Source organism: Ornithodoros turicata, chromosome 8 (assembly GCF_037126465.1).
Source record: "Ornithodoros turicata isolate Travis chromosome 8, ASM3712646v1, whole genome shotgun sequence".
In the NCBI taxonomy this organism is placed as follows: Eukaryota; Metazoa; Arthropoda; class Arachnida; order Ixodida; family Argasidae; genus Ornithodoros; species Ornithodoros turicata.
In genome coordinates, this window is record NC_088208.1 from 37,770,122 (window position 1) to 38,043,260 (window position 273,139).

Here is a 273,139-nt window from a genome sequence, read left to right on the forward strand (position 1 = left end):
AAATTAAACTTAAACTAAAATCTTCAGTGTCGGTTTCTGTATTTTGTTTATGTGATCTACAGGACTTGACTCCCCTCTTCGTATACGCTCCTTTTCCAAACACAAAGATCTTTTGCTTCCCCAAACTCATCCCTGTGTGACGTGGTCCGAAACACCTTCATTGTCAGCAATCTTCGTTCTGCCAGCGGCCACTCGAGTCACTCAAGGTCGACACACGATTCCAAACAACGCGGCGGAAACTTATGTCGCAAGTCATTGGACGGGCCTTGGAAGGCGAGGGAGACGGAGCCTCCTCAGCGCTAGCGAGAAGCGGACGGCCGTTCAGACGCGCGTTGCCAACCGGCTGGAAAGTAGAGATGCGGATGGACTGTGTGGACCGCGCCGTCTCCTGGCTTTTCCAGGTGATCGGCGAGTACATTGCTCGTTACCCGGGATACTTTGTCATCGTGCCTCTACTGGTAGCAGCATGCTTAGCGACGGGACTTCAACGGATGATCTACGTGGACGACCCGGAGTACCTCTTCAGCCCCGTGAACGGCCGATCTCACGACGAACGTAAGATCGTCGAAGCGCTTTTCCCGCAGAACACGTCGAGGAACTTCGACATAGGAAGGCAGACGAAACCCGAAAAGTTTGGCAGGCTCATCGTGGTGACGAAAGATGAGAGTAATCTGCTTCGGCGCGAAATCTGGGACGAGATCATGTTGTTGGACAGCATCATCAAGAACATGACGGTGACATGGGACGACGATGTTTGGAGGTATGAGCAGATATGTGCGCGAGACGGGCCCCTGTGTTATCCGAATGACCTGCTCGATTTTTACCCCATCATCGATGAGATTGAGAACGGCAGCTTTAAGTTGGAGTATCCGCTGCGGATTGACAGGGCTAGGCAGAAGGTGTACTTTACTGGTGCTCTTATGGGTGGCATTGTGCCCGATGGTAACGGATACATCAAGTCTGCCAAAGCTATGGCTTTGTTCTACTACCTCGACACGTCGAGCAGGAAGGCGAACTTGCGATCGCAGGCATGGGAGTACGCCTTCCTGGATCTTATGGAGACACTCCAACTGGAACACCTGCGAATGGCCTGGTTCACGTCCCGATCGTTAGCCGAAGAATTGGAGAAGAACACGACGACTGTGACTCCCTTCTTCAGCATTACTGTTGTGATCATGTTGCTGTTTACAGTGTCTACGTGTGTGATGTCGGACGCGGTGCGCAGCAAACCATGGCTTGGGATTCTGGGCTGCATCTCGGCTGGGGTGTCAGTCATTGCTGGCTTTGGCCTGGTAATCTACATGGGTTTAGAGTTCATCGGCATAAACATGGCCGCTCCGTTTCTCATGCTGGGTAAGTTGTGTGCTTACTTTCGTCCTCTTTCTTTTTTTTTTTTCTTTTTTTTCCTGTACGCCTTCTGATGTGCGTGGTTCCTTCTTCGTACGTTGCTTCCTGTACGACAAGGCGGAAAGCGGGATATTTTCATTACCAAGCTAGCGATCGTTTTGTAAACGTGGTGCCAAGCAAGTAAACGAACGGCGTTCCCGTTTCTGGAACGTTCGTACGGTATCTGCACGTGGACTTACGAGTGTCACGTGTTCACGTATCATTGTTCGCGCCTTGGAAAACATGTGTTTCATATGCTATAGTTCAAAGGCGTAGAGTCCAGGGTGTGATAATGAGTTGCGTGCCGTTAATGCTGTGTGTTCCGGTTCAATCATTTCACTCTCTTCCGCTTTTGTGCGATTCGGATTTCGCAGACATACACTTGATTTAGATTGCGCCTTCGCTGCAACAAAATCAGAGGTAATACCCGAAGGCTTTGCCACCTGTTCCATTCGTGGCGACGGCAGTATCTCCAGCAGTAAGCGTTGAGTGTGTTTCTGTTATTGGATGGATGGAAAACGGCCTTCGCTTTGTATCGGTCGGTAGCATACACCACGTAGCCTGCTAGAAATTACAAGAGAGCTACCCTTTAATTAATTAATGTAAAATTCGGACAGTATTTAACAAAACACTACTAATTTCCTTTCCTGTGCCACCAGTCGTTCAATCGAGATTTCATCACTACCACTGCAACCGGAACAAAGCCTGGCGAAGAAAATTTTTAGCACGTCCGCACAGTTCGCTGTTTTTTGCTGGACCCTCGTTTCAAAGAGGCCCACCAGGGGTGCACCAACAATCCATCCATCCTCGTCCACCCCGGGCGGCAGCATGCGCCACCTAGCCTTTAAAAAAAAAGAAAACCACCAACAAAGAAGAAACGACGAAGGCGCATTTGTCGGCATTTGAAGAATTGATTGATTCAAAACCGTGTTTGTCCATTTCACATCTCATAACGTTACTGCAAAGCTGTCTTCTTCATCGCCTTGCCAGAGATCATTCCAAACGGTCAATTCCCTCGAATAAGTCCCAGCTCTCCCATGTCCTTTATCATGACTTCTAGCACAAAGCCATACGAATGAATAGGCTTTGAGGTCAAACCTTCAGGTCAACGGCTGAGATTTTGGAGGGAAGTATGATGTCAGTGAGAAGGACATGTAAGGGCGGGGGGCCTATGTAGCCACTGCTGAAGCAATGGATGGATGATTATTGCGGCTTTTCAGTGCAATGACGATTGACCGTGACTCCCTCTTGCGTAGAAGTGGGGCTGTTTCTGTAGATCTACGTTTCGCCTGTGGTGCCCTCAAGACACCTGCCCTGATATAACGGGGATTATGCGAGCACATTAGTCTCTCCTGATACCCTGCGACACCCGACTGGAGCCCGCCCTGTTGCAAAACGGATTAGACATTGCTTGAATCCTGTGAGGGCTGTGCTGTCTCGGGTTTTTCCTGTGTTTTCCTCAGACGCTTTCAGACATATGTCGGCACAGTCCCCGTAGAAGTCGGCCCAGGGCGTCAGTCGTGACGTTGCCCACCTTTGTGAGGCCGACAACGGTGAGCCCTTTCAGCACCTCCACCAGACATTACTTGGACCTCCAACGGATGTTTGTTACTTTCGAACTGCACTTACGAGAGTGCTGTTCCTGCTACACAGTGCACGAACTAACATATCTGCGCTATTGCTTTTATTGAAACGATGTCATAAACTCTGTCTGGCGCACGTTTGTCATTCAAAATATATCCTTGTCCAATGGTTAACCCCTGTACGGGGTCCATTGTTTCTCGTAACATCCGATTGGTGTAAAGATTCCTCCTATAAGATGATGATTTCGCGTTCATTAGCGCGGAAACAAGCGGGCCATAAATATGCCAGGTTCTATCCTCACAAGGTGCCGCACGCGTATATATATATATATATATATATATATATATATATATATATATATATATATATATATATGTCTACAAGAAACTAAACAAGCAGGAAATGTCACATGCACGCGCATTAACTAACAATGTTACATCGCTTTCTATTTCTCTTCATACTGCAAGTTCACCAAGACCCGCACAATTTGACTAGCGATTTGTCGGACTCATGTGTTATGTCTAAATGGTAAACGTCATTATTTCAAAGACCAATCAACGTCATGCCATATATGCACAGCTGTTTTGCTTGACACCTGGTATGAGATTTTCTTTCTGGGAAAGCCACCGCGAGTGCTTCCCTCTTCATGCGTTTGGTAACCCTCTTGCAAACAGGTTTGGTCGGAAGGAAAGAGGCCTCTAGACTTTCGCTCTCTTCCTTCGTAGCGTTCACTGATGCGTCAGACGCTCTGACTCACTTTTGGCTCAGTGGTCGCAATGTTGTTGAAATCGACAAAAGCAGATTGCTTTAGCAGCCGTATCATGTGGTTACATCTTGTGGTAGCATGATGTTTTCAAGGATTTGTCCAATCTCTGAGTCATAATTACCGATAGCGAGTTGCGTGTATACGGTCTGCCACACGATCGTGGATGACTTGCACCCAAGGCTTACGCTCGTCTCGTCCTATAGTTTTGCTGCACTCCGTTGTACAGATTTGTATCTGTAAGCTATGACTCTCGGCTATGCGCCATGAATGTAGCAAAGCGTACATCACACTTTTGCGGAACTGCATTTATTTGTAACTGTCAAGTCTCTCAATGAAGGCTGTAACCAGAGTACGCTTATGCTGAATATCAGATTTCCAATCTGTATGCTTGTGATGGATCACTGCTGTTTTTTTTTTTTGTGTGTGTGTGTGTGCAGAGATATGATTTTTTCATGTCGCTTTGTTTATGAAACCTGGAGTCAAACGCAAATGTCCGAGGAAGTATCACATCGTATCTCACGTTAAGAGCGTGTGAATTCTGAAACAGGAGGGAGATCTACGTTGGTATAAAACCACATGTATGTGGACACTAAAGGGAAAGACCCGTTCCATTCCAATGAAAACAACAAGTCCTGTTTCGGTTTCGTGACGCCATATTGATGGCGTCAGTGTTGCCAGTACTACAATTGACATGTAGGTTTCTCACGAGATCATCCAGGCTCGTGTATTCGCAACGAGATACAGCGACGCGCTGTTTCTAGCTGTTGGACATCGCTACGCTGTGGTGACGCAGATGCTGAACAGATTTCTTTGCTGATATAATTTCACGGACAGGGCTGTATACGTTGCATGTGGTCACGTCTTGATCATTTGATGCCCATCTTAAGACAGGAAACGATGTACATTTGTTTTGAACTTATGTAGATACGCTGTCCAGGAACCTGTACCAGGACCAGTTCTTTGAGTGTCCAAGGCTAACACGTGACTTCCACCGGATGGTTGCGTCACAGGATGGCATCTTTATCTTGCTATTATCCGTTCACATTAATTAAGACTGCCTGTGCTCATATCAATTATGATAAGAACTAGATTGTTGCATCTGCCGCGGAGCAACCTAACTAGGCAAACTGCACGGCCATGAAGGTCGCAACACCATTTACCAGTCGCATAGAAATACCATCCTATTCTTTTTATAGCTCTTAAAATGGCAATTTGGCCAATTCTTTGGCAGCGTTCCAATGACGTCGTATGACGTCAATGATGGGTGTGGAAGGGGATATCGATGTGCAAGAAACCAGTTTACAACGCTTGTTTTCAATGCCGCCATCATCAAGGTTGAGCATGTCTTTGCCTTTGAACTTTCTGGCTTGTCTTTCGGACTCTTTCTATTCGAAGTATAGTTCAGTGACCAGTTGGTTCTTTGGCCTCTGACGTAGCTTCCCTAGAGGCGATGTAATGCAGTTCCTTTTTTTTTAGGTCGCACTACATATGACATCCATCTCATCATTCTTTGTAGGAAGAAACTTCTAGCTTTCAGACAAGGAGCATACGCTAATTTTCCTGCATTCTTGGGCCTGATTGATTGGGTCATTGCATCATGATGGAAATTGATGTTCTCAGGCTGGAACACAGAAGAAAGGACTAATCCAGAAGATGGTGGGTTCGAGTCCCGCAGCTGGCTAGCCTTTTCAGTGACTTCCTTCATTCTTCCTTCATGGCATCATGCACGCATTGTATTACACACCAGGGTATTGAGCCAGGAATAATTATTTTTCTAGGTGTCGTCCTTACCGGGGATACAAACCATTGAACAGGCACCACGTGCAGCTCTGACGTCAGAGAAGAAAGCGCCTCGGCCATTCCCATTGGTTGTCTGCCGTGTCACGACGTCGTAGCCGAATGAGGTTCGGCGATTTTCTGTACGGCTATTGTGCCCTTTGCTGGAAAACATGGATTGCTTGTTCTCCACATTTTTTTCTATTTTTCAATCAATCAATCGATGCAAGCAACCATCTTTTGCATTTTTTTGCCATAAGTTGGGTGCGGAGTGTTACCAACTGCTTAAGGCGACTTCCACCTTCCCCCGGTACGTCGGCTCCTCTCCATGTACAGCCATGGAAGAAATTGTCTTGCAACCGACGGTCCTTCAAAGTACCCTACCACTTGGCATTCTGTAAAGCACCAACAGCACAAAGGCAAATAGAGATGGAATAGAAAAAGGGCGAAATTGCGTTAATCCCTCGAGACTGGTTTTCTTGTGTGCGCTGTACGTGTTTGAAAGAGGTGCCGGCAGCAGTGTCTACTCGCCGTTGCACGGCCAAGGCTGTCGCGGAAGTGCGCCCCTTCAAGAACGTCTCTGTGCAGGAACTTCGGAAGTCGTGATCTCTCTATCGGGGTCACCAGGCATAAAAATGGCACATGCACTACCGCCAACCATATACACACCGGCTGAAAGCGAAGCGGACTTCTGGTCCTCTCGCTTCGCGCACCATTGTCCTCTGTGCCCTGCAGCGGGTTGTTCGCACGAGCGAAATTTCGCAGAAGGGATCGCGGAGCGAACGGCGTGCAAGAAAAGGCGCGCTTTGCAGAGTCTGCCCCAGGTTGTCGGGACAACGCCGTGACTTCCGTTTTAGCTAAAATTATCGGTAGAGTTCCGCATTTTCGGTTTTTATTTTCGAGCTGATTCGGCGTATGTTTTTTTTTATGTGTATTGATTTTCACGAAATCGGCGTTTTTCGATGTTTTTCCTGGCCTGTACATGGTTTACCCGACAGTTATCAGCGCATAAAAATCGCAATGTAATGTCCGCACGACGCTCATTCAGCATGGCATAGTTCGCTGCGGTGGCGTTTTGCGGCTAACGAAGTAAACGGACATTTTTCACGACCGTCGCATTTCTGTGTTGTTTACTGATCTCCATCAACAACTTGCTGGGCATGTGCAGCAATTTATCTCTGTCATGTCCTCGAATGTCCCTCTGTATTCGGTGTTTTTCGATTTAAACCGAATGAGGGAAAATTATTTTCAGTGTTTTCGGTTAAACCGAAAACGCAGAACCCTAATTATCGGCGAAGAAAATTCAGCCTCGGTGCAGTCTTCGGAATGGAAAGATAACGTGACTGGGCATTAAACTGCTTGCTTATCGATAACGACTTGCAGTGGTGCAGTAGAGTCATAACAATAAACAATCATATTGGTAACATTGTAACTTTGCGTTGCACATTTACGCAACATTGCACACCATTACTGAATCCTGGATGTCTTGACGTCCTGCCTGGTATGCTATCGACTGCGCCACACGGACATAATTGGCCGGAACAAACGGAACAAGCACCTTATCATGCAGGCCTGCAGACAGAAAAGTTATGTCAGAATATTTCTATAATAAAGTCATGCTCCCGTTTAAGACTTTTTTTTTTCGTGAAGTTAATTTTAATTCTAATTTTAATGCTCATGCACCGTGAGTAACATATACAGACTAATGGCATCATGTGCGCCCCGTAGCCTAGTACAACTCCTAGAACGCTGATACAACGATATGCACATACGTACATCCCTACCCTTGACGAAGCTTCCTCAATAATTACAGCGCCTATGCAGCAACTGTTCCACGCCCGCTGCACAGGCGATAATGCTTATACCAGTGCGTACTAGCGCGCAAATTATTTTTATCCAGCAATCAATGACGTTGTCCAGGACAACCTTGACCTTCGTTCATATTACTGTGTTTACGGCTGTGTACAGCGTCTTATATACGTGTACCTTCGTTCCATCCGGAAAGATGTTCCGTTGACAGAAAGACGTTGAAACGACGTTGAAAGACGCAGCATGCAGTGTGAATCACCCTTTGCATCGGCATTCGTGCTATAAAAAGTCAATACTAATTGGGACCTTATGTCGCGAGACAACTGAGATTATGAGCGACGCCACAGCGATCGATCTGTGGATTGCTTTTGCCCACCTGAGGGTTCTTTAACGTGCGATGAAAGCTCACCACACGGCACCCCGTATTTAACGCTCCCCGCGGAAGACGTCGTGTCTAAACAACCGGTACCCTGCCACACTGTAAAATGACATGTCTCTGTTATGACTGTGACATTCTTCACGCATATCTGTTGGAAGCTTGCCGTCACCTGTTTCGCTAATGCTTTCTAATGTTTGCTGTGCTGGGTAACACCATATACCCGGACGTTAACTTGTTCATGGGCACCAGAGGAAGATGCCCCTCATCCCTTCCTCTCACTTTAAGATTGTGCAAGCAGCGTGTCCCAGTGCAAGACATAGCATCCACTAGTTGGTGCTGGCTCCAAAGGGGTCGTACTCAGGACTGGGATGTGGAGGTATACAGACTGTTACCACTGGCTGTGCTGTTGAGACTTTTCTGGGAACACCGGAAGTCTTTTTATTCCATCCTCATGCACGTGTACTGTTGTTGTTTCCATATATGTAGTTGTTTTCCATGTTGTTGTTTCCATCCGTCGTAAACCCTTTCCTACTGTCTGTCCTCTTCCCATTCGTCCATGTCTGCATACCATTAATACCAAAAATTGGTTCGCAGTGCTATAGCATGGAGCTTGAACAGAAAAGCAAAACAATGTGGTTTGAAAGCATGAAGTACGTACAAGGTAAATTGCCATGCAAGGTATTTACCTTGCCATGCATCCCCATGAGGGCTTTGACACGCAAAATGGTGACGGTAAAGCTGTAGGACGCTTCGCCTGTATATACGGTTCACAAGAAGCACTAGATATACCGCAAAATGAGTAGGCGACAGTAAATTTAGACCACGACTATAGGTCTCAAAGCGTTGTGAATATCCCGTACATCAACGAGAAACTTCGCGTTCTCCTTAACGTTGCAGCCTCAGCACAGCGTGGCATTCACTCTGTGATGGCGAGAAGGCATCGGCTATGGAGCCTGCGAATCCCCACATCACCTGACCGATGGCAATGGTTGATTAGGGGATAATGGAATATACTTGGAACGCGACGCCAGGTAGATCATCCTTGGATTGCACGCACTTCCTGGGTATTTGCTTTCACGCGAAGCACAACCGTTCACTATAAGGAAGGGGAAGGTGGGATGGTGCAATGAAAATTGCCACTCATTCTGTAATGGTTGTCGTCGACTATGTTTAGGTGACGTAATCACGCAATTCTATCTGATACTGGCCCTTCTGGCTGTATATACCATATCTAAATTCAGTGGCCTGGTAATTTTCTTTTTTTTTTTTTTTTATTCCATGACAGCACCGCGTGATCAACTGTGGCTATGATCGATGCGGAGACGTGACAGATCGAGATGTGAGAGCAGGAGGATGTGCGAGACAGGGGGGTTAATATGAGGCCCTGGCCCACTTCAGGTGTAGCTGCGCTTGCCATATGTGCGCAAAATGTCCCCCGGAAACCCAAGGGAAAACTCCTGGCAGCACAGTCCGGCGGCAGTGCTCGACCCTCGTCTTTAGCGTGATCTTGCAGCCTCCAGCAGCGAAGGGATGCTCTGTCGACTCGGCAGCTGATACTTTCATTCTAAGCTTCAGCCTTGCTATAGTTCCCCACGTGTGCGTAACGTATGTGTGGCCTTGTGCAGGGTGAAGTGGAGCGTGTATCTACCTTTAACTTTATCTACCGATAACACACGATATGGTGGTGCTAACGAGAGAGCTCGCCGTCGACGGCCTCACAGAGGTGGGCAACGTCACAACTAACGCTCTGGGGAGTTTGCGTCCTGGGCCGACTTCTAAGAGAACTGGGCCGGAGAACTGTGCGGTGAAGTCTTGGAGAGTCAAAATCTGTGGACTTACATTACGTGAATATTCACACGACGTCATCCGCAGGAGAGCGCCACTGTCGCTAGCAGATTTGCCGCCATAATGTAGACCCCATCGACGCGGTTTTGACCGTCCAGCTTCACGCACGTCGCATTCACCGACCGTTTGGTGTTTTAAAGTTATTGTACTGCGTGAATACTATCTGTACCATATTCAAGTATTTCCCATTTTTTCAACGTCGACAAACCTCTGTATACCAAATGGCAGCAAAAGAGAACCTGAACCAAAACTTTGAAGGACAACTTCATCATGACGGTGATTTGGCTTTTTCGAAGCTAGTGCCCTCTGGAGGGACGACGTCAGTGAATAAACTCTATATCACACGATGAAAGAATGAAAGTCACTGAATAGGTTAGCCAGCTGTAGGACTCGAACCCACATCTTCTGGATTACTCTCATGTTCTATATCCCACGTTCCAGATACATATAAATTAACAAATATAAAACATATCGACAGTTTACACGACGTATAGCACAGGTGGTGAACCGAGAACACGGGAGGCTAAAATTCACGACGGGGGAAAAAGGTGGCAGTACAAAAACCCCAAATGCCAGGACACCGGAACAGCGCTCCTCCCATTGTACGGTACGGGTCACTGTGCTCACGTAGTCCAGGTTTCCAAAGCTGCTTATACCCAAGAGAGAATGAAGAGCCTTGACTTAGAAGACACTTCCGTGACTTTGCTTTGGTCTCGTCTGCAAGCGGAGACGGACGGAGCTGTGAATGGACGTGTTCAAAATGAATAGCCGTATTCAAGGTTTCTCGGCTAAGAGGCAAATCTCCTTGTTTTGACGCGCACGGACTTCGGGGAAACATTGACGGGTCGTGTCTGGTTAAGTTACTAAAAAAAGTAACGTAGATACAGATACAATTAAACAACTGTAACTCAGTTACGGTTACAGGTACACTTTTTGAAATGTAACCGCTGGTTACAGCGCCTTTGTTACTTTACACAGTTACATGTTAGGCAGCCCAATAAATGTACATATTTGTGGCCTGCCTCGACCAATTCTTGTTGTTTACGTCGTTCAAAAAAATATCTAGTTTAGCATTTGTGCTGTCCAAGCATAGTTACATATACGGTGCTATGAAGCTATTGGTTTATTGTTAAGCTCTTTTTTTTTTTTCATATCTTGTTTTTACCTGCCTTGGCTGTCACCTGACTGCCGGCAGTATTCACAAATAAATATATAAACCGAGGAGTTCCTGCGGTCCGCTGTAAGGCAATGGGAGTTAGTCGAAGCCCGTCCTGACAAGTTACTTTTGTAGAAAAGTATCTAGTTACTGCAGAAGGTAACTACTTACAGCTACCAAGTTTTACAAGTTACCCAAGACTGCCGGTTTGAAAGGCTGTTGAGACTCAAGTTCAGAGGTGGCAGTTTGTGTATGTGTGTGTGTTCGTTTCATAACGAATGGATCTCACGATTGATTGATTGACTGATTGATTGATTGGAAAAATATGGAGATGAAGGCTACTCCAGAACACGTAAATAAAAGATAAATTATGGGAAAACAAAGCAAATGCAAGTCCCAAGATGTCCAATAATTCCATGGCCGCTGTATAGCAATTGCTGCACGTCATCATGAGAAATACGCTGATGCAGATAACTAGAACGCTTACTGTTGGTGGAAGTAACTTAGCAGCAGCAGTTACACTTGCTCGTGAGACAAAATCCGTGTGTCTGTCTGTCTCTCTCTCTTCTCTCTCTAAAAGGAAAGAAGTTCTGAAAGGACACGAGGGGGTTGGGACATGCAGTGGAGCACGGGCTCTCACGTACTCCAATCTCCCGTCAATCACAAGGGAATCGGACAGACTGTAGAAGGGAACAGGTTATGTTAGGCAGCTGATAATCTGCGGGCAGCAATCTAAAATGCTTAGCATAACAGTAGTTCATTATGGACTAAGTAGCAGATTATGCAATTGTACGTCATGAAACGTGCCAGTATATATATATATATATATATATACTGGCGGATATATATACGGAAGGCGGAGCTTCCGCCGTAACGTAGACATCCTCCCTAACTTTTATGATTTTTAAGTTTTAATAAACCCCTTTTTTTGTTACTTCCCCTACTTTCGTCTTCTGTCTCCCATTTATTTCAACTATAATTACGTAGCCGTCCGATCCAACTCCAACTTTTCAAGATATATATATATATATATATATATATATATGTGTGTGAGTGTGTGTGTGTGTGTGAGCAATGTTTAAAATTAATATTAGCAGTGTACTATGACACGTGAGTCTACAGGGCTTGACAAATATTTCGCGTTTTCCGAACAATTTAACATAGTATGAGCGTTTATTTGCGACAATCATTATGAAGTTAGCTGTCATATTCAGTCGTAATCAACACAAACGCAACATACACCCGCAACATTCAATATAAATTGAGCATTCATACACAACAGGCAACATAAACTCACCATTCATACAGAACAATCCACATAAGCTCACCATTCATACAGAACAATCCACATAAGCTCACCATTCATACACAACAGTAAACATAAACTGACTATTCATGTTCAATACAGGAACCTTCATGTTGAGAGGGACATTTTTGATTGATCAGTCAATCAAATACGACACGACACGGAGGCTCACTTTTTTTTTAACTTCCGTGTCGCGTCATCTCGTCTTTTATATTCATTTGAAATCAAGTTCAATGTTCCTGTAAAGTAAGAACTATCACTTTCTTTCTTCTTTTTTTTTTAGTTTTATACGCATTTATGTTCAACATTCCACATAAGCTCAACTTTGATCGCTTTATAGCGACTTCATAGCGGTAAGAAAATCAAGTTTTCGAACGATAGTGAGATTTATTATCTCAAACCAGTTACTATTTGTACGAATAGCAAATTCTACGCCCAGCAGATTTTCTGCTCCCACGACATGTCGTGTCGCGACGTAGTTCGTATCCGCTCGCCGTCAAGGCGTTCGGAAGGGCCTTCAGGTAGACGTTCTTGCGTGTTATCTGATCGCCTTTCAACGATAAGCATCTCTAATCTTACAAATTATATGAATATCCAAGGCTCCTATAACAGCGCATTTGTCGAACGAGGTCCAACTGTAAATAACAAGTTTCTTCTTTAGTTATGCGAAGGTCTCACCATTTCAGATACCGCATGCTTGCATAACCAACACGAGGGATGACAGCACTTGTCACGGCCATAATGTATACGCTTCACACATAAAAACGGGGTTACGTTGTTACGATTATACGGGGTTAAGAGAACGTATACGATGTTTCTGCCGCTTCGTAGAATAAACAACAAGAACAGCAGACGCTTCTAATGTCGACGGTTTTCTGCTTCCAGATTTAATTTAAGTAAATCACGAAAAACGAAAGGGAAAAAAAAACTGCTATTTCATAATGCCCTTCTCTGCCAGTGCCTTGTTCCGCTGCTCAAAAAAAAAATAATAATTTGAGATTTACTAGAATCGTAATAACATAAATGTAGGTGGTGTTTCGGAACTGCAAAAAACGCATGAAATAAAATTTTCTACTTCTACGACACTGCACAAACCAGCACACACACCAGACTTAGCATGCGGCATGTGCCACTGGAATTGTTAAGAGGGTAGCTTTCTGTTCTTTTTTTGTTTTTTGTTTGCTGGATTTGTTTACAATGAACCGGATCCAGTGTCAATTTTTGAACAGATCTTGACCGCACAATACGCCCTTGGCAGCTTCTAGTTTAGCCTCAGACCCATCTCTTATTCATTTTATCTTCCTTACAAACCCCGTACATTATCTTGGGTAGACATGTACATTATATGAAACGAATCTTATGCTACGTTTACAAGGTGATCAGCGCGAAGTCCAGCTAAACCTAAGCGCAATTTGAAGAACTGTTGGTATCCAACCCACTGGTAATGCATCTCGAATCACGATCTCCTTTCTTGATAACACGAGCCAGACTGGTCGCCATTTACTGTCACCTTGATAGCACAAACAACGCTGAACGTTGTTTGTTATTGCCTTGGTAGCAGTGTAGTTTGTTTTATTTACATCCTCGTACGTTTTCCTCAGAACAGGTTGGTTTACTCGATGCAGATTAAGTCTGATGTTGTGCGTTGAGGGTGACCTTGCGAGCAGCCGGCGCGCTTTAACTTGATATGAACGCACTTTCCCGCATTGGCCGTGTGCATGTCGCATTGGCGTTCTGCTGATTGCCGGTTTCCGACCACACAGATCATCATCATCATCATCATCATCATCGTGAAAACAAACACACACAGAAGACCTAATGCTTTTTCTTCCCCGTCTTTCTCCAAAGAATAGTGGGTTTTAATGCATCATGCATTCTCACCTTGGCGTATAGACGAACTTTTTCTAAAACCATGGTATCCGCCATCTTGCCCTCGCTGGACTGCTACCCGCTGCTTTTCACGGAGAACGCTATGCGTTGCGGACAGTCCTGAACGCGTACTACACTCCGCACTCCACGTATACTCAAAAACCGCAGAGTGTAAACCCACGTGCCCCTTCCAAACACGGCAGCAACCACGGTTCGTGGCAGCCCAGAACAGAACGAAACCCACCTGTTGCCGAGGGTACGGAAACACCGTTCGAGAGTATAGGCTAGAAAGGCCTATACGTAAGGGATAGCGCGGTGGTCCTGCGCACGGCGCGAAGCTCACTTTATGGTTTGCGCGTGCGCAGTACAACCATCGACATCTCTTACGTACGCAAAGGCGATAGAATACGATCACACACACACACACACTACGAACACCACAGGGCTTTGAATCCTGCCAAAGCAGACTAAATAGCGGTGAGATCAGCACATAGCATGTATACTGTGACTGTTACCCCGGTGAACCAAAAACGAAATGGACGTCCTTCTTTGAGTATCGTCTGCCCTGTACGGTCGAGCTCTGAAGTGGCGTGAGCTTTCAAACCGGAGAGGGCCTCTATACTCTTTCGAAACTTTAAGTTCCCGCAAATCACTCTTCGATGTGACACCCTGGTCTCAGAACTGTGCTCGGTTCCCCAGGACTGTTCCGACCGTAATGTTATGTAAGTTACTATCCATTTCTCGAGCTTCTCATCGTGCCGGTGACGCAATTGCTGCTGCGAAACACCCCATCCCATCGGCATTCATGTAGTAGTTGTTGTTGTTGTTGTTGTTGTTGTTGTTGTTGTTCGTGCTTCTGATTATATAACCCGCGACCAACAGCGAGCACATATATACAGTCATCGCGTGCGGACGCCCTGTGTCGTATCACGTGACATTGGCTGCCATCTTGTCTAGGTTTTGATGTCGCTCACTGACCCATTTGTAGGAGTAACGGCATAACGCATTCCGAGCGCGTTTCCTCCGGAAATGTCACTAGCTCTCGATTACTTCCGGTTTGCTCTAAACAAGATCAACAGGCGATGTGAATCGGTCGGTAATGATAAATATGTCTTTGTTTGTTTGTTTTGTTCTTTAACGCTACAACAGCCAACATATTTTAGAAACTTAAACGTGGTGGCAGACGTACTTGCAAAACATGTGTGTTGATGTATCATGACATTCTAAGCAGGTTCACGCATCACTGATTTTGTTTACGCCGCTTCATTCCTTATTTCTTAATTTATTATTTCTATATAGTATGCGCATCGTTGTGTCCAATCTAACTTCTACATATCTGATTATCTATGCGTGATTTCTGATTATTTTAGTTTACTTTTTTTACGCTTCAAATCAGGGATCAATGATGGGCACCGTTCGTTGGGGACCGAGCGTGATCTTGGCTACGGATATGACTTACGGTATCCGAAGAAAAACATGCAATATCTACACAAATTTTTCGTAAACATAACCGTTTATTATACTCAGTTTATTGTGCGTGGGCATCGCAAACGGGCGTACCATCTCAAAATCGGCCGGAAAACCTGAGACAGTACAGCCAGTTGTAACACACTAACCCACCATATCCCAGTCTTCAGCATGACCTTGGGGCTGACACCATCGAAACAGGCGGTGTATCCTATGCTGTAGTAGAGACCGGGCAGGTTGGTAGGTATTGGTAGGTAGGTGCAGGTGGTCCAGACGCGACGCAAAACACGCTAAAACACAACGGACGATGTGCGACATCGTCTGCGCTGTCTTCGTGTGTTTTGTTTTGCGTCTTCAGGAAGTATCCTATACCCCTGGTAACACGTGGGCCACGCTGGATTACACATCCACGCGAGATGTATACGAGAGAAGTATTTCGTGAAGTATGTATCCTACTGTGCAGAGAGGGTATAGATCCAACGCCAAAAACGGAACAACCAATCAAAGAGCTGGAACTGGCCAGTCTTTTGAACACCATCAACGCGGACGCCCTTTTCCACTTGATGGTCGGTGCACTCGACATTCCAGAAAACAAGAAATACACTAAAAAAAAAAGAAAAAAAAACGTGAATACCCCGTCGGGGGAATCCCGAGGGGGTAGTCCACGCATATCGCGTACTTATTCCCCTTACTGGTACCCTCGGGTGCAGTTAGTGACCTTCCTAGAACCTTGGAAATGAACCCTCCTCGCTCTTATCTGTGCATAAGAAAAGATTTAGCCGGGTGCAACGTATTAGGCCTGTCCAAGCAGAACGATGTATTGAAAGTGGTTGATGGGATGTGTCCCATCTAGGGTTGCCACCTTTCGTAGTGAAAAATACCGGCTGAGGGAGAGGGGGTGAAATATACGGAAAGGAGAAAATGTTCGCGGGAAAGGGAAAGTGGGTGAGTATTCAGAGAGAGAGAAAGAAGGAACCAGCGTACTCGCTCAAGACAACAATGATAATACTAATGAATAACTAAGAAAACGACTGGTGACTACGGAGTTGGGTCTGTGCTCCAAATTTATTCAAGCTGTAGTGGAATGTTGAAAGTAAAACCTTGTAAAAGCCCCTATGAAAGGTGTTGAGCCACAAATACCGGCAAAAGGCTGCCGGTATCACCTTCCTACCGGCAACCGGCAGAGCGAGCAAATAACCGGCCGTGCCGGTATAATACCGGCCTGGTGGCAACCCTAGTCCCATCTCATCATCGTCTCTCAATGTGTGTGTGTATGTGTGTCCTATTACTGTAATCATATCCCATAGTACTTGTATTTGCAGGATTTTTTTTTTTTTTCTATTCGTTCTTTGATCAGTAAGCACCCGTACTCAACTTCAGATCGGCTATACTGCGGGCATATCTCCCCTTTCATCATCTGCAACGGTAGATAGGGAGAAAGATGTTTTGCGTGACGCGTCTATTTAGTAATTCCTGTCGTACGCAAAAACATTTCCGAACCACGCGTATATATCGACACCTAAGTGTACAGCCTCATTTCTAATTCTAAAGCAACTTTCGAGTAAAAGGTTTTAGTTTTTTTTTCCCTCTCTCGTATACATGATGAAGACACGCGTTACTGCAATCGAATTCGCGGCATGGTCACGCTATTTTACAATTTATCGAGCGCCAAAGCGAAATGCCGTCCCGTGTATTGCGCATACGGGGGCGACTCACACGCGAAAATCAGCTCTCGACCAATTTGACACACATATTTCACCGCCGCGGTTTGTTGCTCGGCTACGTACATATATTATATATATATATTATGCCGCTACTCATGCAGAGATTCCCTTTGAATACCTTACGCAGTAGCGCATGCTCAAAGGGCGTAACGCTCGTCCATAAAACGTATTGAAAAAGGTGACATCTCTACGCACATAAGCGTATATGTACTGTATACAGCATTTATTCGAAGAATTAAGGCACCCGCAGCTTTGGCACATAAGTGTAGATGCTTTTTCCTCGCGTAATTAGCGCATCCCTTTTATGTGAGCAAGCACGGTGAATTTTTAACCGCAACTGGAAATATGAGCTGCGAATATAAGCTATTATTATGTACTGTAAAGTACTAGAGCTGCCAGTGTCAGAAACTTTATCTATTCCATAACCTGAGCCCTCAGCACTCTTACGCCACAATTTTCGTCACAATTGCGCTCATAGTTTTTTTTTTTTTTTTAGAAAATTCAAATTTAAAATTACGGGCAACACTGTGTCGAAGTCGCCACCATCTGAGCATTGTTCGCCAAATATGGCGGCAAAACTACATTGCATGCTCCTAACATTGTGTCTAAAACAAAAGAACTTGGCTACGCGTCGACTACGTAGTAGCCATGACGGCAGCAAGCCAGTCGGACACATAGATCACTGTTGCTTGACAAATTGGAGATTACTTCCCACCAGACGTCGCCTCGAGCCGTCTTACCGCTCTAATCGCTAGCAAATTAAAAATATGCGTTCCTTGTCACATGTATACGTTGGTTTCGGCGCATATCACTGGACGCGGCCATGACGACCCCGGACTGCTGTAATGGCAACTGGGTGACGTCAGGCAAGATGGCTGCTCTCGGGGAAACTGCCGTATTGGTTGCGGCGCATATCACAGGGCGCGACCATGACGCCCCCAGACTGCTGTAATGGCGACCGGGTGACGTCAGGCAACATGGCTGCTCTCTTGTGCTGAGTTTACAGGCAACCCCAGTTGTTAAACTACGCCTGCAACATAACATGCTGCTTTACGGTACCTTCAAGTCACCTGGCGCCGTTTACAACTATCAGCAAAGTGTCCGAAAAAACGCCATGAACACCATAACTCTACCCAATACGGCAATGCCCGTTTATTTCGCTTTTATTCGACGCTTTATGCAATATTTTTCGAGTAAGTGTCACTCATCGAGGACGCTTCCTTTCCCCCTTTCCCTCATCGTTTGTCTTTAGGGCGGTATGAACGGCAAGAGCAAAGCACTGCGCAAATAAAAACGCTAAGAGAAGGACGTGCTTCGCTTCGCGGGTTTCATTTTGTCACGCTTGACGTGTCCTAATTAGGAATGGTGAATTATTGTGTCGCATATATAGTCGGCCCGAGCGACAAGGACGTCCCTTCGTGTGTGTGCGTTTACTGTTGGCCCTCATATACTGAAGGAATACGTGCCGTACAAGTCACTTACACTATCTTGCTTGCCTCCTATGCCAGTGTTCAACGTCGTACGCATGCTCTCTTCGTAGCAGAAGGGAGTTCTACATAAAAGCAAGTGCGATATCATCTCGCATAATCGTCAAACGTAGAGAAGGCACAGAGATCACGAATATGTGAGGCTTTATGCGTTATGGAAAAATTCCTTCAGCTTCCTCGCACTGTAAGGAAAAAAATTAATAAATTGGGAGCGGTTACTCCCCATTTTAGTCCCCTGAGACGAAGATTTACTCCATAGCACAGCAAATAATCCCCAACCTTCACATAAATGTCGGCGCTTTAGAGATTACTCGAGAAGATACAGTTTATCAGTGTTCATTCCACAATGTCTCGTGCTTTGGTACATCACGTTCTAAGGATGGTGATGATGATGATAGTTCTTCTGTTGCATTTGTAACAGAGAGGCTGTTGCCGCAAAAGCACCAACTTCTTTGCTTTTCTTAGACTGTAGACAGTGAGAATGTGCCAATCCCGCATAAACTGTGAAACTTGGAATTGCATTTTGTGACTAAATTTTCCGGCAGACCTTCATGACGAAGTCGCGTCGCAGTTACCCCTGGAGCCGACCCGGGACACATACTAACCCCCCTCCCCTACTCCATCCTGCTGTCCTCTCTCCATCTGTCCACGTCTGCACGGCGCTTATAGCAACAGTGCGCGGCACTAACTACGAATCAAGAAAATTATGGTTGTAGATCTGCAGCGAAAGTGTACATGTCTAAGTCGCAGGTACAGTCACTATATAAGCTTACATAGTGACTGTAGTCGCAGGTATATCCTGGTATAGTGTCACTTATGCTGTGTCCCACACGGGCTCATGTCAATTACAATTCACATTTTTACGCTGTGAGATAACCACGCTGAGCTCTGCGGTCTTGCATCATTGCAAGTATTCTTTCTCCCGGACGGGTTCGATCCCGCATGCTTGGGACACCTAAGAAGACTCGCTATCAACTGATGTACCGGCTCGTTTCGATTAGTATTGACGGAACAGTTTCTTAACCGTGTATTCACACCGAGCGACATTCCCCTAGAAGCGGAAGATGAGAAAAACGTCATCGCTTTCTGCTGTCACGTGACCGCTCAACGTCGTGTCTTCACGTACACTGCTAACCGTGGGGAATATCCTGCTACACAGTCACAAGATATTCCGTAGCAGACGACAGGAAAACACGCTGACGGTGTCGTCTGCTAAATGCGCAGTTCGCCAATCCCGATATTCCGCACCGTGTGAATGCTCAACATAACACGGGTCGGAACTTCGGCTCTGTGAGCAGTGTTTTCGCTTTTTCTTCTACTAGAATATTCCGTGATGATGTCGCTCGTGTGAATACACGGCAACAGCCACGAATATCCAAACCAGCCACGCACATCGCTGCGTCACGAAACTCTTGCAGAGGGACATCGCACACAATGTGCAGCTATGACCGGCGTCTTACAGAATACGTTGGATATGCTACCTGGAAATAGAGCAGTGCCTATTTTAGGGCTTCCGCCTGAAGGCAAACCTGTCGCGAAGGAAATGTTTCCGCGTTTCGCCGTCGACATAGGAAGAACCTACTTTCGCTCTGTGCGGCGGCAGCCGGCGTGGTGCTTCCTCGGCTGCCGTTTCCCTCGAAGGGGGGGCCGCAAAGGGAGACCCGCGGAGAAGTCGCCCTTATATGCATCGATCCCTTATGGCAGCTGGACAGATATGTAGTGATGGGATGTCCACCAGTCTGTTGTAGATTGAACGTCTGGAAGGTTGTGGTTGCAGAGTTGTTTTTTGATAGGCGGAAGTCGAGACGCGTGTTTGTGTTGATGAGCTTCCAGGGGCTGACTCTTCAGACATGCTGCCCTGAGTGACCGAAAATGATTTCTTTTTCTCGCGTTGCCCAGCGATGACGTCACCTTCCTGATTCGTAAATAGCTCGAGTTCGTTTTTGCGGGCAGTTTGTGTTCATTGAGGCGTTGCGCTCAATCGGTGGAAACCTTTTGAGGTTGTACGGTGCCCCTTTTTCGGCAGACCTTGTTCACGTAGTCTGACTGTGGGCTCTATAGATATCGATGTTTACTTATTGAGCGTTCCTACCCACCAACTTAAAAAAAGTTGCAGCGTGCTTCAACTGCGTTCGTCAGCGTAAATGTTGATGTGGCTGGGAATATTGGCCACGATGCGGAGAGGGCGAGCGCATTTAGGGGAAGGTAGCTACCATGGTATAACAGAAACGTCTTTGATACCGAGGTTCGATAACCCCTTTTTTTTTTTTTTTCGGGTTGGCGTCACGAAGCAACTGTGGCTATATGAGCGGCGTATAGATGTGGATAGGTGGAGAGAGTAAAGCAAGAAGGTGGGCGGGAGAGGGGATAGTGTGCGTCTGGGGCCGACTTCAGGGGCAAGTGTGCCGACACACGTCTGGAAAGACTGCCGGAAAACTCCGGGAGAACCTCAGGCAGCACAGTCGGTGTGGGGATTCGAACCAGTCACCTCCCAGTCTCAGCGTATGGATAATCCAAACCACTATGCCACGGGAGCTGGTGTACCCCCAATTTTCATTGTTCGCTTTCCATCAACTAATTAGAATTCTTTATTTAGCTCTCGTAAGCAAGGCTTTGGACACCACAGGACTTCGGTCCACACTGTGAGGCGACTCGTTATTCCATTTCACCACACTAGCGCCAGCAGTGCGCTAGTCGCCCCTGGCGACGAAACTCGTAGACAAGACGAGGCAGGCTCCTGCATTGCTGCTGTAACTGGGACCAGTACAGGCACCGTTTCACACAAGTCTCAAGACCTTCCTGAATAATCTCGACATGCACAGAGTACATGTGTACATGTGCTGCAAATTATGCAGTCATATATTCAGATATCACGGTCCAGGAGAACATTTCGTGCCACTCTGCTACACATCTACCAGCAGCTTTGTGAAAATTTCATGCGGTACGTTCCAATATTCTCCTGCCGATGGTAATATTGTTTACAGCGAGTCTGGTTGAGTGATTGAGGCACTTTCTTCTGGGGTCACGCACAAGCGGTGATGCGGCACATCCTGCACTGTTCTAGACGGATGGTTTTGTCATTGGGCACGACGACAAGCTTCGTGGCTGCGCAGAAGACAACACACCATCTTGTCGTCTGCTTTGCAAAATGCATGATGGCTTCGTGCTAGGCACAGTCCAATCCAAGTTCTGACCTCGAACTTAGTGTACTCGTCCTTCGTTTATATTCGATAAAGCACAGGGGTGTCGCGCAACCGATTATTATATTAATAAATTGATAATATTTACGCTGCATAATGAACAACACGCGATCCGAAAATGCACTAGTGCGTGTTTCAGCTCTTTTGACTGTTCTGGCTACTGGCTTGTTGAACGTTCTTCAACGAGGGGTCCCGTTTTATTCGTAACCCAAAAGGGCTTGTACCGTTACGAAAGGAAGTGAAGAAAGAGTCTATAATCGTGTAGTAAAGCGCATAACATGGTCTGTCGTTTACATTTATACTCCAGCACGTCCTTTTAAAACAATGCTCGCTTTACGCAGCTTGCTATATAATAACCGACATTTAGAAAACACGAAAGGCTAATCCAGTGGTATACGTCATGTGGTAAGACATGGTCTCAAACAGCAGAAGGTGTGATGGTGCGGAAAACTGCAAAGAGATCAAGGTCGCCAATGACGTTCACGCCAGTGTCGGGCAAGTACAGAACTTTTGGAACCGGTACTAGCATAGGGGGAATGACATTGCGTAACGGAACTGATGCCCACTTCCAAGGTTTCCTTATCGCAGTACCTTGTTTTAGTTGGACTTGTATATTTAGACGTTAATAAAGGGTAATATTGTGCGTAACTCGAAAGGGGATGGGGAATATGTTTAATTGAGTGAAAGAAAAAACTTGAAAGGGTTTCCAAGGCTGACTAGCAGACATATACTCAGTGACGCTCTTTCGACAGGCTTTCTTTTTTTCTTGTTTTTTTTTTATACTATTTCCTATGTTCATTGCACGGCGGCTGTTTTGTTAACATTTTAACATCGGTTCAGTTAGTGTTCTCCGGCTACAGTTAGCCTGCCGCTTCTTACGCGGGTCAATGGGTAACGCCTAACGTGTACGCTAACTGGTAACACTAAAGGTTGCAGGTTCGAACCTCACTTTGGTGGCGTTGTGTAAAATGAGCGGGCACGTCGTCTTCCGCGAGCGATGTTCTATACAGAGATCGGTGGATCGTCTATCTATCGAATATATTCGTGTATATCGAACTTTGTACCCCGAATTATCGTCGTTTATTAGAATAGTTTGCACTCACGCTTGCTTCAGTGTGTGCTGCGTTGAGTCGTTGCGACCGAATGCGCGCTTCAAAAAAACGCCACCAGAGGAGCTATTCTCACCTTTCCAGTTTTGTACTCAGCACGATGGCACAACGAACTTATGACGTCACAGGTACGTCACAGTTTCAAGGCTCAGTGAATCAAAGCAGTTGCTTCCTTCGTCACTTCAGAAATTGTCTTTTGTGTGTCTGTGTTAGCGTGCGTGCATTCACTGCTGCTGTGTGTAGACATTTTCCCGACTATTGTTCTAAATGGAAGGCCATCACCATGAAGCTCCACTGTGCAAAGCTGTCCTGCAGGAACTTTCGTGTTTAATAATAATAATAATAAAGAAAGCCATCGTGCGTGTAAGAAAACAGGATACTCGAGATGCAGCGCGCACAGGATGCGGCAAATGTCTAAGATGTGGATTCTATTAAAAAATTTCGCTATCGAGGAAACGGCCAGGAAGAGGCTTTCTGTGTCAAGAACTTTTCGTACTAAAACGTTTAGGTTGTTTCTGTAACGCTCAAAATTACGATCATTATTATCTACTCCCAATTATTATGACCCGAGCTTGCGCAATACTTCCACCCCAAGAAACGTCGCAGAAGTTAAAAACGCTAGCTGTTGCAGGAACAACCCGAAAATTGCACTTCTCATTTTCGAAAGTTCTGGTTGCGAGAGGTTGCAGGTAACCATTGTTCTGACACCGTCGGTTGCATTCGAGGTCGTCCAAGGCTCACAGCATGGTGCTATTTTTCGTGAAACAATGCGTTCTACTGGAGTATTTTACACTAGAAGCATAGTATATGTATGTGTATGTATATTACCTCGAAGGCTACTGCGGCTCACGTTGTTTCCTGAATGTGTTCATCCCTTATTTGGATTGCTTCAGAAGCTCAGTCGTCATGGCAACCCAAGCCGTTTGACAGTGAGTCACATTATTTTTTTTTTGTGCGAGCTGTAATGACTTAGGAAGGCTGAAGTGAAACTATGGCTGATTATATACTGACAAGCCCACAATGCGTCGGGAGTGTAACGGAAAAGTATAACTTTCTCCGCGGTAAAGGCTTTATGCGTCAGCGCAGAAGAAGACGTGGAAAATTATTTTGAGTCATGCTGCGAAGTGATTGTTTACGAAGCAGTTCATTTCGCGTAAGTGGTGGTAAAACGCATGGCATTGACGCATGCCACCAACAGGTGCTGGACGACGATGGTGCCAGCCGGAAATGAAGAATAGGCTATGGTACCCAAAGACGTGTACTGTGGGAGTGTGATGTTGTTGTTACTCATAACTTAAAAATCCGAGACTGGAGGACAAAAAAAAAAACACAGACAAGATTGTCGTTTTTTGTCCCCAGTCTCGGGTTCTTAAGTTACCGCTATGCTGTTAATTTCGGCATTTTAATGTGTGCACGTCAGATCCTGTTGGATCGTTCATATTTGATACAGATCATGTTGTATCCGATCCACACCGTACACACATCCGATCCAGATCACACACGTGCAACCGTCGTGCGCTGACGCTAAAAAAGTCCGTAATTGCGACTTATAACCGCGTTAATAATCTCTTTAAATGAAATGTTCCCCGTGTGTCGAACGGAGCGCAAATAGGGGCAAGGTTACGCAGACACGCTCACACGGCGCAGATATACCAACCTGAGATGAATTGCACCCCGCAGGTGTATGTATCGCACTATTAGGGATTTCAAAAATTATTCCCAGGGCCATTTGAAACTTGTGTGTGGGAACACGCAGTAGACCTTGATCTTGGGTTCTACGTCTCCAATAGATGGCTGACGTCGGAAGACACCACAGAGGTGTTGTCGTCATTTAGTAGAAAGCGGGCAGTAGTAAGAGGACACTGACTCATACAGGGAGTAGTAAGCAGGTAGTAGTAAGCAGGATGTAGTAAGCATAAGCAGGTAGTAGTAAGCAGAAAGCAATGCTTTCTTATGGCAGGTCCCCCGCGTAGCGTACGCTATACACTTAAGGTCAATCATATGACAGCCATGCAGTCACTGAGCACGTGATTGTATTTTTTTTACTTATTTAATGTTAGCGCCGCGAATCAACTGTGGCTATGAGCGGCGTACAGACATGGACAGATGGAGAGAGGACAGCAGGAAGGAGTCGGGGACAGGGGGGTTAGTATGCGTCCTGGGCCGACTTCAGGGGGAACTGTGCCGACGTTCGTCTGGAAAGTGTGCGGGAAAAACCCGGGAAAAAACGTGACGCGGCACTGCCGATCGTGGGATTCGAACCCACCACCTCACAGTCTCGGGAGCTGGTCGTGCTTGTAATAGTTCGGAATGACGTCCCCATTTTTTTTCTTCCGCCATCACATCACATCACACTTTGGAATTAAATAAGTTATTAAAGTGACATGTAGCGCAATAGCGTGACATAGAGAGTCCGCTCCCACCTTCATCGATTAATCGGGAGACCGTAAGTTATAATCCTAGATGACGTTTTCTTTGAATGTGTTATCCAGTGGGGCTCTTTCATGTCAAGTTTGGATTTTCGGCTTTTTCTCAAGCGGTGACGCAACTGAGCTGCAAGAGCCACATTCCGTGTATTCACAAGAGCGACATCCTCACGGAATATTCTAGTGGAAGAGAAAGCCAAAACACTGCTTACAGAGACGAAGTTCCGTTCCGTGTTATGTGAGCATTCACACGGTGCAGAATATCGGGCGTGGCGAAATGCGCATTTAGCAGACGACACTTAGCAGACGACACCGCCAGCGTGTTTTCCTGTCGTCTGCTACGGAATATTTTGTGGCTGTGTAGCAGGATGTAGCAGGCGGTGAAACTCTGCTATCATCATCACTAGAATACAGCCGTTTGGCTTTTTCAAGTTCAGTACCTTCCATGAGTTCGGGAGCGTAAAAATCATATTGTTTTGGTTCTCGGTTCGTAATTCGGCGCGACATCTGTTGGCATTTTGAGTAAACTTGACTACGTCTTCTGCATGTCTCACATCGTGACCCCTTGTTGACGATATACCTAAGTAACCCTCAACGCATGGAGGTTCCAAACCGTATATTCGATCCACTGCCGAGACCATAGCGTGCCAATAAAGTTGTTGGTAGCATGCCAGGCCAACGCAATGCATTCTTGACAGGTCATGATCTGATGTCATTGCGACTGTCAACGTCACAACACCACGGGTGTGACGCCTGTATCTGCTGCCTTTCTTGCTTTTTTTTTCTTTCTTCCTCTTTGCCTTTCTGGTGCGCACATTTTTTCGGGAGGGCAAATTTTTTTTCGACGCCATTAGGGAGGCTGTGAAAATTGCTGACAAATATGCAACCTCCGAAACCAGAAAGTGAGCGTTTCAGGAGTAAGGTTCGGGAGGGACATGGTACAGTGCCTCTTCAGTACAAATGAATTGGCTTCGGGAAATCGCACTGTTGAATACGAATACATGCACACACTTTCTGTTGCCGCGAAGCGTTACGTCTCCCATAGTGGCCTTGGAGTGAAAGGAACGCCATTTATCACGGACTTCTGTCGTCTCTTCAACTGTTTTCCTCGTGACCACGAGACCGAGAAACTGCGTTTGTCACGGAATCCTGCCAGCCGATGTCCGGGGATATACAAAGGTTCTCGAAAGAGACATCGTAAACAATGGCCAGCCCGAAACTCAAAAGAAGAGGAAAAACAATACAAATGGTGCTTCTGCTTGCCATTCTTGCGCAGAATCCTTCTTCGTTTCCTGTTAGGAAAAGCTGCAGATTTTTCCGCTTGTGCCTCACATGGGCCAAGAGCATTTCAGTGGAACCATTTGAGTATGCATAGGGTATACTTCGTTTTCGAGTCAAACCCGATTTGTCACGATAATTACCCACGAACAAATTTTCAAGAACTCGGGTAAAACCCGATATCTACCCGAAATCCTCGCGGTCCTTCAACTTGTCGTTCTCGGCAAACCGTGGGGTAAAGCGAATCATAATATCAGCAAAGCGAGCTATTTGTGACAAACTATTTGTCCTCCGTTTATGATCCCCTCCTATAGGAGTCAAATATGAGCTTTTGGGAAGCTCGGGCAAGTGTTTGAATACCGCCGTCATTCACTATCCCAGTTCCGAGCGGAAATATAATGATTCTTGCTTCTCGTCCCAACGTCACAGCAGTGGCTTTCTTCATATGCCTTTCGTTTTACCCAAAAATTCCCCGGTAACATATGAAACAGAGATCATAGCGCTCGATTTCTCCCCGAATTCTCGTGTGTAAATAGCACACGATTTTTCCCTCCCGAATTTGAAAAATTATAAAACCCGAAAACACGGAACCCTAGTCTGTATGCAACAGTCCCAAGACTTCTGCACCCTTAGGTGTTATCTCGTGGAACAATGTGGAACAACGGTGCCTCATTTTTCTTTTTTTTCGTTATACGAACCCTCATTTTCGAAGCGCACCAGAACATATCCTCAGATTCACGTTCACTGCAACACAAAGGTAACTGTAACAGTAATTATTATCGTTTACCAGCTCGTGTGGCGCAACGGTTAGGATGATTGCCTTCCACGCCACTAGCGGGAGGTGACGCGGGTTGGAATCCCCACACCGACTGTGCTGTCTGATGTTTCCCCGTGTTTTCGCAGACAAATGTCGGCACAGTTCCCCCTGAAGTCGGCCCTGGGTGCATACTAATTCCCCCCGTCTCTCACTGCTTCCTACTGTTCCATCTGTTCACGTCTGTACGCCACTCGTTGCCGCAGTTGCTTCGCGGCGCTGCCACGGAATTTTTTAAACATTATTTTTAAAAAAATTTATAAATATTAATTAAAAAATATCATTTATAAATATCGTTATAATAGCCGCGAAGGGGTGACTAGAAAGCACGATTTTGCAGAAACTGCAGTACTGCGTCGAAAAGGAAAGAGTTGTGCGTCGTGGAATGGCAACCATGTGCATGCGTGCGATGGTTTTCTTCCTCGGCCAAGTCCGGAAATTGTGCGGAAGGAAAAAAATGGAAGCATGTAAATATAAAGACAACACTTCCGCGTTCCGTTATGCTGCTCGCGAAAAATGGCCGAAATTATGACACACGCGTATCGCGTAACGTCCCGCGTGTATCTTGGGGAAGGTATACCGTAACATTATTATCGGTATCCTGCTCATCGTCAGAAAAAAAAATATATAGCTAAGTTCAGCCCAATGTCTTTTTTTAAAGGACATACAGCTACAAAGAACCATCACAAAACAATTTCAACGAGCTTTCGAGCGGGGCATGATGAACTACAGACACTTATAGGACACTCTACTTCATTAGGCTCTGCTGATTAGAATTGTTTTGAGACGCGCTTCATTCGTTGTAGTTTTTTTGTGTGTATCTTGTTCAATCAGGGCTTATTCACTGACGCCGCCCCTCTAGAGGGTGCCGTATTGGGCAGTAGGGGGAAAGTACCCACCATGGTACTGAAACAGCCCAATAGTCCAAACAGCCCAACAGCCCCTTAATCAAAATCGAGTTGTTGTTTGTAGGTTCAACGTAAGTTTCGGTTTGACAAAGAGTTACAGAGAGGAGCAGGGCGAGATAAGTTGATCAAGGAGCACACCGAAGGGGATTTAGGTACCCAGGTCCACTGCTCCGTATGTTTACACAGGGGTAAATAACACTTTACTTTTGTCAACACGAGTTCAATGTCGTGGTGACTAAGAAATACGATCAGGTATTAAGTGACTCCATTTTTAAAGGGCAGTCACGAAAAGTATTAACCTGTCGCTCGAAATGTCATCCCACGCAATTACAGTGTTTTGTCACCCACAACTGTCTGCTTAAAGCGAATGTACACCTCTCGTCAACCTTAATAATAACACTGGAAAAAATATGGTCTCGTTCCCGAGCGCTATTATAGCAACCCTTGGGGTCATGAGGAAATCTTCATTGAACAAAATTATTGTGTTAGTTTAACGCAAATATTTTGTTTACTTAACATTGCCCCAGTGGCCCTAGGGTGGCTGTTATCACGCTTGGAAATGAGGCAGTTTTTTTTTTTTTTCAAGTGTTATTATTAAGGTTGACGGGAGCTGTACCAAAGCATACTCTAACTCAAAGAAACGCGCAGCATACGCTGACAGATTCATGCGAAGCTGACGGGAATAATCGAGATCCACATCGAGGCGTACACAGCTCGACGATCTGGCGACGTGTAAGCCGCAGCATGCCGATGCCTTGACGTGCGATTCCGTCGAAATCTTTCGGCCACCAAGTGCGGAAACGGGGGAAAAACAGATTGGAAGGAAAAGTATGTCATCCACTGAGGCATGACTCCTCCGCTGCCATTTGAGGTCGGAAGAAAGAAATAACGCAAAAAAAAAAAAAACATACGAAACGCCGTTACGCAGGAAAGTTTGCACTTCTCGTTCTTCCCTCTGTTTGTTTGACGTAACTTCCTCCGCGCTAATGAAATGTACGGTTTAATGTCTTTGTGCGCCTTGTATTCAACAATGAGCGTATTATTAGGCAGTTAATTGCTGAAACTATTACCAAAATGGCGGGCATGAAACTCAGTTCGCCATTTTATACGGGGTGTTTATTTTGATTCGTTACAGAATTTTTATTTAAAAAACCAGCAGAGCAAAATAGATGCCGTTTTTGCAGTTGAGTTCTACGGTCAGGCTGACATCCTCTCGAAGAAAGTGTGCAACTACAAGATGACTGCTTACGTAAAAATTCATCCATGAACTCTTTAATTAGGGGATTTTGTGCAAAAGCGGGAGATCAGAATGAGAGACCGTCCTAGTTGAGAGCCATTCCACGTTTAAAAAATCCTGAAACACGTACGTGCGTATCTACCCCAGAATTTTTTATATGCAAATGAGCCGAAACTGAAAAAGCGCGCCTGACAAGCGCATCAGCCTCGCCGACAGAGGCTTATCTAGTCCGCAGGTCGGCACCTACTCCAATCATCTCCATCGCTCCAAATCACGTGACCCTCTGACGTCAAATGAGGGCTGTACCCCCTGCGTGCCAGGTCGCCGCGGTTTCGGTTTTGGTTTCGGAATATCAAAATTCCAGGGTGGATATCTTCACGCACGTGCGTGTTTCACGATTTTTTAATCGTGGAATGGCTTTCAACTAGCACGGTCTCTCATTCTGATCCCCCGCTTTTGCACGAAATCCCCTAATTAAAGAGTTCATTAGTGAATGTTTCACGTAAGTAGTCATCTCGTAGTTGCATACTTTCTTCGAGAGGATGTCAGCCTGGCCGTAGAACTCAACTGCAAAAACGGCATCTATTTTGCTCTGCTAGTGTTTTTTTTAAATAAAAATTATGTAACGAATAAAAATTCACACCCTGTATAGCGAAAGAGTCATGGTATAGTCGGTCTGTGGATTCACCATGCCACCAAGCTGCTACCACCCCCTCCGTAGTTGAAAAGTGCTGGTGTGGATCCCTTAACTTGATTGTGCATCTATTGCGTTCCATATGTGGAACTAATAAGTAGGTCCTTCGGCTATAGAGCTCGATAAAAAGCGTAGGTAAGTTCTTCTGCAGGGTGTCTACCAACTTGGAAAACCGGGAATTGTCAGGGAATTTCGATGCGACTGGAAAAGTCAAGAAAATCGCAGATAAGTGCCTTGACTATGTGCAGCGAATTCCGAGTGCCGATCAGTGGTTGAACGGAACTGCCGCAGCAACGTTGCTGGATGTAGCAGTTCGCCAATACGACAAGCTCAGAGGCAGGAAAGTAGGGTACTCATAATGAAGAAAGAATGTACCCTTACTAATACTTAATAAAATATATGTTTTATGAAGGATCTGTATCAACACGTAGCAGTAGGCACCATGTTCCCCTGTGTTTTGGTCAGGGCTTGCAATAGTCAGTGAAAACCTGGAAAAGTCGGGGAATTTTTCATGGCTGCTAATTGGTAGGTACCCTGTTCTGATAACGAATAAGACAAGTAGCAAATCTAGATAAAAAAAATCAAGTAGCGAAACTTCCGACACGTCATCGGGTTCATATTCAGCGGGTGAAGATTATCTTGATCGAGAATGAATCTAGATTTAACGTGATAACCGGAAGGCACTGATCATGTGACCAGGCGAGAACTGCTTGCGCGCTGCTGACCTGTATCGGCGCAAACGACGGCACGGCCACCCTTCTCCAATTCCACATCATGCATTTGACCAGCGCACCTTTACAGCGACTCCCATTCCGGAATGCACCAATAAGATGCACTCCACCTGAGAACATCGCGTCCTGCATCTTGGATTCCCAGACTCCCAACACGGAAGCCTTCTCAGTACGTGTTTGTTGTTTGTGGCGGTCGTAGGCAATCGTCTGTACATTGTCGGGGACCCTTGACACGGAATGGTGCGAAGGCCCTTGATTGCAATGAACCTCTGTGACGACCGTGGCTAGCCGGCGAGTTCTGCAAGGACGCATCGATTTCGATCTCGTCATCGTCACAAAAGAACGCTGTCGAAGGCTACATCCGATACGATCAAAGGACACCCACCCATGTATTCCCGCTACCGTGTTCGAAGGGGACCTCTCGAGACCATGCTCTGTCCATCTGCACGATTTTGCATCGGTTCGGTGGTGGAACGAACTGAGGTGAAGCACGTTCTGTCAATCACATGACCTGTTCATCCGGTTTCCGCTTAGCACTCTCGAATGCAAGTTGTTTCGAGAGCGTTCTGTGAGATTTCGAAGACAAATTTCTCTGTCGTTACGGCTGTGATGACCACCTGTGCCGCACCAAGGTCATACATAGCTCGAGGTGTTAAATGCGTGCCTTTGTAATTAATGAGCACTTTGCGCTACTGATAAGAACGCGCCTGGGAGGCGGCGGGGAAAAACTGTCAGGTGGAAGAAAGCGTAGCCAGGAAATTTGTTTTTCCAGTGCGCTTTGAAAGGCTATAAGTGGCCAGTTGAGGTTATCTCGTCCTTTCGCACGTGGTATACAAAAACACGCGCGAGTATTGCTTGCGTAGAGCAGGTTTTTACATAGTAGCACGCGGCTTTCTGTTCTACTACCAGTAAGATCGTTACGATGAGGGCTGTGCTTTTTCTGTTTAGTCTTCGAATTACATTTTCTCCATTACCTTCGCTAAACGTCTCTGTATTGTCGGAACTCTCCGTTGAGTAATGCACACAAATAACGCAATTCAAAACCTTGCACAAAAAGATATGTGTACAGGTCCCGTACTTTTTCTTCGGACCAGCTTCAGCTAGGGAAACTATAGCGGACTATCTTCTGCACGACACCGACGACACCCTATCGGCGAGCGAGCGGAAGCGGGCTCGTTCACTTGTTCAGAGGGGTGGGCGAGTGCGCTCGTTGCGACACACCGCGGCAGTTTCGGTATAGCTTGAATGTGCTGGCGAAGTGGTTTGGATTGGTGTCGCTGCCGGTGCATTCCAGAGCCGTTTATTGGGAGAGTTTGGCCATTATGAGGAGCCTGTTTTAAAGAGCGTCATTTGACGTCACACGACGGGTGGCGCGAAGGCCAGTGCCGCCATTTCGGTGCAGAGGTACTGCTTTGTATTCTCCCCGTCCTTTTCACTCCGCCATTTTGGAGCGGAGGCGCAGCCTTGCCGCCTTGTTCCAGGTGCCGCGTGCCACGGGCTCGCCTTTCATTTCGGCCAGGTGTGCGAAGCGATGAGGGGGTCTGACGTCACGGCGATCCCCCATCTCCGAAAATTGGACCCCCACCCCGGGAAGAAGACAGTAACCGATCCCGTACCACGACCGTAGTTCCAACATCTGTCCAGGACTCGTTATCCATTGACCAAGGTTGCCATTTCTGGAGCACAGAGTTGTGGTACTCAGGACCTGAGTACACATAAGAACATCCTGTAATTACAAGAGTGAAATAAAATCACTCGTAATGCTGTATGCACGGTGGTCAACAATAGAGTAAGCATTGGTGCAAGTTGTGGGGGATATCTCTTTCCTTTGTCACATATGGAGGCGTTGCCTGATGGAGCTACAGATATAGAGGCACAGAGTTCCCGGATTCGCTAAAGCTCTGTTGTATAGCTCCAGCGAATAAACGCAAACAGTTTCACGCAGATAACACGTTTGACTGGCTGCCTGCGTGCTAACACGTGGCTAGTTAGCATTGGTACGGCGGCTAAAAGCGCGGTTGTCATCGGACTGCGGCACGTTCCAGTAGCGATCATGCCTTGTTGAGCCCTAAATGTGTTCATACTAAGACATAATTTCTGCTCAAATTTCTTTTATGTTTCCACTCTTCCAGCAACAAAGACGACAATAATATAACCCCTTTTTGTCATCTCATTACCTTCTAGGTATTGGCATGGATGACACCTTCGTCCTCCTGGCCGCCTGGAGGCGAACGGACCCCCGGAAACCCGTCGTGGAACGGATGGGCGAAACGTACAGGGAAGCTGCCGTCTCCATCACCATCACCTCGCTCACAAACTTCATCTCCTTCTGCATCGGAGCTATTACTCCATTTCCGTCGGTGAAGATCTTCTGCATCTACACTGCCGTAGCCGTGCTCTTCACCTACCTCTACCAGATAACTTTCTTTGGAGGATGCATGGCGCTGTCTGGCTACGCTGAAGAGAAGAACCTCCATGGGCTTCTATGTTTTCCCACAATGCCAAAGTCCCAAGCAAGTAAGTAATTTGAGGCATTCTGGAGATCACTTCTGCATGGTGTACCATGCCCCTGTGGGAAGACAAGACAGAAAGACTTGATATATCACAAAATCGACGTCAGGATATCCCTCCCACTTGATAACATTAAAACCCCAGATCCCACCAGATAGTACATTGATCGAGATGGACCAAAATGATGGCGGTTGCTATTGTATAGCTTGGGACAAAAGTTTACGGAACACCATGGTGTCGCATTTCTCCATTGGAGTGACATCCCAGCAGCAAACAAGATAGGACACACATACTGAGAGACTGATAGAATAGCCAGTCAACCGTTTCTTATTCGATTTCTTCCAGGTAGCTGGCAGGGGACGGCTCTGATGAAGAAATGCACCAATGCCGTGTTCCGTGAACTTTTGTCCCAAGCTGTACTTATAACAGTAAAAATATAATGTATGCCACAGAGCTTCTAGCAGATCTCTGCAGCTCCGAAAGCTGTGCTGCTATACAAAAGAAAAACTAGCCACTAAGCAGCAGCACCATCTTCAAGGCAGTCTGTCTACTACAGTACCACATGCCAAAGTCACAGAAAGGTGTTTTAGAGTAGATATTGATGTACTGAGAGTTGATACAGGAGCAGGTTTGTATGGATCCATATTCCAAAAGGGGAGAGCACAAAACACAGCAGACAACACAGACACGTTGCCTGCTGTGTTATGTGCTCGCCCCTTTTGAAATAGAGATATTGATGTCCATTTTGTACTGCGAATACGCTAACGGTTCTAAATGGTGCTTGCAGAAGGACGATCGTGGCTGTTCCGTCTGCTATGCACTGGAGGGACCAACCCTGACGACCCAGACAACCCGATGGACAACAAGGAGCACGCCATGATGACCTTCTTCCGGGACACCTGGGGAGGAATGCTCAGCTACCCCCCAACCAAGGCCCTTGTCATCCTTTTGTTCCTTGTGTATCTCGGCATTGGACTCTGGGGTTGCACACAGGTACACATCACCGTCTTCCATAGCTTAATAGCTAGCTATGCCTCCAGGGGAAATCACAGGGTATCCTGCAGGTCCCCCCGCAGCCATCCCACATAGTTCTGCAGAGGGAGACAATGTAGGCAAACACTAACAACAGAGGGAATAGAGGAAGTGAGAGTGTCTTTCAAGCCCCCAGGCAACTTGTATGCTTTTGCCTTGTCTTGGACTGTAGACCCTTGTGCACTGAATTTCTATATTTATGCACTTCACCATGGTGTTTCTTCTCGGACGTGAAATTAAAATCTTACGTAAATCTCTGCTCTGAGAGATATGTTCCATGAGAGTTGACTGAGTAAATCGCCATATTTCAAGTACACGGCAAATGTACAGAAGCGCCTGCAAGGTGGTAGGCGCCATGCTCAGGTGAAATCAGGTTCTATATAATCCTGACAAGGAAGTGTCCAGTGGTAAAAGTAAGCTGAATTGCATGGTCTTACCCACAACAACAGTCCATTTAGCTCTGACAACGATGGCTAATTCAGAGCATGTTATCTTGTAGCACATCGCTTCAATGTCATTTGGTGTAGAAGCAGCTGCTAACTGGTATTTTTGTCCCAACCAGGTCAAAGAAGGACTGGAACGCTACAAGCTCGCTATGGACACATCTTATGCACGAGACTTCTTCAACACAGACGACATGTACTTCCGTCAGTTTCCCCTTCGCATTCACGTAGTCATGAACAAGACCATGGACTATTGGGATCCAGAAGTCTACAATAAACTGGTCCATATCATCGAAGATTTTGAGAACAGTTCCTTCGTCCAGAACAGCGCACTCACTGAATGCTGGTTCCGCGAGTTCCACAAGCAGGCCAAGCAAGGACCACTCAAGGGCTACTTCGCACAGTTTGACCTGACAGATCAGCATGACTATATTCAGGGCTTACGATTCATGCTCAGGTGGGTACCTATAGGAGAGAACAAACGCTTTCTAAACATTACGAGATGAGCTCCATCCGTAAGCTCTGGGACGTTTTCATGGCTGTCAGTGCTGCTGCCATAGACAGTTCATTAAGCTGAAATTTTAAAGGTTGTAGCAGAAATCAGTGACATGTTCATTGAAATTCGAAGGGGATCGAAGACTGGTTTGGATAAAGTGGAGTTCGAACTACAGTGAGTTGCTCTGAATGAGAGGTTGATGTGTTGGCATCGAATACTAGCTGCTTCGCAGGCATATCATGGCTCGCTAGGCCTTGCTGTATGTTCCCAGCCATGCGATGCCAGAAATGTAAGAGGATTATTCAAAATATTTATTCAGGCAACCATGAAAACATCTCAGTGCAGAAATAAGTCTATTATACACACTTGCAGTCATTTCCTCAGCTGCGACTCAGCGCCTTTGATTTGTTTGCTGTGTTTGTCAACAGGAAGGTCTCGATCCTCTTAAAGTACTGAGGCTTGCTTTGTAAGCTCGGCGTTCCACATGTGTGCACACCACTGATGATGATGATTCGTACTTTGTTCCTTTTTCCTCTGCAAGAGCTATTGCCTTTATAAGTAATGGCCTTATTAGTAACAAGTAAAATTACACATCATAAGCAAGTGTGTCCCTAACACAGCAGCAGCGTGCGGCTGGGCAATCTTGTTCCAGTAAACCGTTGTGCACCTGTCATTGAAACACACGACTTTGATGGGATCTGACTGACAGTCAGAATTATCTGGGATTGCAGTGTACTACAGTGAACATCACACCGTTGCAACATTTTGGCACTTTATGTTCTGGTGCCAAGTCCATCTTTCATGGCAATTGTACTCCTGTCTGTCTTTGGGTCAGACCAGTGGCATGGCCATGGGGTGTTTAAGGGGTTCAAACCCCCCAAAATCGTACCTTTGAAAATGCATTTGAAAGAGGGGAAGGAAGGGGAATCCTCCTCCCCCATGTAAAGTCCCCATAGAACCCCATCTGAAATATTTCTCTGGCTATGCTGCTGGGTCAGACTATCTCGTCAGTAAGTGCCTTACTTTCTGACACCACGGCTGTAGCCAATGGCACAGCACGCAGGCTACCAAATTCAGGGCAACATTTCAGCTGTTCAATGTTCAGGCAACTTGCAGCCAGAAGGAACTATAAGTTCCTTCCCTCGAGCAACCACTAAGAGTACTTTTCGTTTTGCAGGTTTGCTCCATTTTCCACTTTCGAGAAGGACATCAAATTCAACGCCAACTTCACAGCCATCGAGGCCTCCAGGTGCATCATACAAGCGACCAACATCACGGACGCTAACTTGGAGAAGGACATGGTGTTGGACTTGAGACGCATCGCAGACACCTACCCCGATCAGAAGATCACAGTCTTCCACACTCTGTTTGTCTTCTTCGACCAATTCATCCTGGTTCGCGAAACCTCAATTCAGTCCATTGGAGTGGCTGCTGCTGTTATGATGATCATTGCTCTTATCTTCATCCCGAGTGTGTCTTGCGCTCTTTGGGTCGCCTTCTCCATCTGCTCTATTGAAATAGGTGTTATCGGCTACATGACCCTATGGAATGTCAACCTGGACTCCATATCTATGATTAACCTCATCATGTGCATAGGTTTCTCTGTAGATTACTCTGCACACATCTCGTACGCTTACTTATCGTCCGATGGCTTAACTGCTAATGATAAGATGAAGTGTGCTCTGCATTCTCTGGGCATGCCTATCTTCCAGGGAAGTCTGTCCACCATATTGGGCATCATTATCCTGGCCTTTGCACCTTCTTACATCTTCCTGACCTTCTTCAAGACAGTCTTTCTAGTCATCCTGTTTGGTGCCCTGCATGGCATCCTGCTCCTTCCTGTCCTGCTTTCTCTTTCCGAATCCTTCTGCCGCAAGCAGAAGAAAGCGATACTGACCCACCCGTTCTTCATCCCGCCCCATCCCAACGGCTGCAAGACACCTCCCCCGGTCATACTGACGGCGGACTCGTACGGCCAACTCAGTAAAGACGTCAAACGCAAGCTGAGCGGCGAACCGACCACAGACAGTGTGGTCTGGCAACCGCCGGGCAGTCTCCCGGCGAATGACAGCAGCAGCGAGCTCCTGCGTAACATGACGTCGTACGGGGCGACGCTGAAGGGTGACCGGGACAACCCAGGGTACCAAGTGGACGAAGGTGATGAGAGTGGTGATGTGGTGCCATCGAGGCTATCTCCTCACTGCTGGCCTCCCACAGTGAACCCTGAAGAAAGATGTCTTCACAGAAGGCATAGTTCGAACGACATGAAGGCACCAGCACCTATGCGGTTGACGAAGCAGTACAGCGTTCCCTCGTGAGACAGAAGGCGAAGGGCTAGTCTACTACTACGCACTGGATGGATTTCTGTTGTACAGATAGGACTAAAGGTGCTACGGCAGGAATTCAGTGGTTGAATAGTGAGTGGCTAGATGGGTACCCAAGAGTTCCGAGACTGTATCTAGTGTTCCTTCGAAGGACCTCGCCCTGGAAATGAGTGGACTTAAGTGGCCCCGTGTGGCTGCGAGTTGAATGGCAGTTGTTGAGTGTGAATTATACGGATGATGTTGTAAAAAAAAATTAAGTGTTATTTCTGGGAATGACTGAAAGTGTCCTTAGCTCACCCGAGAGTCCTAGTTTAGGATTCAAATATGGCATTTTTTTCAAGTGCTTCGTGGGTTGCAGAGGCCACACTGGAAGATAAATTAAACTTCTGCTTTTGTAACGGTAGTTATCAAGAAAAACGCCACCTTCGAGCATTGGAAAAAGTACCACTTTTGAGTTCCCTATCTAGGTACCTGTATTTTGATATATAATAAAGTAAAATAAGGTTCTCTGTGATGTATGTCACCACGGAAATCTTTCCTAAAAGTCGCCGCGCGTGCCGACCATAATGCTCCCGTTGTACTTTCAAGGAGAGAGTTCCTCTCACATTTTTGTGCATTCACGTTGCAATGCACAAAACACACATGGTCGTGTTATACTTCACATGGTGCTGCAATCAATAACTTATGTGATACAAACTACTTCGTCTGGAATGCACGTGAGGATATACAGCGATCTGTGTAGTTGCTACACCTGACAGCAGCTAAAATAGTGTGATTGTTCATTCGTTGGCTTTCATTGTCTTTTGAGGAACTTATATACAAATACTACGTTTTCAATACTCAATTCAAACATGTAATACTACAGAGTACTCCTCTCTACTCCCGCACTTTAGAACGTACTACGAAAGCAGTGAACGCATTCAATTTGGCATGATTTTTCTTAACATGATCGTTCTTATTCATAACCTCTGTAGCAATTAGTTGTATCGACCAGCTTTATGTGCACCGCCACATATTCGAAGAGTGAACATACTGTTGATGAAAATATTTCATTTTTTTAAAGGGGTTAAAACACTTTGGCCCAATCTATGCCGGATGAATGTAAGGGACGGCTTATTCATCGATGTAAACTACATTCCAAATTCTACAGCAGAGGGGATATAAAAGATGCACAGAAAATTAGCACTGCAACTATGAAAACTCATCTGGCTGTGACATTACTGCAGGCAGATGTATAATGCCTCTAAAACCGTACGCATTACAAAACTTTCTGTCGGCACTGCCGTACCTTAGGGAATGAACCATAACTATGTATTTTCAGTGTAGAGTAATGCAGGCATCCTTATCATTCACTACACACATCTCCTTTAGTTGACCTACGAGGAGATGTCGATGTATCCCATAATACTCGTGTACATATGTATACACACTGTGCTGCCCGTTTAGGTTTTGCAAGTTGTACAAGTCCCACTTTACCTTTGTGAACACCCTCAGCAATCCCGTAATCATGTTCTGGGCCTTGACTTGAAGACTGGCTTACAGAGCATGTATTCACTAAGTCACTCAATTTGTTTTGTTTTTTTCTTTCATGAGCCTTTGTCACCCAAGTCTGTGGTTTTTGATTATGTGTTTTTGTGGGGTGATATCTGAGTGTACAATACACAGTGCAAGTGTGTTACATTTCTGTAAATATATGTTTTTAAAATAAAATGTAATTCAAAGAACGCTTTTGAAAAGTACTGTCCTTGGCAATCCTTCATGAGTTATACCTGACACTTATTGCTTGCAAGGCCACTTCTCCTATGTAGTATAACCTTCAAAAGTATATCGCTGGAGAGAGGAAAAAAAATCACACCTTTTCGCATCCATGTGCGAAGAAGTGACAGCGATAGCTGTATAGCATCGTCCACGCGCAACAGTTCGATCGGTTTCGCGCGTGCGGGCACCAGGTCAGTCCCAAACCACAGCCTGTCGCGAACGTGACAAACATGTCTAAACTCGATATTCATCAGAAACTTATCCGCAAACTCGGCGTAAGTCCAGTGCAAACTCCGACAGACGCGCATTCGTTTCAAGCAGTACACTCGTTTGGGACCGTTTACACCTCATGGCCACGGCTTCGTCTCATCGCAACCGCTTTGCGTTCCCTCACTGTTGAGTGGCTGAGTCGCTGAGTCATGTTGACTTCGTGCAGCCAATGTGTGTTGGGCCTCTTGCTCGCTCGTTGTGCTATTGGTGCTATCACCTATCACAAGAAGACTGGTTCAAGGCTATATTTTGCTGTGGTGGGTAAAAAGCGGGAAGGCCGTGTGCAGACTGCAGAGTGACCAGTGACCGCCGCGCCGCCACGCGGGAGACAACCGGAAACGTGCTGGGAGTCGTACGCGTCGGCTGCATTGAGAGATTGAGGAAATCATTCACGATCCTGATTGGCTGACTCTTAGTTATTACGTCACGTCGATGAGTAAGCAGGCTTTCTTTATCTAGGTGGTGTTGGCTCAGGTCGTCAAGTCGGCTGAAGATGATTTCATTACACATTTTAATACGGAATGTGTAAACAGCAGCCAATGATTTGAACAACATACGCTTTCTGTGATCATCTGTCGTTATTAAAATTTCGAGCTTATATTTTAACTCAGGGTCCACAACTAACTACCCGGTGTTCTTCGCAGACTACCAAAGTGCTATAATGTGCATAGTTTAAGTGACGTAAAGTAATGGACAAGTTTAAGTGAACAACGCCAAAAATAAAATTATGAAAACCTTGTTTGCGCAACGTTCGTAGAATGGTTGCCAAGCGTATCACAGCAAGTATACTCTTAAAAATGATGATGGTGGTGGTGGTGGTAACTAAACTACACTCTTAAAAATGAGGGGGGGGGGGGGGGTCGAGGTAGCTTGCCGTTGTTGGCCGCACTCGAGTGGGCATCGTCACGACTATAGCCACGCTCCTAACCAACCATCGTCCCGAATGACAACGTTCTCGCCCTAGATTTGCTGAAAACGATCCGCCTCCCGTTTTCAACAAATCAGGGTCGAGGAAGTTATCATTCGGGATGATGGTTGGCCAGGAGCGTGCTACGTGGTGAAGTTCATTTTTAAGAGACATATGTCGGCACAGTTCCCTTAGAAGTCGGCCCAGGACGCACATTCCCCCAGGGCGCGAGTCGTGACGTTGCCCACATACGTGAGGCCGACAACGGCAAGCCCTATCACCACCACCACCTCATTTTTAAGAGTGTAGTTTAGTTACTGAACTCGCGAGAAGCAGTGTTGCAAACATGCTGCTAACAGAACCTATCGTGGGATATAGTTACCTTCAGTAATTGGAACTTTTTGTGATGCATTTCTATACATTCCAGCGTAGACTTCTGTAAATTGTGTAACAGAGAGAACAAACCTTTATTCCTGCAGGCTAGTGGTTCCCAAACTTCGCCGCCTCCCGGCCCATAATAATATAGACGACCCCTCCCGTCCCGTTTTCCTCGTCGCGATGCCGGGCGTCTTCCGATCTCGGCGCATGAACGTTAGCCAAAACTATACACTGACATTTTAATTTTATAGGAGCTACATTCAGAGAGAGTTCTCTGGGCCAAAAAGTCTTGCGTGACGGCAGGAGCGCTTGTGCTTTCGCACTCCAACGATGATTTTCATTTGACCGCGTTCAGAAATCGTCCCATTATTAGATTTTACCACATTATTAGATGAATGCACGCAAAACTCTGGAACCACAAACACGTCCTGAGCAAATACGGCGCCCTGATCTGCTAACTACTGCTAGGTTTTTAGAATCCACTCTAATTTGAGAAGGCGCTACTGCGTGGTTGAAGGCCGTGTATGCCGCGATAGACGCAGACGCTGTGACCTTTGGTGGGATCACGAGTGGGACTGAGTGGACCTCACGACGTAGATTTTAGCGCTTGTGCGCAAGTGAGAGCAGGCGTGAAAGCGATTCTGTGTGATGCATCGAAAGCGCTGCTTACCCCGCATGCAAGCGCATTGATGAGAAACCCCCGGACTTCCTGGTAACGCAGAATAGCGGACGTGGCGTGGAATTTTTATTTTCTAATTTGTGGCCGCTTCGCGACCCCCCCCCCCCCTGGAGGTCGCGACCCACAGTTTGGAAACCACTGCCGTAGGGTAATGCGGGGCAAATCGGACCAAGCTAAGCAAAACCGAAACCATCGCCATCTAGGTATGAGGATCACGTGGGTTATGCCCCGCAGCGTTCCCGGTGGGAATTCTACGAAATAGCGCGGTCGTTTCATTTGTGGTTTTGGTTTTGCTCAGCTTGAGCCGATTTGCCCCATTTAGCCCCGCATTACCATATATGTAGAATTTTCGCAACTTCGAAGTGAGAATTATTCCACAAGATACACAAAGGGGGATCTCAACCCTGTGACTGGGTGGTTGGTGGTTAGAATCCTTACAGGCAGCTGCGCTGTTTTCCTCCGACAGAAGTCAACACAGCGGCTAAATCATTCCCTAATCAAATGGTAACTCAACATAACAGTGGGCAATTATTTATTATTTATTTACAGAGAGTAGTGGCATGCAACCCCACTCTTATGAATGATGTGTAGCTGGAACATAGCTGCTCCCCAAATAATGCATTTCTACTCCATCTTGTATGTGCTTCCGCCTGCATTTCCTGTTTTCCAATATGGTTATTCACACACATGTGCGTATGTTGGCAAGCGAGCACTGGATTTACTGTAACAATCGATCAGAATAGCTAGAAGCACAAGGAACAGCAATCACGAGAAGGTGTCATTAGTTGCGTATGACACCAAAAATCTCGCGGGCATGGAGTTTTATATGCATGGGCACACCCCAGCCGGTCTATGACGAGTGCACAAGGCGTTTCACATAAAATGTTACCCCAATTACGTTTTCACCAGGATGAGGCTGTACCAACGATCGTGTTCTCACTATCACATGGTATCATGAAAGAGGTACTTGCTCCCGTGTAGTCATACCAGGATGTGCTGCTTCTAATAACGCATTTAATTGAGGGAAGAAGGAGGTCAGCTATCTCGCTAACATGCTAAAAGGACTAGAATGCGCCTTTATAGCGCGGGGCGTTTCATTATGAGGCTGAGCAATGTAAACGTGTATGCAATGCACTATACATGTGTACAACTTAAATATTGCAACTATTTATCGTACATAACCTTTGCAACAAACGTACTGCCCTACAGTGCTCATTGCACTTTCTTCTTGTAACAATAAACACTCTTGTCTTACTGTAAGCAGAAGAAAATGCACCCACTACTGTTGGACACTGCGCATGATATGCAAGCTCATGAGCACGAAATCCTAAATCCTGCAGATTCACGACAATGTGTCTATATACATAATGCACTCCCACATGCCGCCACAACTCTTCTTGGCGGTACCATTGCATATTGTCTAGGTTTCGATTCTCTTGACATCATAGTGCTGCTATCCCAGAGTTCAATGCAAATCCCGCTTCATATAGGCAAGTTTGTGGGTATATATGTACACATGCCTCCTCTTCCTCTATTTTCACACCTCCTCGCCAGCCTGGGGTAGCAGAACACGAAGCCAGGGGAGTTGTCAGATGGGGTTAGGAGATGAAAAATGGATGAGTCAGTTTAACTTTCTTCTGGCTACTACACATGGAACTGGAAAGAGAGAGCAACACAGGGAGGAGCAGGATGCCATGCAGTGCTCCAAACAGGATGACGAGGAAAACGGTCTTGAAGAAAGTGAGGAAGATATAAGAAGGCGCGAAAGCTAGCACAATAATACCCAAGATGGTAGATATACTGCCCTGGAAGATAGGCATGCCAAGAGAATGGAGAGCGCACTTCATCTTATCGTTAGCGGTTAGGCCATCTGACGATAGATAAGCGTACGAGATATGTGCAGAGTAATCCACGGAGAAACCTATGCACATGATAAGGTTAACCATAGAGATGGAGTCTAGGTTGACGCCCCACAGAGTCATGTAGCCGATGACGCCGATTTCGATGGAACATATGGAGAAGGCAACCCAAAGTGCACACGGCACACTCGGGATGAAGACGAGAGCGATGACCATCATGACGGCGGCGGCAACTCCGACGGATTGGATTGAAATTCCGCGGACAAGGATGAACTGGTCGAAGAAGACAAACAGGGTGTGGAAGACCGTGATCTTCTGATCGGGGTAGCTGTCCGCGATGCGTCTCAGGTCCAACACCATGTCCTTCTCCAAGTTAGCGTCCGTGATGTTGGTTGCTTGAATAAGGCACCGAGAGGCTTCGATGGCTGTGAAGTTGGCGTTGAACTTGATGTCCTTCTCGAACGTGGAAAACGGAGCGAATCTGCAAGATAAAAATTGAGCTGGGTGACGGGAAGGAACTGATAATTTATTATTTGTTTCCGTTACTCTCACTTTCAGTGTCCCAGTGGCAGTGAGGACAGTTAAAGTAGCAATGCACAATGAGAAGTAATTCACCCCACAGAGTCAAAATAATCGCGGAAATGGAATTTAAAGTGCGCCGCAAAAAGCGACCGTGCGCACAGTGGTGGAGAGCAGTACCATCTTCTGACCTTGCGCTGACGTCAAACTGTCAGCGCCCGCTGACTGGTTCAGAGAAATGTCGTCTGCTACACAGCTGTCGTCTGCTAGACAGTTGTTCAGAGCTCTGAAGAAGCATTGTTCCCAGGGAAACTCCCGTGGGACAATGAAATCCTCTATGCGCACGTTCGCCCTTTCAATCCCGAATCCCCCCCGAGGGAACAGGTCTACCGGCTTTAAAAGGAGAAAGGCCTCAAGACACAAAGAAAAAAACAGGCGCTGACCCCGACTGACCACTGAACGGGAACGCCCTGACAATATGCCGTCATCGGTCACGTGCGCATCGTCCTTCTCCTCCTCGTTACACCCGCGGGACGAATCGAAAGTGGACGCGCGCGGTGGTGTTTTCTTCTTTTTTTCTTCTGGGGAAAAACTGCGTACATCAAAACCTTTTGTGCTATTCGGCACGAAAAAGAACCCCAGATGATCGCAATTATCCGCAGTCCTATACACTGCGACACGTGCAACATGTCGCCACACATACAGGCAGACAGACCTTACGTGTAATACACCACTACCATTACCATTGGAACTAACGGCTTACGAAACTCACATTTTGCCACTCAGTCACAAGGCGGCAAAGAAGTTCCCTCGTACTAAGTGTTTGTAAGAAACAACTACTCACCTGAGCATGAATCGTAGACCCCTAATATAGTCATGTTGGTCTGTCAAATCAAACTGCGCAAAGTACCTCTGGAGTGGTTCTTGCTTAGTTTGCTTGTGGAACTCCCGAAACCAACATTCAGTGAGCACGCTATTCTGGATGAAGGGACTTCTCTCAAAGTCTTCGATGATGTGGACCAGTTTCTCATACACATCAGGTTTCCAATATTCCATTGTTCTGTTCATGACTACGTGAATGCGAAGAGGAAACTCGAGGAAGTACGTCTCTTCCAGGTCGAAGAAGTCACGAGCATAGGATGTGTCCAAAACGAGCTTGTGGCGTTCCAGTCCTTCTCTCACCTGATAGAGCGGAAAGCATTTTTTAGACTGCGTGGCACCTGGTGCTCCTTCAGCTCTGTATGCCCGAAATGATACACAAGCAATATGCACTAAAGTTGTATTGCTTACAACACAGTTGTTACTGTTAAAGTTACAGCCGTGTTACTGTTAAAGTTACAGCCGTGTTACAGTTAAAGTTACATCGCCTAATGGTTTACAACCTTGTCTACGCAGCAGGGCACAGGCTGGTTCTCCAATGGGTTCCAACCCATTGCGGTGTCGAAGAGAATGAACGGGCCAGCGCCGCAGACGCAGTTCTCTCGTCTCGAAGACGGACGCGTATTGCGCTGCTGAGAGGGGATTGTCGTTCCGTTCTTCGACGCCTCGTGACTCCCCTGTCTACCCACCAATGGACCGCTGACATTCTCCCTCCAGCCATGCTGAGCAGAGTTGATCCAGCGCTCGCTTTCCGCATGCCTCGACCACGGCCCCTCGATCGCTCAGGAGTGATCGAGGCGTGGGTGATGCGCTCTAGAGTCACTAAATAGGTGTACAGAGTATGGCATTCCTTTTCCGCGCCGGAGCCGCCGTTCGATGTGCGCGATTGGGCCGATCGTGTCACGTGGTTTCTCCTTCCAAGAACCCGCCTTCCATGTTGAGTCACCTCCGTGCAAAACCGGTTTCCTGGGTTGCGAGCTGGCTCGACTGCGCGTTGTTCTACACCGGAGAAGGGGGAGATTGGCGTCCCGTTGCTAGGCGACGCAGCCGCACCCGACTCAAGATGGCGGGCTCGCTCGCCGCCGTGGCTCAGTGTCGCTACTCTACTCCCTATTTAGTGACTCTGATGCGCTCATCAGGAGCGCTTTTTCGGTTTCGGCTCATTTGCATACCAAAATTTTCGGATGGATATTTTAGTGCACGTGCGTGTTTCAGGATTTTTTAAACGTGGAATGATGTTCAACGAGGATGTAATCTCTCAATCTGACATCTGGCTTTTGCACGAAATTCCCTAATTAAAAACGTATTTAATGTATTTCAGGTAATTACTCATCTGGTAGTTACATACTCCCTTCCAGAGGACGTCCGCATGGTCGTAGAACTCAAGTGCAAAAACGACATCTATGCTGCTCTCATAGCATTTTTTAATAAAAATTCTGGCCAGTCTTGCGTGACGCGCGCTATATGGGACTGTATGAAGATAGCGGAACTTTAGCTCAGACTGCTCAGCACTCGAGCACACGGCTATTTCGTAGGGCACTGAAATTAGATTGCAGTACGTACCTGCGTGCAACCCCAGAGTGCAATGGCTAGATACAGTAGGAAGAAAAGGATGACGAGAGCCTTGATTGGCTGGTGGCTCAACATTCCTCCCCAGGTGTCTCGGAAGAAGGTCATCATGGCGTGCTCTTTGTTGTCCATTGGGTTGTCCGGGTCGTCAGGGTTTCTCCCTCCCGTGCATAGCAAGCGGAACAGCCACGATCGATCTTCTGCAATTAATAAAACCGTTTAATATATCCACTACAGCTTGTACACGCCAACACAAAATTAAACCGTTTTCGACAACTGCACGATTTGATTTTAAGGAAAAAAATAAAATGGAGATGACCATGGATGATGCAGACGCACGTGGCAACGTAACTAAGATCCTGCTTTTGTGGCAGTGGGTATCCATGAAACAGATGTCTTCGCCACTGAAAAATTTTTTTTCCCGCTTTTCTTTCTATAACAATCACTGAACTTCACAAGCTTCACTAAACAAGCAGGGTACATGCACCAGCGTATATATGCTGCAGAATATACAGTGTGTTTATTTTTATCCTTTACAGAATTTTGATGAAAAAAAAAGCTATGAGAGCAGGATAGATGTCGTCCTGGAGTAGCCAGTCCCGAGTGGCTTGAGACTAACATCTCCATTTTTTTCTTTTAAAATCAATCAATCAATCAATCGTTTCTGCAGTTGAGTTATACGGCCAGGCGAACATTCTCTCGAAGAAAGTATGCAACTAGAAGATGACTAATTACATAAAATTCATTAATGAACGCTTTTATTAGGGGATTTCGGGCAAAAGTGAGATGGAGATGATTGGAGTAGGTGCCGATGTGCTGACCAGATAACCCCCCGTCGGCGTAAATGATGCGCTCTTGAGGCGGGCTTTTTCGCTTTCGGCTCATTTGCAAACCGAAATTCAGCGACGGATGATATTTCACGGCGAGCGCTCTTTGCTTGATTTTTCAAAGATTGAATGGCTTTCAACAACGATTGTCTCCCGTTCCGCCACCTTGCTTTTGCCCAAAATTGCCCAATTAAAAAGTTAGTTAATGAATTCTAGGTGATCAGTCATCTTCTAGTTACACACTCTCTTCCAGAGAGTGTCCGCCCGACCACATAACTCAACTGTAAAAACAATTGATTGATTGATTTGTAAAAGGAAAAAATTTAGATCCAAAACGACATCTGTATTGCTCTCATAGCTTTTTAACAAAAATTCTGTAAAGTATAAAAATAAACATCCTGTGTATGGCACCTATGATTTCCTGACGGCCAGTTCGCCGTCAAAACGCCTTATTACTTTTACTTACTCGCTTGCGACTTTGGCATTGCGGGAACACACAGAAGTCCGTGGAGGTTTTTCTCTTCAGCATACCCCGAGAGAGCCAGGCATCCGCCAAAGAAAGTGATCTGGTAGAGGTAGGTGAAGAGCACGGCTACGGCAGTGTAGATGCAGAAGATCCTGACCGACGCGAATGGGGTAGCAGCGCCGATGCAGAAGGAGATGAAGTTTGTGAGCGAGGTGATAGTGATGGAGACGGCAGCTTCCTTGTACGTTTCGCCCATCCGTTCTACGACGGGCTTCCGGGGATCCGTGCGGCGCCAGGAGGCCAGGACAACGAAGGTGTCGTCCATGCCGATACCTGCGAGACGACGTGCAGGGTTTTCGGGTTTATGAAAAAAAAAAAGAAAAGCAAAAAGACACGGGTCCACCATGTTGAACTAAATCACATCACGAAACTCCGGTTACGCACAGAAGGGACCGCACCTCATGGCCGACGGTACCGCAGCATTTCTTACCGACAAAAGCGAAATGGTGCAGACAAGCTGGTGCATGGTTTATTTCGGAATTTCTTGCAGTTTATTTGGCGTTTCTTACGCTTGGTTCCTTTCAACGTCTATAATTTAGCGACCGACAGGCACCTTAACGGCTGCACTCTTAAAAATGAACTTCACCGCATAGCACGCTCCTAGCCCACCATCATCGCGAATGATATCGTTATCTGCCCTGGGGGCTTAATCACTTCATCGTCGTTACGGTCGTTACAGGCTAACGAATGGCGGGAAATTCAAAAAGGTGGGCACGTGACACATTGCGCGTGACGTGTACCACGGCCTTCACGTATCGCGCGAAGAGCGGCGTGCACGTGTTTTATCACGTGCCCACCTTTTTAAATTTCCCGCCCGCCTTTTTGAATCTCCCGCCACTCGTTAGCTTGTAACGACCGTAACGACGATGAAGCAATTAACCCCCCTGATTGGTTGAAAACGGGAGGCGTACGCCTCTTTTTTGTGACTATTATGAACAGCATAAGTGTCACAAAACAGGCGTACGCCTCCCGTTTTCAACAAATCAGGACAGATAACGATATCGTTCGAGATCATGGTTGGCTAGGAGCGTGCTATGCGGTGAAGTTCATTTTTAAGAGTGCAGGATGCACGCACTACAATAATCCGCCATCCGCAATGAAAGCAAGTCATCAGTCGCAAAGCGTTTTCTCTTGGCTCTCGTGAAGACAAGCAATATGCGGAAACAGGAAAGAAACCGACCATGTAGTCGCTGTCGGCGAAATTGACATGCGAAAGGTGCGCGCAAAAAAGAACACGCGAATCTCCATCGGTTTGCTGCGCGTGTCCGTTCGGACGATTATTATCCGTCGACTGCCAGTCAATGCAATTCCCGCATGAATTGCTGCGTAATGCATAATACGCGTGACAGGGTAAACATAATAGATGTAATACATTTGCTCAGTGATACGATCGATAATAGAAAGACAATCAAAAACGCGTGTCGGCCAGCTCGTAAGCGACAACGTGAGCTGTTCAAAAATACCTGACTGGTCTAGAACACTGGGAATAAAAGCCGTGAGAATCTGGTAGTAGAAATTTAATATTTCCTATAAATCCATGCACGAACGTGCCGTGTAATTTTTGGTCCCGTAATATATACTTTTTTTTTATCAGGGCTATACCATTTCTCTGATAAGTGAAGTTACCTATAAAGTCCTGCAGAAAGTGCCTTGATGAACTTTTTTTTTTTCATTTTTTTATATAAAAACTGCAATACGCGTGCAGATGCAGCACCTCCTGGATCGGGAACTACATATTTTTTCCCACCGTTTTTAGTGCGTGGACCTGATATGTGTAAATATCGAGTTTCATGGAAAAAAGAGAAAGTGCTACGCTGAAATAAACACTTAGAAACAAAACATTGAAAAACCCACGCTTAAAATTCCACCCGTCAAAATCCATCTTATCCACGCTCTTAAAATCCACATTTTCAAAATAAATCATAGTTAGGCCTAGCGGGGAACCCTGCCGTACGTTTGTCTATGCGCAACAAAAACGAAACGTTCAACGAAATCCACAATATGGACGTTCTCTATTCACATCTGATCCATAATTAATGAAGTTTCTTCCAATAATAGCTGAGGAAATCTAGTCGCTTTGAGTGTTAGACGATGACCCGCATGAATACAAGAATAACACACATTCCTGAGTTGAGCTAGAGGAACAATGGGAAGGTCATTGTGTTGTACGTTTCTTTGTTCGTTCCCTTGTTTTCTCCCCACACTCGGGGATATGCTGCCTACGTAGTCATGGCACGCGGAAGTCGTGGATGCACATGCGGCATGGACGACTAGCGACATACACTTGGGTTCAAGCTAGCTGACACTTCGAATCCGTCCCCGTCTTTACTGTTCTCATTTATATAGCAGAAATACAAATATAGGAAGTACGTAGTCACGGAGAATGTGCACGCAACCCACTTCCAGTAGAGCCAAATTGTCGTTCTCAGGTGAATGCTCATTCCAAGATTGAAGAGTGCACTATTTCCGGACGTGGACGTAGGAAGCTTCGGCTGTCCACCAATTGAAGAGCATGGATTTTGAAAGATTTATTTCGACGCGTCGATTCTGCAAAGCTTATTTTGACCACGTTGGTATTTACATAATTTATTTTTAAAAGTTGCGTTTGGAAGTTGGATTTTTAAGACTTTATTTTTCGGCGTTTTATTTTTAAATGGTTATATTAGCGTCACCCCTCACTGTACCCCATAGCGAGTTACATTTGACGGGAACATTCATGCGACGTGACCCATCATACCGAGAGTCGCATCAACTAGCATACCCGCTGTCAACACAGCGCTGGCCTGCGTTTGGTAGTCACACTCTACCTTACCATATTGGCGAGATCATGCAAGACGGCAATGTCCACTTGGTCATTGCACCATAATTAGAAACCGATGAGTCATACAGCAAAAGCCGGCTGCAGAGTAAAAATACACACTCAACCTTGATGTGATGTAAACTGGTTTCATCTGCATATCCTGTGCATATTCTTTCTTATTCCTTCCTATTTCTTTCTTTAATTCTTATCTTTTCTTTTTATTTATTTATTATTATTTCTTATTTCTGGAATAGCAAGCCGACGTCCCGTTTGGCTGACCTTTCCCCGTTTTTCTTTTTTTCATTTTCGTCTAATAAATATATCCCCCCCCCCCCCGTGTGCGGCCATCCATGACGCCACAGTACGTCATTGGAACTGCGCCAAACAATTGGCGAAATTGCAACGGTCAAACTATGCAATTAGAGGAGAATACGATAGCGGGATAAGGTGTATATTGAAGTTGCGTTGCGAAGGTGCGACCTTCACGGCGAGAAATTATCGGAGTAAACATAGTTTCCGAAATTGCGAAAACAAGCAGACTTGTGTCGGATCTGGTATAGGTTCGCACAATTCATATTCACATGGCTCCAAAAATTAACGATAAAGGTCTGAGGTAAAGCATCGCGACACGAAAAACAAAGCAGAAGAAAATACTGTAGCATACGAGACGTCCTGCAGGCCCATCAAGAGTGAAGGTAGAAAGAACAACATTACAATGCGTAAAGGAAAAAAACATACCCAGCATGAGAAACGGTGCTGCCATGTTCATACCGACGAACTCCAAGCCCAGGTACATGAGAAGGCCAAAGCCTGCAAGCACTGACACCGCGGCCGAGATGCAGCCCAGAACCCCAAGCCACGGTTTGCTGCGCACCGCGTCCGACGTCACACACGTCAACACTGTGAACAGCACCATGATCACAACGGTAATGATGAACAACGGAGTCACAACCGTCGTGTTCCTCTCCATTTCGTCGTCCAGCGACCGGGACATGAACCAGACCATTCGCAGATGTTCCAGTTCGAGGGTCTCCATAAGATCATGGAAGGCGTACTCCCACGCCTGCGATCGCAAGTTTGCCTTCCTGCTCGACGTATCGAGGAAGTAGAACAGAGCCATAGCTTTAGCAGACTTGATGTACCCGTTACCATCGTGCACAATACCACCCATAAGAGCACCAGTAAAGTACACCTTCTGCCTAGCCCTGTCGATCCGCAACGGATACTCCAACTTAAAGCTGCCGTTCTCGATCTCATCGATGATGGGGTAAAAATCGAGCAGGTCATTCGGATAACACAGGGGCCCGTCTCGCGCACATATCTGCTCATACTTCCAAACATCGTCGTCCCATGTCACCGTCATGTTCTTGATGATGCTGTCCAACAACATGATCTCGTCCCAGATTTCGCGCCGAAGCAGATTACTCCCATCTTTGGTCACTACGATGAGCCGGCCAAACTTTTCGGGCTTCGTCTGTCTTCCTATATCGAAGTTCCTCGACGTGTTCTGTGGAAAGAGCGCTTCGACGACCTTACGTTCTCCATGAGATCTGCCGTTCATGGGACTGAAGAGATACTCGGAGTCGTCGACGTAGACCATTCGCTGAATCCCCGTCGTTAAGCACGCTGCCACGAGCAGAGGCACGATGACAAAATATCCCGCGTAACGGGCAATGCACTCGCCGATCACCCGGAAAAGCCAGGAGACGGCGCGGTCCACACAGTCCATCCGCATGTCACCGATATTCCGCCCCAGCGGCAGCACGCGCCCGTATGACTGCCCGCGTCTTGTGTAGCGCTGAAGATGTGTCCGTCACCCTGTCACCCTCGCCTTCCGAAGCTCGCGTTGTTCAAAATCACGTGCTGACCTTGAGTGACTCGAGTGGCCGCGGGCAAACAAATGATCAATGGAGCAGGAGGCAAGCGAGCTGGTATTTCCTTGACGATGAGTACGGGCAGTACCATGGTGGACGAGCTTCTGGAAGACAGCTCCTTTGTTATGTCGAAGAAGGTGATAGGAGCTCCGCTTTTGTTCGTGGTGGAGTATTTTTGAGGACGTCCACCTTTTTTGAGGGCAGACGCGGTTTGAACCTTCGGACTTGATTATCCGGTTGAGATGGGGGACTTAGTGACTCGAGGGGGACTGAAAGGAGGGCCAATCGCTGTCGCTCAAGGTTGAAAAAAGCTGTTGTGGTATATGGCTCACAAGGTTGCCACTGACTCACCGCCATTGCAAAGAAGGGTGAAATGACCGGAAAATTGAAAAAGAAGGCAACCTTAGAGATCCAACAACACACCCGGAACAGCACACGCTGGCTCTTGGGTTCAAGACCCCCTTTTCTGGAATTGCTGTAATAATAATTGGGAGTAAATTTACACGTAAGGAAATGCTTTATTCGTCCTGTCTCTGTTCGTTCTAAGAGAAAATAAATTACACGTAACGAGCAAGCCACACTTCGTGATGTTTCGCCAGCGCTGGCAAACATCCAATAACGTACTGTTTGAGACATCGAATCTCAGGAACACAGCTGCCGATATTTCGAACAGAAACTGTTCTTCTTCCGGGATATAGCATTTTAATACATTTCACAAACAAGGCATTTGGCATTGCCCAAGGGCAATCAAACAACAACATATACATCGTGACTGGGGCTGGAGAGCAATACACTGTACCCCATTACACGCGATTTCTTGCTGTGCGTCTTTGGGTTTCTGAGCTTATAATTATCAATGATGTTAAATCATGTGTTTGCAACCGGTCTCCAAGTGGCACATTTTTTCTTACAGATGGTACAAAATCTCGTATCCCGCACCGTGTTCCTGAAAATTTGGTCCCAGAAAAAAGGAATTATTTTATTATGTTATTGGAACAAATACGGAAAGAAGAAGAAAAAAAACACATGCTTACAACTCTGTAATACTGCCTTTTATATAAAGGGACGCGGGTATCATTTTCCATCGTCTCTGCGAGAAATACGCAGAAGGTTGGCCTCATAAACTTGCTGAGTTGTCTGTACTCCACTGAATAAAAGTAAAACAAAGAGAGAGAGAGGGGGGAACAGAAGGTATAGACGTCAATCCTCTCAATGCAACCATACAACCCATGCAGCGAATGATATCGTTTATACAAATGGCGTGCAGCTTTTATTATCCATAACATCAAAAGGAGTCAGAGGAAAAAAAGAAAATTTCAACAAATCAGAAGGGCGAATGATAACTCTTGGTCGGCTATGATCCGTTTCGTTGGCTTGCCCACAACCACGCTCCTGTACTTTTGGGCTCACGGGACATTGCGGGACCATTATTTCCGCCAACTAAACCACAGGGACCATTTTTGCTGGGACCAAATTTTCAGGAACACGGTGTGGGATACGAGATTTTGTACCATCTGCAAAAAAAAAAAAAGAAAAAAGAAAAGGATATGCCACTTGGAGACCGGTTGCAAATACTTTAACATGATTTATAACTATCAGCTCAGAAACCCAAAAGCGTACAGCAAGAAATATTTCAACACAAATATTTCCTTTAGAAGATTGAGTAAAAAGCTTTAATCGTCAAAAGTGTTATCGGGCACTGTTACAAACCAAACGTCAGTCCGTGCAAGTCAAACCATGCTTGTATTTTGCTTCTGTTTTTCTTTTAGTGTACCATGGGAGTTAGGACGTGAAAGCGAAATCGGTAGATTCTGGGAAATGCGGACAAGCTTAGTGGCCGTACACTATGACACTGTTTTTTTTTAATCGCTTTTAACAAGACCATTCCGATCGCTCCTTTCCAAACACACATACATAAAAAGAAATGAAGAAATAAACATCGTAAGGAATGCGTTGAGTGACGCTCAAAGTGTGACAAACTCTTGCGGAATGATGGAATTTTCATCGGGCGACGTGCATGGCCGGCACATGCACTCTACGGGTGCTCTGGTGACTACCTTCCGGAACTTCGGTCCGGGGCTGTTGGGGCAGAAGACCGCCTTAGTGGCTTCCCTCTCGCCCATCTCTTGACAGCACATGCAGGACCGTTCCACTTGCCAGTAGCGGGAACCGGACACCTGAAAGAAGCACAATTTTCCTCACATCGTCTCTTCATTGACAGATTCCTTTCAGCTGGAGAACGGTCCGTCCGTTAGTCAATGTAAAATGTCCCCGGGCAAAATGTTCCCAGAATGACTGCGAAATGAAAGTTAAAATTTTAATGCTTGTTACACAGCCATTGCTAACTTCCGTGATCATAGATGTCTGTTTTCATGCTATCCCGTGGAGATTGTGCGTCCTGGGCCGTCTTAGCGGAAAACAACTCCTTCAACTGTAAATACATTACCAAAACACCCACCGCCGTTATTTCTACTATATAACACCAGGGTCCGAAGGCCAGAATGACGTTCAAGTTAACTGTGATTCGAGCTGTACGTCTAGAAAGGAACCTTCATCCATATCTATATATAGGTAGTGTCCAGACAATCGTCCCTTTGCAATGGGCTCGCGGAACTGGCGTAAATTTTCGAGCACTAGAGACTAAATCTAGTCCGTCAACTACGTACCCCGTTGGAGATAAGGAGAAGCAATAGTGCGCCAGGAGAAGTACTGCAGCGCCACTATACGCCATGAGTATAGGGGAGCACACTTTCTGCCGCAACGTAGTGTAATGCGGTCAGTCCTAACAGCCAATACGGAAGCAGAGCGAGAATGAAGTATTACATTACCTGGCGCAAGCAGGGAGGGCGGCCTCTCTGCGTCCAGCCATCCTATCTGCGGCGCAGTAATATTTTGCGAGCTGACGGACTAGATTTCTTTTACTTCTTAGGTTGACTACGACTATAGTCCTCCATGCACGCGTCTGTACGTTCAATTCCTCGCAGCAAAACTTGCACAAATCACCCGAGAAGTTCCGATAGACAATCTCAGAAAATCCCAGTGTTCCTTGCGCACGCATTGCATCCTGGGTGTTCACTGGGGGAGGAAACGAAGAATCCTTCACGTTTCGCTCACGCTGAGCTCGACACGTCGTGGACAATGGACCGATAAGGGAGAAATCGCCACCCGTTTCTTTCGTATTAGTAAGCTCCCACAGTTCAAAGCGGCGCTAAGCACTCTGGGATTTTCTGAACTCGTCTATTGCTTCATCCGCTGCCAGGTTCAACGGTATACCATGAAGTGATTCTTGTACAGACAGTATTACGCATACCTGGACGTAGGACGAACAAGAACCCTGACACGCGAACGAAGGAATGGGTTTAGGTTGGCATCCCGGCTGCTTCAGGACGTGGATGACGGGTCTCAGCTGGCAGCTCTCTTCTGGACCAATGCTGGTGGACTGCACTAGCCTTGCCAGGAAGAATAGCACGCAGAGGACCGACATTCCGCTCGTCTGCTCCATACTCTTTTGTTGCCACGGTATAGGGTGCTTCGGTGGTGGTCTCTACAAGTACGACATACACAGAATGAATCCTTCAGCGAAATTCAACCAAGTCTAGAAGCTGAAGTCGCACATTACAGAGCACCAGCACATTATTAACACTGCACGCACCATGTACTCGGGTGAGCCCCTCTGGTAAGACATCTGCGAGTCACCCCCATTTAACTGAACTTCCAATACATTGTGCCGCTTTGGGTACATCATCAGTTCTCAATAAATACCTGCCTAATAATAAAATTTCCCGCCGACAGTTAGCCGCGTGGAACCATACATACAGTAGAACTTACCCTGAATGTTCACCCTTGAACCTGTCACTGCGATAACCACTCCAATGGTTTGCAGGTCTTCGCTATAACCACTCCAACGGTTTGCAGCTCCGGGTTCTTGTCAGAATCTTGCGCGCTGACGTTTGCTGTCGCCGGCTGGTCAGCGACTGCGACATGCGAGCCCGCTTCGGCGGCGCCCCCATCACAATCGCAGCCTGCAGGGGGTCCTGACGCCAGAGCGCACGTTGCGCCGGCACCGGCACACAACTTGCCCATTACGCTGCTTGGCGGCCGTCTTCTAACCTTCTTTAATTGTTGTTTTGCCCCCTTTCCATTAAACATAAGCATATAGCGTGCATAGCGTGCGTGCTTTTTGGTGTAAGACACGCAGGCTCGCAGCCTAAGCGTATTGTCGTGTTGCATGCAGAGCGATTGCGAGGACGACTATACTACTGCATAACATCACAAGCGGGAAATAAGGCTCGTGGCGTCCAAAACCTTTTCCAGCTCTTCTTTACTCAGTGAACAATATATACGGTTGAAGTGCAATTGACAGCTCTCTAATTAACCAGTAACGGCGAATTAACGAATTAACTATTTGAGGTGCGTAGAAATGTTCGAAAGGACGGCTAGAATTGTCCAACTAGTCGTGCGCACGATTTAATGGGCAACCCTTTATAAGAAGATTCATTATAGGAAGATAGACAATTCATATAGGAAGTAAGGATGAAAACGGTGGCACAAAACTGCAGATACCTCTAAACCTCTGGAAACGGGCAGAGTACACCGTTAGAAGTAGAGACAAAGTTTCAGCAGACGTACAGCTTGCGACATACTTGTCTGAAATTGGCAGCATGGAGTTCGTCCGTCCTGGAACCTCAAGACGTTGCAACATTGTTTGTTTCGACTAATAAGCACGTACTGCCGTACGCGCCTATTAGTCGGAAGAAACATTCTTGCAACACCTGTAGCTTTCAGACGGGCTGAGCAGCAAGGTATGTCGATTCCAGTCAATTATGTCGCCAGCTGTACTTCATCAAGAAGTAAAAACGCATACAAAAAAGAGCTTGCGCGTTTTGCCCATCAGAGGTCCCCCTCTTTTTTTTTTCATCTTCCTTTTTTATACTTTTTCAGAGGAAGTCCCCGAGCCTTTGGTGGCATTCCACGTATAACCTCCACCGATCTTACAATCTACCACGGTCATTGACCACGTCACTCTGCAACACGCAAGGGTGATTCTAAAGCGCGTTTAATCGGAGGCCAGTAACCCGTACACAAACAAACAACAGCCGTAAACAAGCTGCGTTCCCCCAATGGAATAAAAATGCGTACATGTATACGAACCATTCGCAGTATATGCGGACGCATGAAAGTTCAAAGAGTTAGCGAAACGCGCGTGAGGTCAACAGTCTAAGGGAGGGGAAAAGAACAGCCAGCAATTCCAAATGGAAACACAAAAGGAACACCCGTCGGGAACGTTTTTGCGCATAGCGAGACTGAGCTGGTCTCGTGCTGTGATTTCCCGCTGACCAAAGGCTTCTTGCCCGCGGACTACGGTCGGGGATCAGTCGTTCACCATACCTCGAACTGTTCGGCTGAGTTCTTTCGGAATGGCTCTTCTTCAGCAAACCATCGGGTGAGTCGAAAGGAACGCTATCACTCGAAGCTTACCATATAGTATTGCGGATTCAATCTGTATTTCGTGAAGTACAGTGATCACTACACTCTAAGAAAAAAAAATGAGTAAAATGCGGAGTAATTGCAGCTTCTATAGTCCCCTAGATTGCCATTACTCCCTACTTTAGTCCCATAACCACGACATTTACTCCACCAGAACTGCAAATTGTCACTGAACTTCGCGAATGGTCTCCTGAATGCAACAGTCTACGTAAATATGTGCTCTTGGTCAATTTGATGGCATAAGGCTGTATAACTAAGCCAACTTAGCAATTTTCCTCCCACACGGAGTAAGAAACAGTTAGCGCCTCTCTCTTCGCAAGTTGTGCCCTATGTATGTCGCAAGATTTTATATCGCTCGATATATCACGGTTGGCGATTTGATTCATAATATTTTCATGCATGCACACGAATTATGTACCTGTGATTCTTAGAACAGAGCGTGAAATGCAGTCTCCACTCTGTGACATTCATTTACTCCCGTGCATTTACTCCCGAAAGGGACTATTTTTTGTGGCAATGCAATCAGTCCCCAAAAGGAGTAAAATTACTCTCTTTTTTTTTCTTAGAGCGTAGTTATTATGACCATGGTCGCTCCCGAAAATTTTGAAGTCATAATGCGGAACTGTCATATTAACGGGGGGCATTGAGGTTTCACTAAAGTGTTCCCCAGGAGTATGGTCGTAAAACGCGTATGTCAGATTATCGGGGGTCATATTAACGAGGGTTCACTGTATGTATACGACACTCCGGGACGTTGCGTTGGCAAACGCAAAGGCGTGGAGAGTTGGGGAAAGACGGGCGCGTTCAAAAAAGACGATATTTTGCTCGACGGTCGTAATACAGGGCTCTCGATGACAATTGGTCCAATCACAATTGCTTATGGTTTCGAGGATCCCGATGGCATAATGGCGAAGAATCTTCTTCCAGTACTCCCTGGTAATATACCTTGGAACTCATGTAACGCTCCAGAGAGAACGTGCTAAAGTTGCATATAACACTGTTCAATTACATGGAGAGCCATCTATTTATTTTGGCAGAAAAGAAAAAATCGGCAAGAAAAGACGGCTTGCCATTCCTGGCTAAATAATTCCTTAATGGGTAGCCAAAGTTCCTGGGGTAGTTAGAGCGACGCGTTGTGGTGTCGGAGGTCTTCCGCGTCGTGTCCCTCCCACGATGTCAAAAGCTGCTGAGGAGATCGGTATATCCCAAAGGTAGTGGAGAAGCGCTATAATGGTTACACCATGCGCCGCTGCGTGTGCAAAGTGATGTTGCAAGAGTGACCATGGAGTATCCAAGCTTAACGAGTATCTTCCCAAGTTAGAATGTGTCGTAGACTACACAGCCGCCTGACACCAAAATCGACTTCCTTTCTCGTTCACCAGGATAACACGAGAGCACGCACGATTAAACGCAATAATTACAGACAGTGAATCCTCGTTAATATGACCCCCGATAATCTGACATATACGCGCTTTACGACCATACTCCTGGGAAACAGTGCAGTGAAACCTCTGCAAATCCCCCGTTAATATGACAATTCCGCGCATTATGGCCAAAATTTTCTGGAACGACCATGGTCATAATAACGAGGGTTCACTGTATAACCAACGAACTATAGGGTGCGAAACGAAGTAAGCTATAGGGTCTCAGCAGTTTGCCTCGCACCTTTCGGAGTTTTTTTCTCAATAGCCTTGGCAGCGCTGCCCACACGGCAAGCGAGGTCCTTTGAGTCTAGTGCGCTTCAAGGAGCCCTCTGCACTGCCAAGGCGATTGAGGCAAGAGATATTCAACTATAAGCACCAAGGATCCTCGAATACGGTGATCAATGTTTGTGACCAAGGGGGAGAGTATATTTATTAGACGAAACGGAAAAAAAAAAACGGGGGAAAGGTCAGCCAAACGGGAGGTCGGCTTGCTATTCCGGAAAGAAGGAAATGAGAAATAAATAAATAAGAAACAAATAAAAAGAAAAGAAAATGAATTAGGAAATAAATGATAAACTAACAAAGGATGAAAGATGAGGTAGATTAAAGACAAAGATGAAAAAAAAAGATGAATAACAAACGGTGAAAAAATGATGAGATGGATCACAGAAGATAGCACGAGGTTAATGCGTAGTGGGTGAGAGTGGGACACTGAAGAATTAGATTGCACGACTGGAGTTCACCAAGGGCATCTCATGTAAGCAGTGATGGCCACTAACTACTTCTACAGTAGTTTAACTATAACTACTAACTACTTTGCGATTGAGTAGTTTAACTAGTAGTTCAACTACTTTTCAGGGGAGTAGTTAAAACTACTTCTTTAACTACTGCAATGTAGTTTAACTACATCTATAACTACTTAACGTTGTCCATCAACACCTCTTCCCTTGTAGTGTTCTTGGATACCTAAATATGAATCACAAGCAATGATAAACTTTGGCTCAAGCCATTGCTACGATCGTCAAATAGAAAGCTTGCGGCGAAATTCTTTCTGTGCCTACGCGATAAACTAAATTGCAGAATTATTTCACAGCAAATGAGGCTTCACTAGACAAGCAATATTTATTTATTTATTCACATACCCCAAAGGCCATACCCTGGGGGACACCAGATGATACGTGACAAAAGGACGACGTATGGTTGTTCACGAAAGTGGACTGGAGGCGGTCAGTTAAGAACATATGAATCCAGGAGAGAACATGTGCATCAAGGCCTAGTTGTGAGAGTTTTATCATTAATCTAGCGTGCAGTACAGAATCAAAGGCTTTAGCAAAGTCCAGGAACACGGCATCTGTTTGAGTAGAACTGTCCATATTTGTGTGGAGGTCGTGGATAAAACCAGCTAGTTGTGTTTCACATGAGAAATTTTTATGGAAGCCATGTTGGCAGGGGGAAAAGTAAGCATTTGACTCTAGGAAGTTGATTACCTGCGAATATATAATGTGCTCCATGATTTTGCAAGGGACGCTGGTAATGGAGATTGGTCTATAGTTCAGCGGTGACTGAGTGACACCCCTTTTATGCACTGGTATTATCATTCCCCGACGCCAGGCTTCTGGCAGAACTGAACTATTAAGTAGGAACGGAGTTGCCTCAGGACAGAAGTCGCCGATATTTCGAACATAGACTGTTCTTTTTCTGGGGACCGTCCTCATCATTGGCATGGTATTTAAAGGGTTAGGTGTGACGTGTTTAAAGGTTCATGCGAATTGTCCCTTTAAACCATGCCAATGATGAGGACGGTGCCCAGAAGAAGAATGGTCTCCGTTCGAAATATCGGCGGCTTCTGTCCTGAGGCAACTCCCTTCCTACATCTCTACCGGTTCGCTGGATTTCTACCCATCTATGAACTATTAAGTGATCATTGGAATATTGCAGCAAGAAATCTGCTCGAGTGAGCCTTTGTGTTTTTAAGAATGTTGCTGTTTTATTCCATCGAAACCAGCAGAGGAGGAAACCTTGATGGAAGAGATAATCTTTTCAATGCCAGCAGGAGATATCACTATCGGTGACATGCTATTGAAGATAGATGTGGGAGGCGCGGCAGGGGGAGTTGTGTCTTCGTTGGTGAACACGCTTGCGAATGCGTTATTGAAGATAAGAGAACAATGGTTATCTTTAACAAAATTACCATCATGATCTTTGAGTTGGATGTTTACCGATGGAGATTTTGGGTTTATAACTTTGTAGAATGCTTTGGGGTTGTGCTTCAAGAGGTTAACGAGGCTCTCACTATAGACCATGCGTTTCGAACAAGTCACCAATGATTTGTATTTCTGGGCGCACCCTTGATATTTTAGCAGTGATGATGCAGACTTAGAGCGCTTAGCAAGCCTGTACAGACGTTTCTTTTTACGGGCAAGCAGTTTGATTTCATGATTGTACCATGGGGCATGGCAATGTGTCTTGATGAGAATGGAGGGTATATAGGCTTCAATAAGTGCATTAATCTTGGATTTGTATAAATAGCAGTTTCCGCGACTGTCCGTACTTCAAAATTAGCGAGAAAGTTAGCCAAGTAATTGGATAATTCAGAATTTATTTGGTCGTAGTTACCCTTATCGTATAATCCTATGCGTTTGCACGAGGAACGACGGGGCACGCTGGGGACAGATATTGTAAAGTGTAGCACTTTGTCGTCACTCAAGGCGCATGAAGAAAATACAGAACCTACTATATCTGGGTCGTTAGGGAGGATTAGGTCTAGGATGTTTGATGAGATGGGAGTTACACGGGTGGGTTCATGAACCACCTGATGAAGGTCAAACACATCACACAAATCAATGAAAGAACGTTCTTCACTGCCAGAGGCTGAGGTAGATCTCCAATTAATTGAGGGGTAGTTGAAATCACCAAGAAGAATAACCTTTGAATTTTGGAATTTGTGAAATATATGATGTAGTGATTTGTGTAATTCCGGGATGAATGCATCACAGCGATAGAAGGTAAAGCCAGGACACTCTGGTAGCAGCTCACTGTCTCTTATATCCGGCGATAACCAAGTTTCAGTAAGTGCAACAGGGTCACATTCACAGGATTGCAACAAACTACACAAATCCTTACGCTTTGGAATCAAACTGCGAACGTTACAAAAAACAACAGATAAAGCATGTGCGGTAGTACAGTGGTGGGAAACAGAACAGATCAGCTATGGTGTACGTTCAACAACCTGTTTTAAACATTGTTTTAAAGCAACCTGTTTTAAAGCATTAAAAGTGAAGATTTAGTACACATGCACGACACAATTGCTCTGCACCTCCGTTCTCATCAAACAAGTAGCTCAAGGTAAAAGTCGGAAGCACAATCGTGCCGTAAAGGTTGCGGCAAAATCGGAAGTAGTTGGCGCCTTCAGTAACCTAACTACTGTAGTTAACTACTTAAAATAGTAGTTTAACTAGTAGTTGCCACTACATTTCTGCAAGTAGTTGATAACTACTTTTTAACTACAATCAGGTAGTTTAACTAGTAGTTTAACTACATGTAGTTAACTACTGGCCATCACTGCATGTAAGCATCCACACGGTGCATGTACCATTGTTCGTAGACCCGTCTACTCCTTCCTCGTACTATGGTGCGCCTGTGTCTCCCTGGGAAGCACCGAAGCCGCCACTTGCAACCTGCAGTCCACCAGCATACGCATCACCCGAGACCAGACCGACGAGCAGGGAGCCCTACAGCGCACGTGCGAAGGTACTGTGTTCGTGGCACGATGTGAGGGCACCTGCGTCTCCCAAGTGCAGCCGTCCATCACGCTGCCGCACGGCTTCCTCAAAGCAAGTTCTCTCAATTATTCGCTCAATTAACTCCTCATTCGTGCATCGATGCCACATTGTCCTGGCTATGAATGTGGCCCTGATGAACTCGGTATTACGTAACGGTTGTCCGTAGTCAAAGAGCCAAAGGCACGAGGCTTTTTTAGTTTTTCTGATGTGCGCACAAACACGTTTCTGCAAGCTATTGGGGCTCTAAATAGACTTCTACCCGTGAAACGTCATCATGACGTTGGTATAGACAGACTGGAACCGAAGAATTCGGAAGGGGAGGGCTGGGTTCCCTGCTGCACGACTGCTCCTTGATGCTGGAGTCCTGGAGTGGGCTCCTGGAGTCCATGGTGCTGAACTAACTACTCGGCAAAAAAAAAAGTCTGTGTTCCACGAATGGACACTTGTTAGCTGCCTCCTATTGAAAGAAAAGTAGGACCGAATGTCGCGTCCCTTTTAGAGACCATCGTAATCCCCTCCAGACCGTGGCTTTCGGGCGCGTCATTTGACATTCCGTGTATATTATTCGAGCGCAACAATAAGTATGCGAAGCACATTTGATGTTACAATATGCGTTGCTTGTCCCCATAAATCGCGAGGTACGCATATTTAAACAATTTCTGCACCGCCGGCAGCCAGCCGGTCAGAAAGGATAACATAATACACCAGAACGTATCAGCGGCATCCAATTTCTAGCCCAATTTCAGAATAACACCAGATTTTTTCCCGTCCGAACCCACAACACCACCAACAACAATAATAATAAATGCTGGAGAACCCAGAACATAGTAAAGGCCGTTAACCCGAAAAACTCAGGTCCTTAATATAGTGCAGCCGCTTCAAACTGCGCCCGTTGTACGCTGTTGTTTGCCCGTTGTACGCCCGTTCTTGTTGTACGCTGATCTCGTTGTTAAAAAATCCTGTCGTCACCTTCTATGCTCCATCTTTAATATGTGCTTGTCAGCAAGCAGAGATACCGTATACCTTTGTGTGATGGTAGGCATATGCTGTCTTGAAGAATAGTTTGTAATACATCACGGAAACGAAAAGCGCGGTTGTACCAAGGACATCGAGAGGAGATAAACGCAGGCGCGTATGTTTGCCTTTTTTTCGCTTTGTCTTTGATTCATAGCGCGCCTTTCCTCTTCAATCGATGTTCTAAGTTTTTTTTTTTTTTCACTTTTTTCTCTCTCTCTCTCTCTCTTTTTAAAATATAGTCAGCCTTAGGAATACGATAGTGCAATAAGGAGGCATTTGCTTCATGTGTGCATGCTTCATGTGTGCAGGCATTAATGATGCATGTGCGTATATGGCGACGTCGGTCCATGACGTTTTCGTTTGTTGGGCAAGAGGCTTGTTTGCTGAGGCGCGAACGTTGAGCATCTTGTTTTGCTTCTTCGTCAAATACAGGGTGAATTTAGCAAAGGTTACACATTTCGATTGAGTCGTAAAAATACAAAACAACGTCTCTGGCGCGTCAAACTTCGCAGACTGATAGTCAGTCGCTGCAAGTTTTATGCTTCTATTTTTTAAATGCTATCACTTCATAGGGAGAAAGTTAGAAGCGAAGCAAATTCTCACCCCATGCATTTCCTATGGCCTATACTGCCTGCAAACCGCCATTTTTTCGTCGGTCTGCTTCGCGTTCACATCACCATGTATAGGTGGCGCTGCTTGGAAAGTAAGCAAAACCAAAACCTATGGAACGAGCGTAGAAATGCGGGGTAGTTGGTAACTGTACACAATGATAAGCGGAACGCAGCCAGGGACACGGACGAGGAAGGGCACAAACGAACTGCTGACTCTCAGCTAACAGAAGTTTACTTGCAACACACATTTAAATACAAAAACAAGACACAAGGAATGTGACAACACCTCATCACAATCGCAAAACGGAAAAAAACTACACAGTAAATCATTTTACACCTTTATTTGCTCAAACAAGGTGTATTCTTATAAAAACACCCTTTTCTATTACACAAAGAGTGCAAAAAGTGCATTAGTAAGGGTGTAATATCGACATACACCACGTTTTATCCAATGTGGATCATTAAGGGTGTAAAGTGGGGTGTTGAAACAGGTGTTTTCCGTCGAATGCACCTTTTTTACACTCATTTGAATTGGGAGTATGGTGTTAAAAATGGTGTTTTATTTCGTGAGAGAAAAATTATGCTGGTTTCACAGCTCCGCTCAGCAAGTAATCACATTATAGACGATAACCTGAGTTAAAAACACAGTATTTGACAGGGAGGGATGTTAGAAATTTAGCTTATATCTTTGACTCGTTGCATGCGTGAGTGTTAATTGCAAAAACACATTCCCGCCACCGCTACAAACGTTTCCCACCCCACCACATGTAACGAACGTGCCCCAACAAATTGTATTTCAGTATATGATCCATCCGACACGCCAATATAGGCTACTGAGGGTGCCCTAGGTCTCTTTATGCCTCTGCACTCAGGTTGGTCCCACAGTGTTACCAAGCTAACGAGGCGTGCCTGCGACGCATTGCGCTCCGGTTTAGGTGTACGATGGAACCACGGCTGGAAGTCTACCGTGATCGCGGTGCTGCTTGCCATAGAAGCAAGAACGTCGAACTGCATGTCTCGGCCAGTGGTGTCGGTATGCTGCCGCGGAAGCTCCTATTACACTATTGGCGAGGGAATATTTGCGAACAAATAATTCCATCATAAAAGGTGTTTTCAATAGAATACTCCCATTTTAAGGGTGTTTTTGTTTTTATACACCCATTATAACAGTGTTTTACTAGGAATACACTTAACCAAAGGGTGTATTAGAAAACACCCATCTTTTAGCCATGGGACAAGCCATTTACACCAAAAAAGTGTAAAAAAGTTTACTGTGTAGCTGCTCAACACATGATGGCTGCGATCCGGGCACGTTCCAAGATAGTTTATAGTTTAGGTTATCTTGGAACGCGCCCGGATGGCAACCATCATGTGTTGAGCAGCTAGTTTTTTTTTTTTCTGTTTTGCTATTGTGATAAGGTGTTGTCACATTCCTTGTGTCTTGTTTTTGTATTTAAATGTGTGTTGCAAGTAAACTTCTGTTAGTTGAGAGTGAGCAGTTCGTTTGTGCTCTTCCTCGTCCATGTCCCTGGCTGCGTTCCGTTTATCATTATGTACAAAACCTATGGAACAACCAACAACCAGATGGACCAGATGCAGGGTTTCGACATGAAGCAGACGGACGAAAAATTGGCGCATAATGTAAAACCCCGAGACTAGAGAACACGAGAGGACGGACACAACACGAAGTCTCAAACGAAAGTTTGGCCCCAGAAGCAGTGCCCATAAGGTATCCGCCAATGAAAAATAAGGAACTTAAACCGCTCACTCACAACAGTTCTGTGTGACGTCAGAAGCTCCTTCTTCCTTTGCCAAGGTAGTGAAAAATTGGCGGTTTGCGGGCAGTATATGGCATAGGAAATGCATGGGGAGAGAATTTGCTTTGCTTCTAACTTTTTTGTACCAAAATATGGATGAAACTTCAGGCAAATGATTATCAGTCTGCACAGTTTGAAGCGCCACAAACGTCATTTTCTATTTTTTTACGACGGGATCAAAATGTGTAACCTTAGCTAAATTCACCCTGTATTGTTAATTCTCGATTCTCCTCGGCAGAAGGTTCTATACTAATCTGCGTGATTCCCCGCCCTTTCCTGAACAGGAATGCAACTGCTGCAGAGAAACGTACATGAACCGACGCGAGATCCAGCTACAGGACTGCTTCGATCCAAACGGGCAGAAGATCTACGGCGCAGAGGGCAGTATGACCATTTTCTTGGAAGAGCCTCAAGAATGTGCCTGTCACAAGTGTGGACTCTGAAACGCTGCATTCTAAATGAGGCATCGTTAACGCTACGATTGATGCTGTCGTGAACCAATGTCCGCCTTTCGATGTCGCGCAGTGTGTTAGAGACTTCGCGTACTCCCCAAGGCAAGAGAGCCGGAGGAAGTCAGGCTTTGGAACTCTCACATTTCGCTGTAGGATAACAGAAATCTGCGTTGTCACCTATTGGTTCCTGATAAAACAACTAAAGACACGGTGCAGACACGGTATAGTTGCGCGTATTCCAGAAGATACCGGCGTAATGAAGAGGGTCACTTTCCAAACTTGATTAGTCCTGGGTGGTCACGTGGTGCTGCAGCAACAAACCCATGGAGGTAAGAAACTAAGGAGATGCCCTAAGCGCCTCTCCCAATGCAAGCGAGCGTGCTGTGACCCGCGCATGGCATTGTGGTTAGTTGCCCACACACGTGACCCATAAACGTCACGGCAAGACGTCATAAAACATGGCGTCCTCCATGTCCGCGGCGTACCTTACCTGAATACAGAGACGAGCTGCGGCCGAATAACTTGTTTTCGCTTTCATAACATCTTTGGAGTTAGAAGCTATCACACCCATTGAAACACAAGATAGATCATCTCAGTGTGGAAGCAATGGATCACTAAATCGCTAGAAAACGTACGTACGTCATCGTGACATTGCCTGGCTTCTCTGCTGTTTTGCTCAACTTTTGCTGTGTTTTATCACGCGGCGAATGTTGAAACACCCCATAACCTTCAAAGTATTGTGCGAATGGACTCCTTGAAGGTAAGAGGTTTCCTGATGATGAGATTTGCTAAACTTCCAATTCTCCGCGCAGACCGCCATAACGCCGAAACATGTGGGGATCACGTGACTGGGCAACTAGATGGGCGTGGTATTGCCAGGAGCGACCGCTAGAGGGGTCCCACGGCCCTCCGATCGTATCCCCCTCTCCTTAGTTTCTTACCTCCATGAACAAACCAATGGACTCGAAACCGAAAGTGATTTATAGCTTATTTAATTTTACCCCCTCTATTCATTACGGATTAGCGAGTGATTACTTCGGGTTAAACCCGATTCCGTCCGGTTATTCCCCCCGAACTGACCTCCGACCAATTCGGGTTAAACCTGATTTCTCCCCGAATTCGATCCGGTCACTATGAAATCCTCACTTGACGTTCCCACAGAAGACGAACGAAGGTCGCCGCGTGTAACTAAGAATGGGTCACGTTTCCAACAACATACTCATGTGTGACTGTCAACACTGTCTATACATTCAGGGATTACCGCTGGAAGGTCACGTTCCGCAAAAAAACAAAACGAAAAAGAGATTACCACGCGATAACACCCGAAGGCACAATTATCGCCCGATTTCTCCCAGAATTAGAGATTTTAAAATAGCGCCCGATTTTTACTCCCCGAATCTGAGAAAGGCGTTTAACCCGAAAAAGCAAAGCAGCAGTTTCATGACCAAAGACTTACCATACAGGCTGGTGACAGCATATGCCACACCAGGAAGCTTTGTAGGATTTTGGATCGATCTCAAGGATACAAAGGGTACACGTGCTCGTATGTTGCAGACGCACGCGCAGTATGTTTTGAACCAAGGTTGTTTTGTTATAACCTTGCATTGAAGTGATGTAATGTCTCGTCGCGAGCAGGGCACGTTATGTTGTCGTAAATTACCGAAGCATTTGCACACGTACACTCTTAGAAATGAACTTCACTGCATAGCACGCTCCTAGCCAACCATCATCTCGAATGATATCGTTATCTGCCCTGATTTGTTGAAAACGGAAGGCGAACGCCTTTTTTGTGACACTTATGCTGTTAGAACTGTTAAAAAGCTGTTAAAAAGGCGTACGCCCCCGTTTTCAACAAATCAGGGCAGATATAACGATATCATTCGAGATGATGGTTGGCTAGGAGCGTGCTATGCGGTGAAGTTCATTTTTAAGAGTGTAGGACATACTTGTCTGGAATTGAGCAGCTTGCCCTTTTAACCTGTCTGAAATCCACAGGTGTTGTAACAATGTTTCTTCCTACTAACAGACAAGTACGGCGTGCGAACGAGTACGTGTTTATATAACGAAACAAGCCATCTTGTAACGCCTGGAGATTACAGGGCGGATAAACCGCAAGCTGTACATATTTGCTATACAATGAACCCTCGTTATTATGACCATGGTCGTTCCCGAAAATTTTGGTCATAATGCGGAATTGTCATATTAACGGGGGAGATTTGCAGAGGTTTCAGTTCCCCAGGAGTACGGTCCCAGAGCGCGTATGTCAGATTATCGGGGGTCATATTAACGAGGGTTCACTGTACTGTTTTGCATGGCAAGTCAGGCTTCTTTCTACACCAGCTTCATAATAAACGAGTGAAACCAAGCACTCTTTGTGTCGGTGTAATATACACTTATATCGGTCGGTGTATATACACAAGCGTAATATACACTTTCAAAAGCAATATATTTTATTGACCTTCGTTTAATTTGACGAGTATACATCAATGGGTCGTGCCAGTTCACCTCAAGTTTTATATAGATTTTTTACATGCATACGTTGTGTACAGACAGTTACGAGCATCGATCGAGCAACTTGTAAACGAAGGTTTACAGCCAATGGGCCAACAGTCGCCTGGGGCTTGGGAGAGGTCACGTGCTCCTGAGGTCCAATAGCTCAACGCTCGCGCCTCGTTGGTGTCGTCACACGGCACGATTGCAATGGTCCTCTCTTACGCAGTACGTTGACGCTCACAATGCACACCGACACAATTAATAATAATAATAATCACGCCGAGACTCGGAGGTGACACGGGTTCGAATCCTGTCACCGGCTGTGCTGTCTCAGGTTTTCCCCGGGTTTTCCGAAGACTTTGCAGACGAATGTCCGCACAGTTCCCCCTGAAGTCGGCCCAGCACGCATACTAATCCCCCTGTCCCCCACTCTTTCCTGCTGCCCTCTCTCCGTCTGTTCACATCTGTACGCTGCTCATAGCCACAGTTGCTTCGCGGCGCTAACACGCAATAAAAAAAATTCCGCACCGGAGAAAATAAAACGATCCTTTCGCTATAATCGTGTAAGTTGTAAACGAAGACTAAGAACGAACATGCCCCGCAGAGCGAGACCGTCTGGCCATTCCGTGGGACGAAGAAGATGAAGAAGAAGACCGTCTTTCAACGCACTGCCCTCAGAAGAACGTCATTTATCTATGCGGAGAGGAGATGCCGCTATCAGCTACCCGCTTGTATGACGCTGCAACGCTGTCGTTTATGTCCTTGTTAATTTCATACGCGTATCCCGTCCTGTTAGTCAAGGCATTATCGAGTATTAACGAATCCAAACTAGCCGACGCCATCCTGGCAACCAGCACAAGTATCGTAGCCGGTGCGGGCCTCACCAACTGGACGATCCGGACGGTGCCCTTCTGCCGACTGATGAACATCCTAGCCGGCTTCAAGCAACCGGTGGACACCGCACTGACGGCAGCCGCCGTAGTGATTTTTCACTGCGTTCTTGGATCAGGTTCCCGCCAAGAAGTGCCGAGGAAACGCGTGCTTCTAGAATCATCCAGAAGGTACAGACGACACCTGCCCCGCAAGGCGTTCCTCAGTACGGCTTTACTGGTGTACACGAACGGTGTCCTGGAGGGCTTCAACACCGGATGCATACTAAGTTCCGGCAGCTCACGCGTGTTTTTTTCGCTGATGTTTCAACAAATGGTAGCCGCTGCATTCGTGGGTGTATCCGCCTTAAGAGCTCGCTACACAAATTGGGACTTGGCGAAGGTGGGCTTCTTTTTTTCATCCGGGGTGCCTTTGGGACTAGTGTCTGGAGCACTGATCAAAGAGGGAAGACTGGACGCTCTTGCTTCGCAGCTGCTCTTTTCGGCTTCGCTATGCTCCGGAGCTTTCGTTACGTTATTATTTAAATACTTTGTGTTGTCAGAGTTGTGCGTGAAGTCGAGGTGTCACGTGTTCTGTCTCGGTATGCTAATAAGCATGATCATTGCGTATTCTGCATACGACATGTGAGAAGACTGTCGCTTACAGAACACGCGAATAAATAGAACGTTTTCCTAGCGAGTGTCTTTCTGTTCACGAGACTTCTTCCTGCCTGAAGGCGTCCCAGAAGCCGATCGAATAATAGTTGTCACATATATCATGTGTAAGAAGGGACGGAGTAAGACTGAGGTCTCCTGCTCCCCGTGAAATATGTCCTCCTCCCACATCCCATCCCATCATATCGCTTCCAAGTACTTCAGGAACCCAAGTTTCCACTGATGCCAAGGCACGTCAGGCTGGCCCGGTGTAAGTTAAGCGATGCCGTAGCAACTCATTGCTGCGAAAAACCTGTGAGCCACGTCAGATAGGACGTACCGAGGCCCACCAAGCCTACCCGCTCACGGAGAACGTTCCGCTCGAAGTAGCCAGTTCCAACGGAGTATAGCCAGTCCCGAGCGGCTCGAGACTAACATCTCCATTTCTTTCTTTTAAAAATCAATCAATCAATCCCGCCTGCAACTTCGGAGATGGTGGGTCCCGCTGTATAGATATGTGCTTTGAAGGGATTTGACGATTTCGATGTCGTAATAAGGTTCCTGAACGGAGCACAAAGCAAGCCTTGAAAGTTTATGTTCCATGTGTTGCCCTGTATACGGATATATACGCATACGTGTATATATGCACATGTCGTATATACAACCGCGCCAAGCTTTAATCGTACCACACGGTACCCTCTGTCACCGCACGTCGCCATGACGAGCGTCACGTAGGTATACGGCGCACATGTGGTTGTCGTCTCACTATATAGACGAGAATCGAACAGAAGGAATTAACTTGGAACTTCCCCACGTTACCTCAACAAAGTTACCAATAAAAACGAACGAGCATCCATGCCGCTTGGCTCAAGAAGTTACTGGACCTCAAAGGCAACGACTGTTCACTTAAAAGTTACAGAAAAAAAAAGTAACGAACCACCTCAAACACCTGGCAAATATATAAGCTCAGCATCTTCTGGGCCATGCAAGGCCTGTACATAGCGTACGCCTGTGCCACGCAAGAAGACCTATACATTTTGTAAGATTGTGCCACGCTATAGATCTAGTAAGACTGCGTACGAAAATACTAATACTCAGTGTTTCGGTACTGTTCGCCACCAGGAAGACATAGTATACGTTCCTCATTCGAGTGTCGGTTGGTAAGCCGTTGGCGTTTTGTTCGTCACCGGACCAGCGGCATGACCGAGGGGGCTAAGGTGTCTGTTCGTTGCTAGTAACCAAGGTCGTGCTGTAGACTGGGAGGTGGGGGGTTCGAATCCTACCACCGGCTGTGCTGTCTGAAGTTTTCCCTGGGTTTTCCGAAGACTTTCCAGAAGAATGTCGGCACAGTTCCCCTGAAGTCGGCCCAGGACGCATACTAATCCCCCCTGTCCCCCACTTCTTCCTGCTGTCTTCTCTCCGTCTGTCCACATCTGTACGCTGCTCATAGCCACAGTTGCTTCGCGACGCTAACACGCCATAAAGAAAATCCGCACCGGAGAAAATAAAACGATCCTTTCGCTATATTCGTATACGTTGTAAACGAAGACAAAGAACGAACATGCCCCGCAGTGCGACCAACCATCACATTCGCCACCCAGATTGTCACCGTCAAGTCTTAGTACAGTTAGACATCCTCATAGCCCTGGCCGGTCTCCCTTGTGGCTAATGCCATTCTCAGTGGGACGAAGAAGAAGAAGAACGTCTTTCAACGCACGCCCTTAGAATAGAAGCACGTCATATATCTATGTGGAGATGCCGCTATCAGCTACACCCTTGTGTGACGCTGCAACGCTGTCGTTTATGTCCTTGTTAATTTCATACGCGTATCCCGTCCTGTTAGTCAAGGCATTATCGAGTATTAACGAATCCAAACTAGCCGACGTCTTCCTGGCAACCAGCACAAGCGTCGTAGCCGGCGCGGGCCTCACCAACTGGGCAGTCCGGACGGTGCCCTTCTGCCGATTGATGAACGTCCTAGCCGGCTTCAAGCAACCGGTGGACACCGCACTGACGGCTGCCGCCGTAGTGATTTTTCACTGCGTTCTTGGATCAGGTTCCCGCCAAAAAGTGCCGAGGAAACGCGTGCTTCTAGAATCATCCAGAAGGTACGGACGACACCTACACCGCAAGGCGTTCCTCAGTACGGTTTTACTGGTGTACACGAACGGTGTCCTGGAGAGCTTCAACGCCGGCTGCATACTATGTTCCGACAGCTCACGCGTGTTTTTTGCGCTGATGGTTCAACAAATGGTATCCGCTGCATTCGTGGGTGTGTCCGCCTTAAGAGCTCGCTACACAAATTGGGACTTGGCGAAGGTGGGCTTCTTTTTTTCATCCGGGGTGCCTTTGGGACTAGTGTCTGGAGCACTGATCCAAGAGGGAGCACTGGACGCTCTTGCTTCGGAGCTGCTCTTTTCGGCTTCGCTATGCTCCGGAGCTTTCGTTACGTTATTATTTAAATACTTCGTGTTGTCAGAGTTGAGCGTGAAGTCGAGGTGTCACGTGTTCTGTCTGAGTATGCTAGTGAGCATGATCATTGCGTATCCTGCGTACGACATGTGAGAAGACTGTCGTTTGCAGAACACGCGAATAAAGAGCACGTTTTCCTAGCGAGTGTCTTTCTGTTCACGAGTCTTCTTCCAGCCTGAAGGCGTCCCAGAAGCCGATCGAATAATAGTTGTCACATATATCATGTGTAAGAAGGGACGGAGTAAGACTGAGGTCTTCTGTTCCCCGTGAAATATGTCCTCCTCCCACATCCCATCCCATCGCTTCCAAGTAGTTCAGGAACCCAAGTTTCCACTGATGCCAAAGCACGTCAGGCTTGCCAAAGCTTGTCAGGTGTAAGTGAAGCGATGCCGTATAGCAACTCATTGCTGCGAAAAACCTGTGAGCCACGTCAGATGGAATGTAACGAGGCCCACCAAGCCTACCCGCTCACTCAGAACGTTCCGCTCGTCGCCATGTCGTGTGGAAGAAGATGCAGACTCCAGGGCTGCCACGGTGAATGCGTTTATTGGCTGGTGTGTCTCATTTTATACCCATACACATGTTTGCCCGATACCAATCGTAAATAGTCCATATTATGACATAACAATACCTACTAGACAAGAATCAGCCCGAATGATTATGTCCTCTTTGACCGCGGTGGCTTGCAGAGAACTAGTGAGTGAGTCTGATGTCGTCACTCCATGGCTCAAGGACAACCCGTGGGATTAACGTTCCGAACGCTGTCACTCTGTGCTCCCTGTATGTACAGTGCTAGACAAAAGTTAACGGAACACTACAGGACAGTATATACGGACTTACAGACACGTGCCTATAGGTAACGCAGTCACCTGTTTGTGAGTCCGCACGGTACCATTCGCTGCCAGCGTGCCACTCAAGAGGGAAGAATGCGCCGGAGCATGTTCCGCGAGTTTTTCTCCAGTACTATAGGTCACGGCAGCAGAGCGGAAAGCGCTTCCAAGCAAAGTCAAGCTCTTCAACGCTGCTCGTAACAGCAGCAGCAGCAGCAGCAACCGGTCGTGCGTGCGTCGTGGTTCGCAGTTAATTAATGTGAGGCTTCGATATCGAGTGCTGATGCGTTTAAGGACACAAGAACACACGTGTAGGCAGCAAGTTCCTTGAGTATGAGGAGACACCAGGAAGGGATTCAGGGAGGTGAGACTTGCCTCTTGTTTTAGTGTTTAACGAAACGGTTACGCGTAAGCGAAAAAAAAAAAAAAGTTATGAACAAAATAGAATGCAAGCTAGCTGGTGTGTAGACGAAACAGGCAAAACGTCCTCGAGGAACAACAAAGGACAACGGAGACACGCAAACCACCAAGTAAACGCTGCGATTTCCCTGCCGAGCCGATATTGGCGCCGAGAAGTTTGGGAGTCGCCCCCTGGTGTTCACTGAACGAACCTTGTCGTGGGGACGTCCCCGGGCAGTATTCACGCATTGCATTGCGTATAAAGGCATTGCACGTGTTAGGGGCTGTCCAGCATTGATATTTCCTGGTGATTCATAAAGAAAACGACATATGTGTTCCAAGTAAATCGCATTTTTATTCCAATATGACAGTTTTTACTGTAAGTAACAGAAACGAAACCGAAACGGGGATCCCCACCAAGAGACGGCGCAGTGGCGCCCCTAGTGAGGGTCTCGCCGCCAATAGCTGAAATTGCTCGCGGACCGCTGTCGTGCAGCAGGGTTGCTCAATGTCGCCATGCGAGCTCCTTTTAATTTATTACTCTAGTTTAGTTTAGTTCATTATAGTTTATGATGTACTCTTTTACAGATTTTCCTGCACTCTACGTGCCCAATTACTAGTTCAATATTACCATCCTGCCATATAACTCACTACTCCCGTTTCCATCGTGTTCACATCCTTAATCATAATGCCCGCGATTGAAGCACGCTACAGGTGCGCACGGCACCTCCGCCAATGCGCATGTCGAAATTCAGCCCACTGAAACCTGGCGTAAATCAAGAAACGTATTTACTCCGACGTTGGCTCCAAACGGTGTATATGTCACGGACGTCTGTTTCCATGACAGGCGTACGGTGACATATATCATCCGCGTACCATTACCTCTGGCAAGACAACAAAGCCTGGCTGTAGTAAATTGTTCGCTAACTTCTGGCCGTCAGTCTGAATACACTCAAACATCAATGAGGGTTTGAACGCCAAAGTACACCTCACATGTAGTTAAAAAGAAAGTCCGCCGTAACAAAACGAGCATAATTATACGCGCGCAGCGAGGTATAGATCAAACAGGGCCGCATATATAAGCAGAAGACGGGCTCCGAGTCAGCCGCTGTTTCCTTCGTCTGCTTGTTGCCCTGGGCCGTCGTCAGCGTCGTTGTATTGGACGCTTCTCCACAGCCAGACACGGGATGGCAAAGATTTTGGGACCGACGGTTTTCGCATTCATCGCGTGGCATGCGCTTGGAGTCGATGGTGAGGACGCGGCGTTTTGGGTCACCTACTGTCACTGTTTTTGATAAGCCTAGTGGGAACAGACGATATATATATTGCTATGCTGTTTGATTGATTGGTTGATGCACTGCGAAACTGAGCTTCAGTGGAGAGGTTGTTCTACTGGGCCGAACTAGAGTCACTAAATAGAGGTACAGAGTATGGCACTCCTTTTCCGCGCTGGAGCCGCCGTTCGGTGTGCGCGATTGGGCCGATCGTGTCACGTGGTTTCTCCTTCCGAGAACTCGCCGTCCATGTTGAGTCACCTCCATGCAAAACCGGTTTCCTGGGCTGAGAGATGGCTCAACAGCGCGTTGTTCCCCACCGGAGAAGGGGGAGATTGGCATCCCGTTGCTAGGCGACGCAGCCGCACCGCACTCAAGATGGCGGGCTCGCTCGCCGCCGTGGCTCAGTGTCGCTACTCTACCCCCCATTTAGTGACTCCAGGCCCAATAAGAGTTCGACATACCGGCCCGAGACATTTCTTTCAATTTGCATTGACCGGATCGCTGGGCTTTCAATTTTTCCACAAGAAAAATGTAGTAATATAAGCCAAGCAGTTAGCTGTAACGTATCCAACGACCCCAACAAAACGGTTGGGGAAAAAAATTCTGAAAATCCCAGAGAGCTTAGCGCCGCTCTGAATTATGAGAACTTCCTTATCAGAAAGGAGGAGGAGGAACTCCAAACTGTTTCGGTTTCTCCTCCTCTCTCAGTCGATTGTCCATGAGGTGTCAAAGTCAGCGAATAGGAAACGTGAAAGACTGTTCTCCCTTCCCCCAGGGAGCCTGAATAGTAGACCACCCTGCAGAGGGAGCTAGTATTCAGGCATCGTATAGGATTTGTGGATTTGTAAGGAAGCAGTACCTTGTCCCAACATACAAGTCTGGCCGAAGCCCCCGTAGGGTTAGAACACTAATTCAGCAGCGGCAGCGGTACTTGGGTCCGTGTGTCATCACAGCTCTGTCACTCAGGCGTTGTAATCTTGGTTCCTGTAACTACCATGAGACCTTCACGATTTCTCCAAATGCAGCCGGAAAAATATAAGCATGAGTGTTACCCTTTCTTACACTCATCGTGGTGATAGTCTGAACCCGTATTGACAAACTCGCCATTTGACATGTACAAAGCCATGGCTGGTTCTTTCATCTATTAACAGTGCGTGCACAACTCGCCTTATCGCTTTTTATCTTCCACACCATGCACCAACAACGTATCATTCTCAGCATGCGTTTGTTTCAGCCTCTCCGCAATGGTACGACCAAGATTATGGACCACAAGCACGCATTCATGCCGGCGATCCAGTGCGCCAAAACATATACCCGTTTGTTGTAAGGCAAACATTTATTCCAATTGCGGCAGCAAGCTCCTCGATCATTTCTCATATGCTATATGCTCTTGTTTTTATTATGTTCATACAGGTGCGGATAACTGTGGAACACAATGAGAACGCAAGATACCCGGGCCCCGACGAAGCCTGCCGAGATGCATACGTAAGTTCCTTTAGCTTTGTTGTTCAGATTTCAAGGTGCTGTCAAGCAGTAGAGCTGCAATCTCAGAAAATTTTTCTTTTTGATAGCTGGAGCCCTCAGTACTCTGATGTCACTATTTTCGTCCCAGTTGCGCGCTCATAGTTTTTTTTTTTTTTCCTTTTTAACAGAAAACCAAAATTGAAAATTATAAGGACGACACTATACGTCAAACAATCCACCAACAGCATAGCAAGTCAAATACGGCGGCAAAACTACATTCCATGTGCATAACACTGGACACTGTCTAAAACAAAAGTCGGCTACGTAGCCGTCAGGAGCAGTAAGCCAGTCGGGAACATAGATCACCGTTGCCTCAGAACTTGCACGTTCCCAGGTATCGCAAATGGAGAATACCACGAGCGACGGTCTTGACAGAAATGAGGTTATGTTATGATGGGATGTGGGATATGGCAGATCGGATATCGCTGATGGTTCTTGTTCTTCTAGTGGATCAGATGCGGTTGGCTTGGAGCCTCGTGAGTCGAAGGTGCCGCCACGGTGCCGCCACGGTGCCGCCTCATGCGTCGAAGATGAGCTGTAACTTGCGGAAACAAAACAAAAACACATGTATCACAATGCTGGGGAGTTCGTCTTGCGGGGGCGCCACTTGGTGGCTCTGGCTTGTGTTGGCCGCTTTCGGTTTCGAGATGGGGTCTGGCGGCTGTCTCGTGGAGCGCTCTTGATTTGATTTTGGAGGCCTTTTCCCACTTGAGGAGGACTTTCTTCGTGTCGTTGATCTGGAGTTGGGAGTTGTGCGATGCCTCGAAGCCCAACATGGTGGCGATAGGTGCTGTTGTCTTGGGCACTCCGTCATACCCAACTGATGGCGCAGTATGCAGCCCAATCATAGGGAGCCTACATACGCGACTCCGTCTTTAGGGTGGTGACATCTCCAGCGAGATGAAAGATGAAAGTCACTGGAAAGGTTAGCCAGCTGTAGGAGTCGAACCCACATCTTCTGGATTGCCGCCAGTCGATGTCCCTCAGGCGGCCGCCATGTTGGTCCCCTGCTTTGACAGAATCGCGAAGGGTGTTATAGAAATGAACTTCACCGCATAGCACGCTCCAGCCAACCATCATCCCGAATGATACCGTTATCTGCTCTGAATTGTTGAAAATGGGAGGCGTGTACACCGTTTTTGTGACAACTATGTACAGCATAAGTGTTACAAAAAAAGGTGTACACCTCTCGTTTTAACAAATCAGGGCAGATAACGATATCTTACCAGATGATCGTTGGCTAGAAGCGTGCTACGCGGTGAAGTTCGTTTCTAAGAGAGTATCCTCGCGATACCACGCCGTCTAGGGAATGGGGACCAAGATGGCGGGCGGGTGTGTCAAAGGCTGACACCACCCTAAGGCGGAGTCTCCTATGTAGGCTCCCTACCCACCTCCCCATCAGTAATGGACAACGTCCGTACAGCAAGCGCTTGCTGCAGCACGCTTGCTGCTTGCATTCGTTTACGTTGTCTGTCGCTGTCTTTGGAACATTTAATTGTGAAAGTACTAAAATTATGAGAGGATTAACATACTGAAACGCTCCTTGAGTACAAGCTTTGTTTATTCCAACAGCCTAGTTCCGGGCAACCATATTATCCCAAGGTCTGCACTGGTGCCGTCATCACTCGACGGCATGTTCTGTCTTCTGCACGCTGTCTCCGGCCAAGGTAAGCTTTCAGCAGAACACGACACTGTGCACATTGATCACTTTTCTAGGGGTATCGGAAGCCCCTCGTGGCACCAGGGAGGGGGGGGGGGGAGAGAGAGAGCCCTAACCTAACTCAACCTAAGAGAGTACAGCTTGGGACAAAAGTTTACGGAACACGCGAGCCCCGTACTTTTTCTTCGGTGCGACACCCTAGCGGCTGCCGGAATCGGGTGAGTCCACTGTTTCGAAGGGGTGGACGGACGCGCTGTTAGCGACACACACTGGTGGTTCCAGGTTCCAGTGTCGCTTATGCGTGCCTGGGAAGTACAAGTTACCGCTGTGTGTCGCTAACAGCGCACCCTTCCACCCCTCCGAAACAGTGAACTCACTCGCTTCCGGCAGCCGCTAGGGTGTCGCACCGGGGAAAGAGTACGTTGCTCGCGTGTTCCGTAAACTTTTGTCCCAACCTGTACCTACAGTATAACGAAATCGCTACAATCAGTGCTAAAAACTCTGAAACGACGCAGGACGGACGCACTGCACTTTCAACAAATGTTTAATGATCTGCAACCTTACACACCAGTACAGCACCACCACTCAAACACACGTTTCTAACTCATGTTTTCAAGAAATGCGTGTATCTTACCAGAGTAAAACACTGAACACTTATTTACGCAATTATCTGCAAACAACCTGACCTGCCTCAGTTCTCAAATAATAATGCTCCGCTACCCCAACATTTCCTTAAAATCAGAGTTTTCTCGTACAGTAAAACGTTTAAAGACCTGTAAGAAATGTGCAGCCGTGTATGAGAAAACTCAGATTTTGAGGAAATGTAGGGGCAGGAGGAGCATTATTATTTGAGGAAGTGAGGCAGATCAGGTTGTTTGCCGACAATTGTGTAAGTACGTGTTCAGTATTTCATTCTGACAAGATACATGCATTTCCTGAAAACACGAGTTAGACACGTGTGCTTGGGTGGTGGCGCTGTAGACAGGTTCAGGTTGTGCTTTATCCCCTTTGAAGCGGGGCAGTTTCCCAAGAAAACACAAGCACAGACCTGTTGCTCTGCGGCAGGTGGCGCAAGTGAGCAGCAACATCAGCGCCCCAAATTATGCAACACTCCCTAGTTTAGCAGACGACGTGGCACTTTCAAGTACACGGTCCCGAGTTGTTCGCAGTTTTCAAGAAGCACCGCTTTTTCTGTGGATTTCCTACAGGTTCTGTAGCTTTCCTTGGCACCATACAGTTTGAAACACCATGCAAAACCCGCTGATGAAACTACCTACTGTTGGGATCCCTGGCCGTTTGGGCCCAGAAATGGCGCTGTGCAAACCTCAGTGCAACAGCCCTGTAGTGTTGTGTAAGGTGGCAGATCATTAAGCATTTGTTGAAAGTGCAGTGCGTCCGTCCGTCCGTCCGTCCGTCCTGCGTCATCTTAGTGTTTTTAGCACTGGTTTTAGCGATTAGCCTCTCTAATAAGAATTTGTATTTCCTCCTCACCACCTTCCTTGTCCCCTTTCTCTGATGTACACTAGTATAAATATCTCTAACCAAGTGTTCAATGTATCGCGGCTGATGAAGGACGGACGGAAGCTTGTTTTTCCAGTAAAATAAATGTTTCACTACCTCTTTAAAAATACCTATTTTATTCACTTGCGAGTGCTAGACTTCTCCCAGTTTTTGCCGATTTTATCGTGTGTGTTCAACAGGCCCAAAGTGGTACTTTATTCAGCGCCTACAGTAACCGTGTATTCACACGAGCGACATTCCCCCAGAAGCGGAAGACGTGAGAAGCGTCATAGCTTTCTGCTGCCACGTGAGCGCTCAACGTCGTTGTCTTCAAGTATACACTGCTAGCCGTGGGGAGAATACCCTGCTACACAACCACAAGATATTCCGTAGCAGACGACAGGAAGACACGCCCACGGTGCCGTCTGCCAAGTGTCGTCTGCTAAGTGCGCAGTTCGCAACTCCCGATATTCCGCACCGTGTGGATGCTCAACGTAACACCGGTCGGAACTTCGGCTCTCTGTTTTCCTTTTCTTCAACTAGAATATAAGTGTTGAAACTGTTGCAGGAATTATCATGCACAGTACAGTGTCCACTTCGGAGCAGCAAATGTGGACAGGCAAAAGCCCAAGAAGGTGACCCGCATCTTTCGGCACCACAACTGCACGCTCTACGGTGGACTGCAAAGAGCGGGCCACGACCTGGCGGTGTTCCAGGTTGCCAACGATTTCCCTGACGCGGTAACACCAATCCAACTCCCCAAAGCGTTCCCGTCGTACCTTTTCGGCGAGGAGCTCGATACGGCGGGATGGGGAAACCTTAACGAAGGTCAGTACTCCCTCCAGGCAGGTAGTCGGAATCAGGTATACTTAGGTCCCTTCGTTTTCAGGTTTTATGATTTTTCGAATTCGTGTGGGGGGGGGGGGGGGGGGGGGGGGGATCGGGTGCTATTTACATACGAGAATTCGGGCGCTGCGATCTCTGTTATCGGGGAATTTTCGGGTGAAACAAAAGGCATATGAAACGAGCCACTGCTGTGACACTGGGACGAGAAACAAGAATATTTATATTTCCGCTCGGAACTGGGGCAGTGAATGACAGTGCTATTCAAACGCTTGGCCGAGCTTCACAAAAGCTCGTCTTTGACCCCTGCAGGAGGGGATTATAAAAGGAGGACAAATAGGTTGTCACAAATTTTTCGACGATTTATCTAGAACGACAAATTGAAGGACCGCAAGGATTTCAGGTAGATATCGGGTTTCACCCGAATTCTGGAAAACTTGTTCGGGGGGGGGGGAACTATCGTGAAAAATCGGGTTTAACGCGAAAATGAAGAACCCTAGGTATACTGTGCACAAGCTGGTAAATGCTTACTACCACTGTTGGTTACAGAAAATATTGTTTCCGGTAACTGAAAAAAGTCGGCTTTTCGTTTCCGTTTCTGGACTACTTTCGGTAGCGGCTTCTGCTTCCTCTTAAGAATCTCGTTTCTGTTTCCGACGTAATTTCGGTACTGGTTTCTGTTTCTCATCCCCAACTCGTACTGTCTGGCTTTGGCTTTTTCATGTCAGATATTCTAGTTACATAATGAATGTGACTTCACTTCCTTGACAAAAGATATCGCGCTTGTACAGATAACAACAGATTTGGAGCAGGAAATAGCCTTATGCAGTGGGTGGAAAACAACAGCTTTGGTTTTAAGGGGGTTAATTATCAAATAATTTTTTGTAGACCACGTGTAGAAGGTTGATAAGAAGTTGTTCATCTTTGTTGTTAAATCTGTGAGACACTTTCCTTGCAGGAATAGGGCGGTGTCATCAGCATAAGCTACAAAAAGGGGTCAGACCTCGTCAAGCTGCAGTTTTTGCAGCTTTTTGTCTGTATTCCCTCACCAAGTGTCATTGGTGAAATAAATTATTATTATTATTAATGCAAAAGGACAGCCACGCCAACACAAACGCTAAAGACTTTAATGCAAAGTTCGTCAGGAATCTTATATGCCGCAAGTAGATGCCTCTCAGGTTGCGGAAATACGTGCCTTTAAGTTTCAAAAGTCTCCGCTCGTGCGCAAAAATAACACGTCATCCAACACTTCCGCGTCCATCTTGACGTGCAGTAGGCTCAACACGAAAGAAAGTCCCGAAAATAAACGGATGAATGAATGAATGAATGGAAGAATAGTGCGGATATGTATAATTTTCATATTAATGCGAAAACACCGAGGGAAACGTCCTGCGAATTTGGTTTCCATTAACGTTGCCACTTTTGAATTTCGTTTCCGCTTCACACAATGGCAAGGGGGAAATGTTCAACGCATCCTTTACTACGCAGGCTATGGCAATGTGCAGCACAGCCGTCAACTTCAGCAAGCAATCCTGCGTCTGCAGAGGGGCAAGGTTTGTCGGGAGTACTTAGACAACTGGATCCTGGAAGGACAAGTCTGTACTACGGCCGTCAGGGGATATCCACAACAGGTTAGTCACAGCAGTCACACAGCAGTCCTACACACTGTCCTACGCTCGTTCTCAATCTTCACTGCAAACCGAGAGCCATGTCACGTTTCCATACCTGCCAACTTGGGAACATCCAAATTAGAGAGATTTCAAAAGCGGGGGGGGTAGGTAGGAAGGAGAAAGCCATTGTTGGGTGGCTTTTATTTGCATATGTAACAGGAGCACACTTCACCCCAGCAGGCTCATCGGGCACAAGTTTTGCAGCAACAGACTTTGCCCTCTCCAAGAAACTATCTGGGTGTCAAGCTGTGACAAGGCTATAACACTTTCTCAAAAGTGACGCGAGGACACAAAACTATGTCTCTGTTCTCTTTGCGAGGTACGCTAGGTCAAAACATCTAGTGCAAGGGCACTTTTGTCGCCCGAAAATATGGAGGAAATGCCCGGAAACTACAAGTGCTAGAACTCGAACCATGACCAGAACCCCGTAACACAGAGGCTCCGGGAAGTGGCAGTGATGCCAATGGCAATTGGGCTGGTATTGGATTCACGTTTTCGTCTGTGTGCCCAGAGAAAAAGCAGGCGTTTGAGATATAGAGAGGGAAACTGCATTTTCCGGGAGATTTGCTTCTCGGCCGTACAATCGTACAAACCGGTCCGAATCCGGGAGTCTCCCGGATGAATCGGGAGAGTTGGCAGGTATGCGTTTCATTTCGTCCCGCTACAGTATGTGGTCGGCCCGAGTCGGAAACTTAGGATTTGGAAATTTTGCGGTTTACGTGAAAGCTCTGTCTCAGCACTGTTCTCTTAGCACAGGTACGTGTCTAAAGCCTCCATTGCACTGCTCCTTGCAGGATGATTTCGGAGCTCCGCTGTGGTACAATGAAGGAGGGTGGAGACTTCTGGGTGTGTTTTCCTGGTATGCTGAAACCTACGACGGAGACGTTGTTTCTGTCTTTACAACGACGACCGACCATCAGAAGTGGCTCCAGCAATTTACCAGAAACAAGCGCAGACAATACGAATAAAGTGATACCAGTAGGTGCTTTGACTGTTGACTATACATTTATGGTTGTCGTCACTTACAAGGTTGCCTACAGGGTGGCAGCAGATCTGTTACCGTATGTTTTCCACGGCTGCGTGCACCGACAGCTGAAACAAAAAACAAGGGTGTGGTCAATCGACAGATGCAACGTAGCTTTACGATAGCCCGAATAGTTCGAATAACCAGACTCTGAATTTACTATATTGATTTCCACAGTTAGTACACTTTCTGACCAAAACAAAAATGGAGGAGCGCATTAACTACCGAGGAAAAAATGGATCATAACACTCACACTCGAGGTGCTCTCAACTACCATTACCGTAATTTCGCGCGTATAAGCCGCAGGACCCATTTTTTTAGGAACATTTTGAAAACTTTCGGGCAGATGAGCCGCACTCGCACTTGGCAGGGCCGTGCTGTTCCAGAGACACTGTCGGCCCTTTCGTTAAAACCGGCGTATGGAGAAAATACGAGGGAACAACAGTCATCAGATAAGCCGCAGAGCACCCGTGAGAAAAAAAAAAAATTGTGCATAAGCCACGGCTAATACGCGTGAAATTACGGCGCATTCTACTTCCCACCAGTATCTGGGCTGGCACGCCTAGAACCATGGGCACTAGATGCATGGGGTACCAACATTCGTTGAACAAATTAGCAAGCGATCCTGGTGTACCGCAGGAAGAGGAGGGACGAACTGCATAGGTGCAGTGCATAGGAGCATGCACATACACAAAAGGGGCCAACGGTGACAAGCACGGCGTCCAACAACCAGCGCAGTACTACCTTCCCGGTACCTTGTAAAAAGGGAATAAGTCTACTTATCCTCTTATTGCATACGGGGATTAAATTGTCTGTATCAGTGCCACAATTCTGCGTGCAACAGAGGAAACCACTCACGCAATTTCAAACAAACGTATTCGTGCTTCCCGAAAACTCTGTCCCGGCGTTGACCGAGAGTGGCGCAATACTTCTCAGTAAACTTCTGGGGAACGTATATTTATAGTGCAGTGTATGCGCGATAGATAACTTTGTCCAGAAGGGAGTCGGGCAGCACCATTGGATCATCTGCGTGGAATGATCCGGCTCTTTCAACCAACGTTCAGTTGCCCAACAAAAGTTGGGACAGCGTTAATTATGCGAGCAAACAATGAGTATGAAACAGCTAGAATGTCATTCGTTGGAAATGACAACTTCATACATGACGAGGGTTGCCACCTTTCGGAGTGAAAAATACTGGCTGAGGGAGAGGAGGTGGAATATAGGGAGAGGAGGAAAGGGAAAGTGGGTGAGGAACGGTCTAGCTGGCTCGACACAACCACCAGCAGCTTTGCACAACCACTGCTCTTGTCCCCTCCGAACACAAGACGTAATGAATAACAATGATAATAATAATAATAATGAATAACTAAGAAAACGACTGGTGACTGCGGAGTTTGGTCTGTGCTCCAGATTTATTCGAGCTGCAGTGGAATGTTGAAGGAAAAACCCCGTAAAAGCCCTTACGAAAGGTCTTGAGCCACAAATACCGGCAAAAGGCTGCCGGTATCACCTTCCTACCGGCAACGGCAGAGGAAGCAAATAACCGGTCGTGCCGGTATAATACCGGCCTGGTGGCAACCCTATACGTGACAGGTGTATCAGAGGAAGGGAATAGTGAGTGAGAGAGAGAGTTTATGGGTTTAATGGCACAAAGGCAACAAAGGCCAAGAGAGCGCCAAAACTATGGTGAGTGTGTGGGAGATGATTATGGGAGCCATGATGTGAGAGTGTGTGTGTGTGTGATACTTAAAAGCTATCAACAGGTATGAGCAATGAGACGGACCAGGATCAGAGAGAGAGGAGGACGACGATAACAAGTGAGTGTGGCAGTTAAAAGCTATCTACAAGTGTGAGCGATGAGCTGATCCAGGATGAGATATTTACACGAGGAGTTCGGCGATATTGGATAAAAGCGGAGCAATGCTTAACATCTACATCTGACTAAGTAAGGAGTGTCACCCAGTAGAAAAGCTGGGTGGAGTGGGACATGGTATTTGGGATATAGTGCGGTGACATCACGTTTGGTCCAGGGTGACGCCACACCAGAGTCACAGTGGGAGGGCATGCCGTGAGTTGTTGCAGTACGCTAAAAAACACACAACGCTGCCTCATTCTGCCCGCAGTTAAGACACCTGTGACTGCTCCCCGGCCCTGGCGATGAAGCTCCCCATTCATCATCTTGTAATAAAGTTGTTGTTGTTGTTTTTTTTGGGTAGCGACATACCGTGTTTCCTTCTAGGTCGTGTTGCTGCTGCCTGGTAGCATTGATGAAGCCATCTTTGTTTCCAAATCGAACGAACCCATACCCTTTCGACATCCCTGTATCCTTGTTCTGAAAGACATCAGCACTGAATGAAACACGAGCACGAGGTATTGTGCAACTGCTGCTCAAGTGACGAACTGGACTTACAAAGATAACCATGGCAGATGACACATATCCAAACTGTGAAAAGTAGTCGCGCAGTTCCTCTGAAGAGGACAAGGAAAGTTATTAGGCATCCGCTTCTACGTACTTCTGTCGGTAAGACGCCGGCGTGCGGAACTTAGCGGTAACCCCTCGAAAGAAGGCGCCCTTACGTTCGACCTTGTTATGTATTTACACCAGTTCGAAGGGCTAATTGGTACTACATATGATTTTTGCACAAACTTACTTTTCCCAACTGTCCAGCTTAAATTACCGACGAACACTCGGAGTCCTTGCCTCAACGAAGCCATTTTCTGTATTTTCTGCGGATTAACTTGGATTGTACGCTCTCAAGCCAAAAAGATCCAGGAAAAGCCGGCTGTGGATCCACCTTGCAGTGAGGGAATAAAAACTACAAAAGCGTAAAACACTGAATATTAAACAGCAGTAGCGAGACTTAGCTGAAACATAACACGCATTTTATTGCTAAGGAATAAAATGTGACAAAGGAGATTACTACAATACTTTTCACCATTCACGGGAAAGCGCCTGCGTGGTGCTCTTGTCTTGACTTCGTACTCCGCCATTGCACCTCCTTTTCCTTCGTGCTCCTTCAGCAGTTTGCACGTGTCTCCCAAGCTCTCGCAATGGCTTTCGGCGACCTGAAATCTGACAGCGGTCTGAACTCCCTCAACGACCATCTCACTCACAAAAGCTACGTCGAGGGGTACCAGCCATCCCAAGCAGACGTCGCGGCTTTCGAGGCCCTTTCTGCCGCACCGGCTGCCGACAAGTACCCCCATGCTCTCCGGTGGTACAACCACATCAAGTCGTTCTCGAAATCTGAGCAGGCTTCGTTCCCCGGCCAGAAGGGAGCACCAAAGGCGGCGGCGACGAAGACCGCTGCTCCTGCTGCCGACGACGATGACGACGTCGACCTGTTCGGCTCCGACGATGAGCCCGACGAAGAGGCCGAGAAGGCCCGCGAGGAGCGACTGAAGGCTTATGCCGAGAAGAAGGCCAAGAAGCCAGGCGTCATTGCGAAGTCCAGCGTAATCCTCGACGTGAAGCCATGGGACGATGAAACCGACATGAAGGAATTAGAAAAGTGCGTCAGGAGCGTGGGCTGTGACGGTTTGGTCTGGGGAGTCTCGAAGCTTGTTCCTTTGGCGTACGGTATTCACAAGCTGCAAATTGTGTGTGTGGTCGAAGACGAGAAGGTCAGCATCGACTGGCTGTCGGAGGAGATCCAAAATTTCGAGGACTACGTACAGTCTGTGGATGTAGCTGCTTTCCAGAAAATTTAATGAGTGTTCTTTTTAAATAAATGCTTGCTTTGTTGCGATATCTCGTTCCTTGAGTCACTCTTATTGCCCGGTATGCATGCAAGAAGCCCTTAATGAAGTGTAGGAACGGCCTTTCGGCATTTTATTAGTGTAACTGCTCACTTTCCTGCGATGTTGTACCCATTACCAAAATGTGGTGTCACGATACCAATACTAGTCATTTGAGTAAAAAATAGCAAAATACCCGTATCGATACTCCTTTTCGAAGGTAACAGAGTACCACCACCATTGCTAAAAAAAAAAGCAAGACTACTTTTGCTGAAAATACAACGATACATACATCAAAGCCTCACTTACAGGGACATCCATTTGTATAATAACGAATTGGGTGTAGATAGTTTCGCAGCAAAAAGACAGAAGGCAGATATTTATTATGTAGCTTCGACACTTTGCTAGAGTTTTATCTATACCTAGTCCTCAACACTTTCTCCTGCCATCTTTGCACGCCGTGGTTTCTCCGGCAGCCGACAGACAATTACGCTAGCGTCAGGCCCACATATATACCGTGGGGTCCGACGACAAAAAAAAAACCTATCCGAAGTTAACAAGCATGAGCACGACTCAGTGTGACATGACAGCATAGCAGTGGAATCCAGGTTGCACTGTTAAGGACTTGAACCCTGTTCGTTGACCTCAACTCTTTTGTTGAGCCCAGCTTGGTTATTTCCTCCAGGTTTGAACAAAAAAAATGAAAATGTGTGAGGCATAATACCCCTTACGTATCACATGGTTCTGTCCACAGGCTTCTAGTTGAGTAATAGGCACACCCATAACAAAGTAAGAAATATGATCAGTGAAGAGCATCACCATAAATTTGTAACGGAAGTACTCTTCCGATACCGATTTAAAAAAGTACGGCGATCCGCATTTCGATACCGAAAGCAGTAACGATTATGGCAACGGCGTTGCTTTTAACGGAGCTACGTACAACATTGCTTTCCTGTTATGTCTGTTTCAGCTTCAGGTTGCATATTTCAGAGCTGAAGGAGCCGTTGAAATATCCAGTTATGAATAGCAACCGGTACATTCTATTTGAAGAAGAGAAATTTACACAACATGGTGTGTTACTCCTATTCTGCAATATTGGGTTCTAGGGTTCCCAGACATGTGAGCAATAGAAGTGTCCTGCGTACCACTTCCTTCACTATCAGTGACATGACTAAATGGCATCAAGCACTGCACCTAACGGTTACTAGGATGCAGGATGTAATTACGACGTATTAGGATGTAATTATGATGTAATGTGGGACTTTCAAATCCTGCCTCACGGAAAGTCTCGGAGAGACCAATTTTGGTACAATTCCCTCAGTAGTCAAATCCTCTATATGTGTAAGGCTCACAGCTCAAATTGCTCCAAAATGGACACTAGCACGGAACCTTCCTGAACTGAGGTGCGTTCCATGTCCTCCGTTGTTACGCTTTTTTTTTCCAAGGAGGTCCGTCAATGTAGAACGTGTGGGCATAAAATCAATGATGCAACACAGTGTAAACTGAGCTTTACTACAAACATCGTTATGACATAGAGAAAACACCGTTCTCAGTACACGTGCAAATAGTAACATCAAAACTTGGACAACACAGGGATTAGGCCACAAAACTTATTCACTTCCAAAGTGCGCATGAAGTAGTCGTTGAACAAGGAGCCATTCGCTAGAGCTCTTCTAAAATCAATGATATACAAAAGACTACTCAAGAGTTAATTCTAAAGCACCTCAATGTAGTACCACAATATGAACAGTGTGTTTGCCTGAAGAAAGATGTTAGTTACAGGGGATGCAACACTTTGATAAATGTGGTTCATTGTTTCGTGCAAACATTGTACTGCAAGCCAGTATTTAAAGGGGCACCAAAAAAGTGGAAAAGATCCCCTTTGATCAACGTTTTTGTTTTTTTTTTCGTTTTTTTTTTTTGTTCTTGAATCATAAATGCTACAGCTGATGGATCATGTTCCTTTTGTGTTGGTTTCAAGGTAATGGCATCATTCACTCAGCGAGGAGAAATTTTTGCACTTTAGTGTACCTTTAAGAACACACAAAATTTTTTTTACTGCATGTCATAGTTGGTGAGGCAGAAACCATTGAACAAACTTCCATGCCGAGCGATGACGTCAGAGCAGCACGATCACCTGGTCATTCTCATAAGTTCTCGAAAGTATATGACCTGGTTGCTGCTGCCTCACTGGTGGGAAGCCTGCTCTGATCTCAGTGCGTAATGAGTATTCGCAGTGCCGATTTTCTTTGCGTCTAACGCCCCCTTAATTGACGCCCCCTTAACCACCTTAATTGATGGCCTTGCAGTTGTGTCCTCCGTGTTGCTGTATGGTTGTACCTCCGACCAACGCAGTCTCTATCATAACGTGACTTGTTATTCAAGTACTTGTGACCTACCCCAGTCCATCCAACAAGACACAGTTCGCAGGGTTCTTGTAAACCTCGCTAAATTCCTACACGCAACAGGTACGTTCCCCTCGAGTTTATCTAGGGAAGGACATATCTTTGAAGGCCTGAAGTGATCCATGCTAGTCAATGGGAGATAAAACCAAATCAGTTCTCTCAACATGCATGGCTGTGATATCTGGGCCGAAACGATTGGATTGCAATCAACAAAAATCAACAATGAAACTTTGAGATGCACAACTGCCACATATTGTTGTATTCCGCCACTTGTCTTGGTTGGCTGTACCTCGCTGTTACACTGATTAACTACTCCGCGACATACTTCGAAGGCACATTTACTCAATGCGTAACGAGAAAAGTGAGCATGCTATGCTTTGAAACCGTAAAACAGCTGCAAAAATAAACGAGACTACATATATATGTATACACAACAAGCTTGACAGCGGGCACGTGTCATTGGCAATGTGTTTCACTTCTTTTAATTTGTTCGGTAACTTTTGGAAAAGCAAAATTTTTGTGCACCGAGCTTTTGGTAATTCCTTTGGCCTTGGCTCAAGCCGGTTGACTAGCGTATTTTCCTCTCAGTTGATGCATCAAGAATGTGGTAGTTATTCTGTGCTGCACAGGAATTCTGTTCCCAGCACTCAACCCACCCGACACAAGAGATGTTAAAGCACCGCCCACAATTTTCAAAAGGAAATATATATTCCGCGAATATAAACAGCACTGGCCACATGACACAGATGTCACCCACACCCAACTACAGGGCTCCAACCCCCCACCCCACCCCACCCCCCCGAGATAAAAATCTGGTGCAAATCCCCGACCCCAAAAGTTACGCGGCTTGCTGAGTAGCAGAGACTCCACACGCAGTGCAGCAAATAGAGAAGTTATTTCGAGGGACTAATGCACAAACGTATAGCAGCCATAATTTATTCAATATCTCTACCTATAGATAAAAGTAATAAATAAAAATGTGAACCTAAATATAGTAAGTGTATACGTGACAAATAAATAGACATGTTATAACATTACGCAGCCATCATGCGCACACACACACACACACACACAAAGTGTGTTGCCTCATGAGTTGACCACCCCTTGAAAGTCAACAGATTTCATTATAGACCCCCAGAAGTAGTCATAACTAAATAGATGTCATAAACCTAAAGCGACTCAGCGTGCAACAACACACCAGCTATGACTTCAACTCAAATGCTACAGAAATTGTAGCACGTGGGTAATTTCACATGGTGCCAACAGAAAGACAAGTAACATCAGTGGCTATGGTCATTTTTGCTACATCATCATGCTTTACTGATACGCACACTGTTGTTCATCCTACGTACTGCTTTCTATGGTGTTGCAAACGTGTCAAACTGCGTCGAGGGTGACTTCAATCCAATCTACTGATCTTCTTATGTGACCCGCAGTATAGAAAACAAAAAAATACTCTACAACGCTTCCTAGCATACACATCTGGTAAGTATCTAATGTCAGAAAAGATAAATAAAACATACTTGTTCTTTGAATGTCACCCATTAGGTGGCAGCCAATAGGGCTACCGATTAACATAGGTGTAAGGAATGAATAATTTCCGCAAAGTAAGCGGTTGTTACTATTCCCCCCCGCAGAATGCATTGTGGTTGCAGACGTCACATGTGTAGAAACAAAAATTGCTTTCTGGAGGCAGCACTGAGCAAAGGTGGCGTTAAAAATTCGACTAGAACCAGAGAGCAGCCTTTGGTAATTATTAAACGTGAGAGTAAGTTGGCATGCATCCAGATATTTGTTAAAATACGTCGTGCTGGCGTTGTCAGAGAAAGGCCCGCATATTATTTCTGTTGGAAACGACACAACTTAAACTGATTCTCATACATAGTGCAAATGATGACTCAGCATGTATATTGAGTTTGCTAGGAATCAATTTAAAGGGGCATTCCACTACATAATCACCTGCAACCCAGCACCCACCTGCACCTGCCAGGCAGAGCAATCGCATCACTAGCAAGAACGATGCAAAATCGTTTTGATATATTATTATTATTATTATTATTATTATTATAATAAACCTGTTAGTAAAGGACGTGGTTTCACCTTCGTTTGACCTGGACACTTTTTCGATTCAGCAAAGAGGGGAGCTTTCAGACAGGAACTTTTCCCCCTGGGAAACTTCACCAAAATCACCAAAAAGTAATAGTGTCCACAAATTCGTGCTCACAAATGTCCAGCATTACGGACACCCACATATTAAAATTCGGAACACAAAAACTTTCTGGAAAAGCAACATTTCTGAGAAGTAGCACATTGCAATTCAGTCATCGAGAGACCTTTACAAACATCATTATAGGAGTCAGCATTTGCACCTGGCATCTGAGTAGGTACAGCTCCCATCAGTGTTAACCTGAAGGCCGTTCCTGACTGCGATCCCTGATGGTGCTTAGAAGAAATAACGGTGGAGGGCATATGGGTCAGCTCATTCCAGTTAGAGGGGTGGCCATTGTTACGAGGGCGCGGTTTCCTGCTAGGCGCTGGCAGGGTAGGTCTTTAAGGTCTTAGGTCAGGGTAGCAGTGTTCAAGTTCACTTTGACGCGAGCTGTACATGTGCATCTCCTATACGCGCTTAGTAAATACATCTGTTCTCACGTTGTTGGGTCAGAAGAGTAGCCCATCACTACTTGAGAGTATTCAGAGAACAAAATAGCTTTTTTCCAAAATGCAACACGTTAAGGGCAGCTCAATTGCAACGGAGTGTCCCTATAACGTGTGGACTTTTGTCAGATACATTCAGTTTCCATCTACAAAAACATTTGCCATGGCAATGCTCGACTGCTCCCCTGTAAGCACAAAGATCTGCTACAGATACCCTCTAAACATGCACTGTCCGCATCGAAGTTCCCGCATTTTCTATTAAATTAATTAAAGTTGTCTTGTGTAAGGATGTTCGTTAGCACAACACTCAACCGTTTCCCTGCAAACGTAGAAATACACGCATTTTCTGCGTTACCCTTCTTGAACAAGGACGGCGAGAATGCTCCTTTCAACCATTCCGTACATAAACGTGACAGAGCCTGACAACGCAACAACAACGCTGCTCACCTTATGTGTTCTTCAACGTTCCCCTCGACCGTAAGTCAACTACGAGGGCACATATATTATCTTGAGAACCTGCGTTGTACGCACGGTGGACTAAACTCCGCGCTCCGTGATACGGCTCGTCGAGGTGCTTGGAGACGAAACCGGCCGCTTCCTCGTTGGACAACGCGTCCCACAGTCCGTCCGTGGCGAGCACGAGGCCGGACGTTCCGTTCTCGACGCGGAACGAAAGGATGTCGGGTTGGGCCACCAGGAGCTGGCGTTCCTTGAGGGGGAAGTCGCCGAGGGCCCTGGAGGTCGCCAGGACGCCGGCCACGCGCCAGACGCCGCTGAAGGTTATGAAGCCGCCGGCTTCTTTTATTCGCCTGTGCTCTTTCAACTGCTCGGAAGAGTAGGTTTTGGGTTTGTTAGGAGCGAGGCTTCCAAGAGATCACGAAGAAGTTGCAGAAGTTGTAAAGTAAGTCATACGATTTAAATTTTACATTTACATTATTACATTATTATTACATTACATTAATTAAATCTCTTTCACATTCATCTTTTTAGTCATTGGTCTTTTGGGGTGGAACCCGGTGAAACCCATTTTTACTCTCTCTATGTATGATGATGTACAGCAAAATAAACTTGAGACAAGGAGTACAGAATAAACGAGAATTTGTCTGTACTCCTTGTCTCGGGTTTATTTCGCAGTCATGCACCAGCTTGTCAGCATCATTGTGCTTTTGCTGAAGTCGTACAGTGTTGGACTTTACGGAACATGCCCCGGCACGTTCCTCCCTCTGAGTGATCCGCTGGAACGAACGGCACCGTATGGACTTGCAAACATGTGACCGAGTTATACCCAGGCACATCTCTAAGTCCGTATGGTCCCATGTGCTGCTAGTGTGTCACTCTAAGGAGCGTGTTCCGTAAATTCCCGTAAGGTCCGTAAAGTCCCTAAGTTCCGTAAAGTCCAGCACTGTACGATGAAGTGGCCAAAAGGAGGAATGGGTACACACCTGTTGTGGTTTATGGTCGAAAGAAAGCGGAATGGCCATGCCCTTATTGTCGCACATCACACCTCGAGAGTCCCCGACATTCGCAACTAGAACGTCATTGCCGTGGATGAGTGCCACCAGTGCAGTTGACCCTGGATTTAAAAGAAAGGGTGTGGGACTACTTAGTACTGCATCAATGATATAACCCTGCACAGATGTGTGTGTTTTTTGCCATCTGCACGTAATTCCTGCGCACAGCATGAAAATCCAGTTTGTGTCTGCGTTCACGCCCACAGTCGACAAGAGCCAGCAGTGTAATAGCGTCCCACAAACAATTCCTCTGCAGAACACCACTGTGCTCACCCGAGAGATCTCGAGATGCTTTCGCAATGTCCAGCAGGGAGGCATCGAGGCTGAGAATTTCCTCCGAGATTATCTTGGAGAATTCGGACAAGAGGGTGTCATTGTTGTTGGTGGCATTTTGTTGTCGGCTGTCATCAGATGCCTCCAAGTCAGAGGAAGAGTCGTCCGCCACCTTGGTCATCTTCTGCTTGGCTGCGACCAACTTCTTCAGCAGGTTCGAGAACAGGTGCTTCTCCGCGTACTCTGCCGAAAACTGTAAAAGACGTGTAGGGGCTGGAGATGTTTAGACTCGGACAAAAGCTAAAAACAACACTGCCACAGCGTTCTTATGATGTGCTCAGTCGTGGTGGAAAATGTCTGTACTGTAAGTGCATGACGACACAGATGAAAAATGAAACAGGGACCACCACTATGAACAGCCAGTTATTAACGAGCGAATTTTATACCCAGAGTATGACTAAGAAGGTGACCAAGCATATCAGAGTAACTGGTATCACCAAAATAAACGTGCTGCAAACGCCATACCGAATGTAAACCACTTTTGAAGGCCACAGGTGAAAAAGCCATGCATGTCCTTTCGAATGTCAAGCAGACATCAGATGCAGAAAATAACAGCTTAGACTACACCATTCGAAAGTAAATTTTGCGAGGGACTTCTATAAGGAACAGTCTGAATGTCTGAATGTCATAGTACGTTTTCCTGTTCTCAAAAAGACTTGCACTGTACTCGAAAAGTCGCACCAGGAGAAACCAGATTTCGTCCCACTCTGTTCTCAGGTGACTACAACAGTCCTGAAAACGTTGCGGAAAATGACAGATCATGTCCTTAATTCAGCACCACAAAACAAACTGCTCTGCAACGCACCTGCGCGTTATGACGAAACACGAAAATTAAGTGATGTCATCCGAGAGTGGGATAGTAGATTAATACAAAACCATAGTACAGACTGCAGTACCTCTCCGCCGTGTCCATCGAAGACACCGTAGAGATGAACATCCTGCTCCTCATCCTCCAGGATGTTGAAGCGATCCTCCATCCTGGGTCTCCGACCTTGCAAGGCATATACGCTGGCATATTTGCCTTGATACTCCAGCGCTCTGCGGTCATGCGGAGACGAAGGGTTGACGAGGAGCTTAATGTTCTCACCGGAACTGTAGTGACTTAAAGCGTATCGCAGACGTTTCATGAATAGGTGAAACCAAATATCAGTGGACTGACACAACAAGATTGCAGCTACCAGGGCAAGGACAGCAGCGACCGTACCAGGGCGAAACATGTATAACCAGACGTAAAAAGAAAAGGATTCTGACATAGTACCCAGATGGCCTGCCAGATTCGAGACAATCTTTACGTGAGCCCAAAATATGTCGTACGCGAGCTCATCTTCCAACTCGTCGTCCATTTTTTGTCACGTGGACAGAAGGGTCACGTGTGTGATGCGTGTGTGTTTCGTATTGACATCAGGGTAGGCAGCAAGCTGAAACCGGAACCATATCGTGATCTAAAGCTAAAAATAGTTTTCGAATACTTTTTTTTTTTTTTTAATTATGATGCTATTAGACGGGAACACATCGGGAGCAGGAATGTTTTCCATTGCATCACTCTGGTATTTCCAGAAAAGTGGTAGCCAGAAATATCTTTCCGGGGGTTGGAGGGGGGGGGGGGGTCCTATGGGGAAGAATCTCCCCTCTCATAGATGAACAGTCAAAAGTAGTATTCCCCTTAACCTCCCCCACCCCCAACGACTACGCCCATTATTTCCAGGTAGAAAAGGTGACACAGATGAGGGTACACGAAATCTACCATTAAGAATAAACCGCTTAAAAATACACGGTTAAAAATAAACGTCCAAAAATAAACCGCTTAAATATCACCTCTTAATAATCCACCATTAAAAATAAATTGTTTCAAAATCCCCCCTTCATCTATTACGGAGGCGGACTTGTTCAATTCTGCATCGGTGTAGGTCATGTTAGGTCTGGTAAGAAAATGTTAGTTTAGTTTCGGTTAGTTAGAGTTGATTCAGGTTAGTCTGGTCTTGTGAGGTTAGTTTAGGTCCCTTGCTTGCAGTTCACCATGCCTTGGGCGGCGCGGGCATTGAGAGCCGGTTTCATCTCACTTTTTAAAAATAGTATATTTTCAAGCGTAAGTTTTTGACGATTTATTATTAACGGTGGATAGTTACACCGTTTATTTTTATCGTGGATTTATTTAATTGTATATTTTGGACGTTTTATTTTTAACGGTGGACACTTACGCGATTTTTCCATAGCGTTTATTTTTAACGGTTTCAAATAGGGTAACACCCTCACGACTTTGTTACAGAAACTTGGCATTCCTGGAACCAGGCACAAAATAATTGCGGAAGATGGCAAAAGATCATCCATATATGTTACAAAGCCTTATGGGGAGGGAACCTCGGGAAGAAATGTACGACAGAAAATACAAGTAAAGACAACGAAAGCAGCTTGTTACCATTGGCATTAGTATATCAGTTGGCCAATCGCCCTGTGTGGCTAAGGGCCATTTCCTTTGTGGCAGAAGAAGAAGAAGAAGATATCAGTTTCTGAAGAGGAAGACAGACAATAGTAAATTTTGCGATGGCTGAATGGTCCGTGCTGCTTTCTTTGCTATTTCTGGTCGAAGTGGGTAAGAAGTCATTCACTCCATAAGGACTGATAACGTGTCCACATTATGTGCTATGAAATGGTTTTTAGGAAGGCCAAAACAGAAGGGTGCGTTTTGTAGGTACTGCCACATGATCTATATATGTTAGCCCAGAGCCGTTCCGACAGGGAGGGCCGGGGCGAGATGGGCAGCCGCCCCGTGAACCCTCACCAGAAAGGGCCCCGAACGACAGGTCTTGGCTGTGGATTGGACTGTACAGGGTGTGTGCAGAAAAATGTGACCCGCATTTTTACTTGTAACTTATTGTCTACTTACCCGAGGAACTTCCGGTGCCGTCCGATGGCGTATTTATGTGGGCGAAAGCTAAAAAAAAAAATCCTGGAAGCCTTACACAGCGTAAAAAAATAAACAGAGCGCGAAAACATCGGCTTCCGTGCATCAGAAATAGGGCGGTCATGACAGTGCATTGTAGTGCATTGCGGTCTCAGGAGAGTTATTTGCAGGCACCGCTAGGGGCACTACCGATGAGCATCCATGTGGGGGGCATCGTTTCGATTTCTGCACCGATAGCACCCCTAGCGGTACTTGAACACAACTCTCCTGCGTCTGCCATGTTGCCCTATTCTGATGCACGGTGGACGATGTTTTCGTTGCTCTGTCTATTTTTTACGCTGAGTATGGCTTCCACGATTTTTCTTCCACGATTTCGCACGCATAAATACGATATCATTCGCCACCGGAACTTCGTTAGTTAGGGAGACAACATGCTATGTGCCTAAATGCTGGTCACGTTTTTCTGCACACAACCTTTATAAAGCGGGAGTCACGAGAATTACAGTTTATTATCTCGGCAACGCAGATGCGCGCTTTCTTTTCATCGTTTACAGAGCTTCTGAGGGCGATGAAGGAATGGGGGCGCATCACGGAGCCTACCCCTTGGGCCCACTCTGTGTTAAGCAATGCCAAACTGTGCTATCGAATCTCGTCATCCTCCTCTCTCTTGTGTAGTATTCGCAGGGCCAGGGAATGCGGATACTGACGAGGCCTCGACTACGCCGATCTTGGATGCGAAACTTCTCACAGAGGACAACGCGCGGGTACAGGAGCAAAAGGCAGCCAGTGAGGCACGTGCGGGATCTGCCTTCAAGTGTGTCGAGTACGCAGTTTGCATGCACGCCAAACGCCTGGCTTTAAGATCCTCCGTGATCATGCCCTTCGTTCAGATTTTTGCCAGGTAGGACGCGTAAAAAGAGCTTGTGCTGCACGCCTTAGAAACAGTATAAGGAAGGAGGTTAGACGTAGAGTAACTAAATAGGGCTACAGAGTATGGCATTCCTTTTCCGCGCAGGATCCGCCGTTCGGTGTCCGCGATTGGGCCGATCGTGTCACGTGGTTTCTCCGTTCAAGAACGCGGCGTCCATGTTGAGTCCCCTCCATGGTTGCGAGCTGACTCCACACTCAAAAAACAGAACTTCACCGCCGCATGGCACGCTCTGCGCCAACCATTGCCACGAATGATAGCGCTATCGCTTCTGATTCGAAGAGAGAAGGGGGCGTACGCCTTTTTGTGTCAATTTGAATACACGATAACTGACACAGAAAGGCGTACGCCTCCCTCTTTCCTCGTATCAGAAGTGATAACCGTATCATTCGTGGCAATGGTTGGCGCAGAGCGTGCTATGCGGTGAAGTTCAGTTTTTAGAGTGGACTGCGTGTAGTTCTCCGGCGGAGAAGGGGCAGATTGGCGTCCCGTTGCTAGGCGACGCTGTCACGCCGGACCCAAGATGGTGGTCTCGCTCGCAGGGGCGTGGCTCAGTGTCGCTACTCCACTCCCTATTTAGTGACTCTAGTTAGACGAAGAGCTAGCTTCCTGAAAAATAGAATAATTAAATAAAGACCGTTGTTTCATCGAATCTATTATCGAGTTACCTCCTAAAAGAACTGACTCAAAGCAAGTTTCCCTTATTCGCAAAGAAAAGACCGTTGGTTACTGTCATAAAGCAAGTTCTCCGTTCAGCTGCCTACCCGCTGAGATTACGAAATCCCCGCTGCAAAATAAACTACTGGAATTCTCTCAGTTTTGAGTATTTTGCACTATATTTTAAATATATTTAATGTGGAGTATTTAATAGATCTTATTATAAATACTTTTGCGCAGTATTTTGTACCTGTCTGAATTTCACCCATCCACTTGCTCATAAATGAAACAGTATTGCTTAAAGAATTCCTTCAAGGAATGTGATGAATCACGTATTTTTGCAGAGCCTTATTAGCCGCAAAGACAGGGTTTGTGACGGCCATGGCGAAGGGTGCGCTTGGAGAATCTTGCCATGAATACTACGCACAGGAATGCTGAGTGAATAAATTAACTCCCGAGTCTTTTTATGTTTGGTGATGGATTTCGTTTGGACATCTAAAGATTCATTTGTGTCTTTCAACATATTCCCCAAAATCCCCGTTTCAGGGCGACGCATGCTGGATTATTACAGAGCGTTAGAGGTAAATTAGGTCGGGATCCAGAAAAATCGTCCCCGGAGAAAACGTCACCGGAGAAATCGTCCCCGGTGGGAACCTAGGTTAGAACCGGGTCCTAGGTTAGTTTTCATAGGTTAGGTTACCTTGGGCTTGTTTTTGACAGTTCACCATGCTGCTGAGGGAGGGGGGGTACCCACAGCTGGGCACGCGCCGTTTGACGAAAACTACCTACTTTTCTTGATACTTTTCTTGCGGGCGCGATTTCTCCTGGGGACTTTTTTCCGGGGGCACTCGAACGGTGATATTCCCGAAACTCAAAAAGGCCGAAAGGTCAAAACATCCAATAATCAGAAGGCCGAAAATTCAGAAGACCGAATTAATGAAAGACTGAAAAATAAGAAACTCCCGATACGAAAACTGTTATTCCAGCTGCGTTAAAGAAATTAGCTCTGCAAATTAGGCAGGATAGACTTGTTGGAAATTACGATAATGCAGCAAATAAATAATTTCATCGAACTTGGCGTTAATAACGTACTTTGGATCACCTGAGGGGTAAAATAAAAAGGAGAAGTAGGTTACTGCACGGATACTACCTCTTTAAACGTCCCCCGGAGAAATCGTCCCCGCAAGAAAACTATCAAGAAAATTAGTTTTCGTCAAACGGCGCGTGCCCAGCTGTGGGTAGCCCCCCCCCCCCCCCCCAACTGCGTGGTGAACTGTCAAAAACAAGCCTAAACTAACCTAACCTAACCTCTAAAAACTAACCTAGGACCCGGTTCTAACTTGTGTTCCCTCCGGGGACCATTTCTCCGGGGACAATTTTTCCGGATCCCAATAATTACTCATTCCTATATGTACAAATAATTGTTAAAAGAAAAACAGTAAGATAATGTGTTACCTTAGAGCGAAGACTTATTCGGGCACCACGCGGTCAAGGGGGTGACGGAGCACAGAGCCCTCCGAAAGAAAAAATAAATAAATAAAGCAAAAACATCCACGTTTCGATGCCAGTATTCGGGACACGTGGTTCTACAGCATCAACCGTTCACTTTCCTTGTGTCCGCAAGTCGTCCAAGGCCGCAACGCACGATTCCCAGAAACCAATAACTTCTATACGACTTTCTATTCGCATTCCTCAACCATAGAGCCTTACTAGGGCAGTGAAAGTATACTGGAACTACAAAGACGATAAACACAATACGCATTCTCGATACTTTCACTTCTTCGAGCAAAGATGGTAGACGGATGTGTGTGTGTGGTGGTGGTGGGGAGGAGGAGAGGGGGTGAGATCACTTGGTCGTGGTCGCGATTTGGGTCGCGTTCGGGCTGGCTTCCAAGATGTGTCACAAAAGGGGGCAAACAGACCGGGGAGACGCGTATAGTGCTTATTGTGAGTGACCAGGTGCAGTGATTAGGGTCAGAAGACGTCTGGAAGGTTACCCTTCTATCGTCAAGCGTGCGTGAATTGCAATAATCGAAGGCATATCGGGGGAGGACCGGGCAAATTGATAAGTGTAGTGGTAAAATACTGCAGATGTGATTATGCCTTCGGGCTTTTAACGTATCAACAATAAATAAATAAATAAATACATTGATCTTTCGTTGGTATTTATTTACTATTATATTTCTTTTGTGGGCATATGGGCTAAAGTTGTTTCGCGATCACACAGAGAAAGACCCATATTACACTAAGAAGTAAGAATTAAAAAAAAAATATTTTCTAAGAACCTGATGTGACAAGCCGAAATCTGAACTGGACATACATTTGCAATGCGATAGTTTTGTTTTCTGTTTTTTTTTTTTTTTTTGCAATTGTATTAAAAATGATACATATATAGTGCAAGTACAAAGTTAAAAAAAATAACAATAAACGAGCGGCATTCGAATGGATTGTTATTGCTGCGTATTCGAACCATGATGATCCGAACCACGCGGGGCATTTACATGAGGCGTAATAAATGATGTCCCAGGGGGAAAAAAAATTCGCACCCGAAAAATAGCAAAAAAAAAAGAAAGAAAGAAGTTGCTCCCCCAAATGTTCCTGGAGAAAAATGGCTGAAGCTCGGAACGGCTCGAGCTTCCTGCCAAGTGCGGTTTCTTTGTTCTGTACTTCTTTTTTTGTTGTTGTTGCTGTTGTTGTACTACACGGCCAGCTGAGCCTAAAACGCGAAGGCATGATGGAATGCGTAGCGGTTATTACCGCCGATGGCGGAAGACAAATACAGTGAACCCTGGTTAATATGACCCCCGATAACCTGACATACGCGTTTGACGATCGTACTCCTAGGGAACAATGCAGTGAAACCTCTGCAAATCCCCCCGTTAATATGACAGTTCCGCATTATGACCCAAATTTTCGAGAACGACCATGGTCATAATAACGAGGGTACACTGTACTGGCGTGGATTGTACTCAAATACAATTAAGCACAAAACCAAATTGATAAATAACAGTGTGGTTACTCTTTTCCTTTCATTTGTGTTCACTTTTGTGCATTAGATATTAAAAGCGCGTAGAATAAAATAAAGAAAGAAAAATTGAAACGCATTGTACAGCGTACCACATGAATCGGAGGACCAGTTCCAGGACCAGTTTAAAATGATCAAAATCCCCGTTTGAAAATAAACTACTGCAAAGAAATGCTGTCTCACTATAAAGCGATAAGATTATATAGCGATATCCTGTTTTCAAATCCCCGCTACAAAATAAACTACTGAAAATAAACGTTATTTCAACATAAAATGCACACTCGCGCGCGGGAAACTGCCAGCGGCGAGTTAGACTAACCTGGACAGAAAAATACAAACACCAAACTTGGACTAACCTAATAAAAAACAAACCAACGTGGTGTTCCGCCGTGTCTGCCCCGTTAAGCCTGACGGCCGCTAAAATTTGGCTTTCGTTCGCTAAAACGACTTCGCAAGACATCGAAAACTCGGGGGTTTTGGGTGGTTATATAGTGATACCTGTTCCTAAACACGGCATATACCATCTTACGTAGCAATCCAGCATTCTCCTCGATTTCCCTTGTATCGAGAACGGGGATTTCCAGATCGGGGATTTCGCAACCGGGAATATCGAAGTCCATCCCACTGCAGCGACCGTGCACCTTGTCATTTTGAAAACCGTCGAGTAAAGCTCTTACCTTTTTACCTTCTTGAAAGCAATAAGCATCAAAGGAACAGACTTTATTTTGGTGATTCTGAATCGGGTGTTTCATCACAACAGCGATATTCGATCTCGTTGCTAGAGGAAATTTGGTAAATATGGTAACAGACACCCTGACGTCTTTTTTACCCTTCCTACGTGCATTTTAAATGTATATTTCGTTCCATGCAGCACTTAGTACAGGAACACCCTGTACTGATATATCGTTTTGTGTCTTATAATACAACCGATAAAAAAATATGATACCTAATAAATAAAATGTCAGTACATTATAAATTCAGAAATTAATTTAAAATAACATCGATGTATTTAAAAAAAATATGAAATGCGGCAAGCAGCGGAGAGTGAAAGTTGTCTTCCTCCTCTCCGGAGCCAGTCCTTTTCTCGAAGTACCAGGAAAGCAGCTGACTTCGCTGACAATGCAGACCAGGTCCGCGCAGTCGTACTTGGAACTGGGTCACTTTCCCTTTCCGCGCCTTTCACAAAGAACCCATGCGCGGGAAAAAGGGACAGCTAGTGGACAGGGGTCACCTATAAAACGGGATCCTCCAGAACGGACCTTACACTCCGGTAGCCCCAACCTGCGTCTCGCAACTTGGAACTTTGCGGTGGTAAGACAAATCTTTTCTTCAACAATAGAAATTCTTTGCTCATTCTTTGGTTCACGTGGCTCATGAGGTCGCCGTTCACTTTCAGGTCCATCCTACTTCGACGATGATTTCCACAAGTGCCATCCTCATCGCTGTCCTGGTAGCGGTTCAGGGCGTTTTGGCAGATCCGATAGGTGAGCAGATTATTGTCTCCTGATGAGAAGACGTGCTTTATGATACGTGAATTTCCACGAGAGTCTTTGGTTCATTACTGACTCTCATATTTATAATATAAAATTTACATATGTCATGTCGGTTATTAGATTAAATTTCAAGGTTGTATGTGCCTTCCACAAGCGGTTCACGGCAAAATGCTTTCACTGTGCATTAAAACTGATTTGCTTCGAAACCCCTGTTTATTGGTCCCCATGTCGAGAAACTGGGAGCGGGCAACAAGGACATTGAGGAGCAAGCCTTGTGATCGTCCTCGTTCTTGTGGCGCACGCTCAGGCTTCTTCATCACGGAATTCGTTCATCAGCTTGCCTGCATTTATGCTGTTTGATTCGCAAATATTGTACAATTTTTGTACCGAAATACTGAATAGTTTCTCTATTCTTGCCTCCGCTAGCGGTAATACGAGCTTGTTTGTTAGTCTGCTCCGCGATTAATTAGAATGACATTAACTTATATTTGAAGTGGGTAGTCGAAACGGCACGCCCTGAACACAGAAATCTGGGCCACTGCTAATCCACGCATTCCTCTCTGTCCATTACAGTGCCCATCAACAGCAAATCCGACGAATCGTCCACCTCAGTGATAGCCAAGGCTCGAACATTTCTTCCATCCCTGCTGACGCTTCCCGCTCTGGCTGCGCCCGTCATGCTCCTGGGCGCCAGTTTCGTCCTCCTGAACTTTATGCCTACCGTCATCCCCGCAGTGTTGTCTCTGATCAGCTTGAGGACCAAGCTGGCTCCGCTGCTAAGCCTCGTTGGACTCCGTGAAGCCATCGACCTGGAAAACATGGAGAAGCAGCTGGAGTCCGTGGACGTGCTCGAGCGTGGTCTGGACTATCTCGATGTGAAGCAGGAGTGCCGTCAGAAGGCCGCTTGCGAATTGGGAGAGTGGTTCAGCAGGAAGCATCCCGCACTTGGCCGTTTAATCGACGCTTTCGGGTAAGCATCACATCATTACTATTATTATTTACTTTATTGCTCGCAAGAGTTCACTGTGCCGCTTCATGTTGAACGCGTTCCGATGCGTTGTGTTGATGTGTGCTTGTCGTTTTATTAGCACAATTGCACTCAGGCATATCTCGGCATTTCTGCCTCGAAGCTCTCGATAAGGCGTGAGTTCAGCTGGGGCTACGATCTCACGTGAAGGTCGACATGGCGTATCGGTGAGCTCGATCATGCCGCGTATAAGGGCACTCACCGGATAACATCACACATGCATATTGAGCAGGTATGATATGTTATCTGGTGAGTGCGCTAATACGCGGCATGATCGTATCTACACTTCACGTTCGTATAACCTGCTAGTAATTAGTGCACGTGACACGTCGTAAAACTTGATACGTTATTATTGGAATCAGGGGAGAAATAGGGTTTAGTCCGAATTGGCACTAAACTGAATCGGGATTAGAGTTTGGCTGATCACTCCCACCTTATACCAAGTAGAAGAAGAAATCGGGTTTAACCGAAAAAAAAAAAAAGAAGTCAGCCCCCATTTATGAGTTTATGTGTTTTATGTTTGTCGTGGATGTTTAGAACGTATCGCCGTTGATCGAGCCCATACCGACATCATTTGATTGATTCGTTTGTTACTCTACAGTGACCACGTTCTGCGCATCAGCAAGTACGGCGATAGCTTGCTACTCGGGGGCAAGGAAGGCGGCTGTGAACAGCACTTTCCCACGTGCACCAAGTCTCCCCTAAGAAAGTACGTCGCCTTCTTCTAGAAGTCGCCAGTCATCGAAGCTGCAACCCGAGTGGTGAAGTCTGCAACAATAAGGTCGAGGTCACTCCGGATGATTTCGTATGCGCGTTGGAGTGGAGCTGTTTCTTGTGGCTGGACTGCATCAACAATCTCTGTGCTCGTAGCGTAACATGTTTTTTTATTGTGTATTTATTATTTATACGTAAACATGAGTTCGCATTCGGAGATTTCTCGACTACGTATGTGTTGTAGAGTGTTAGTTGTGTATATATGTGTTGTCCACGTCTCTGTAGGTAAAATAAATTCTTTATTGTCCAAATTGATATCCCACTGTCCTGTTTTTCGTTCTTGTGGCATAAATATAGATATCCTTTACGGCTTCGGAAGAGTTACGAAACAGCTTCGGTGCTACTCTAGAACACGCTGCAGAAAATGAGCAACAAGCTGTAGAAGTAGCGGAAATAATTTGGCACGTTGGTATAAATCTTGCATACTAGAACATACTTGGCATAATCTTGCAGATAAAGACAGAGCTGATTGAGGCGGCATTTATCAGAAACACAGATAGATATATTAGCCCAAACGAATTGTACAGTAAAACTTCGTTGGAACTTGAGTGCGTGTCCGTGGTTTCATTCGTCACTGTCTGTTTGTATACTCGCAGTACGCAAGTGGTAGAAAATGCAAGAAAACGTAACATAAAACCGTATCCGATAGATACAAATTGGCACTAATGGCGTCACTTGTGTCACGCATGGGTCTCATGGTACGTTGCGGTGTTGAAGTGCGGGCGACGATCAAAAGGCTGGTGCATTCATGCAATAAAGCAAGAACATAGAACCGTCAAAAGTACGATCACCATGTACAGAAAGAGCTGACCAATCAAGGCACTTTCGCGTGGAAAGTAATCAAGCTTAGACCTGTCATGCAAGCAGACATAGCGAAGGCTAGATAGCTTGAATGATTTTTTTTATTATCATTGCAGGAATAAAATAATGTTGTCATCGATAAGGTCAGATAGGGTGGGGGGACAAGGGTAACTATGCGAATCCACACAACTTCGGAAGCATATGGGTCTGATCCCCGCCGCTGTCTGACATTCTGAGCAGCACAATCATGTCACGCTCACTTTCGCACGTTACAGCGAATGGTAGCTGTTATAACAAATTGCGCTATGTATACCGAACTGCCACGCAGTAGTCAGAAATACAGAAAGCAGAAAAAAAGAAACGCAACACCCAGAGACGACTCCTCGAATTATGTTACGTCGCTTATGCTTCGATTACGAACGAGTTCTTCTTCCCTCTTTCCTCTTAGGTGGTACCAGAGTCGTTTCTGGGTGGGACCTGCTGACCGACAAACGCCCCCCTTTCTCCTGCTTTATTTTTTTTTCTTTCTTTTTTTTTATGGGCAGCCGAAAGCCAAAAAAGAGGAGATAGACAAATGGCGGTAAACCCAGATATTACGTGGACTCCGTGGACGTTTCCTTGTCCGTCGCTGAAAAGTGGATGACCCGAAAAAGAGTGACCTTGTTGTTGCTTCTTCGCATCACGACGAAACGCAATCGAAAGGAATTCTATGTAGTATAAGACTGCGAAGAGGGAACGCCGTGCAACTTCCTCGTTCAACTGTCAGTTATGAAGTCGCTCTCGTTTGAGGTGGATGCCTTCTTCTATCGAACCCATTATTTCGTGGCCCCTCCACTGACTACAAACCAAGTGTAGTTGATTTTTTTTTGTATGGTTATGATTCGTGTTTTTTGCTTCGAGTGCCAACTATGATCATTTGTGGACTAATTTTGTCGTATAGGGGTGTGCGAATATTCGAATTTTTCAAATGACAAAGTTAATATAGTAATTGTCTGGAACTATAGAACTCCGTATATACGGGACTTTGTGAGAACTCTACATTGGAATGAACTCTGCATGGAACTCTCAATTTTGATTTTAGATCGAGGTGGCGTTTAATTCAAACCGAATACAATGATATATAGTTGGGAAGCTGAAAGTGTAGACTCTCCTGCGAAGATGTGTGTGCATATATATCGTGCTGCTGTTAATATCTTTGATTCGGTTTTTGAAATGACTGTAGAGGAGATGTTATTCCCCTACATGAGTTCTTATCGGCGATGATGAAATGTTCCGGAGGGCCGGGCGTGCTAGGGAGCTTGTCAAACCGTTGACGATCGAACTGGCGAGCCGGAGCCGTAGCGATGCCACGTCGCTGAAAACGGAGCAATTGAAACACCACAAATTGAAACAGAGCAATTTGTCCCGTTTCAGGCCCGGTACGAACTCACTGCCTTGGGTTCAGCAGTTGTATGACCAACTCCGGTAGGTTGATGGGACATGAAAAGAACGTCCATTGTTGTGAGGCACTTAGCGATGTGACTCCATATTCAACAATTACCACTGCAGTTATCTTTAGAATTACCATTCTAGCAATGTCTGGTCGTCAATTCTTTCCGTTCAGTATAAGTGCAGCGAAACAGCACAGGTGTTATCATTATTTGCTTCAGAAATGTCCTTATGGTCGCAAGGAAACACCTATCTGTCCACATGCAAAGGGCATTGTACACCAAGGTCAAGTCAATAAATTCAAAAAGAGAGAAGTGTCTGAGCCAAACACCTACTCAAGTGCCCCCTCGCGGAAACTGGCATATTTGTCGACGACCCCTTCAGACGTAACGCCTTCCTTTCATCAACCTTGTCAAACACTTAGTAAGTGCAATGGCAACATTTACCCTCTTACGAATACCCGTCGACAATACAGAAATGTCCTTCATCGAGAGCAAATTTAAACACTGTGAAAACTTTGACCCTTCTCCGCTGCTGACACGCATTTCACGACTGCCGTATACGCTGACAGCTATATTTAATGCACCGCGTGGGAATTACCTCGGCAATCCGGAACATCGTACTTGGAGAATCTCATAAGCGGACACAACAAGGAGGAAAAATATATAGCACGGTATGGAGGTCAGTGGCAGCGTCCCTCCACCAGTGCTGCTCTCCCCAGATCGTCTGCCATGCGTGTTTCGTAGCAGAAGGATGCTCCGTTGCATGATCGTCTGCTACGTTTTGGCGGCGTGGTTCTTGTGCTGTGTACCGCCGCCGGCCACTTCGCAGACGGTCCTCTCGCGGCAAGCAAGGTCGAGTGCGTGGTCGTCACTCAGGGAACTTGGGAGGGATTTCCCAAAGGCATTTTTGAAGAAAAAGTTTCACCACCACCATCATCATCAGTTGATCGAAAGTAAGCGACGATTTCTTGTTATAGCATTGCTTCGTTAGCTGCACTATAAATCACATCAACGGCGTTTATGTTTAAACGTTTAATTTATTCTCATCAACGAGGGAAAACTTTACAGGGAATTGGATGAAGATGAGAAATAGTAATACAGTTTTCTTGACATGTGCTACCGACCGTTTTGCGTGTAACTTTTTGGTAACTTGACACGTACATACGACAGGACAGCTTGCGTTTCCTAAGACAGCATCATCGCTACTGAGTAATTCATTATAGCCGTTTACTATCGACAAATAAATCGATATAAACGATATGACGATCTATAACTATCGCTATATTTATTGTAGAACGATACATCGAATGTCGCACGTGTATTTATCAGCACAGAGAGGCTATAAAATGCAAAATTGCTCCGCTTTTATCATGCGCGGTGCCAACTTTTTCAGTAATTATTGCTTGCGGTTTTATCGACAGCCAACTATTTATTATTGCTTATCATTTTTTCACGGACTGGTTACTGTGCCAGGAGAACTGCAATTTATAACAGCGACGATTTAACAACGACGTTTACAGTATGTTACGACGTTACAGTGTTACAATGACACCGTACAAGTTAAAATCGACTAAACTGAACCGACGAACATCGAGTAAGCTTCCTTCGTACCCAGTCATTTACTAAGCGATGCATGTTACGTCAAGCGTCTTACGCGCAATTTGTTGCGACTTTTTACGAACGGATGGTAACACTGATACCCGACGCCTTCAGTCATGGAAATATCGACTATAATCTATCTGACCATCTGCACCAGTTATAGAAATGGGAGGGGGAAAAAAGAGAAAAAGAACACTCTCGAATTAGCCTAGTTTCCGAAATCTCTCTAGTTCAGCGACGATGTTGATTTGCATCTTCACACGGACAAAGAATAGCCTATATATTTATTTTCATTCTAATGCCCTTACACAAGGGATGTCTTTTTTTGCGAGTGCAGCTTGACAGTCACAATAAAAAAAAAATATATATATATATATTTATATAAATATACCAAATTCCGTTTCGAGCACCGTAGCAGACGACAGTATACAAAACCGTCGTTGGGTCGTCTGTCAAGCTGGTCGCTGGCCGCTCCTGGTCTTCCTGACGCCTGATAAGCGCCAAAACAACCTTTCAGGCGCTCAGAAATGCAAACACAAATTGTAAACACGAAACTACAGACACGTCTTCTGGCTCTGGTATTCGATATTCGATGTCGTTCCTTTGTTCCGGCTCATCGCAAACGCTCCAAGGCTTAATGTGATTGCAGACGACACGTGAACTTAATGAAGAATAAGACATGACGCAAATGAAATAGTTTTCATGAAGTGAGTGTTGCGCCATGCATAGTGCCATGAAGCTATTAGCGATGGTAATTTGGATTTTATTGACTTCATTGCACTCAAGGTTTGTGTTATGAAGCCAGAAAACGGAAAACACTATACAATCGTGTATTGTGCCCGACGGATATATGTTTCTATAGCTTTACATAATACACTTGTTTGTGGTTGCTACTTTTATTGAATGACCAAAGTACGATAAGAGCAAATGTAATTAGTCTGGATAGTTATTGGATATTTTATCGCGACACCCTTGCTCTGAATTACAACTCAGTTAAAACGTGATGAGTCTTCATCACCAACCATGGTTAGGGAGTGACTTTTTCGGGTTAAATGCCTTTCTCAGATTCGGGGAGGGGGGGGGGGTAAACATCGGGCGCTATTTTTAAATCTGTAATTCGGGGAGAAATCGGGCGATAACTGTGCCTTCGGGTGTTATCGGGTGTTTTTGTTTCTCCTCTTGTCTATTAAGTCCTTTCCTAATCTCTCTCTTTTGTTTTTTGTTGTTGTTGTTTTTTTTTTTTTGCGGGATCGTGACCTTCCAGCGATAATCCCCGAAGGCATAGACAGTGTTGACACACATGGGTGTATTGCTGGGAACATAAGTGACCCATTCTTACATGCGTTACACGTGGAGACCTCTGTTCGTCTTCAGTGGAAACGTCACTTGAGGACTTCATAGTGACTGGAATTCGGGGAGAAATCGGGTTTAACCCGAATTGGTCGGAGGTCAGTTAGAGGGGGGGGGGGGGGATAACCGGGCGGAATCGGGTTTAACCCGAAAAAGTCACTCCCTAACCATGGTGCACCACTACAACAGCGTCTCGAGCGGCACCTGTGTTCGAATCCACAACCCTGTCCGACACGTTTGGTGCCTGACAACGCGGAAACTCGAGAGTGAGAGGCCGTTATTACAGCGGTCCATTTCTTCGCGTAATCGCTATTCAACATCTCACTGTATCTAAAGCCAGAAGATTGTCTGACGGCGTGATGATATTGACCTGGGAACGAAGGAAGACCGGCTCAAATACACCAGGAAAAAGTTTAGCATCACTCCGGATCGCTTGGCCTCCTTTCTTCGCGACCGCGCGTAAGCTATAGGTGCTCCCCGAGTCATGGGCCAGCGTGGAGTTAGTACACTACCCTCTTCGGCGAAGAGATTTTATACGTTCCAGTATGACAGCTATCGAGCTCAATGCTGTATCGGGCGTCACGCTGCAGAGCGTGAAAAAAGCGTGCCACTTTCGCGGTTTGACAGCAAGACAGATGAGAAGAAAGGGAAAATCTCTGCTGTACGTATACTGGGCGCGAGGGATAGCGAGGATTTGTTTTTCAATTGCAACCTTCTGGCTGTTAGCTGTGGCTTAGTTGTCGAGACTGGGAGGTACCCGGGTTCGAATCCCGGTGCCGGCTGTGCTGTCTGGGGTTTTTCCTGGGTTTTCCTCAGACGCTTTCAGACATATGTCGGCACAGTTCCCTTAGAAGTCGGCCCAGGACGCACATTCCCCCAGGGCGTGAGTCGTGACGTTGCCCACATACGTGAGGCCGACAACGGCAAGCCCTATCAGCACCACCACCACCACCACCACTGTGGCTTAGTTGCCTTTTTTTTTTTTTTTTTTGTAGCATACTTCTGTGTTTTTGGATGGCACTGCGTGAGTTGCAAATGAACTTGTGTGATATGTGCATTTTGATGTCACTCGTTCTCATCCACAGCCATCGGCGTCCCGGCCCTGATGATCGCTGGACACGTCATCCCAATCGCCATCGCGGGTTTCACCTTCGGGCTGTTTGTGACGTTGGCCCATTCTCCATTATCTCCTCTACCAGTGCCGCCTTTGCCTCACGCACCCGTGGGAAAACACCCGCCGCTTCAGGCAATCCAGGCCCTGCACCCTCCTAACAAGTTAGCCTGGGAGGCGGCCCACAACATTCCCGTCATCACCTACTACGGGCTCAAGCCTGCCACGCTCATACGTAGAAAGGGACAGCGCGAAGACAGGTTAGCTATTTGCGCTTTCTATAGGCATCTGGTAGAAAAGCGGAAGATCAAAAAAAAGAAAGAAAAATCTTCTCTCGTTTTTTTTCCCGATGCTAGTCTCAACAAAATAACGCATAATGTGCATCTAAGAAGGCTCGTCTATCTCACACCTTTTCAAGGCTGTGCAGTCGTGTTCAACACATGAACGGTATGTCAAAGGTACCGTGAAGCAGTTGAGGGTGCAGGTCACAAAACGAGTTCATTCAATATAGTATAACCCCTTATGACCCCAACGCCACAATTTTTATCCCAATCATACGCGTAGTTTCTGAGAAAAACAAACTTGAAAATTGCGGGCAACACTGTGTCGAAGTTGCTACCAACTTCGCATTGCCCGTCAAGTACGGCGGCAAAACTAAATTGCATGCTAACAACACTGGGTGCGACACAGCGACGCGCAGCGTGGAAGCCAAAATCAGAATTTAAAAAAAATCTGGATACATATAGCGCCGGTGTTGCCCACTAAAATTGTTGTCTCACGCCAGGCGTCGCCCCTACCAATTTTATCGCAGTCTTGATAAATAAATTTGTTTAGAGGGACATATCACGTATGTGCTGTAAGATGGTTGCTTATCGGGGAAGGCGCTTGTCTTATTGGTTGCCATAGCTAACTGTATCACTGTGACTCAGCAAGTAGCGCCCCGACACCGAAACTATATGTATGGGACTGCACTATGGGGGCCCTATTGGTTGCATATATACATACGTTGGGCTCCCTAGTATAACTTTTTTTTATAACGGTGCATAATTTTGCATTGCAATCGGCGATATTTATCACTCCTCTCAAGAGCCTGACACGTGAGCAGACTAGATTAGTCCCGACGAGGTTATTGTTTCTGTGTGTCTTACCTTATAATTATGCAAATATGCAGGTTGACTCAGACCAGTGGGTATTTGAGGCAGATGTTACAGAGGCAACGCGATCAAGTTGGTGTTAATGATGGCGGGAACTCATACCTGGCAGTTCAATCGTTGCAGAAACTTTGGAATTCAGCATCAAAGTAAGTACTGCCAGTAATAAAGAAGCCCAACTGCAATTACGACTGAAGATGGTAAAAACGAGAAAACAAAACGCGAACAAGCTATATATGTTTTGTGATCCGGGACTGCACAGTGCAGGCAAGAAGGATTGGCGAACAGCCATTACTGACAGTAAAAGTGCGCGAATTGTAAAGCGAGTAGACGCGAATAGTAAAAGCGACAGTCAAAAGATACTGGCGAAAAGCAAAGTTGCAACCACATATCATAACTGTTGGTAGTACCCTACACCATCCCTTTGTTGAATGTCATAACAAATGCTGTCTCATTGAGGTTACGAACCAGATGCTCCTGCATTACATCTTTAACGAGTTCTACAAAACAATGATAGCCCTAAGAAAAGGAGAAGGACAAAGAGCTCGCTAACCCTGACACATAAAAAGATGAACCTATCCTTGTGGAGGCAGCTTTGCTTTGTTTTAGTTTTATGTTACAAAGACTCCTCCGGCATATTGTGTTCTGCGTATAGTCAGAGGACGGATCTAATTATCCTCTAGGCGCCTATATAGAAACCAAGAGGCGTGAAAGGCCGCCTGGTCTCGATCGCAGATCGGCGAACGGTGACAATGAGGACAGGATCAGCAGGGCCAAGATCACTTAATGAACCGTTTCATTATAGTATGTGCGCGGTCAAGCGGTACGTATCGTTATTCCCTTTAATGATCTCCTCCGCTGTTTTCTAGCACATTTATACACCGATTTTTCGTCACTTGAGTATCGTGTTCGATACGAACAACTCTACTTTGTCTACACCTGGTCTTCATGGCACGACATTCCACGGTCATCACAATCGTGGACATACGGGTGTGACGGATCCAAAACCGGGCTGGGCATCCAATCCAACGCTGAAATATGGGAATCGGGCAGTCGCATTTCCACTTACATGCTCACTTACATACGTACATTACATATACAGCTTGGACATAGTTGTCTGTAATCTACAGCTTGCGGTTTATCCTGTCTGAAACCTACAGGCGTTGCAAGGGTATTTCTTGCGACTAACCGTGTATTCACACCAGCGAGATTCTCAGAGAATGTTCTACTGGAAGAAAAAGCAAAAGCGCTGCTTACAGAGGCGAAGTTCCGTCCCGTGTTATGTGAGCATTCACAGGGTTCGGAATATTGGGAGTGCCGTACTGCGCATTTAGCAGACGACACTTAGCAGACGACACCGTCATCGTGTTTCCCTGTCGTCTGCTACGGAATATCTTGTGGCTGTGTAGCAGGATATTCCCCACGGTTAGCAGTGTACGTGAAGACGTATGTACGCAGTATGTACGTAAGTACGCAGGTATGTCGCAAGCTGTATGTAATGTACGTATGTAAGTGAGAGAGGGAAACATGTGATGGTAAGAGCGTCAGAAAAAGGTTCCTGTGCAAGTCGTCGGGAAGTCGTTCCAGACCGTACGCACTTGGCTATAGTATGCTGTTTGAGTAACTGCCACGTTCGACTTTTCTTCGACTTTTACTGGAAACATGTCTTAATGTGATCCGAGTGTCCTCTTTAATATGATAATGGAGTGCATGAATTTTCAGGCCCGTCAGCAGCAACGCGGTGGACGATGGAAGGGCGCGAGGGAACAGCACGTGACGAGCACTGTGCAACATGAAGAAAATACGAGTGTGACGGAAGTCAAAGCATCCTGACCGTAGGGCTCACTGGCTCGCTTATTTATTAAACCATCCGGTATCACCGGAGACAATGCGAGGCATAGAGGCTCACACTTTCACAACCTCTGCTCACACAACGCACAGGCTCCGTGATGGTTGGCATCGTTATGCATTCATGTGACTTCACAGTTACGTTTATGAAACGTCGAGCTTAGCAGGTACTTTCATGATCACCTTTAGTAACAAAATAAAGTTTACATTGAGTATGTCTATAGTGTCTTTATTTCTGGTGCTGGTAATGTAAAGCAAGTGCCAGAAAATAAACGTAACAGAGTTCATGCTCTTGCAGATGCATGCGCCCTTGTCGTTTATGTCAACCCGCTTCGAAGAGCAAGCCATACACTCGCCATGATTAGGAAGTCATGCCTAGCAATCCGCATAACAGATTCAAAGCCAAAATCGGTACCAATCCTAACCTATATTTGTGATAAACATGGAGCATCACCAGGACAAGATTTGATCTAACGTGATAACAGTCGAGTCCCCGACTTTCCCGAGTCTTCCAATGCTGACAGTGATATTTCATCATCTAATTTCGATTGCCCTCCTGTAGTAGTAAATATCGTGTATTTCTATGTTCCGGCGACTTAGTTGACTATTATTTGTAATGATCGGCGGCATGCACGTCGTAGTGCATCTCCTTCTGGGAACGCGTTGAAAAATTGATAAAAACAGTAAATAAGTTAATAGTAGTTTAATTAGTTTGTTACTCGTTACTGTGGAACTAATAAATACTAAAACATACGTAAAAACAGTAATAATAATAATAATACGTAAAACATAGAAATATGCACCAAGTCCACAACCTTCACTTGTAAGAAGCATGCAAACAAAGTTTGTCGCACTATCGCGTTTAGGCTCATTGGTGTTTTCAAGAGAGCTATAAATGTCGGAACTGCTAGATGTTGGACTGCAGCAGCCAGACAGTACCCACTTCACTGGTCAGCGCCTTCGCTCTCTGTGCTACCAGATGCTTCACTCACTTGAGAAATGCTGGATCCTTCGCCAGGGCTTTCACATTCTGAACTACCATATCCTTCACTTTCCACTGAATCACCCGATTCCTCGGTGTCCCTCTCCCCGTCGGCGCTATCAAATCCTTCACTTCCTGTAGGTTCACCAGATCTTCCACTTTCCGAGGAATCGCCAGATCCTTCGGTGTCGCTATCACTACGTAGGCTACCGGATTCTTCGTCTCCCGCTGAATAGCCAGACCCGTCTGCAGCGCATTCGCTGTCCGAACTACTGGATCCTACGCTTTCAGAGCAATCACCTACTTCGGACTCGCTTTCACAGTGCGAACGTTGAGACTCTTCACCCTCTGTTGAGTAACCGGATAGTTCTGCCGCGCTTTCGTCGTCAAGACTATCAGATTCATCGCATGTCGAACAATCGCTGTCACTGAGGAAAGTTCCCTCACCGTCGCTTTCACCCTCCGAACTACCATATCCTTCGCTGTCCATGCTGCGAGATTCTCCAGTGACGATTTCGTCGCTAGTACTGTCACCTTCTGTAGAATCGTCATATCCTTCGGTGACGCTTTCACCGCTTGACCTGCAGCGCCCTTCGCTCTCTGCTGAACTTTCCAAGTCCTCAACAGCGTCTTTAGGCTCTGAACTGTCGCTTGTAGACACACCCCTGCACTCTTCTTCCACAGTGTCTGCTGCAGTAGGGCACTCTTCGTCTTGCGAGGAACCGTTGTCTTCACTTGGCGTATCTTCTAACCCGCTATGGTGCAGAGGAAGACGTTCAGTTTTACTCATGATTTTGCGGGCACGCGGTTGGCTCCCACTTTCAATCGCGCAATGCTCTCGTAATTACCTGCATCGTCCCAGGCCTGTCCTTCCCGTTCAGTCACTCGATTTTCTGTGAGGAGCTTCGGTTACCTTAACCCAGGCAGCCCAAAGTACTGAAAGTCGAGTGCGACTTTCAGTACACGGGGGTGGACGGGGCAGGTGGAAGGCCTTGAACAGACCCGTGAAACTAAAGAACACTGATAAGACGCATACCGTCCACCCCCATTGCACTTGACTTTCAGTACATTGTGCTGCCTGGGTTCAAGGGTGCCTGAATCTTTACCAGCCTCAGCCTTATCTGGTTCATTTGCTTTTTTCCCCCACTCGTCTGTCGTATTAAAGGACATCTGATTTCCTTCCACAATCACGATATGGCCAACTTATCAGCGGGCTTTGAACTTCGTGAAACGTGGTTGCTACAAAGGAAGAGAGAGAGAGGCTATGTAGGGAAATAGATAAGGAAGCGGACCCAAGCAGCACAATGCACTGAAAGTCGAGTGCAATAGGGGTGGACGGGTAGGTGGAAGACCTTGAACAGACTCGTGAAACTAAGGAACATTGATAAGACACATACCGTTCACCCCTATTGCACTCGACTTTCAGTGCATTGTGCTGCTTGGGACGTTTTTAGGAAGGCGTCTGAACGTCATCTTCACACAATTTGTCTATATCACTTGTCACGGTTACTCAACCGCAAGGATACGCGGCCTTTAGAACTGCATGCTACCGGATATAACACAGGTTACATCTGTAGCATACGTGCAGCAGCTTACAGACTGTCGACTTTCTTCCGTATTTCTTTCTTTCTTTTTTATCGTTCGTCGAATAATCCCTGTGACGCTGTCATAACATTACACTAGTGGATGCCGGTGCTTCGAGTGAACAGTTTATTGCGTCGCCAGAGATATGTTACAGCAAAAACAGAGACTAACGAGATAGTTGACATAAAAATGACAAACGCACAGACATTGGTGAGTACTGAGTGACCAGAGGAGAAGGAAATCCCACAGAAAACCGCGTCATTGCACTATACTGCCACACATACTGAAATCCCACAAAGTACTGCTTCCAATATTTGCCTATATGTCACGCTATAAAGTAATTCAGCGTGCAAAGTAAAAATAACAAATTAATAAATAGCGATAAAAACCGGGCTGTTTGGTACGTGGTACATTCTAAAAGCGATAAAACCCCAGCGCAGGGGACATTAATAAATAGCATGGTGTCCGTGGTGGTCACGTACAACAGCGCCCCCATGCAAGCAACAGTGCCCAATGCATCCTCTCTTAGGACTATACGAACTATACACCCAAGTGCTTTATCGATTGAACTAGATTCATCGCTCTTCTATTGAAACTATGGTTCACTGCTGTGCTCCCGTTCAAGTGTGCTTCCGGGCTCCGCGCTACCAGTTCCTCCCGCACTGGAAGATTCGTTGTCAGATCCTTCTTTCGCCGGAGAACTATCAGATGCTTCAGCGGTGCCTTCCTCATCTGGACTGCCGGAATCCTCACTTTCCACTTCGACATCAGGAGAGGCGCTTTCGCCGTCTGAACTACCAGAACCTTCCACTTCACCTTGGGGACTAGAACCGTCAGTCCCGTTCCTCTCCGACGCACCATCGCTTTCTTCTCCCTCGCTTGCAGCACCCTCAGAGCTCTCTTCATCATTACCTGTCTCTTCGTTCCCGACACTCGGCGAAGATCCTGAAGCAGGATTGTGCACGGAAATAGATATAGAATTTCCACCATCTCCACCCATAGTTATGTGAACATGTGGTGTATCAGAACCGACGTTCTTGCAACAATCTGGCACATCTGATTCTCCACTGTCTGATGCTCCCTCTTCGGAAGGACTATCTTCTGAGGCGGATGTTGCGATCTCGTCGTTTCCCTCAGAGTCCGAAGTCTCTGTTGGTTGTTCCTGTTCGCTCAGAGGTTGACTTCCTTCGTCCGTGTCGGCTGTCTCAGCCTGTTCAGCTGCCTCATCATCCTCGCTATTACCACTTTCGCCCTCCATGACCATCGGCTCCTGTTCCGTAGATTTTGGTTGGCCAAAGGAGATGGTGATTTGTGACGACTGCAGCTTAGCAGCTTCTCCCAGTGCCGTCATACAGGTAGAATAGGCTGAAAGAGTTAATGGGGACCAGAAGAACAATATGAGAAACGCGGGACGTGTTACTTGAACCCTGCAGGACTTGGCAGCCTGAATTCTGTCCAGAAAAGCGGAAAACTTTGTGCACACTTACCCAAAACAGCCAACAACGCAAAGGAAAGGCGCATGCTCATTGCGTGGATTTCCGTGACAGTAACGAAGCCCTGAGTGTGCTATGATACCTATCCCTGGCTATATATACGCATAGTTTTTCACCGGAAATTGCTACACGCGTTTGCTGCGGCCTTCATTTTCGCAACATGCTATACTGTACGCACACCTGTAGCGATTGCGTACTTTTGTGACCCTTCACCAGCTGGATCGGTTGGCACTCTTACGTGCTTACCACCGCTGGCAGGCGAAGGAAAATGTGTGCAGCAAGGTCTCCAGTTGCCAGTAAGTACGCAGCTTAGCGTCTGTTTCGTTGGCCTCACGCTGTCCTCACAACACGACTGCCACTGTTTCCTTGTGCAACGACATGAACTTCATTGCACGGCCACGACCATGGCTGCTTACACGAAAAAGGTTGCAGCGCGAGCGGCTTCCCAAAGCCCGATTTGCGAGAAATTAGAGCTCAAGACTATTTCGGAACACTGAATACAGACTAGTGGCAGATTCAAGGGGGAAGGCAATTGGGCGATCGCCCCCCCCCCAAAAAAAGAGCTTAGGTTAAACACTATAGTTTTGCCCGTCTCTCCTCCCCAGTTACTGAATTCGCCATAGAGACTCTCCCCCTCCCTCAAAGTGAGGGTCCTGACCTACACCTGCTGGCTGGGGCCCAAAATCCCACCAGATCCGCTACGTCGGCAGCAAAAATCGCTCGATAATGTGACGACACCAAAATACGGAGACGGCAACAGTGGGCGATAAACGACAACCTTGCCGAAAATGTTAACCATAATTAATTCTTCATTGTGATCTGATATATCATATATTACACCCGTACATTATTATTTGCTTCTTCATTTTCCACTTCTCGAAATACCGCTAACAGACTTTCGCAGGTCAAGAGCTTGGGATATCCCACTCTTGCGTACGCCGCTTCTTTCAGTTTGACTTCTTGAATCCGCATTCAGTATATCCTCATCTAGAGCGTCCACTGTGTCGACAAGGTGCTTACCATGCGTCTCTGGCAGGCAGAAGGTTGACAGTCCGCATACGAGAACAAGGATCACCACCAATCCGAAAGAGGCACCGCTAGGCTGCAAGTGCAGCGATGAACTAAAAAGTGGCGCCCCTATGGCGGCACCCAGACGTCCGGCCATGTAAGATACGCAGAGCCCCGTGCTCCTCACCTTTGTAGGGAAGAGTTCGGATGTGTAGATGAACTGAACAAGAACCGCAGCGTGCGCTGCAGTCCTACCGGCGACCAGAAACGCGTTGCTCAGCCATAGTTGATCAGTCGCATGCATGGCCGACAACACAGCGCAGGAAACCCCGAGGACACCGATGCTTACTGCAAAAACACTCCTACGACCGACGGAATTCATGGCGTGGTAACAGACCACCGTGGACGCTATGTATAGGGTCGTCAGTGCAGCTTTCGTCCAATGTTCCATTTTTATAATGTCCGTAACATCTAGCCCGTAACAGGACAATACTGTAGTGAACCAGCAAACAAACAGTATCACCATTCGTCGGCGAAGTGACGGATGAGTCACCAGTGCAAGTGTCGAAGCTTTCACGGACGGGTCGCATTGCGTCACCATCGCGGTCAGCTTCTTGTACGCTACACGCACTCTTTTAAGAGGCACCCTGTTCCGGCCTGCAGCCCACGTAATCGCCAGTTCGGCGCGATCGTAGTTGCACGTCGTGGCAAGCCAACGTGGCGATTCTTCAACTGTGCAAAACGAACAGAGCAGCGTCGTCGTTATGACCCCAAACACGAGCTGTATGGTCCACCACTCCATGTTGTACAGATCGACCGCCACAAAGACGACCTGCGATATGACGAGGCCCAGGGACACAGCCAGGGTTGCGTAAAAAGTGCGGTGTTCCAGGGACGTGACCTCTATCAGCAAGACGAACCCACTTACGAAGACAGTGCTGACGCAACCCGATATGACGCAGCGAAGCGCCACGAAGACGGTAAAATTTCTAGAAAAACAGCTTCCAAAGCCGGCCACTTGCAGGACTAGGACAGCGCCACATACGATCGGTCTTCGACCTAGGTAATCAGCCACTGTGCCAAGGATGGGAACAGCAACCATTGCTCCAGCCATGTACACAGATGATGCGAGTGATAAGAGCCATTCTCTGTCGCAGACCAGATTCCATTCGGTAATGATGGTCTCCGTGGACGTTGCGTACTCCCACGAGTGGCACGGAACCGCACTCCGGTTCGATCGCAGAGGGTCATCGTAGACTTTACAGTGGCTGTAAGTGCCGTCGTCTTCCAGTGGTACGCCTATTCGTCTCCAGTCATCTGCGTTCAGATGGGAAAAAGTTGGAGGCCTCGTGCACCAGAAGTCGACCCTCCGAGCGATCACTGTAAATGCGAGCGTGTGGCACTGCATGACGGCGGACGCCAAGACGTTGGTCATGAGGATCATGCGCTGGAAAGAGCCGTGACCGTAGACGTTGCCAAGGGTGATCTCCTCTACGCAAACAGTGGAAGCGCTTTTTTCGCTTTTAAAATCGCCGCCTATTTTGGTGGATGATCTGTCGGTGACTGAGGGTAGAGACGCCAATGATTGGCGGCGTTTGGACTGAGAAGAAGCCGTGGACGGTTTGCTGGCTGAGCGTTGTAGTCGGGCCATGACTGCATAACCGCAGCGATGCGAGCAATGTTGTGTGCGTTCAGGGTCAGATACTTGGAAATTGAAAGCGAATGCTGCTTCGACAACATATAGCATGCGCGAGAGAAACACGAGGAGCACGAGCATTTTAATTTATTTACTACATCAAGGCGTGCACCGCCAAGTATATAGTCCTTGAGTGTTCAAATACAGAATAGATTTCCATTGGTTTCTCGGATGCGATGTGATTACAAATCAGTGAAAGGTATAGTTATGCACAGTACTAGTTTTAAGCGATGTTATTATAATGTCCCCTATAGGTGAGATATATACTCGCATGCTTGCGCTGCCTGCTTCGCTGTTTCATAACGTGGCTCATACTTATAGTGTTCAGAACCGCTTTATTATCTTCTCCGCAGAGATGACGGACGTTCCCCATAGCGGAGAACCACGGAAGCCACCGCTCGGTCCACTTCCCTTCGGAAGAACCTGATGTGCCCCCGGAAGAACTGCCTGATCGGCCTCAAGATCGTCTGCCAGATTCTGGTTCTTCTGAAGAGTCACCAGAACCTCTGCCGGATCCGCCATCTTGGGAGGAACCTGACATGTGTTCGGAAGGAATCTCTAATTGGCCTTCTGATCCTCTATCGGATTCTCCTCCTTCTGAAGAGTCACTAGAACTTCCACTCGATTCACTCTCTTGGGAGGAACTGTCCGATTGTTCTCCGGATTCTCCACCAGATCCTCCTTCTTCCGAAGAACTAGAACCTCCGCCCGACCCTCCCCCTTGGGAAGAACCTGATGTGCCCCCGGAAGAAGTATCTGAGTCTGCTTCGGGTTCTCCGCTAGATCGTCCGTCCGAATTACCACCTGATCCTCCACAAGAATGTCCGGGCGTTGTGGACGTTGCTTCGCTGGTTTCCTCTTGTTCTTCGCTGGTTTCCTCTTGTTCTTCGCTGGTTTCTTCTTGTTCTTCGCTGGTTTCCTCTTGTTCTTCGCTTCTTCCTTCTTGTCCTGGTTCCTTCTTGTCCTGGTCTTCGCCTTGGTTGATTACAACTTGTACTGAGCGCACTTGACGCGCTCCAGCATCACGCACCAAAAAGGCAGCGTAGCCTGTAGAAAAGACATAATATAGAAAGGTTCTGCGAAATGCAGCTTTTCCATTCGGATCACAGGCATGGCGCTAGACGTACTGACACAATTATACTTGTTTACCCAAAGACATGATTTTGAAAATTGTTCACGGCTAACGGGCCTCATAGCTGATGCAGAAAAAGAAGTGGAGTTTGTGTTGGTGCTTCAGTCCAATACTGCCCTTTTTCTACGGCAACGTACTGGTACATAAAGGTGTGCTGAGCAACTGAGTGTGCAAACGATCGAATCAAGTTTGCGGTACTGAGCAAACGTGCAGGATCTATCATATAAGAACTACTTGGAAAGCAGTTTTACCCTATAAGCTAGAAAACATTTCGTGGGAACGGCTGCACTATAATTACAGCCAGAGAAGCTGGGCAGCACTTCTCAACATAACTACCGCGCAAATAACGCGCAAGGGGGTGGAGAAGACGGTAGAGTCGTGCGCGCAATATTAATTACTTTCCTACCCTTTCTTAGCTTTAACTTTCTACATTACATGCCGTTCTTCCCTGACTTTCTGTGTAAAAACAAAACAGCGACTTCTTAGCCCAATTCTGTTTGGAACCTTGTTCTTGCGTCACAGTCTCGGTCTTGGACAGTGTGTCTTGGTCTTCGCCATCCTTTGTCGTGACGAGACAGGAGACCTGACATGCTCGAGGTCCCTGAGCACGTGCAAGGCTCCTGTCAAGCACCAAGCACGTTGCTGCAATTCATTGAAGGAACGCAAGAGGGTTTCACGTGCAGCCCACAGGTGATGCCACGCAAGAAATGCTGGGAACTGGAAGCCTTCGCTCAAAACTAAACATGAATATACCACAAAAAGAGAAAGAAAAAAAAAAGAAACGAAAAAGAATGCAATTTTCAGGGAAGTTTCAGACGACTGTTTCTCTACGAAGCACAAGTGAAGTGAGCACAAGTGAAGCACAATGAAGAGCTTACCGGAAAGTGCCAACAACACGCTGAGGCAAATGTGACGCATGCTGGCTAGACGACGGTTGTTTCATTCCCAGCCAGGAAGGCCCCTTTCGCTCTCGTTATATAACAACGTCATGAATATTGCGATGTGATTGGCGCCTTTATTGTTGCGCATTTCTCAGAAAACATGATAACGTTACGTAACACCAGAACTCGGCGCGAGCTCTGCACCCATCCTTTATGGTAAATATCCACCGGGTGCGGTTAAAGCACAGATAGTGGCCTTCGACAAGCATAGCTATGGATGAATGAACACAGCGCATTGTATTGTTTGCAAGCATGCAGTGTTGTCTCCCATCCCACATAAGGACGCGAGACGCAGAGTTAACCATGCATGTATTTATTATACAGCTCGGAGCGCTGTCAATTCGTGACAGGGGTATGTATACCGCTGCAGTGGGGTTTGCGTGACGCTGGTGTGTTACACAAGACAGGAAAGCGCAGAATGTGATGCAAAATCACTGCTTATACAAACACAGCTAATACTCCTCTTTGCCAGTCACGTTGCATGCCTCGGCGAAGCATGACTTCTCACACACCAAAACTACATCTACGTGCATGATATACAATCCCCAGGCGCGGATCTAGAGGAGAGGGGGGGAACAGGGTTCAATGGACCAATCCGAGCATGCACGTGGCACTTGTCCATAGCGGACCCCCCCCCCCTCCCCCACTCGGGAAAATCCTAGATCCGCCCCTGCCAATCCCAAAACACATCTTGGAGCTGCGCCACCCGGGCTGTCGTGGTTCCTGGACACCTGAACATGCATAACGTGACGTCAAATGGAAAACGGCATCTGTCGAGTGCAGAGAGAATGGTCCGTGACGCCTTCGAGGCTACACGCCAGGTCTGGGCGTCTTTCCACTTTTAATGCGTTATTATAGGATTAGGAGCGGCGTTTCAAGGAAAAGTGTGCCGTGTTCAAGAACCTGCAAATTATTGCAGCTCAGTTGGAATCTGCAGACCTAAATATTTAGACAAAAAGTGCAAGACGCTTTCCAGAAAATCAGTTTTGAGAAAGACTGAGACCTTTTTTTTTTTTGCGCTTTATTTCCAAGTTTTCCCATATAGTACGCGGGAACTCTATGCAGGGACGCCGAGGGGACTCTATGGAGGGACGGGAAAGAAATCTATGGAGGGACGCCGCAGCGGACAGGACAGCGTTCAATCACAACTCGCAGACGACGGTGGCTCCTGACGTTGTCCTGTCCGCTGCGGCGTCCCTCCATAGATTTCTTTCTTTTCCCTATCCGCCGTGCTCCTTCACCCCGCTGGGATACCACTGACCACTTCTTCCTCTTGTGTACGTCCTCGTTTCGCGCCACCCCGGAACACCTTCATCACCGGTCCTTTTCGTCCACATGGCGTCACCATCAATTCTCCCTCTATTCTGTCCTTTGGACACCTCCATAACCGCTTTCCCCCCTCCATTCTTTACTCCATGATTTCGTTCATCTCTATAGCTTCCTCTCAGCGTATGAGAACTACCTACTGATCTCCGCGGCCAATTGCCTTTGAACTATTCATAATTGGGCTATGCGCCATTCTTTTGAAGACCAGCTCCCGCGTAATAATGGTTAGGATGATCGCCTTCCACGCCGAGACTGGGAGGTGACACGGGTTCGAATCCTGTCACCGGCTGTGCTCTCTGAGGTTTTCCCTGGGTTTTCCGAAGACTTTCCAGACGAATGTCGGCACAGTTCCCCCTGAAGTCGGCCCAGGACGCATACTAACCCCCCCTGTCCCCCACTCCTTCCTGCTGTCCTCTCTCCATCTGTCCACGTGTGTACGCCGCTCATAGCCACAGTTGCTTCGTGGCGCTAACACGGAATTTAAAAAAAACACTTTTGAAGAAGAAGAAGAAAAATTCCCTTTAGTGGCTCACGGCCATCTTTTGAGAAGACGAAGAAGTAGGCCTCGCACGTTCTGTTCGCTGTACCAGCGGTTCATTGGTAGAAGAAGAAGAAGAAGAAGGCGTTGGCTGTACTGTTTGCCGTCTATTCCACAGCAGCTATGAAGAAACGGACAAAACGGCGCAGCAGCTCATCAATTCAGGGTAAGTCTTCATCATTTCAGCGTGGCCTTCAGTTCCAATGCTTCTTGCATAGTTCGCGAAACTATTCGATGTCCCGCCGCTTCTTTTCAGCCCTGAAGAAACAACCTGCTGCTCCAGAGGCAACAGAACTGCCTACAGACACCGTAATTAACTCTATCGGCACTTTACGTCCCAAGAACATTGCTGCCACCGCAGTTCCTGCTGCCACGGTCCCTGACACCGCGGTACCTACCACCACCATCGCTACTACGACGTTCCCTAATACCACAGTTCCTACCGCCACCGTCCCTACTGCCACTCTTCTTGCAAAGGTCCAGGCTCCCAACACCTCTGGAGCGAGCGGGAAGGTAGTTCAGGAGGAACTTTTGGCTCCGGTAGTGACACCGGCAGAAGGCGTGGACGCGGGCGCTATACCAGTAGTCCCGCAACCGGGCTCTCGCCTTCCACAGCTACGTGGTTGCTACGGCGCCTCCACTGTGGCCTGCATCTGTGCCGGAGCTATATTGGCATATGTGATTCGCAGTAGGAAGATCGAAGTCGCATCGCAAACCGTCGTCTACATCCGTTTCCCAGGTGACATGTTCGTACAGGTACGGGTACTTATGGTCTGTGACGCTTCCCATCGCAGTATTCGACATTTCATGGCTATCATACATTATTACAGTATTTTATACAGTACAGTATACATTATACATACATCAAGTATTTGAAGTCGGTGGACTGCTGAAGAATATAGTTCGTCTAATGCAGGACGCGGTTTCGTTCAGTCGATCCAAAAACTCGGCTCCATCGCGATCCATACACACGTGCACTTTCTCGAATCCCCCAACTCGGTCGCCTGTGTTAACGTCTCTCCCGCCATATAGGCGCCTGAACATGTAACGCTGTCTTTCCGTCTTCCTTTTTGCGCGGAGACAAGAAACAAACTCACGGAGTAACTCACTCAATTTGATGAGTAAATGAGGTGTAACTCACATGTGCTTTGATTTCGGCAAATTTTCCTGCAGCGAAACAACGACTTTATTGTGAGATGTGTTCCTGCAACGAAATTCCTTTCTGAGTAATGGAAAAAGTAACAGAAGGGGGGAAAAAGTAAGCGCAAAACTACTACGTTTGGTGGCTCCTCAAAACACGGACAGTCTTTTGCTTTCCTACTAGCAGTTATTTAAGTATTCGTGTTCCTTCGCAGCAGCCGACTTCCAAGTCTCCTGGTCCTGGATCTAAGTCCTTGCAATGTACTGCCAACATGTTTCGTGATTCCATCACTTGTATTTTCGACACTTTCGATGACATTCGAACCGGCGAAATGGGGTGTACCTGCCCTCTTATTCTTAACGAAACGTCCCGGTCCTGGCCCAGGTTATGACGATGACGGCGCCACTGATGCAAGTCTGCGTGACGGTGCTGTCTGTGGCTCAGATGGGATCCAGACTGTTCTGGCGCGTGGTGGCATACGCCGCCATGTACGCCCTATTAACGTGCCTCGCTGCTCAGACGGTGGCCGTCCTCATCGTATCTACGGTGACCTCGGGGCACGAGATCTTCAACATCGTGGGACCCATTCCTCCATCCAACGACACGCGGGGATCAACCTTCGTCAACGTCGTAGAAGAATTCATCCGGTATGACTATAGGATTTCGGGTGAAGTCTCTTTCCCGCTCTAGTTGGGACCGTTCCGAAAAGCACTACAGGCTGTCCCCATAAAACGTGACTGTGTGCGCGGGACGCATGGGTGGCCAAAAGGAGTACTTTTACTCCTTTTGGGGACTAAATGCATTGTCACAAAAAATAGTCCCTTTCGGGAGTAAATGCACGGGTGTAAATCAATACGTCACAGAGTGGAGACTGCATTTTACGCTCTCTTCTAACATTTCCAGGTACATAATTCGTGTGCATCCATGAAAATACTTCGAATCAGACCGTCAACAGTGATATATCGATTTATATAAAATCTTGCGACATATACATAGGGCACAATTTGCGAACAAAGAAGACCTAACTGTTTTTTACTCTGTGTGAGTGGAAAATTTGTAAATTGGCTGAGTTATACAGCGTTATGCCATCAAATTGAGCAAGAGCACATATTTACGTAGACTATTGCATTCGGAAGACCATTTGCGAAGTTCGGTGAAAATTTGCAGCCTTGGGGAGTAAATGTCGGAGTTAGGGGACTAAAATAGGGAGTAACTGCAATCTAGGGGACTAAAAGCTGCAATTACTCCCTATTTTACTCCTTTTCTTTCACTTAAAGTGTAAATGCCAATTTTATACGTATACAAAGGGAAGAGAAACAACCCGCAACACAGCCCGTTGAATAATCACTGCGGCTAACTTCTATGTCCCGCTTATTTACTTGCGTAGGACGCCCCACGGACTACCTGGTGTTGGTACATCATGTTCCTGATATTGATATTTCAGGGATCCCCTATAGTCACCAGAGGGGTTGTCATAGCCTCCTTCCTCGCGATTTTTACTCCCTGGACAGACGATGAAGGAACTTAACGCTGCTTTCTATACTTTCAGGGCAATGGTCCCTGGAGGCATCGTCGACGCTTTCGTGTTCAAGGTAAATCTTGCACTACCCTGTAGAAACATCTTCTTTTCACAACAATTGTCCTATTTTGTTACAGCGGCAATCGCTACCGACAGACGACGATTTCGAGGACTTCACACAAGGCAATGTATTTTTATCGCTAAACCGGCACATCCTCCTAGCGTCAGGGCGACTTAGCGAATAGGGCTTAGTTCACCATGGCGTCATAGCCAATTATGTGCACCTGAACGAAGATTCGTGATGCGTTGTCTTCATGAGGTTTGAAGTCTACTACCAGTTTGATCTGCAGCGTCAACAAGTCGGAGCTACAAGTACAGCTATGTTACATAATGTTCCATATGTGAGTTCCAAAGTGCATGTGTCTGTAAAATTACTTGTAATGTGAATTTGAAACAGTTGGAAGTCTTTCAAGTCCCTTTTACCCTTGATGCCGAACGCCAATAGCTCTCGTATTACTCAATATTCATAATTCGTAGTAATTCAATATTCGTAGTCAGGGCAAGAACATTTTTCAGGGTATTGTTAACGGAATGGCTTACACTGCCTGCGGAATACAATTATAAGAAATGCAAATTGTGCTCGTACAGACTCAAGAACACTCCAAGACGTGCTGTCGCAGCAGACTAACTTCGGTACGAACGGTTTTGGCCTCATGACCATGTCCATGTTCCTGGGCCTAGCGCTGAGCAACAGCGATGACGCAGACAGCATCGTCCTTGACTGCATTGGCGGCGTTGTCGAGGTCCTGTTCAGATTTACGCAAATACTCGCTTGGTATGTACGCTCACCAGATATCTGTCTAGCGAATTTAGTACAAAAACGTGCATTTAAATACCTTCGCAAGGCGGTTATACAACAACTTGCCGCATTGAGTACAGCGTTGTCTGTTTCATGCTTGTCGCCTTGGTTCATTTACCAGATGGTTTTCTGTTGTGACAGCGCTCTCCTAATACATTCTCCAGTTTCAACGGTTTAGGTGTCGCTTACCGAAATTGTTTACAGACACTTTTAAAAAATCGCGAGAATAGAGCTCAGGAAATCGCAGAATAAAAAAGCTGGTCCTAACGCATATATTTCTCATACGGTGAGAGTCTGTACCAGTGGCTGGCTAAGACGCGACATAGCTAAGATGCATCTGATAAATTGAAGCCTTGCCATGACACCGAGAAATGGATGTCATGTTTTGTTCCAGGATTTGCCCTCCAGGAATAGGCTTCCTGGTCATGAACTGGTTGCTTAGTCTGCCAGATATAGCTGATACGACACAAGCCCTCGGCAGCTTCCTTACAACAGTTCTGTTGTCCTGCTTCCTACAAGGGGTTCTCGTGCAGACAGTCCTGTACATTATATTTGTCAAGGGGAAGCACAAGAACTTCGCATTTCAAATAGCATATCCTGTCATCATGGCTGGGGGCGGCCTGTCAAGGTGCGTCTGCGTTACGATTCGGTGCAACCCAATTCAATTCTACATGTTTTTGTGTTTTTGTTGCAGCATGGCTATCATGCCCACATCGATAATGTCTCTAGAGTCAGGGTTCAACAAGCAGCTGGTGCGAGTCATCGTACCCATGTTGGCCGTGGTGCGCAAGGATGCCACCTGCATAGCAATGATGTGCATGATCCTTTGTGTTGCCCGCTCTCAACAGGTCGACATCGACGCCAAGATGTGGATGTGTATCGTGTGAGCTATATGTGAAGTCACAATATATGACAACCCCTATCGCGTAACTCAATGACGTCAGTGCTGACCTATTTATACTCAGGAAGGACTTGTAACTACCCCTACCGCATTTCGTTAATTTTCAGATTGGTAGTGAGTGTGTCATCATTCATGGTGATTGATGTGCACAAGGATGCACCGGTCCATTTGAACCCGATTATGCTCTCAGCCATTGGTCTTGCAGACGCTCCGCTACCGTTCGTGCAAGCTTTGAAACTTGTGTAAGCTCTTCCTTCTTGTTTTTTTTTTAAGTTATCTAGCATGACGTTTCTGAATTAGATCTCTGCACAGTTCAGTCTGAAGTCGGTCCAAGACACACTAACTTCAACGGGGTCACGACTTGTATACCTACATCACTTTCCCTACGCTATTCTCTCACCTCACGCTCCTCTTTCCACAATTCTTTCGGGAATCTTGAGTAGAACGTCACGCCTTTGCGTAGCATTGCGCAGCCTCTACATGATTCTCGCTTTCTTTACTTGAGCTGTGCTTATTAACTGCCTTTCCTAATCCGCTCAAGATACCCTCTGCTGCAGGGCCCCCGTCGTCAACATGCTCAACATTCTTGGTGACGTCGTTGCTGTGGCCTTGGTTCAGTCAATCCTCGTGCATGCTCTCGAGCCCTTATCCGCACCAAAACAGACGACAACGTCCGTGGACGCTGCCTACATTTATCGGACGCGTCTCAAGCAGCCTTAACTGCGTGGCGTCATCCGACCAGAAAGATATTGCGCCATTTTCCTGCCACTTCCTGTAGCGCTTACTATTGATTTGTTATACTGCAAGGTAAAAATGGCTGTTGCGATTTCTTCAGTTAAAATAAATCCTTGGAGCAATTCAATCCTGGTGCCCGGGTACAGTTATGTTGGTCTGTCTGTCTAATATATTTTTGTGCTATGCCATTTTGTCAGGGAATAAATTACGGCAAACGTTGAAGAAGTTGAAGAAGTTTAAGTTGAACGTTGAAGTTGAAAAGAGACCACGATCCAGAGATTCTCAAACGCATCAAGTGTACCAACAGAGGTCTGTCCGGGAAGGGAACGCGATACACTGCGAAAGCTGCCTATAGGGAGCAGCCGAACTGAGTTCACCAGTAGAATACCACTCGATGTATTTGAATGTCAATTGTTCTGCTGAGTTCAACTCGGCTCGTGTCATTGCATCGACACCACCCTCTTCAGCCTCAGACGCCCTCCGCCATTGCGTATAAACTATTTCGGTATGATTGCGGTGTCCGAAGAGTTCACGTGGCTCGGATTCTTCATTTGACATGCACCGCCTGTTATCCTTATGCGCTTTGCTCCTCATACCAGGTGTAACAGCGTTAAGATCAGTGAAATCTGAAACTGCGTATTGGGCGGGATCTTACGACAAAGAGAGCTAAGAGTCTCCTCTTCAGAATTCATGCGCTGCTTGTATTTTCATGCCGCCTTTAGTCAGTATCTTTACAATACCCCTTGCTGATTATCTCACGTGCATTCAGAATAGTAGTGCGCGACAAAAGCTACCGCGGCTATGAACCTTAGTCAGCAGAAGATCTTTTTGGTCTGAACAATGAAATCCTTGTCCACATCGCATGCCCGTTCTTGGAAACATTGAACGGGTTCGTTCATGCCACCTATCGAATTGGCGCATTTGGCGTTTCGCCGAGTAAAGAACAAAAGCTGCTGTAAATGACGTCACAGCAACAGGACCCCTGTGAACAAAATTCGCTTAAACATTACTGAAATATTTTCCATGGTGACTGCGTCCATTACACGTAACTAATCGCCAATCTGTACTGTTTGAAGCTGTTACGCCTGCTAGGACCGTCAGTTTACGCATTTGCATGACGAAGATGATGTCGCATTGCGATAGCACAGGATCACGGCCACTGCATGTGTGAAGGAGAAGGAAGAAAGAAGACGTAGAGGCACGTGATGTTGTCCTGCTGTTCCAACTGCTCATTCCTCTACAGACCGCCTAGTGCCTGTGCTGGCACGACCACCCCAGTATCCCGTCTGGGATATTTCATTCAGTTTTTCCAAATACTATCCGCCAAGTCCTCGAGCCGCGTCCACGAGTGATCTAGACAAAATCCCAAAGCGTATCGCTGACAAAACAGGATTTAAATCCCAAGGTAATTCTACACCTGAGAACTTCTATTCTCTTTCGTTTGCAAACGTGTTCGATCTCCTTGCAGTACCTTGATCAGCGACGCCACAAATCAAAACGTTCCAGCATGGCTGCCTTGGGTAATCTGGTTCACCCGGCTCTCTTCTACGAGATGTGCGTCACGATGATCCGGATGTACAGGGACGGATCTTACAGCGTCATCTTCCGTAACTGGAGACGCAACTCTGCGTCCTCCACGACGACCATCGAGCCCGCGGAGCCTCTGGACTACCTCCCGTCAATCTCACCCACGTCTCTCGTTCCTCCGGAGCTCCTGTGGGAGGACACGGAGACACCGGACCTCCTCATATCCGAAGAGACTCCCTTGACGGACGACACTGCCATGACGGACGCCAACCGGGAACCTGGAGACACCACGATGGAACTGAGCCAGTCGCAGGAGAACATACTAGCCTTCCAAGGCGACATCTACACGATCAACCGTCGCAAGAAAAGGGCCGAGAAAAGGCTCGCAGAGGTGAGCTGCACAAGCGTTTTTTTAAGCATAAAATGCGTGGCCTCTGCCAATGGCATCAACACTCTGGATATATTGCTGATCACTATCCCCGTTGATGTCTGTGGGGCAGGACCACAGGATCCCGCATACGTCCATTTTGCCACGTATAATGTGCACTAGTCATTCACGGCTGGAGGACAGTGCAGAAGCACGCATTCAGTGTTTTCTCCTCTTGGAGTCCTCACAGTGAAGGCTGATTGTACAACAGCGAGCACAACTATGATGCAGTGGAAATGGGATATACCACGGGACAGGCGCTTTTCCTAAAACCATCGTATCCGCAATTTTGCCCTCGCTGGGCCGCCACCCGCTGCTTTTCAAGGAGAACGCTATGCATTGCAGATAGTTCTGAACGCGTACTACACTCCGCACTCCACGTAGTCGAAAACCTCGGAGTTTAAACCTATACGACCCCTGCCAAACACTGCAGCGACCACCTGTTACCGAGGGTACGGAAACACTGCTCGAGGGTAGGCTAGAAAGGACCTATATGACGCAGCTGGGCGCAGCGAACCGCATGCATTATTTTCTTTTGCTGATACATGTGTATTGTCTCCCCTTTTTGTCTTGTGACATGTTTTGTCTCCCCTCGAGTGCATCTTTTTTTCTTCTGGAACTACAGTATCGATGGTGCTGTCGAGCAAGAGAGCGCATGTCCTAGTAAACACCTGTACCAGCGTTCAGCGGAGAAGGGGTGCATGGTAACAAGGATAAATGGGTTCTAGAAACCTCGGAGGAAGGGTGTCCCAGAAGCCGTGTGGTGTAACGGAAAAGTCGAGACTTCGAAGCCTTTCCATGTGAAATATCGTTTACACGCGCCATGTCTCTCTCACAAATGACAGGTTATGCAAGCTAGAGATAAGCTGGAAAAGGCGGGCCTCCTCTCTCGAAGAAAGGGAACGCCCACATACGGCCAAGGATCACGTCGACGCCTCACTCCGCCGGTCATTGAGAGGCATCGCGACCGTCGCACCCTTACCCGGAGATCCAGCATTCCAGATGACGAAGCACTTGTTGCCTTGAAGAAGGTCCGTCTCCGAGGTGCACGGGGGTCTATTCCATCTGTTTCTAGCGTGGATTCTGCCGTCAGTCATTCCGTCGAAAGCCTGCACGAGGTCCGTAAGAAAACCCAGAAGGATCCCAACAGGAGAGTGTCTATAGCTGTAGCAAAGGATATCGACCGATCACGTACATCTAGTTCGTCAATTTCTGAAGAATCGCTTGCTGAAGAGCCTCCCCAGGTCGCCCCGATTCAGAGCTCATTAAAGCCGATGGCCCGTCGCGCTTCTGGACTTCCTGTTTTACCGTTGCGTAAGATCTCCATCGTTACGCCAGAGAACATTGAACAGCAAGATTCTCCCAAGGAAGAAGGTTAGTGACGCTTGCAGATTGGTATGGTTAAACTTATGCTGTGATCCAATTTTTGTAAACTCTCTGAAACATGGGCGGGCATATTTTGATCCTAAGAAAAAAAAAAAAAACATTGTGCAACTATAGCTATTCAATCCCGAGTACCTTCCCTTTTCGAAAGGCGTGTAGAGGTGGTCTTGGTAACGTGCTCCAAATACTGTTGTGAGTATCTTGTACGTGTCTGGTTTGTAGGCCCTTCTTCGGTAACCAAGATGGAGCGATTTCGTTCCACAGATGTGTCCGAAGACAACATTCCGTTGGCAGAAACCAGCGTAAAACGTCCAGCGTCTGACGAATCAGCGCGTCCAGGACGCCGAGCCACCACGTTCCGTACAGATGACGGAAGCGATGCTATCCGAGTACAGGAGAGTTCGGAACAGGGCTCTAAGCCGTCGAGTGCGGACACACCTCCAAAGCCTCCGCCACCGGATATAATCGACATGTACGTCAGTACAGGTTAGTGATATTTTTGTGTGTTCGACTCGCAGTTCCCGACTTTCATCGCACAACCACTCTGACCGCGTATGGCCGACGGGTATGTACAAAGACGGGCAAAGACGGGTATGTACAAAGACACGGGCATGCGTTCTGTGGAAACTAAAACCCGATCTGAACTATGACATGGCAAACGTTATCAAGCCCGATCTTGCCGTTATCCCATAACGCGCGTTATATGCATCACTTCGACCCGTGATTCGCCTCGAGCTCTTGCACGAACCTACCAAAGCCTCTTCGCAGCACGGGAACTTTACATATAACTAACGATCGCTACGTGAAAGATCGGGGGCCCTGGATGGGCCAGTCTGTCGTTGAAGGATAGACAGACAGGGCTCACCCAATGAAAGAAGTGCAAGAACACTCGCACCTCTATATCTAAAATTTCAAAAAAACCAACCATGCCGACAGACTGCTGCAATCCTGAGACTTGTGATCGCTCAGCCACCTATCTTTATTAGGGTCGTGCTGCTTTCAGCCGCGACGGAGGTATGAACGAGGCATTTGCGAACGAATGGTATCAAATAAACACATCGATTTGAAGCTTTGTGACTTAATTTGAGCAAAGCATAAAGCGCCAAAGTTATGCCCAATCCAAGCCACAAATGCATGTATATTGTACAGTCGGTTCGTTTCCGTTTGGGTTCAAGCACTCTAGTGCAGTGCAGGTCAGGTTCTGACGGATCGGTCCACGAGTACGCTCGAAGCTTCGAGCAACGAGCAAGAGAGCAACGATCATCGTCGTTGGGTTCTTCTCCCTCAGTACACGCATGGACCAATCACACCAATCTTAACCGGAGACGCATGGAATACGTACTTTTCATTGTCCCAGATTTGATAACCTTTACTGAAATGAGACCGATCCGTATGAAGAACCCCCCAATGATGGCCTATGCTATATGCTTCTGGTCGTAACGTCACCGCCTGTCATAAAACCAAGCCGCGTCCTTTACATTCTAGGTGTTCAGCACCCCATTGGCCTCAAGACGACATCTCTAAAGATGGATCGGTCAAAGGCAACGGCAGATCGCAAGATGTCCACAGGAGATCGACGCTCCCCGAGGGTGGACGAGCAGTTGCCATCGTGGTTTAACTTGGATTACGATGGCAGCGATGTGGCTAACATAGACGCGACGGTAGAAGCCGAGATACTTCGTCAGAAGGTGGCAGCGTGGGATCCATCGCAGGAAGATGCCTACGCTCTGACTGCAGCGGATGAGTTTGAAGTGGACGATGATAAAAAGCTGTACGGTCCTCAACCGCAAGCTGGGGCACCGGGTCCCCTAGAGGTAGGTAACCTAAACGTCCTTTAAATGTTCCTCAGTGTTTGTGTGGCAAGTGCAAGTTAAGGCAGTAAAACGTCTATGAAAAACCAAAAGTACTAATGTACAGCTCCGGTATGGGGAGCCAATGAATAATCTACTAGACGCAAATACCAGTGGTCATGCAGCCCGTGGATATAATCGTAATCCACCTAGTTTTGTTTATTGTGCTGAAATGTCTGCACGTTCTGTACTACTGGACGACAGCACATCCGAGGTAGCTAACCTTGAGGTCGCTACAAAAATGTCCGTATATAGAGATTGTGGAAACGCAATTTCTTTGTATGTTCTACTTCAGGGTGTTACTAACCCATTCAGGTGGTTTTCCTGAATAAAATACACACTTACTCGTGGCATAGGAGACGTATGCTGGACAGAAAAAGAGCTACGCTTTCGCCACGGAATCCCAACCTTCCCGAAAGGAGTTGTCCCCTCGTGGAAGGTCCACTCCTGATGCCGATACCACAACCTACGACGATCTCCAATGGGCGTATGGCGAAGAAGACATTCGGCAGACCCAGGAACATGCACCGCAAGGGTCCAGTCAAGAACTCTGTGCGGAGAGCAAGAGTTCAATCGAAACACCGACCAAGGCGAAGCGTGTCCAAACAACGCAACCATTTAAGCTGCACAGCTCTTCTCGACGACCCCCAAAAAGCGGTAAGGAGGACACAGATCATGGGGGGGGGGGGGGGGATACATAATAGCTGGAAATAGCGTCATCTTGTCCCTGGACGCGTAGTAGGATTTGTTGGTGACCCAGTTTGAACGTGTCCTGGGCACCAATGTGTAGTGGGTTGATGTGACTGCAGCACCGACTGCAAATCGCGCAGACTTCTCTCTCGGACATAACGTGGAAGGGTCGTGTGTCATGCTCGTCCCGCGTGCGCGTACTGCGTGGGCGTCATGGCGGGCGTTGTGTCCTCACGATTTTTCCAGATTCTATGTCAGGATGGCGGTCGGTCCACAGACGGACCACTGTGGCGTCGCTCATTATTAGTTGTCTCTTGACGCACGCAATCCTTGATGTTATCTGAATAGTCTGTAAAGAACATAACAAGCAGCCAGAGGTCCAAGAACAGAAGTACATTCAATCGGCTACACTAACATCTTGTGTGGATCTTGACTTTATGGCCCCTTTGTTCCAATAATTCAAGATTTTTTTTTCTTTTTTACTGTTCACTGCATAGCACCGGCAGCAGAGGAAGCTGTGGAGGTAGCAAAACTTGCAGAGGCACCGCCGAGACAACGCAAGAAGTCAATTTCTGCAGCGAGCCCCAGAAGGGGGAGCTTGAAGGAGAAGACACAGACCAGCAGCAGCGAACCCCAGTCTTCGTCGTTCCTGCTTTCTTCGGAGGTAGCGCTTATGCGGACGGGGGCCTCGACGAAAACTAGAACAAAGACCATATCGGAGGAGCAAAGATCCAGACGGTCCATCCGCTCTGTCGCGCTCGTGGAATATGTGCCACAGGATTCCGGACAGGTGAGCTTCCTTTAGATATATTCAGCTTCCGTATGTCTCGTCAGGATGGTGCATTAATTTATCGGATGCGACTAAATTTCACCTTTTCTACTCAGTGGCGTTATCACTTGCGACACATTAATTGTTGCCGTCCGGTCCTCAGTCCTCACTGAGGCCCATCATATTTTCATCAAAATTCGTCGAGCGATGGGCTATGCGAACCAAAGAACCGTATAGTCCTGTGACGTTTCGTCTGTGGACATGGAACTATGCGATAAATTGAGCTGTTTGTTGACCCATAGAACGCATTGAACACACCAGTGCTTGGGCCTCACAAAAGACGTACACGACGATGCACTGCCCTTTTTGTTTCGTCAAGCACTGGGGGTCTTCAATGCTCTCTATGAATCCACTTATACCCTGTTCTGTTAAGCCATGCTCCTAGTCCTGGTACATCGGCTTCGCGTAACATTATAAGCTGCCTAAAGTTGTCTCTGCGAGCCGCCTTCAAGATGCGTCAAGCGCCCTCAACGTGACCGCGCAGTGCGAGGCCTTGTCATGCGAAAAAAAAAAAAAAAAAAGAAAACTGCCACACTACAATACTGTGAAGAGAGCTCGGCGGCTATCCTTCATTTGTGGAAACTGAGAGCGCACACGCCGTGCTTGTAACCCCAACGCCCTGGACAGCTGTGCGATGAAGCGCTCAATTTTCATGGCTACTCAAGCGTTGCAGTATTTGTTTGTTTTTTCTTCTTCTTCTTTTTTCAGTTCTGGGAACCACTTTCAACAAGTGGGATGTACGAATCCTTGTCTCGCGATGTCCATGGTAGCGTACGTTTTAACACTTAGGTAACCCTGCCCGTCGTATAGCTCCAGGTGGATGATTGCTCAGTCTTTTTATGACGGCCAGGAGTGCCGTCGCCGGCCGAGTCCGGGATCTCCCAAATGTTCATGTTAAGAGGGTACAATCTTGAAGGAGGTGGTGAAGACACGCTAGCCTTACGCTTGTGCAACACATACTGTTCATATTCTCCAATGTCGTCTAGAAGTAGCCGGAAAGGTAACAGGCCCACTGCACCTACTACACATTGCGCTGTTCAGGTACCTTTTCAGCTCCGTTCATGTATCCCCGCATTTCTTGCCCATGCAGCTCGCGTCTCCCGGCCAAGTCAAGGGCGACGAATACGAGGAGTATCTCGGCAATGAATGGGTGGCGTCAGGCAGCGGCAGAACCCCCCTGACGCCCACCCTAACGCCTACCCTAACAGCGTCCGCACTGGATCTCGTTGACAGCGGACATGATGGCGCCAGGACCTCCGAGGAAGGAACTCCCCTAGGTACTCCCAAAGATGGAAGTCCACCGGCAACTCTACGAGACCACAAGGAACAAGAAAAGCAGGTATACTAATACCACTTTGCTGAAGTGAACCGGGTTTGTGCTAATATGAGACCTTGTGTGACGTGAAGGCGCTGCAAAGACCAGAGCAGGTAACGCCTCAGGGACTCGTCAAGAAAACAGCAGAGACAGCTGCCCAAGCGGCTGGCAAGGACGAAGGAGTACAAGTGTCCGTGCATAAGAGGCACAAGAAAAAAAAGAAACTCGAAAAGCAGTCACGGGAACCGCTGCGCGACAAGGAAGAGGCTCCGGAACTGGCCGCGATTCCAGAGAAGGCGGAAAAGGTTAAAAAGAAGAGGAAGAAGAAAAGGAAGCACAAGAAAGATGCTCAAGACAAGAATGAAAAACAGACACGGGTGAGTAATTGGTTTGTAGCGTCGTGCAGTGGCGTCACTAAGAGGGTGCGCTAGGGACGCGGTCCGAATCGGGTGACGCGACGTACGTCTGTGTGATATATAGTATAGCTGATATAGTATCTTTGCATCGCATGGTATGAAATGGTTTCATTATTGGGGGAGGGAGTAAGCAAAGAGCTCCCACACCGAGGGACTCGGACCATATGACTTCATACAATGTCGTAAAAGAACAACTCAGCTTGGGGATAGTTGTGGGCCCAGTTACACAAGCTAGGGGCATTTGCCCCAGAAAGGTATTCGCGGGATGGGGGGGGGGGGATTATCTGGGCGACAAAGCTGTGGAGAAGTGTACTAATTAAGCGAGTAAATATGGTGCCATGAAATGACCGATCAGTGTGAGCTTTACCAAATCTGAACACTGTCGATCCGGTCGCGTGTATGGGAACTGTATGACCTTCGGCTTGTCTTTGTGAAAGTTCCTAGCTTTTCCGCCTTGAACCTGTTTTCTCGACTTCGTCCGTGTGCGTCCGCTTTAGTAATCACCTGCTTTTCAGCGATTTCATTGTCCCACCTCGCATCCATTACTAATCCCGTAAATGCGTGTCCAGGACAGGCAAGCGACAGAGGAACACTCCGAACGACGGGTGAAGTCTCTTGAGGACATCAACCGCTTCATGGAGGACATCCAGGCACGCGAAGATCACGAACCGTTGCCCACCTTCTCGCTGAGCAGCCTCACCAGCGTGAACCGCAGCACCGCCGCCGCGCAGCCCCTGCGGACGGCAGAATTTATGCGCGACTACGCTACACTGTCGCAGACCGGGGAAGTTAACCTCGTCATTAATGCGAACACGAAGAATATGACGTCCATGTTGTGGCCCTTCGGACTTCAATGCGACGAACGGCGGATGAGCTCTGCGCGCAAGTTTCATCCATGCGCGCAAGTTTCATCCAGCCAGGGGCAAACACACGGAGCGTCACGCTAACGGGCAGGAAGAATAATTCTCATTAGTAACAATGCTAATGAGGAGACAATTAGTAAAGCACCTTACAGAAATGAGTGAATTGTGACTGATGTGAATGCTAATGGCAGGGTTGCCGGATAGCAAACTCTGCACGTAGCCAATGTTTTAGCTCGTATATGTAGACTGAAATTATGGCGTACGGAAATGTAGCCAACTAGGAATAGACCTCTCCCTGTACCTGTAGACCACCACGAGTACAGGTTGGGACAAAAGTTTACGGAACACGCGAGCAACGTACTCTTTCCCCGGTGCGACACCCTAGCGGCTGCCGGAAGCGAGTGAGTTCACTGTTTCGGAGGGGTGGAAGGGTGCGCTGTTAGCGACACACAGCGGTAACTTGTACTTCCCAGGCACGCATAAGCGACACTGGAACCTGGAACCACCAGTGTGTGTCGCTAACAGCGCGTCCGTCCACCCCTTCGAAACAGTGGACTCACCCGATTCCGGCAGCCGCTAGGGTGTCGCACCGAAGAAAAAGTACGGGGCTCGCGTGTTCCGTAAACTTTTGTCCCAAGCTGTACCACAAATTTGGTAGAGTTAACTACGCTCGAAGCTAAGGGGCGAACAAGGTCGCAAGGTGGAACCCAGACATCACCTCCCCTTCCGATTTGTTTTGGTTTCAGTCTGTCTACCAACGTCATGTTTCTCGGTTAGAGGCCTATATAGCTCAACGGTTGATGAGCTATAGATGGCTTGCACCGGCCCTCCAGAAAGAGGGAAAAGAAGCACGCGTATAGGCGGGGTGCGCCAGACCACCAGAAAGAGGGAAAAAGCACTGGTAAAGCTATGGTGTCTCGTGGAGAGTTACTGAACTGTGTGTTTCCGAGTGCTGGTCGTTGCTAGGAATGACACCGAGTGTACTTCGCCCTCTTGCACATAAATGTGGTGTGCACCCGTATATTAGCTGGAATCCCGCGCGTTCTGCTGGGAGACTACTGGGATTGAACGCACTGCTTTTTCGGGCGTCGTAAGTAAGCGAATCATGTATGGAACTCTGAATTATGGTTTCCTTGCTCTGGCAGGGGCACTCTGCACTGCATGTCAGTGAATCGCAGCAGACATTTTGAAACAGGCTTTCTATGGCTAATGGTTACCAGTAGCCAGCCCTTGCGGTTGATTGTACGTCGTCGTAGCGATATCGTGATTGGCGGACGTTTGTTATGCCATGTAGCTCAAGCAATCAGGCTGTGAGCACAGTGAGGCGAGGCAGATCACTGCCTGCCCCGGCCTGCTACAGCGCGCATGCTACGCGGAAGTTATCGGCGGTCCTACCCAGCGGCACCATTACTTATTCTGCTGTCTTTCAGCTAAGTGTAGTGTGGTGTGGTGGAATCTCAGGATTTATTTCAACCACCTTTTATTATACACATGTCACAGTGCTACAAGTGGCGCAGTTCCCAAAGATAAAAATGATCATCCAGGCTCTAGCCGGCCGCCACCTTTGCATTGTACAAGGAACTGGACAAAATGTGCTCCCTCATCATGCTTCAAGACACGACAAGTTCGGCGACAGAATAAAGGAGGGCTTCCAACAGATCATGATCTGTCAAACAAAGGACTGTTGGGCTTTCAAAGTATGCCTACATGCACTCTGCATAGCAGGCTTAAACACAACCCACACAAAAATGACCCGCACGTACACACACAACCAAGAAGTCCACGAGACTAACAAGATTTTCCAACCCAGCCAAGCACATTCTGCCGCAATTTACAATGACATTCAAAATGCATGTGGCGAGCAGTCTTAGTTAGAAAAAATAGAAGGAAAGCATATTTTGCCAAGAGAGAGACACTGGTTCCGCAAGATCGCAGTCATGTCCAGCCACGCTGCTGAATGCCCAACAAAATGACCCTTGTGGTGAAATCCGGTTAATGCGGAATACCAGAGCAGCTGCACACAGGCCTCATAAGAGCACCACGTACCTTGGAATTCAAATTCTGCAGTACCTGAGCACATGAATTGCCTTCATTGCTCTTGTAGGAACTGTGCAAACTTTGCACATGCACCTTGGGCAGACATCTTGTTGGCTTGCTTGTACAGGTTGGGACACAAGTTTACGAAACACGCGAGCGGCGTACTTTTTCTTAGGTGCCACACCATAGCAACCGGTGGAAGCGGGTGAGTTCACTATTTCGGAGGGGTGGAAGCGTGCGCTGTTAGAGACACACAGTGGTAGTTCCCTTCCATCCCTCTGAAATAGTCACTCGCGTGTTCCACAAACTTTTGTCCCAACCTGTACTGCATAATTTATATGTACAGTACGTTATCCCAGCTCATGTACAGCAGAGGTTCTGCTGTATGTATGCACAAGCCATGCTGAGGCTGAGAGTGGGTTTCTTGTTGCATGTACGTACGCAATACAAGCCAATATTTTACTACTCATTTACATGCATTCATTTTGAACACATATTTTGTAAGCTGATGTAAATGCACCCAGTTATATGAAGAAATTGACCCACAAAACACTACAATGTGAAGACAGTATCCAGGCACACCCTCCTCACTTGGCCAGGCATACCCAGCACTCTTGCGTCCATCGCATAAACTGGATTTCACCACGTGCTCAGGGGGTAAGCTCTGCCACTATTCTGGGAGATCCACAACACATACAAAAGAGCGGTGGTAGAAACTGTGTATATTTACAAGGACAGGTCCATGTGCATGTGCATCATCTCCTAACCTGCGGAACAGCGATCAGACTAGAGTATACACACAACTAGGAAAAAAAAAAAAAACGAAACAAAGTGCACATGGATGCTTGATCAACGGTACAACCAACCTCTGGAAGGACTGCCTACTTAGTAAGCACAGGATATATGTTTATACAGTGGCCACTGTGGCACTGGCTATGTGGCTACAGCCTGTTACAGTATACATTTTCTTCTTTCTCTCTTTCGCCAATTTCTTTAATATTTTTTTTTAAATGGGTGAGCGAAAAAAAAAAAGGAAAAGCAGACAAAATATTACGAATGTTCTGCACACACACACAAAAGAGGTATGACGGATCACTTCAAAGCTTTGCTTCGATGCAAGATTTTATGTGCACCAAAGCTTGCGGGCTAGGATTTCGTTACGGACCCTGTCCAATAATATTCGTTAAAAATTTAATCCGTGACAACTCGGGGCCCGGATAAACCACAGATGCGGGTACCAAGCATGAATTCAGACCGTGCAGTTTTTCTGATTTTTACTTATCCCAGCACCGGCACACAAAATGAGAAAGCATGGCGAGCTTTCCTTTCCTTCGTGAAGCGCACTCCCAGGGAACACAGTAAACGGCAACCAATCGATTCCACCGGAGACTATCACGTAAGAAATCCAAGAGGTACCTTTTGACAGTTTTTATCTTTCAGCCTAACGACGCGCCATAAGATAAAAATTTACACTCAATCAAAGAAAACCTCTAAACATCTTTAACAGAAATGTAGTCAATGAAGAAAACGTCCGCAGCTGCTTTACTTTAGAAGCACTTGTTCAGTTACAAAAAAAATTAAAAACAGGAAAGGGAGTAACAGACCAATAGCAGAACCCCACCCTGTCATCAGTGTCTTTTTTTTTTTTTTCGTGCGTGTGTGGTAGAGTATCGATGTACGTAACAAGCATGGTGGAGAATGCAGCAGAACCCCCCGTTTTCATGCGTGTGAAAAAAATCTTTAGTCCACCTTGACGACGCTGTAAATCTTGCGGACAAACCAAAAGCATGCGAAGAATCCCACGGTTCCTGGAATAAATAAAGAAGACAGAAGGGGTATCTGATAAGGAGGTATGCTACATAATAGCCAGGACAAAGAACCCGCAACCTCAGATTTCCGGTCTGACATGGTGCTATACTACACCACGCCAGCTATCCTCTCGTCGACCTCGTTCAGATATGTAAGCTCATTCGCTCACGTGACAGCACATTTTCTATTACATAGGGCCTTGTGTTTTGGGGGGGCATGTTTCATTAAAAAGTGGGGGGGGAGAGAAATAAAAATCGGGTTTTAGTTCAGGAACATAAAACAGGGTAGATTCGAGCGATATCAGGTAGGGAAGCAGATTTTTGTGTGAAAAATTAACAAATAAAGAGCGCTTCTTCCATTGTACATGAACACAAGATGAAGTATTTGCCTTGCTGTTCATATTTATGTATCGGTGGGTGAACTGGCACTTTTGTAAAGTTAGATTTGGGGGTTCGGGTTTTACCCCAAGTGACGATAATGCAAATTGGGGGAGAGTAAACGGAAGTTTTACAGGGTTCATCCCAGAAACACAAGGCACAACTCTTATATGTTTACATTTCTTTCACGAAGCTTGTTGGAAGACACGAAAAAGGGGCTTGCCATCATCTTCCAAAAACGTTGCGACACTTTGCCCCAGTTATTCCGCAAAAATGTCAAAGACTACAATTCGCCAGTGATGCAGCTAAGGGAGAAGTCACATGCTCTCCCCCTCTCCTCTATGTCAGAACGTGATGGTCAAGGGTCTGTAAACTTTAGCTAAATCGCGTAAAAAAACAAAATTGTTATGCACAATCTCCCAGCATGCAGTGCAATGCGTGCGTAACGTTTCGGACCACGTACACTGAAGCGTCACAATCCTTTGGAACAGTATATGATACTTAGGGCCTGAAGTTTTCGGGAAATATTTATTTCTAAATTCGGGGAAAAAATCGGGTAAATAAACATGTGCATTAAATTCATGCGAATTCGGGTGAAAAAAACTTCCAGTGCACTAAATTTGGGCAGAAATCGGGCTGTATTACAAACAAACTGTACTGCTTTGGTACAAATGGTGATGTAACTGAGGTGAGGTGAGGTGAGGTGAGGTGAGGTGACTGGTGGTGGTGATGTGAGTAAGTTATTGCATTTCTACAGACGTCCCAGTGAAGGCAATTCGCCGGGTAAAGATCTGGTTTCACCCTAAAGTGTCAACCTTCAATTCGGGGAAGAATCGGGTAAAACCCTAAAACTTCAGGCTCTAATGACACTGGGACTGTACCTGTGAGGAGGAAGAAGAGGAAGACCATGATGAGGGTATAGCCAAAATAGAGGAAGGTGGACGCCACGCCCGTGATGCTCAGTCGAGTGAAGTAGTGGATGCAGTAGACAAACAGGTAGAAGGCAGTACAGCCACTCGTCAGGAACGATCGCCACCACCAGTGGTAGTCCTGCCAAGTTATAAAATACGCAGAGCATTGGCACACCGACGACTGACGTAGGGGCGATCATCAGTTTGCTTTTTTCTTTTTTTTTTACGCGAGAGGAAGTATGTTTGACACAAACGTACCTCAGCACACAAGTGAAAGTAGCAGAGGAGGATGGTGGTTTCCGAGCAGGTGATAATCAGGATGATGAACACCAAGAAGAGGAAGCCAAACATGTAGTACATCTGGCTCGACCTGTGTAGCATGCACATCCGTCATAAATACTCCAAGTAAGCGTCCGCTCACTGCAAATGGTACTAGAAGCACATACGTGCAAGAGCAAGTGTGGTAGAAACAAATAACTAAAGCTCCTAGCTTTCTGCTGTGGAAAAGTAATATTTCCGTGAAGTGGAATTTACAAATTTGTGGGATTCCGCAGCAAACGAGCAAAAAATATTGCAGCACACTCACAAAACCGCCTATCAACTCGTCCTGCGTGCTTTTCCATCCTTTCGTAACTTTTCGGTGCGCAAAAGAAAATTAGATTCAACTCGGACAATTTCTGTAAATGTTGTTTTTTCGCGGTACGTTCAGCCTCGTAAGTGCATCACATCGCCGTAATGACTGATCGTGTTTAACTGGCAAAAATGTCGTAGATCTATTTAAATCCTTACATCATTCTGTAACATATCGAATACGTATTCCACAAAAAAAATAAAAAAAAACAATTCTGAAGGAAACAGCAGGTTCCACGAGACACGGCCAATTCCACGAAACTTTACAGAATTGCGGGAAGCTAACTGCCCTACAAATCACTATAAATTTCACATTTATAATTACACTCCCATAAAGTGAACATGTCCCAAGTGTTACAAACTACGACATCACCCAAACTATGAAGACAAATACACGATACTTAGATCAGCTCCCCATATTAGTGCAGAACAATAGCAACAAGTATCCTGAAAGAAGAGAGTTTTAAGTGACTATGAAATGGAGTCATACCAGATGGAGTTGAGGATAAAGAAAAGCTGGATGAAAATGCAGCCAAAGGGCAGGATGCCTCCCATGAAGATGGCAGGAAGGGCCTTCGTGTACAGGGACTGCTCCGGAATCTGGCGGGGGATCTGGTTCGTACGCACTGGATACTCCATCGTCTGCAATCCACAACACAACACTCTCGTTTCCTTTCTAGTGTAACTCTATCCGATGGAGATAACTACAGGTTTTCCCGGCGATTTCAATCCAAGCGCCATCGAAATTAATCCACGTGCCATGCAAACTTTATGGGGCATGGATTAATTTAGCTGGCACTTGGATTAAAACCTGTAGGGACTAAGCAACTCCCCCAACAGAGGATTCTGGATATGCAAGATCTGAGGAAGCAAAATCTGAAGAAACATACGCGACAATTAAAAAATGCATTCCTGAAATGGGCGTGGACAACAGTGCCTGGCAATCGGGGACTACTGCGGGCACAGTGAATCTCTTAATTTAGTTTCCTGGCCAATTTGAAATTACAATTTCCTTAAATTCCATACCGAACTTGACGTGGCTTCGTATCGGTACGAAGCAAAGAAGTGCTCTCACCCTTTTCTTAAATCCAAAGTACGCTCCGACGAAAGTGAGCGGCAAAGAAATGCCGAACCACAGAGCCAGAAGAGCTATGAGGGTAGTGAAGGGCACGGCGGCCGAGCTGTCCTTGGCCCACAGAAGCAAATTCAGCATAAAAAAGATGCTGAACACTATGCTGAAAGGCAACGAGCAGTCATCGTGTGTAATCAGGTGCGAAGGCATCGAACGAAATATTTCAAACCATCAGTGACCTCTCAAGTTTTGCTCACCCTGGACAGACAAGGGATGTCAGCAGGACATTGGATTTCCATTTCTCACCACCAAATGCTGGAAAGATAGAGACCAGAGAGATATAAAACACCCACGATTTTTGAAATGCCATAGCATAACCCTAGTTGAAACTTTTTGCATTAATATACAGGGTGTTTCACCTAACGTGAAAAAAACAAAAAACAAACAAAAAAATCGTATTGAAGTACATACTTGTCTGAACACTATGGGGTCAATGCTGCTTATGTCGGGGAAGATTTTGTCATGACTTCTGAGCCCTTTGTAATTCAAATTTAATTTGTGAGAAACTGAATTTTCCCAAATTTGCAAATTTCTTGCAAATTAAATTTGATAAGAGTGCTCAGAAGTCATGGCAAATTCTCCCCCGAGATAAGCAGCGTTGACCCCATAGTGTTCAGACAGTTACGTGAAACATCGCCTGATCTAAAACTCCTTGCCTACACCAGCTTGATTTGCCCGATGAATATGCCTCAGCAACCTGGGACCCTCATCAAGACTACCTCATCAAAATGCTAGAAGCCGTGCAGAACCGAGCTGTCAGATTCATATGTTCCAACTACTAACTAACTAACTAAACAAATAAATAAATAAATACCCTGTATAATGACAACATTAACCATGGGCATGATAAGCACTACAGTAATGATATCCTCATTTCTACTCAAAGCACCAAAGTACCAGGTATTACGAGCAAGTGTTTGTAGCTGATCCTGCACATTATGCAGATGTAGATCAAGTAACAGACTCTGTGCATGCAGAACCCTCACGTGGGCAAAACTAGTTCGCAGACCTAGACCAAGGTAGTGTCGGCCATATCTACAGGAGTCTTGCGATGTAGGGTCACAGATTACCATATTAACTAGATATTAACTAGAGTTAAGAACAGCACACTGGAACGCATTGTATACTTTTTTATAAACACATACCATGTGTAGAGCCTGAAGTCTGAGGGTTTTACCCGATTCTTCCCCGAATTTGCACCCCGAATTGAAGGTTGACACTTTAGGGTGAAACCCGATTTGTACCCAGCAAATTCCCCTCACTGGGATGTCTGTAGGAATGCATTAACTTACTTTTTTGCAGCAAATGCAGTTACATCACCGCTTGTACCAAACCACCACAGTTAGTTTGAGTAACTGAACCCGATTTCTCCCCGAATTTAGCGTACCGGCTATTTTTTTTCACCGGAATTTGCATGAATTTAGTGCACACGTTCATTTACCCGATTTTTAGCCCCCGAATTTTGAAAAAATATTTCCCGAAAACTTCAGGCTCTAACATGTGTAACACCTATGAACACTTAAGAGAAATTTTATAGGTACAGCACAATCTGTTCACAATAATGTGGCCCTCACGATTGGCCTCGCCGCTCAGAGTTAGCAGGTCATGCCCTACCTTTGTAGATACGGGCAGACACGTAGCCAGCAGGTGTCCCCAAGCACACAAACAGCACCTAGAGAAAGAACACATTAAGAAGAAGAAGATGAATTCTTCATCTTCAACATTAAGAAGCTCTGCCTAAACCCAAAGCATGAAAGGTCCTCACCATGGCACAGGTCATCAGTGCTCCTCGATTGGCCGGGGACAAGAAACCCATGCAGGCAAAGACTGTAAAGCGTGCGAGAGAAAATGCAACACGGTCGAAAAATCGAGGAGCTGGCCGACCTCCCAAGCAAACTTACACAGAGTGATGAAGGTCATGGCAAAGATCTGTGAACCACTCCCCAAGAGAACGGAGAGGAACATTCCTTTCCGGGGCGGTCGGAACACGTCTCCGTGCACCAGCTTCCAGCCAAACTCCTCTTGGGCGTCGTCCTGCATAGTCACGAACGGACAACATGAGCTAAAACGTTCCGATAGGACAACACACACCTCCTACGAAGTTCCCAGATGGCACATTCTACCTGAACAAGGCAGAAGAACAATTCACGCTAATGGCATCACATGGAAGGTTGTTTCACTGTGAGATACCGTGTATTCAACGAGCGACATTACCCGCAGACGCGAAAAACGTCAACCTTAAACGTCAGGACGTGAAAAACGTCACAGCCTTCTGAGCACGACTGCTCAACGTCCAGTGTTCGCGTATACACTGCTGACCGTGGGGAATATCCTGCAACACGGCCACAAGATATTCCATAGCAGACGACAGGAAAGACGCTGATGGTGTCGTCTGCTAAGTGGGCAATACGCCACCCCCGATATTCCGCGCAGTGCGAATGCTCAACGTAACGCGGGACGGAACTTCGTCTCTGTGAGCAGCGTTTACGCTTTTTCTTCCACCGGAATCTTCCGCAAGGATGTCACTCGTGCGAACACACAGATACGGTACGAAAACGAAAATAAGAGAAGCAATCTGCGAAGTACACTGGCTGGTTAAAAGGAAGAAAATCAGTGGAAGCTGCACACAAAGTCTGTGTTTATAAGTGCCGGTTATGTATTTTGTTATGTGTACCCTTTGTAAGGAGAGAAGTGTCCCAGTTCCCAGATCAGGGTAAAACCTCGATGCCGGTCTTACGAGTTAATGCCGCAACAGACGTTGTCCTAGGATAGAGGTTTCAAATAAACTGCATTGTTTAGGACATACCCCGGAATCCATTTGGTTGTAACGGGCAATGTCCTTGTGCAGCGTCCGCATCAAGATCATGGCTACCATGCCGGTGAGGAAGAGCACAATTACGAGGCTGTTGAGAATGCTGAAATGGGAAGGCGGAAGGTTATTGCACATGAATACGTATGTGGCTTTTTAGAGTATCGTAACCTATGGAGCACTTTCGTACAAAGGACCTACCTGAACCACTGGATGTTTGTCTGCGGCATGGACTCAAGAATGTAGTCCCATCGTGATGACCATCTGATAGAGTCGGTTCTCTGGAAAAATGCAACGAAAGATATGCAACGTGATGAATACGAGTCAATAAACGTGTCCAGAGCCCTGCGACCATTCATGTGGAATTATAAGCACAGCCCTTAACTTTCTGCGGCGGAAAATTAGCATTTCTGTGGGGGGGATTTACGAACCCGTGGGATTTCGAGGGCAAGAGAAAACAAGTAAAAAAATGTTGCAGCGTTCTCCAACCAACGCTTGCCAACTTCACCCGCGCACACTTTGCCAGTATTTCGTAACTTTTCTGTGAGCAAAAGAAAATCGGGCTCAACACTGATAATTTCTGTCCCAGCCTGTCTGTATTCAACGAAAAACACATGATACGGAGGAAAACAACACGAGATATGGGCAATTTCCGCAAAATCACCGAAAGCTAGGGGCTCTAATTTACAAGTAGAGCCTGAAGTTTTTGGTAAATATTTTTTTTTCAAAATTCAGGGAGTAAAAAATCAGGTAAAAAAGCGCAGGCTCTAAATTCATGCAAATTCGGGTGAAAAAACTTCCATTACACGAAATTCGGATTTAAAATAGGGCTCAATTACTCAAACTGAACTGGTTCAGTACAAATGGTGACTTAACTGTGTTCCCTGCCAAACAAGTTTTTTTTTCCTTTTTCTTTTTTTTTTAAAGTTAGTGTGCATTCCTAAAGACGCCTCAGTGAGTGCAATCTGCCGGGTAAAAATCGGGTTTAACATTAAAGAGGCAACCTTCATTTCGGGGTGCAAATTCGGGAAAGAATCTGGTTAAACCCTAAAACTTCAGGCTCTAATTATGAGGCACCACATGATTTGCTCAATTTCTTTCAAACAGAATCAATCACATTCCTTCACGCCCATCCAATACAAAACTGTGAATTGTGCATAAGCAACTCTCATAAAAGAAGAATCTGAGCAATTACCTCAAAGGTAACGCTATACGTGTAGGTGATCGAGACATCTTTCTCGGTCTTCAGGGCCAGTGTCATGGGCTCCGTCGTGTCACACGAAATAGCGTCTCCCACCACAGTGTGTTTTATGCTGGAAAAGAAGAGCATCACACGCACAGTCACATACTGTCAAAATGTTTTCAAAAAAATTGCTCAACGTACCTCTTGGGCTGAACCTTGACGGATATGATCCTTCCGCCTTCTTCGATGAACGAACTTCCCCACGACTCTTTGTCGCTCTTGTGATAAGAGATGATGAGGTCGACGTGGTTGAAGATGTAGAACGTTTGCGGTTGAGAGTAAGACGACTGCGGCACGGGGAGGCACAAAGGTTACGTGTTAAGTCTCCGCACCGACTGCACGGGGGAAATACTCTGCTGGTCGTAACTTACATAGACCCCGCACAGTCCTTTGGGCTGGCTCGTACGATAATTGTAGCAACCCATCGGGAACCCCATGGAGCAGTACTTCTGATTGGTTGGATGGTCGATCATGTAGCACCATGTTACAGGCATGTTGTCGACGATCCTGAAGCAACAAAACAAAGTGCGCATATATATATAAAATTGCAAAAAAATCACTGTACTTTGCTTCATCAATTTAGAGCCTGAAGTTTTAGGGTTTTACCCGATTCTTCCCCGAATTTGCACCCCGAATCGAAGGTTGCCTCTTCAGGGTAAAACCCGATTTTTACCTGGCAAACTGCCCTCACTGGGATGTCTGTAGGAATGCAATAATTTACATGTTTGGCAGAAAAATTCAGTTAGATCACAGTTTGTACCAAACCACTACAGTTAGTTTGAGCAACTGAGCCCGATTTCACCCAGAATTTAGCATACTGAAAGTTTTTTCACCCGAATTCACGTGAATTTAGTGCACATGTTTATTTACCCGATCTTGACCCCCCCGAATTTGGAAAAAAATATTTCCCGAAAACTTCAGGCTCTATTCATCATGCAGAGCCAGGGATTGGAGCCGGAATTGAACCCGAACCGAAAAAAAAAAAAAAAACGTTTTCTGACGAACCCAAACCGAACAATTTTTTTGCTTGTCCTTAACCGAACCGGAATTGAACCAAAAAAATTCATACGGTTACCGGTTCAGGAACCGGTTCAGAGGTGAAATAAATTGTACTACTGACCGACCTTTTTTTGGACTTACCTGAAACGGTTATCTCACACCTTTCTCAACCGGGTATGGGGAGCATAAGCTCACTTTCACGTTGCAAAATTACTGGCCACGAACCGGTTAAACCGGGACCGAAAAAAGTAACGGTTCCAATCCCCGTAAGTGTGCCGACCGCTGAGAGATTTTTTTTATATACAACAAATATACCTACTGCTGCTGTGCGCTATAAGACGAGGACTTAAGAAGGAACACAACACATGCGCTGTTCCTTCTTAAGTCCTCGTCTTATAGCGCTCAGCAGCAGTATGGTCTCATACCAACAAGCCCAGATTTCGTCACTCTTCCAAATATACCTAAACCGGTTGAAGCTGATAATTCGAGTTCAGCTGAGCTAAACCCGAATCAATATGCCTGAACCCGAACCGGACCGAAAAAAATACCGGTTCAGATCCCTGTGCTGAGCAATTAACACAGTACTGTTCCGTGAAATAGTTGTCCCTGATATGCTACATTTATTTGAATAGGAGCTGTATAACTTTGATTATCGAACTAAGCTCTACGGGCTTGCATTGAGGCCACTGCTCGTTGTATTGAGCAAGATGATCAGCTGTCTTGAGGAATCCTCCATTCTCAGGAGGGAGACTAAGGCTGCTGTCCTTCTGAACGTCCTCAGGACAGCTCTGTCGCTCAAACACATCATGATCATGTGCCACATATGGCTAAAACTGGTCGAACGCTGGCAGTAACTCTTGTGTTTGATGTTTTTCTCAAATATATATTTATTATTAATTTATTCATTAATAATGATTTATAATATATATATATACATAATTATTTTATTATTATATATTAATACATATCGATCATTACGAACACAAGCCCCCTAATTATAAGACCCGTGAAGCAGTAACGTCATACCAGTGGTGCTTGTACTGTTTCATCATGCCTTTCTTCAACTGTTCCAGCTTGGCCATTTCGGTGGGATCGCTGTTCGAATACTGCTTGGTGCACAGAGGGGTGCATGTTTTGTTCTCCAGGAAGTTCACCTACGAGAGTTGACAGCGTCGTCAAAATACGGTTGAATACTTTGCGGAGGAGATAATCCCCACTGTTAAAAGCAAAAAAAAAAAAAACACACACACACAAAAACGTACATTGTACGGAGAGAGACGTATCCGTTCACCAAAGACGACCTGGCCCAAATTTTCCGCTGGAGAAGTCGGCTCGCTAGTCGTGCAGAAGTCGAAGCTGAAAGAGACGACACGATTATATCGCTTGTTCGTGCTAATTACAGGAGTGGACAGTCTGAAAGATGAGGAGCATAGATGTCTGTCCTGTAAGCTTCTGTTGGAAACAGACCAATTCATTCAGTACTATGTAGTTTAGTGCCCGTTTCCTTCTTTCCACCTCGTTCCCTTACCAGTTTTGGCCCCGTATGTTGACCCTAAATACTAATGCACACTCTGCCTACTCCAGCTTCCTCAGCTGCTAGTTATTATTTGAAATTTACTTATTTATTATTTGAAGATTATTTGAAATTGACAAGGAGACCAGTGAGGAGAGTTTAAAAAATGTTTTCCTTCTGCACAAGGAGGAATGTCTTCACTTGGTAATAACTTTCCCGACACATATTGTATTTATTTATTGGTATTTTTACGGTGCCCTATAAAGATAATAATAATAATAATAAGGAACTAAAACAAACACTATGTGATTATGTGTGTGTGTCAGTGCTATGTCAACACCATGTGAACAAAAGTGAGAGGAAAAAAAAAGAACAAAAATCCAGGTACAATAAATGATGCCCTCGCATTATATGTGGTGCTTATACATCAGGTGGGTGCATCCAGTGACCTTCCTTCACGGAACAGCTAGTTCCTGGTAGGCATAAGATATGTGTAATTACCCTAATGCTCCATGGATTGCAGACCCATCATAAGCAAATGTATGCCAAGAGACTTGCACTATTCACAAGTACACGAGTTGGCATACAAGGTCCCTCAATACGAGAGCATTCTAAAGTTTCTGCAGAGAGTCAACCGTTCTATGCAAATTTCAGTTCCATCCAATTTGGCACCTCTTATGACTATCTAAAGCTTGTGGGGTCCGATCCTGTTACGTTGCTACCACCAATGAGACGATTTTCACTCGACCATGCGTCTGGTGCACCCAAGACAAACTTGCATAATTAAATTGTTCATTTTCTGAACACTTTCCAAAAAATAATGCAGCTGAGGGATGACCCACAATGACAGGATCCAAAGAGATAGGTTGCTTTATGGACTGAGCCATAAATCCCAATACAGCTGACTCTGAACCCAATGTCAAAGCCCGGTAGACTGTAGCAGATGGGTGTCTTCTGAGGGCTATGACTCCGGCTACGGCTACATGTACTAGGACCCGGATTTTGCACATTCATATGCAATCTGCGATCTCAAATAGAGGTGCTCCAGTCCTCCACCGGCATCTTATCTTTCACTCTGACAACAACGTTCCATGGCCTGATTCATCAACTACAAATATGCCTTTCAATTTTGTCGCAGATTTCTGATAATCATTAGATGCACTTATATAAACACGAAATAAACCATTCGCTGTAGACCGCACTTTAAGCGTGCGCAGAATTACAGCATCTGGCTGGTAATAATTTAAAAAAAATAAAAAGAAAAAAGAATAGCAGCAGCATAAGTTTTCAACTTACTGATGATACTCGTAAGGGATGACAGATTCGTCCGAGTCTAGCCTGTTGACGAAGAGGTTAACCTTTGACTGCAAAATGGGACAACATGATACGTTACCACAACACCTGGCGCATACGCAGGAAGTCACAACATGAAACAGATCCACTGACACGTGGTTCTAAACGAAATAACTTCGAGATAACGTTTCAATCTCACGGTGTGGCAGACACTACAGGCAAATAGGTGAAGGAATCCCCCATAATCTAAGTTCCCCGCTGGGCACTTAAAATTCGTGTTCGAATGTTTATACCTGTGGCTCTGCCGATATTTTATATCAATTACGAAAGACAACGCAACACAGGTTTCGATTCCGTCGAAAAAAAAAAGGAAAAAAAAAAGAAAAAGTGCTGAAGTACACAAGCATAGACCCAATGAGCTACTCTCGCGAGCTTCGATTTAGTCATCACCGAAATAAGAACGTGATCAGACGGCAGGTGTTACGAAATTTCTGTTACGTCTACCGTAGTATTTCTCGTTGGTGCCGCGTAATCTCGTCAACTTTACCTATAGAATGAGATAACTAGCGTAGAGTGAGCATTAGATCAACGTGGAAGCACACATACTTGGCATTGAGATGTCGTTGCTCCTTGTTTGCAGTAGTTTACCGGAGCCAGACCGGGTAAATAAAATCCTGTGCACGAGTTAAGAAGTGTCCAGAGTAGTGTTGATGCCAGAAGAGACTTCACACATCTCATTTTTGTATCACGTTCTTCTGTCCAAATGTCCAGCGAAGAAAATAACGTAGGGCAAGAAAGCTGCCACAACCCACTAGTTCTGCTGCTTCTGACCAGATGACGCACCACATGCTTCCGGAAGTACGATTTGACTACTTCCTGTCATGGTAGCCTACTGCGCCCGCCACGGTAAAGAGCTCTAGCCGTAGTAGAAGCAAAAAGGTTCAGGTCGGAAAGCCGCCGGCCGATATTTCGAGTAAAAATCACAAAAAACTGTTTCGCAGCTCCCAAATTAAGCTCATTGGATCGCTGAGTCCTGGCCCTCGTAGACTTATTTAGGCTTGCACATTCAGCGTGTGTCGTCTTGCATATTCTTCGCCAGAACAAAAAGCCGTCGTCCAACGTCAATACTCACATGCACATTATTTCTTTATTGGTCGAGCATTCAACATCTATACTCAACCCAGTTTGAGGCAGTGGCGGATCCAGGATCAACGATCAACGCCACCGGGTGGGGAGGGGGCCGGCAATCGCATCACCCCCCCCCCCCCCCAAGAAAAAGGAAAGCAAAAAAACTGTCAGAGCGTCTCGATATTCCGAAATGGCCTACCCATTACAAGTACGGCAACTTCAGTTGAGGTCAGTTCAAGCACACCGTGGCCTACTCGTCCCTTTTACTTTCGGTTTGCAGATCGCAACTAATCTAATCGCAACCAACAACTTCCCCTGCTGAAAGATGTGAAAGATGAAAGAAAGACGCAAGATCGCAAGACAGAAAGCCAATCCAAGTTGTATCTTATCCAAGGCAAGAAACAAGATGGCTGCTCTAACATGCTCACACATGAACCGATGTGAACCTCACGAGAGTCACGAGATTACGGGCACCTTGATTTTACTGTCACGAAATAGCATAAAGTGATGTCTTTTACAACAACTTAAATATTCTGCTAGATGTGTATGGACGTGGTTGACGAGTGCAATGTCTTGGATCGTGTGGACAACGCGTTTCTTCGTCGACACTGGCTTTCTCGTAAGCGGACGGCGACTGCCAAGTGTCGTGCTTACCGGCTGTGTTCGCTCACTGAATACGAAACCACAGTCTACAGATGGTTCTACAACAGAAGGAGACTCCAATGTTGTTCAAGAACATCCAAAATACATAGAAACTGAATCACAGAAACGCATTGAACTCATTTGTGAACTTCTAAACTGTTCAGCTTCGACAGCCACGGGTCTTGTGATGCAAAATAAGAAGATACTGTCCGTCAAAGAAGAAAATCTAGCCAAGAGCCTAGGAATACTGAAAATTCTTTTTCCACTTAAAAGTATTCTGGCTAGCCCAGAATTAATGACGTTTCAATTTGGTGTAGTCGAACAGCGATACCACGTTCTCGAAGAGTTAGGCGTGAAAAATGTTACCACCGGCAGAGTCCTCAGGTGCGTCCGAAAAAAAAAAAAGTACATATATAAATATGTTTGTAAGTGCTCAGACGTTGCCACAAGGCACACTACGTGCAGCCAAAGAGCTTCAGCTATTTTTTTTTGCCATACATACATACATGGTCTTTTTTTTTTTCAATACGGATTTTTCATTAAAAAACAAGGGCTATAGACATCCTGCTTTCCCTTCTATCATCTCTCGGCCAGCGGACGTTCTTGGCCATCTGTTGCTCAACCGTCGAATGACTAATTACCTAAAAATCGTTAATTAACGTTTTAATTATAAAAGCTAGGAAGTTGTCCCAATGAGAACATCTGATCTCTTCGACCACCTGATACCATTACCGTTTTCAGAACAAAAATTAGTGAAAGAACACCACATTTTCTTTATTGTGTTCATAGCGCATCTTCGGAGACGCGTCTTTCCTTCACCCCCAATGTGAGAGGGTGAAGGAGCACAGTGCCGCCTCGTGCGTCGAACATGAGCTCGAGCTTGCGGAAACAAAACTAAAAGAAATGTATCGGGTGACGCTATCCGGACTGCCGTTATCTTGGGTTGAATTTTATGTTTTCTTTTAATCTTTTTCCAGGATGCGAGAGGTTATAGTGTGCTCTTTCACCCTGTCACATTAGGGGTGAAGGAAAGACGCGTCTCTGAAGATGCGCAATGAACAAAATAAAGAAAAAAATCGTGTTCCTTCACTAATTATTTGCGGACGATCAAACAAACGATTTTTGCTCTGAAAACGGTACTCGTATTCATTGACCGAAGGGACCAGATGTTCTCATTGAGACAACTTTGAAGCTTTTATAATTAAAAAGTTAATTATTGAAAGTGAATTAGGACATTGCCTTAGGAGTTCGCTTGTGCCCTCTTAATGAGTGCCCTTCAGCATATGCTATATTGCAATTGACTTCATCTCGAAAAAAGTGATATATATATATATATTTAAAATATCTGTTCCCATTTAGCTGGGACACCCTGTATAAACTATATATATCTCTGTATACATAAAAAAAAGCTATTTTCTTCAGCTCTGGGCAGCAATAGGTTGAGCCATTGAGAATCCTGTCCCAGTCATAAAAGTTTATGGACAAGAGTAGAAAAACGTTTACTTTACAAACCTGCCAAGAATCATTTTTGTTCAAGTTTAGTCTTATTCTTTAGTTTTATCGCTGAAGTCATGCTTCGAAAGCATTACTTACCTTCTGCTAAAAGCAACATTGTATGCGCAGGTACAAGGAGCTGCTATCACGACCGGTATACACACTGAAGCGACACCGCCTTATACCAGCCGATCTTGACCCTGCACTGGAGATCCTTTCACGCCTGGATGTTCCGAAACACGTTCAGGCTGATATCCTTTCAAAGTACGTAATAGTTGACCGTGGATCTCAAAACGTATCGTGAATTTTCAGTATGAAAAAAATCCATGGCGGCTTTGTAACTGTCTTGCACTACCGAGAATGTCAACTTGTTTGTTCTGTATACGTAAGGGTACACGGCTTCATTGCATGATAACATAGCAGTACCGAAGTTGTACAAAGACGAGGTTTGTTATATAAGTACAAAATAAGTACAATAAGTACAAAGAAGGAAGCAACAGTACATCAGTTACTTTGTCTTTTGTATCTAGTGCTTGTACTGGTCTTACTACTACTAGTAATAGCAATACGGCTGGTACTACTGTACTAGCGCTACTTTGTCTGTGTATACTGTTCCCTTTGTATTGTACATCTTTGTTCATTACTCGACTAACTTATTTGTGTGTTGTACTTTGGTACCTCTCTTTATTTAGTACTTCAGTAGCATTTTCTCAGAGAGCAATTGAAGTGGCATGAAGCTTCACTATGTGCAAAGATGATGGCTATCTCATGTGCACGTGCAATAATACAGGCTTCCACTGCACCACACAGTGAGCATGAGCACGTTCAAGATGAGATACCACATCCTAGTCGGCTATCTCTGCTGGAGACTTCAGTGCACCGCGGAAGAACTCGCGGAAGTGGTCAAGAAATACCCTTCTGTGGACAAACGCAGCCTGCTGTTTTTGAAACAAACCATCGATATCCTTGTGGAAGAGTTCAAGTTCTCAACTACAAAGGTAGTCTGATGTTATGCTTTGTGACAGCATGAAGTTATAGTGCCTGGCTTCAAAAGGGCTTGTTTTGCGCTACATTTCTTCAACACTGCAGACACAGTACCACTGGTACAGTAAGCTTACACCAGCAGATGTTGAAACTCTCATCAAGGATGTTTAGAGGGGATATAATATCCTATCTGAATTTTTGTGGTTCCAGTTACATTTTCATAAACTAAATATAGCATTAAAAATAAAGTGCTAGTACCCCATTTTGCCATTTTCCTGGGTTGTCAGGGAATGACTGTTGGCCTGAAATGAGCTATAGAAGAAATATTTACTAAATGTGATGCAAAAAAAAAAAGTGCATGGTCTGTTTCAAACTTTTGAGAAAGCGTCGAGAGAGATATATATTGCAATAGGGCTTATGCTACTACTACAAAACTAACCATGTCCATGTGCACGCGGCTTTGCAGCCTTTCAATTTTCACACTTTATTGAAAGTGAACTGAAACAAATAGTAATTTTTGTACAATTTTAAGCATCAAATATATGTCCTAATTTCTGAGCAGCATTTTTGTTCACTTTAACATTATTACAAACACAGCACTTTAACATGAGAGAACTGATGTTCTGAGGCTGGAACAACATAGAAGGGACAATCACATACAAGGCCCCAAGTTGCCTAAGAAATTAACGATGAAAGATGAAAGTCCTCAAGTCCCTTTATGTGATTGTCCCTTCTGTGTTGCTCCAGCCTCAGAACATCGGTTCTCTCATGTTCAACAATTTCCGCTTGCGTCGATCCCTGTCTTATGAATGTGTGTATGAGTGTGCAAAAATGTAAGAGCGAAAGGAGGATGAGTGAGAGAAAGAGTGACTGGTTTGTCCCTTGAGATGACGCACTCTGGAAGTCGCTGAGAAGGCGTGTTAGCTTAACTCAATTGGTAGAGCCCTGGACCGGTAATCCAGAAGCTGAGGGTTCGAGTCCTATACAGCTGGCTAACCTTTTCAGTGACTTTCATCTTTCACAACACTTTAACTTGGGAACATCCTGCGGACCCATAGTCACAGTTATTCAGATTGCCCTTAAAAAATGTGATTATTATGCGTGTAATTATTAGATAATGCGCAACGGGTTCCTGCTTTTGTGCCATCCTGGCCACCTCGATGCCATCCTCAGCCAAGTGAAACGTCTGGGAGGAATGGACACCCGCCGTATTGGTGCCCTGTGCCCTCGCTTGCTCACCGTTGTTCCGGAGCAGCTGCTGCGCATTGAGAGTGTCCTGCAGGAGCACGGTGTCACAGAGGCACAAATACAGCGCTGTCCTGGAATCTACACGTTGTGCCCTCGCACGGTCGATGCAAGGTTGAAGGAGCTTCAGCAGGTATGCACTGTTGATGTTGAAATCTGAACGCACTGTTGTTGATGGAAAAAATGTCTAATGGTTTTTACATTATGCAACACTGTAGTTGACGATAAAAGATGGAAGCTGCTGAAAAGGTTAGACAGCTGTAGGACTGGAACCTGTTCTACCTCAGAACATCAGTTCTCTCATGCACTGTTGTTGACTCATTTGTTGATGTTGAACTCTTCCTTGATGAATGGGTAATTTTTATGGGACAAATAAGAAGTGCACACTGCTTCTCCGGTGAAGTTCCCTGCACTCCATCGGAGTAATGTGAATGTTAATATCTAGTCTTTCGTATTTGTTCGCTGCAGTGGATTTGGTGCAGGCAGGTTGTTGCACGTAACTAGTTTGGGCAGCGCGGAAATATGGCATCTCTCATATTGAGTGTCAGTACCAACATGGTCTAGATTGATTTGAATATCTACGTTTTGTTATGCAGAGCGCAAAACTAAGATAAAGGCTAGAGTTAATAAGTAAGGTACACGTACCTGTTGGTAACATTATTTTGCAACTTCAAATGTTACAAAAAGTGTAAAATACTAGTTTGACATACCAAGTTTTACAAGAGCTTTGTAACAAGTTACATCACCGTGTTTTATGTAAGTTACGTAACAAGTTATATAACGTGTCTGACACTTTACACAAGAATTTCATCAGACAAGAATTCCGACAAGAATTTCATCAGACTTGATGAATATGTTTTTAAAGGGACCATCTCGTCCGGGTACGTGTGTGAGAGACTGATACGTTAATTTTCGTGCTTTTGTACTGGAGTACTTTGGTTTTTAATTTTTTTTTTTTTTAATATCTTATTTAAAAATTGTATTTTAATTCTGTTAATATTAATTAGTGTTTAATTGTGTTTTAATAATGTAAAATTTTCAGTCATTCGGCGATGAAAAAATAAATAAATACAAATAAATTTTTGGAACTTAAATACGAAATCAATCGAGAGTACGTCTCTGTCACAGGTCTCAGAGTTTGCGGTGCGGAAGAGCATGCCTCGCATGCTCAACCTTGTGTACCACTGCAGCAAGGCGGCTCAGCGCATCGAAATCCTCGCCGAAAAGAACCACACCCCAATCTCGGCTCCCATCACGATCAACACGCTGACAGCAGCAACGCACAACTTTGACAAGGTGCTCTACAGCGGAGGAGACATGCGCTGCGGAAGGGAGGCGCACGCTTTCCTGGCGCACCACTTGGACAAGGATGAAACAGAAGTGCGCTCACGCCTGCGAAAACACCCGGCTGCATATCGAGCGGCGCTCCTCAACGTTCGTAAGGCCGTCGACCTTCTGGAGGCAAATGGGTTCACGAGAGAGCAGATTTGGGAAGGGCTTCAGGTGAGCTCAAATCAAATCACCAGTCATCCGATCATCCGACAACGTGTAAAAGCCATGGAAAAAAAGAGTTTTTATTTCATGCATATATTAGTCTTTCACGTTCCCTCGTCAGTAGAGATCCAACAGTGCAGTCTTTTCATTGGGCAAAGCTTGGAGCGTGTTTACTGACGCTTTCGGAGGTCTCAACTTCACGGGATGGAAAATCCGACAAAATCAAAATTTTCCAGAAAGTATATAGAAACAAAGTACATAGAAAAAACATAGAAAAGTCAGATCCCTACTTATGTTTGTTATGTGTGTCTTGTGTGTTCGGGCGAGACCCCGTAGAATGTGTTTTTACACCCCCAACCTTGCCTAATCGTTCACGGTAAAACCCAAAAAGTTGGTGAAGTGGTAATTCAGCCACCAATACAATCACTGGAGGACCCTAAGTACTGTTCCACACGTTGTGTTCATCTACAATACGAGAAGCTGTTTCGTTTTATATTCTACCCGAAAATCGGCTTTTCCACCCAATATTGCCATAGTTTAGCATTTTATGAACAAAAACCTGAAATAATACCCCATTTTTGATTGTTTTTGTCTAATTTTCCATTGTTTGTTTTGTTTCTTTTGTATGCATCCACTTATATTTAAACTTACTGTTATGCCCCTCCTCTCTCTAATGCTAATAAGCCCTGAGGATATCGTAAATAAATATCATTTATCGTATCAAGGCAGCTATCATAGTCTGCTCGCTGAACTGAGCATAGCTACGTCTTCCAAAACTTCTACCGTACGATTACCGTACGAGCCTTAAAAATTTTAAACGCAGGTTGTGCTGTACGACGTAGAACACCTTGCACATCAGCTGCAGCTGCTTCCCACCCGTGAAGAACTGCAGCCCTTTGAGATGTGGCGCAGTGAGCCGTGCCTGGCCGAAGTTCTCCTCTACTTCATAGAACGGGACACACACTTTACTGGCCTCGCCAAGATGGACGTGCCGCAGACCTCCTCCTCCGGCATGTCTGCCAGCCAGCAGAAGATATTTGACAACCTCTACCTTCACACGAAAGTTTGTAGAAAAGACACGGTGAGGGAGAGCAAGCAAAGGACTAATGTCAGCTGCTAGCTTCCTGGAATGCAGACGTCGCGTGTGAAGTCTGCGTGAGGGAGTGATTGATTGGTAGTGCCCACGTGTTAAGCCTGACGAGGTGCTTTCTTTAGATGTAGCTGTTTTGTACTGTTAATAAGAGTGATATATTCTGTTATTGTGTGTGTATGAATTGTAAAAATGTATGTTTACTAACATGATGTAGCTCTTGCCTCCATGAGGCTATCCTAGCTGATCTGACTGTCCAGCTGATCCTTCGTTCTTATCGATGTCGTCTCTAATCAGTCCGATCATCTCTGTATGATGCCAAAGTGTTCCAACCTTAGGTCCAACTGGACGGTGGTACGGTGCAATCCCTTTAACTTTAAATCTATTTATTTACTTATCTGACACTCTCGTCCGGCAAGGCGACGTATTTGAAGAAACCTTTGGTCTCTTTGAGTTTGAATTGACAGGACTGCACTGTATACATCAGAATTAGAACACACCTATTTACATATCAGGAAGCGCATGTTACAGACTCTACGGTACGTATGACACGATTCTAAAGACATCAACGAAACGAGCTTGTATTGACAACGACATGAGCTTCAGAAAAAAAACATGGTCAACAGACAGGTGACGTGAAGAATGGCGGTACAATGACCTCAACTGTGTTATGTAAGATTAATTAGCCGATGGTTGCGAGTGGTGGGAAGGCATTCTGTTTGCTCACTACGAGCTTTTGATGCTGGAGTGAAATGTATCCCTTAATCTTGCCCTGAAATGGAATTGACGAGACATAAAAAACAGAGTATCGGCATGGGATGTCGCGACAAGGTTTTGCTCTTTGATTAAGATTTGAAGATAAAAACAGCCTATCTGAAAGCACCCAACATTAGCAATTTTTATAAAATGTATCAAATCTTTGTACAACTATAAGAGGAATGCTAAGAAATTTACGAAATTTTTATTGTTGCCACCTCGTGCCTTCTCGACGAGCTGGAGATCCTCATTCGCGCCTGCCTAACAGCCAACGAGCGTTTTTCACGACTTGTATCACTACCACAGACATGAGGCATGCAAAGGACGCAAAGGCAGCACCTCCCTTACAGTGAACAAGTACCACATTCAAATATAACCCAGCTGATTTGCTTCCGGAACAACCCTCGGACGTCCAAGCCTGGACGTTCGATGGCACCACATTAGCTATCTGCAACACTCGTTCATTTCTGTAAATTGTCACCTTTGTGCAATGAATGCAGCAGCCTCATGATTTACGATTCGATTTACAACCACGACCACCGTAGTTAATGAGATCTGATGCAATGTGCCTATTGTAACAGTCATATATATGGTCTGGTTCTCCCTTGAAAGTTCACGTTGGTGCAGTACTCACCTCGTAGATAAGGTTTGCTACTATGCACTGGACTTCGTCGAGATCGACATCTTCAATCTGCAACAATAAAATAAAGGACAGGTTGCAGCATTTGGAATGCTGTTGCTTAGCAGCACAAATAGAGCCTGAAGCTTTAGGGTTTTACCCGATTCTTCCTCGAATTTTCACCCCGAATTGAAGGTTGCCGCTTTAGGGTGAAACCCGATTTTTACCCGGCAAATTGCCCTCACTGGGATCTCTGTAGGAATGCACAAACTTACTTATTTGGCAGAAAAATGCAGTTCCATCACCGTTTGTACCCAACCACTACACTTAGTTTGAGTAACTGAGCCCGATTTCTCCTCGAATTTAGCATACTGGAAGTTTTTTCACCCGAATTCGCATGAATTTAGTGCACGTATTTATTTACCCGATTTTTATCCCCCGAATTTAGAAAAAAAATATTTCCCAAAAACTTCAGGCTCTAAGCACAAACAACATACAAATGTTATAGCACATATTGCGTTTACTCGCGTGTAAGATGCACAGTCAGCTAACCTTCATAAGTTTCAATGCGACGAGGAAGGCATCAATTGGTATTTGATGGGTCTTCAAAAGCAAGTACCTGCAAGTTTTAAAAAAAAATGTTAGAAAGTGACCGTAAGCAAACCAGTATCGGCATAAATGTTCTCTTATATTGACTGAAGCATCTCTCCAATCATTCATCATTAATCATATCGTCTTGATCATATCATTTATTCATCATTCATAAATACTATTTGTACATCATGGAAGCTCACAACATTCACAGCACGAAAATTAGGCACTTCAAGTTTTCGAGTTTGCACGTGTACAGCAGTAGCCACACCTGCTGATTCTCGCACTACATAATGCTGGGAGTTACCTTGTGCACTCTCCCGTAGTGTGTCGATCAATGAATTTTTGTCTCCCTGATGCTGAATGCATCAGGGAGACATAGATTGATTGATTGATAGACAGATTGTGAAACACTACTATTCTAGGCACTACCGCCCAAATGATGTGCTACACCGGGGACGTATACATGAATGTTTTACTCACACTTTTTTGAAAAGATTTCTGTATGTAATGATCTTAAGCCTCTCGAGCACCAAGTAGATCCCGTTCTTGATGAAGAAGCTTTCGTTGGCAGCTAAGGCTTCATTCAGGCGCAAAAGATTGCCTTCGCTGAAAACACAAGTGCTGATCAATTAGTAACTAGTGAATTAATCTTCGTACTGTGAGAGAATGGATTCTCTATTATTCCAGAAAGAAAAAAAAAGACAGATTAACCCTGGCTCATGATCAACGTGGCATATCGATGGCATAACCCACTCACGTTACAGCATTGACCACTTCTGAGAACTGCATGAGGTCATATTTCTGCAATAGGCTCTCGTTTGGCATGTGGCCCTGCAAACACATGCACACAGAGAGAGAAAAAAAAAACATGTTATGATGTGTGCGCGTGTGGCTAGATGCGACATTTTCTTATCGTACCAACAGCATCTTGACTGGAATCAGGTTGATGAGGATGAGCCGCTTGTTGGCAACAGACGCTTGGTCGCAGCGTAAGAATGCAAACGTCAGGTATTCTTCGGCTGCCAATATAAAACGACGGGTCTCATTTCTACCTCAAACACCGGTTCGTGTCTGAGCATGAACGTAAAGCAATAAAGAGATGCTGCGCGTGTTTAATTGCGAGCCACATGATGCCCTATTGCGGTATGGTTTCACATTCGATGTGAAAGAACGAAAGGAAATGCGGTCTTTCCACAGAAGGTACTCTTAGGAGTCATGTGAAGATGCTGCCAGTCTTCTATGGCAGATGTGCCTGCTCGACAGCACAACGTTGAGCGCATTATCATGCACAACTAGAAACTGTATCCACAGTGGATTGTGCTCTAGGCACTGTCAATGCTCTGCAAAATGCACTATTGAAATAAGCATCAGGCACTGACATCATTGTACAAAAGCTTTTAGTCCACAAGATCTTGTCCATTCTGCTATCGTAGAAACACACCAAGCAGCTGGTGCTCAAGGTGTCAGAAGTTACCAAATACACTTGTACACCGTTTCAAAATGTTGGCCTACAAGAGATCATTCTAGCATTTGAAACCCGCACTGAAAAAAATGAAACTACAGTTTTTGATGAGTGCAGTTAAGAAAAGCCCCAGAACATCTTAATTTCGTGTCTTACCATTTTTAAAGTCGCTGTCGATCATAGCTTTCCGCCCCACGTAGTACCTTTGATAAGGTGGGCATTGTAAACCATCGTAAAAAGTAAGTGTACTCCGAAATTTTGATTGGAGGCTCAGCATACCTGTACGTAACTAGCTGAGATATACTGAACTGGTCCTTTAACGCTGAACTCTCGATGGCCCGAATAAGGGGCTTGCACAGATGCAGTTTATTGATCTGAAATGATAACAGAAAACTGAGAATGTGCAATCCCCAACTAATGTAGAACATGCAGTTCAAGAACAACAAAATGTGAGACAATCCACTGCTGTGTGTTGTCACTCGGCACTATACAATGAAACAAGTACGCCACTCAGTGGACAGGACTATGCAACATAGAACACACTTACTATATAGTGTTCTTGCTGATTGAGGAAGGCATTGTGGTCTAATCGCACCACAATCTGAAATTTTGCGGTCTTTTTGAAAAAAATAATGGTCTCTTCCACTAAGGAAAATTGGGTTCCTTAATTCCTTAAAATTGAGTTCCCTGATTTCATCTTGTAGTTTTATTCATGTATTACGCATTAGTGCTTCATTTATTGACTGTTTCTTGTTAATTGATTAATTGATAGTTATTAATTATTGATGATTAATTGATTAATGATTGGTTAATTGATTAATTGATTCAAAATTATGTCACATCAAATCTTATGAGTTCAGAAATATGTGGATACTGTATGTATCTATGTTTTGACACCTCTCACAAACACCAGGACTGCAGGTGTTGCCATACTCATGACCTTTAAATGGAGGAGAGAAAGTGCTTGTAGTCATACCTCAGAAAAACTTGCTCATTCATGCTCGATGATGTGAGCACGAGTGAGCAAACGAGAATTTTGAGCATCACCAAAACTCACTTGTGAGAATGCTCATTCTTGCTCAGTGCGGCAAACTGAACACGGAGTGGGTAAGCAAGGGAAAGCAAGCGGAGTGAGTCAGTGGCAATCACAAGTGGCGACTTCTGCCTGTGACTATATGCACTGTACCCAAAATGCACCAGAACTTCCGCCATGCACACACATATCATTACCTTAAAATAAATTTTAAACAGCTGGTTAACGAGATTCAACATCCCTTTCCGCTTGGAGTCCTTCCAAGTGGATCGGCTGCAAAGATTTTGGAAGAGATTAGACGACGTAGCTTTCAAGGTCACCCATCAAAGTCATCGGGTGAGGCTCAACCCGCTTACTTGTCGTTGGCACACACACGGAAGCAGCCCATCAGCAATTCGGCCGACTTTTCTAAAGTTTCCCCTGGCTTGCCCTTACCCTTCTTCGACAGCTGCAAGTCTGCCTGCGGGAAAATTTCCGAGTCGTATCAAACTGACCGAAATCAAGCATGGCATGTCTATCTACACCGATACGCACATAGGGCACACAGAATTGCACAGGTTCGGTGTAAATGTACGTTACGAGCAAATAAACATTGCTACTGTGTCTGCATTAATGTGAACAAAACTTTGCGCCTTGTATTTATTGACTAACACAAGTACAAACTCAAAAGCACTCAAATTCTTGTCAAATCATCATCAACCTATCACGAAAAATGTGTTCCTAATTCACCACTTCCTTGGTCTGCTATTTGTAATAGGCGTAAGTACTTACTTGCAGAGCAAAAAGTCTGAGGTCAAGGCACGCTGTGTACATAATTGGCAGGGCCCAGTTATCTTCCTTGATGCTCTGTAATATCTTTGTGAACGCCCTCAGCACACAAGTTAAAAGTTAAGGATTTTTATATCGGATTACGGTAGTAAAATTTTGAGATGTAGCCAAACCTAAAACTCACAATATTTACCTGGTACGTGATACGAATAAAAGAGAAAGGATACTGCACCAGGAGAGCCTGTTCCTTATAAGCTTCCAAAAATTCGTAGTTGTTCAAATAATAAACACACCTGAAAAGGGATTTAAAAAGTGGCGTTTTACGGCAGTAAGGACGCTAAATGATTGTGGCATTCGATGGTGGCACTGCTTATCTGGCAGCATACCTAAGGTGCTGAGTGATAACTTTGTCCCAGGGCATGTCAACGACTCGTTGTACCATGGGTTCTGGATCTTCGACTTGCAGGCGAGCGCTTGCCACATGTCCGTGTCTACATGACAGCAATTCCTTAAAGAATATACTGCAGTATTATTATGTGCTTATATGCTGTACAGCACGTATCAATCGTTCCATTTGTGCTTGACTTCGAATACTTCGAGCTGCCACATATGATTTTTGCATATATATATATATTTTTGATGCCAAGAACGTCATGTACTGCCCTAATGCTAACACGCAGGTCACTTCATTGCTGGAAGTAACTGCATTGGTACATTAAAATATGTGTGCTATACTTACTGCGGCCTTCTTGCCCATTCCTTGCTGCAGGGATTCGTCCACCTGTCATAGAACATCGACATTTTCATTTCATGCCGCACCGTACATGCTTAGGTGAAATACAGCTACATAGTACTAGCTTTTCAACTTTTTTCGGTACCCGGTACACTGAGTTTCAATGCCAGTTAATGAAACCAAAGGCACGCACTTGCTGCAAGTACTGATTCATGGTCATGTGAGCCATCTCCCACGCTGTTGCTGTTGTATGCTCCAAAGAAGCAGGTAAAAGAAGGACGATTAACGTGAGCACGAAAGAATAAGCACACACATTTTCATCCTTCAGAAACTTCGCCTTGAATAGGATATAGGATAGGATTGTCACGGCTACTACGGGTACCGCATCCAATCTAATACAATCCAGGATATAATCCAACTTAAAGCCATCACAAGTCAGTTTCATTTCACGTGTGGAGTGTCCATGTGGTGAGTTTTTAGACGTGGTTAACAGGCATAAAAGCAACACTTCGCAGTGATCAAAAGTATCAATGGAAGAACAGGTACAAACAGAAGGACCTCATGTCACCGAAGAAGTTGCAAAGAACGAGACACATCTACCACTTCCGAAGAAATCCGATGGCTATGCACGCATAAAACCGCAGTAAGTGTCTCACAAATGCCGTTTATTTTACATGCACTGCTTTCAAACAGTCTGCTGGTAAGATATGGATGCAGATGTGAGCATCTTCAATTGGTCCTCAGTTGCTGTGCAAAGTGACAGCGTTCTGAAAACGAGCTGTTAACATAAATCCCTTTTCCTTGTCACTAGATCATGCATCAATCAAAGGCCAGGTATACCTTATAACACGTGTCCTTTTTTTTCTCTTACAGGTATGTCCTTTCGGAAAAGGATAGACACATAGATCACTCATTCGTTGCAAAGAAAGACAAAGAAGGCCTTGGCGAGAAAAGAGCTGTAGAAGAGATAGGCACGGACGAAAACACAAACGGCGGTCCACCAAAAAAGAAAATCAAGCTTAAAGGCCAGAACAAGAACCGACCACACCATGTTCCTCTGCCTCAGTCCGCAAAACTCTGCTTCAAGTTCCTCGAAAACACTTGCCCCCATGGCGACAGCTGCAGGTTCAGTCACAATCTAAAACAGTTCTACGCATCCAAACCACCGGACATTTCAGACAAGTGTCCGTTATTCAAGATGTACGGGAAGTGCCGGTATGGCATAGCATGCCGTTTCGCTTCGGCTCACCTGACAGAAGACTTGAAAAACGTTGTCAGAGAGGAGGGTTGCAGAGAGAAGGAAGTAGAGGCGAACACACTGACGAAAGATTTGCAAATAGAACTCCGAAAAGGAAGGTTTGATTTTTCTAAGACCAAGGCCGTGCTGAAAAAAGTGACGTCGGGAACGTTTCTTGAGGAGGCAAATTGTACGGCAAACGGAACTTTGGAGAAGAAAGATCTTGGCGACGGCGACGACAGCGTAAAAGACAGGCCAGAGGAGCGTAAAAAGGTAGCATGCCGACCTAGTTGTGTTGTGCACTGATCCATGTTCCAAGCCACGCAAAATATTGGCTTGATATCGGCAACACCGGTCCAAAATTGGTCCCATATTGGTCCAGTATTGCCGAAATAGAGCCGACATTGAGTCAAAACATTGTGCTGTTAGTAGATTTGAGTTTCCAGGGCACTCGAATGATTTTTTTAAAGAACAATAGCAGTAGTTTTACACAAAACTGACATTGATTGACAACCTAGAAACCCTAGGTTGTATTCTTATTATTATGAAAATATTTTTTGCCGAATGATGCCTTATTAACTCTTCAAGGCGTTTGTTTTAAAGGTTTTGTGAAAAATCAACATGTCAAGTGGGTAGAAGAGAAGACCTCATGTTCAGACACTGTCAGATATAACCATAACGTTCAAGCAGCCTTGTATCAGCTACCAGCGAAGTATTTTTTTTACGATATGCCAAAACCAAAAATAATGATTTGCAAATGAGTCTCGTAATTCCCCTTTAAAGTAAACATCTAATGCACATCCTCTCAATAAAATAATTATAATTATTTTCTGTTTCTTCAGGTGGATTTCAAAGACAAACTGTACCTTGCACCGTTAACTACAGTAAGTTGGAATCGTGTTGCACATTATGACAGAAGTTACGCTTTATATGTTTTATGCTGTAGCATGGACCACGTCTGAGGTGATCGATACAGGAGCGTCGTGCTATTTGCTGTTGGCTGTTAATTCAATTGGCAATTTGTCTTAACCTAATCCTCCTACTTTGTCTCCATTCCTTCTTCATCAAATCAATCAATCAATCAATCAAACCTCACATCGCACTGGAAAAAGCGCAGGGCAAGTCAGGAAGCGACCTTCGGAGAACGCTGCGACTTTTTTTCTTATTATTATTTTCTTTTATCCCACGGAAATGTGAATTTTCCAGAAAGCATTAAGCTATAGGGGCTTTAGGCATGCTGCTGCATATGAGCATTTGTTTGTTAGAAAGCCCTAATTTTCTTCTTTAATTTTTACGTTACATAAACAGGAGCTTGCGCCTTAGAGCAGTCTTTTTATGGAATAAAAAAAATTAATAAGACTTTTTTTTTCCCTGAATGCAGTAGGTTGCCATATTATGTTATATCACTGCTGCTTATCTATGGCGGTTTCCTTACTTCGTGACATACACGTAGGTTGGCAACCTTCCGTTTCGACGGATATGCAAAGAATTCGGAGCGGACATCACCTGCGGAGAAATGGCGATGGCGACCAACCTGCTTCAGGGCCAGCAGTCCGAGTGGGCCCTCCTCAAAAGGCATCCGTCAGAAGACCTTTTTGGGGTGCAGGTGCGTGTGTCACTCTCTGTGTGATGCACGGTTCATGGGGACGTTGTTTTCTGTTGGAATCCGCGATTGTTTGTCGTCAAAAGGGCTTGCTAGTGTCTCCAGTCGAAAGAATAATGTGGAATGCCGCAGTGCAGAATAATTTAATGCCAAGATAAAATTTTGCTGCGCTATCTGCTTGAAACTCTGCTTTTTGTTTGATTCTATTGGTGTCTTGTCACACTGTCCAATGCCCAGCCACACCTCATTCCTGCACAGTCTTCCAAAGCTCCCCAAACATCTGGTGGACTGCTTGTTGTGGCTAAATGAGAAATCGTGTTGTGAGGCACGTTGTTAAAATTCAGTGCTGCATCAGGCTTTATTTAATTGCTGAAGTGCTAAATTGTGCATATTACAAATAGATTGTCACAATTTCTAGATATGCGGATCGCACTGTGACCAAATGACTCGTTGCGCCGAGCTCTTGATGAAGAAGTGCACCGTGGACTTTGTTGACGTCAACATGGGCTGTCCTATCGACTTTATTTACAAAAAGGTAACTTTGTGGTAACTTTGAGGTAAAAAAGGTAAATTTGTGCGTGAAGAGCATGACCTACTAGATTATAACGGCCATGTTATGGGCACCCCTCCCCAGCACCGCATTTCGAAGCTAGTGGTGGCGCTACTCAACGGCCCCATTATTGCTTCGTCAGCTACTACAATACTTTGTACTTCAGCTTACCTTAGTATTTTTCTACAAGCGGTGGATACCCCAAGGCAGATGTTTCATTCTAAAGTTAATTATCATCATCATTCTACGCGTTTTCATAAGAGCTGTTGCTGTCGTCTGCTACGGTAGTTGTACGTCTGCTTCTGGGCGTTCAAAATTCAAATTTCCGTTGTCCAATCACGACGTAGATCTCGCGGGCCGATGAGTAGCGCCCCCTAGTGGATCGTGCGGACGGGCTCCTCCTAGGGGTTGCCGATCATGACATGGTCATTATAATCTAGTAGGTCATGGTGTAGAGTAACGTATGTATGTAATGACTGTAAAGACCAACAGCTGAAATGAAAAAAAAAAGAAAATACAGTCAAACTCCTTTATAACGAACACCTTTTTAACGAAAATACCACTACAGCAAATTTTTTTGTGGTCCCGCTGGAGCCTATAGGTCCAATAATGGACATCCTTTTTAACGAAAATACCTTTACTGCAAATTTTTTTTGCTGTCCCCTGAGTTTCGTTGTAAAGGAGTTTGACTGTATAAAGATATTCCGGAAAGGCTGATTCCAACATAGGGTGCAGGTTCTGGGCTCATGAGTCGTTCCAAGAAGCTGGACGAAATAGTCTACGGCATGTCCTCTGTGCTGGAGGTGCCGCTGACCCTCAAGATGCGAGCGGGCATCAAGGAGGGCAAGACCATCGCCAAGCAGGTCATCGAGCAGGTCAAGAAGTGGGAAGACCGTGTGGCCCTCATCACAGTGAGTGAACCAGTGCATATTTTTTGTCCGAGGGAAATGTTATTCAAACAGATGTGTCGAACGCTCTCCTGCGGGCCATTTCACGCAAAATCAACGTAGTTCCAGCGTCGCGCATATTTTGTTGTGAGAGCCAGCAGCTGATATGCACCTGTGTGTGCATTCCAGTGATATATTGGAGCAGTATCGAGACAGCTGGGCTAGTAGGCCACACCTTTCCCGTAGCATGTACCGTAACTTCACGCATATGAACTCCCTAGAGTACGGACAGCAGGGTTTTTCTCATTCTCTGTCGTCTCCTTTCTCGCGTAAATCAGTCATGTCGTGTTGCCCACAGCTTATCTGCGAGTGCGGCTTATCTGCCAGAAAATTTTCAAAACATTCCTAAAAAGGGGTCCTGTGGCTTATCGGCGCTGTAGCTCATACGCACGAAATTACGGTAGTCTAAGTAAACCCAGTGTTCATTCAGTTATAATTGTCACGCCAGCGTGGAACTAACTTAGGTAGAACTTCGGTAGAACTAACTTTCGAAGCTCTGGGATTCTTCAGAGAAGTGTTTTCCAGACTATTCTTGGACATCAAAGATGCTTCAGGTTTTAAGTGTAGGGTGAGATGCAATAATTGAAGTACTAATTAAAATTTGCAGCTGCATCCACGTTCCAGGGAGCAGCGCTATACAAAGCTTGCAGACTGGGACTACGTCGCTGAATGCGCCAAGGCTGCCCTTCCCATTCCATTGTATGGTAAGTGCAACTTGTATCGTATTCACATGGAATACACATGCTGTTTGCTCGACAAAGCGTTCGGACCATCCAGGTCGACCATGACGGTGTTGATGAAATTTTACTCTGCCGTGTTTGTATATGTGTTTATCTCTTTTCCAAGGTAGTGGCGACATCCTGAGTTTCGAAGAGGCCAACTTACGTCGTGCACAGAGCTCTGTCAGTGGTCTCATGATTGCAAGGTATGTTATCCTATCCTATAGTTTTCAACTCTCTAGTTTGAAGCCTGGAACAGGAAAGCTTCTTTGAACCGAAATGCATATTTTGTTTCCCAAGGTACCACAAATGCCCGAATAGTATTGTTCTTCAGCTACTTAAAGTTTTTGAAGGTTTATGATGCCTTAAAAATCGCGAAAATTGCGTCTGCAATGGAGCTGCATATCCCAAGGGCTCAAGTGAATAGCAGGGACTAGGATGGAGGATATGCTTGGTTGATTGATTGAAAAATAAAAAAACTATGGAGATGCTTGAAGTGTATCACTGTTCAGAAATGTTAGTGATTGATCAAGAAAAAAAAAAAAACATTTCTTCCACATCTCAGCGCAGTGTTTCTGGACAAATTGCTTCCTGTCAAATACCAGTGTCAGCTCTCCTAGTTACGTCAGCCGTCCTTGAACTTTCAGCTACGATTGTGCTGTCATCAACAGCTTCTAAATGTCCTCAAAGCTTTTGTTTCTGTTTTGACCACCAGGGGCGCACTCATCAAGCCGTGGATCTTCACGGAAATCAAAGAGCAGAGGCACTGGGATATTTCTTCATCGGAGCGCATGGACATTCTGAGAAAATATGTCAACTACGGGCTGGACCATTGGGGCTCTGATACTGAGGTATGTCCTGTGTCTGTGTACAAAATATTTCTGCTCAGAGGGTCACCCAGAGGTCAAACAACAGTACTTGCATAGTCGGTGTGCTTTAACGTAGCACTGCACACGGGGAGCATTAATTCTGTGAGGAAATATTGGATTTTAGCACAACGACTTACTTTGAAGCACTCGAGTTTCGTGTTCCAGGAACCAACGAAGATTTCCTTCAGGTTTGAATCATGATCTGTAAAAAATCTGTTTCATCAGACAATTGAAAAATTGAATTTATTGTAAAGCATTTCACAGTGATGTCAAGAGACATCACGTTCCACAGCAGAATGGTCTGTTTGCAGACAATTACATGGTTTCTTCCGAGTAACAGAACGATGTCAGTCATGTAAACTTGTGTTGTCTATACTGATGTGTTTCTACTAATTTTGGAGGCACTGGAAAGCTCTTACAAGTCTCCTTCTCTCTAAAATATGAAAAAAGCTGAGAGTATGACCACTCCTGTGGCTGACCTCTCTAAAATTGTCTGCAGGGTGTAGAACGGACTCGACGCTTCTTCCTGGAATGGCTTTCCTTTCTCCACCGGTAAGAAAACTTATGGGGAATGCCTACTCATAGCCAAGCCAAGCCATAGCCAAGGCAAATTCCATAGCTATAAGCCATGGCCATAGGCGATACATTTTGTGCATGTCTAGTACGTTTTGCTGAAGGTACATACCCCTGGGACTGCTAGAGGTGCTTCCGCAGAGAATCAACGAGCGTCCCCCACCTTATTACGGCCGCGACGACTTGGAGACGTTGATGTCCAGCCCGTTTTGTGCGGATTGGATTAAAATCAGGTATGGCCATATAATTGAAGAGCCACAAACTGAGATAGTATTCAAAGGGTTGTACTTCGTAGTTCTTCGTAGTCTTTATTCTGATACCAATCATTCTCTGACAGTGAAATGCTGTTGGGACCCACACCGGAAGGCTTCGTCTTTCTCCCGAAACACAAGGCCAACGCCTACGCATCAGGGGCTTCATGAACCTACTTCTTTGTACAGTAACACAAGAGCGGGAGTCTTGAAATAAGAGATGATCAGGAAGTAGTATTGCGAGCGTCTTGAAAGGATCGTGAGAAGCTCCACTGGTCGATGCGTTTTTCACTAGTGGATTTCAGTATGGTCCCTCCATGTCGTGCTTGTTGCTGCCTGCCAGGTATGGCTATTTGCTCTGGGACATGCTATGGAATTCACCGTATGGTGGAAGTTTGTTGGGTTTTACAGACTTGGAAAGTTACGTGGATACTGGCGAAGTAACTACTATAACTCTTCCTCGAAGAGCAACTTTGGACTATGGCTAGTTACTTGCTTCATTAAGTGGTTACAGTACCCAATTAATTTCCTTTAAAATTTCATGTCTTTCACTGTAGTTTTGGTAACTGTTTGCATTTTCTTTCAAAAAATGGTGCGGACCGGTATATATGACTTATGTAGCTCTCCGTAGCACTGAGAGGACACAGGTTCTAACTATCTTGTTTTTGAAAGCCTTTCATATGACGACCGAATCATTTGAATGGTGGAGTGAGTGGTGAGACTCGTGTAAACTGAACTCAACTGAACTCAAACCCCAATATTTCATACTTTAACATACTGTAAATGTATTTTTATTTGCAATGTATTAATTTTTGCGACCGCTAAAAAATCGCGTAAAATTTTACTCTTGAACACAGCTTGACATTGATCCCGTGGAAGGAACCAGACCTGGAATCACGAAATTAAATACTCGCGAATAACTTCCCAAATGCGATTCACAAAAATTAATACATCGCGAATAAAAATATATGTTTACAGTATTTGGAGTGTTTGTTTGACTCAGTATATTTTCAGTGTAACAATCCTTAATTCGAACTTTTCGTTCCTCGTAAAGTGTTTCTGGGAGGAGGGCGCGGCGAAACAAAGCCCATGGGGCACGAATCGCCTCCTCTTCTCGATTGATTACGGGATTTTACGGGATTGATTACGGGGGTTACGGGATCAATGATTACTGCGAGTCTTGACAGATTCATGGGGGGTTGTAAAACAGCATATGAACTTGAAATAAGAGGCAGCAAATTACATGCCGACTACTCTGCATTGCAAAAAAGGCTCGTGGTAGCAGAGCCTGAGGCCTAAACAACAGGCTCACTTTGGCGAATACGAACAGCCGCACCTGCTGGCACTTTTTTCTTTTTTTGTTCCTGTTTATGACTGGGCTGTTTCACTCCGACTGTAGTCACTGCCAATTTAAAATGTATAGTCAATTCTGTGTATTGCTCTTCATGCAATGCAATCGAAAAGCTTGTCGAAACGCCTGGGGGCTCACGACACGGCATCCTATATTTGTGATGGGCTGCAGGGTATAGTGGGAAGCATGGGGTTCGGGTATGTTCCAAGTATTTTCGTCGACGGAAGGGGGAGTCCCATAAGGAAGGAGGGGTATGACACCCATATTTGCTGCCTTTCTGGCTTTTTTGGCTTCTCACAGCCATTTTGGGGGCTTTGCGATATTTTTTGTGTGGGAAAGATCCCTGACTGGGTTCTTTTTTTTTTTTTTTTGCATTTTTCATTACATGGGGCACCGTGAACTATGCGCCGAAGGCACGGGTGCAGAACGCCTGCACAAAACGAAACTTTAGCCGCTTGATTTGCTCATACAGACATCGTCCGCCGCTGCACGGTTCCTGATCGTGAGTTATTTCAAATGTGCCGCACATAATATCGTCTTCGCTGGGGAAGTACAGTCGCCGACCGGTAATTCGAACTTTCCTATTTTTCGGACAAAACTGTTTGTACAGTCAAACGCCAGATGGAACCAATGACTCGGACCGCATATCCACCCCGACAGGACGCATGCGCAGAGCGCGTGCGTCGAAGGCTGGTCTTACTTGCGCGTGATCGAAACCGCACGCGCCGCTTCGTACTCATTCAAGAGCGTGCACAATGGGGATTATTCCAGAGTCGCAGGCTAACGGCGTGATAAGGACGGCGAGCGCGGCGCCATCTAGAATAGGGAAAATCACGAATCGGAGTTGCTCCCCGACTGGTATGGAAATACGTACTGAAATGTCGTCCTCAACTTCTAGTGCGATACGGTATGTCGATGAAACTGCGATAGGAATGGAAAAATGTACTTTGTATGTGCACATACATGTGTAAGGGACCATAATTTTGTCATCCAGCATATATGTAGGCAAACTATCGCGAATGAAAACTTTCGATAATTCGAACGAAAATCTGCGGTCCCTCGGGGTTCGAATTAACGAAAGTCTACAGTATCTGCTCCAAATATAATTTTTGTGCGGTGAGAAATTTTTACAAGTACAAGTCGACAGAATTTGGTTCCTCATCTCGCCGACGAGGGAGACATCGAAAAAAAGAAGAAAAAAAAAAGCCGTTTTGTCGTTTTCAACAGCTTGCAAAGTACAATTCCTTGCAGTCCCCAGCTGGGCGTTCAGTTCAGTGCGCGCGTTAGGACCTTTTGGACGTTTTGCAAAAAGCTCAGGACATGCGCACTTTTTCTTTCTTTAATTAGCACGGTTGCATAAGCGTCACGAAAGGGACGTAATCCTTCCCTTTGCCAATAATTCAGGGAGGGGAACAATGTCATTCGAACCACGAACGTTGATTCGATCAGTGAAGTCTGCAAGTACGAAAGGAAAGTTAGGTAGCAAGCGAGCTGGTGGTGACGATCCATGACTTGAAAACCCGAGACGAGGTAGGGACGAAAACAGACATACCGTGAGACCGTGTTTGTGTATGTCTGTTTTCGTCCCTACCTCGTCTCGGGTTTTCAAGTCATGGATCTGCAAGTATGATGCAAGAACTTGAACGGACAGCCACGAGCCACTGACACATTTGAGTTGTAGTGCCAAACCCCCGCAACAAAATACGTACCACAGCACTGCTATAGATGTTTCCGTTGGAACACAAGCTTTTGAACAACACAACTTTTTATTGACCGATACAATTTGATTTAAAAAGAGATAGAGACAATGGACACGATGATGACTGTACACGATGAGACAGGTAGTGATCTATGAGCGATCATATGAGAGCCTATAAGGGGTAATAATCGTAGGGACACGCAAAGGCAGGGCCCAGGTAGTCGTCACAGCAGACGGCGTTCACGCACTGGCCGGAGCAGCAGTCCAAGGGACCAAAGCACTGGGGAATAATAAACGTGTCAGCAATGCGTTGCGCTTATATTAAGGGCTAACTCAAAACTACACACACTCACGGGGTCGACCCTAGTCTCGACCCTTCTCGAACGTTGCGTAACACCGCGCGAGTATTTACAACAGCAACGTTAGACGTGCGTAGGATTGTACGAGGAGGTTGTTGCCACAGGAGAACTTCCGGTTTCTCTCAGCATGACGTCACTACGTATTCTTAGCATCCTTTGGCGACAGGTGTGTCAATGAAGTTAGTGATTTAACCATACCACCACCCTCCTACATCACCTAAAATCTAGAGGAGACCCACTAAAATTTGTGAGACTGTGCAATATTGTGTCAAAAGCATGTAAACACACCCCCTTGCAGAACCCATCGCCCCCCTCCCCCAAAGACAAAATTCTGGGTAAACCAATGAATGAAGTCTGCCCAGGACGCACTAGCCCCTTACTTCCTGCACGGCGTGCAGCTACCTACTTGACGGATTAGCTAAATAAGCGATGCGCACTGCGTATATATCCACCGCTTGACCATCGGGGAATACGATAGCATGTAGCTTAAATGCTATGCACTCAGGCACCGAGCAACGACAAGAAGAGCGACGGTATGCAGTGTACAGGCTTTCCTCGACTCGGTTTTCCCAGGACCCGCTATACCTATGCCCCGTGACCAGCGTGCCGCCGTATGGGCGGGCAAACAGATCGGTAGACAACGCTATTGCTGCCACTACCACAACCGTTGAGAACCATGAGGCTTACCACATCTCCATTGGGCGAACAGAACTGTTTCGGAGACGCAGTCACCTTTGCTTGAGTAGATGCAGCCAGGGCAATCAGAATCACGGCTAGCAGTCGGCAGTATTTCGATGACATGGTTCCTCTGCAAAGGAAATGCAACATCAGCCCCGGACGTTATGGAGAAACCCGCTTGTGTAATAATTACTCTTTCGTCAACTGGTCTTCTAGCCTCACAAATGTAAGAAAACGGCGTAAAGTACGAAGTAATCTGAGTCGTGATCTAATCTGAATTCGTAGTGGGTAGAACAGGCTAGAAATGTCAGCACAAAGCGTGCAATGTGAATCACGCGGATCGCTTTCACACTCTAAGAAAAAAGGGCGTGAAATGGTGGCAACTTCTATAGGTACCACCTAGGTCAACATCGCGTCTGATAAAGGGTGTAAGAGGGTGGCAGAAGCAACTATCATATGTCCAAATTGATACGAAGGCAAATTCGAAGGGCAGAAAAATTGGCGATGTCAAGTTGCCGGTGATGACTAGATCAAAGAGTGATATTAAACGGGAAGAGCAACTTATTCATTTACACATGGTAACGAGACTTTCGTGCACGAGACTGCACTTCTTCAGGTTCCAAATTGCTACGAAAAGGCGTACGCCCCCACTCGCTCGCCGAATCAGAAGCGGTAACCCTATCATTCGTAGGTAGCAAGTAGAGGTTCACAACCTTTTAGGCACAACACAACTCTACCCTTTTTTCTGAGAATGCAGAGAGAAGTCAGTATGCTCATATCCGGAGCGTACCAAAATAAAAATGTACCAAATAATCCGCATCAATAGTAGCAACATCTAAAAACCCTGTCAGCCAACAATTTTCTATTTCAAAAGCATCCGTTCGATTACGTGAAGTTTACGAATTCCTTCTTCGTACTTCCACATGGCTGCTGGAGTACTAACTACTCCACAGGAATATAGGACTCGCGGATACTAATGCCCATTATAGTTCGGAGTACTCGATTACTTAAGTCGAACAAGTGATTACAATTATTAGTAATTTCTCGTATTGGAATTTAGAAGCTATGAGTGGCTTACCTTTGGCTGTGCGACAAGACGCCGGGAAACAGAAGTTCACGAGACCAGACCGTCGTTCTGTATGATGGACGAAGCGACCCGCGTCTTTATAGAGGCCCATCACGTAGGGAAGGGTTTCCGGGAAATCCCCGAACCGGCCAGTTTTTGGGGGGTCCAGTTTTGGGGCTCTGATGCATCATTGGGTCAAGGAACCATGACCTGTCCCAGAAGACTAGAACAGCTCGGCCAACAACCGAAAAGATAAAGGGTGTCTTTTTTTCTTTCTTTCTTTTGGGAGGATAGTCGACGAAAGGATTATTTATTCTCGAGTGGTTTGTTGAGTGCAAGTGAACGGATGGTTTAATCCAGTTGTCCGTTCGAGATTGTTCCATGACGGTTTGTCGGACTTTCGTCAAGCGATCATTTCCCCATGGTACTGAAAGAAGATAGCTCGATGTTTAAGAAAACAGAAAAGAAGTGATGGATTAGCTGCCTTACAGGGAAACGATTGCACAGAAAAGTTTTCTTTGCCTCAGTTGCTGAATTTTAATTGACCAATTCAGATGGAGGCGCGCTCGATGAACAAGCAAACAAAGATGCATAACTTAAAAACCCGAGACTAGGTGACATAAAAAAAAACGGCAGCACAGACAAGGTCTCAAGCATAGCTGAAAGTTTACTCAACAGCACAAACATATAAGGAGTTCAACATCAGGAGTTCAAACATATAAGGAGATTGAACTCCTTATAAGCAAACAAAGATCGCGCATCTTCGCAAGCGGATACGACCATGCGCAGCCTCATGCATTTTCCATTCCATTTCCTTTATTTTTTTTTTCAAAAGTGGTTGACGAATCACCACAACAGCCTATTGAACGGATTGAGCGCTTCACCCATTTGCCTAATTAATAGTGCCAAGGAAAGTCTAAGTCTCTTTGTGGCGCTGTTGTATATATTTTACTGCTACTACTACAAATATATTTCGAGATACTCAGCAATGTCACTGTAGTACATTTTTCCTTACCTGTGCACGAAGCTGGAATCCCATCTCATCGTGTCTGTGTGTGTGTGTGTTACCATTAGACATGCACACCCCCAGAGGGTCTCAATGTTTTGTGTTAGATGTACACCAAGGTATTTATAAATGACTGTGTTTTCTGCAACATGGATCCATTAATGAAATACTGAGACGATACACAACCCGTACGAGAGAAGCACATTGTATTTACATTTATTAGTATTGAGAGATATACCCCAAGTGGTACACCAGCTGCAAATGTTATTAATGTCGCCCAGCAGGGTTAATGGGTCGACTGTCGCTCTGGTTGCATCTCCGTGAAAGTGATCGTTCGATTGCGTTTCGTTTTAGAATGTGCCGGTCGTATCTGACGCGGAACAGGTAATGAGTGTTCTGAAGAGCAGGCCCATGCGCTCTTTGTATGCCTTAAACACTCAAAGGAGGTCAACAGTACGCGACATTCATTGCCCACATAGTAAAATCGTCGCTAAAAACATCCCACGTGGTCTCGCCGAAAAAAGCAGACGACAGTGTCTCTCAAACATCCCAAGACGCCTTGCGCCGCTCACTTGGAGGCACCTGCGCTTCTCTCGAAAGATCTTATGAAGAAACTGATTCAGGAAGATCATTTACGGCTGTGAGGAAGAGCAGAGGGCCCAAGAACGGAACTTTGGGGTATATGCTGGAGATCCCCGTCTTCCCCGCCGTTGCAGATGGTATACATTCATTCCGAGCTATCAGCGTGAAATAGTTTTCGCCTTCGTCTTCTCGTTAGTAATGATCCAGTCCGAGCTTGAAAAAGGAGTTCTCTCCCGTAGTCAACCCTGTAGAACATTTCAAGTGCTCACTGATCCTTGTTTTCACTGTACAGGCTCATACTCTTATTTTTACCCGTCCCGGTTCGCCACCTCTCGTCTTCCTCTGCCTTGTTCATTTCCCTAGTTACAATCCTCGTCCACTCTTTTTCGCTTTTTTTTTTTTTTTTTGCCGCGTCGTTCACTCGGTGTATGTCCGGTCTATTCTTTTGGCTCACTCTGAAAAAACTGAACTTTAAAGCATAGCACGCTCTGCGCAAAGTATTGCCAGTCAGTTCTGCGTGGCAAAAAAAAATGGCGAGCCGATCCATGTCATTACGCTCCCCCCTCGTACATGTCATCTGGAACGAAAGGCTCATGTGGTCGTACCCGTAATCATTGAGGATCAGAGGGAATTGAGAAGGCTGCGTCCGAGGTCACGGGATTAGTTTCAGCGGATAGCCGAATACTCGAACCTTCGTCCATTACGTCATGTTCAGACTCACTTTGTCAACCGTTCGTTCAGGATTGAAGTGTTTTGCTAACAGTTTCAAGTGTCCACCTGAGGAGAAAGTAAAGATCACATTTCTAGAAGTTCCACTGGTGAGCGAAGAACGGTTCACGGGACCCCTTGCGGAGTCTTGAAGTACTACTCGAGGTGATGTGAAGGCCACGCCTCCCACGACGTCACAATGACGGCAGCACTAAGTGTCACGTGAAACCGTAAAGAAAGCACCACGTGTCCACGTCACTATATGCGAGCACATATATTAGCACCGTGCGATGTCTTGCATATCACAATCGCGTCTTTGTATCACATGGTATGGTGCGGCACCATTCTGCAATCGCAGCTTAGGCTACAAGCCTGATTCAGCAGGCTAGAACCCAGAATGAAGCCTGACCATGGGGATGAAGGTCTCTGTGGATACCCTTGACGCCACTGTGGAAGAAAAGTATGGTATAGATAAGGAACAGAAGCAAACCTTTGATTATATTACTACGATACTATCCTATGTTGCTTCAATACTGTACGTTGTTATTACACGCTGCTTTTTTTATTTTATTTTTTATAAGGATTGAAAATTGTAAGAACGAGTCCCACCGCTGACTGGCTTTTCGGCAACTGTTACCTTAGCCTGGGTACTCTAAACATCGTCTGGCCTTCGCTGAAAGACAAATCGAGAGAAACATACCCTTTCCTAATCTTAGGACCTCGTGCGCCATCCCCCTCTCCCTCTGTCTTCGCACAAGATGAGGCGACACGTCATTACGGGTGTCGAGCTCGACACGGAGGTCAGCTGGCAGGTGGATTGGCACCAAGTTGTGACTGCTGCGGTATTTGGCTGCAGTTCCATAGCAAGCGTGAGATAAAACGGAAGAGTGACCTTTGACCAGAACTCACAGGTGTAATATCCTTAGCCTTCGTCGGTAGACTGACCAGGCATGGAATGACAGGGTGGCAACTGACCTGATTGGAGGGAGAAACCTGCCGGGAGGCAACGACAGAGCTAATCAGTATTCGTTCCCAGAAATCGTAAGATCGTATGGACTTTCTTTCCGTCTTGCTGTACTCTTAGCTTCTCGTGCGCCAAAGCAAACTCACATTCATGCGTAATGAGAAAAGCTTCAGCATGGGACATATCTCCCATGTATCTACTTTACTACTTTATGTCAAAAGTTCGTTAATTTCCGTTAGTGTCCAGCCGGGGCAGTGCGCAATACCCACCGTACGCCCTTATGCACTGGAATTTTGCTCGGAAAGGCCGTTCCTAAGAATACGGAGGCCAACCTCAAGCCTCGTTTTTTGCTTCAGACGCTTCACGTAGGCGTGGTACATACGTCGACCACAGCGTCCTCAGTGGAGCGGAAAAGAGTAGTGTCCGTCTACTGATCCGATGGTTGCAGGTTCGATCCCAACCGAGGTCGCCAGCTATTTGGTGGCATGGTACAAGGTTCTTGGACATGCTGTCTTCCGCGAGGGACGTTAAAGTGGGACTCCGCCACGAAATCACCACAAAGATTGTGGCGTGTCTGTAAACTTTGAGATGTCAGGAGCGTGTGTATGAAACATCTCGTTCCAAAACTCCGCAAATTTTATTGAAACGAATTTATTATGAAGCGCGCGCTTCGCCTCTGTGAAGCAAGAGGGCACTGAAAGCAACACACTGCTGACATCATCCGGCAAGGGAGAATGCAGGCTTCATAGCAGACGACAATGCTGGGTGACGTCACGGTATCCTCCTCCGGACGAACAGGCGTTTTCTACTCTTCGCATTTCGGTTTCGGTTTACTATTGTCGTCATTCACGAATTAATTGTTCGCGCAAAATGAATGCGAATGTTGTTGTATTCGGTATAGAGGGTGTGGTTCGTGTCAGGTATGATGCTCACTATTTTTTTATTTTTATTTTAATCCTTGCGAAGTCTCCTTGCGGTGTGCCGTGTGGTGTGCTGAGCTTTCGGTGGGGCAAAATTAACCCACAGACCGAGCATGGCGTAGCTCATGATCCTATTTGTCTCGCGACGTAAAGTCACAGATTATTATTATTATTACTATTATTATTATTATGGCGACCATGAGTGCAGGACGCCGTTGAGGTGTCAGTGGTACTCATTGAGAAGTCTGGCGTTGTCGAGAAGGGGTGTGTGGCAGGCAGAGAGCGGCGAGGAAATTCAAGCGCTATCGACACTACCCGATCGTAGGTTCCATGGATTCGAATCAACGCTGTGTCCGTGATAAACGTAATGAAACCTCATCATAGTCGATGTATTCCCGACAGTTGACACTAACGTTGATGTAGAGCTTACAGCCTTCTGGATAAAACTGCGAAGAATCAGGCGAGCTGGTGATCGCGGTAATCCATTAGGGAAACTAAGATTGAGAAACTGATGATACGACGCGGACAACTCTGTGTCTGTGTTCTTCGTAAACCCCAGGGTCTCAGTAATGGATTATAGTTTCCTTTCACTCTATGCGCTGGTATTTTCACCTCTGTGGCGCGTTATGCATCGACGTTAGACTTAGGGCATTTTTCAAGCTCGCTAATTTTCGTTTTGCGCCTTACGTAAGGGAAAATCGCGGTGCTTTGGCCGAACGCCGTTTTTCCCCGGGTGCCATGTAATACATTACCTCTGGACCTGTTCGTGTCGTGCTCCCACAAGACGACGTTGCTACGGAATGAGTCTGGTAGGTTGTTGCGGGGTGCGTCAAGGATGTAGCGTCAGATTCCGGGTGGTGTAAGGAGTAGTTGGCCATTTTCGAACAGGGCGTACCGTCACTCCCTGACACTAGAACCTGTTGAGTAATGAGATACACTGAATGAAACTGAGGTGCGATGGAACTGACCTCTTTCACGATAGCAGCGCCGTCTATCACATATCCACGCGCAACATAACTCGCTTCGAAAGATTAAAGGAACAATTCCAATAATAATAGTAATAGTAATGGTACCGCGATGTTAAACGTAACGTTTGTCTGGCGACAGGTTGCACGTGCCGCAGGGTAGGACTGCGAATAATTTCGACCACCTACCCGAGGTTCTTTTGACGTGACGGGATCGAACCCGCGATCTTCAGCTGAGCAAGCCAACACGTTACCGACTCAGCTACCGGGGGCGAAGGAACACTTTCCAAGTAATTTCGTTTTTGCTTTCCACTTACATCTAAATTTCAGCAACTATAGTTGACGTCAGTTTTTGTTGCATGTGAAGGAATAGAAAAAAAAAAAAGTTACTTTTCTTATTATAGGTCAACAACAGCTTTCACAGGAACACTTTGCGGAATGAAATTAATTTTTTGTGGACATGGAGCAAGGGGCGAGTTAGAAACCGCTGCTGTCAATGGTTCTGACACCGATTTCGCAGCAAAATGAAGCGAAAAAAAGAAGAAGAGAGAAAAAAAGGGGGGGGGATTGTAGATGGTCGTTCTACCAAAGTGGCCATTCGCAAAATAAATTTTACACCGAGTCAACCAAAGGTGTGTGTGTGTGTGTTTTGTAATAGCCTTATGTTAATTCAAACACACGTAAATCTGCAGAAGAAGGAAAATCTCAACTACGTACTCTCGACGACCCACCATCGCGTAGCCAGTTTTGTACTGGAGAAGAATATTTTTTCCGAATCTTGTCATATACACAAACACACACATACTCTAACAATGGACATAATACATATAGGCATAACATCTAACAACAAACTTGCAAGTATAAAAAGCGCAACTTGCCACACCGTACATGGTGTCCGTCAAGCTATATGGGGAAGTTGGACAGCAGCAGAACACCTTGCAAACAAACGATGCTCCGCGCTTGATCTACCGTTTCGTGGGAGATATGTATATATAGGTGCTCCCTGGTTGCCCGGTTCCGCGCTTTCAACGATAAGAAGATCTTCGTCATATCTTGTAAGAGCTACACGAGTGCGGACGTTATTTGCAGTGGCGAGACTCACGTAACTGTGCTTACGAAAGAGGTTAAAGAACCTGTAGCAAGACACTTGAAAACTAGACATTTTCCTAGGAAGGGAGTTGCCTCAGGACAGAAGCCGCCGATATTTCGAACAGAGACTGTACTTCTTCTGGAAGAGGAACAGTCTCTGTTCGAAATATCGGCGGCTTCTGTCCTGAGGCAACTCCCTTCCTACGTCTCTGCCGGTTCGCTGGATTTCTACCCATCTATAGACCTTTTCCTGTTCGTTGCAATGAAATCTTCGATCACTACATAAGGTTTGCGCACAAGGAATACGAAAGCAGCGCGTCTGTAAAGTACATCAAGCAACAGCAGCAGCAGCAAGTAAAAAAAGAAAAAAAAAGCACACACACACACACAGCAGACGACACGGATTAAGCTCGTCCGTGTCGTCTGCTGTTCTTGGTAGAGTCACTAAATAGGGGTACAGAGTATCGCATTCCTTTTCCGCGCCGGAGCCGCCGTTCTGTGTCCGCGATTGGGCCGATCGTGCCACGTGGTTTCTCCTTCCAAGAACGCGCCGTCCATGTGGAGTCCAAAACCCGTTTCCTCGGTTGCGAGCTGGCTCGACTGCGCGCTGTTCTCCGACGGAGAAGGGGGAGATTGGCGTCCCATTGCTAGGCGACGCAGCCGCGCCGGACACAAGATGGCGGTCTCGCTCGCGGGCGTGGCTCAGTGTCGCTACACTGTTCCCTATTGAGTGACTCTAGTTCTCGGTGCTCTCCCTCTTCTTGGAATCTGGACCCATACCACCATGCCTGTCTTTTAACTCTCAGTAAGTAATCGAACAGTAATCACAGTGCACTCTCCTTCCTGCCTAGAGCTTACGTCACAGGCCACGAGCACAAATGCCCTGGTTTGAATGCGGTTGCTGCTAAGTTTACTTCTCCGCTGGGGGGCGTAGCCTCCTCTGGAAGCGACAACTGACGACTCTGGAGCACTGCCTCTGAATGGTCCGGTCGATTTGGGCACAATCAAACGATCTTAATAATAATAATAATTCCCGACGCCACGGTGCCCTGGCGGAAGACGGCGTGTCAAAGCAACATGTAGCCTGCCGTGCACCAAGTTGCTGGCGTCCTCGGCCGCGTTCGAACCACGACCTACTAGATTATAACGACCATGTCATAATCAGCAACCCATATGAGGAGCCCGTCCGCACAATCCGCCAGGGGCGCTACTCATCGGCTTCAGAAGCGATCACAAAGCACCTTGCCTACCGGAACCTGTGAGGCGCTCGACACGGAAGCTGGGACACTGACGTCATTTCCGCACGAAATTACCGGTGACCTATTGAGCCACAGAGACCCCCAATGCAGAGAAAAGCATTGCACATACCTGTATGCTAGGACCTTATGTGCCACGTTGGACTTCCTCCGTCACCATATGAGATGACATGGTATGTCGTTACAGCCGTGGCACTCGTCACGGTACACTTGCTCGTGGCCTGACACCAGGTGGTGACAGCTTTGCTAGAAGACTGCAATGCAACGAAGAGGAACGGCTCAAACCAACAAACGCAAAGACCTTGAAGATTAACTCACGGGCGTGGTCTTTTGGTGTGTCGTTGGTACAGTTGCGTACCAGGGAACCACGAGGTGACGATCGACGAACTGATCGTACCGCGGAGCCTGCATGGAAACAGAGTTGATGGGTCGCCTATGGTCGTACTGAGAGGGGCACGAAATGTATTCTATCAAGCCGAAGCACAGAAATTTTACTGCAGCGTCTCCAAGTTGACGCCTGTAGTGCTCCCGTTGTTTCGGTGCCGGCGCACTACACTTGTCGTGACGTAGAGTGATGTGGCTAGCTATTCCGGCCAATAGGACCAAGTGTAGGGCGGGGCTTAAACGTGCCGTTCTTAGGTTGAACACGACTATAGATTTAGCACGGTGCACAATGTTGACGAGGCACGTCTCTGACTCCGCCTCTTCAGCTGCGGATAAATACTGAGGCCCTCCAAGGTGAGAGGGAGTAGCCACGGTAGAATGTACCGAGTACAGTGAACCCTCGTTATTATGACCATGGTCGTTCCCGAACATTTTGGTCATAATGTGGAATTGTCATATTAACGGGGGGGGGGGATTTGCAGAGGTTTCACTGCAGGGGTCATATTAGTTCACTGTATTCCAACATAGAGTCAGTATGAGTTATTCTGCAGGCGGTTGACCTAGCAGGAATGTTGGGTTAGGCTGACCGAATAGGAGTAAGTTAGGGGATATTTAGACCACGGGCATGGCCGCGTGGGTACAAGCCAAGTGGGTAGTCGAAGTAGTGCTGATATGGACTGGGAGGTGGTGAGTTCGACACCTACCACAGGCTGAGCTGTCTGAGGCTCTGGGTTTCCCGGCTCACTTTCCTGACGAATGTCGGCACAGTTCCCCCCGAAGTCGGCCCAGATCACAAACTAACTCCCCTTTCCCCCTCTCCGTCCTGCTCTCTATCTGTCTATGCCTGTTCGCCGTTCATAGCCACAGTTGCCTCGCGGCGCTAATACTGAATAAAAAAACGTTAGGTATAGATATAGCATGTAGCCGACTGAGGCGAGCGCATCGAAGTGGTCTGAGGCAGCTGTATGTTAGAGGCAAGTTCAATATGGCATGGGCTGGTTGAGGAAAGGCCTAGAAAATGGCGCAGTCGGCTGAGGCAAACAACTGCAAGGGGTGCGAAAGGTAGGAATCGGTTAGGGGCTAGTTGGATATAGCAACGGTCGCCTGGGGCAAGCGCCTGGAAGTCGACCAAACCTAAGAAGGGCTCTGTGGTTATTTTTGCATGCGGTCAGCTCAGACAAATCCGTAAACATCACGTTCTTTTGATGCAGCCACATCTGAGTCGTTCTGTGCTGTAGTCCAAGCGTAAATCCTCATTCTCAACGTACTGAGTATTTCTGTGCTCATTCTGGGCCCATTTTTCGCTCAGTTTTCGCTCTTCCTCTGTCTCGCCGATGTGAACGACGTTCGCCATCCCGCCGCCGCTTTTCGGTTCAGTCCGCTTCAGAAAATGCGCCGGCAAGCAATGTCTTATCCAGTAAGAAGACGTGTTCCCGACGCCAGTGCTCAGCCGACTAACTACGCCATGTTTCGATTGGATTAGCACACTTCATGTAAAGGATTACCTCGTGATGTGCATCTGCCATATCATTCGATGATTCGGTTCAGCCGCCGCCAGATGTCTTCAAGATGACGTATAGAACCTGTTAAATAGCGAAGCGGACGAGAGGAACGTTAAGGTATTACGGAATATATATTTCTTCTACAACAAATACGGAGACTCAGAGAATCGATAGCGCTCTCCCTGACTCCGTGTCGCTGTCAGCCAATCAGATACATCAGCATACGATAGTAGCAACTTTTAGTACATCGGAAAGTGTTCACGATAACAGTTCCGAAAACATGATAAGCCAATCACCCTCTTTCTTTTGAGCTAGCGACATCACATTGCTAATCTTGGATATGATGACTTCTTTTACCGTATTGTTTTCGTATACTCAGGCTGCGTTCCAATACCCCGGTTAGTCGACTGCCTAGCGGTCTAACCGGAAGTGCCGCCATGTTAAGTCTCGTTCCAAATCTCGCCAAGTCCGCTATTCAGTCGGCTACCGCCTAGTGCGCGTCGATGCAGTCTAGTTATACGCCTGAGCATCTGACAGCCGGGATGGAGACGCGCGTTGACGGTACCAGCGTGCCCGCTGTTTCTGCTGGCTTTAAATGTATAGTTGCACATAGTGGTATGTTTTTGAAAACTGGGTAGAGAGTTGCAACACATGCTTAGTTGTGAAGGTGACAGTTTATGCACGATGTCCTACAAACTTAGCGCATTCGAGTCCTGCTGCGCTTGCGCCGTACGCATTTCTTGCGTGAGCAACTAGATGGCGCCACAGGCGCCTCGGCTAGGCAAGCCTGTTCCAATAGTGACAAGCAAAGGGGTCTACTCAGCTGCCTAGTCAGGCGGCATCGCGGGCGCGAGGTATTGGAACGCAGCCTTAGTTCTTCCGGCTCTTCCGAAACTCCCTGTTGTGAATCTTCGGCGTTCTCCTAGAACTCGCTACGCACGGTTGCCAGCAATGGAACAGACACAGCTTTTCTTTTTATTCCCATATGACACCCATATGCAACTCTGGCTATGAAGGATATGTACAGACGTGAAAAGATTGGGATAGGACAGCAGAAGGGTCAGAGTGGTATGTAAGCGTCTAGGGCTGACTTCAGGGGGAACTGTGCCGACATATCCGTCAACTGTGAGAAGTGAGCGTGAGTTAAATACCTTTTAACGTTAATATTTACATAGTTCCTGGTGGAAGTACAATGTTCAGCGAACAGGACTTTTCAACGCCCAAGATAAGAGCATCAACAGGACGCCCCTTGCACCATAATGCTAAAAAGACTCATTACCTTGTTGTTTTCTGCTCTACCACGCCATAGAGTATTTACGCAGGAGGTGCCAAAACAATGAGACAAATGTTGCACGACAAGCCTTTGCTTCGACAGCGATAAGCGATAAAAAGTTCTCATAGGGCCACAAACAACGAACGTGCGCTATCTACAAGCGTGCGCGGATAATACAATGCATTGTTTTCGCTCGCCTCCGGCAGGATCCCATGCAAAACAAAGCAGGGTCGGTAACAAAGATAAAAAAGAGATAATAAACTGAGGGCTGTGCAAGCAAGGTATACTCCATGGGGGGCCGTATCCGAACCAAACTTCCTTCGGTATCTATAGAGTAGCACAGGAGGGCGTGCTGCTTTGATTGTTCACTAACATCAATGTTAATTAAAAAAAGCCTATGTCTCCCAATGTTAACAAACCAGGAGGGGCGCATGATAGCACTTGGTCAGCTAGGATCCGTTCAAGTTTCCAGAGCGACTGCTGTATTTTGGAGCGCACGGACCCCCGCTGGACCATTATTTCGGCCCACGCAACCAGGGACCTTTTTTTTTTTTTCCGAACCCGAGAATGCCCTACCGGATACAAGGTTCTGCAGTTTCCCGCCAAATCCACACGAAGTGGACGGGAGAACAAGATGAGTGGCGGCCGTTAAACGTACGTGTAACAAGATAAGCTACTCCGTCGATTCTATCTGTCTTCTTTTATGCCAATGATCCTATAATTGGTTGCCGTAATCAGACCATATATCGTCCGTGTTGTGTTGAGTGATGTTGCGATGTGTGTTCTCAGTTCAGACACGAACTTCCAACTAGCTTAGACATTGTCTCTTTGTCCGACTGAGCTAATGAGAATTCTGCATCCCTTTGCAAGGTTGCTGTAACAAGTATTAAAGGTACGCACGCAAATGCGGTGCTCACGAAGAAAAACTAAAAGAATTGGAATAACGCTGGCATGCGTGCTTCTGCATATAGCCTTATTGACCGCTGAGGAGCGAAAGTAGTCGTTCGGAGTTTAAAGCGATTGAAATCCGCAAAGATACACAACTGATTCACACATTTTCGATCTTCATGACGCCCGCTGCGTACACTTTTGACTGCTTTCGATATGGGACGACTCACACAAAAAGTTCGCTTTCCCACCGCCACGTGGCCGCGCAAAGCGCCACGTAGCGCCACGCTCCTCGGGGTTGCGCTCTACAACTTGCAGTTACGCGATTATTTTATGTTAACTAACTATGACAATTAGTTATGTAAGCTAATTAACGTCTGCACTAATTACTGGTACGCCACCACCTTTGAGTAGGCCCCACCGATAATAGATATATTCAATAACTTTTCTTAAAGCAAAGCGAATCGCGAACTTAAGAAAAATCTGCTCAGACTTACGTGACGCAGCCTGTATGCGCTCCAGGCTTGTACCTTCACGCTCCTCTCTAAGCGACAGCGAGGTGCTCCAGTTGACCGGTCTTCTTTCGGACCACTGTGAAGTCTGCTGGCGTCCCGCTGGCCACCGACTGATAAAGGCAAGTGTTGTGTCGCACGCTTGCAACCTTATCGGGCGAATACTTCCGCGTGTGGTTCGTATACGGCTCGTGGATACCCAGGCAGCACAATGTACTGAAAGTCGAGTGCAATAGGGGTGGACGGGTAGGTGGAAGACCTTGAACACACTCGTGAAACTAAAGAACATTGATAAGACACATACCGTCCACCCCTATTGCACTCGACTTTCAGTACATTGTGCTGCTTGGGTATATTAAACGTTGTGACGTGGATTTTGGGTTACGCCCCATTTCGTCCAAACGTTTATTTCGTCCAAGTGCTCACAACGTCCAAATATTTGATTCGTCCGAAAAAAATCGGACGTACTGAACACTTGGACGAAATGAACAGGCGAGGAGAAACTTGCCCAGCGCGTCCAATAGCCCGTTTCGTCCAAATGGGGGAATTCCCAAAGGATCTGCTCCTTTCGGCGGGCGACTGCCTGGCTACATTCATGAAAGCACAGGCCATTTTGGCACTGGGTGAATGGCAGGTGACTGTATTCATGAAAGCAAATGGATTATCGATCAAACGGGGAATCACAGAAAACACAAACCCGTTCACAGGACCGCTGACCTACAGTGACCGTCCAGTTAACGATGTATTGTTTTCTATAACTGTGTTCTCGCTACGTACCGCGTTTCCCAATGTCAGTGATCTTTCTTGGAGACATCTAGGGATCTGAAAGGAAACTTGCGTCCCTTTGCCTTTACGTAGACTACTTCGAGCGGCAGTGGCTTACCAACGTTCATCTCTGGAATTAGTTTGCGGGTGAGGACGATCTCCGCACAAACGATCACGCCGAAGGGTGGCATAATTCGCTGCGCATGAAATTCAAGAGCCAACCCCACATGACGTTTTCGAAGTTCCTCGTCGAATTTGAGTCAACCATACACAATGTAAGCACAACCAGGTAAGCAACAAATTCGCATAATCAGGGAACATCATCATGATAATTAATAGAATATAGCATATATACTCCCTCGCTTGCTCTCTTTGTATTCATGCTTCTTACTGCCATTTACAGGTATGCATTCGGCTGCTGTTGAACGGGGCTTCGCCAAGCAGGAGACGATACAAGAGGCGCGCTCTTCCTTCTGATGGGCGTACGGAAAATACAGCTCAGGGGAAATGATGCTGGGAAACGAAGCACCCTTCACAGACGTAACAGAGCAGTTTGCTCATGTCATCAAGGCATACCTGCAGCGCATGTCCCACTTGCTGGGCCATGCTAACTAATAAGTTAGTTGTTCAAAGGAAAAAACAACAGCAAATAAACGGAGCAGGCTGAGCATTTGTTTCTCGTTTTACTCGGTGTATAAAATCTTTCAGCGGGAATGTTTAAATCTTACCTTCAACTAATAAGTCAGTTGTTGGAATGAAAAAAAGAAAGAAAGAAAAATAAATAAACAGAGCAGGCTGAGCATTTGTTTTTCGTTTTACTTGGTGTATGGCACGGCATCTTTCGGTGTGAATGTTTAAATCCTACCTCCAATCGTAAACGAAGCAATTGTTCACTCGCATTCGGAGATCCCCCTCCCTTTTCGGACGAAACAAGCGTTGGGACGGTACGGTTATTTGGACGGGTTGGTCAAGTTTTCCCCCGTTTGGTTCAGTTCGTCCAATGCCCACTATGTCCAATTTTTTTCGGACGTGCTGAGTACTTGGACGTTGTGAATACTTGGACGAAATAAACATTTGGACGAATCGGGGTGCCACCTGGATTTTGTGCCAATAGTGACGTCATACCTATGGGGGGGAGGGGGATATGTTTATTAAAGATAAAGGGGGAAAGGTCAGACAGGCCAAGGCCGACTTGCTATTCCCAAAAGGGGAAAAAAAGACAGAAGGAAAGAGAAAAGAGAAGCAGAAAAGGAAAAGAGAAAGTGGCAGGGGACGATGGGGTGGCTCAAGGCTCAAAGGCTGCTGAGCAGCCCAGTGCCCTTCAGGTAACACAGGAGGGCTCGGGTGACCGCCCACTGTCTAGAGCGCCGGACAGGTCCCAGCAGCGTCGCCAGGGAAAGTTCCCTGTGGCCAAGGGAAGTGAGATTTGTGGCGAGGACGGTTCGGGGGCCGGCGTACCTCTTCAAGTGCAACAATACATGGCGCATGTCGGCGACTGCAGCACAGCAGGCACACATCGGGGACGTCCGTCTATCCATCTCAGAGAGGAGCAGCGGGGTCAGGGCAACATCGAGGCGTACGTGGGGCGGTGTATGTCGCCAGCAGTCGCGTGCCGAAAAACGACGATGTGAACACCGCTGGTGTATGAGTATGGTCAGTGGAGCCAGCCTTGGGTAAGTTACTTCTAAAAACTGAGTTAGAGTTACAGTTACTTTCTTGGTCAAGTAACTAGTTTCTGTTACAGTGACTGAGAGAAAGTAACTTAGTTACATTACAGTTATCTTTTCATAAAAATGACCATGAGAGGGTGATACAATTGTTAAAAACATACATTTATTTACATTTACTTCAGTGCGATAAAAGTAGTATCGCACTTAACCAGAAGCTCTATAAGTCAATATGTGGCTCTCCCACAGGGAAAAATACGACATGTGTACGCGACCTGGCGCATCGCGGTGAAAAAGAACAGCATGGTGACAGCATGCAGAGAGACGTACACAAGGATAAGGAACTCGCCTCAAGATGATGAATGGTACGATAGGGTATGGTACGGTAGGAGGGTACGGTAGGGCTCTTTCAGGCGGTAGGGTAAAGAAAAACAAAACAAAAAGAGCGACATCTATTCGAGTAACTATAGTTACATTTTGCAGTGACATTCACAGAAATAATAACTAGTTACAGTTAAAAGCTACTTTTCTGGAAATGTAACTAGTTACTGTAACTAATTGCCCTCAAAAGTAACTCGTTACAGTTACCAGTGCGTTTGGGAGAGGGAAAAGCGGGCGAAATCCTCTTCCCCCATGTAAAGTTCCCATCGGACCCCTCGAGAAATATTTTTCTGGTTGCGCTACTGAGTATGGTGAACTAAGAAGGACCACCACAGTATGAGCGCTTGCCTTTGCTGCATCTCACATTTCTTTATCCCATCATCATCACCGGCTGAAACAATGACGAAGGAGTACTACGGTGAGCTATAGTAACAGTATGAACTATGCTAAGCGACCTCCAACAGACATACAACAACAAGAAGCAGAATCGTGTTTGTCGGGGTGGTTTAAATGTGAAGCACAACGGTGTTTGCACTCTTCTTCTTTTTAAGTGTTAAGAGAGGTCAGCCAACACTTGGCTTGGCACTCCTCCAGATCATGCGATGGGATGTACTTCAGCGCGATAGAAATGTGGCAAGGTTTTCGAGCTCGTTTCTGTTGTCGACTACAGATAGGGCTAACAAGCGATCGAGCTAAACGGCTAGATGAGCACACAATCTTCTGTGGCTCACCTCATAGTGTCAACCATACCAGAACAATAGAGCCTGCTATTCAACCAACATAACAACGCCACATTGATCGTGCATAGACTAACGATAAGTGAAAACCCGTTCACGTCCTACCAGCAGCCAACCATAGATACTAATTTCAGTGACCATAAATGCCTCTTCATCACATTTTAGCGCCAGAGAGCCATCGATAAAGGCGGTCTCCAGAGTGTAAAATGTCTATGAATATTTTCTACAATGTAATGGAATGTAATGGTGGAATGGTGTAGCAAAGAGGACGAATTAAGGAAATGTATAGCCAAAGCTCTTGTGTGTGTAAGCAAGCAAAGTATCTTACTGCGCCATCACTTCAGGCATAATCGCATACGTATACAACAGCTGTCGCTTATTTTGCCCCCCCTCCCCCGCACGCACGCACACACAGCCAGGAGACATTTTCTGAGATTGGATCGACCAGGCTGTCTCCAGAGCGTCTTTGACGCACCAGGGTTTCTTCGTAGCAGGACATACTGTTGATGTACATATGTCCTATATATGTTGCGCTCGTTATGCAGATGCAGCACTTATTTTGGTACCCCCCGACGGGGGGTCCCCGAAATCCACCATTAAGAATAAACGTTTAAGAATAAAACATTTAAGAATAATCCGCTTAAAAAATACACGGTTAAAAATATATCTCCTAAAATAAACCGCTTACTATCCCCGCTTAGAGATCACCGTTTAATATTCCACCATTAAAAATAAACCGTTTCAAAATCCCCTCACCATCTAGCACGGAGGCGGACTGATTGCAATTTACGCCGGGTTATATCATGTTATGTTAGGTTAGTTTAGTTTGGTTTCGGTTAGTTTGGGATAGTTTAGGCTACAAAGCAGTTGTAGCGCGCCTTGCCGCACTTGCCTCATTTGCCGTAGTATACCTGATGAGTGTGCGCGTTACCAACTTTTACCATTGTTCTTCTTTTGCATGATGTTGTTTCACCTGATTATGCTCCTCCGCGCATATTGCAGGGCGTAGCCTCCTTTTATATAGTCTATTTAGAGGAAACGGGAGGAAAGTAAATGCAACAAGCTGTTTATGCCGACGCATGTTTGCATATGTTGCCACACACCTATCTTTTGCTCATCGTAACGTTCGCGTCCGCAGTATCTTCGTGCTTTACTTCCTGTTTCACGAGTGGGCGGACCTTTACCTGGGTACTTGGAAGGTCTGGAGCACGTACTTCTTCATTGCCCCCTCCACTGACAACTTTTCAGGACTACACTTACAGCTAGACTCTCGCCTTCTTACTGCGAAGAAATTGCTTGGTCCATAGTCAAATCGAGCTGACCAACACTATGTCCTGAAATGTTAAGGTACGGTCACTCAATAGTATTGAAGGACCGTGCTTAAGGGAAGTACCTCAGGACGAGAGCCGCCATATATATTGAGCAAGGGACTGTTCTTCTTCTGGGCACTGTCCTGATCATTGGTATGGTACCTAAAGGTTTAGGGATGATTATGGAGTGTCGTACCCGTCGCGATGTCAAAGTCCGCCTGGGACATGATAAACCTGAAGCACCCCTCACCCCCCCACCTTCTTAACTCAGACAAAGTGCTCTTCCCAGGTGAAGACTGGTGAGGGGGCAGTTGACCGAGACTTACCGTCGCCGGCGCCTCGTGCGTCGCAGTCGCGCGCTTGGCGTGCCAAAAGAAAGACCGTAGCACTCCGAAAAAAGAAAAAAAAAATATCCGTGTGAATTGCAGGAGTTGGTCGCGCAATTCTAGTGTGCTACAATGACAGGAGACGTGCCTTTTTTTTTATAACGCCGTACTTTATTCTTTTTCACGTTTTGTATTTTTCAGTAGTTCATAGGAGCAACACTGAATTCATTTTTTTAGGGTGCGGGTGACAATGATGCCGGCTGTCGCTTCATTGTCCACCGTTGTGCCCCGATTTGCTACGCGGTGCCCCCTTAGGGAAGGCGCCGGGGGCGGCTGCCCCTTTCGCACGCCCCTCGGAACGGCTCTGTATAGGTCAACAGCTCGGTGGATAGGAAACAGCTCGCTTTGTTGAAGTGCTTCCTCAACAAAGTGAGCTGTTTCCTATCCACCGGGCTGTTGACCTACGACACCCCATGAACGCTTGACACGTCATCTCTAACCCTTTCAAGTACTATATGCTAACGATCAGGACAGCGCCCCGAAGAACAACAGGCTCTGTTCGGAGGCGGACATACCTGCGGATCTCGTCCTTGTGCCGTGCCTTGCCGTGACCGTGCCTTGACCGTGGTCGCTAACGTTACCGGATAGCTGGATTATCTAGGCCTAAAAGCACTTCTCATCTTTTTGACAACTGTTGGGCAGCGGTCCTCACTGTGAATCTCGTCATGTAGGGTCGCCATATTACCACGGTAAATGTGACAGAGGATCCCAGATCGTGGTGAGACTGCTCACTTGTCAGCCGAGAAAAAAAAAAAAAACAAGAAAGAAACTAGTGCAGTTGTTCATTCCTTTTTACTTCCTCTTTCTCTTCTTTTTTCTTTTCTTCAAATAAACATATCCCCGCCCCTCCTACCCATCTTTGCTTTCACCTTCGAGAGATTCGCTTAGTCTCCAGTACTGCAAATCTTGTGTCGCTGCCCTTATTGTTCATACGGACCGTATATAGGAAAAAGTCCTATAGAGGGTATTAACACTATCGAAGCCTTCCAGACGTGGAGATATGGGCTTTGGCAGCTAATACGAGAAAGAGAAGTGTTGTCGGTCTGTATAGAGATAACAATAAGTACCACGGAACGTGAACGATGCGGGCAGCCTTTAAATTGATTATATGAACAAACAGCCTGTTCCCAGAAGGCAGCAGATTCTGCGAATTCTTGCCTTCTGGAGATTCAACCCATACTCGTCGCACTGCGTTCTCATCGAACCTTATGCATTTTGCCTGTTCAGTGTTCCGCGTCTGTGAAGTGGGTATGGAGGTGAGCACGTGAAATGACCAGAGCCTCAGCCAAACGCCCTTTTCTCGGGAAACATCGTTAATACTTCCTTAATGTGGAGTGTTAAGTAGACGAATCTGGTTGGAAAGGACATTTTAAACGCGTACCATACGTGTCTTCTTCTTTTTTTTTTTTTTAGCTTATTTGACTTCTTGTGCCTTCGTCATCAATAAGTGCCGATAAATGCCTAAAGGGATATTTTCGTTTCAAGCCCAAAATTTAAATAAAGAAACGACCACGCCGTAGCTCTTATTCCTCGAAACTTAACCGACAAGGGCGATAAGAAGGGGGCTATTAGTTCTTATCAGCGGGTCCCTGCTGTCAATGAAGCCGACTCGTTCTGATCCTCACGTCAACATCTTACGCGTATAGGGTTGTTCGTTTTCGGGTTTTATGATTTTTCAAATTCGGGGGGTAAAAATCGGGATCTACCATCTCTGTTTGATATGTCATCGGGGAAGTTTCGGGTGAAACGAAAGGCATATATGAGACAACCCATTGCTGTGACACTTCGACGAGAAACTTCTTCAAATCATATCAATCAAAAATCAAATACAAAATCAATCACTCAAAAATCCTAATGTTTCCGCTCGGAAACGCATGCCCGGGCTCCACAAAAGCTCGTCTTTCACTCCTGCAGAAGGGGGATTATAAAAAGAGGACAAATAGATTGTCACGAGAGTGTAATTGTCACAAAGAGCTCTCTCTGCTGATATTCTTCTTCATTGCTCCCACTACCAACCTTCCCGAACCACACTCTCCGATTCTCTTCGTCAGCTGGACTCTTGCCCCTTCTCCCTATCGAAATTGCTTGGTCCCTGGCCTAATCCAGCCCAGCAACGCTCTGCGCTCAAAGCTCTTCTGACATTTCTGGGCACCATCGGACTTCGATCGTTATTGTGAAGGGGCTAACAAATCGGAAGGAGAGGGCTGAGTTCCACGAACTGGCACTTGTTCGATGCCACCCCATTGAAAGAAAACCAGGACCGATGGTCGCGTCCCGACCATATCGCAATCCTTTCAAGACCGTGACTTTCGGGCGCGACCTTCACCTCTAGCTTCGAGCGTAGTTCAATTGTTTACAAACAGGGAGAGGTCTATAGACATCTACCTGTTTGTAAACAAATTGGCAAACAAGGTCGCGCACGAAAGCCACGGTCTTGGGTGGATTACGATGGTCTCTGAAAGGGACGCGACCTTCGGTCCTACTTTTCTTTCAATAGGAGGCAACGAACAAATGCCCATTCGTGAAACCCAGCTCTCCCCTTCGTATCTGTTTTGGTTTCAGTATGTCTACCAACGTCATGATGACGTTTCTCGGGTAGAGATTTATTGTAGGACATAAACGAAAACGATCTAAGCGTGTTGCACTCCTCCGCAGGCAACTCAAGGTCTAACTCAACTGATGCTTACGCGCGCTGCACCTGCGTAATGCTATTTTATGTCCGAAATAACTTAGAAGTAACTCGTTCTTGTTTTAAGTAACTCAGTAACTGCGAGTTACATTTCAAACTTCGTTATTAACTTAGTTACATTTTGCACACGGTAACTTAACTTGTAACGAGTTCTTTTTTGACGGGTAACTTCTCAATCTACGCAGAACACCTTCCGCATCTTCATCGCCGGACGGGTCGACACTGTCAGCATCGACGGGCTAAAACCGGCGTTCGCGGAAGCGCAGGCCTATATCTTGACACCAGCTGCCCCCAGCTGATCAGCCCCACCTTCCAGCTTCCACCCGCCACAAGCGAGTCACCTGGGCTAACAGCTCCTCGCTGTACTCTGCATGGATTGAGGGACCCTGTAGCAACAGGCGATGATGACGACCACGACAAGGGCTCGTTTCGCCTGCACTTCATCGCGACGACACGCTCCCCTAGCGCAGCTCTTATAAAAAAAATAAAAAATAAAATAAAAAAGAACACGTCGTGCCGTGGCTTATGCCCCTTTTTTGCCAGGCGAAGGCAATAAACGTCTTAGGCTCTGCGATCAAATCGCATCAAATCTGGTGCGCATCAAATCTTGTAAGCAGAAATAGTGTTAAATAAAAGAACCAGAACCAGATCGCCTCAAATGTAACAAGGTTTCGAGCAATTCTTCCTTTTCTGGGTTTTGCAGTAAGTTCAATAATACGTATTCGATTCCGAGAGTTTGCCTGATTGAGAGACATAATAGAACCCGGAACGTCGAAAATCCTAATACGCAACTCACCATACTCCACATATGGCTCTTGTCTGTTTGTCTAACTATGGACCTCCGCAAAAAGGAGAAACATATCGTACTCCCTGCTGATTGGCGTCGGTCTACGGTGCCCTGGAAGACGATAAGCCACAATAATGGCATATCTCTTGGTCGTCTTACTCGCTTTTTTTGTTTGTTTGCTTTGACAGATAACCATTTTTAGAGGCTTCACAGAGAAAAAGATTGGAGTGTTCAGCCTGCCTGTGAGCACACCATATTTCCTGTTTAGGAGGTGTTGCATGACAACCAAACCTATTGTGCTTTTTTGTGCAATTGTGCAAATAAATGCCTCGCGCACAAGGCAATGTAAGATAGGGGAAAAAAATAAAAGAAAAGACTACACTCTGGCGCACCGCCAAATGCATACGAAATGCGATAGCACAGCAGCAGTCGAAGGAGGAAGGACGGTGCCCGCGCTGTGACCGTGCATGATTTGCAGGGTATGCTACGATATCCTCCAGTGTTCAAAATCCCAGATCTCAAGATCCAAAATACCGAAAGCACAAATCGCAAAATCAAAGCTTGCATCTGCGATGTGTGAGAATGACCGTGTTTCAAAGTATAGGATATCAGTGAGCAACGTAGTCAGCTTCGCGTGTGGACCCCGTGCAGAAACACGGGTGTCGTCTGCAAACGCGTGTACTCAGTGCCGCATTTAGGGGAGGGCAGACGGGGCACTTGCCCCGGGGCCTCCACCACAAAGGGGCCCCCACCAGTAAAGGTCTTGTCCAAGGGAAATCTGTTTTGCATGCCTGAAACGCATCCCCGAAACGGAAACTTGGTAAGAATCTGTCCTCCGTTCACGCATATCGACCCCGAATAACACATTGGATAGACATAGAATAAATACACGAGGGAGCCCCCATTGCACAGTGCCCCGGGGCCCCCACCACTGTAAATCCGGCACCGCGTGTACTTCCTGTTGAAGTCACTGTATCTCTATGGTGCGCGTTTCTGAACATCTCGCCGGGTGTAATGGCGCCCACGCGATGTCGCACGCCGCATCCTTGCGATATAGGCTGCACGCCACTTACTAATTTTCAGTCATCGCGTCTGCACCACCCGCAGCAATGGTGGCACATCTGCACACCGCCTATGCTGCCTGTTGTACTTCAACTCCGCTGAGTCCGTATCCGAGTTGCCTCACGGAGTCTTCAAAAAGAAAAAAAAAAAAGAAAGAAAAAAAAATAGATAGGGAAAAAAGACACCAGAGACTAGGGAGTGGGGGAGTTATTAAACTGGCATTAAAACTGTAGGGCTTGGGGAAGTCTACGTTTCGGCGGAGGCATCCGCTTTCCTCGAGACTAAGACGAAAATCTATGTACAAGGTCCTTTAAAAAGTTACAAAAGTGTCGTCTGTGGGGGTGTCTTTACATGCTTTTGACGAAATATTGCGCAATCTCACAAAATTTTAGGGGGTCTCCTCCAGATTTGAGGGGGGGCGGGGGTTAGGGGGTGTAGGGGGGTTCTGGGTAAATCACTGAACTCACATTCTGCATCGCTCTCCACAACTGTTACGGACAGACCTACACGGCTGTCGACGTTGGTGGGCCTTAGCGACTTAAGTGGCTGAATCTTTGGACTTTGTGCCATGGCTTTGGTGAAGTGCAAAATTTGCTAATATGCAGCATAAAAGACACGGACAAAGTCGGTTAGCAACATAAACGAGACGTAGTCCTTCATTGGTGCATAAAGACCTGCTTTGGTAAAGTGAACTATAGCTTTTGCGGTGGCTTTAGGCCATCGTTGGGAGATATTTTTAGCAAAACGCTTCTCGAAATGCTCTTCAATTTTTATTGTAAGGCTTTTCATATTTTGTGGGATCGTTTATTTTTTATTTTTTTTGCATTGTTACTGTGGTGCGAGGTTATACAATTTCAGCGAATTCTATTGAGAATAACATAAAGAAACTGAAAGGGAAAAAACCACACAACAGACAAGACTATGATCCACAGCGAAATACACACAAATAAAGAAACTAAACAGACGCTAGCGAACTAATTTCTTAGGCAATTTGAGGCTTTGTATGTATTTGTCCTTTCTATGCTGTTCCAGCCTCAGAACATCGATCCGTTCTCTCATAAAAAGACGCGACATAAAAAAAAAGAAAAAAAGAAAATGAACTTCGCACTGCAGATAGATTCTGGCTGCGTTCCAATACCTCGCGCACGCGAAGCCTCATGACTAGGCAGCTGAGTAGACCCCTTTGCTTGTCACTATTGGAACTGGCTTGCCTAGCCGAGGCGCCTGTGGCACCATCTCGTTGCTCACGCAAGAAATGCGTACGGCGCAAGCGCAGCAGGACTCTAATGCGCTAAGTTTGTAGGACATCGTGCATAAACTGTCACCTTCACAACTAAACATGTCTTGCAACTCTCTACGCGCAGTTTTAAAAAACATACCACTATGTGCAACTTTACATTTAAAGCCAGCAGAAACAGCGGCCACTCTGGTACCGTCTTCTTCTTCTTCGTATGAGATGAGAATGGTCAACGCGCGTCTCCATCCCGGCTGTCAGATGCTCAGGCGTATAACTAGACTGCATCGATGCTCACTAGGCGGTAGCCGACTGAATAGCGGACTAACTAAGCAGTCGACTAACCGGGGTAGGGGAACGCAGCCTCTGTCCATATGATACGTTGTCAAATGTTGCTGAACTCGATTTCTCTGTCCCTGTGTCCTGTGACATTTTTCTGTGTCATATAGGCGTCCATGCGTCTGTCAAGTCACAACAACAACTATATATCTCTGTTTTGTCTTACTTATTTGCTATATTTTTTGTTTTTGTATTTTGACAGAGTTCTGTGTCGTGGTTTTTCTTTCATTTTTTTCTTCTTTGTTTCATCCTCACACATATGACACTAATGTTTGTTTCATATGTTGCCCATGTTGCAATCATGGTTGCAATTATAGGCCAAGGTGGTCTAGACAGTGTGCCGGGTGCTGTGTGCGCCAATACTGACACCCTTGTGCCTGTTCTTGACCACTAATGAAACATTATTATTATTATTATTCAACGTGGAACATAATTTAGAAGTATATTTTCAGTCTGAGAGCTTTCGTTCGGGAACGCTAGGTGGCCAGCCGTCTTTGGCAGCCATGATTGATGCAGAAGTTGACGAAACCGTAAACATAACAGATCGCTGACTGTAATACTGTAGTCATGAAATCAGTCATCATGTTTACCGGTTCACACACGAGGAAAGTTCTGGGGGTAACAATATTTTATTAACAACAGTCATCACTGTCGCGTTGCCGCGTGTCAGCGACACCGCCAGCATCAGAACGGTATGTTTGTCGTCCATGTAATGTCACCACAAAAGTGTTCGTGCTGCTGTGTATGTGATATTTCATGTAAATACGTTTATGTAGCTTCGCTTCCAGCTGCGCACTATTCTTTCGTAGCAGTAGTATTTTGCAAGGTTTCTGGGCTTGCGACATCTGAGCAAGTGATGTACAATTGTATGCAACACCAAGTCAAGAGCACTTCTGATCGTGCTATTTACAATATATTCTTGGAAACTGTTGTATTTTGATCAGGGGCGTTCGACCACTGCCTGACGTTGTATTGTGGTAGGCGCTTTCTTTGGTATGTGTGTTACGCTGGTAAAGATGGGGTTGATGAAAGATGTCTTGCTATTAAATATCGTAACATTCTGATTCCATGTGATAGGCTTGTTAGCACGAAGAACACCGTGCATATTGCCAGCGTGTTGTTGCCAGTTGAACTTAGTCCTTGCCATGGCGGACGTGCCCTCCATTATTAAGATAGGATAGTTAAAAATCATGTTAAGGCGCCCCACACAAAGGTTTCTTGTGCACCTGCGGCCTTTTGCATATGGTGCTTTCTCATATGCCGAGTACGAAAAAACCAGTCTTGCGTATTATTTCACCGAATGTATTCAAGCATTGTCTACATCACTATCTCAGGAAAAGGTGGGTTTGATTGCACTCATTCATAATCGTTAATTGGCACATCATTTTTAAAGATTACTATTCACATACACAATTTGAAAAAAATTCAGTGACCAGCCATCTAACATTTTGGTGGTAAATTTCATTCTTTTTCAACAAGCACAGTAGGAATGCAGTATTTTACGTCAATACTTAGCCTTACTGGATCACTTGGTAACGTGTGTGCTTACTGTTCCCATGGTTGACAGTTCAAGGCCGCTGCCAAGGATCCTAGCAGCTTAGTTCCATGGTAGAAGCTGCCTAAGTTCACCGTCCTTGAACAAAGCAGTAGAAGAGAAGAGATCTGGTGGATACATGAAATGGACAACGTTTCCTTGAGTCTGAGGGGAGCTCCCTCGAGCCTTCCTTCCTTGAGTCGTACTTGAGTCTGAGGGTGCTTGGACGACACACACGACGACAGCATTGTTTTCGTATGTGTCGTCCAAGTTCTCCTCGGACTCAAGGAAACGTTGTCCGTTACACAATCCTTCACCAGGACGTTTATTTCGGCATGTCATAGTGGAGATTCCAGTGCACATTACACAAGGAGGGCAAGATCTGCAAAACAAAACCTGGAATTGCTAGATACATATGTTAAGTCAAAAGCAAATATTCCACCTGCAACAAGATCAATTGGAGGCAATGTTGTTTGGCAGCAATGGTGTGGCCAGGCGGTGGAGACTGCCAGGGGAGCACGGTGACACTGCTCCGAAACCGAGAGCGAGGTGCAGGTCCCCGTCACGCGACCCATGCACCGCATTTTGACCGCATGGCTGAGGATAGGGCTGCGCATTACCACCTGGAAGAAACGGTAGGAGCTCTCTGTGTGCTGTTTGTTACCTCCTGCCATTTGTTGTTTGCGTGATATATAGCTTCTATGGTTGAAGATGCTGCTGTCAGAGTAACACACACTTGAGGCTAAGCAGGCCATTGCAAATGTACAGAGTATACATCCGTTATGTCCTCTGCTCAAAGTTTGTTCTGTTAATCTTTTTTTTTTCACATTAGGTAACCAATTAGGCAGTGTGACGCCTTATTGATTCAAACTCTGTACCATTTTTATAGTAGCCTTATGGACACCACAAATGTCATTGCAATCGTAATGCGCCACCCTGGACTAATACACTGTCTGAACCTCGTATTAGTCTGAACATAGTCAGAATATATTTGTCGGTATGTTAGTCCAAGCCTTGTACGGGTGGTATATGTCGCATTTCTGGAGTATGAAAGTGAGAAAATTCACGTATGTGTGCAGGAATGCAAGTTACCCTCTTCGGTACGCTCAACTTTCCTTATGGCCTTCAGCCCGGACTGGTGAGTGTGGTTCGTCTTTTTGTGCACAATAAAAAAAGAAGAAAAAAGAAGTGTGCTTTAGTGTTGACAAAGCATATGGTGACGTAGACATCTCTAGTTATCAGTGGAGTCAACTGCACCTCAGTTCTCAAAAGCAATCAAATATGTAGGTGCAAAACAAACACTGGGTATACAGATGTTAGCTCTGAAGCACTGGAAATGGGCAGAAATTCTGTAACTGCCTTAGGAGGTGCCTTGCGCTGCAGAGTACGAAGCCACAGTAGAGCAACTTAAAATTGACAATTATTTTGTTCTTGAGAATGTCAGAGATGCCACTTGTCTTGATCACTCATGCTAACTGTTGCAAGAGTGCTGAGAAAGCGTTCATCAGTGAATAGCTCGAGAAAGTGTGCTTCAACGTTAAAGTTCACGATTGTCAGCTGTCTAATACCCACATAAGTACCTTCCTCCAGTACAAAAGTTGCCTCGACACACGGAGACCACCGCATCTACGTGTGTGAGGTTTCCACCGGCCAATTGGCACACACTCTCGAGGGTCACCCCCGAACTCCCTGGTGCTTGGCCTTCCACCCATCCTCAAATTACATCCTGGCTTCCGGCTGCCTCGGCGGAGAAGTACGCGTCTGGGACCTCAGGGTGAGTTGCTCTTGGAAGGCAGCCAAGCGAAGGCTACAACACAAATGGGGGGGAAATGCAACACTAACGCATCCTAAGCATAAGCACTAAAGCTTAAGAAGACTAAAAAAGGCAGTCATCAATTAAGTTGCCAGCATGGCAGATAGGTAAGGTACAGAGCATGGTTTCGTGGTTAGCATGGCAGATAGGTAATCAAAATGTGTGTGTGTGGGGGGTTATGCTGTCATCTGGCCATTTCATCGACTGTTTCATTTTGAATTGTTGTTCAAGTTGTTTGAGCACAACCTACTTAAGAGCTCTTACCCAGGACAAGGTACCAAAGCAACTTGTACCACGCCAACAAGTTGGCAGCTTGGCAGCATTGAGCAGGTCAAAGCTCCCAACTTTGTCTTTGTTTACGGGCATGAATGTGGCTGACTAGGTAATCTTGCAGGGAGGGAGCGAAGTATGGACATCGCCCCAGAACAGCGTCATCTCCTCCCTTGCCTTCCACCCCACGGAGCCCCTTCTAGCTATTGCCACGGGCAATGGTGTCCATCTGTGGGACTGGCGGAGGGGAAGACCTCTGGCTACGTGCCGAACGGCCTCGGAGCGAGAGAAAGTTCGCTTTGTGCAGTTCTGTCCTCCCTGTGGGGATTCCCTCGTCACTGGGATCACCAATGTGTCCGTGGCGGACGGCGCTAGTGCTCATGGATCGGCGAGCTCCACTCCGACGCGTCGGAGGAGCATTCTGGGACGTCTCATGTCCATGTACCAGAGGCTGGAAGGCCTAGAGGAAGTCAGTTAAGGCTTGTGGTGTATTGATTTTGCTTGGGTGTGTGGGTCTTGCTAGAGCCGGTAAATAAGCTTCGCTTCAAGGTAGCGACACTCAGCTCCACAGGGGAGCCATCTTGTTTCCGCCCAGCCCCAGCACCATCCCCAGTTGAGGAGCAGAGACAGTTAACGTAACGGTGCTTACAATGGAGGCCGTGGGTTAGGGATGCTGGAGTCACTATATAGGCTTAGGGAGATATGTGTAGTTGTTGTGCGGCATTATCTGTGTATTGTACAAGGGACTGTCCATAGGAGGCCAAGGTGAGCTCAAGGTTGTTGAGTTATGTGCCGTGGTGAGCTGCTCGCATCAGGACGTTTTGTAGACGTTTGCAGGACGTTTTGCAGACGTTTTGTAGCACCCTCGACAGATGGCGTCGAGAGCACTGTTACGTGACACCATATGTGACAACAGCGTGGTTTGGAAACAAAATGTCCTCTCCTTGCCTCTCCTGCTCGCCCTTGGAACTCTGTGTCGCTGCTCTGGAGCAAAGATTATTATGTGACTCTAGGTTGGGCATGTTATTTTTCCCAATCTGTTAGAACCTGTGAAAGTTAATGTTACTTAATCAATACAGAGATTTGCTAAGTTCAGGTATACCATGTCAGAGTTACGTGATGGCCATCTCTTATTCTCGTAACAGCTGTCCAGCTATCACCCGACAGCACCACCCGTAGAATCTCAAGACGTCTTGCAGCAGGCACGGGACTATGCACGAGATGTCACTGAGCTGCATAGGCTTCAACAGCTGGAGGAGGTGAGAAATATCAGCTGTGGGGACATAGTAGAAGTATCGGAATTTCATATCAACATATCCAAGGGGCATTCCAAGATAGTGACGGTACGAGCCAACGAGGTGTGATTAGTAGTAAATTTTGGGATCATGTGGAATACAAGCGCTGACAAAACCCAGTACAAATAAAAGTGCAGCTACTCTACGTATAATACTGAACTGTACTTGAGCAGTAAGCAGCCTAGGAATGTTGAAAAATGTCACCTTGCTCTGAGAACTACTCTATCAAAGTAATGTAATACTACCACTACAGGGAACACATTTTCCTGAGTTTGGGGAACAGAGGGACAACATGACATGCAGAACTCAAACACAAACCCATGAGTCTTGTGGTTTGGGTCTGAGTTTAGCATACATTAGATCACGTTGAAATGGGCAACACTAACTCATGAACTGACCACTGTGCGTCGTTCACAATCACGATTCTCACAACAGAAGTCACTTTGCTCGATTTTCCGTTATCTCGAATAATACGTGGTACCAAAACTCAGGAATTTGAAACAACCCGCAACAGAAATTGTAGAGAAACGAGCAACTAAATGCGGGTGCTCATGAAACGTAGGATTGTAATGCATAATTATATTTAATTTACCCTACCCAGTTTCCATTCGAGCCAGAGGCTGAGAGGTTGGCAGCTGGGAGTTCACTCACTGAAGAGGATCCTGAATCTGAGTCCCAAAGGGGAGGGTCATCCATCCTGGCCCAGAGCAGGGACTTCTGGGCGACCTTTCAGAGGCTACGATGCATCTGCTCCCGCTTGGAACGGCGTATGCAGCAACATCAGCAGCGGAGCCACGCGGAGCTGGTGCGGCATACACCACCCGCTGCCGTGTCGACACCTCGTCCATCATCGTGAGTTGCATGTGTACTTCGGGCCCCACTCTCGGTGCGTGTGCGCATTTCGTGCTGTTTATCCGGAGAGTGTGGCCAGACTAGGCCTGGTGCTGTGAGAGAATACTGTTTCAGATGGATAATCAGGTTCCTGTATGGCAACATTGTTATAGGTTTTGTAAATGTGCTCTTAGTAAACTCCATATATATCGGGCGTAATCGTAATAACCCTAAAAAGACAAGCCTGACAGTTTTATTAACCCTAGAAACCCTAAAAAGACCCTAAAGCGACTACTATACGCTCTGCAAGTAACCGAGCATTCTGCGCATATCTCCTCTCCCGGTTACTCCACTCGGGAAGCCCCATTGGCTAAGGCGTCGCCCTCCCTCTTCCCTCTCACTGCCTCCTCTCATGCGCAGGGACGCACTTGCACAGCGTATAAGAATTCGCTTTTGATCCGCTACCGTCTTGACTGCTGCGTTTGTGTCGTGGCCCTAGCACAGAAAGGAATTGTTCGTCGCTGCATCCGTGCTTTGATGAGCATACCCTCTACGGTTTTTCTATTGCTACGAAAGGAAAGTTGCTTTTTAGTCTTCTCCAAGACAAAGTCGTTATCTCTGCACATAATCCTCTCAACAGAAGCAGCAGAGGAGAGGAAGGTTCACCTTCAAGAACTGAGGGAGGGAACCGAGAGGTGTCCCTCTCTCTCGTGAGTCTCCTGACGCGACTACAGCTGTCACTACAGAGCCTGAGTAGTGCAGCGCTGACTACAGCGGTCGCAAGGGACCAAATACACCAGGTATAAAATAATAATAATAAAATCTTTGTCTCCACTTTTCGTTCAAGGGGACAGTGGGGAAACTAATGTTCATGCTTTAGTGTCTCTTCTTTTTTTTCTTTTTGTAATTAATTTCTTTACATATGCAATTTCAGAGTCTGTTTCTTTCGTATTTTATTGAGAAGTGTTTAAACGAACTCCTCATTGGATCTCCTGACTGGAATTAGAGGTCCTCTGCTCAGGCTTTATGAGCCTAAGGCATCCATTTTTGCATAATATAGCAGTTTATAAATTCATTTGCACCAACTGCAAAATTTTGCATTGTCTCGCAGTGGGTCGTGGTTAGGGCCTGACTTTTTTTTTAGAAACGAATCTTCTTTGTATCTACACATCGATTAAATTTTGTCTGCTCTGTTTTTGTTGCATTTTTTTTGTCAATTATCTTTCCTTTTTCCCAGCTATAGCTCTGCAGCCATTCCATTTAGTATCTGTAATACTCGGTGCATAACTACACATTGAAGTGAACATGTAACGAGGCACATGCTGTACGTGCACGTAGGTGCGACTGCGGATCACGGAAATCCTGGAGCGCCTCGCCAATGTCAGCGGCTACCGGGCCAGGCTTACGAGCCTGAGGGACCAGATCTATGAAGGTGCGTATTTTGTTCCTGCATGAATTGCACAGTGCAGCTATAGTAGAAATGCCATTTTAGATGGTTGTAGCCGTTCTAGTTGTACAGCACTTTCTTCCGGGCAAACTCAAGTGTCGTAATTAGAGCCTGAAGTTTTGGGGTTTAACCCGATTGTTACCCGAATTTGCACCCCGAATTGAAGGTTGCCTCTGTAGGGTGAAACCCGATTTTTACCCAGCAAATTGCCCTCACTGAGGTGTCTGTAGGTATTGCACACTAACTTGTTTGACAGCAAATGCAGTTACATCATCGTTTGTACCAAGCTAGTAGAGTTCGTGATGAAAGATGGGAGTCACTGAAAAGGTTAGCCAGCTGTAGCCAGCCACTTGTCCTTTCTATGTGTTCCAGCCTCGGAACATCAATTGTCTCATGTAGTACAGTTCGTTTGAGCAGATGAGCCCGATTTCTCCCCGAATTTAGCATAGTGGAAGTTTTTTCCCCCTAAATTTGCACGAATTTAGAGCACATGTTTGTTTACCCGATTTTTACCCCCCGAATTTGGAAAAAAAATATATTTCCCAAAAACTTCAGGGTCTAGTTATAATGCACAAGGCGTTACCTCTATAGGAATATTTTTATCGGAAATGACTGTCTTAATAAAGACGACCTAGTGTTGAGTTCTGTTAAGATTGAAGTGAAACTCGGATGCATCAACTTCTTTACCAACCCACATCAACTCTGTAGTTTGGTGGGTTATCAGACAATACAACTGACAAAGGACAACTTGAGGATTGGTGAGAATTGGTCATGCGGAGAAAACTTCTCAAGGTGGTACAGTGAGTCTGTGCCCAGAGTTAGGTGCTCCTTTGGTTTCCACTTGCCGCTCTTCAGGAGTGGTGTATTTCTGTTGTAATCTGTCTCGAAACCATGTACACAGTGGCCATGAGTTACAAACAACAAAACACGAGGAAATTTTTCACTTTTCACTTCGAAATACTTCACTAAAGCACACAGTGCCAAAAACATATGGGAACATACGGGAGTTGGAGCTTGTGGAGCTGAAGACACCAAGGAAATTATGTTGTCCACCACGAAACCATGTACACAGAGGCCATAAGTTACAAACAAAACACGATGAAATACTTCAGTTTTCATATTAAAACACTTCACTAAAGCACACAGTGCCAAAAACATATGGGAACATACGGGAGTTGGAGCTTGTGGAGCTGAAGACATCAAGGAAACTAAGTTGTCCACCACTAAACCATGTACACAGAGGCCATATGTTACAAACAAAACACGATGAAATACTTCAGTATTCCTATTGAAACACTTCACTAAAGCACACAGTGCCAAAAACATATGGGAACATACGGGAGTTGGAGCTTGTGGAGCTGAAAACATCAAGGAAACGAAGTTGTCCACGAGACTTTAATCAGGGGTTAAGTCGGCCAGTGTGGACGTGTCTGTAGGGTTGTGGGTCACCCATTTTGTGTGCTCCATCTTTCAGCGGAGCGTATGGCACGACGAGGCGAGGAGGAAGGCTCCCCTAGTCAGCATTGGGACCTAGCCTATTGCCTCTGGCTCGTCGGTACGTCAGTTCTTTTCTGCTCTTTTGCAACGCTTTGGGAGAAGTCCAATGTTCTGCAATGCCATTGAGATTAAAGAAGGGCTGCTTGATGATGGAGCCCACGGCTGAGTTCTTCGGCTGCATGTATGCATGTATGCTGCATATATGACGCGATGTTCCTTTTAATGGCATGTTTAATGAGGTCAGACATCCAGTGTGGATAGTCCAGTTCCATTGATCTTGCACTTCTGCCTGCTCAGTGTAAGGTGTTCTGTTTGATGTGTTTCATAAAATATATTTGTTGAAGTCAGCCCCCTTTCCTACGCTTGATAACGTCTCCCTAAGCACTGATCGTCCATTCAAAGACAGTTCGCACCGCTGCCCTGCAGCTCTTTTCCTTGTATCTTATCTTCCGCGAACCATTAAAGGCTGGAGCATCCTTCCTCATGAAGTTGTATCTCCTGGCAAAGAAGAGAAAGTTTGAATCCGTACTTTACTGATAAGTTTATTTTTGTGACATGGTCTGAATGGTTTTTTCATTATATGGCATTGCGATTACTACGTATTGTGACTGTGCTGGCTTTCATGCTATATCTCTTGTGTAACGGTCCCAAAATAAAAATAAAATTTTTAATTAACTTTAATTACCCCAGCTCAACTTCTACGTTGTCTTATCTTCTTCCCTCAGAAATGAGCCTCCAGCTTACTCGGCAGATGCAGCGAATCCTGGCGGCAGACTACAGGCTCACGCAGTTGCACCTCGACGTGTCCTCGACCGATAGCTCTCCCGCCGCCAGTACCTCCCGGACGGACTTGCCTTCAACGTCTGGCATCGCGACCACACCCAACCTCAGGCGCAGAGCCAGCAACGGTCCTCCGCCAGTCCGTAGGAGGGAGTCCTACGCGTACCGCGATTCTTCGGAGTCCTCATCTTCGGACGACGAGAGCCTGGACTTTAGGTGAGGCAGCCATTCGAGTTAAGGACTGGTGTCTTCGAGGCATGCCCTGTTTTACTGCATAATACTGCTGTTAATGCTGCGTTCATGTGCACCAACTTTTCCCATTAAGTAATTCAAACTCGAGCTGTTGAGAATCAGTCACCGAGTGAAATATGCGAAGTTGTATCCGTGAGTTGTCAGGAGCAACGGGTGCCAAAGTACCTGCAGGAATGCAGGCATGTCCTGTTCAGTGCATGGTCTAGTGTGTTTCTAGCAGGTCAGACTGTGTGATGACACATCACATGTCCGGGGCTGTGTGAAAGATAGTGCTGCCCCTGGTCCTTTCTTAGGGTTGCCACCAGGTCGGTTATTTGCGCGCTCTGCCGGTTGCCGGTAAGAAGATGATACCGGCAGCCTTTTGCCGGTATTTGTGGCTCCAGACCTTTCATAAGGGCTTTTACGGGGTTTTCCCTTCAACATTCCACTACAGCTTGAATAAATCTGGAGCACAGACCTAACTCCGCAGTCACCAGTCGTTTTCTTAGTTATTTGTTATTACTGTATGATTATTCATTGTTATTATTCTTACCATTATTATTCATTACGTCTTGTGTTCGGAGGGGACAAGAGCAGTTGTTGGGCAAAGCTGTTGGTGGTTGTGTCGAGCCAGCTAGAACGTTCCTCACCCACTTTCCCTTTCCCACAAGCCTTTCCTCCTTTCCCTCTATTCCACCTCCTCTCCCTCGGCCGGTATTTTTCACGCCGAAAGGTGGCAACCCTGTCCTCTCTTTGTGCTCCATTTTATTAACTCTTTCTGGTCTTAGGAGAGAAAGTGACGTTTCATTCCCTATAGTTCATTCTTTGTGACTTAGGCTGAACTTCAGATTGATAGTGATCGGGCCGAAACCTCGATCCTGTCAGCTCGGCAAACACATACAGACTCCCGAATCTCGTTCAGTCTCCCGATTGTACGGATGCGCCCTCCAATCTCCCGGAAAATTGGGGCCTTGGGCTTTTCTTCTGTAATTTTTCTTTAAGAGCTGCGCAAACGTATTCCTGAAGAATCAGGCAGCCCACAACACGCGTTTCGCGGCATGACCATCCATGGCTAGACGTGGTGGAAGATAGTGTGTTTCATTACGTCCGCGTTTCTCGAGAAGATGCGCTATCATCCTGTCGTCAGTCCAGTCTCGTACAGTACTTTTGTCTCCTCCGATGGCGCTCTCCAAACAGAAGAAATACCTGCACGTGTTCCTCATACATGCCAAGTACCTTTTCACAGGTTTTCTGGTTGAGGCACAGCCAGCTGCAGAGCGTAAGCGACCACGTGTGACCGCTGTTCCAGTATATTCCCAAAAAGTGTTGGAGCGAAGACCACTGCCATCATTGCTGAAATGGCTGTGGCCGCGCGAAATGTCCTGAAATGACGCGTCTTCGCAACTGTGGTCGATGTAAGCAGCAACAGCGCGTGGCAGCTCCACCCGACAGTGTCTACTTATAACTAGACCCTGAAGTTTTGGGTTTTACCCGATTCTTCCCCGAATTTGCACCCCTAATTGAAGGCTCACCCTTTAGGGTGAAACCCGATTTTTACCCCGGTAAATTCACCTCACTGAGATGTCTGTAGGAAAGCATTAACTTGTCTCTTTTGGCAGCAAATGTAGTTGCATCATCGTTTGTACCAAACCACTCCAGTTAGTTCGAGTAACTGAGCCCGATTTTTCCCCGGATTTAGCATACCGTCAGTTTTTTCATCCGAATTCGCACAAATTTAGTACACACGTTTATATACCCGGTTTTTACCCCCCGAATTTAGAAAAAATATTCAGAATATATTTTAGAAAAAATATAGAACTTAGAAATATATTTATCATATTAGAAATATAGAAAAATATAAAAAAAATATAGAAATCAGAAAATATTTTAGAAAAAATATTTCCCGAAAACTTCAGGCTCTACTTATGACGTAGAGGAATTGCAATACAGTGGCAATGCTATTTCGAATGCACAAAATTAATGCATCCCGCCCCCCTCTCCCTGGTCGCGCTGCGGGCAGTCTCCCGAATTTTGAGTTTGTCAGGTTGGCAGGTATGGCAAATAATTGCACGAACCTCATGCTTACAGCACTCACATGGGCCTGATGCGTTCGTCAAGCAGACGCTGGGCACCCTCCTCGCCCACCAGCGTGGCCGAGGGGACGAGTGTGCCCGAGGTGCATGTACTGCCCCCTCAATCCCCACCACGCCCCTCTGCTCCACCGCCGCCACCACAGGAGAGGCCCAGGTCGCCTCCTTTACCGGTAATCTTGTCAGCATGGTCCGTTCCACGCGGTTTGGCAGCCGGTAGCGGAGTGTCAGCGGCTGAATCTTCGACGTGGGGCTACGGAAGCGGCGCCCCGTACATGTCTATGTTGTATGATGCTGGATTGAGACCCAGACTTGGTGAGTGCCTACTTTAATACTCGCAAAAATACTCCAAAAGCCGGGAGACGACATAACCGGACAAAGAAGTAGAGAACTTCGACTTTACATAACAAAATAACAAGTTTTACTAAGACGTTTCGTCCGTCATGCGACGAACAGTCCGTCGCGTGTCCGACAATCCGTCGCATGATGGACGAAACGTCTGAGTAAAATTTGTTATTTTGCTACGTTAAGTCGGAGTTCTCTGCTTTTTTGTCTACGTTAATACTCCTTCAGGTTGCACGTCAATTGTTCTGTTGAGATGCTGGAGTCAAGAGCGTTGGTGGTTTGTTGTTCTGCAGTGCAGTAGTTACTGCATGCATGTGTCATGGTGGGTGGCAGTGCTCCATCCTTTACGTTTTCCTCTTGTGAAATAACAGCAAAATGTACCGCGGTGTCAAATACAGTGAAATGTGGTGGCACGATTTCTGCCGGGAAAATTTCAGTTCGACAATATAGGAATGAAAAGGAGAAAAGTGCTCGTGGCTTCTCACTTTTTTGTAGCGGATGCCTCCCAGCAGTGCTGATTACGTTGCTTGTACAGGAGCAAATGTGGTGGGATGCCCTGGTGGCGGGCGCCCATAACAGCAGCGCGGTAAATTAGAGGTTACCAGAGGCCCATTTTTGTGTTCAGCAGCTCCTTGCACGGCTGAAGTTTTCCTGTCATAGGGACATTTTGAGAGTGCGGCGAATGCAGATGTGCATGCCCTACGGCAAGCCCTTGGCCGTTCTCCGTTCCGTGCCTTTAGGTATCTTCTGCAATGTAAGCGTCTGCTCTCCCTTGCTTCCCAATGCAGGCAGCCATGAAATCCTTCCCAACCTCACCCACCGTATCCAGTGTTGGGACATGACGACTGCCCAGATTCCTGACATAAGTGATGGTAGGACAGAATTACTTCATCGTGGGCATTAAAGGAGCAAGTGAAAGATCCATTCCATAAATTTTCGTTTTTGACTGCTGCGGGTGATATGACAGATATGTTCCTGCACGTGAACGATGATTGGAGCTGATGCAGCACGTGCAGGAGGTCTTTGATCTGTGCACCCTCTAGCATACCTCGCTTTCTGTTGGGGGTGGGGTGGGGGGTGGGGGAGGCTACGTAAGAGAATGAGTTAGGACGACGTGACTCAATGACACAGCAGGACCCGATAGAAATACTGATAATGGGCTCGCTGAATACATGGCAGCAGAGAGGGGCCCAGTTCTTGTCTCTCGACAGATACCTGATTTTTCAGCGTGTTTTTTGTAAACTGACTTGTGCAGTGATAGAACACTGTTGAACAAAAGTATTTTCCAGGGTTTCTCCTGATAAAGTGCTCGAGTTATTAAACGGTGTTTCGAGTAGTTGCAAACGTCACTTCATTGCTCCTTTAATGTGACTACGACTTTGACCGCAAAGATCGGCCACGCACTTACGCAAACACCTCTCGCCCGCAGCCAAAGCCTGCGTGGTGGCGCCACGATGCAAGATTCACAACGACGCCAGTGTTGCCCTCGGGGGCGGTCTCGTAGCAGCTCTGCTACCGAACGGGCTCCTGGCAGCTTCTCTAGGAGTGTATTCCTTGAGGAAAGGTAGCCTCGGACAGCTACTATACACGTGGTCCTTTGGAACAAATGCCATTTCCGTCAGCCTGTCTCCCATGGCTCGCTACTTGGTCGTGGGCTTCGCTTCTACCCGTGCCCTCTTTCCTTCAGACAGGGAGGTAAAGGTATTCTCGCAAAATTCTCGTAAAAATCTCGTAAAAAAAATCTCGTACAATTAAAATTTTTATAAATTTTAGAACAGATTCTAAAGAAAGCTTGTTTTGAACTTGTTTTGATGCAAATAGGTTGCAACATGTGACATTTCTGTCTAAAGTAATCGTACTAATGCATCAGTTCATCCTCCATCTTTCAGGTGGTAGCCCAAATTTTTAAGCTGGGCTCTGCAGATGTATGCGCACTCTCTTCTGTAAGTACCTCCTTCATTTGCACAAAGTCAAGTTTCAAAACATTTGCAACGTCTCTTACATTCGGTGTAACGAGTGCATTAGATTTTTGTTCATTTGAATCTGGACTCGATTGTGTCACAGAATAATGGGGTCTTTTGCCAGGAGGACGGAAGCAGTGGTCGGGGTCTCTTACAGCACGTAGGCAACATGAGTCAGCCTGGAGGTACCCAGCCGCCCGTGAGCCTCAACTCAGTCCGCTGGCTTCCGCGGCCCGGAGAAGGGCTCATTTATGGGACAAATCGCGGCACCCTTTGCATCTGCAGGCCGCAGTATGTACATCGTCAACTTCATATTCGTAGCACATTGCTGCATGACTTCACAGAGCGTTATGACCGCAGTAGTCACTGTGCCAGAAAAACCTGAGTCATCATCGCCGCCATCATCATCATCACTTCACACAGCGGGTGCTTACTGTAGACTTTGGTAGTTGTGTCTTGGTTGTAGTTAGCACACTTGACCTATGGTCATGAAGTGTGGGTTTGATCGAGGCTTTTATGTTGTGTTTGGCCATGTCTGTGCCAGCCTCAGCCACCTCACTGTCAGGTTGGTTTCCATCATGTTCACTCTCTGCCTCGTCATGTGTGTGTGAGCATGTTAAAGAAAAATAAGAGTCAGTCTGTAAAGATGGTGAGTGCATGTCCTCTCTGTCTGAATGAGGCAACTGGTAGTGGTAAGCCATCAGGAAGTTCTGCCAGGTGATTGTAGGGATTAGCACATTTGACTGGTAATCAAGAAGTTCAGGTTCGAATTCCCTCTGATGACTTCTCTTTTTGGTGACTGCCTTATATTTAGAGCCTGAAGTTTTAGGGTTTTACCCGATTCTTCCCCGAACTTGCACCCCGAATTGAAGGTTGCCTCTTTAGGGTGAAACCCGATTTTTACCCAGCAAATTGCCCTCACTGGGATGTCTGTAGGAATGCATTAATTTACTTGTTTGGCAGAAAAATTCAGTTACATCACCATTTGTACCAAACCACTACAGTTAGTTGAGTAACTGAGCCCGATTTCACCCCAAATTTAGCATACTGAAAGTTTTTTCACCTGAATTCACACAAATTTAGTGCACACGTTTATTTACCCGATTTTTACCCCCCGAATTTAGAAAAAAAAAATTTCCCGAAAACTTCAGGCCCTACATATATTGGCAGAAAGTCTCTCAGATGGCGTTCATACCTTCACTGCCATACTTTGTAAGACATAGACCGACGTGTGATTTTTTTTTATTAATTGCGCTGTATCAGACTCACTGTCTGGTCAGATGTCCAGGTAATTATAATTCTCATTTCTTTTTTTCTCTAGAAAGCCCATACTAAAGGAAGATAACGGGAAGATGCAGAAGAAATCCGGTCCCACAAGAGACTCCACCAGTCCGTTTGTGATGCTTACAGACCAGGTGGACCAAGCAGCACGCAATACCACCATTCAGGTTGGTGATACATTCGCTCACCGAAAGATCACACCTGATCGTTTTATTTGGGCAGATTTGTTTATGTAACAATGACTGTTTGCTACGTAAACAGCAAGTACGCAATCCTGTTGTGGAGCAGGTACGTCACATCTACACACAGTGCATGAACGAACTTTGTTTAAAAGTGATAAACCACAGTTGCATGCATGCCAAAAACATGCAAGATATAGACCAAAGTTCAACGAAGCCATTTGGTTGGAGCTATCTTCTTTAATTGCTTCTCATGCTAAAAACAATAAGGGGATATTATTTGTTTCCTGTCCTTTTGACCCAGCACTGGGGGGGTTTCATCACTATCAAAATCAATTACATACTGACCTGTGCAAGTTTAAACTTTCGTTCACGAACGACTGCCATACAAAAACGGAGGCTTCATACCATGGCTATTGTACCACGTTTTGCTTTGCTGTGTGACTCCTGCTGGACTTTGCTGATTCCATTTTCGAAGACTAAATTTGTCCCCAGAGACATTGAAAAAAAAAGGACATTCAAACACGTTTTGGTTTGAACCAGGTCCTGTCAACAGCGTCCCAAACCGCAGTACCGCAGACGCAGACGACGGGAACGCAGACGACGCTACGTGGCGCAGGTCACCTCCTGCAGCCAACCATGGCGGGACCGAGTTCACCGCAGGACGGTTCCACTTCGCAGGCTGCTCCCCTGGCACAGCGGTTCTTCACGTGCTAGCTCAAGTGCTTTTTTTTTCTTTTTTTTCTTTTTTTTTATAGGGACCGAACTTACGACTTGTTGCCAACACTCGTTACCTGTGATATGCTAGACGCGGTGTTCCAGCTGCTGCCGTCGCTCCAGCACTCTCTGACAGCTTTTATAGGTCATGTAACATTAATGTGTATAGGAAGTTAAGATAGGCTGCTGGAGCGGCGCGACGACGACTCACGCGTGCGGTTTGCTGGAATAGTGGTAATAAATCGGTGTCAACTCGGACTGATAATAGTATAAAGTCATTAGTCAAAGAAGACCTTTGAGCGGGAGAGAGATTGCTTGTGGTGTCCAGTGAAGGGGGTGATGTTTCCTTCTTTTGCTTATCTCTCACATTTTTGTCTCATCGGCATGATGGAGTGTTGATACAGTGTATTCGGACTGTACTACATTGTTCATCCTGATTGGTCGTCCTCTGTGTGATTACAAGAACGATCTCGACGCTGTAGTCACCAGCAAAGGGGGCAGTCGCAAAACAAGCATCACAATCGGCCCTCTGCCCCTAGCGGGCCAGTCAAAAGGGGTAAATACCTGGACTTGCATCGTTTGACGCTCTACCCTGCGCAGGTTCACAATGTCCCAGGCTAAGTAGATCTTTTCAAAAATGAAATTTGTCAGTTGAACCTTATGTAGAGTGTTGTAATCAGTGTTTATTTTACAAAGAGCTCCTGTACCCTTTTAACTTTGAGCCTAAATTATTTACCTCGAAGGACACTCTTACGAAGTGTGAAAAAAGTAAAACGAGAGAGAGAGGGCAAAATTTAAATATACATCATGCCGTGCCCGTCAGCTGATTTTTGCCGTTTTTAGTCGTTCAGAATTGTCTATGTGAATTATGGTTCTTTCCAGTGAAGTAAATTTTGTGGTCGTTCACCCTCTCATGGTTGTAAGTTGATCGATGCATCGCCGATCAGCCGTCATCCTGTAGGACACATTTGTGTCCTACCGGGCATCATCCTTATACCATGAATACACCTTGTAGGTAAAATCATTGATATACAAAGTTATAATTTTGATGGTCCAAAAAAAAAAGGATTAATGTTGCATTGAACTTTGTGTGTGCCATAATTTTAATCTGCGGTGGATGTTATAACATTATGCAACATGACCCACTTAATGAGGTGGAGTGCAGTGCAAAATTTTATGAAGGATTCTGATAGTATATTTCTCTCTTTGATTTTTGCATAATTTCATGAAGTTATCGAAGTTTGACAGTTAATCGCATTGGATGTGACCTATATTGATTGGTGATATGTGGATAGGGTTGCTGTTCCTTGCAGTGTATAAGCGTTATGAGCAGCAGGACTGTACAGTTCCTCTACATACTTGTCTTGGACATTAGATTTTGCGCTATAAATATAGAAATAAATGTGCTGGAGTACAATCACACTGTCGTACGTCAGTGATGTAGTATTGGGATTGTTCGTTGTCTGTGTGACAGAGTTGTTTCCCACGCCCTGGTACAGGACGCGAAAGGAGCAACGAGGCGACATTTAACGTGGCTCAAGACCCTGTGCATCAGGTGTCACCAGGCAAAATACCTTCACTGTGCAGTGTATTCTAACTTCATTATGAAATTTACAAAAACAGTCTGAGAAAGCAGCCCAGGACGGCCGACACGATCCTGCCGTGACGTCGAAAAGTCCGCGTGCGTTTCATCTTTGCTTCTTTCTGCTCAGTCGCGCCAGTCTACGTCACGAGTCACATGCCAGGAGACAACGCTACGTCACGACGTTCCCTCCTCCTCCTCCGATACGCAAGAGTGGAGGATTTTTTAAAAGTGTGCCGAACGGAGGCCGCGTGTGTGTGTGCGCGCGCGGGTTGCAGGTCACTTCGCAGGAGCTCATTTTGTACGTTGCAGAACACGCCGCAGCCAAAAACAAACAAACACAAAGAAAATATACAAACAATGTCACTAACAGAGTATGTTGGTCAACGGACGCTGGCCCCACAGCACGCCCTGACACCTTGTTGACGTGATCGTTAAAGGCTTGGCATGCATCGTCTGGCCAGCATCGGGTGGTTGTCGCGAAGAGATTCACCGAAAAGAATACACAACCACTCTTTTTTCGGTAATAGCAATACATATCACGAGATTTAAACCGTATACCCTCTTTCGCCATCGCCATTCAATGTATTCCTACGGTTTCACGGATACCGCACATGCTGTTTGAGACAACAGTGTAAGCCTCTTACTTTCCCATATGCGCTTAAGCGAAGTGTAGAAAGAGTAGCGTTTGCACACACCAGTAAGAGCGCTGTTTTGGACTGCTGACGAAGGCGCCGAACAGCACAAAGACATCGGCAGACACACGCCGCTTTCCCGAACACTCGAAGGTCATCATAGCGAATGCGGTCCTCCGGTGGCCGGCTTCCTCTTTGAAACTGTAGATGGGTAGAAATCCAGCGAACCGGTAGAGATGTAGGAAGGGAGTTGCCTCAGCTGTGTACGTCGTCATGGAAACGGAAAAGCATGCACCTTCCTTTCTCCACGATAAAACGTCACAAAAAAAAAAAAAAAAAGAAAAACTGGCGAAGAGGTGAAAAATTGAAAGCTCTCCCAGCGCGCGACGTTCGGAGCATCGTGCCGTCACCTGGTGCGGGAGTTCAGTCACCCCCTCCCCCCGCAATAATGTGTCCCTTTCCATCCGAGGCGATACATAAATAACAGTATCATATCGTACCCAGAAAAAAATCACATGCTCGCCGAGAGCTTCTTATGTTGTTTTTGGCGTTGAAAAAGAGAGGAGGCGGCGGTACTGGTGCAGCACGTCACCCCCTTCTGTCGGTGCGGATGGTGGTGATGGTGCGGACCGCACGCCACTAGTGACACCACTGTCTCGGAGTGCAATAGCTCCGTAACGCGGGATCGCAGAAACAGCGTTATGATGTGCATGTTTATATGCAACAATCACTAAGTTATTTCTACAAGAGTCTGGAAATGGTTTTACAACCCCTTTAACGACGTCTGCTGTCCGAATTATGCCTCGGCTTCTCCTGTAACTTCCTTTTTTGTCAGGTTTGGAAACTAAAAATAGTCCGATGAGGCAAGATCCGGAGTACGGCGCGTGTTCCATGCATTCAAATCGCAGGTCTTTCAGAACCTGCATAGTCTTGACTGCTCTGCGAGCCGGTCCAGTCCCGTAAAAGAATGCCTTTCCGTACCTTCCCGTGCCGTTTTTCTTCGAAAACCTCCTTTCACAGACAGAGTAGGCCACTAGTAGTTTGCTGCATGAACTCTTCCGCCCTTCGGGGGATATAGCCAGTCATCAATGTCTACGATGAGGAATTGCGCTCGTATATCTGGAAGTGGGTCGGGCCGATAACTTTTCAGCACGCCCTCGTACAACACAAGCATCAACATCATCATGCATAGCAACATCTGTAACAGTTTAATTACCATAAAATTGCAGTTTGTATTGGTATCATATTAGTATCGATGCATTTCATTATAACGGACGCGTAGGTTTCGGACGAGGCTATTCTTAGTGATCATGGGTGAAAATTGGCAAAGAACACTAATTTAAAACTTTGCATAACGCCATTTCAGGGAGCTGCATCGACGTCCCTCCACCACAACTGAACGCTCTCCGGAACGCCTTGGTATGACGTAGAAGGAAATTGACTCGTCCTTCGGGTGGTAGTTGTCGTTCCACCTGGTACCCGTGCCTCTTGTGCGACATATCGCTAGCCTCACAATTGTCTAAAGCATAGTAGACGAAGAACAGCTGATCTGAGGATAGTTCCGGCAAAGTGGACAGGCGAAAATCGACGTTCCAAATTCTCTTGATGTGCAGGAGGTCCTGGTAGGCCCTGAGAGCGAGCTGCAATGCCGTTGTCTGCTCCAAGATGGTCTGTTTGAGCCACTCCGCGTCACTGACGACGAGACGTGTCTGGTTTCGCAGGAGTGGGGGAAGCTGCCTGAAGTCTCGCACGAGGCAGTCCTGGAGGTTCTCTATTGTGCGCTGCGAGTCGTCCGACAAATGAAGCGGTGTTTCTTTCTCGTACAGCGTCGCGTCGAACAAGGTCTTGACGAGAGCTTTGTAGACGCGCACTGCCATTCGAGCTTGATGAAAATCGAACATAGTCCCGTTGGAAGGTACGGACGTGTTCAAGACTCCGACGGGGATTCTTATCGTCTGGCGAGGCAGATCGTACGTTGCCGAAGTCTCAAACAAACTGGAACGCCCTACCTTCCACGTTGTTTGACTGAGGATCTCCTGAAGCATCTCTTGCTGCCGCATCATAGATAAGTCGTGGTAGGACTTGAGAGGGCTGTCATTTCTGCTTACGATGTAGTTGAGGCTGCAGGGCATGCTTCCGTCTACGAGTTTGTGTGGAAAGAATGCTTCAACATAGGTGTGCTTGAACTTGTACTGGAGCAGGAGTGCAGTCGCCGCGTCGAACCACGCTATGCTACCGACATTGCGCAGAAAGAGGTCCTCTATTTGGGACAGCCAGTGGCGGTGGGTCACGTCGTCCTGGATTCGCGAGCTGGCGTAAGCCTTGAGGATACATGCCGGAAGGATTTGCTCTACAGAACGGAGACAAACGGAAGACATCTTTTGCGAAGGGATTCGGCCGTAGGCATGAAGCGAATACAGCTTGAGAAGAGGGGAAATAGATTGTTGGAAGAAAGGTGCCAGGGAGATCAGGGCTCGAAACCCGAGGTAGTTCAACAGCACACGCGGGTTCAGCGCATTCAGCAATCTCCCTATTCTGTTCTGAGCAAAGTCGGGTGGTTGCAACAACAAATTGGTGTTATGGTCCACGTTGACGATGTTGTCAAAAACTCTCTTGAGGAGAGTTCGGAAGCCGACGTGCAAATCCATCACTTCAACTACTTTTAACTGGAAGTCCGTCGAACTCGTTGAGCCAGCGACGGAAGCAAAACTCGCGAAAGCTGCAGTGACGTCCGCTTCGATGCCCTGAGTGTCATGCACTCCGAATGCCATCGCTGCTTCATGCACGGCCGCCTTGAGCATTTCGCTGATTCGTTGCAGTAAGAGGTCCTCTGCCAATAGCAACTGCTTTGGCTCCTTCAGTGCAATCATACGACGCCTAGTGTCCGAGGGATCAGCCACAACCGTAACGATCACGAGAGCACCCAATCCAAGATCGCGTATGAGCTCTCCCGCAAAAGCCCAGACGTCGTCATCTTGTCTGTTTACAGATTGTGCGATAGGCCAGTCCCTAATCCTCCAGGTACTGAATAGGCGTCGAGCGTATGCAACTCCATTGTTGTCTACTAAAATCGAGTCCAGGCATACCTCGTACAACTCACGCGCAGGTGTTGCCCATGCTGCGTTCGAAGGGTCCTGAAGGTAACGCAATGCTTGAACCTCTATGGTTGACTCTATGACAGTGTCTGTTGAAGTGTCCCAGTATGGGTCGCCGGAAGAAGCACCAATGCTCTGTATCCATAGCTCACACACGTAGTCGAAGAAGTTGTCGCAAGGGTCTTTGGTGTCACTGAGTAACGAGTCAAGGTAGGTACCTTCTCTTTTGCAGTAGTCGGTATCGCACAAGAAAGTGCTTTTTCCCGTGGAAGAACTACCAGAGGAAGTGCTCCCATTGCTATCAGTCGGCAACGTAGGTCCAGTACTTGATGTCGTGGCCGTACCATCGCCATGTTTAGCGAACCCAATTGCGAGAACAATAATTACCCAAACGATGCACAACAGACTGAGTAGTATGACAAGCTTATTTTCTGGGTAAAGCGCAATGCTCGACTCTTCAAATGTAAAAACAGACTTTTCAGCTTCCTCGACATCGTGTGGAGGTATTGCTGGCGGTGGTTCTACCTTACGTTTGCTTCGCTTAGTGACCGGTGGTGCCGTGGCAGCTGCAACGCCAGTTTCGGAATCTACACCGTTTGAAGCCTTCACCAGCGGGGTTTCATCCGCTGCCTGAGCAGTCAAGGCTGTTACGAAAAATCTGTCACCGCTTTCTTCTGCTCTGGCCCGAAGCGATCCTTCCGTCCGCTCCTCCGCACAACAAGAAAAGGACGCAGGGAGGAAAGATTGATAGCATGATTGCGATTTAGATGCAACATCAGTGAGGCTACGAGATGTTTCTCTTTCTGGTTCAAACGCAATTCTCGGCGTTCCATCTGTACTGCTGCGAATGGTTGGAAGAGAACGGCTACGCAACGATTTAGTCTGCGACATTTCACCAGCATTTGGTAGTGACATCATAGACCTTAGGTATCGCGTTGACCAAAGGAACCGGTGATCTAAAGGATAGCTGCCCGTCTTTTCCACTTGTTTCGTGGGGCTTCCTGTTGTTGCATCGATGGCTTGCAGGCTTGTCTGGGATGGGGTGTCCACCTTGCTGGAGCGCTCATTTCTCTCTACAGATCCAGAGCTTTCGATAATAATTTTGGACAACATTTCCACCCTTGCATTTGACGGCATCGATGGTAGGCTCTTGGTAAGGCAATCGAAGATAATTTCATGATTAGAACGATTAACAGGAATGCTTGATTCATTCGCACCCACGTTTCCCTCAAGTGATCCCGCTGCATGGTCCTCCACTTGTGACTGCTTCTGGTGCAGGGACTGCGTACTGAACGAGAGTGGTTCGAGCACCGTCGAACACGGCGAGATGACGGCAAACTCAGAAGTAGACGCCTGCGGCGGCTTGGAAGGACCGCCAAGCAGCGTTGGCGTCACGGACCACACTACGGATCTGCAAGGTGCTTCATTTTCTCTGGTTGACGCACGTGCCTGTAGCTGTCGTTTTTCTTGAGCAGGGCTGCGTTGTCCACGCTTAGGTACTGAAGAAGGCTTCTTGGCTATATCTTCACGCGCCGCGGCTGGTTTCTTGAAACGTCGCAAGATTTGTGCCTTTTTCATTATTGTTTCTGCCTCTTGTTTTGCCTTCTCTTTTCTTGTGACTTCATCTTGGTACTCCTTTTGGACATCAGCACGAACTTTTTCGCTTATAAGCTCTTCCAACAGTCCGTCGATTTCTCCGTCTTGCGGTTGGTTGACCTTACGCATGTCGTAATAACGCGGGTCTTGAACTTGTACCGGAGCAGGAGCAGGAGCAACGATTTCAGGAGACATGGGCGCCCAGTAGAGGTCTTCGTTGTAGTCCACTCCACAACTTGAAGCCCATGATGTAGGCGGAGGGGAGTGGTGGCATGGTGGGACGTCATGGACAATAGGCGACATGTTGAGGATTGAGTGCTGACATTGGATAGTTTCATGAGATATTGATGATTCACTGGGAACACAGTGGTAGTGCTGCAGTGTATCGTGGGTCACAAGAGGTGACACGCAACGATGACACCGCAGAATGTCCTGTCTTTCGGACTGTGCGCTCTGAACGTGTACGTGTGACAACACATTACTCTGTGGTGTATGTCGTTCCTTACGCATGCGCCGTAACATGGCAATGACTCGGCTGATAAGAGGCGTCGGAAGAGGGGCACCTTGCACGAGGTTGTCGGTAGAGCGGCGTATTTGACGGGTAGTAGTAGTTCTTGCAGGCGACAACGAAGCACGCATCTGGGGCTTCGCTTTGTCATACCTGGTTGATGTCAGTCGTGATGCAAGCTTGATGTCCTCGTTGTCAATCGTAAAGTTTTCGTCATCCCAGTCGTCGGGTGGTGAACGTGGACTTCTGGGAACGGCCTTTTCCCGGCATGGAATAGGGCGCTGGAACGGACGCTCCATTTCAGTTAACGAGTCGTCATGCATCAGGTATTCATCACATTCGTATGTCTCGGGAGCACTTCTCTCGAAAGTTTGCTTTTCTCGTTGTCGTGGCTGTGCCGACGGTAATGGTTCCCACATGACGCGTACATTCATCGGGCCCCGTCCAGCCACCTGACCACCATATTTGGCTCCACTGCTAGGTGGGGCACGACTTGCAAGTGCATCTCTTCCTGCTGAAGGCTCCAGTTCACTACCGTTTGAGTCTGCCGTGCCATCTTTATATTTACGCTTCGCCATGGGCTTCTCACTGGATGTCGCTCCCCGACCGTAACTATCGGAAGCGCGCCGTGCAACCTGTCCTGTCCGCATAAGCGCCCTCTGTCGCTGTGCGTATCTTTTGGCGTATTTTTCATCCTCTTCGGTAAGATCGGCACCGCTGTCTCTTTCATCGTATGGAGAGTTGTCCCAGGCATCCCAGTCACGTTCTTCGTCGTACAGATCTCGAGATCCGTAGCCCCGACGTCTTCTCTGCGGTGCAGGTTCAAAGGAGTCCGTGTCGTTCTGACTGTACCTTCGAACAAGCCGCTTCCTGGAGAATACCTTTTGGGCTGCCCTAAATCCTTCGCGATCAACGAAAGGTTCGTAGTACTCCTCGGAGAGCTCTTCCTCTTCTAGGAGTGGTGGAGTGTCAACAAAGTATCCTACGTAATCACGCCAGTCTCTCCACGCCGATTGCCGGGCTCGTTCGTCGAATTCCACCGAACGTTTATGGGCTGATACAGTGCCTTTCACCGTGCCTTTATTTTTCCGGACCAGCGCTTTCGTTTCAGCTTTCGCTTGGTCCTCTGCCTTCGATACGCCGCCTCGACCTTTCTTCAGTTGTGGTTGTCGAGAGCGACGTAATGCGGGCTTCAGAGCTCGTGACGGTTCTTCGGCGTCTGTAGTGATGTCCTCAGTTGAGACAGCGGCATCTACGACTAGCTTATGGTTGTCAGGTGGCCATGCGTCCTCGGTGGCTTCGTCGATATCTGTCGATGTCGCTTCATTCACACCGGGAGAAAGTAGTACGTCGTCCTCGCTGGAGATTGGTTGATCAGGCTTGATTGACATTGTCCGGTCGACCGGCGTTTCACTACCTGGTTCCGTACCAGCAGTGGCAGCGGTACCCTTGAGTCCTGGAGATGCTACATCTGCGGGGCCGCTGGTCGCTTCACCTAATTGGCCCGTTTCAGAGGCAGTAGTGGAGGCAGGCAAAGTTGCCGATGGTACAGATGGTTCTTTTGTACTCTCTTCTTTCGCAGGAGCTGGACCAGAAGCCACCTCTGGTTTTGTCGGTTTCTTGACAACTGTACCTACCTTATCCTTTACGGGAACAACGCTTTGTTTCGTGACCGTCTGTTTTGTAGCTTTAGTCTCCGCCTTTGTAATAGTGATTGCCTTTTGTGGTTGCGGTTTGCTCTCCATAGCAAGCGAAGGCACCGCTTGCTTTCCTTTCGCCGTGGTCTCCTGTACGTCTTTTTTCACCGGTGTTGTCTTCACCTGTGTTGTCTTCGCCGGGGATGAAGCCTCGGTTTTGCCTGTTTTGCTGGTTGGGGCTGATACCCGTGGTATGGGGACTACACCTGTCTCTCGCTTCTTCTTTTGATCTTTCTCGGATGTTGCAACTAGTTTAGTCCCGCCTTTCCGTTCAGTCGCCTTCCTCGCGGCGAGCTTTGAAGCCGGTGAAGTCGTACCTTTTTTGACCGCATCTTTTCCTGCCGGTTTCTTTGCCCTTACGCTTGGTTTCGATGTAGTTGCGCCTGCTTTCCTTCCTTGCACACCTGCAGGTCTAGCTGACGTTTTCTTACGCTTCATTGTAAATGTCTTTGCCGCATCTCCTGCCTTCTCGATGTCCGCCTTTGTTATCTTTTTCTGAGTTTCCTCGAGGCTTCCGCTGTAACCCTCCTTGAGTTGTTCATCTATCTGTAACTCAGCCTCAGATGCCCCTGAAATTCCTGTGTCGTCCGACGCTGCAATTGATTTTTTCTTTGCCTTGTGCTTCAACGCTTTGACCATGACTCCCTTCCGCTTTCCTCGTGGTGCGGGGCGTCCCCTCTGGGCTCTGGAGCCTCGATTCATGTCAAAGACAGGGGAATGCCTTGTATTGCTCACAGTTGCTTGGAAGTTATACTGCTGCACTGTTGCTTCCGACGTATCTGATCGTTCTGGAATCACTGCCTGCAGGCAAGCACGCGCGCTCGTTGCTTTGTGCAAGTTCGTGCCATGGCCACTATGGTCGCTGCTGTGTGTTACTAGGGTGTCTGAGTACTAGCTCCCTCTGTGAGGGAGCTAGTATTGGGCGGCCTATGTGTTACATAGTTCACGGAAAAAAAAAAAGAACTGCCCGCCTCGGCCTGCTTTACACTGATGCGTGTATAGTTTTCCTATACATACTTAACCCTAGGGCTTTTGTATGCCACGAGTCATGGCCTCCTCCCTTTGCGGATCAAGGCCAATACACGAGGAGGAGGAAGAAGCAGAATTCGAATTGCAACGGCATCCACTTTTGACGTCGAAGAAGAAGACGACCACATCAAGGCGCACAGCATCTTCTGTCCGTAGCTGCCACTAGACTGCACGTCTTAATCCATACAGTTTCCGCCGGACCGAGAGGAAGAACATGCAGAGATACGTGAGTTTTGAAGAATAAGTTTTCGTTTGCCCAAAGTGCATCCTACCCCCTAATGGAATTCATTGAGTAATCGCGAATGCCATTGCTACTCTGCCACTTTGAACGTCCCAGGGGAGCGCGTTACGTCACGACGTTCCCTCGTTCTCCGATACGCTCTTTTCACGAGCCGGGGGTTTTCCAAAGGTGTGCGCTACAGTGGCCTCGCGCGAGTTCTGTAGGTCTTCTGCACTCGTCGTTCTTTCGCACGAGCTCATTTTATTCTTTGCAGAACAATGCTCAGAAAAAGGAAGGTCTCCTCAATGCTCCATTATGGCCACAAGTTATCCCACACTCCATTGCGCCCTGCCTAACCTCCCTAGCGCAACAGGAAAGTGGTACTTAACGTTACCTGACATTCATCGAGAGGTGGCAAAAACCTAGTGAAAAAACATAGATTGAGAAGTTACCCGTCAAAAAGAACTCGTTACGAGTTAAGTTACCGTGTGAAAAATGTAACTAAGTTAATAACGAAGTTCTTCAGTCTGAAATGTAACTCGTAGTTACGGAGTTACTTAAAAAAATAGAACGAGTTACTTCCAAGTTACTTCGGACACAAAATAGCACTACACAGGTGCAGCGCGCGTGAACAGTTGAGTCCGACCATGGGTTGCCTGCGGAGGGGTCCAACACGCTTAGATCGTTTTCGTTTATGTTCAACAATTCGAACGCTTTGCATCTTACTCCTTGTGGGCGCGCAATGGTTCACCTTCATTTCAATGACATTGGTTCTTCTTACTTCCTGAGTAGAATGCTGTCATCGGTTGAATATCAAGTTCTGTGGCACAAAAAGCCATTAAAGAACCGGAGAGAAAGCAAGAAAATAAGTGGACGCGAGTGAAAAGCCAATTAAAAGTAACTTAGCTTAAGTTACTTTGGAAAAGCTACCTGAAAAAGAAACGAGTTCCTCTGAAAGTCACCACGGCGCAAAAGTACCGAGTTAAGTTACAAGTTACAAAAAAAAAAACTTAGTTACAGGAACTCTTTTTAAAAACAAATGGCGTTGACCGTATTCTACGTCGTGTAGTTTTTAATTGTAATTCAATGATACGTTTTCTGGGACACCCTGTGTACTGCATCCATACGAAACTATATATGCTGAGTATGCAACAGCTGCCCGCGGGAAAGTACGGCCCTCTTAGCTGGATACATAAGGGCTATTGTCTTTTATGTTCCTCAAGCCCAAGGTCTTCTTGCACTATGCATCCTCACCAGCTAGCCGCCATCCTCTCAGTTATTCCAGCTATACAAAAGCAACGTGAATGCTACGGGTTGTGTCTTGCAGAAAAGCCTGGTGATCTACTGCTACCATCGCCGTGACCAGGGCATGGACCGACACGCGTTCCGGAAGCTGCTCTTCGCTTCTATTCTTTGCCTCATGTTCATGATTTTCGAAGTTGTGGGTAAGTCGATGCTGCTTCAAGTGTGGAGTGCACAGACGAAAGCGTAGTCTCTGAAGCGCCCTCACTCCAGCGGCTATGACCCGAGGTACCCCCTCGTTCCAGGGGGCCTTTTGGCCAACAGCCTAGCTATTGCCACCGATGCGGCCCACCTCCTAGCAGATTTGACTGGCTTTATCATCAGCATGGGAGCTGTCTGGCTATCGAGTAAACCACCCACGCGCAACATGACTTTCGGCTGGTACCGCGCAGGTATATGGAATACTCACTTGAGAAAAATTTTTGGTTGCAACTTTCCTTCTGCATAAACAGAGCGGCGTGGTACTCGTGGTGGACTCTGTGTTCGCTCTGGTATATACTGCACATATATAATGGAGCACGTAATACGTCTACGACCTGTTCCTTTTGTCTTAAGCTGTTCGCTGTGCAATTCCTTCGTGTGGAACCTTACAGAAGTCCTGGGTGCTATGATATCTGTGATGTTCATCTGGGTGGTGACTGGGACTCTGCTCTATTGGGCCATTTTGCGTATCATCAGCGCCAAGACCCACGACATCAATGCCAGCATCATGCTTGCTTCGGCATCCATCGGCATCATTGTTAACATATTGTACGTCCTTCACATGAACTCTCTCTAGTATTCACCGTGGTAATAATTAACCTTGCGCTCGCAGCATGGGTGTAGCGCTGCATGTAGGCGGCGTTGCCCACGGCCACTCCCATGGTCACTCCCATGCTATCTTTCAGCATGGGAGCGGGGCAGACAGCCACCACAGCCACTGCTCCTTGCGGAAATCCCATGAGGGTGACGAGGAATTAGCTGGCGAGGTAGCTGACTCCTCGAAGATCAAGAACGAGGCAGGAGCAGTCCCTGTCGCACCGGTAGCCAAGCAACGACAGAACATCAACGTGCAGGCGGCTATTATTCACGTTATTGGGGACCTCCTTCAAAGTGTCGGAGTCTTTATAGCGGCGCTCGTCATCTATCACAAGGTATGCGGCCATTGTGCTTGAGAGGCAGGGGAACGATGTACCATAGCTGCACCATTCCGGCATCCGATGTTTCTTCAAATTTTATTTATACTTGCATTGGCATAGTCACAAAGCGGCCCCCAAGGTGGCAGAGCCTCAGCTCCAGAAAGGCTCTTACAGATTGTATCGACACTTCTGAATAGTCCTGTACATCACTGCTCTGCTGTGACAGACCTACCCCTTTGAATCTCTCCAGCCAGAGTATGAAGTGGCGGACCCGATGTGCACGTTGATGTTTTCTGTGATCGTGATGTGCACTACGTTACCGATCGCCTTCGAGGCCTTGACGGTGCTGCTGGAAGGGAAGCCTCCCTGCATTGACTTCAAGGAGGTGCTCGAGATGATGACGAAGGAGGAAGGAGTGCGGCAAGTTCACCGACTGCGTATCTGGGCTCTTTCTGTCGAACGACTCATCGTCACTGCGCACATCGTAATCCGTGAGTCGTGTCTTCAGCGTAGCGTAACATCCCGAGCAGCGCAATGCACTGAAAGTACATGAAGGCTGTCTTATCAGTCCTGGAGCCCCTGGAGTAGTGGAGCTACCAAAACTGCTTTGGAGCGCGCGAACTTTAAATATAAGGATAACGGACGCTATAACGATGACGATAAATAAGGATAACGATAAACGATAACGATCGCTATGATCTTCTCCTATGCGGTCACGCGTTCAGTACAGTGTGCTGCCTGAGGCTGAACACAGACAGACAGACAGACACAGACCGGACGGCACCAGTCTCGTATGTGTGTTCTCCCTGTGGCTGAGGGAAATGATACCGACATCGAATATACACCAGTTCGCCTGTACCCTACTTCTCTGTTCTACGTGTTTACATGTAACGGGGGTTCAGCCTAATTGCCGGAAGTAGCATGTCTTGCTGAAGCTTGCCAACGCAGGTACCTACTGTGCAATATAAACTGCACACAATAAAGTAAACTGAAATTTGTACGTCGCTGTGAATCTGACGCAGGAAGGAGACTAATGTGGCTCCACCTTCTGCAATTATTTCGTCTCGGGGTCTACTTTCTAAATAAGCGTTCTGGAATGGAGTGTGTCCTTCCATCTCTTAGCCATTCCACGTTCAAAGCGTTTGTTGTCGCCTGTGTGTTAAAGTAACGCTCACCAGAAACACTGTACAGGAATGACCATGTGGCCTTTTCTGTAGGTGTGAAAGTAACGCACTTGTGTCGTCCGTTCCCGTCCTAATCGTCCTTTGTCCTTTTACGTTTTCCTGCGTTTCGCATTATGACTGAAACTAAGCTACACAGGGCCCCCTATTTCCAGAGCCCAAGCAAGATGGACTGCGCATCATGGACAGCATATCTCATCGACTGAATGCTGCGTACAACATTTTTGAGCTGACTCTGCAAACGGAAGGATTAAAGGACGACGAGGAAGACATGCCGCAGCCGGACCCACAGTCGCCCAGTTACTCCATGATCGAGGTAGCGCCACCAGCTCCCGAGACACCTCCCAAAGAGAAGGGTAGTTCGAAGGACACTTCGCGCACTATTATTAGTGTGCAAGACCCAGAAGCAGCTACGAAGACACTTTCCCACCTGAAGAAACATCACCACTCGAAAACACCTCCCAAAGTGAAGACTGGTGTGCAAGACTCGGACACGGCTACGCGCACGCCGCTTTAATTAAGGATAACGTGTTGCCGAGTAGCGATATATCTGAAAAATACATCCTACTCTGTTCTCCTTTTGTGTTTATTATATTAGGGTGTGTTGTGCACACTGCTATGTACCGCATCATATACTGTGCTACTTTCTAGCTATGCAAGAAACCCCTTATGTATGTTTGGTAGTGAGTGTATGTGTAGTGTGTTTGAGGTCTATCTGCTGCCAGAAGGTGCTCACCAGGTTCTGGAATGCGGCATGTAAGTAGGTCAGAAGTCTACGCACCTCCCCGGTTTCCCTCTATCCCTATTGCCTGTGGAGTGATATCATTGGTCTCTCCCTCAGGTAACATTTCGAGGATAAGGTACGTGGTTCCTTCTGTGGTCCCATGGCGGTCTGCAGACTTGTGAGTGGTCAGATCCCTCGTCACACGGTGTCTGCAAACTTACCCTCTCTCTATCATGGAAAGGGGAAAGACATTGGCGAGCTTTAGTACATCGAATGCGGTAGCAATGTGATGTCACCCGTCACCTCTATAGGAATATTTTTATCGGAAATGACTGTCTTAATAAAGACGACCTAGTGTTGAGTTCTGTTAAGATTGAAGTGAAACTCGGATGCATCAACTTCTTTACCAACCCACATCAACTCTGTAGTTTGGTGGGTTATCAGACAATACAACTGACAAAGGACAACTTGAGGATTGGTGAGAATTGGTCATGCGGAGAAAACTTCTCAAGGTGGTACAGTGAGTCTGTGCCCAGAGTTAGGTGCTCCTTTGGTTTCCACTTGCCGCTCTTCAGGAGTGGTGTATTTCTGTTGTAATCTGTCTCGAAACCATGTACACAGTGGCCATGAGTTACAAACAACAAAACACGAGGAAATTTTTCACTTTTCACTTCGAAATACTTCACTAAAGCACACAGTGCCAAAAACATATGGGAACATACGGGAGTTGGAGCTTGTGGAGCTGAAGACACCAAGGAAATTATGTTGTCCACCACGAAACCATGTACACAGAGGCCATAAGTTACAAACAAAACACGATGAAATACTTCAGTTTTCATATTAAAACACTTCACTAAAGCACACAGTGCCAAAAACATATGGGAACATACGGAGTTGGAGCTTGTGGAGCTGAAGACATCAAGGAAACTAAGTTGTCCACCACTAAACCATGTACACAGAGGCCATATGTTACAAACAAAACACGATGAAATACTTCAGTATTCCTATTGAAACACTTCACTAAAGCACACAGTGCCAAAAACATATGGGAACATACGGGAGTTGGAGCTTGTGGAGCTGAAAACATCAAGGAAACGAAGTTGTCCACGAGACTTTAATCAGGGGTTAAGTCGGCCAGTGTGGACGTGTCTGTAGGGTTGTGGGTCACCCATTTTGTGTGCTCCATCTTTCAGCGGAGCGTATGGCACGACGAGGCGAGGAGGAAGGCTCCCCTAGTCAGCATTGGGACCTAGCCTATTGCCTCTGGCTCGTCGGTACGTCAGTTCTTTTCTGCTCTTTTGCAACGCTTTGGGAGAAGTCCAATGTTCTGCAATGCCATTGAGATTAAAGAAGGGCTGCTTGATGATGGAGCCCACGGCTGAGTTCTTCGGCTGCATGTATGCATGTATGCTGCATATATGACGCGATGTTCCTTTTAATGGCATGTTTAATGAGGTCAGACATCCAGTGTGGATAGTCCAGTTCCATTGATCTTGCACTTCTGCCTGCTCAGTGTAAGGTGTTCTGTTTGATGTGTTTCATAAAATATATTTGTTGAAGTCAGCCCCCTTTCCTACGCTTGATAACGTCTCCCTAAGCACTGATCGTCCATTCAAAGACAGTTCGCACCGCTGCCCTGCAGCTCTTTTCCTTGTATCTTATCTTCCGCGAACCATTAAAGGCTGGAGCATCCTTCCTCATGAAGTTGTATCTCCTGGCAAAGAAGAGAAAGTTTGAATCCGTACTTTACTGATAAGTTTATTTTTGTGACATGGTCTGAATGGTTTTTTCATTATATGGCATTGCGATTACTACGTATTGTGACTGTGCTGGCTTTCATGCTATATCTCTTGTGTAACGGTCCCAAAATAAAAATAAAATTTTTAATTAACTTTAATTACCCCAGCTCAACTTCTACGTTGTCTTATCTTCTTCCCTCAGAAATGAGCCTCCAGCTTACTCGGCAGATGCAGCGAATCCTGGCGGCAGACTACAGGCTCACGCAGTTGCACCTCGACGTGTCCTCGACCGATAGCTCTCCCGCCGCCAGTACCTCCCGGACGGACTTGCCTTCAACGTCTGGCATCGCGACCACACCCAACCTCAGGCGCAGAGCCAGCAACGGTCCTCCGCCAGTCCGTAGGAGGGAGTCCTACGCGTACCGCGATTCTTCGGAGTCCTCATCTTCGGACGACGAGAGCCTGGACTTTAGGTGAGGCAGCCATTCGAGTTAAGGACTGGTGTCTTCGAGGCATGCCCTGTTTTACTGCATAATACTGCTGTTAATGCTGCGTTCATGTGCACCAACTTTTCCCATTAAGTAATTCAAACTCGAGCTGTTGAGAATCAGTCACCGAGTGAAATATGCGAAGTTGTATCCGTGAGTTGTCAGGAGCAACGGGTGCCAAAGTACCTGCAGGAATGCAGGCATGTCCTGTTCAGTGCATGGTCTAGTGTGTTTCTAGCAGGTCAGACTGTGTGATGACACATCACATGTCCGGGGCTGTGTGAAAGATAGTGCTGCCCCTGGTCCTTTCTTAGGGTTGCCACCAGGTCGGTTATTTGCGCGCTCTGCCGGTTGCCGGTAAGAAGATGATACCGGCAGCCTTTTGCCGGTATTTGTGGCTCCAGACCTTTCATAAGGGCTTTTACGGGGTTTTCCCCTTCAACATTCCACTACAGCTTGAATAAATCTGGAGCACAGACCTAACTCCGCAGTCACCAGTCGTTTTCTTAGTTATTTGTTATTACTGTATGATTATTCATTGTTATTATTCTTACCATTATTATTCATTACGTCTTGTGTTCGGAGGGGACAAGAGCAGTTGTTGGGCAAAGCTGTTGGTGGTTGTGTCGAGCCAGCTAGAACGTTCCTCACCCACTTTCCCTTTCCCACAAGCCTTTCCTCCTTTCCCTCTATTCCACCTCCTCTCCCTCGGCCGGTATTTTTCACGCCGAAAGGTGGCAACCCTGTCCCTCTCTTTGTGCTCCATTTTATTAACTCTTTCTGGTCTTAGGAGAGAAAGTGACGTTTCATTCCCTATAGTTCATTCTTTGTGACTTAGGCTGAACTTCAGATTGATAGTGATCGGGCCGAAACCTCGATCCTGTCAGCTCGCAAACACATACAGACTCCCGAATCTCGTCAGTCTCCCGATTGTACGGATGCGCCCTCCAATCTCCCGGAAAATTGGGGCCTTGGGCTTTTCTTCTGTAATTTTTCTTTAAGAGCTGCGCAAACGTATTCCTGAAGAATCAGGCAGGCCCACAACACGCGTTTCGCGGCATGACCATCCATGGCTAGACGTGGTGGAAGATAGTGTGTTTCATTACGTCCGCGTTTCTCGAGAAGATGCGCTATCATCCTGTCGTCAGTCCAGTCTCGTACAGTACTTTTGTCTCCTCCGATGGCGCTCTCCAAACAGAAGAAATACCTGCACGTGTTCCTCATACATGCCAAGTACCTTTTCACAGTTTTCTGGTTGAGGCACAGCCAGCTGCAGAGCGTAAGCGACCACGTGTGACCGCTGTTCCAGTATATTCCCAAAAAGTGTTGGAGCGAAGACCACTGCCATCATTGCTGAAATGGCTGTGGCCGCGCGAAATGTCCTGAAATGACGCGTCTTCGCAACTGTGGTCGATGTAAGCAGCAACAGCGCGTGGCAGCTCCACCCGACAGTGTCTACTTATAACTAGACCCTGAAGTTTTGGGTTTTACCCGATTCTTCCCCGAATTTGCACCCCTAATTGAAGGCTCACCCTTTAGGGTGAAACCCGATTTTTACCCGGTAAATTCACCTCACTGAGAAGTCTGTAGGAAAGCATTAACTTGTCTCTTTTGGCAGCAAATGTAGTTGCATCATCGTTTGTACCAAACCACTCCAGTTAGTTCGAGTAACTGAGCCCGATTTTTCCCCGGATTTAGCATACCGTCAGTTTTTTCATCCGAATTCGCACAAATTTAGTACACACGTTTATATACCCGGTTTTTACCCCCCGAATTTAGAAAAAATATTCAGAATATATTTTAGAAAAAATATAGACTTAGAAATATATTTATCATATTAGAAATATAGAAAAATATAAAAAAAAATATAGAAATCAGAAAATATTTTAGAAAAAATATTTCCCGAAAACTTCAGGCTCTACTTATGACGTAGAGGAATTGCAATACAGTGGCAATGCTATTCGAATGCACAAAATTAATGCATCCCGCCCCCCTCTCCCTGGTCGCGCTGCGGGCAGTCTCCCGAATTTTGAGTTTGTCAGGTTGGCAGGTATGGCAAATAATTGCACGAACCTCATGCTTACAGCACTCACATGGGCCTGATGCGTTCGTCAAGCAGACGCTGGGCACCCCTCCTCGCCCACCAGCGTGGCGAGGGGACGAGTGTGCCCGAGGTGCATGTACTGCCCCCTCAATCCCCACCACGCCCCTCTGCTCCACCGCCGCCACCACAGGAGAGGCCCAGGTCGCCTCCTTTACCGGTAATCTTGTCAGCATGGTCCGTTCCACGCGGTTTGGCAGCCGGTAGCGAGTGTCAGCGGCTGAATCTTCGACGTGGGGCTACGGAAGCGGCGCCCCGTACATGTCTATGTTGTATGATGCTGGATTGAGACCCAGACTTGGTGAGTGCCTACTTTAATACTCGCAAAAATACTCCAAAAGCCGGGAGACGACATAACCGACAAAGAAGTAGAGAACTTCGACTTTACATAACAAAATAACAAGTTTTACTAAGACGTTTCGTCCGTCATGCGACGAACAGTCCGTCGCGTGTCCGACAATCCGTCGCATGATGGACGAAACGTCTGAGTAAAATTTGTTATTTTGCTACGTTAAGTCGGAGTTCTCTGCTTTTTTGTCTACGTTAATACTCCTTCAGGTTGCACGTCAATTGTTCTGTTGAGATGCTGGAGTCAAGAGCGTTGGTGGTTTGTTGTTCTGCAGTGCAGTAGTTACTGCATGCATGTGTCATGGTGGGTGGCAGTGCTCCATCCTTTACGTTTTCCTCTTGTGAAATTACAGCAAAATGTACCGCGGTGTCAAATACAGTGAAATGTGGTGGCACGATTTCTGCCGGGAAAATTTCAGTTCGACAATATAGAATGAAAAGGAGAAAAGTGCTCGTGGCTTCTCACTTTTTGTAGCGGATGCCTCCCAGCAGTGCTGATTACGTTGCTTGTACAGGAGCAAATGTGGTGGATGCCCTGGTGGCGGGCGCCCATAACAGCAGCGCGGTAAATTAGAGGTTACCAGAGGCCCATTTTGTGTTCAGCAGCTCCTTGCACGGCTGAAGTTTTCCTGTCATAGGACAATTTTGAGAGTGCGGCGAATGCAGATGTGCATGCCCTACGGCAAGCCCTTGGCCGTTCTCCGTTCCGTGCCTTTAGGTATCTTCTGCAATGTAAGCGTCTGCTCTCCCTTGCTTCCCAATGCAGGCAGCCATGAAATCCTTCCCAACCTCACCCACCGTATCCAGTGTTGGGACATGACGACTGCCCAGATTCCTGACATAAGTGATGGTAGGACAGAATTACTTCATCGTGGGCATTAAAGGAGCAAGTGAAAGATCCATTCCATAAATTTTCGTTTTGACTGCTGCGGGTGATATGACAGATATGTTCCTGCACGTGAACGATGATTGGAGCTGATGCAGCACGTGCAGGAAGGTCCTTTGATCTGTGCACCCTCTAGCATACCTCGCTTTCTGTTGGGGGTGGGGTGGGGGTGGGGGAGGGCTACGTAAGAGATGAGTTAGGACGACGTGACTCAATGACACAGCAGGACCCGATAGAAATACTGATAATGGGCTCGCTGATACATGGCACAGAGAGGGGGCCCAGTTCTTGTCTCTCGACAGATACCTGATTTTTCAGCGTGTTTTTTTGTAAACTGACTTGTGCAAGTGATAGAACACTGTTGAACAAAAGTTTTTCCAGGGTTTCTCCTGATAAAGTGCTCGAGTTATTAAACGGTGTTTCGAGTAGTTGCAAACGTCACTTCATTGCTCCTTTAATGTGACTACGACTTTGACCGCAAAAGATCGGCCACGCACTTACGCAAACACCTCTCGCCCGCAGCCAAAGCCTGCGTGGTGGCGCCACGATGCAAGATACACAACGACGCCAGTGTTGCCCTCGGGGGCGGTCTCGTAGCAGCTCTGCTACCGAACGGGCTCCTGGCAGCTTCTCTAGGAGTGTATTCCTTGAGGAAAGGTAGCCTCGGACAGCTACTATACACGTGGTCCTTTGGAACAAATGCCATTTCCGTCAGCCTGTCTCCCATGGCTCGCTACTTGGTCGTGGGCTTCGCTTCTACCCGTGCCCTCTTTCCTTCAGACAGGGAGGTAAAGGTATTCTCGCAAAATTCTCGTAAAAATCTCGTAAAAAAAATCTCGTACAATTAAAATTTTTATAAATTTTAGAACAGATTCTAAAGAAAGCTTGTTTTGAACTTGTTTTGATGCAAATAGGTTGCAACATGTGACATTTCTGTCTAAAGTAATCGTACTAATGCATCAGTTCATCCTCCATCTTTCAGGTGGTAGCCCAAATTTTTAAGCTGGGCTCTGCAGATGTATGCGCACTCTCTTCTGTAAGTACCTCCTTCATTTGCACAAAGTCAAGTTTCAAAACATTTGCAACGTCTCTTACATTCGGTGTAACGAGTGCATTAGATTTTTGTTCATTTGAATCTGGACTCGATTGTGTCACAGAATAATGGGGTCTTTTGCCAGGAGGACGGAAGCAGTGGTCGGGGTCTCTTACAGCACGTAGGCAACATGAGTCAGCCTGGAGGTACCCAGCCGCCCGTGAGCCTCAACTCAGTCCGCTGGCTTCCGCGGCCCGGAGAAGGGCTCATTTATGGGACAAATCGCGGCACCCTTTGCATCTGCAGGCCGCAGTATGTACATCGTCAACTTCATATTCGTAGCACATTGCTGCATGACTTCACAGAGCGTTATGACCGCAGTAGTCACTGTGCCAGAAAAACCTGAGTCATCATCGCCGCCATCATCATCATCACTTCACACAGCGGGTGCTTACTGTAGACTTTGGTAGTTGTGTCTTGGTTGTAGTTAGCACACTTGACCTATGGTCATGAAGTGTGGGTTTGATCGAGGCTTTTATGTTGTGTTTGGCCATGTCTGTGCCAGCCTCAGCCACCTCACTGTCAGGTTGGTTTCCATCATGTTCACTCTCTGCCTCGTCATGTGTGTGTGAGCATGTTAAAGAAAATAAGAGTCAGTCTGTAAAGATGGTGAGTGCATGTCCTCTCTGTCTGAATGAGGCAACTGGTAGTGGTAAGCCATCAGGAAGTTCTGCCAGGTGATTGTAGGGATTAGCACATTTGACTGGTAATCAAGAAGTTCAGGTTCGAATTCCCTCTGATGACTTCTCTTTTTGGTGACTGCCTTATATTTAGAGCCTGAAGTTTTAGGGTTTTACCCGATTCTTCCCCGAACTTGCACCCCGAATTGAAGGTTGCCTCTTTAGGGTGAAACCCGATTTTTACCCAGCAAATTGCCCTCACTGGGATGTCTGTAGGAATGCATTAATTTACTTGTTTGGCAGAAAAATTCAGTTACATCACCATTTGTACCAAACCACTACAGTTAGTTGAGTAACTGAGCCCGATTTCACCCCAAATTTAGCATACTGAAAGTTTTTTCACCTGAATTCACACAAATTTAGTGCACACGTTTATTTACCCGATTTTTACCCCCCGAATTTAGAAAAAAAAAATTTCCCGAAAACTTCAGGCCCTACATATATTGGCAGAAAGTCTCTCAGATGGCGTTCATACCTTCACTGCCATACTTTGTAAGACATAGACCGACGTGTGATTTTTTTTATTAATTGCGCTGTATCAGACTCACTGTCTGGTCAGATGTCCAGGTAATTATAATTCTCATTTCTTTTTTTCTCTAGAAAGCCCATACTAAAGGAAGATAACGGGAAGATGCAGAAGAAATCCGGTCCCACAAGAGACTCCACCAGTCCGTTTGTGATGCTTACAGACCAGGTGGACCAAGCAGCACGCAATACCACCATTCAGGTTGGTGATACATTCGCTCACCGAAAGATCACACCTGATCGTTTTAATTTGGGCAGATTTGTTTATGTAACAATGACTGTTTGCTACGTAAACAGCAAGTACGCAATCCTGTTGTGGAGCAGGTACGTCACATCTACACACAGTGCATGAACGAACTTTGTTTAAAAGTGATAAACCACAGTTGCATGCATGCCAAAAACATGCAAGATATAGACCAAAGTTCAACGAAGCCATTTGGTTGGAGCTATCTTCTTTAATTGCTTCTCATGCTAAAAACAATAAGGGGATATTATTTGTTTCCTGTCCTTTTGACCCAGCACTGGGGGGGTTTCATCACTATCAAAATCAATTACATACTGACCTGTGCAAGTTAAACTTTCGTTCACGAACGACTGCCATACAAAAACGGAGGCTTCATACCATGGCTATTGTACCACGTTTTGCTTTGCTGTGTGACTCCTGCTGGACTTTGCTGATTCCATTTTCGAAGACTAAATTTGTCCCCAGAGACATTGAAAAAAAAAGGACATTCAAACACGTTTTGGTTTGAACCAGTCCTGTCAACAGCGTCCCAAACCGCAGTACCGCAGACGCAGACGACGGGAACGCAGACGACGCTACGTGGCGCAGGTCACCTCCTGCAGCCAACCATGGCGGGACCGAGTTCACCGCAGGACGGTTCCACTTCGCAGGCTGCTCCCCTGGCACAGCGGTTCTTCACGTGCTAGCTCAAGTGCTTTTTTTTTCTTTTTTTTCTTTTTTTTTATAGGGACCGAACTTACGACTTGTTGCCAACACTCGTTACCTGTGATATGCTAGACGCGGTGTTCCAGCTGCTGCCGTCGCTCCAGCACTCTCTGACAGCTTTTATAGGTCATGTAACATTAATGTGTATAGGAAGTTAAGATAGGCTGCTGGAGCGGCGCGACGACGACTCACGCGTGCGGTTTGCTGGAATAGTGGTAATAAATCGGTGTCAACTCGGACTGATAATAGTATAAAGTCATTAGTCAAAGAAGACCTTTGAGCGGGAGAGAGATTGCTTGTGGTGTCCAGTGAAGGGGTGATGTTTCCTTCTTTGCTTATCTCTCACATTTTTGTCTCATCGGCATGATGGAGTGTTGATACAGTGTATTCGGACTGTACTACATTGTTCATCCTGATTGGTCGTCCTCTGTGTGATTACAAGAACGATCTCGACGCTGTAGTCACCAGCAAAGGGGGCAGTCGCAAAACAAGCATCACAATCGGCCCTCTGCCCCTAGCGGGCCAGTCAAAAGGGGTAAATACCTGGACTTGCATCGTTTGACGCTCTACCCTGCGCAGGTTCACAATGTCCCAGGCTAAGTAGATCTTTTCAAAATGAAATTTGTCAGTTGAACCTTATGTAGAGTGTTGTAATCAGTGTTTATTTTACAAAGAGCTCCTGTACCCTTTTAACTTTGAGCCTAAATTATTTACCTCGAAGGACACTCTTACGAAGTGTGAAAAAAGTAAAACGAGAGAGAGAGGGCAAAATTTAAATATACATCATGCCGTGCCCGTCAGCTGATTTTTGCCGTTTTTAGTCGTTCAGAATTGTCTATGTGAATTATGGTTCTTTCCAGTGAAGTAAAATTTGTGGTCGTTCACCTCTCATGGTTGTAAGTTGATCGATGCATCGCCGATCAGCCGTCATCCTGTAGACACATTTGTGTCCTACCGGGCATCATCCTTATACCATGAATACACCTTGTAGGTAAAATCATTGATATACAAAGTTATAATTTTGATGGTCCAAAAAAAAAAGGATTAATGTTGCATTGAACTTTGTGTGTGCCATAATTTTAATCTGCGGTGGATGTTATAACATTATGCAACATGACCCACTTAATGAGGTGGAGTGCAGTGCAAAATTTTATGAAGGATTCTGATAGTATATTTTCTCTCTTTGATTTTTGCATAATTTCATGAAGTTATCGAAGTTTGACAGTTAATCGCATTGGATGTGACCTATATTGATTGGTGATATGTGGATAGGGTTGCTGTTCCTTGCAGTGTATAAGCGTTATGAGCAGCAGGACTGTACAGTTCCTCTACATACTTGTCTTGGACATTAGATTTTGCGCTATAAATATAGAAATAAATGTGCTGGAGTACAATCACACTGTCGTACGTCAGTGATGTAGTATTGGGATTGTTCGTTGTCTGTGTGACAGAGTTGTTTCCCACGCCCTGGTACAGGACGCGAAAGGAGCAACGAGGCGACATTTAACGTGGCTCAAGACCCTGTGCATCAGGTGTCACCAGGCAAAATACCTTCACTGTGCAGTGTATTCTAACTTCATTATGAAATTTACAAAAACAGTCTGAGAAAGCAGCCCAGGACGGCCGACACGATCCTGCCGTGACGTCGAAAAGTCCGCGTGCGTTTCATCTTTGCTTCTTTCTGCTCAGTCGCGCCAGTCTACGTCACGAGTCACATGCCAGGAGACAACGCTACGTCACGACGTTCCCTCCTCCTCCTCCGATACGCAAGAGTGGAGGATTTTTTTAAAAGTGTGCCGAACGGAGGCCGCGTGTGTGTGTGCGCGCGCGGGTTGCAGGTCACTTCGCAGGAGCTCATTTTGTACGTTGCAGAACACGCCGCAGCCAAAAACAAACAAACACAAAGAAAATATACAAACAATGTCACTAACAGAGTATGTTGGTCAACGGACGCTGGCCCCACAGCACGCCCTGACACCTTGTTGACGTGATCGTTAAAGGCTTGGCATGCATCGTCTGGCCAGCATCGGGTGGTTGTCGCGAAGAGATTCACCGAAAAGAATACACAACCACTCTTTTTTCGGTAATAGCAATACATATCACGAGATTTAAACCGTATACCCTCTTTCGCCATCGCCATTCAATGTATTCCTACGGTTTCACGGATACCGCACATGCTGTTTGAGACAACAGTGTAAGCCTCTTACTTTCCCATATGCGCTTAAGCGAAGTGTAGAAAGAGTAGCGTTTGCACACACCAGTAAGAGCGCTGTTTTGGACTGCTGACGAAGGCGCCGAACAGCACAAAGACATCGGCAGACACACGCCGCTTTCCCGAACACTCGAAGGTCATCATAGCGAATGCGGTCCTCCGGTGGCCGGCTTCCTCTTTGAAACTGTAGATGGGTAGAAATCCAGCGAACCGGTAGAGATGTAGGAAGGGAGTTGCCTCAGCTGTGTACGTCGTCATGGAAACGGAAAAGCATGCACCTTCCTTTCTCCACGATAAAACGTCACAAAAAAAAAAAAAAAAAGAAAAACTGGCGAAGAGGTGAAAAATTGAAAGCTCTCCCAGCGCGCGACGTTCGGAGCATCGTGCCGTCACCTGGTGCGGGAGTTCAGTCACCCCCTCCCCCCGCAATAATGTGTCCCTTTCCATCCGAGGCGATACATAAATAACAGTATCATATCGTACCCAGAAAAAAATCACATGCTCGCCGAGAGCTTCTTATGTTGTTTTTGGCGTTGAAAAAGAGAGGAGGCGGCGGTACTGGTGCAGCACGTCACCCCCTTCTGTCGGTGCGGATGGTGGTGATGGTGCGGACCGCACGCCACTAGTGACACCACTGTCTCGGAGTGCAATAGCTCCGTAACGCGGGATCGCAGAAACAGCGTTATGATGTGCATGTTTATATGCAACAATCACTAAGTTATTTCTACAAGAGTCTGGAAATGGTTTTACAACCCCTTTAACGACGTCTGCTGTCCGAATTATGCCTCGGCTTCTCCTGTAACTTCCTTTTTTGTCAGGTTTGGAAACTAAAAATAGTCCGATGAGGCAAGATCCGGAGTACGGCGCGTGTTCCATGCATTCAAATCGCAGGTCTTCAGAACCTGCATAGTCTTGACTGCTCTGCGAGCCGGTCCAGTCCCGTAAAAGAATGCCTTTCCGTACCTTCCCGTGCCGTTTTTCTTCGAAAACCTCCTTTCACAGACAGAGTAGGCCACTAGTAGTTTGCTGCATGAACTCTTCCGCCCTTCGGGGGATATAGCCAGTCATCAATGTCTACGATGAGGAATTGCGCTCGTATATCTGGAAGTGGGTCGGGCCGATAACTTTTCAGCACGCCCTCGTACAACACAAGCATCAACATCATCATGCATAGCAACATCTGTAACAGTTTAATTACCATAAAATTGCAGTTTGTATTGGTATCATATTAGTATCGATGCATTTCATTATAACGGACGCGTAGGTTTCGGACGAGGCTATTCTTAGTGATCATGGGTGAAAATTGGCAAAGAACACTAATTTAAAACTTTGCATAACGCCATTTCAGGGAGCTGCATCGACGTCCCTCCACCACAACTGAAACGCTCTCCGGAACGCCTTGGTATGACGTAGAAGGAAATTGACTCGTCCTTCGGGTGGTAGTTGTCGTTCCACCTGGTACCCGTGCCTCTTGTGCGACATATCGCTAGCCTCACAATTGTCTAAAGCATAGTAGACGAAGAACAGCTGATCTGAGGATAGTTTCCGGCAAAGTGGACAGGCGAAAATCGACGTTCCAAATTCTCTTGATGTGCAGGAGGTCCTGGTAGGCCCTGAGAGCGAGCTGCAATGCCGTTGTCTGCTCCAAGATGGTCTGTTTGAGCCACTCCGCGTCACTGACGACGAGACGTGTCTGGTTTCGCAGGAGTGGGGGAAGCTGCCTGAAGTCTCGCACGAGGCAGTCCTGGAGGTTCTCTATTGTGCGCTGCGAGTCGTCCGACAAATGAAGCGGTGTTTCTTTCTCGTACAGCGTCGCGTCGAACAAGGTCTTGACGAGAGCTTTGTAGACGCGCACTGCCATTCGAGCTTGATGAAAATCGAACATAGTCCCGTTGGAAGGTACGGACGTGTTCAAGACTCCGACGGGGATTCTTATCGTCTGGCGAGGCAGATCGTACGTTGCCGAAGTCTCAAACAAACTGGAACGCCCTACCTTCCACGTTGTTTGACTGAGGATCTCCTGAAGCATCTCTTGCTGCCGCATCATAGATAAGTCGTGGTAGGACTTGAGAGGGCTGTCATTTCTGCTTACGATGTAGTTGAGGCTGCAGGGCATGCTTCCGTCTACGAGTTTGTGTGGAAAGAATGCTTCAACATAGGTGTGCTTGAACTTGTACTGGAGCAGGAGTGCAGTCGCCGCGTCGAACCACGCTATGCTACCGACATTGCGCAGAAAGAGGTCCTCTATTTGGGACAGCCAGTGGCGGTGGGTCACGTCGTCCTGGATTCGCGAGCTGGCGTAAGCCTTGAGGATACATGCCGGAAGGATTTGCTCTACAGAACGGAGACAAACGGAAGACATCTTTTGCGAAGGGATTCGGCCGTAGGCATGAAGCGAATACAGCTTGAGAAGAGGGGAAATAGATTGTTGGAAGAAAGGTGCCAGGGAGATCAGGGCTCGAAACCCGAGGTAGTTCAACAGCACACGCGGGTTCAGCGCATTCAGCAATCTCCCTATTCTGTTCTGAGCAAAGTCGGGTGGTTGCAACAACAAATTGGTGTTATGGTCCACGTTGACGATGTTGTCAAAAACTCTCTTGAGGAGAGTTCGGAAGCCGACGTGCAAATCCATCACTTCAACTACTTTTAACTGGAAGTCCGTCGAACTCGTTGAGCCAGCGACGGAAGCAAAACTCGCGAAAGCTGCAGTGACGTCCGCTTCGATGCCCTGAGTGTCATGCACTCCGAATGCCATCGCTGCTTCATGCACGGCCGCCTTGAGCATTTCGCTGATTCGTTGCAGTAAGAGGTCCTCTGCCAATAGCAACTGCTTTGGCTCCTTCAGTGCAATCATACGACGCCTAGTGTCCGAGGGATCAGCCACAACCGTAACGATCACGAGAGCACCCAATCCAAGATCGCGTATGAGCTCTCCCGCAAAAGCCCAGACGTCGTCATCTTGTCTGTTTACAGATTGTGCGATAGGCCAGTCCCTAATCCTCCAGGTACTGAATAGGCGTCGAGCGTATGCAACTCCATTGTTGTCTACTAAAATCGAGTCCAGGCATACCTCGTACAACTCACGCGCAGGTGTTGCCCATGCTGCGTTCGAAGGGTCCTGAAGGTAACGCAATGCTTGAACCTCTATGGTTGACTCTATGACAGTGTCTGTTGAAGTGTCCCAGTATGGGTCGCCGGAAGAAGCACCAATGCTCTGTATCCATAGCTCACACACGTAGTCGAAGAAGTTGTCGCAAGGGTCTTTGGTGTCACTGAGTAACGAGTCAAGGTAGGTACCTTCTCTTTTGCAGTAGTCGGTATCGCACAAGAAAGTGCTTTTTCCCGTGGAAGAACTACCAGAGGAAGTGCTCCCATTGCTATCAGTCGGCAACGTAGGTCCAGTACTTGATGTCGTGGCCGTACCATCGCCATGTTTAGCGAACCCAATTGCGAGAACAATAATTACCCAAACGATGCACAACAGACTGAGTAGTATGACAAGCTTATTTTCTGGGTAAAGCGCAATGCTCGACTCTTCAAATGTAAAAACAGACTTTTCAGCTTCCTCGACATCGTGTGGAGGTATTGCTGGCGGTGGTTCTACCTTACGTTTGCTTCGCTTAGTGACCGGTGGTGCCGTGGCAGCTGCAACGCCAGTTTCGGAATCTACACCGTTTGAAGCCTTCACCAGCGGGGTTTCATCCGCTGCCTGAGCAGTCAAGGCTGTTACGAAAAATCTGTCACCGCTTTCTTCTGCTCTGGCCCGAAGCGATCCTTCCGTCCGCTCCTCCGCACAACAAGAAAAGGACGCAGGGAGGAAAGATTGATAGCATGATTGCGATTTAGATGCAACATCAGTGAGGCTACGAGATGTTTCTCTTTCTGGTTCAAACGCAATTCTCGGCGTTCCATCTGTACTGCTGCGAATGGTTGGAAGAGAACGGCTACGCAACGATTTAGTCTGCGACATTTCACCAGCATTTGGTAGTGACATCATAGACCTTAGGTATCGCGTTGACCAAAGGAACCGGTGATCTAAAGGATAGCTGCCCGTCTTTTCCACTTGTTTCGTGGGGCTTCCTGTTGTTGCATCGATGGCTTGCAGGCTTGTCTGGGATGGGGTGTCCACCTTGCTGGAGCGCTCATTTCTCTCTACAGATCCAGAGCTTTCGATAATAATTTTGGACAACATTTCCACCCTTGCATTTGACGGCATCGATGGTAGGCTCTTGGTAAGGCAATCGAAGATAATTTCATGATTAGAACGATTAACAGGAATGCTTGATTCATTCGCACCCACGTTTCCCTCAAGTGATCCCGCTGCATGGTCCTCCACTTGTGACTGCTTCTGGTGCAGGGACTGCGTACTGAACGAGAGTGGTTCGAGCACCGTCGAACACGGCGAGATGACGGCAAACTCAGAAGTAGACGCCTGCGGCGGCTTGGAAGGACCGCCAAGCAGCGTTGGCGTCACGGACCACACTACGGATCTGCAAGGTGCTTCATTTTCTCTGGTTGACGCACGTGCCTGTAGCTGTCGTTTTTCTTGAGCAGGGCTGCGTTGTCCACGCTTAGGTACTGAAGAAGGCTTCTTGGCTATATCTTCACGCGCCGCGGCTGGTTTCTTGAAACGTCGCAAGATTTGTGCCTTTTTCATTATTGTTTCTGCCTCTTGTTTTGCCTTCTCTTTTCTTGTGACTTCATCTTGGTACTCCTTTTGGACATCAGCACGAACTTTTTCGCTTATAAGCTCTTCCAACAGTCCGTCGATTTCTCCGTCTTGCGGTTGGTTGACCTTACGCATGTCGTAATAACGCGGGTCTTGAACTTGTACCGGAGCAGGAGCAGGAGCAACGATTTCAGGAGACATGGGCGCCCAGTAGAGGTCTTCGTTGTAGTCCACTCCACAACTTGAAGCCCATGATGTAGGCGGAGGGGAGTGGTGGCATGGTGGGACGTCATGGACAATAGGCGACATGTTGAGGATTGAGTGCTGACATTGGATAGTTTCATGAGATATTGATGATTCACTGGGAACACAGTGGTAGTGCTGCAGTGTATCGTGGGTCACAAGAGGTGACACGCAACGATGACACCGCAGAATGTCCTGTCTTTCGGACTGTGCGCTCTGAACGTGTACGTGTGACAACACATTACTCTGTGGTGTATGTCGTTCCTTACGCATGCGCCGTAACATGGCAATGACTCGGCTGATAAGAGGCGTCGGAAGAGGGGCACCTTGCACGAGGTTGTCGGTAGAGCGGCGTATTTGACGGGTAGTAGTAGTTCTTGCAGGCGACAACGAAGCACGCATCTGGGGCTTCGCTTTGTCATACCTGGTTGATGTCAGTCGTGATGCAAGCTTGATGTCCTCGTTGTCAATCGTAAAGTTTTCGTCATCCCAGTCGTCGGGTGGTGAACGTGGACTTCTGGGAACGGCCTTTTCCCGGCATGGAATAGGGCGCTGGAACGGACGCTCCATTTCAGTTAACGAGTCGTCATGCATCAGGTATTCATCACATTCGTATGTCTCGGGAGCACTTCTCTCGAAAGTTTGCTTTTCTCGTTGTCGTGGCTGTGCCGACGGTAATGGTTCCCACATGACGCGTACATTCATCGGGCCCCGTCCAGCCACCTGACCACCATATTTGGCTCCACTGCTAGGTGGGGCACGACTTGCAAGTGCATCTCTTCCTGCTGAAGGCTCCAGTTCACTACCGTTTGAGTCTGCCGTGCCATCTTTATATTTACGCTTCGCCATGGGCTTCTCACTGGATGTCGCTCCCCGACCGTAACTATCGGAAGCGCGCCGTGCAACCTGTCCTGTCCGCATAAGCGCCCTCTGTCGCTGTGCGTATCTTTTGGCGTATTTTTCATCCTCTTCGGTAAGATCGGCACCGCTGTCTCTTTCATCGTATGGAGAGTTGTCCCAGGCATCCCAGTCACGTTCTTCGTCGTACAGATCTCGAGATCCGTAGCCCCGACGTCTTCTCTGCGGTGCAGGTTCAAAGGAGTCCGTGTCGTTCTGACTGTACCTTCGAACAAGCCGCTTCCTGGAGAATACCTTTTGGGCTGCCCTAAATCCTTCGCGATCAACGAAAGGTTCGTAGTACTCCTCGGAGAGCTCTTCCTCTTCTAGGAGTGGTGGAGTGTCAACAAAGTATCCTACGTAATCACGCCAGTCTCTCCACGCCGATTGCCGGGCTCGTTCGTCGAATTCCACCGAACGTTTATGGGCTGATACAGTGCCTTTCACCGTGCCTTTATTTTTCCGGACCAGCGCTTTCGTTTCAGCTTTCGCTTGGTCCTCTGCCTTCGATACGCCGCCTCGACCTTTCTTCAGTTGTGGTTGTCGAGAGCGACGTAATGCGGGCTTCAGAGCTCGTGACGGTTCTTCGGCGTCTGTAGTGATGTCCTCAGTTGAGACAGCGGCATCTACGACTAGCTTATGGTTGTCAGGTGGCCATGCGTCCTCGGTGGCTTCGTCGATATCTGTCGATGTCGCTTCATTCACACCGGGAGAAAGTAGTACGTCGTCCTCGCTGGAGATTGGTTGATCAGGCTTGATTGACATTGTCCGGTCGACCGGCGTTTCACTACCTGGTTCCGTACCAGCAGTGGCAGCGGTACCCTTGAGTCCTGGAGATGCTACATCTGCGGGGCCGCTGGTCGCTTCACCTAATTGGCCCCGTTTCAGAGGCAGTAGTGGAGGCAGGCAAAGTTGCCGATGGTACAGATGGTTCTTTTGTACTCTCTTCTTTCGCAGGAGCTGGACCAGAAGCCACCTCTGGTTTTGTCGGTTTCTTGACAACTGTACCTACCTTATCCTTTACGGGAACAACGCTTTGTTTCGTGACCGTCTGTTTTGTAGCTTTAGTCTCCGCCTTTGTAATAGTGATTGCCTTTTGTGGTTGCGGTTTGCTCTCCATAGCAAGCGAAGGCACCGCTTGCTTTCCTTTCGCCGTGGTCTCCTGTACGTCTTTTTTCACCGGTGTTGTCTTCACCTGTGTTGTCTTCGCCGGGGATGAAGCCTCGGTTTTGCCTGTTTTGCTGGTTGGGGCTGATACCCGTGGTATGGGGACTACACCTGTCTCTCGCTTCTTCTTTTGATCTTTCTCGGATGTTGCAACTAGTTTAGTCCCGCCTTTCCGTTCAGTCGCCTTCCTCGCGGCGAGCTTTGAAGCCGGTGAAGTCGTACCTTTTTTGACCGCATCTTTTCCTGCCGGTTTCTTTGCCCTTACGCTTGGTTTCGATGTAGTTGCGCCTGCTTTCCTTCCTTGCACACCTGCAGGTCTAGCTGACGTTTTCTTACGCTTCATTGTAAATGTCTTTGCCGCATCTCCTGCCTTCTCGATGTCCGCCTTTGTTATCTTTTTCTGAGTTTCCTCGAGGCTTCCGCTGTAACCCTCCTTGAGTTGTTCATCTATCTGTAACTCAGCCTCAGATGCCCCTGAAATTCCTGTGTCGTCCGACGCTGCAATTGATTTTTTCTTTGCCTTGTGCTTCAACGCTTTGACCATGACTCCCTTCCGCTTTCCTCGTGGTGCGGGGCGTCCCCTCTGGGCTCTGGAGCCTCGATTCATGTCAAAGACAGGGGAATGCCTTGTATTGCTCACAGTTGCTTGGAAGTTATACTGCTGCACTGTTGCTTCCGACGTATCTGATCGTTCTGGAATCACTGCCTGCAGGCAAGCACGCGCGCTCGTTGCTTTGTGCAAGTTCGTGCCATGGCCACTATGGTCGCTGCTGTGTGTTACTAGGGTGTCTGAGTACTAGCTCCCTCTGTGAGGGAGCTAGTATTGGGCGGCCTATGTGTTACATAGTTCACGGAAAAAAAAAAGAACTGCCCGCCTCGGCCTGCTTTACACTGATGCGTGTATAGTTTTCCTATACATACTTAACCCTAGGGCTTTTGTATGCCACGAGTCATGGCCTCCTCCCTTTGCGGATCAAGGCCAATACACGAGGAGGAGGAAGAAGCAGAATTCGAATTGCAACGGCATCCACTTTTGACGTCGAAGAAGAAGACGACCACATCAAGGCGCACAGCATCTTCTGTCCGTAGCTGCCACTAGACTGCACGTCTTAATCCATACAGTTTCCGCCGGACCGAGAGGAAGAACATGCAGAGATACGTGAGTTTTGAAGAATAAGTTTTCGTTTGCCCAAAGTGCATCCTACCCCCTAATGGAATTCATTGAGTAATCGCGAATGCCATTGCTACTCTGCCACTTTGAACGTCCCAGGGGAGCGCGTTACGTCACGACGTTCCCTCGTTCTCCGATACGCTCTTTTCACGAGCCGGGGGTTTTCCAAAGGTGTGCGCTACAGTGGCCTCGCGCGAGTTCTGTAGGTCTTCTGCACTCGTCGTTCTTTCGCACGAGCTCATTTTATTCTTTGCAGAACAATGCTCAGAAAAAGGAAGGTCTCCTCAATGCTCCATTATGGCCACAAGTTATCCCACACTCCATTGCGCCCTGCCTAACCTCCCTAGCGCAACAGGAAAGTGGTACTTAACGTTACCTGACATTCATCGAGAGGTGGCAAAAACCTAGTGAAAAAACATAGATTGAGAAGTTACCCGTCAAAAAGAACTCGTTACGAGTTAAGTTACCGTGTGAAAAATGTAACTAAGTTAATAACGAAGTTCTTCAGTCTGAAATGTAACTCGTAGTTACGGAGTTACTTAAAAAAATAGAACGAGTTACTTCCAAGTTACTTCGGACACAAAATAGCACTACACAGGTGCAGCGCGCGTGAACAGTTGAGTCCGACCATGGGTTGCCTGCGGAGGGGTCCAACACGCTTAGATCGTTTTCGTTTATGTTCAACAATTCGAACGCTTTGCATCTTACTCCTTGTGGGCGCGCAATGGTTCACCTTCATTTCAATGACATTGGTTCTTCTTACTTCCTGAGTAGAATGCTGTCATCGGTTGAATATCAAGTTCTGTGGCACAAAAAGCCATTAAAGAACCGGAGAGAAAGCAAGAAAATAAGTGGACGCGAGTGAAAAGCCAATTAAAAGTAACTTAGCTTAAGTTACTTTGGAAAAGCTACCTGAAAAAGAAACGAGTTCCTCTGAAAGTCACCACGGCGCAAAAGTACCGAGTTAAGTTACAAGTTACAAAAAAAAAAACTTAGTTACAGGAACTCTTTTTAAAAACAAATGGCGTTGACCGTATTCTACGTCGTGTAGTTTTTAATTGTAATTCAATGATACGTTTTCTGGGACACCCTGTGTACTGCATCCATACGAAACTATATATGCTGAGTATGCAACAGCTGCCCGCGGGAAAGTACGGCCCTCTTAGCTGGATACATAAGGGCTATTGTCTTTTATGTTCCTCAAGCCCAAGGTCTTCTTGCACTATGCATCCTCACCAGCTAGCCGCCATCCTCTCAGTTATTCCAGCTATACAAAAGCAACGTGAATGCTACGGGTTGTGTCTTGCAGAAAAGCCTGGTGATCTACTGCTACCATCGCCGTGACCAGGGCATGGACCGACACGCGTTCCGGAAGCTGCTCTTCGCTTCTATTCTTTGCCTCATGTTCATGATTTTCGAAGTTGTGGGTAAGTCGATGCTGCTTCAAGTGTGGAGTGCACAGACGAAAGCGTAGTCTCTGAAGCGCCCTCACTCCAGCGGCTATGACCCGAGGTACCCCCTCGTTCCAGGGGGCCTTTTGGCCAACAGCCTAGCTATTGCCACCGATGCGGCCCACCTCCTAGCAGATTTGACTGGCTTTATCATCAGCATGGGAGCTGTCTGGCTATCGAGTAAACCACCCACGCGCAACATGACTTTCGGCTGGTACCGCGCAGGTATATGGAATACTCACTTGAGAAAAATTTTTGGTTGCAACTTTCCTTCTGCATAAACAGAGCGGCGTGGTACTCGTGGTGGACTCTGTGTTCGCTCTGGTATATACTGCACATATATAATGGAGCACGTAATACGTCTACGACCTGTTCCTTTTGTCTTAAGCTGTTCGCTGTGCAATTCCTTCGTGTGGAACCTTACAGAAGTCCTGGGTGCTATGATATCTGTGATGTTCATCTGGGTGGTGACTGGGACTCTGCTCTATTGGGCCATTTTGCGTATCATCAGCGCCAAGACCCACGACATCAATGCCAGCATCATGCTTGCTTCGGCATCCATCGGCATCATTGTTAACATATTGTACGTCCTTCACATGAACTCTCTCTAGTATTCACCGTGGTAATAATTAACCTTGCGCTCGCAGCATGGGTGTAGCGCTGCATGTAGGCGGCGTTGCCCACGGCCACTCCCATGGTCACTCCCATGCTATCTTTCAGCATGGGAGCGGGGCAGACAGCCACCACAGCCACTGCTCCTTGCGGAAATCCCATGAGGGTGACGAGGAATTAGCTGGCGAGGTAGCTGACTCCTCGAAGATCAAGAACGAGGCAGGAGCAGTCCCTGTCGCACCGGTAGCCAAGCAACGACAGAACATCAACGTGCAGGCGGCTATTATTCACGTTATTGGGGACCTCCTTCAAAGTGTCGGAGTCTTTATAGCGGCGCTCGTCATCTATCACAAGGTATGCGGCCATTGTGCTTGAGAGGCAGGGGAACGATGTACCATAGCTGCACCATTCCGGCATCCGATGTTTCTTCAAATTTTATTTATACTTGCATTGGCATAGTCACAAAGCGGCCCCCAAGGTGGCAGAGCCTCAGCTCCAGAAAGGCTCTTACAGATTGTATCGACACTTCTGAATAGTCCTGTACATCACTGCTCTGCTGTGACAGACCTACCCCTTTGAATCTCTCCAGCCAGAGTATGAAGTGGCGGACCCGATGTGCACGTTGATGTTTTCTGTGATCGTGATGTGCACTACGTTACCGATCGCCTTCGAGGCCTTGACGGTGCTGCTGGAAGGGAAGCCTCCCTGCATTGACTTCAAGGAGGTGCTCGAGATGATGACGAAGGAGGAAGGAGTGCGGCAAGTTCACCGACTGCGTATCTGGGCTCTTTCTGTCGAACGACTCATCGTCACTGCGCACATCGTAATCCGTGAGTCGTGTCTTCAGCGTAGCGTAACATCCCGAGCAGCGCAATGCACTGAAAGTACATGAAGGCTGTCTTATCAGTCCTGGAGCCCCTGGAGTAGTGGAGCTACCAAAACTGCTTTGGAGCGCGCGAACTTTAAATATAAGGATAACGGACGCTATAACGATGACGATAAATAAGGATAACGATAAACGATAACGATCGCTATGATCTTCTCCTATGCGGTCACGCGTTCAGTACAGTGTGCTGCCTGAGGCTGAACACAGACAGACAGACAGACACAGACCGGACGGCACCAGTCTCGTATGTGTGTTCTCCCTGTGGCTGAGGGAAATGATACCGACATCGAATATACACCAGTTCGCCTGTACCCTACTTCTCTGTTCTACGTGTTTACATGTAACGGGGGTTCAGCCTAATTGCCGGAAGTAGCATGTCTTGCTGAAGCTTGCCAACGCAGGTACCTACTGTGCAATATAAACTGCACACAATAAAGTAAACTGAAATTTGTACGTCGCTGTGAATCTGACGCAGGAAGGAGACTAATGTGGCTCCACCTTCTGCAATTATTTCGTCTCGGGGTCTACTTTCTAAATAAGCGTTCTGGAATGGAGTGTGTCCTTCCATCTCTTAGCCATTCCACGTTCAAAGCGTTTGTTGTCGCCTGTGTGTTAAAGTAACGCTCACCAGAAACACTGTACAGGAATGACCATGTGGCCTTTTCTGTAGGTGTGAAAGTAACGCACTTGTGTCGTCCGTTCCCGTCCTAATCGTCCTTTGTCCTTTTACGTTTTCCTGCGTTTCGCATTATGACTGAAACTAAGCTACACAGGGCCCCCTATTTCCAGAGCCCAAGCAAGATGGACTGCGCATCATGGACAGCATATCTCATCGACTGAATGCTGCGTACAACATTTTTGAGCTGACTCTGCAAACGGAAGGATTAAAGGACGACGAGGAAGACATGCCGCAGCCGGACCCACAGTCGCCCAGTTACTCCATGATCGAGGTAGCGCCACCAGCTCCCGAGACACCTCCCAAAGAGAAGGGTAGTTCGAAGGACACTTCGCGCACTATTATTAGTGTGCAAGACCCAGAAGCAGCTACGAAGACACTTTCCCACCTGAAGAAACATCACCACTCGAAAACACCTCCCAAAGTGAAGACTGGTGTGCAAGACTCGGACACGGCTACGCGCACGCCGCTTTAATTAAGGATAACGTGTTGCCGAGTAGCGATATATCTGAAAAATACATCCTACTCTGTTCTCCTTTTGTGTTTATTATATTAGGGTGTGTTGTGCACACTGCTATGTACCGCATCATATACTGTGCTACTTTCTAGCTATGCAAGAAACCCCTTATGTATGTTTGGTAGTGAGTGTATGTGTAGTGTGTTTGAGGTCTATCTGCTGCCAGAAGGTGCTCACCAGGTTCTGGAATGCGGCATGTAAGTAGGTCAGAAGTCTACGCACCTCCCCGGTTTCCCTCTATCCCTATTGCCTGTGGAGTGATATCATTGGTCTCTCCCTCAGGTAACATTTCGAGGATAAGGTACGTGGTTCCTTCTGTGGTCCCATGGCGGTCTGCAGACTTGTGAGTGGTCAGATCCCTCGTCACACGGTGTCTGCAAACTTACCCTCTCTCTATCATGGAAAGGGGAAAGACATTGGCGAGCTTTAGTACATCGAATGCGGTAGCAATGTGATGTCACCCGTCACCTCTATAGGAATATTTTTATCGGAAATGACTGTCTTAATAAAGACGACCTAGTGTTGAGTTCTGTTAAGATTGAAGTGAAACTCGGATGCATCAACTTCTTTACCAACCCACATCAACTCTGTAGTTTGGTGGGTTATCAGACAATACAACTGACAAAGGACAACTTGAGGATTGGTGAGAATTGGTCATGCGGAGAAAACTTCTCAAGGTGGTACAGTGAGTCTGTGCCCAGAGTTAGGTGCTCCTTTGGTTTCCACTTGCCGCTCTTCAGGAGTGGTGTATTTCTGTTGTAATCTGTCTCGAAACCATGTACACAGTGGCCATGAGTTACAAACAACAAAACACGAGGAAATTTTTCACTTTTCACTTCGAAATACTTCACTAAAGCACACAGTGCCAAAAACATATGGGAACATACGGGAGTTGGAGCTTGTGGAGCTGAAGACACCAAGGAAATTATGTTGTCCACCACGAAACCATGTACACAGAGGCCATAAGTTACAAACAAAACACGATGAAATACTTCAGTTTTCATATTAAAACACTTCACTAAAGCACACAGTGCCAAAAACATATGGGAACATACGGGAGTTGGAGCTTGTGGAGCTGAAGACATCAAGGAAACTAAGTTGTCCACCACTAAACCATGTACACAGAGGCCATATGTTACAAACAAAACACGATGAAATACTTCAGTATTCCTATTGAAACACTTCACTAAAGCACACAGTGCCAAAAACATATGGGAACATACGGGAGTTGGAGCTTGTGGAGCTGAAAACATCAAGGAAACGAAGTTGTCCACGAGACTTTAATCAGGGGTTAAGTCGGCCAGTGTGGACGTGTCTGTAGGGTTGTGGGTCACCCATTTTGTGTGCTCCATCTTTCAGCGGAGCGTATGGCACGACGAGGCGAGGAGGAAGGCTCCCCTAGTCAGCATTGGGACCTAGCCTATTGCCTCTGGCTCGTCGGTACGTCAGTTCTTTTCTGCTCTTTTGCAACGCTTTGGGAGAAGTCCAATGTTCTGCAATGCCATTGAGATTAAAGAAGGGCTGCTTGATGATGGAGCCCACGGCTGAGTTCTTCGGCTGCATGTATGCATGTATGCTGCATATATGACGCGATGTTCCTTTTAATGGCATGTTTAATGAGGTCAGACATCCAGTGTGGATAGTCCAGTTCCATTGATCTTGCACTTCTGCCTGCTCAGTGTAAGGTGTTCTGTTTGATGTGTTTCATAAAATATATTTGTTGAAGTCAGCCCCCTTTCCTACGCTTGATAACGTCTCCCTAAGCACTGATCGTCCATTCAAAGACAGTTCGCACCGCTGCCCTGCAGCTCTTTTCCTTGTATCTTATCTTCCGCGAACCATTAAAGGCTGGAGCATCCTTCCTCATGAAGTTGTATCTCCTGGCAAAGAAGAGAAAGTTTGAATCCGTACTTTACTGATAAGTTTATTTTTGTGACATGGTCTGAATGGTTTTTTCATTATATGGCATTGCGATTACTACGTATTGTGACTGTGCTGGCTTTCATGCTATATCTCTTGTGTAACGGTCCCAAAATAAAAATAAAATTTTTAATTAACTTTAATTACCCCAGCTCAACTTCTACGTTGTCTTATCTTCTTCCCTCAGAAATGAGCCTCCAGCTTACTCGGCAGATGCAGCGAATCCTGGCGGCAGACTACAGGCTCACGCAGTTGCACCTCGACGTGTCCTCGACCGATAGCTCTCCCGCCGCCAGTACCTCCCGGACGGACTTGCCTTCAACGTCTGGCATCGCGACCACACCCAACCTCAGGCGCAGAGCCAGCAACGGTCCTCCGCCAGTCCGTAGGAGGGAGTCCTACGCGTACCGCGATTCTTCGGAGTCCTCATCTTCGGACGACGAGAGCCTGGACTTTAGGTGAGGCAGCCATTCGAGTTAAGGACTGGTGTCTTCGAGGCATGCCCTGTTTTACTGCATAATACTGCTGTTAATGCTGCGTTCATGTGCACCAACTTTTCCCATTAAGTAATTCAAACTCGAGCTGTTGAGAATCAGTCACCGAGTGAAATATGCGAAGTTGTATCCGTGAGTTGTCAGGAGCAACGGGTGCCAAAGTACCTGCAGGAATGCAGGCATGTCCTGTTCAGTGCATGGTCTAGTGTGTTTCTAGCAGGTCAGACTGTGTGATGACACATCACATGTCCGGGGCTGTGTGAAAGATAGTGCTGCCCCTGGTCCTTTCTTAGGGTTGCCACCAGGTCGGTTATTTGCGCGCTCTGCCGGTTGCCGGTAAGAAGATGATACCGGCAGCCTTTTGCCGGTATTTGTGGCTCCAGACCTTTCATAAGGGCTTTTACGGGGTTTTCCCTTCAACATTCCACTACAGCTTGAATAAATCTGGAGCACAGACCTAACTCCGCAGTCACCAGTCGTTTTCTTAGTTATTTGTTATTACTGTATGATTATTCATTGTTATTATTCTTACCATTATTATTCATTACGTCTTGTGTTCGGAGGGGACAAGAGCAGTTGTTGGGCAAAGCTGTTGGTGGTTGTGTCGAGCCAGCTAGAACGTTCCTCACCCACTTTCCCTTTCCCACAAGCCTTTCCTCCTTTCCCTCTATTCCACCTCCTCTCCCTCGGCCGGTATTTTTCACGCCGAAAGGTGGCAACCCTGTCCTCTCTTTGTGCTCCATTTTATTAACTCTTTCTGGTCTTAGGAGAGAAAGTGACGTTTCATTCCCTATAGTTCATTCTTTGTGACTTAGGCTGAACTTCAGATTGATAGTGATCGGGCCGAAACCTCGATCCTGTCAGCTCGGCAAACACATACAGACTCCCGAATCTCGTTCAGTCTCCCGATTGTACGGATGCGCCCTCCAATCTCCCGGAAAATTGGGGCCTTGGGCTTTTCTTCTGTAATTTTTCTTTAAGAGCTGCGCAAACGTATTCCTGAAGAATCAGGCAGCCCACAACACGCGTTTCGCGGCATGACCATCCATGGCTAGACGTGGTGGAAGATAGTGTGTTTCATTACGTCCGCGTTTCTCGAGAAGATGCGCTATCATCCTGTCGTCAGTCCAGTCTCGTACAGTACTTTTGTCTCCTCCGATGGCGCTCTCCAAACAGAAGAAATACCTGCACGTGTTCCTCATACATGCCAAGTACCTTTTCACAGGTTTTCTGGTTGAGGCACAGCCAGCTGCAGAGCGTAAGCGACCACGTGTGACCGCTGTTCCAGTATATTCCCAAAAAGTGTTGGAGCGAAGACCACTGCCATCATTGCTGAAATGGCTGTGGCCGCGCGAAATGTCCTGAAATGACGCGTCTTCGCAACTGTGGTCGATGTAAGCAGCAACAGCGCGTGGCAGCTCCACCCGACAGTGTCTACTTATAACTAGACCCTGAAGTTTTGGGTTTTACCCGATTCTTCCCCGAATTTGCACCCCTAATTGAAGGCTCACCCTTTAGGGTGAAACCCGATTTTTACCCCGGTAAATTCACCTCACTGAGATGTCTGTAGGAAAGCATTAACTTGTCTCTTTTGGCAGCAAATGTAGTTGCATCATCGTTTGTACCAAACCACTCCAGTTAGTTCGAGTAACTGAGCCCGATTTTTCCCCGGATTTAGCATACCGTCAGTTTTTTCATCCGAATTCGCACAAATTTAGTACACACGTTTATATACCCGGTTTTTACCCCCCGAATTTAGAAAAAATATTCAGAATATATTTTAGAAAAAATATAGAACTTAGAAATATATTTATCATATTAGAAATATAGAAAAATATAAAAAAAATATAGAAATCAGAAAATATTTTAGAAAAAATATTTCCCGAAAACTTCAGGCTCTACTTATGACGTAGAGGAATTGCAATACAGTGGCAATGCTATTTCGAATGCACAAAATTAATGCATCCCGCCCCCCTCTCCCTGGTCGCGCTGCGGGCAGTCTCCCGAATTTTGAGTTTGTCAGGTTGGCAGGTATGGCAAATAATTGCACGAACCTCATGCTTACAGCACTCACATGGGCCTGATGCGTTCGTCAAGCAGACGCTGGGCACCCTCCTCGCCCACCAGCGTGGCCGAGGGGACGAGTGTGCCCGAGGTGCATGTACTGCCCCCTCAATCCCCACCACGCCCCTCTGCTCCACCGCCGCCACCACAGGAGAGGCCCAGGTCGCCTCCTTTACCGGTAATCTTGTCAGCATGGTCCGTTCCACGCGGTTTGGCAGCCGGTAGCGGAGTGTCAGCGGCTGAATCTTCGACGTGGGGCTACGGAAGCGGCGCCCCGTACATGTCTATGTTGTATGATGCTGGATTGAGACCCAGACTTGGTGAGTGCCTACTTTAATACTCGCAAAAATACTCCAAAAGCCGGGAGACGACATAACCGGACAAAGAAGTAGAGAACTTCGACTTTACATAACAAAATAACAAGTTTTACTAAGACGTTTCGTCCGTCATGCGACGAACAGTCCGTCGCGTGTCCGACAATCCGTCGCATGATGGACGAAACGTCTGAGTAAAATTTGTTATTTTGCTACGTTAAGTCGGAGTTCTCTGCTTTTTTGTCTACGTTAATACTCCTTCAGGTTGCACGTCAATTGTTCTGTTGAGATGCTGGAGTCAAGAGCGTTGGTGGTTTGTTGTTCTGCAGTGCAGTAGTTACTGCATGCATGTGTCATGGTGGGTGGCAGTGCTCCATCCTTTACGTTTTCCTCTTGTGAAATAACAGCAAAATGTACCGCGGTGTCAAATACAGTGAAATGTGGTGGCACGATTTCTGCCGGGAAAATTTCAGTTCGACAATATAGGAATGAAAAGGAGAAAAGTGCTCGTGGCTTCTCACTTTTTTGTAGCGGATGCCTCCCAGCAGTGCTGATTACGTTGCTTGTACAGGAGCAAATGTGGTGGGATGCCCTGGTGGCGGGCGCCCATAACAGCAGCGCGGTAAATTAGAGGTTACCAGAGGCCCATTTTTGTGTTCAGCAGCTCCTTGCACGGCTGAAGTTTTCCTGTCATAGGGACATTTTGAGAGTGCGGCGAATGCAGATGTGCATGCCCTACGGCAAGCCCTTGGCCGTTCTCCGTTCCGTGCCTTTAGGTATCTTCTGCAATGTAAGCGTCTGCTCTCCCTTGCTTCCCAATGCAGGCAGCCATGAAATCCTTCCCAACCTCACCCACCGTATCCAGTGTTGGGACATGACGACTGCCCAGATTCCTGACATAAGTGATGGTAGGACAGAATTACTTCATCGTGGGCATTAAAGGAGCAAGTGAAAGATCCATTCCATAAATTTTCGTTTTTGACTGCTGCGGGTGATATGACAGATATGTTCCTGCACGTGAACGATGATTGGAGCTGATGCAGCACGTGCAGGAGGTCTTTGATCTGTGCACCCTCTAGCATACCTCGCTTTCTGTTGGGGGTGGGGTGGGGGGTGGGGGAGGCTACGTAAGAGAATGAGTTAGGACGACGTGACTCAATGACACAGCAGGACCCGATAGAAATACTGATAATGGGCTCGCTGAATACATGGCAGCAGAGAGGGGCCCAGTTCTTGTCTCTCGACAGATACCTGATTTTTCAGCGTGTTTTTTGTAAACTGACTTGTGCAGTGATAGAACACTGTTGAACAAAAGTATTTTCCAGGGTTTCTCCTGATAAAGTGCTCGAGTTATTAAACGGTGTTTCGAGTAGTTGCAAACGTCACTTCATTGCTCCTTTAATGTGACTACGACTTTGACCGCAAAGATCGGCCACGCACTTACGCAAACACCTCTCGCCCGCAGCCAAAGCCTGCGTGGTGGCGCCACGATGCAAGATTCACAACGACGCCAGTGTTGCCCTCGGGGGCGGTCTCGTAGCAGCTCTGCTACCGAACGGGCTCCTGGCAGCTTCTCTAGGAGTGTATTCCTTGAGGAAAGGTAGCCTCGGACAGCTACTATACACGTGGTCCTTTGGAACAAATGCCATTTCCGTCAGCCTGTCTCCCATGGCTCGCTACTTGGTCGTGGGCTTCGCTTCTACCCGTGCCCTCTTTCCTTCAGACAGGGAGGTAAAGGTATTCTCGCAAAATTCTCGTAAAAATCTCGTAAAAAAAATCTCGTACAATTAAAATTTTTATAAATTTTAGAACAGATTCTAAAGAAAGCTTGTTTTGAACTTGTTTTGATGCAAATAGGTTGCAACATGTGACATTTCTGTCTAAAGTAATCGTACTAATGCATCAGTTCATCCTCCATCTTTCAGGTGGTAGCCCAAATTTTTAAGCTGGGCTCTGCAGATGTATGCGCACTCTCTTCTGTAAGTACCTCCTTCATTTGCACAAAGTCAAGTTTCAAAACATTTGCAACGTCTCTTACATTCGGTGTAACGAGTGCATTAGATTTTTGTTCATTTGAATCTGGACTCGATTGTGTCACAGAATAATGGGGTCTTTTGCCAGGAGGACGGAAGCAGTGGTCGGGGTCTCTTACAGCACGTAGGCAACATGAGTCAGCCTGGAGGTACCCAGCCGCCCGTGAGCCTCAACTCAGTCCGCTGGCTTCCGCGGCCCGGAGAAGGGCTCATTTATGGGACAAATCGCGGCACCCTTTGCATCTGCAGGCCGCAGTATGTACATCGTCAACTTCATATTCGTAGCACATTGCTGCATGACTTCACAGAGCGTTATGACCGCAGTAGTCACTGTGCCAGAAAAACCTGAGTCATCATCGCCGCCATCATCATCATCACTTCACACAGCGGGTGCTTACTGTAGACTTTGGTAGTTGTGTCTTGGTTGTAGTTAGCACACTTGACCTATGGTCATGAAGTGTGGGTTTGATCGAGGCTTTTATGTTGTGTTTGGCCATGTCTGTGCCAGCCTCAGCCACCTCACTGTCAGGTTGGTTTCCATCATGTTCACTCTCTGCCTCGTCATGTGTGTGTGAGCATGTTAAAGAAAAATAAGAGTCAGTCTGTAAAGATGGTGAGTGCATGTCCTCTCTGTCTGAATGAGGCAACTGGTAGTGGTAAGCCATCAGGAAGTTCTGCCAGGTGATTGTAGGGATTAGCACATTTGACTGGTAATCAAGAAGTTCAGGTTCGAATTCCCTCTGATGACTTCTCTTTTTGGTGACTGCCTTATATTTAGAGCCTGAAGTTTTAGGGTTTTACCCGATTCTTCCCCGAACTTGCACCCCGAATTGAAGGTTGCCTCTTTAGGGTGAAACCCGATTTTTACCCAGCAAATTGCCCTCACTGGGATGTCTGTAGGAATGCATTAATTTACTTGTTTGGCAGAAAAATTCAGTTACATCACCATTTGTACCAAACCACTACAGTTAGTTGAGTAACTGAGCCCGATTTCACCCCAAATTTAGCATACTGAAAGTTTTTTCACCTGAATTCACACAAATTTAGTGCACACGTTTATTTACCCGATTTTTACCCCCCGAATTTAGAAAAAAAAAATTTCCCGAAAACTTCAGGCCCTACATATATTGGCAGAAAGTCTCTCAGATGGCGTTCATACCTTCACTGCCATACTTTGTAAGACATAGACCGACGTGTGATTTTTTTTTATTAATTGCGCTGTATCAGACTCACTGTCTGGTCAGATGTCCAGGTAATTATAATTCTCATTTCTTTTTTTCTCTAGAAAGCCCATACTAAAGGAAGATAACGGGAAGATGCAGAAGAAATCCGGTCCCACAAGAGACTCCACCAGTCCGTTTGTGATGCTTACAGACCAGGTGGACCAAGCAGCACGCAATACCACCATTCAGGTTGGTGATACATTCGCTCACCGAAAGATCACACCTGATCGTTTTATTTGGGCAGATTTGTTTATGTAACAATGACTGTTTGCTACGTAAACAGCAAGTACGCAATCCTGTTGTGGAGCAGGTACGTCACATCTACACACAGTGCATGAACGAACTTTGTTTAAAAGTGATAAACCACAGTTGCATGCATGCCAAAAACATGCAAGATATAGACCAAAGTTCAACGAAGCCATTTGGTTGGAGCTATCTTCTTTAATTGCTTCTCATGCTAAAAACAATAAGGGGATATTATTTGTTTCCTGTCCTTTTGACCCAGCACTGGGGGGGTTTCATCACTATCAAAATCAATTACATACTGACCTGTGCAAGTTTAAACTTTCGTTCACGAACGACTGCCATACAAAAACGGAGGCTTCATACCATGGCTATTGTACCACGTTTTGCTTTGCTGTGTGACTCCTGCTGGACTTTGCTGATTCCATTTTCGAAGACTAAATTTGTCCCCAGAGACATTGAAAAAAAAAGGACATTCAAACACGTTTTGGTTTGAACCAGGTCCTGTCAACAGCGTCCCAAACCGCAGTACCGCAGACGCAGACGACGGGAACGCAGACGACGCTACGTGGCGCAGGTCACCTCCTGCAGCCAACCATGGCGGGACCGAGTTCACCGCAGGACGGTTCCACTTCGCAGGCTGCTCCCCTGGCACAGCGGTTCTTCACGTGCTAGCTCAAGTGCTTTTTTTTTCTTTTTTTTCTTTTTTTTATAGGGACCGAACTTACGACTTGTTGCCAACACTCGTTACCTGTGATATGCTAGACGCGGTGTTCCAGCTGCTGCCGTCGCTCCAGCACTCTCTGACAGCTTTTATAGGTCATGTAACATTAATGTGTATAGGAAGTTAAGATAGGCTGCTGGAGCGGCGCGACGACGACTCACGCGTGCGGTTTGCTGGAATAGTGGTAATAAATCGGTGTCAACTCGGACTGATAATAGTATAAAGTCATTAGTCAAAGAAGACCTTTGAGCGGGAGAGAGATTGCTTGTGGTGTCCAGTGAAGGGGGTGATGTTTCCTTCTTTTGCTTATCTCTCACATTTTTGTCTCATCGGCATGATGGAGTGTTGATACAGTGTATTCGGACTGTACTACATTGTTCATCCTGATTGGTCGTCCTCTGTGTGATTACAAGAACGATCTCGACGCTGTAGTCACCAGCAAAGGGGGCAGTCGCAAAACAAGCATCACAATCGGCCCTCTGCCCCTAGCGGGCCAGTCAAAAGGGGTAAATACCTGGACTTGCATCGTTTGACGCTCTACCCTGCGCAGGTTCACAATGTCCCAGGCTAAGTAGATCTTTTCAAAAATGAAATTTGTCAGTTGAACCTTATGTAGAGTGTTGTAATCAGTGTTTATTTTACAAAGAGCTCCTGTACCCTTTTAACTTTGAGCCTAAATTATTTACCTCGAAGGACACTCTTACGAAGTGTGAAAAAAGTAAAACGAGAGAGAGAGGGCAAAATTTAAATATACATCATGCCGTGCCCGTCAGCTGATTTTTGCCGTTTTTAGTCGTTCAGAATTGTCTATGTGAATTATGGTTCTTTCCAGTGAAGTAAATTTTGTGGTCGTTCACCCTCTCATGGTTGTAAGTTGATCGATGCATCGCCGATCAGCCGTCATCCTGTAGGACACATTTGTGTCCTACCGGGCATCATCCTTATACCATGAATACACCTTGTAGGTAAAATCATTGATATACAAAGTTATAATTTTGATGGTCCAAAAAAAAAAGGATTAATGTTGCATTGAACTTTGTGTGTGCCATAATTTTAATCTGCGGTGGATGTTATAACATTATGCAACATGACCCACTTAATGAGGTGGAGTGCAGTGCAAAATTTTATGAAGGATTCTGATAGTATATTTCTCTCTTTGATTTTTGCATAATTTCATGAAGTTATCGAAGTTTGACAGTTAATCGCATTGGATGTGACCTATATTGATTGGTGATATGTGGATAGGGTTGCTGTTCCTTGCAGTGTATAAGCGTTATGAGCAGCAGGACTGTACAGTTCCTCTACATACTTGTCTTGGACATTAGATTTTGCGCTATAAATATAGAAATAAATGTGCTGGAGTACAATCACACTGTCGTACGTCAGTGATGTAGTATTGGGATTGTTCGTTGTCTGTGTGACAGAGTTGTTTCCCACGCCCTGGTACAGGACGCGAAAGGAGCAACGAGGCGACATTTAACGTGGCTCAAGACCCTGTGCATCAGGTGTCACCAGGCAAAATACCTTCACTGTGCAGTGTATTCTAACTTCATTATGAAATTTACAAAAACAGTCTGAGAAAGCAGCCCAGGACGGCCGACACGATCCTGCCGTGACGTCGAAAAGTCCGCGTGCGTTTCATCTTTGCTTCTTTCTGCTCAGTCGCGCCAGTCTACGTCACGAGTCACATGCCAGGAGACAACGCTACGTCACGACGTTCCCTCCTCCTCCTCCGATACGCAAGAGTGGAGGATTTTTTAAAAGTGTGCCGAACGGAGGCCGCGTGTGTGTGTGCGCGCGCGGGTTGCAGGTCACTTCGCAGGAGCTCATTTTGTACGTTGCAGAACACGCCGCAGCCAAAAACAAACAAACACAAAGAAAATATACAAACAATGTCACTAACAGAGTATGTTGGTCAACGGACGCTGGCCCCACAGCACGCCCTGACACCTTGTTGACGTGATCGTTAAAGGCTTGGCATGCATCGTCTGGCCAGCATCGGGTGGTTGTCGCGAAGAGATTCACCGAAAAGAATACACAACCACTCTTTTTTCGGTAATAGCAATACATATCACGAGATTTAAACCGTATACCCTCTTTCGCCATCGCCATTCAATGTATTCCTACGGTTTCACGGATACCGCACATGCTGTTTGAGACAACAGTGTAAGCCTCTTACTTTCCCATATGCGCTTAAGCGAAGTGTAGAAAGAGTAGCGTTTGCACACACCAGTAAGAGCGCTGTTTTGGACTGCTGACGAAGGCGCCGAACAGCACAAAGACATCGGCAGACACACGCCGCTTTCCCGAACACTCGAAGGTCATCATAGCGAATGCGGTCCTCCGGTGGCCGGCTTCCTCTTTGAAACTGTAGATGGGTAGAAATCCAGCGAACCGGTAGAGATGTAGGAAGGGAGTTGCCTCAGCTGTGTACGTCGTCATGGAAACGGAAAAGCATGCACCTTCCTTTCTCCACGATAAAACGTCACAAAAAAAAAAAAAAAAAGAAAAACTGGCGAAGAGGTGAAAAATTGAAAGCTCTCCCAGCGCGCGACGTTCGGAGCATCGTGCCGTCACCTGGTGCGGGAGTTCAGTCACCCCCTCCCCCCGCAATAATGTGTCCCTTTCCATCCGAGGCGATACATAAATAACAGTATCATATCGTACCCAGAAAAAAATCACATGCTCGCCGAGAGCTTCTTATGTTGTTTTTGGCGTTGAAAAAGAGAGGAGGCGGCGGTACTGGTGCAGCACGTCACCCCCTTCTGTCGGTGCGGATGGTGGTGATGGTGCGGACCGCACGCCACTAGTGACACCACTGTCTCGGAGTGCAATAGCTCCGTAACGCGGGATCGCAGAAACAGCGTTATGATGTGCATGTTTATATGCAACAATCACTAAGTTATTTCTACAAGAGTCTGGAAATGGTTTTACAACCCCTTTAACGACGTCTGCTGTCCGAATTATGCCTCGGCTTCTCCTGTAACTTCCTTTTTTGTCAGGTTTGGAAACTAAAAATAGTCCGATGAGGCAAGATCCGGAGTACGGCGCGTGTTCCATGCATTCAAATCGCAGGTCTTTCAGAACCTGCATAGTCTTGACTGCTCTGCGAGCCGGTCCAGTCCCGTAAAAGAATGCCTTTCCGTACCTTCCCGTGCCGTTTTTCTTCGAAAACCTCCTTTCACAGACAGAGTAGGCCACTAGTAGTTTGCTGCATGAACTCTTCCGCCCTTCGGGGGATATAGCCAGTCATCAATGTCTACGATGAGGAATTGCGCTCGTATATCTGGAAGTGGGTCGGGCCGATAACTTTTCAGCACGCCCTCGTACAACACAAGCATCAACATCATCATGCATAGCAACATCTGTAACAGTTTAATTACCATAAAATTGCAGTTTGTATTGGTATCATATTAGTATCGATGCATTTCATTATAACGGACGCGTAGGTTTCGGACGAGGCTATTCTTAGTGATCATGGGTGAAAATTGGCAAAGAACACTAATTTAAAACTTTGCATAACGCCATTTCAGGGAGCTGCATCGACGTCCCTCCACCACAACTGAACGCTCTCCGGAACGCCTTGGTATGACGTAGAAGGAAATTGACTCGTCCTTCGGGTGGTAGTTGTCGTTCCACCTGGTACCCGTGCCTCTTGTGCGACATATCGCTAGCCTCACAATTGTCTAAAGCATAGTAGACGAAGAACAGCTGATCTGAGGATAGTTCCGGCAAAGTGGACAGGCGAAAATCGACGTTCCAAATTCTCTTGATGTGCAGGAGGTCCTGGTAGGCCCTGAGAGCGAGCTGCAATGCCGTTGTCTGCTCCAAGATGGTCTGTTTGAGCCACTCCGCGTCACTGACGACGAGACGTGTCTGGTTTCGCAGGAGTGGGGGAAGCTGCCTGAAGTCTCGCACGAGGCAGTCCTGGAGGTTCTCTATTGTGCGCTGCGAGTCGTCCGACAAATGAAGCGGTGTTTCTTTCTCGTACAGCGTCGCGTCGAACAAGGTCTTGACGAGAGCTTTGTAGACGCGCACTGCCATTCGAGCTTGATGAAAATCGAACATAGTCCCGTTGGAAGGTACGGACGTGTTCAAGACTCCGACGGGGATTCTTATCGTCTGGCGAGGCAGATCGTACGTTGCCGAAGTCTCAAACAAACTGGAACGCCCTACCTTCCACGTTGTTTGACTGAGGATCTCCTGAAGCATCTCTTGCTGCCGCATCATAGATAAGTCGTGGTAGGACTTGAGAGGGCTGTCATTTCTGCTTACGATGTAGTTGAGGCTGCAGGGCATGCTTCCGTCTACGAGTTTGTGTGGAAAGAATGCTTCAACATAGGTGTGCTTGAACTTGTACTGGAGCAGGAGTGCAGTCGCCGCGTCGAACCACGCTATGCTACCGACATTGCGCAGAAAGAGGTCCTCTATTTGGGACAGCCAGTGGCGGTGGGTCACGTCGTCCTGGATTCGCGAGCTGGCGTAAGCCTTGAGGATACATGCCGGAAGGATTTGCTCTACAGAACGGAGACAAACGGAAGACATCTTTTGCGAAGGGATTCGGCCGTAGGCATGAAGCGAATACAGCTTGAGAAGAGGGGAAATAGATTGTTGGAAGAAAGGTGCCAGGGAGATCAGGGCTCGAAACCCGAGGTAGTTCAACAGCACACGCGGGTTCAGCGCATTCAGCAATCTCCCTATTCTGTTCTGAGCAAAGTCGGGTGGTTGCAACAACAAATTGGTGTTATGGTCCACGTTGACGATGTTGTCAAAAACTCTCTTGAGGAGAGTTCGGAAGCCGACGTGCAAATCCATCACTTCAACTACTTTTAACTGGAAGTCCGTCGAACTCGTTGAGCCAGCGACGGAAGCAAAACTCGCGAAAGCTGCAGTGACGTCCGCTTCGATGCCCTGAGTGTCATGCACTCCGAATGCCATCGCTGCTTCATGCACGGCCGCCTTGAGCATTTCGCTGATTCGTTGCAGTAAGAGGTCCTCTGCCAATAGCAACTGCTTTGGCTCCTTCAGTGCAATCATACGACGCCTAGTGTCCGAGGGATCAGCCACAACCGTAACGATCACGAGAGCACCCAATCCAAGATCGCGTATGAGCTCTCCCGCAAAAGCCCAGACGTCGTCATCTTGTCTGTTTACAGATTGTGCGATAGGCCAGTCCCTAATCCTCCAGGTACTGAATAGGCGTCGAGCGTATGCAACTCCATTGTTGTCTACTAAAATCGAGTCCAGGCATACCTCGTACAACTCACGCGCAGGTGTTGCCCATGCTGCGTTCGAAGGGTCCTGAAGGTAACGCAATGCTTGAACCTCTATGGTTGACTCTATGACAGTGTCTGTTGAAGTGTCCCAGTATGGGTCGCCGGAAGAAGCACCAATGCTCTGTATCCATAGCTCACACACGTAGTCGAAGAAGTTGTCGCAAGGGTCTTTGGTGT

General features: G+C 46.5%; 25 protein-coding genes and 3 long non-coding RNA genes across 33 annotated transcripts; 16 read left to right on the forward strand and 12 right to left on the reverse strand.

Moving 5' to 3' along the window:
• Positions 1-251: 251 nt before the first annotated feature.
• LOC135367229 (patched domain-containing protein 3-like) lies at positions 252-38,271 on the forward strand. Its single transcript, XM_064600390.1, has 5 exons — positions 252-1,353; positions 33,136-33,468; positions 34,250-34,455; positions 35,057-35,394; positions 36,611-38,271. Exons 1-5 carry the CDS (start codon positions 357-359, stop codon positions 37,749-37,751), a joined length of 3,015 nt encoding a protein of 1,004 aa, XP_064456460.1. The 5' UTR covers positions 252-356; the 3' UTR covers positions 37,752-38,271.
• Positions 38,272-42,264: 3,993 nt separating this feature from the next.
• On the reverse strand, positions 42,265-52,504 carry LOC135367230 (patched domain-containing protein 3-like). Its single transcript, XM_064600391.1, has 5 exons — positions 51,467-52,504; positions 47,869-48,201; positions 46,570-46,775; positions 44,972-45,309; positions 42,265-44,089 (listed from the first exon to the last, which is right to left on the reverse strand). Exons 1-5 carry the CDS (start codon positions 52,461-52,463, stop codon positions 43,348-43,350), a joined length of 2,616 nt encoding a protein of 871 aa, XP_064456461.1. The 5' UTR covers positions 52,464-52,504; the 3' UTR covers positions 42,265-43,347.
• Positions 52,505-54,566: 2,062 nt separating this feature from the next.
• On the reverse strand, positions 54,567-56,086 carry LOC135367599 (bursicon-like). The gene is made up of 2 exons (XM_064600888.1): positions 55,913-56,086; positions 54,567-54,779 (listed from the first exon to the last, which is right to left on the reverse strand). Exons 1-2 carry the CDS (start codon positions 56,084-56,086, stop codon positions 54,567-54,569), a joined length of 387 nt encoding a protein of 128 aa, XP_064456958.1.
• A 1,912-nt stretch (positions 56,087-57,998) lies between these two features.
• On the forward strand, positions 57,999-68,902 carry LOC135367234 (partner of bursicon-like). Its single transcript, XM_064600394.1, has 3 exons — positions 57,999-58,045; positions 63,118-63,346; positions 67,025-68,902. The coding sequence occupies exons 1-3, from the start codon at positions 58,020-58,022 to the stop codon at positions 67,181-67,183; spliced, it is 414 nt and encodes a 137-aa protein (XP_064456464.1). The 5' UTR covers positions 57,999-58,019; the 3' UTR covers positions 67,184-68,902.
• A 7,057-nt stretch (positions 68,903-75,959) lies between these two features.
• On the forward strand, positions 75,960-84,374 carry LOC135367231 (chymotrypsin-2-like). The gene is made up of 7 exons (XM_064600392.1): positions 75,960-76,160; positions 77,421-77,509; positions 77,600-77,671; positions 79,283-79,377; positions 81,439-81,698; positions 83,202-83,344; positions 84,178-84,374. The coding sequence occupies exons 1-7, from the start codon at positions 76,097-76,099 to the stop codon at positions 84,349-84,351; spliced, it is 897 nt and encodes a 298-aa protein (XP_064456462.1). The 5' UTR covers positions 75,960-76,096; the 3' UTR covers positions 84,352-84,374.
• On the reverse strand, positions 82,825-87,981 carry LOC135367235 (SRA stem-loop-interacting RNA-binding protein, mitochondrial-like). The gene is made up of 6 exons (XM_064600395.1): positions 87,344-87,981; positions 87,059-87,223; positions 86,818-86,876; positions 86,632-86,739; positions 84,410-84,475; positions 82,825-83,445 (listed from the first exon to the last, which is right to left on the reverse strand). The coding sequence occupies exons 2-5, from the start codon at positions 87,120-87,122 to the stop codon at positions 84,440-84,442; spliced, it is 267 nt and encodes an 88-aa protein (XP_064456465.1). The 5' UTR covers positions 87,123-87,223; positions 87,344-87,981; the 3' UTR covers positions 82,825-83,445; positions 84,410-84,439.
• On the forward strand, positions 87,393-88,158 carry LOC135367232 (elongation factor 1-beta-like). The gene has a single exon (XM_064600393.1). It carries the CDS (start codon positions 87,459-87,461, stop codon positions 88,116-88,118), a length of 660 nt encoding a protein of 219 aa, XP_064456463.1. The 5' UTR covers positions 87,393-87,458; the 3' UTR covers positions 88,119-88,158.
• Positions 88,159-89,637: 1,479 nt separating this feature from the next.
• Positions 89,638-96,407, reverse strand: LOC135367236 (protein phosphatase 1L-like). Its single transcript, XM_064600396.1, has 4 exons — positions 95,946-96,407; positions 94,990-95,242; positions 94,648-94,778; positions 89,638-94,028 (listed from the first exon to the last, which is right to left on the reverse strand). The coding sequence occupies exons 1-4, from the start codon at positions 96,390-96,392 to the stop codon at positions 93,654-93,656; spliced, it is 1,206 nt and encodes a 401-aa protein (XP_064456466.1). The 5' UTR covers positions 96,393-96,407; the 3' UTR covers positions 89,638-93,653.
• Positions 96,408-97,548: 1,141 nt separating this feature from the next.
• Positions 97,549-105,947, forward strand: LOC135366251 (uncharacterized). Its single transcript, XM_064598922.1, has 6 exons — positions 97,549-97,639; positions 98,627-98,774; positions 103,638-103,872; positions 103,958-104,045; positions 104,628-105,024; positions 105,683-105,947. The coding sequence occupies exons 1-6, from the start codon at positions 97,591-97,593 to the stop codon at positions 105,807-105,809; spliced, it is 1,044 nt and encodes a 347-aa protein (XP_064454992.1). The 5' UTR covers positions 97,549-97,590; the 3' UTR covers positions 105,810-105,947.
• A 2,801-nt stretch (positions 105,948-108,748) lies between these two features.
• LOC135366252 (uncharacterized) lies at positions 108,749-115,364 on the forward strand. The gene is made up of 4 exons (XM_064598924.1): positions 108,749-109,039; positions 112,121-112,406; positions 113,318-113,446; positions 115,020-115,364. Exons 1-4 carry the CDS (start codon positions 108,760-108,762, stop codon positions 115,072-115,074), a joined length of 750 nt encoding a protein of 249 aa, XP_064454994.1. The 5' UTR covers positions 108,749-108,759; the 3' UTR covers positions 115,075-115,364.
• Positions 115,365-116,089: 725 nt separating this feature from the next.
• On the reverse strand, positions 116,090-116,917 carry LOC135367600 (uncharacterized). Its single transcript, XM_064600890.1, has one exon. The coding sequence runs from the start codon at positions 116,915-116,917 to the stop codon at positions 116,090-116,092; it is 828 nt and encodes a 275-aa protein (XP_064456960.1).
• Positions 116,918-117,920: 1,003 nt separating this feature from the next.
• Positions 117,921-124,135, reverse strand: LOC135366253 (solute carrier family 22 member 6-like). Its single transcript, XM_064598925.1, has 3 exons — positions 123,919-124,135; positions 120,225-122,955; positions 117,921-119,076 (listed from the first exon to the last, which is right to left on the reverse strand). Exons 2-3 carry the CDS (start codon positions 121,987-121,989, stop codon positions 118,307-118,309), a joined length of 2,535 nt encoding a protein of 844 aa, XP_064454995.1. The 5' UTR covers positions 121,990-122,955; positions 123,919-124,135; the 3' UTR covers positions 117,921-118,306.
• On the reverse strand, positions 122,366-125,296 carry LOC135367601 (keratin, type I cytoskeletal 10-like). Its single transcript, XM_064600891.1, has 3 exons — positions 125,236-125,296; positions 123,494-123,682; positions 122,366-122,955 (listed from the first exon to the last, which is right to left on the reverse strand). Exons 1-3 carry the CDS (start codon positions 125,294-125,296, stop codon positions 122,366-122,368), a joined length of 840 nt encoding a protein of 279 aa, XP_064456961.1.
• Positions 125,297-125,864: 568 nt separating this feature from the next.
• On the forward strand, positions 125,865-131,149 carry LOC135366254 (putative sodium-dependent excitatory amino acid transporter glt-4). The gene is made up of 10 exons (XM_064598926.1): positions 125,865-126,011; positions 126,102-126,601; positions 127,371-127,633; positions 128,536-128,578; positions 128,643-128,688; positions 129,154-129,340; positions 129,759-129,992; positions 130,059-130,247; positions 130,373-130,507; positions 130,823-131,149. Exons 1-10 carry the CDS (start codon positions 125,969-125,971, stop codon positions 130,983-130,985), a joined length of 1,803 nt encoding a protein of 600 aa, XP_064454996.1. The 5' UTR covers positions 125,865-125,968; the 3' UTR covers positions 130,986-131,149.
• Positions 131,150-132,172: 1,023 nt separating this feature from the next.
• LOC135367237 (serine/arginine repetitive matrix protein 2-like) lies at positions 132,173-140,458 on the forward strand. Of its 2 annotated transcripts, none has more exons than XM_064600397.1 (10): positions 132,173-132,405; positions 132,469-132,918; positions 133,800-134,328; positions 134,560-134,823; positions 135,823-136,151; positions 136,544-136,844; positions 137,375-137,667; positions 138,797-139,045; positions 139,114-139,398; positions 140,007-140,458. In XM_064600397.1, exons 2-10 carry the CDS (start codon positions 132,508-132,510, stop codon positions 140,382-140,384), a joined length of 3,039 nt encoding a protein of 1,012 aa, XP_064456467.1. In that variant the 5' UTR covers positions 132,173-132,405; positions 132,469-132,507; the 3' UTR covers positions 140,385-140,458. The 2 variants fall into 2 exon arrangements, with proteins under 2 accessions (XP_064456467.1, XP_064456468.1); XM_064600398.1 differs by having other exon boundaries at positions 132,174-132,405; positions 134,602-134,823.
• A 3,292-nt stretch (positions 140,459-143,750) lies between these two features.
• LOC135367238 (transmembrane 9 superfamily member 2-like) lies at positions 143,751-155,904 on the reverse strand. The gene is made up of 18 exons (XM_064600399.1): positions 155,660-155,904; positions 155,057-155,124; positions 153,510-153,603; positions 153,274-153,401; positions 151,620-151,755; positions 151,390-151,535; positions 151,201-151,318; positions 150,207-150,286; positions 150,003-150,111; positions 149,098-149,230; positions 148,962-149,023; positions 148,811-148,868; positions 147,394-147,451; positions 147,140-147,299; positions 146,555-146,706; positions 145,693-145,804; positions 145,405-145,573; positions 143,751-144,145 (listed from the first exon to the last, which is right to left on the reverse strand). Exons 1-18 carry the CDS (start codon positions 155,789-155,791, stop codon positions 144,078-144,080), a joined length of 1,983 nt encoding a protein of 660 aa, XP_064456469.1. The 5' UTR covers positions 155,792-155,904; the 3' UTR covers positions 143,751-144,077.
• A 657-nt stretch (positions 155,905-156,561) lies between these two features.
• Positions 156,562-163,377, forward strand: LOC135367239 (transcription termination factor 5, mitochondrial-like). 2 transcript variants are annotated; one of them, XM_064600400.1, is made up of 6 exons: positions 156,562-157,207; positions 158,447-158,581; positions 159,108-159,315; positions 160,416-160,679; positions 161,675-162,049; positions 162,864-163,377. In XM_064600400.1, the coding sequence occupies exons 1-6, from the start codon at positions 156,750-156,752 to the stop codon at positions 163,158-163,160; spliced, it is 1,737 nt and encodes a 578-aa protein (XP_064456470.1). In that variant the 5' UTR covers positions 156,562-156,749; the 3' UTR covers positions 163,161-163,377. The 2 variants fall into 2 exon arrangements, with proteins under 2 accessions (XP_064456470.1, XP_064456471.1); XM_064600401.1 differs by lacking the exon at positions 156,562-157,207 and having other exon boundaries at positions 158,455-158,581; positions 159,128-159,315.
• Positions 163,378-163,505: 128 nt separating this feature from the next.
• LOC135367241 (PCI domain-containing protein 2-like) lies at positions 163,506-169,455 on the reverse strand. Its single transcript, XM_064600402.1, has 15 exons — positions 169,289-169,455; positions 169,102-169,143; positions 168,749-168,870; positions 168,590-168,655; positions 168,366-168,462; positions 167,951-168,054; positions 167,792-167,867; positions 166,841-166,935; positions 166,718-166,764; positions 166,018-166,118; positions 165,857-165,930; positions 165,580-165,705; positions 165,058-165,124; positions 164,521-164,577; positions 163,506-163,902 (listed from the first exon to the last, which is right to left on the reverse strand). Exons 1-15 carry the CDS (start codon positions 169,322-169,324, stop codon positions 163,813-163,815), a joined length of 1,200 nt encoding a protein of 399 aa, XP_064456472.1. The 5' UTR covers positions 169,325-169,455; the 3' UTR covers positions 163,506-163,812.
• Positions 169,456-169,530: 75 nt separating this feature from the next.
• On the forward strand, positions 169,531-176,081 carry LOC135367242 (tRNA-dihydrouridine(47) synthase [NAD(P)(+)]-like). Its single transcript, XM_064600403.1, has 12 exons — positions 169,531-169,738; positions 169,969-170,605; positions 171,175-171,216; positions 171,786-171,938; positions 172,354-172,470; positions 173,214-173,396; positions 174,040-174,136; positions 174,279-174,357; positions 174,867-175,002; positions 175,520-175,572; positions 175,698-175,826; positions 175,931-176,081. Exons 1-12 carry the CDS (start codon positions 169,626-169,628, stop codon positions 176,013-176,015), a joined length of 1,824 nt encoding a protein of 607 aa, XP_064456473.1. The 5' UTR covers positions 169,531-169,625; the 3' UTR covers positions 176,016-176,081.
• A 2,860-nt stretch (positions 176,082-178,941) lies between these two features.
• LOC135367245 (uncharacterized) lies at positions 178,942-180,314 on the reverse strand. Its single transcript, XR_010414402.1, has 3 exons — positions 180,125-180,314; positions 179,941-180,061; positions 178,942-179,174 (listed from the first exon to the last, which is right to left on the reverse strand). It is a non-coding gene; the product is annotated as an uncharacterized LOC135367245 (long non-coding RNA).
• A 1,889-nt stretch (positions 180,315-182,203) lies between these two features.
• LOC135367243 (uncharacterized) lies at positions 182,204-193,169 on the reverse strand. Of its 2 annotated transcripts, XR_010414400.1 has the most exons (8): positions 193,032-193,169; positions 190,377-190,454; positions 188,806-188,892; positions 188,600-188,741; positions 185,930-186,094; positions 184,203-184,286; positions 183,994-184,143; positions 182,204-183,740 (listed from the first exon to the last, which is right to left on the reverse strand). It is a non-coding gene; the product is annotated as an uncharacterized LOC135367243 (long non-coding RNA). The 2 variants fall into 2 exon arrangements; XR_010414399.1 differs by lacking the exon at positions 190,377-190,454 and having other exon boundaries at positions 193,032-193,168.
• LOC135367244 (uncharacterized) lies at positions 192,591-194,580 on the forward strand. The gene is made up of 3 exons (XR_010414401.1): positions 192,591-193,168; positions 193,905-194,100; positions 194,215-194,580. It is a non-coding gene; the product is annotated as an uncharacterized LOC135367244 (long non-coding RNA).
• Positions 194,581-204,883: 10,303 nt separating this feature from the next.
• Positions 204,884-222,094, forward strand: LOC135367246 (activating molecule in BECN1-regulated autophagy protein 1-like). 2 transcript variants are annotated; one of them, XM_064600404.1, is made up of 18 exons: positions 204,884-205,095; positions 206,418-206,572; positions 207,017-207,075; positions 207,528-207,711; positions 208,145-208,489; positions 209,166-209,279; positions 209,917-210,167; positions 210,787-210,946; positions 211,485-211,578; positions 213,068-213,148; positions 213,816-214,086; positions 216,190-216,506; positions 217,325-217,408; positions 217,966-218,237; positions 218,426-218,479; positions 218,622-218,788; positions 219,819-219,945; positions 220,501-222,094. In XM_064600404.1, the coding sequence occupies exons 2-18, from the start codon at positions 206,420-206,422 to the stop codon at positions 220,672-220,674; spliced, it is 2,907 nt and encodes a 968-aa protein (XP_064456474.1). In that variant the 5' UTR covers positions 204,884-205,095; positions 206,418-206,419; the 3' UTR covers positions 220,675-222,094. The 2 variants fall into 2 exon arrangements, with proteins under 2 accessions (XP_064456474.1, XP_064456475.1); XM_064600405.1 differs by having other exon boundaries at positions 217,966-218,231.
• An 8,697-nt stretch (positions 222,095-230,791) lies between these two features.
• On the forward strand, positions 230,792-235,214 carry LOC135367248 (proton-coupled zinc antiporter SLC30A2-like). The gene is made up of 7 exons (XM_064600406.1): positions 230,792-231,042; positions 232,364-232,481; positions 232,584-232,730; positions 232,932-233,088; positions 233,153-233,471; positions 233,707-233,947; positions 234,793-235,214. Exons 1-7 carry the CDS (start codon positions 231,031-231,033, stop codon positions 235,152-235,154), a joined length of 1,356 nt encoding a protein of 451 aa, XP_064456476.1. The 5' UTR covers positions 230,792-231,030; the 3' UTR covers positions 235,155-235,214.
• Positions 235,215-236,410: 1,196 nt separating this feature from the next.
• On the forward strand, positions 236,411-247,806 carry LOC135367602 (uncharacterized). The gene is made up of 10 exons (XM_064600892.1): positions 236,411-236,635; positions 237,303-237,573; positions 239,675-239,849; positions 239,897-239,990; positions 240,804-240,887; positions 241,446-241,711; positions 241,906-241,959; positions 242,102-242,268; positions 243,297-243,545; positions 247,731-247,806. The coding sequence occupies exons 1-10, from the start codon at positions 236,563-236,565 to the stop codon at positions 247,804-247,806; spliced, it is 1,509 nt and encodes a 502-aa protein (XP_064456962.1). The 5' UTR covers positions 236,411-236,562.
• A 5,250-nt stretch (positions 247,807-253,056) lies between these two features.
• Positions 253,057-253,965, reverse strand: LOC135367603 (uncharacterized). The gene has a single exon (XM_064600893.1). It carries the CDS (start codon positions 253,963-253,965, stop codon positions 253,057-253,059), a length of 909 nt encoding a protein of 302 aa, XP_064456963.1.
• A 185-nt stretch (positions 253,966-254,150) lies between these two features.
• Positions 254,151-258,689, forward strand: LOC135367249 (proton-coupled zinc antiporter SLC30A2-like). Its single transcript, XM_064600407.1, has 7 exons — positions 254,151-254,517; positions 255,839-255,956; positions 256,059-256,205; positions 256,407-256,563; positions 256,628-256,946; positions 257,182-257,422; positions 258,268-258,689. Exons 1-7 carry the CDS (start codon positions 254,506-254,508, stop codon positions 258,627-258,629), a joined length of 1,356 nt encoding a protein of 451 aa, XP_064456477.1. The 5' UTR covers positions 254,151-254,505; the 3' UTR covers positions 258,630-258,689.
• A 1,273-nt stretch (positions 258,690-259,962) lies between these two features.
• On the forward strand, positions 259,963-269,056 carry LOC135367250 (activating molecule in BECN1-regulated autophagy protein 1-like). 2 transcript variants are annotated; one of them, XM_064600408.1, is made up of 9 exons: positions 259,963-260,111; positions 260,779-261,049; positions 263,153-263,469; positions 264,288-264,371; positions 264,929-265,200; positions 265,389-265,442; positions 265,585-265,751; positions 266,782-266,908; positions 267,464-269,056. In XM_064600408.1, exons 1-9 carry the CDS (start codon positions 260,039-260,041, stop codon positions 267,635-267,637), a joined length of 1,539 nt encoding a protein of 512 aa, XP_064456478.1. In that variant the 5' UTR covers positions 259,963-260,038; the 3' UTR covers positions 267,638-269,056. The 2 variants fall into 2 exon arrangements, with proteins under 2 accessions (XP_064456478.1, XP_064456480.1); XM_064600410.1 differs by having other exon boundaries at positions 259,964-260,111; positions 264,929-265,194.
• The last annotated feature ends 4,083 nt before the right edge of the window (positions 269,057-273,139 follow it).

What these genes read in the sequence shown, in the direction of transcription:
- LOC135367229 (XM_064600390.1), top strand. Translation starts at nt 357, where the DNA reads ATGCGGATGGACTGTGTGGACCGCGCCGTCTCCTGGCTTTTCCAGGTG. An exon ending in AATGCCAAAGTCCCAAGCAA is followed by an intron (nt 33,469 to 34,249) that starts GTAAGTAATTTG and finishes TGGTGCTTGCAG; the next exon opens with AAGGACGATCGTGGCTGTTC. An exon ending in GACTCTGGGGTTGCACACAG is followed by an intron (nt 34,456 to 35,056) that starts GTACACATCACC and finishes TGTCCCAACCAG; the next exon opens with GTCAAAGAAGGACTGGAACG.
- LOC135367230 (XM_064600391.1), bottom strand. Translation starts at nt 52,463, where the DNA reads ATGCGGATGGACTGTGTGGACCGCGCCGTCTCCTGGCTTTTCCGGGTG. An exon ending in AGCACCGTTTCTCATGCTGG is followed by an intron (nt 48,202 to 51,466) that starts GTATGTTTTTTT and finishes GTCGTCTCGCAG; the next exon opens with GTATCGGCATGGACGACACC. An exon ending in GGTCTACGATTCATGCTCAG is followed by an intron (nt 44,090 to 44,971) that starts GTGAGTAGTTGT and finishes TTTATCTTGCAG; the next exon opens with ATTCGCTCCGTTTTCCACGT.
- LOC135367599 (XM_064600888.1), bottom strand. Translation starts at nt 56,086, where the DNA reads ATGTCGGTCCTCTGCGTGCTATTCTTCCTGGCAAGGCTAGTGCAGTCC. An exon ending in CTTGTTCGTCCTACGTCCAG is followed by an intron (nt 54,780 to 55,912) that starts GTATGCGTAATA and finishes TGCTTCTTTCAG; the next exon opens with GTGTCCGGTTCCCGCTACTG.
- LOC135367234 (XM_064600394.1), top strand. Translation starts at nt 58,020, where the DNA reads ATGGCTCTTCTTCAGCAAACCATCGG. An exon ending in CTTCTTCAGCAAACCATCGG is followed by an intron (nt 58,046 to 63,117) that starts GTGAGTCGAAAG and finishes CATTGTTCGTAG; the next exon opens with ACCCGTCTACTCCTTCCTCG. An exon ending in TGCCGCACGGCTTCCTCAAA is followed by an intron (nt 63,347 to 67,024) that starts GCAAGTTCTCTC and finishes TTTCCTGAACAG; the next exon opens with GAATGCAACTGCTGCAGAGA.
- LOC135367231 (XM_064600392.1), top strand. Translation starts at nt 76,097, where the DNA reads ATGGCAAAGATTTTGGGACCGACGGTTTTCGCATTCATCGCGTGGCAT. An exon ending in AAGCCTGCCGAGATGCATAC is followed by an intron (nt 77,672 to 79,282) that starts GTAAGTTCCTTT and finishes TTATTCCAACAG; the next exon opens with CCTAGTTCCGGGCAACCATA. An exon ending in ATGGGGAAACCTTAACGAAG is followed by an intron (nt 81,699 to 83,201) that starts GTCAGTACTCCC and finishes TTTACTACGCAG; the next exon opens with GCTATGGCAATGTGCAGCAC.
- LOC135367235 (XM_064600395.1), bottom strand. Translation starts at nt 87,122, where the DNA reads ATGGCTTCGTTGAGGCAAGGACTCCGAGTGTTCGTCGGTAATTTAAGC. An exon ending in CATCTGCCATGGTTATCTTT is followed by an intron (nt 86,740 to 86,817) that starts GTAAGTCCAGTT and finishes GATGTCTTTCAG; the next exon opens with AACAAGGATACAGGGATGTC. An exon ending in ACGACCTAGAAGGAAACACG is followed by an intron (nt 84,476 to 86,631) that starts GTATGTCGCTAC and finishes TTTTTGTTTCAG; the next exon opens with CTGTCGGTGCACGCAGCCGT.
- LOC135367232 (XM_064600393.1), top strand. Translation starts at nt 87,459, where the DNA reads ATGGCTTTCGGCGACCTGAAATCTGACAGCGGTCTGAACTCCCTCAAC.
- LOC135367236 (XM_064600396.1), bottom strand. Translation starts at nt 96,392, where the DNA reads ATGGACGACGAGTTGGAAGATGAGCTCGCGTACGACATATTTTGGGCT. An exon ending in AGCATCTCGAGATCTCTCGG is followed by an intron (nt 94,779 to 94,989) that starts GTGAGCACAGTG and finishes TTTTAAATCCAG; the next exon opens with GGTCAACTGCACTGGTGGCA. An exon ending in TCGACCATAAACCACAACAG is followed by an intron (nt 94,029 to 94,647) that starts GTGTGTACCCAT and finishes TCTTCCGAGCAG; the next exon opens with TTGAAAGAGCACAGGCGAAT.
- LOC135366251 (XM_064598922.1), top strand. Translation starts at nt 97,591, where the DNA reads ATGGCTGAATGGTCCGTGCTGCTTTCTTTGCTATTTCTGGTCGAAGTG. An exon ending in GCTATTTCTGGTCGAAGTGG is followed by an intron (nt 97,640 to 98,626) that starts GTAAGAAGTCAT and finishes TCTCTTGTGTAG; the next exon opens with TATTCGCAGGGCCAGGGAAT. An exon ending in TCTGCCTTCAAGTGTGTCGA is followed by an intron (nt 98,775 to 103,637) that starts GTACGCAGTTTG and finishes CTCCGGAGCCAG; the next exon opens with TCCTTTTCTCGAAGTACCAG.
- LOC135366252 (XM_064598924.1), top strand. Translation starts at nt 108,760, where the DNA reads ATGGAGGTCAGTGGCAGCGTCCCTCCACCAGTGCTGCTCTCCCCAGAT. An exon ending in TCATCATCAGTTGATCGAAA is followed by an intron (nt 109,040 to 112,120) that starts GTAAGCGACGAT and finishes TCTCATCCACAG; the next exon opens with CCATCGGCGTCCCGGCCCTG. An exon ending in AAGGGACAGCGCGAAGACAG is followed by an intron (nt 112,407 to 113,317) that starts GTTAGCTATTTG and finishes GCAAATATGCAG; the next exon opens with GTTGACTCAGACCAGTGGGT.
- LOC135367600 (XM_064600890.1), bottom strand. Translation starts at nt 116,917, where the DNA reads ATGAGTAAAACTGAACGTCTTCCTCTGCACCATAGCGGGTTAGAAGAT.
- LOC135366253 (XM_064598925.1), bottom strand. Translation starts at nt 121,989, where the DNA reads ATGCTCGTGCTCCTCGTGTTTCTCTCGCGCATGCTATATGTTGTCGAA. An exon ending in CTGCCTGCCAGAGACGCATG is followed by an intron (nt 119,077 to 120,224) that starts GTAAGCACCTTG and finishes TAACTCTTTCAG; the next exon opens with CCTATTCTACCTGTATGACG.
- LOC135367601 (XM_064600891.1), bottom strand. Translation starts at nt 125,296, where the DNA reads ATGAAGGTGTTCCGGGGTGGCGCGAAACGAGGACGTACACAAGAGGAA. An exon ending in AGAGGAAGAAGTGGTCAGTG is followed by an intron (nt 123,683 to 125,235) that starts GTATCCCAGCGG and finishes AATGAATTGCAG; the next exon opens with CAACGTGCTTGGTGCTTGAC. An exon ending in GTTTTGTTTTTACACAGAAA is followed by an intron (nt 122,956 to 123,493) that starts GTCAGGGAAGAA and finishes TCTTTTCTACAG; the next exon opens with GCTACGCTGCCTTTTTGGTG.
- LOC135366254 (XM_064598926.1), top strand. Translation starts at nt 125,969, where the DNA reads ATGAAGAAACGGACAAAACGGCGCAGCAGCTCATCAATTCAGG. An exon ending in TCGACGCTTTCGTGTTCAAG is followed by an intron (nt 128,579 to 128,642) that starts GTAAATCTTGCA and finishes ATTTTGTTACAG; the next exon opens with CGGCAATCGCTACCGACAGA. An exon ending in GTGCAAGCTTTGAAACTTGT is followed by an intron (nt 130,508 to 130,822) that starts GTAAGCTCTTCC and finishes CCTCTGCTGCAG; the next exon opens with GGCCCCCGTCGTCAACATGC.
- LOC135367237 (XM_064600397.1), top strand. Translation starts at nt 132,508, where the DNA reads ATGGCTGCCTTGGGTAATCTGGTTCACCCGGCTCTCTTCTACGAGATG. An exon ending in AGATTCTCCCAAGGAAGAAG is followed by an intron (nt 134,329 to 134,559) that starts GTTAGTGACGCT and finishes TCTGGTTTGTAG; the next exon opens with GCCCTTCTTCGGTAACCAAG. An exon ending in CGACATGTACGTCAGTACAG is followed by an intron (nt 134,824 to 135,822) that starts GTTAGTGATATT and finishes TTTACATTCTAG; the next exon opens with GTGTTCAGCACCCCATTGGC.
- LOC135367238 (XM_064600399.1), bottom strand. Translation starts at nt 155,791, where the DNA reads ATGAGATGTGTGAAGTCTCTTCTGGCATCAACACTACTCTGGACACTT. An exon ending in ACTTTGGATTTAAGAAAAGG is followed by an intron (nt 146,707 to 147,139) that starts GTGAGAGCACTT and finishes TGTGGATTGCAG; the next exon opens with ACGATGGAGTATCCAGTGCG. An exon ending in ACTTTCACTTGTGTGCTGAG is followed by an intron (nt 145,574 to 145,692) that starts GTACGTTTGTGT and finishes ATAACTTGGCAG; the next exon opens with GACTACCACTGGTGGTGGCG.
- LOC135367239 (XM_064600400.1), top strand. Translation starts at nt 156,750, where the DNA reads ATGTCTTGGATCGTGTGGACAACGCGTTTCTTCGTCGACACTGGCTTT. An exon ending in GGTTGAAGGAGCTTCAGCAG is followed by an intron (nt 160,680 to 161,674) that starts GTATGCACTGTT and finishes TCTCTGTCACAG; the next exon opens with GTCTCAGAGTTTGCGGTGCG. An exon ending in AGATTTGGGAAGGGCTTCAG is followed by an intron (nt 162,050 to 162,863) that starts GTGAGCTCAAAT and finishes TTTTAAACGCAG; the next exon opens with GTTGTGCTGTACGACGTAGA.
- LOC135367241 (XM_064600402.1), bottom strand. Translation starts at nt 169,324, where the DNA reads ATGGCTCACATGACCATGAATCAGTACTTGCAGCAA. An exon ending in TCAGACTTTTTGCTCTGCAA is followed by an intron (nt 168,055 to 168,365) that starts GTAAGTACTTAC and finishes ATTTTCCCGCAG; the next exon opens with GCAGACTTGCAGCTGTCGAA. An exon ending in GAAGTGGTCAATGCTGTAAC is followed by an intron (nt 165,706 to 165,856) that starts GTGAGTGGGTTA and finishes TTGTGTTTTCAG; the next exon opens with CGAAGGCAATCTTTTGCGCC.
- LOC135367242 (XM_064600403.1), top strand. Translation starts at nt 169,626, where the DNA reads ATGGAAGAACAGGTACAAACAGAAGGACCTCATGTCACCGAAGAAGTT. An exon ending in TCGACTTTATTTACAAAAAG is followed by an intron (nt 172,471 to 173,213) that starts GTAACTTTGTGG and finishes ATTCCAACATAG; the next exon opens with GGTGCAGGTTCTGGGCTCAT. An exon ending in TGGCTTTCCTTTCTCCACCG is followed by an intron (nt 175,573 to 175,697) that starts GTAAGAAAACTT and finishes GTTTTGCTGAAG; the next exon opens with GTACATACCCCTGGGACTGC.
- LOC135367246 (XM_064600404.1), top strand. Translation starts at nt 206,420, where the DNA reads ATGGTGTGGCCAGGCGGTGGAGACTGCCAGGGGAGCACGGTGACACTG. An exon ending in CAAGGGACCAAATACACCAG is followed by an intron (nt 210,947 to 211,484) that starts GTATAAAATAAT and finishes ACGTGCACGTAG; the next exon opens with GTGCGACTGCGGATCACGGA. An exon ending in CACGCAATACCACCATTCAG is followed by an intron (nt 219,946 to 220,500) that starts GTTGGTGATACA and finishes GGTTTGAACCAG; the next exon opens with GTCCTGTCAACAGCGTCCCA.
- LOC135367248 (XM_064600406.1), top strand. An exon ending in CATGATTTTCGAAGTTGTGG is followed by an intron (nt 232,482 to 232,583) that starts GTAAGTCGATGC and finishes CCCTCGTTCCAG; the next exon opens with GGGGCCTTTTGGCCAACAGC. An exon ending in CACTGCGCACATCGTAATCC is followed by an intron (nt 233,948 to 234,792) that starts GTGAGTCGTGTC and finishes CCCTATTTCCAG; the next exon opens with AGCCCAAGCAAGATGGACTG.
- LOC135367602 (XM_064600892.1), top strand. Translation starts at nt 236,563, where the DNA reads ATGGCACGACGAGGCGAGGAGGAAGGCTCCCCTAGTCAGCATTGGGAC. An exon ending in CTATTGCCTCTGGCTCGTCG is followed by an intron (nt 236,636 to 237,302) that starts GTACGTCAGTTC and finishes TTCTTCCCTCAG; the next exon opens with AAATGAGCCTCCAGCTTACT. An exon ending in GATTCCTGACATAAGTGATG is followed by an intron (nt 240,888 to 241,445) that starts GTAGGACAGAAT and finishes TCTCGCCCGCAG; the next exon opens with CCAAAGCCTGCGTGGTGGCG.
- LOC135367603 (XM_064600893.1), bottom strand. Translation starts at nt 253,965, where the DNA reads ATGAATCGAGGCTCCAGAGCCCAGAGGGGACGCCCCGCACCACGAGGA.
- LOC135367249 (XM_064600407.1), top strand. An exon ending in GGCATCATTGTTAACATATT is followed by an intron (nt 256,564 to 256,627) that starts GTACGTCCTTCA and finishes TTGCGCTCGCAG; the next exon opens with CATGGGTGTAGCGCTGCATG. An exon ending in CACTGCGCACATCGTAATCC is followed by an intron (nt 257,423 to 258,267) that starts GTGAGTCGTGTC and finishes CCCTATTTCCAG; the next exon opens with AGCCCAAGCAAGATGGACTG.
- LOC135367250 (XM_064600408.1), top strand. Translation starts at nt 260,039, where the DNA reads ATGGCACGACGAGGCGAGGAGGAAGGCTCCCCTAGTCAGCATTGGGAC. An exon ending in GATTCCTGACATAAGTGATG is followed by an intron (nt 264,372 to 264,928) that starts GTAGGACAGAAT and finishes TCTCGCCCGCAG; the next exon opens with CCAAAGCCTGCGTGGTGGCG. An exon ending in CTTTGCATCTGCAGGCCGCA is followed by an intron (nt 265,752 to 266,781) that starts GTATGTACATCG and finishes TTTTTTCTCTAG; the next exon opens with AAAGCCCATACTAAAGGAAG.